Source organism: Juglans microcarpa x Juglans regia, chromosome 5S (genome assembly GCF_004785595.1).
Source record: "Juglans microcarpa x Juglans regia isolate MS1-56 chromosome 5S, Jm3101_v1.0, whole genome shotgun sequence".
Taxonomy (NCBI): Eukaryota; Viridiplantae; Streptophyta; class Magnoliopsida; order Fagales; family Juglandaceae; genus Juglans; species Juglans microcarpa x Juglans regia.
In genome coordinates, this window is record NC_054603.1 from 3,826,580 (window position 1) to 4,103,609 (window position 277,030).

Genomic DNA, 277,030 nt, shown 5'->3' on the forward strand with positions numbered 1-277,030 from the left:
ATAATAATAAAAAAAAACACCTTAAAAACTTAAATGACAACGCATCTTTGCGATCGGGATACAAAAAATCAAGATAACATTTCACATAAATAAATAAAAAAAAAAAAAAATGCACCTGAGTCAACCCAGCAGCCATGGAAAAACCATAAAATGTCCCTCTATTTTTTAAGAAATACTCTAATTACAGAATGATTACATAAAAATAATCTCATAAACTAATATGATTTAATATCATTTGTTAGATTATAAAAATATTTTTATTATAAAAAAGATCCGACAGATCATATGAAATTACGTCAGTTTGTAGAATTACTTTTTGTATAATCATTTTGTGAGTGTGGGACTCCTCTCTACAATATATGAATCCTATAGCATTTTATAAGTAACGTTGATTCCAGCATTAAATATTATAGAATTGACATGTTCTATCAATTTCTGGCAAAATTTAAAAAAAAAAAAAAAAATGGAGACTGGATTGACACGGAAAGTATGAGGGAAAAAAGGGGTAATGTTATACATCAATTGGTTCTTATCTTCCCCATACATTTCTGCGGATTAGAATACACAAAACAGCGGTAATGTAATGCACGTATCATGGCCTGCCACCACCGTGACTTTGACCCGAAAATGCATCCACCGACTGGATTCTTTCATCAAATATTTACACGCATAAAACCAACATACATCCCACTCCGATGTGAAGCACGCCCTTTGCGTAGCTCACACTCGCAGAACTCCTCCAGTTTGCCCAGTTGAAAGATGCGATCCTGTCTGTAGACGACCAGAGAAGTGATTTTAACTAGAATAGAGAATGCTTCTCTGTTATAAATTTAATACAAGAGCTAGGAACAGAGAAAATGGCCATTGAGCAGTAAGAAGAAAACCTGCAGAAGCTGCAAAACAGTGTATTAGTCTGCTGACAGTATATATCTAAAATCCATAAATAGGATATTCAATAACAAGTTTCCAATCGTGCTCATGGTTCTAAGTCGCCAGCCCGATGAAGCCCACACTCCATTTTTCTCAACACCAATTGTACAGCCCACAAAAAAAAAAAATGACCCGCAGAAAACAAGATGCAAAAACAACAGTTGCATGCCACAAATTGTATCAGAAGTGTCGAAACTATTGGCTATGTTTGGAGCAGTAAATTAAGATCATTGTCTATACTCACATGAAGATGGTGATGGCGCAAGTTGTGGCATAGAGTCAGAATGTTCTAAATCTGATTCACTCTTTGATGGGGGCTGAACATGAGCAAAAACCACACTTGGCAAAGGACTAGAAGCAGGACTCGTATGAGAAATGGGTGCTGGTGAGACTACTTGCACTTGTGGTGACACTGCAGGATAATGAGAAATATATGGTGCAACAGTAGGGGCTAAGTGAGGGTGCTTTCTGGCATACCCTTTAGAACTCCTTCCATTTCCAACTTGGCAACCAGGAGGCTTTGCTCCATAACTTTTCTCAGGTGCAGGCACACTTCTCTTCGGGTCAGGAGAAGCAACCCTGGGTGTAGGTGCACCATTTGGAGTTGCACGTACACCCCTCTCAATTGAAGGGGCAGGAGAAATTGCAGGAGCCAGATGTGTATCGCGGTGATGGTGATGGTGATGGTGATGGTGGTTGTGGTGGGGATGAGGCAGTGGTGCAGGCGAAGGTGAGGTGCCACTGCCATCGCCGCCATGGAGTGAGTGTTGCAAGATAGATGATAGACGAACTTGCTTGACCCTACCAAATACAGTGTTATTCAGGCCAAGATTTCTTGAATGAGACCCAGTAATGGTTTGAGCCAGTTGCTTTAATCTTTGAGTTGAGGGAGTATTCCCAACAGCCAGAACAACGGATGACTGCACAACTGTGGGAGCAGCCACCGTTGAACCTTTTGAATTTGATAGGCTAACGTACAAGTTCTGCATACAGAAGACGGGGAAAAAATCAGTATCTGTATGGTGCATACCAAGACTACAAATCATCAGACTCCTAAGAAAATGATTGGGGATATCTTCAAGCATCTAACCATAGAGCTTCCATGATCTATAAGAGGTTTCTTTCTTTGTATCAGGAAAAGAGACCCAAATGGTTAAGATAGGTCCAACTATAAATTTCAGTTCCTAGATTAGAATTGCCTTCTGATTATGTCTTCAAAATATCAACAAATTATATTTGAGTTTTGCTACTTATCATCCCCACACACCACACTTTTTTTTATTTTTAAATTTTTTTTTTTTATTTTATTCTTCCTAAACTTATTGAATTCTTCTACTCATCATCCATATACCACAAATTTGGTAAGATTAAAAAAAATATATATAAAGTGTGGTGTGTGGGGATGATGAATAGAATTTTTCATTATATTTAGTCCTGAGAGTTCTAAAAACACCTCAATTTTGCCTTACCGTCACTTTGCAAATAGCAGTTACCGATATGATAAGTGTCTTTTTATATGAGCAATACTGATGCAGCAGGTTAGAGCATATATGGGTGTTACAAATTCAAAATATATGGAGATACATGAGTTCAGTTTTGGAAAAAAAATAGAACAAATTGTTGCTAGCCCTCCTACACATTATGAGGATAACGTGCAGTCTAGGTTAGCAAGTTAGTACCAGGAAATATGTGCCAAATAAAAACAAGAAGGGGGTTACCATGAGCAATTGTTGCCTTAAGTAATTATAGTGAGACAAGATAATGTCAACGCTGAAGCCATTTTGAAACTTCAAGGACTAAATTGAAACAATATATAGTTTAGGGACAAAACTGAAATATACATACAGTTCAGGTACTAAAATAATATTTTAAACTCAAACTATATATATCCACCTTCCTACACAAACTTAAAGGCCCTACCCACTAGCTTCATAAAAAATAAAAGAAAATATATTCATCGATAAAAATATATGAAAATAACAAGCAGGGTTGGGCCATCAATTTGTTCACTGAAATCAAGAAAATTGTAGAATTTGATACATTGAAATATGCAACCATTACATCACAGTTATGTCCCAAGCAAGATATGCATGATGGAAGTATTAAAAAAATGTCAAACCTCATAGGGTGCCAGATGTAATCCCGACTTCAGCTGGCTCCTCAGTTCATCAAAATTTGATTGTATTTCATAGATGGAGAAGTTTAAGGTAAAATTGAAAAGGATTTGTACTTTCTGCAAAAGAAATGCTCTCTGATAGGGGATTATAGTAATTCCTCCTGGGAATTTTAGCACCTCAAAACGAAATGGTTCCCCAAATAGGGATGTAGTCAGGCGAAGAGAATATAGTCGCAAGACCAGAGAAACAAAACTTTCCCTGATCAAACTTTGGATAGTTTGGGATATTTTGGAATATTTAGCATCGGGATCGACCCCAAATACAACCTTTGTTGTGTTTGATCCATCTTTGTATTCCAGAGATAAAATAACAACCTGGTTCAAAAGAATGGATTAATAAAAAAAACAGAAATATGAAGTATATAATAAAGAAAATAACTGAGAGCTGATACTTTGGTGGTTGGAAAGCCTATCTCATTCCATATGTCTTCCTTGAGCTGCGAGATATTGTCTTCAAGCAAATAAAACGGCTTCCTAAGATAAAAACTTGCTACTATATCATGATCTGGACATATTTAAAAAAAGAAAAGAAGTCACACGATATCAAATATGACCATCCATCAAGATAAAAACACAAATCATTTCCATAGATAGTCACACCAATTCCTGAAATTTAGGTCCACATCCTTATAAATCTGAATGCTAAAAATGGAAACTCGTAAGATAAACTACCTTCAATAAGAATAAGATATAGAATTTCTTATTCTCTATGCTGCCTCGGGGATAAAATACTTTCATGAACAAGCAGATCATGATAATTTGTATTTGCAGTCATATTTTGACGTATCGCAATGGGTTCATAGATTTTCCACTTATTATTAGCATAGGTCAAATTGGATATGTAACTATCGGAACGCTTGTGGGACTCGAATGTACCCTATTGCCCAAAAATGTACGAAAAGTGTCATTTACAAATACTGAATCGTAGTGTTTTCATCACTTGGAAACCAATCAAAGCAAAGACCTAAACCAAGTCAAGTTTCTCAAGCTCTCTCAAATTAAACAACATAAACAAAATACTCCATTTACTTCTTTTTCTGATACCAGTATAGGAACAGCATACCATAACCCATAACAGCCACCCAGAAATACATCCCAAAAACCCCCAAAATTCGTAACCAAATTTAAATTATTACCGACATTAATAAATCTTGATGGTAAGCTTTTCCTTTACCAATAAAGAAATAGTAAGCTCTTCCTCCCCCTACATTTTCTTTGCAAGCAAACAATAAGTTACATCCAACCCCGAAAAGATTAAAATATATACATACTCAACTCCAGAAAAGATCCAGAAAAGATCTAGATCCATGCCGATCAGCCAATGTTGCCAACTATAACCCCAAGAGGAAAAAAAAAATAAGACCCATAAAAATTAAAATTGGGAAATGAAAAAGAAACACGACCTTTGAACTTTGGATCAAGATCTGGATCCCGCTGATCTGCGAACTGAAGAAACGGGGGCAGCCAAAAGATGGCAGAGAGGAAAGCAGCGGTGGCGAACAGCAGGACGAAGAGGCATCTGAGCCCAATGAGCCTCCGAACCCCATCAAAACACCACCCAAAGCCACAGTTCCAATAACCACCACCGCCACACCACTGGGTTTGCTCATTCTGGTCCGGCGACTGAGGACCCGCTCCGGGCGGCACCGCGTGTTCATCCTCGGCCTTTCCCATAGTGAACACACCGCAATGCAGCACTCTCAAGTGGGTCTCGCTCCATGCCCGATTCTCTCAACTGGGTCAGGCTTGCATGCATCCATTCTGGATTCTTTTCGTGAGCAACTGAAGGACACAGAGAGAGAGAGAGAGCCAGAAATTTCAAAGAGGCAGAGCTTGATGCTGGTGTTTATCGTTTACGTTTTTTCTCTTTCTTTTCAAAATTTTTAATATAATAATTTAGGGTTTGAAGAAGCAGTGACGAGAGAGAGAGAGAGAGAGAGAGCAGTAACTTGTGCTGCAAATGAAAGAGATGGTGGTGGTTTATCTGTTTTCTTTCAACTTTCTGTTTGTATATTTTTTATAATTTATTTGTCGTATTTTTTTTTTAATATTAAAGAGGAAGCCACCAACAGCAACAGCAACAGCAAGGTTGAAGGTGGGGGTAATATCTCGTTTGGATACTTTCAATTTATCTTATTATTATAATTTTTTAAAATTTTTATATAAAATATAATAAATAATTTAATTTTTTAAAAATTTAAAATAATATTATTATTAAAAAAATAATATTTTATTTAACTAATTTAAAATCATCTCACCTCACCTCCTCTCATTTTACTATTTAAATCAGCCTTAGAAGATAATGTTAAACAAAAACATGATACTTTAATGGAGAGAAGTAGGAAACATTACTGTATTTATATAAGCTAAACAAATTAAAGAGTGTGAATTGGCTTTGACTTTGATTCAATTATTCAATTGACGAAGAAAATGATGATGCTTTGACCGTTCATTGCCACCGTTGAGTCATTCTATTTTTAAATCAATCATTTAAATAGTATAATTTAATTTATAAAATTAATCTTTTAAATTAAATTATATAATATAAATATTTTACTAAATGTATTCTTCACACCGATTTTGAAAATAAGACTTTTCTTATCTAAATGTATCCATAATTTGTATTGCAAGTAATTATTAAACTCTTTTTAAAATATAAGTAATGTTACATACAGTGATAGAATACGTAAGCGTCGTACAGTTATTATGAAAAAGAATGAAATTTATTATTAAAAATTTAAATTTTTATTTTTTATAGATCTCGTATTTATTCATTTTTTTTCAAAGTAATTGAACAGAATTTACGTACTTACAATTATAACTATCATTTCTCTTAAAATATAAATATAATATATTAGATTATCTCAAGATGTGGTGTTATTTTATTATTTATGTTAATAAATTTAATAATTTCGCATATTGTTGAAATGCTACATTATTTGTATTTCAGAATTACCTAATTATTTTTTCACTTTAATTAAAAGAGAATTAGAGAATAATATAACCTCCGAAGAAAAAAGAAATTGTTGGATTCACAAATCACTATACTTGTGCACCGTTTTCTACCCCAACTTACAAGGCAAAAAAGATCTTTCTAACATTATCCTTATCAGGTACCATTGTTACCACTTATTATGGATGAATTTTTTTTTTTAATTCTTTTAAAAAAAAAAAAAGAAGTTTTTTCTAAATTGGACTGCATAAGACTTTCTCTATTCCATCTATAAATTTATTTATGTGTCATTTTAGCACGTGACCCAAAAAAAAAAAATTCTATTTATTTATTATGAGGATGAAAAGCATTAAGGAAATCAATCGCCAAGTGAGATCGTGACATTGTGAGTCTTTTCCGCAACTCAAACGGACATTCAGGCCTCGTTTAGATAGTCAAAGTGTTTAATCTTATCTCATCATTATAATTTTTTTAGATTTTCATACAAAATATAATAAATAATTTAACTTTTTCAAATCTCAAAATAATAATAATATTTAAAAATAATATTCTAATAATATTTTATTAAAATTTCATATTTCATCTAAAATAATTTCATCTCATCTTACTATCCAAACCGCACCTTACTTCTTCTCCAATGTGTTCTACCATTCTTTCCCTCGCTTCTTTTTTTTAAAAAAAAAAATTTAATTAATTGCCTGTGTTTTTTTCTATCTTTTTTTTAGGCACATAATCACCATAATGTTTTTTTTTATTATTTGTTATTTGAGGCACACCGGCCTCTCATTTTCTACCTTTCGTTTTATTTTTATGCACGTCTAAAAAAAAAAACAAAACAAAAACAAAAACAAAAAACGGAGTAAAGCTTATTTTGCCTTGTCTTTGATGCTTTTGAAATCCTAAATTTTGATGTTATTGCAATTATAGCGATATTAGGAACCGAATTATGCAGCAAAAGGATTTTCTAATCCCATATTGAACCACGGAATCACCATTTTTTTCCTTTCTCTAATCAGTTTCATCATTGCAAAAAACAAGTGCCTTCTTTTGGGATCCAATAATTAAGCATGAAAAATGCTAATTGCTAATCGTATTTTTACACGTGTCAGTCATTGATATGTTGAGAATTAATATGTAAAATTGTAAGTATATATAGCACTATTCTTTTAACTTGTTTGATTATAAGACATATAACCAAATGATTGTTAATGATGGATTTATTATTTGTGCATGCATTTGAGATATGTCTGCCACGTGCCCTAATGACCTGCAACCATAAATGAAAACTCGGGGCATCAAGTGGGGATGCCTCCAATACTTAAGTTAAAAATAGGTTATACTCTTACCATGACCAATGAATCTATGAATTAATTGTACGTATTTGATAGGTTATTTATAAAGGTCGAGGTGACCCAATATGATAAAACGTCTCCATAGGTACAATCCTCAATGTCCAATTTTGTATGTTACTTTTTAGAGCATGATTTGGCCGTTGAAAGCACTATCCAATGTGAATATCACGGTTGGACTTACCTTTATAGATCTGTATCTCGTCGGGATACATTATGTTGGATTTCCAAATTGGTTACGCTCTTATATGATTTGTCTCTATAGACTGATCCCGATATTAGAGGAATACCGATGAATGAATTTATTAACGAACCTATACGGTGCGTTTGATGCACTTTGATCATTTGGCCGATCTTTGCCATGTGAATCTCACGTGACTATAATCTTTAAGCTATGTTTGGTAAGTGAAACAGTCTATTCACAAACAGTTCACTACTATTTATAAATTATTCATTACTATTTACTACTTTTTTACTACTATCCACATATCATCTGAGATCACTTCTACGCCCAAACATAGCGTTAGTCACCTGCAACTCTTTTCTCACCTACTAAACACACTCATGCCCAACATGACCATCCTCTCCCTCAATAGGTTTTTTCTACTCAAATTTCTTCCAAACTCTTCAATTATTCATGATTTAAACGGGAACATATTGTATACAGACTTTATACTACCACATATCTCTTATTTAAACTAGTAAATATCACACAAAAAAAGAGGCTTTTATTTGGTCACGCTGAACATCAAGCAGGTCGTATCTACCATCAAATCCTATCAAGTAGGACCAATACATCTGGACGGCACTTTGATGTTTTGTATTGTCACCATTGGCCATGATATTTTTGTTGTTTATCATGCTGCTGTTTTTTTCTCCCAAGGTTTTTATTATGCTTGTGTGAATTGTACACAATTAATTGACATTTAATGAGGTATAAAATGGCGTTGTAAATTTAATTAAATCCAACACTAAGCACAAAAACAAATCTATTTTGACCCCATAACAAAAAAAATCATCCATACAAATTAAAAAAAAAAAAAGAGAAAAGGACAGAATCTCTCTACTAAGTCCAGACACTAGGTGGAGGGACCTATTATGTTCACAAAACCAAAAAAAAAAAAAATCCATCTAGGTATTTATTAGGTAATTTTGCAGTATAAACATAAATAAATATACGATACTTTCATCCTAACATGAAGTAATGCCTTTAAATTTTCAATGACATGTCATTATATTTTTAATAGCATGGCCGTTTGTAAGTCGTTCATATTTCAAAAGTACCTAATAATTCTCATATAATTATACGTCTCAACGTGTCTTACTAACCAGTGAGTTCACTATTGCATTAAAAAAAATAAAAAACTAAACTATTTTTCAAGATTTTTTTTATAATGAATAATTCTTTATATCAATCATTATTTATTTTCACATCTCATATTTATAATTTTTTTTATAAGATGTGAACGTATTTTTTTTAAGATGTAGAGTGTGAGATAATGAATAGTAATTGATGAGAAAAATTTTTCTTTCATAATTTTTAAAATGCTGTGAAAGATCTAATCTTTTCTCAAAAGGTTTGAAAAAGAGGAGATTAGTGTCTCACTCGTCTAGAAGAGAGTCCCATTCAAGGATATTGAAATATCGAGATCATGCAAAAATGATATTTAACACTCATTTGATAATCATATTTAACAAAAATTATAGATAATATAGTCTTGTCAATTCTATATCCCACGTTTTATTTTTCATTTACTTTTTCATCATTCTTTCAATATTTTTACGGAAAAAGAAACCTCATAATTAAATATTCACGTGAATGGTGTCGGCTAGTCCTAAATTTATTATTTGTGAAAAAAAAATCATTTGTTATATTATAAAATCATTTAATTGGATGAGTAATGGTACTATTTTAACTTTTATTATTTTTTTATTATCTTATAATAGGATATTAAATGATTAAAAATTATTTATTTGTAAACCTATCCGAGATGGTGAATAAATTTTTTTTGAATATTTACGCGAATCGAACCGCCTCTCCCTCGAATAATGAATTCACATTTTTCTTCGTCCCCGCTGCAATAAATCTATATGAAGGCTCTGCACTATATATACACCATCCACGGGCCCGTTCGAGATTTCGATCAATTTTCTCAGCGTGGTTTCGAGCTTTCTGAGGTTCTTCCGCACATTTCACCAACTCTCTCTCGCTCTCTCTCGATTGCTCCGTTCATTGCCTTAAATTTCTTTTCCAACAAGGATAAAAAGCCGTAGTTTCTGACGAAGAAGGTCACCCCTCGACAACCCCAAGTTTCATTTATTTCTTCGACAGAAAGTGGTCTCCGTTTTTGTTGGATTTGAACGCAGACAAGGTCGAAGAGGAGGACGAGAGGGAGCCCGTTGACGTGGATGCAGTCCGCGAGGTCGATGACGATGAAGTAGACGGTACTCACTTTCGGGTTGTTATTTAGGGCTGAACTTTCTGAAACTCGGGATTCTGGGTTTCATTGGCGTTTTGTTTTGGTGAATTCGCTGGGGTGGTTTACTGGATTGATTGGTGGGTTGGGGTTCCAAGTCCCCAAATTGCGGTCCGTTTGTTTGCATGGAGATTGGAGAGTAAGTTTTCATTTGGTTACCAAACTCACCTCAACTCATCATTACAATTTTTTCAAATCTCAATATAAAATATAATAAATAATTCAACTTTTTTAAATTTTAAAATAATAATATTATTAAAAAATAATATTCTAATAATATTTTATCATCACAACTCAACTTAACTCAACTCACTTTAATATCTACACACACCCTAACAATGGTTTCTGGTGAAGATTTTTTTTTTTCTTTCTTTAATGGAGTATGTTCGGTTGATGAGAATGCGGGAAAGTGAAAATTTTTTTGTCTCGGGTTTGAATTTTATTCAAGTATTATCTATCCCAGTCGTCATAACTCCCACCGCTGGAAGCTTCCGCTGGTGCTCCCGCTAGCGTATTTTGGATGTTTTTTTTTTTCAAATGTATTTTTTTAACACTTTAAAATATTTCTTAAAAAAATAAAAAATTTACAACATTATTAAAAAACACTTCTTAAATTACTAAATAAAAAAAATTAAAAAAATCCCAAGAGCTCTGATAAAGTGTTAAAAATTATATAACTAAGTTGCTAAATGAATGATTTGTTTAACAAAAAAAATAAAGTAAGCACTTAATTATATAGTAAATTTTAATATTTGATTCAATGTTAAATTCTAATTAATATCCCAAATTTTATTATGATAATTTATTTATATTGCATGGCATTGTGGGAAAGATATTAAAATTATATGGGTAATATTGGAAGTAACCAACTAGCATGGCTGCAACAAAAGAAATGCGCAGCTAGGGATTGTAAACAAAATAAAGAAAAGAAATGAAAGAGGGCAGGGGAGGCACGATCATGGCTTCACAGTGTGGCCTCACAGCAAATCCACTCACGCGAGGTGCTGGGCTGAAGATGAAACGCACTGCAGGACCTGGCTCAAAACGCACGATCGTGGCCTCACTGCGAGCAACTCGCATACGGTGTAGGGCTGGAGAGAATTTGGTGCTGAGCAAAATGCACAGCAGCAGGGACGCACTCACGCGGACAGAAACGCACGAAATGGATCGAGCAACTCACAGCAGGCTGGAGCAAAACGCATGCACTGCAGACGTGAAACGCTGGGAGCTGGAACACGATCTTGGGCTGACTCACGCACGCTCAAAACGCAGGAAATCGAGACGCGAAACGCAGAACTGGGCTGAAGTGGAATGTAAAATGCGGCTGGGGACGCAAAGCTTAGGGGCGAAACGCACGGGCTGAGAGTCAAAACGCAGAGTATAAAAAGAAAAGAATTTCTTTCATGCGCCGTCTACTCCGTTTTGAGTTTTTCGTTTTCGTTTTCGTCTGTTGTTTTTTCTTCAGCATTTTTTACTCTGAGATTATTTTTCTTTCGATTTTATTTCCTTCTGCTAGTTCTTCTTCTTCAGCTTTTGGGTTTTCAGCACATTTGGAGATTACAATATTTTCATTTTGCGATTTTTGTTTAGTGCAGTAATTAGTGATGTTGGATTTTAATCTTCTTGAGCATTTTGTTAATCTAGAGATGATAGGCTAGATTTATAGCTTGGGATTTAATGAGTAACTCATGACTATTTGGGGTTGGATTCTCTTCAATATTTAGTACTTTTGATGATTAACTTGATGGATTATATTTCAATGTGCATCTAGAAAAGATTAGAGTTCTTTGTTCTTGGTTTAGATCAATTGTAGACGTAAAGGCACAATTGATACTTGAACAAGTAACATGATTTTGATGTTTTTCTTTCACTTTTCTATGATTGTCATATAATTTGTCAAGTAGTTTTGTTAGAATAAAAATGGTGGTTCATTGCTATATCATCCGACCATGATTTTCTAGGAATGAAAAAATGGTTGAGAGAAAATGAAAAGAGAAGTAAATCCATCACCAAATTAGTGGGCGAAAATTGCATCCCAAGTGTTTGTTTAATTGCTTCTTACAAGTTTAAGTCAACTCCCGCACATTTTCTTTAAATCTCTTGATTCTTAGCAATTTTAGAAAAATAGATTCACTTTTATTTTCAGCTTTACTTATACTTGAGCTTCCCAACAATTTCTCTCATAATTCATTCCACGCTCCTTTAGTAAATAGCCCCATTTAGGTGTTAATATTGCTAGCGGTTAATTTATTATTTTTGTTCATAGCTAGCTCATTTAGTTTACTCATTTCTTATCATTTTAAACTCTCGTGTCACTACAAACGGTAAAATGTGGTCTTGCGAAAATGAAATGTTTGCTAAATTCTCATTGTCCCTGTGAATTCGATCTTGGAATTTATCCTTGTATTACTTTGACAGCTTCTACGCTTGAAAGTCGAAATTAAAAGCTGATCAAGCTCCCCGCGGGAAGAGCAGCATTTTCCATATGCTAAAATGGCTCTCTGGTAATTGAACTCGGGAGCTTTCATGCCCAAAGCAAGCTGATCTGCTTGACATTAACCTAGCAAGTTAGCTTAAATATTGTTTTGGAATAGCTTCTGTCTTGAATGAGTACAACTAACAAAAGAATGAAATCATATATCTTATCATCGAGTGAAAGATGGATTGCTTGTTGAAGTGTCCACAGGCTTTAGATTTTATTTGCTTAGATGTTATCATCGAGGAAAAGATGTCATGTTTACCATGAGCACTTGTTCCTCATGGTGTTGCTTTGTGGATTTGACCTTGGCTTCAATGAAATAATAATCATTTTTTCTGTGTTTACTGATTGAAACCCTAGGTGATGGATCCATACGTTAATCCCTTAGTGTCTCACTTAAAGTCGATGCTAAGTTATCGCAAGTTCAGGAGGGCACAAAAGCGGAAGTTGATGAACTCCTCAGGATGATCGAGTAATCTGAGTATACTATGAGAATAGTTTATTGCTTTTGCATCTTTCATGAGCATCCGGGCACATTCATCCCGACTTATATAAGGAGTACAAACTACAAACCCGCACCATGATTATGTTGGCCTATATCCAAAGGGATTGAAGTTCTGGAAAAGGATGTTTGAGGACATTGTTGGGCTTGTGACATACTTTCAGAGACATATTGATGATCCTCAATCGGCACACTCTCTCAGGTCAGTCGCTTCCAGGGTGCCGATGCGAAGTCCTTCAACTGGGGGCAGTTCGGGGCATCAATGGGTAGTGGCTGGGGTGGTCCAACGAAGGAGATAATTGGAGAGGTCAGTCTTATGACAGGGATCGCGCTTCTACTCCTGGTTCAAGAACAGGTCAACTCTGCAGAAACATAAGATGTCTGACATGTTTCCACAGTTCTGTTTTGTGTTACAGTCTCTCTCTCTCTCTCTGTATTTTTTTACCATTTTGAAATGCAAGTGTATGCAAACCATTTATATAATTATTTCAAGGCAATAGTAGTTCTCAGGCGTATTTACCCCCTAGTCATGACACCGTCTCAGAGCAGAAACGGGTGCTAGATGTCATGAGATCACTAGGCCATTGACTTTGTTTATTCTAGAATTTACATTCTGACTTTGCAACTTGTTGCATGTTTTATCCAAAGGATAGTTTTGTTACGGTCTGCTTGATGATTTTTTTCCCTAAGCTGATTTTTATTCTAAATTTTCCTTTGCGAATAGCGTTTACACACAAAAATTTGGATTCTGGCAAATTATTGTTGAATTTTCTGATCCGAGAATTTAATATCCTTCGAGAATTTTTTTTTTTTTTTTAACTTATAAAAAAAAATATATCCTTCGAAAATGAACATTTTAAATTTTGTGCATTTGCATTTTCTAGTAAAGAAAGGGTAAAAAAACCCTTATTTTTCTATGGTTGATCTCGTCATATTATCTCTTTTTGTCATTAAGATGTTCTTTTTGATAAACATCTTGGGCTAGCTCTGTTCTGTATATGTTATTGCTTCCTGATTTGTTGCCAAACTAAGTATTGCTTTGTTGCTTTGTCTAGAATTTGTGACGAATGTGTTCGGTTTGACAGGACAAAATGATCACAGAAATGGCAGTTGCCGAGATGGACATCCCAATGGGTTGCCTAGGCCATATGGTGGGCATGGTCGAGGCTCATTTAACAGTAGCAGAGGAAATAATTCCAGAAATGAGAGACAGAATTCCGGTTATGATGCTGCTAAATGGGATTCAGCTTGCAAGGATGAGGAAGATGGTTGGGCAGGTGCTAAAATTCAAAAGTCACCTGGCAGGGGGCTTTCCCAGGTGGATGGGGGCACCGGGGGAAGCGACAGAGGTGGTAGTAGTTGGGGTGGTGATGGAGCTAGTGGTGGTGGCGGAGGAAATTGGAGTGGTGCCAGTGCAAATGATGCTACTCCTGATGACTGGAGTTTGGGTTGGGGAACGACTCCTAAGAGAAGTTCTTCAGAGTCCCAAACCGGGAATGGATGGTCTGGAAGAAGTCGTGGTGGTTGGTGAACCGTGAAGCCCCATAAACTCTAGTACATCTTCCTTTTCAGGTCTCCCATTTCCATCCAACTAGTATCCCATGTTTTCAAATGGCAACCATAGCGGCCGTTAAAGTCGGACCCATTTGTTGGTACCATGCGAATTGTATTTTTGAGCAGCGCACCGAGGAGACAGGACTCTATGCCTGGTTGATGAATTAATCTTCCTCCTCTGAATACCTCAATGTTTCGTTCTCTGAATCTTACCCATGAAACGCACCAGTATGCAATCTTCTAACTTGAGAACTTGCAAAGCCATTTCGTACTTGGGATACAAGTGAAAACAAAGCCAACCCTTTACTCTCTAGGATCAACATCAAACCGACACAATCATGAAGCATAAAAAGGCAGGAACACTGAAGCAGCCAAGGTTATTCACCCAAAGTGAAGTCATTTACATAAAAAGCACAGCTAAGTACAAAACATAAAAAGACCATCATTCACCAATCAAGCAACATACTCCCACTCCAATAATCTTTATCACAATGGCAATAAACGGAAACTGCGATCTAAACAAAGAACTTTAGTCAAAAGGCCACCCAGAATAACCCAGCTGCTGGTTGTTGTCACGAATAGTTGGAGAGCTGCTTCCAGCAGTTCCATTATGGTTAGAGCTCGAATTAGATGTGCGGAATGGCCACAGATAAGAGAATGGATTCCTTCTTCCTTGATTATCCCTGCCATTCTCCCTTCCCTCAGCATTACTAACATAAGTGCTGCTTCTACTTCGATTATTTGTACTATGGCCACTATTCATTCCTTGCGGTGGCAGTTCTTGGCGGCATACAGGGCATGAATTGTGCTGGATTAGCCATGGGACAATACAGTCTGAGTGATATATATGATTACATGGCATTTGCCTTGCTTCAGACCCTAGCTGGAATTTATCTTTGCATACAGGACAGTGCGAATCAGAACCAAGATGCCTCTGTGCGATCTTAATAGTTGGCATCGCATTGATTGAAGATCTAGATGCCGGGAGAGGACCTCTCCGATCATTAGCCAAAAGCTGTTCAAACAGCTCTTCCAGTCCAGGGCCTACAAAATAATCACCTGCATTACCCCGTGTAAGACCAATCCCGGGAGTCCCATTTAAAAGAGCTTCAAGCCCACCATTTCCAGACAATCTAAAAGGAATTTGACCACCAAAAACCAGCAAAGGACCCACACCAGGAGCATGTTCCGGAACTGAATCTGATCTAGCTCTGAAGCCTCTGATGTCATGGCTATGGCTCCTGTCTACCAATCGATGCCTCATAACAGCCGAGAAAGCTTCCATAAGTCCTGACCTCCTGTCATGATCTTCATCAATATCCAGTCCAAGGAAATCAAATGGGTTGATGTGCGCCATATCATCAAGTTCTTGAATAAATCCTCCATTACAGCTGTCGCACACTGCATCTCGTCCTCGCAGTCGAACTGGTTGCCTGCACCGGTAACACCAATGGGTGTTTCTACCACTCGACATTCTTTTATCTCCCTCTCCCCAAGGGAAGTCTTGAAAACCAAACCTAAGACTCTTCCCTCGAACTCCTTGATCTTTATCTGCTATCTGAACATACTGTTCAAGTTACCAATAGATTATATATCACAAAAAGCCTCTGAAACAAAGTAGGAATAAAAACTAAAAACAAATAAACAGGAATTATGGATTTAATATCAGGGCCTAATATTCACCAACAAGGACCAAAAACAAAGTAAATAAGCTTAAAAGAAGCAATGAAACTAAAATTAATTTGCCTAGATTAATTATAGAAGCACAAACCATTATTTTTTTAATCATTCCAGACCACTTTGAGCCTGTCCACAGCTAACAAAAGCTAAAGAAAAAAAATTAAAAAGCAGGCGGAAGTTCTATGGTTAAAGTATTCCATCACAATTTATAAGCACCACAATAAAAAAGGGAAACAAGGAAAGAAAAAACTAATACCCATAAAAAAATTCACCAGAATTCAGCAGAGAAACACTCCCACAAATAGCATAGACAACCTTAAAAATTGGTTTAAATGACACCGGCAACTATACTACCGAATAAGCAAAGGCTCGAGGGAACTATACTACTGCTACTTCTACCGACAACTACAAAAAGGGAGGCATGATGAAACTAAAAATTTTTTGCATTTGCCATCCCATATGAATGACTTTAAGGAAACCAATCATCATTGCTAACTCAACTTTAGATTGATTAATAGAATTGTAAACACTTCTCACTTAAAAATCTCAGAACGCTCCTACAAGGCATCCCCAAAATGTTTGTCTCACAGGCAGTGCAATGTTATCATCAAAACACCAATTCTCTGTCTTCCACTAAAACGAGCATAATTATCAGCCATCAATAGGTAATAACATAGAATAAAGAATAACACCAAACAATTTCTACATACATCATAGAAGTATTTCGAATCAAAGAAAAAATAGCTGTTTGGATCCATTGTTGAAATGAAAATACTTCCGTCATGTCTTATACATAATATCAAATGGAAAAATATGAACGCGTATGGAACCAATAAAGAAAATGATTGCTATGATTACCACTCGAAGATGATATAGTAAAAGAGTGAAACAACTGTACCCAAATCCAAGTACTATCTATTTTTTTATAAGTAAAAATCCAAGTACTATCAGTTATGCCGATCCCCCAATTTCACATGTACGCCAACTGAGAATGGAATTCCTCCAAGAAAATCCTTGTAGAACACGATAAAATGTTTTTAATTTACCATAAGCATTCCAATACAGCATAGAAGAATATACATGTCACAGAAATAAAACCTCAATTGAAGCACCAGAAGGAAATCCGTAACGAAATTTAAACAACAGGGAAGTACAAATTTCCAAGTTCTAAGATTTGTTTTAAAATTTTTCTAGTTAAGAAAAAGCCAAATCCACCCCGGAAAATAAGATTGATTTCTACATATTAAAAAGACAGTTATTACGTGACAGATCTAATTCGGCACTTAAACAACCAACAAAACCATATATCCAAGATAATGCAACAACCCTTTTTTGGTTGCATAGAAAACAAATGAAAAGAAAATAAAATCATATAACAATCATTAAAACACGGTTTGTATCAATTTTGGTTCCAAATTATGGAGTACTGACCTCAAACCAATCCAAGGGTAGGATCGACCTTAAGCGTATCAAAATCTTGGTTATTTATAGATTTCCCAATTCACAGAAAATCCAAAAGACTCGAAATTCTTAAAACTTTTCAGTATCAGTCCCACATTTTCTCAGCTACCAAACAGAAAAGAACAAAACAGTAAACAAATTTTTGCATTCGAGAATGCTAAGAAAGAAGTTCGGAGACTGTGTGGTATAGGGTCTTACCTCTGAGAGATCGAAAGTCTTCAGTGGAGAGCGTCTGAGCGAGATACAAAGCTACAAAGAGGCAACACCTGGGTCGTGAGCGGAGACTCATAGCGTGGAGACCGGGATCTCTTTCACAAGCCTTTAACCAGGTTATCTAATGTCACACGTGGCGCGTACTGAGACAACTTCTCTCTGCACTTTGCAGCACGTAGGGCTAGGGCTGAGCAAAAATCCGAAAATCCGACTCCGACTCCGGTTCCGCTCCGGCTCCGCTCCGGCTCCGCTCCGACTCCGATAAGTCGGAGTCGGAGTCGGAGGTTTTTTCCTCCTAGAAGTCGGAGTCGGAGTCGGAGTCGGATTTTCGGATGAACCGACTCCGGCTCCGCTCCGATCCGACTCCGACCCTCCGCCTCCGACTCCGACTCCGCCTCCGACTCCGATTGTCCCTCCGACTCCGCCTCCGATTTTATATAAGAATATGTATTTTTCTATATATTAATTATTTAAATTTTATACAACTATATCTTATATAGTTAATTAAACTCAATAATATTCTAGTTAAATAATATATTTATACTATAATATATGGACTAAATTGACTAATAATAGTTTAGTATATAACTAGATGTAAATATCATACTATTACAAATTTACAATATTACTAAATACTACCATGCAACACTAAATTACTAATGTATAAATATAATAGCATATAATACTAATGTATATATAATATACCATAAACACTAAGAATCTAAGATGCATAATAACAAGTGCTAACATCGACATGTAATATTGTAATACTAACGTATAAACACTAATCTATAAATTTATAATAACATATAATATTAATATATAATAACTAAAGTATTATTCATATAAATTACTAATAGTATTAATTACTATATATAAATTAGTAAACCACTTTAAGCCTATATATAAATTACTATATAAATCACTATAGTATTAATTACTAATATTATATTACAGTATTACTATATGATACTATTAACTATAGTGATATACTAGTATTAGATATTAGTGTACTAATACAATCAGTGATATAGTCAGTATAACATTTATTCTAATACTATTATATAGTTATACTAAATTAAAATCACTATAGCAAACACTAATATATAATTATGCTAATCATCATAACTAATACTAATACTAATATAGACTATAGTTATAACTTATAGTATTATAACTATACTAAATTATTATAACTTATACTAATATAGTTATACTAAAATTTAAATCACTATAAGTAATACTAATATAGTTATATTACTATAGGGTACTATTAACTATAGCAATATACTAGTATTAGTATACTAATACTAATTACTATTAGTGATATAGTTAGTATAATATTAATACTAATACTATTATATAGTATTAATATCACTATTAGTATAATATATAGTATTAATAATAACTAATACTAATATAACTATTAGTATAACTAATATCACTACTAGTATAACTAATATTAATACTAATACTAATACTATTAGTGTCTTACTAATATTTATATATATTAATATATATATCAAGTATAAGAATTAAGAGGTTAGAGATTTAATCTATATACATATATATATAATATATCAAGTATATTAGTGTATTACTAAATTACTAATATTTCTTATACGGTACCCTTTTTTTAATATTCATATATAATAATATATATATCATATATTTTTTTATGAATCTTAATATATATATATAATAGATAAAATAGATTTTATACTACTAATATGTATAATACGGCGCCGTTTAGATTTATACTTATACTTCCAGTCCCCCTTTTCAATTTCATCTTCGATTCTTCATGTGATTCGGTGAATTAGGGCTAAATAGGCGCCGCAGCACAGTCCCGCAGCCCTCCCTTCCCTCTCGCGCAGCAGCAGCCCTCCCTTCCCTCTCGCGCAGCAGCAGCCCTCTCGCGCAGCAGCAGCCCTCCCTTCCCTCTCGCGCAGCAGCAGCCCTCCCTTCCCTCTCGCGCAGCAGCAGCCCTCTCGCGCAGCAGCAGCCTTCCCTTCCCTCTCGCGCAGCAGCAGCCCTCTCGCGCAGCAGCAGCCCTCCCTTCCCTCTCGCGCAGCAGCAGCCCTCTCGCGCAGCAGCAGCCCTCCCTTCCCTCTCGCGCAGCGCCGCAGCACAGTCCCGCAGCCCTCCCCTCCCTCACGCAGCCCTCTCGCCGCGTGTGAATCGTGCTGGTGGCTTGGCTGTAAATGCAGCAGCCAGAAGTACAGCTCCACGGATAACTGCTACTGCCTAGGAAGCAAAGATTTTCAGGAGGATAGCAGTTGAAGATTTTTCTGTTGGTTAATCAAGTGATTGGATCTTTTTTGAGCGAGGTATATGAAATTTATTTATGGTTTCGCCCATCTGTCATTTTCATTGATCTCGGGTGGATAATTGTTTAAAAATTCTATTTAGTTGTATGTCCTGTCCATCCTCCAGTAGTATGTTCTAAATTTTAGTTTTCTTCCGATCATAGTTTTTGGAGTTTGGGGCTGGGAGTGAGAGGAGCATGCTTGGGCTAACGGTCATCTTTATATGTTTTTTTTTTTTTTTTTTTCTTAATGGCAAAAACGGCTTATGTAGTAGACCTATTTCGAGTCTCTATTCTGAGCAGTTTTAAATTTTGAATGTGGAAAAATGTGTGCATCCGGATTTACAATTATTTTTCATGTTCTTCACTCCGAAGAAACTATTGCAAAGCCATGCACCATTAGATTTGGAAAGTGGCTAATGTTGGGTCATAGTCTGTTTTGATGCTTTTGTACCTTGGGGATTCCATCAAGTTTGGGTTTATTTTGTTGATTGTTGATTGGGGAATCTGTTACCCAAAAGGGCCAAAAATATGTAATTTGTGATGTTGTTTTAGTGGTGTTTTCGTTTATATTGTTGAATGTTGGGTCTGATTTTTTTTTTTTTTTCTATTTTTCTGTTTAAGATGAGTATATATTTTCTCAAATATATTTATGTTTTAGTGATTGTAAAACATCCACTAGTTGAGTTAATGAGTTTGTATTATGCTTTTAAGGATGTGTTTGGCTGTTTTAGTGATTGTCTTAATCGTATGATTTTTTTTGTTTGTTGTGTTTTAGTTCTTAAATCATGAATATAGAAGGCACAAACACTCCTACATCCACAGCTGCATCTTCCCCTGGCATCCCAGAACAGTCTATTGATGCTCCATGTCCCATAGTTGAAGAGTCTAGCGGACCAATAGAATCTTCGGTAGGCACTCCTAGTGCCTTCTGTTCTAATCCTCGCCCTCCACCTGGTAGTAGAGTTCCTAAGAACAGGTCTTTGGTATGGGTCCACTTCACAAGAGTGCCCGATTGTGATCCCGAAGAGCCTATAGCTACTTGTAACCATTGTGGGAGGCAATGGAAATGTCATCCCAAACGGCAAGGCACTTCGGCCATGAAAACACACATCCAACTTTGCCCCAAAAACCGTAAGAGTAAGTTGGACAAGACTCAAACATTCTTGGTCCCAGAAGCAAGAATTGAAGGCCAAGGGGAGAAGAGCTTAGGAATGACCAAGTACAATGAGAAAAAAATCCGGGCAGCTCTTGCTAGGATGGTGATAGTGGATGAGTTACCCTTTAGGGTTGTTGAGGGCCAAGGGTTTCGGGAATACACTAAATCCCTTGATCCTAGGTTTTCAATTCCTTCTCGATTTACCGTAATGCGTGATTGTATGAGGCTATTCTTGAAAGAGAAGGATAGCTTGAAGAAAATGTTTATGACCACCAAACAAAGAGTGTGCTTGACCACCGACACTTGGACTTCTATCCAAAATATTAATTACATGTGTGTGACCGCTCACTTTATTGATAGTGATTGGAACTTGCAGAAGCGAATCATTTCATTTGTTCGGATTAGCGACCACAAGGGGGCAACGATTGGGAGGGAGTTGGAGGAGTGTATGCTTGATTGGGGCATTGACAAAATCCTTACAATTACCGTGGACAATGCTACCTCTAACGACTCTGCTATTGATTGGTTGAGAACAAGGGAAATAGGAAGTGAGGATTGTGTTGCAGCTCACGAGTTTATTCACATGAGGTGTACAGCACACATCTTAAACCTTGTTGTGAGTGAAGGTTTGAAAGATGTTGATGACTCGATCATAAGAGTCAGAAATTTGATTAAGTATGTGAAGTCTTCTCCCCAAAGACTTGTCACTTTCAAGTCTTGTGTTGATAGGTCAAAAGTGTCATGTTCTAGTTTCTTGTGTCTTGACGTGCCTACTAGATGGAACTCGACTTTTCTTATGTTGGACGTGGCTGAGAAGTATCAAAAAGCCTTCCAACTTTTGCTTGATGAGGATCCTTACTCACGAGTTTATTTGTCTGAGGATGGGCATGGGAAAAAGGGTCTAGGAGCTCCTGGGGCTGATGATTGGGAGACCATAAGAAACTTTTCAAAGTTTCTTCATGTATTTTATAATGTCACCCTGCGTATTTCTGGTACACTATATGTCACATCAAATTTGTATGTCCAAGAGCTCATTAATATTCATAAAAACTTGAATACTTTTTGCAACAATAGTAATCGACGCTTGAGTTCAATGGCTTTGAGAATGAAGACAAAGTATAATAAATATTGGGGTGATCTAGAAAAAATAAATCGATTGTTGTTTGTTGCTGCCATTCTTGATCCACGGTACAAATTGGTTGCTCAAGCATATTGGTTCAACAAAACATTGGGCGATGAGAGGGGTGAGGAATTTGTTGGACTCCTCAAGAGGGATATGGAATATTTGTATGAACAATATGTAGGATTTTGTGGTGGTTGCGTAACTGGGTCTAAGTCAACTCGGAGTCGGAGTGGTGAGGCTAGTGCATCAATGGGGAGTAGTAGTAGTAGTGCCTGTAATGATGATGATCCCATGGACTTTTTGTTGGGATTCCATAAAGATCGAAAATCAGCATCCTTGATGGATTGTAAGTCTGAACTAGAGCGGTATTTGTTGGAGGATGTTGAGGTTCCTATGGGAAATTTTGAAATTTTGGTATGGTGGAAAGTCAACTCAAGCAAATATCCAGTTCTTGCTCTAATGGCAAGAGATATCTTGGCCATTCCGATCACCACCGTTGCATCTGAGTCGGCATTTAGCACAGGAGGCCGTGTCCTGGATCCATTTAGGAGTTCTTTGGCTCCTAGAACTGTCGAAGCTCTTGTGTGCACACAAAACTGGTTGAAGTCAACTCCTATATGCTTGAGTCAAAATTATACGGATGCCATTGATGATGTGGAGAGTTATAAGTTAGACTCAGGTAATGTATTTAGAGATTTTTTTAAGTTGTTATATATGTTGATTTTGCCATTTTCTGATACTAACCTCCTATACTTTAACATCTTAATGTAGAATTAATCACTGGTATGGCCAACTTACTTCGTGAAGATGATTGACAATTTGACATATTGAGCATTTGAGGTTTGAGTTACTATCCAAAATACTAAATGCTTCATGCTGAATTCTGTTTACTTTTCAAAGATAACTCTGCTATTTACTTCTACTTTGTTTATACCATAAGTTCATATTTATTTAAGTTTTCGAGACCTTAGTTCAAAAAAGCTAAATGGATCCATTCCTCCTAATAGGTTTTTTGAGAATATTACAACTATATAAGATTTTGCATCTTCCTAATAAGATGTAATATACATGTTTTTTATATTTGTTTAAATTTTTTTTTCATATGATATTAAAGTTGGGTTGTTTTCCTTACTAATATTCTTTTTTTTTCCTTTTCAGGCACAACTTGAAAGTTGGAAGTTGGAACATATGGAAGTTTCTAACATTTAATATATTTTGGTTCATTTGTTGGGCATTTAGAATATTGTAATTTAGAAGTTTGTAATTTATTCTATTTTGGTGCATTTGAAAGTTTGTAATTAAATATTTAAATGTTCTTTGGAACATTTATTTTGGTTGGCTCTTAGAATATTTTGGATTTTTTTTGTTGTTAGAATGATGTGGATATCATGATATGGATGATATCATGATGGGAGTACATGTCAAAATAGAATTTTCTTTTTAATTTTTATGGATGATGGATGGTAGGTGTGATATGTGAATGTTTATTGTAGTGATTAGTATTTAGTTGGATGTGGATATCAGGATATGGATGATGAGAGTATATGTAAAAATAGGATTTTTTTTTTTTTTTTTACTTTTTGAATGCATGTTAGTATATTACTTATTTTATTTAGTTGTATTTTTTGTTATAATCAAAAGTTTAATTAGTTTAGATTGTAATGTTGAGAAAATTGAAATTCAAAAGTCCACAATTTTTTTTTAAAAGTAGGTCAAATATGAAGTTAAAATGGATTAAAAAAAAATCAAAAAATCCGACTCCGCTCCGACTCCGCTCCGACAAGTCGGAGTCGGAGTCGGAGCGGATTTTGCACATCTCGGAGTCGGAGTCGGAGGTCGGATTCGACCTCCGACAAAGTCGGAGTCGGAGTCGGAGGTTGGGCCCTCCGACTCCGAAACAGGCGGTGCTCAGCCCTACGTAGGGCTGAGCAAAAATCCGACGATCCGACTCCGAATCCGACTCCGCTCTGGCTCCGCTCCGAGTCCGCTCCGACTCCGACAAGTCGGAGTCGGAATCGGAGTTTTTTCCCTATTGGAAGTCGGAGTCGGAGGCCTCCGACAATCCGCCTCCGCCTCCGACTTGGTCCTCCGACTCCGCCTCTGATTTTATACATATTTTATAAAAAATATATGTGTTTTTCTATATATTAATCATTTAACTTTTATACAACTATATCTTATATAGTTAGTTAAACTCAATAATATACTAGTTAAATTATATATTTATACTATAATATATAGACTAAATTGACTAATAAATAATAATAGTTTAGTATATGACTATATGTAAATATCATACTATTACAAATTTATAATATTACTACCATGTTACATGTAAGTTGTAACACTAAATTACTAATGTATAAATATAATAACATGTAATACTAATGTATATATAATATACTATAAACACTAAGATGCATAATAACATCAACATGTAATACTAATGGATAAACACTAATCTATAAATTTAGAATAACATATAATACTAATGAATAATAACTAAAGTATTATTCATATAAATTTTATATAACAATATCTTGTATTAATTATATTTTTTGACTTAATAAATTCTCAACATATTCCTTTTGATAAATATATTAGTAATACTAATATACATTAGTATATTAATTAGATTTATGGTCTAATACTAATACTATTAGTAATCCACTTTAACTAATACTAATATTTATACTAATACTATTATAGACTATAGTTATAACTTATAGTATTATACCTACACTAAATCACTGATTCACTATAACTTATACTAATATAGTTATGTTAAATCACTATAACTAAAACTAATGTAGTTATACTAATCATTATAACTATATATAGTATTAATATCACTATTAGTATAATATATAGTATTAATAATAACTAATACTAATATAACTATTAGTATAACTAATGTCAATACTAGTATAACTAATACTAATATTAATATACTAATACTATTAGTGTATTACTAATATTTAAATATATTAATATATATCAAGTATAAGAGATTAGAGATTTAATATATATAATATTAAATCACTAACATACTAATAGTATGATACTATAGTATTAGTAATTATACTATAAGATATAGTAATAGACTAATAGTATAATATATTAATACTATATTATATATAAAATAGTAATACTATATTTTGAATCTTCATTTCATATACGGTGCCTTTTTTTTTTAATATTCATATATAATAATATATATCATATATATAATATAATTAAAAATAGATTCATAGTAATTATAATAGTATACTATAGTAACTATACGGTACTTTTTTTTTAATCTTCATTTCGTATACGGTGCCTTTGTTTATTGTAGTGATTAGTTGGATGTGGATATGGAATCATGGACGATGGGAGTACATGTAAAAATATGACTTTCTTTTTATTTTTTGAATGTATGTTAGTATGTTACTTGTTTTATTTAGTTGTATTTTTTATTATAATAAAAAGTTTAATAAGTTTGGATTGTAATTTTGAGAAAATTGAAATTTGAAATACCACAATTTTTTTTTAAAGTAGGTCAAATATGAAGTTAAAAAAAAATTTAAAAAAAAAGTCAAAAAATCCGACTCCGATCCGACAAGTCGGAGTCGGATCGGAGTCGGATTCTCTACATGTCGGAGTTGGAGTCGGAGGTCGGATTCGACCTCCGACAAAGTCGGAGTCGGAGTCGGAGGTTGGGCCCTCCGACTCCGAAACTGTCGGTGCTCAGCCCTAGCAACACGCTTTATTGTTCCTGTCTTTAGTGGACGACCACGCTGAAGTTTACAATATTTATAACACTACTCTCACATTCTATTTTTATCATATTAAATAATATGTATTACATTCATTATTATTAAATAATAAAAAATTATACAATATATAATAATTTAATAATAATAAATATATCACATCATAGTTAGTGAGATAGTAATATAGTGTATAGAATTTTCTATACATCACGCTCTCATCCTATTTTGATCATACTAAATGATATGGGTCACATTCATCACTGATAAAGAAACATGTAATAAATAATTATTTAATAATGATAAATATATCACATCATAATTAGTAGGATGAAAGTGAAATAATATTTTAGTGGATAGAATTTTTAATCCATCATTTATACATATCACACTTTATTTATTTATTTTTTATTTTTTAATCTTACCAAATATGTTATATATAGTTGATAAGTAGAAAAATTCAATAAAATTAAAAAGAATAAAACTAAAAATAAAAATAAAAAATACAGTATATAATACATAAAAATGATAAGTGACAAAACTCTATTTACATAAACATGCTATCAATTTATCAAATTTTTTATTTTACAACATTTTACAATATTTAGATTTTGTTTACAGATTCTAAATCCTTTTTTCTTGACCCGACATCCATTGTTTTTTTCAATTTGGGGGCTTGGATGAAATAAAATGACGTTAATGAGATTGCACTAGTTTTTTCCAATTTTTTATGCAAGCGATCGCGCATTTTTTGAAAAAATAAATATGAGTAATGTTAGAGAGAAATTATTGTAGTAGTATACACTTTATACTCACTGCATGACTGTTTTTTCAATTGATTGTTTCCAACAATCATTTGGAGAGATGTGTGGTCTAGATGATGTCACATCATGTGTACAAAATAGATGCTCTCAATAGTAACTTCTATCTATATTTATTCAATAAATATATATATAATATTTGTATGAAAAAATTAATTTTTAAATGATAGATCTAATTTTTAAAAAAAGAATGCATGACATTTATATAATTTATAATTGTATTAAATATTATTTTGAAAAGAATAGAAATTTTTAAAATTGATAAAAAAGAATAAATGTTTTTAAAAAAAAAGTCTTAAATGAAGAGTCGAATCATGCTCGTACCATTGTTTTGCAGTATAATTTTGTCTTAATTATTTATTTGAATATTTCTATTATATTTCAGAGGTTGCTTCAATGGTCTTTTTTTTTTTAATTTTTCTTTCAGAGTTACTTCCTTGGCTTCACCTTATGGCAAATATTTTTTTTTTTATATTTAAAACCCAAACATAACCTCAAATTAAATATTGATTAATTTTGTAAGACTTAAATAATTATTTTATTGTGTTTTTAATTTTTTTAAAATCTTTTTTGTTTAAATACCTCGAAAACGTATCCATCCAGTTCACTGATTTCCCAAAGATATACATGTGTTTCCATTTTTTTTTCTTTTTTTTTTTTTTCTTACTAAAAACATGTTTCCATTCTGATCTTTAGACAAATAATTTCTAGCTTTTTCTTATAAATCTTAATAATGTCTGTGCTCGTAAAAAGATTAATTAACCTAAAAAGATAAGGATCGCCGGTAGATGAGCCCTATTCGTTCCCAAATTGTTAAATAAAATTCGAACTCCTCCCCAGAAAACTGACTTCCTACGACCCTTGTTGATGCAAAAGGCTACTGACTCTACAGTCGGGAGTTCCCCCAGGACCGACCGACTCCGGAAATTTATTGGGATATCCATATAACCTTGGCTTCAGGTTTGTGAATTTACCTTTTCGGTACGTGATCTCGCTACCTGCCCTGAGATTGATTGAAATAATTAACACTGATCAAAGCTTACACTGTTCAAGTAGCTGAGAAGTTTTCGAATCATTGGAGTAATAAGTTTGTTTTTGGTAGTACTATTTATTGATTTTTTTTTTTTTTTTGGGGGGGGGGGGGGGGGGGGGGGGGGTGTTATGATTTTAAGAAATTATGCATTTTCGAAACTACGAAGATTTGTTTGCTAGTTAGTTAGTTACTTGTTTCCATATTTATATACTTGACAATCGAACCATCTGATCTCGTATTTGTGCTAATTTGTTTTGCTCCTTGACATTCTGCTTAATGTTTGAATGTTTCAGATGCTTGATTTTTTTTTTGTAATGTTGTGATTTACATTCGGGGAGCTTTTTCTTCAAATCTATTGACTAGTTAAGTTTCAGTCACTAAATGCTTACATTTTTAGTAAAACTGTGATGCAGGTGAAGAAGAGCTGGGATTTTTAAGTCTAATCTACTTCGTTTACATTTTATCCCTTTTGCCTCTTCTTCTTCGTTTTATTGTAGACATTCTGGCCAAATAAGCATCGACTATGGATAATTCCCAGGACCAACCACTTCCTCCTGGTGTCCATTTCTTGCCAAACTATTCTTCTGCGGTTCCATCAGTCCCATTCCCTCCTCAACATGGTGATCTTACCGTCAGACCTCAGTATCACCCTAACTATTCTGGAAATTACCTCTTCCCCTCTTCTAATTCCACCTTCACTCTTAATCAAGGCTCATATCTCCATAATAGTCCATCAACTCAATACAAATTTTCTCCAAATGCTCCTGATTTTTCAGGTCAAATTCCCCAAAACTCTGAAACTGACAATGCTCTTCAATCGAGTTTAACCCAACAAGGCGCTGACCTCATTGCACAGCAACCACAAGACCAAGACACAGCAGTTGAGAAAATTCCCCAGCATAAAGATGGTACAATACCTCAACAAACGGGTCATTTCGATGGAAATAGTAATGACTCTACTGGCTACTCCAGACTTCATGTTGAAAATGCCAGGGACATTGAAACTGCTGCTCAGGATGCTGTTTTGCGTGAACAGGTAGCCTTCTGATCTATATTGTCTGCTTACATAACTGTATTTCCTTATATATGAATTTTGTCTTTCTTTGGATTAACAGGAAATCGCCACCCAAAACATCATACAACATCACAGGTTTGTGTTAATTCATCCCAACAAAATGCCCTCTATTCTTGAATTCAGAAATGTTGGAGATAGAACAACATATGACGCTTAGATATGCATGATTTATAATTTCAGAGAAGCAAGAGTCTTCAGTGGACCTTCTGAGGATGGTAAAGACATTTTTTCTGAACGTCGTGACCCCAATGCTCTAAAGGTATGAAATCTGCAAATCTATGTGGGGCTACTCTAATTTTCTGTCGTTTTAAATGACAAATTCTATGTAGGCCACTTCTTATTCCCAATTTTTATCAGCTTGCACATTCTATTTATGAATTGTCTTGCAGGAACATCTATTGAAGATGACTTCGCAACATCGTGCTGAAATGGCTTTAAAGCGGGGGAAGTCTACTGTGCATGAAGAAGGTTGGTGGTTAGTTCCTTCTTTCTCATTTATTAATACTGTTATATCTTTGACATCTTTCACCTTTAAGAGGCAACCATGTTAGTGATAATATGTTCTTGGTTAATCTTATAAGATGATACCCTACTATAAGCCTAGTGGATCGTAGAAAGAGGCTCTAACAGTTTCTTTGCGGTAAGAAGCGATACTTGTTTAATTCATTAAAAACAAAAGGCAATACTTGTTGGTCTTTTCCAGATTCCCACTAGTTATTCTCCCTAATAATATGATTGATAAATATGGCAAGACAATAAAAAATTATTTTTTTTGATAAGACAATAGAAAATTATAGGAATGGAAGTGTCTAAGGTCCTACAAGAATGACATTTGGCTGGGAGGGGGGGTCATGAACTTATACAATCTGTTGTCATAGATGTAGTAATTTTCTTGGAAAGAAAGAACAATAAAGAAAAAACAGTGCAATGTTTTGTGAACTATGCCTTTTTTCTGTTCATCTGATTTGAATGGTCTCCCTCCAATATTTCCTTTTGGGATCAATCCAGCTTCTTTGCTATAAATGCCTAATTCTCATTTGTGTTCCTGATCCCTATTTAGGCAACCTAAAGTAGGTTGAAGTATGCAATGAAATGATGCCTAGAAAATATGTTGATATCGTCAAAAGCCTCATGGTACTGCTTGCATCAACAAAAACGATAATTACTCCTCTGTGAGCTCAAATGGACTCCTTTTTATGTAACATCTAAATCATTAGTTGGTTTGAACTTACAAAAAAAATGGAGTTTGATTGTATGCATCATTCTTCAAAATGCAATTCCAGATTTGAAATATTAGTAACTCAATAAACATCTTAGTTATCATTCTTTTTTTTTTTTTTTTTAGATTTAGCTGATACTGAATCCGAGGCTTGTTTTTTAAAATTATGCTAATGGTGCTTTGATGTCAGGTAATTTAGAAATTGGAAATGGGTATGGTGTACCGGGTGGAGGTGCTTATTATGGTGCTCCAAAGCCTAATACTGATAACCCCAGTAAATCTAGCGAATTGCCTGAGTACCTTAAGCAGAAGTTGAGAGCAAGGGGTATTCTTAAAGAAGATACAGAAAAAGGCTCTCCAGTAAGTATCAATTCTGCTAGTTTATCTATCTAGTGGTGGGAGAATTCCTTAACTTTCTCATGAATGGACCTATTCTGCACGCGTTGCAATTTTCCACTTATTCTGCACGGGTTTTTAGGCTTCAACACCTTTAGCTTTCATGGAATTGTCAATTTTCTGCTTGAATGTGTCAAATTTTGAGTGTCAAATTTTCCATATTGTCAAAATAAGCCAATCAAAACATGTCATAACTGCAACATCTGCATGTGATCCCTGACTTTTAATATCATAGGCAAACAAGACCTTATGAGACTTTTCCAACAGTAATAATAGCAATAATAACCATTTTGACGGCAGAGGTACAAGCAGTGGGGAAGGAGATGAGAATGAAGGAACTTGCCATCCTTCAAAACCCAAAAATCTCCTCAGTAACCAAAAAGAGCCTTCTTATAATCTAAGTTAATATTTCTTGCTAGACTTTCTCTTTATTCCGAGAGAGAGAGAAAGAGAGAGAATGCCTGATTCGTGCCAATTTATCTCATCAAAATTAAAAAGATTGAATAATAGGGTAATATTTCTGTTGTTTGTTTTCAGAAGACTTTGTGGTATATTCCATGGTAATCTGTCTCCAATTCATGGCTTCAATGCCATATTTTTTGAATTGATAGAAACATCAGTTGTGGTTTTTGTGGTCTTCTGATTTGTCGTTGGCACTTCAGTGCCATTACTAACATATTGATAGGAAGCAGCAACATCAATTTTGCCTTTGGTGCTTTTGCTCATATCAAGCTGATGTGTGATTAAACATTACAGACCACTAAAACATGATTTCTTCTCAATTTTTCGTTTTCAGCTTGTCAACATTTGCTCCTTAACTCCACACCTTATTTCTATGGGCTTTGGCTATTGTATTCAATGGGACTAGTGTTCATGATTTCCTTGTATCTTTTTTCTAGATCCTAAATTGCAACTAGGTGTTCACTTTGGTCTACTTCATGTATAAAACATTTTCTCCTTAATGGTTTGCATTTTGTTCTAAATTTCAGAAGTCAGAGACTGGTTCAACTCAACTTGTGGATAATGGAAAGTTTCCTTCCAGATGGGTATGTATCAAATGCCATATGTATCGTTTTCAATTTTTCCTTTTTTTCCATCATTTTCTTTCAGGTGTCTATTAGGTTGGGGGGTTATTGTCCAAATATTCCTATAATAAATGTCAAGATTTGCTTGTAGTCATGTGGAATCTTATAATAATGATTTTTTTCTTCTAAAAGAATGTCTAAAGTGAAGACTTAAGATGCTTGATCATGTGTTCATGAGTGCATGCTTTGTTGCTACAGTTTTCTCTCACATGAACTTTACTAATTGGCTCAGTTCCAAGTTTTGTGGGGGAATACTTGTCAAAAAAAAAAAAAAAAAAAAAAAGTTTTGTGGGGGAATAATGTGATGCCAAGGTAGCAAATTTTTTGCTATGAGGGTAAAAATGTTTTTACTCCAGTTGATGCTGTGTTTATATTTTCCAATTGGTAAAAAGTTTTAATCTAATTTCTTATTATGGTTTTTTTTTTTTTGCTGCTATTAACTTATAGGAATACCTGTAGGTGGAGGTAGAAGACCCTGCTAGTGGTGCTCCATATTATTACAATAAGAGTACTGGGAAGAGTCAGTGGGAAAAGCCGGTTGAAACACCTCCTATTAGACAACATCCATTGCCTTTATCTATTCCAGAGGGTTGGGTAGAGGCTTTGGATGAAACAACAGGTATAAAATACTTCATGTGCACCAGCCCACAATGTTTTTCACATATATGTGTATATCCAGTGTACTTGGCTACACCTATTAATATTAATAAAAAATTTACTTTGTTTTTTACATATGTAATGTGAATAGAAAGGAAGAAATGCATAATACAAACATTGTGTAAAAGTTTCAGCTGTTTCTAAATTGTTTAGCAATTTTGTTATCAGGTCCTGATGAGGAATATTAATGTTATTTCTTGCCTTGGGACTCTCTCTCTCGCTCATTTTCTTTTTCTTAAATAAAGGAGCTTGGAATTTTATTGGTCAAACCTTTTGGAAAATTTCCTGATGGTTTTAGTAGTTCTTGCTTGACTGGTCTTAACAGAAAGTAAATTTGATTTATGGTGCCCATGCCCTTGTAGTTTTCCTAGTAGTTTGTGCTTGGCTAGTGTTAATACAAAGTAAACTTGATACATGTGCCCATGCTCTCTAATTGTTCAGTGCAAGTCACAAAAGAGATCCGTTGTTCAAAGTTCCGTTTCCCACTCATGAAACCATTAACCCATGAGTAACAATTTTGAGGCTGTACCTTATTTCTTTAACTGCATGCATTGTTGAAACTCCACAAGTTGTGGAATTGAAACCTGTTACTGGTTGTAGACACCATAAAAGAAAACCATGATAATTCATATTGTGTTCAATCTCTTCTATTTCCCTTCACACTTAAACGATCTCTATGCAGGTCATAAATATTATTACAATACAAAGACCCACATATCACAATGGGAGCGTCCTGATTCATCACTGCAGGTTTCTTTGCAACATTCTGACAGCATAGTCCCCAGAAGTGCCCCTGATGCAAAGCAGGATGATCAGTCATCCCAGGAAAATAGATGCTTTGGATGTGGTGGCTGTGGAGTAGGCCTTGTCCGGATGTCGGGTTACTGCAGTAATTGCACTGGGTATATGATATACCTGTTGTTCATTGGCAATCTAGACTGAATTTACTTTTTAGTTGCAGTTTGTTAGTGTTAGCTAAAGGTTAAATTGTATATTCAGTCCTTGGGGTGCAGTGGTTTGAATTTGGGGTGTTCTTTTTTTTTTTTTTTTTGTTATCGCTTCTTATTGGTTTTCATTCTTGCATACTACATTAATTTTGCCTCACAAAATGTCACCAGAAATGCAGCTAATTCGATTTGGAATGATCAAGCATCTGAGCTAATAAAGTGCATGGGGTGCGGTGGTTGGGGAGTAGGCCTTGTGCAGATGTGGGGTTACTGCAATCATTGCACAAGGTAGGATGATGCCTATTTTTCACAAGAGATCTATTGTTGGATTTTCTTTTTTTGCCCTTAGTTTGTTTGTTCAAGCTATTGAATGTAGAATTAATGCATGGATTGCACTTAATAAAAATGTTAGTTTAGGAAAACCTCTAATTCTTCCTAGGTTTCTATACAATCTTTGATTACCTATAAAATAGGAGTAGTGCTACACCCACCGAGGATGTAGCCTGAGGATGGGTCCCGAGAAGACCAAATCCTCTTCTTTTTTTTCATAGATTTTTTTTTTTTTTTTATATCCTTAAAACATTTAAAAAAAAATACAACATCATTAAAAAACACATCCTTAATCACCAAGTAAAAAAAAAGTGTTGGGACCCAACTCTTGATAGCTCTATCATTTTCCAAAAAAAAATCTTCCTAGTTTTTTCATAACTTAAAATGTCTTTGGGCTCAGGTGTTGGGCCTCAGCCCATGGGGCGGCCTTCGGTCCTTCAACAGACAAGCCCGGTCTAGAGGAAGAGTGTGAGGGGGGCTGGCCCTTCAGCGACTGGGTTCAAGCCACCATCGCCAATGAAGGCTTAGGTGACCCCGCCGAAAGTTGCCGATCTATCGTCGGAGGCTATGCCGGCGGCAGCAACATTAATAGAAGACAACGATGGGAGTTCCTGCAGTCGCAATGTTCTCTGTGATCCTGAAGTGGTTGTCGCACATCCACACCGTTGGGACCTGCATAGATTTATGCGGCGGTGGCCGCCGGCGCATCCACGATGACAACTCAGGTGCCTAGTCCGTCGAGGAGTGAAGTTCTAGCAGAGGAGGGTGCGAATCTCCCTGTTTGCCCATTTTCTCTAGCTAGGCAGATACAAGATGTAGTTTCGGAGGCCTTTAACCCTTCCACCGGTGTATTAGAACCTGAAATCTCACCGAAAAATGGAGGAGGGGGCAACATGAGAAATGAGGTGCTCCCTGTGGTTTTGTTGTTTTGGGGGGGGGGAGGGGGGGGGGGGGGGGGGAGGACAGAAGGTGTGGATTTGTAGTTGGCTATTTGTGAAGGGAACTATTTCAATGGAGGGGATGTTGATCCAATATGCATGCTCCCTCCTAGCCCCAACACAGAAAGGTTCATTTCGGAGTGGGTGTTTAAGAAGGTTGAGGAGACACAAGCTTGCATTGGGGTCTCTTGCATAGGATTTGAAGAACAATTTAGAGCCCTTGTGGCCATTGAAGATGGCAGATCGAAATCCGCCACAAAGAGAGACAAGGAACTTAAAAGACTTAAATGTTCTATTAATTATGAAACAAAAGAGGGGAGTGGCGGAAGGGATAGATTGAACGGGAGGGTGGCCACCTTTGCTCATGAAACCTAAGATCCTCTCTTGTAACGTGCGGTGGCTTAATGATCGCAATAAGCGCCTTCGCATTAAATCTTTATTACGAACATGAAAGGTTCATGTGGTGTGTTTTCAAGAAACAAAATTGCGGGTCATTGATAGAAGAATTATTCGTAGTTTGTGGGGATGTTCGTATGTGGGCTGGTCATATTTGGCTTCGTTAGGAGCGTTAAGTGGCGTTCTCCTAATGTGGGATAAAAGAGTGGTGGAGGCGGAAGAGGAGTGTGTTGGTACTTTCCCGGTCGCTAGCCGTTTTAAAAATATGGTAGATGGGTGGGAGTGGGCTTTTGTAGGCATTTATGGGCCTAACATTGATAGAGATAGGAGAAGGCTTTGGGAGGAATTGGCATATTTATATTGTTTATGAGAGGTGCCGTGGTGTATGGATGGGGATTTCAACATCACTTGCTTTTCTAGTGAGCGGTCGAGGAATTATCAAATCTCTCTAGCTATGGAGAAGTTCTCGGAGTTCATTTTTTATCTAGATCTCATGGATCTCCTCATGGTTGGCAGCGAGTTCACATGGTCTAATAGTCGGAGTTGGTCGAGATTGGATAGATTTCTTGTCTCTCCTTCTTAGGATACCCACTTTTTGGAGTTGTGTCAGAAGAGGCCGCCCCGTGTGTGCTCAGACTACTTTCCTATATTGTTAGATTGCGGGGGTATTCATGGGGGACGCCAACATTTCAAGTTTGAAAATATGTGGTTAGCAGATGATGGTTTTGTAGAGAAGGTGCGCCATTGGTGGGCTTTTTATCAATTTACAGGCACTCCTAGTTTCATTATTGCATGCAAACTTAAGGCTTTAAAGCACGATATTAAGAAGTGGAACTTGGAAGTTTTTGGTAACGTTGACAACTAGAAGACTACTCTTATGGAGGAACTGCAAGAGTTAGAGGGGAGGGAGTTGATGGGAGACACCTCGGAGGAGGTATCATTGAGGAAGAGTTCGGTAGTGACAAATTTGGAGAGGGTACTATTGATGGAGGAGGCTTCATGGTGACAAAAATCCAGGACCCTTTGGCTAAAAGAAAGCGATAAATGTACGAAGTTCTTTCATAAAGTGGCTAATTCACATAGGTGCAACAATTCCATTGAGACACTTCATTCAGGTACTCAAGTGCTTACTTCCCCCTCTGAATTAGAAAACCATATTGTGCATTACTACGAGAACCTCTTCACGGAACCGGCCTGTTGGAGGCCGAAGCTTGATAATCTGTTGTTTGAGTCCATTGATCCGCAGAGTGCGAGTTCGCTGGAAAGACCTTTTGACGAAGATGAGATTTATAAGGTCATTCTTAGCATGGCCAAGGACAAAGCCCGGGTTCGGATGGCTTTTCGATGGGGTTCTTTCAAGCCTGTTGGGATATTATAAAATGTGATGTATTGCAGGTTTTTGGGGAGTTCCACTCCTTTAAAAAGTTTGAAAAGTGCCTCAATGCGACATTCATTGCTCTTATTCAAAAGAAACATGGGGCTACGACAGTTGAGGAGTTCCGTCCCATAAGTCTTGTGAGTGGAGTATACAATATCATTTCGAAGGTTCTTGCTAACCATATAAGCCTGGTATTAGAACAAATTATTTCTAAGCCTCAAAATACGTTTGTTCGGGGAAGACAATTTCTAGACTCGGTTCTTATTGCCAATGAGTGCTTGGATCATAAGCTGCGGGAGGGAGTTATTGGTATTCCATGCAAGCTTGATATGGAAAAGGCTTATGATCATGTGAATTGGGATTTTCTTATATACTTGCTCAGGAGGTGTGGCTTTGGTGATAGATGGATTTCATGGATTCAACATTGTGTTTCCACCGCTCGTTTCTTGGTACTAGTGAATGGCACCTCTGCTGGTTTTTTTAACAGTTCTCGTGGATTGAGGCAAGGGGATCCACTATCTCCTCTTCTCTTTGTTATAGTTATGGAGGCACTTGGCCGGATGGTAAAGACGTATGTTGGAGACTGTTTTCTATCAGGATTTTCGGTGGGTAATGGTAATAATGGCTCTATCATAATTTCAAAATCTCTTGTTTGCAGATGATACTCTACTTTTTTGTGAAGCGGATCATGGCCAAATTCAAACTCTACGAGCACTCTTATTATGTTTTGAAGTCGTGTCGAGACTTAAGGTGAATCTGAGTAAGTCTGAGATGGTTGTGGTGGGTGTAGTGCCCAGTATCAATAGCTTGGCGAGCCTCTTGGATTGTAAAGTGTCCTCGCTGCCTATGAAATATTTGGGCCTCCCGTTGGAGGCGACTTTTAAGGCTAGAGCCATTTGGGATAGGGTCATGGAGAAAATAGAGAAAAGGCTAGCTGGTTGGAAAAGAAATTTCATCTTGATCATTGGAATGAAGTTTGTTTCCCAATTTCGAATGGGGGACTGGGAGTGTGCAACTTGAGGACCTTCAATAAAACTTTGTTGGGGAAATGGTTATGGAGGTATCACTTGGAGGGGGAGTTGTTGTGGAAGGAAATTATTGATTGTGGACATGGAAGTGCTTGGGGGGGTTGGTGCTCCAATGAAGTGAAGGAGGGGGGGGGGGGGGGTATGGTGTGGGCATATGGAAATTTATTAGGAAGGGATGGCCGAGTTTTGTAAGTCATACCGGTTTCGTGGCTAGAGAGGGTAGCAGAATTAGGTTTTGGCATGATGTTTGGTGTGAAGATCGTGCTCTTAACACAATTTTTCTAGCTCTCTATTGTATTGCAGCTAACAAGGATGCCACTGTGGCGGATTTGCGGGTATCTTCTCATGGCCCTCCCTAGTGGAATGTCCTCTTCAATCGGGATATTCATGTTGGGAATTACCCACGGTTTCAGATTTTTTCAGATTGATATACTCCACGGGAAACACCACGGCACAGGGGGGATAAGATGCAGTTGAGGTCTAATAGTAGCGAGAAATGTACAGCCAGGGCGTATTACAAAATATTGATATCCCAAGTTAATGTTCATTTCCCTTGAAAGAATATTTGGAAGTCTCGTGTACCTTTTAAAGTGGCCTTCTTTGTATGGACTGCTGCTCTTTGGAAGATTTTGACCACAGTCAACTTGAGGAAGAGGGGTTGTGTTGTGATGAATTGGTGCTATTTGTGTAAAAAGAATGGAGAATTAGTGGACCACTTACTATTGTATTGTGAGGTGACAAGGGTGTTGTGGGATGAGATCTTTAGAAGAGTCGACGTTGCATGGATTATGCCTTTGAGGGTGGTGGATTTATTGGCCTGTTGGAAGGAGATTCAAGGTTGTCCTCAAGTGACAGCAGTTTGGAAGATGATTCTGTTGTGCATCATGTGGTGTATTTGATCGAAAAGAAATGAGCAGTGTTTTGAAGATAGGGAGCGTACAAGGGCAGAGCTTCAGATTTTTTTTGTACACACTTTAATGCTTTGGTTTTCAGCCATTGTACTTAATGGAAACAATGCACATGACTTTGTCTCTAATCTCTTGATCTTAGAATGTATTTAGGTATTCTTTTGTATACTTCCTGTTTACACAGGCTATTCCTATTTTATTCGTATCAATAAATTTACTCTTACTTGTTAAAAAAAAAAAATGTTTGTGCATGTGAAATAGGTATGAGTGCTAAGAAGACTCACTCATGGGATGGAGGAAGGCATGCTTAGAAGAAGTTTACCAAATCTTTTTATCTGATATTGTCCCTTAAAGTTTAACATTGCAATCGGTATCTATAATAGATTATAGATACCTATTAAATTTAAAGGGAAAAACAAGATTAGACCAGTTTTGCTCCATGGTACCAAATGTTCGTAAAATAGCTCAGTTGAAATTGATTAGTTGGAGGGGACCCATAAAGGTGGCCCTAGTTTAACTGTGATTAGGTTTTAGTTAAGTTGAGTTTTCTTTTTGGATAAATGAAAAATAAATTGCACAATAAAAGAAGAATGCTCAAATATACAGGAAGAGTACTGGAACGTCTTTACCAGGACTTGACATGCTTGAATTCTCTTGAAAGAGGGAAACATGGACACAGGTGGTGCATGGTTGTTGTCAACTCGTGCCGTAAAGTGCTGGGTTAAGTCCCACTGCAATTCTTGCAATCATATCAGAGCATGCAACCATATGTAAATAGTATTGCAGAATCCAGCATAGACATCTGGTTTTTACCTATGATTTTTTTTCCAACGTTAAAACCACGTCTGCTAGGATGGTGATTTCATGATCTTCCCAGTGAATGGCACAATAGTGTGTGGCCATTAGAAGCCTCTTTTCCGTGAAGAAACATTGCAAATTTGCTATGTCGCAAGAATATAGACACATCGGGGTGATAATTGGATGATAAATGATATTTGCAGTCCTAAGGTGTGCAAGCCCATGCACTCCTTTTGAAAAAAGTAGATAAATCTGAGATCCACATGAAAAAAATTATTTTTTTAATGATGGACCCTACTTTTTTCAAAGGGAATGCGCGAGATTTGCACACTCTAGAACTGTATCTAGCATTACTCTATTTAAATACCTATGCAGTATGCTAACCTCCAGGCATCTAAGAATTGGACATTTGTAAAACTCACAGAAAGAAGTGTCCTTGCTACGAAGATGTGCTGGCAATAATTATTGTTGCTGTTTTTTTCTTATATAGATGAGCAGTATATTAACTTCATTTTTTATAACTGCATTTTTTAGCTCTTGATTATTGTACCTTGTGCATGAAATCTCATCAGTTATTATGCAAAGCCCACAGATACTTTTTCTTATTTTATTTACTTTATCGAATGCAGAGTTCTCAATCTTCCACAATGCCAGTACTTGTCTTCCAGTAATTCTGCAAGCACCAAAGAAGATTCTCACAAAAAGGCTTCTAAACAAAGGTACTCTTATCTCATGTGGAGTTTAGTTATTTCAGGGGCTTGCTATTTTATGTGTTAATATATGCTTTTGTCAGTAGGTTACATACATATCCGTTTGATCTTATGAGTGCACTTTGCACCCCATCCCTATATGGGGATGAAGCCCAGTTGAGATACCAGGAAGCTTTGCTACTTTAGATAGCTGTTTGTGGAACCATGTAATTACGATTTTATTTGAGCCCCAATTATGTTATGATAAGAAACTCAATATTATAGATTCACTCAACATGAGAAGTATAGAACAATATACATCATGTTTAATGGTGGGCCCCACTATTTTTCAAAGGAAGTGCACGGAGTTTGCACACCCTAAGACAGTATCTAGCATTACTCAATATTTATACAGTAGAAAGATTGGTCCTATCTTTGTTGACAGAGATCTCTGCTGCCCAGAATATCATACTCTCGGGTTTATAACCCTCTCTCAGGCCATAGAGTCTGGGAAAACCATCCTCTGCTAACTTGGTGGAGTTTTGTCATTCTAGCAAATTTCTGGCCAAAACAGAGTGGATTTTTTCGTTTTAACAATTCTACTAACTATTGACTGCTTTGTTTCTAGCAAAATGTTATAAGCCTTCAGTGAGAAACTGAAAATAGTACTCTTTCCATAATTCACTGAACTTTGTAGCTTTTTTTTTTTTTTACCAAAAAAAAAAAAAGAGGGAGTACATTTAGAAAGAACCAATTGTGACTTAGATTGCTATTTTCACCCAAATTTTGTATAGTCTGAATAATGGTTGAGCTGGATTTTGAAATATTGATTGACTTTTTAACAATAATGGTTAAATAATATTAATTAGCGTTTTCTATCAACGTAAGTTTCATGACAAGATAATTTATTATGATATTATTGTACAGTATCCTAAAGTAGAACCTTGTCTCCACTCTACCCTCTATTTAAAAAGTTAAAATTTCACACGTTGGCTCCAATTATTGAGATCAACGGAGTCTGGGCACATGTGTGAAGAAGAGAAAATATTGTTTAAGCAATTTAATTCACCACAGATAAGTTATTATTCGACAAACTTTAAGTGTTAATTCCATTTTGGAATGAAATTCTAAGCTAGATATTACTTTGTATCTCATTTTACCTCGTTTCACCATTATGTTTTATTGTAAAGGCCAATGGGGACAGACCTTTTCCTTTTGTCTTCTTTCCCTTGTAACAAAATTAATGCTTTGGCCCCTTTTTTTTCATATATATATAAATATAAGAAAGAGGGTATTGTTGATTGATCTCACTTTGGGTTTCCAGGTCCAATGGGAAACCTCCAGTAGGAAAAGTAAATAGAAGAGGAAGCAGGAAACGTGATTATACTGAGGATGATGAGTTGGATCCCATGGACCCAAGCGCTTATTCTGATGCTCCTCGTGGTGGCTGGTATGTTTACGTACTCAATGAAAGTTTTCTGGTATAAACAGCCCCTCGTTCACCCCACCACCACCACCACACCCCCCCAAAACCCCTCACCAGGCACCGAAAAACAATCTGTTATACCTGTACCTGAATGGCAGTATATTTGTCATGACCCATGAGGGCCTTGGTTAATATCATCTTTTGTTGATTTTTCAGGGTCGTAGGCCTAAAAGGAGTGCAGCCACGGGCAGCTGATACCACTGCCACAGTATGTTAATTGTGTTTGGTTTGATTATTTTCTTTTCCTTTCCTTCTCTCTTTTATTTGATTTACTAGAGATGGAGCCGTTTATCAAAATGGAACATGTTGCTTCCTCAAATATGGTAACTAGCATTAAGACTTGAGTTTGGTCTAGTGGTATCTTCAGATATATATTACCCATCTTCATGCATATGACAACATATTGCCGAGAAGGTACAGAAATCCTTGTTTCTCAACATGAAGGAAGAGTGACAAGAACTCCATTCTAAACTGGAACTTCTTGGCACTTTTATTCTCTTGGTTTGGCTATGCAACCCTGACCAGGTTTGGTTGTGGGCTTTACTCTTGTTGCTAACCTGACCCTGACTAGGTTATACCTTGTTGAGAGGGTACGAGGTGGAAAATAAGAACAATACTATGAGCTGTGTTTTCAGTATTTCATGATGTTGGCTTGCAAAACCAATAGGATGGCTGTTATTTTTTAGTTGATCAAGAGTTTGCTGTTCTGCAACTGCACTAGTGTTTTGCTTACAATGCATGTTAGCTCTATTCTACCAAAATGCCATGCAACACTGCCAAAAGCACTTGTACCTATTCAATAACACATATCTTAGATATAGTTGTATTGAGAATCGATCAGGGACTTCAGACCTTGGCGGAGAAACAACCCCCCCCCCCCAAAAAAAAAATTGTCCTCTCTCACCAACCCAAAAGAGCTGAAGAGACAATGTGCCCATACACAAGAAAAACGAAAAAAACAGATGACTGAGAAGTTTCTTTTACAATTTGAAGTTTACCCCGTCAGAGCTTCCTAATGGTGTCCCATGCTTTAGGTTTAACGGTAATCATTTAATGTGTTTCAGGGTCCTCTCTTTCAACAGCGTCCATACCCATCACCCGGTGCAGTATTGCGGAAAAATGCTGAAATTGCTTCACAAACTAAGAAAGTCGGCTCCCATTTCGCACCTATATCCAAGAAAGGGGACGGGAGTGATGGACTCGGTGATGCGGATTGACATCATAATGTCAGTGTAGTAAACTTCGTTTTTTTGGTACTGTTGTAATCAGCGAAGTGGAGGCAGGTGTGTACTGCATTTTTCTTGTCCGTCTGTGAGCATTCCAGATCTTGTCAATATGTAGAAGAATGTTTACGAGTCTGCCCTTCCAGCATTCTGGAAATCTATGAGTTGCAAATCTATGAGTTTCATTGATGCTCCAAGTGTGGCCTGCATCGAACTGCCGCCAATTGGGTGAAATTTTTTGGGGAACCAAGCCTGTCGTTCGCATGTTGCTGAGCTGGGCAGATAGAAAAGGAAGGAAAATGAAATGGCATTTAGTAATTAGTATGTCCTTGCTTTGAACAAAGTTTTCTGTTTTATCTTCATATAGGTGTTGGAAATTAGAATTCAAATGGCAGCTTAGATGATTCTTGAACTGCTAGTCTAAATATTTGATTTATTCATTGAGCATTTCGATCCTAGCTATTAAACAAACTTGCGGATTTTCACGTTCCCTCAAAGTTGAATCGGTTTATTGTTTGCTGCAACACTGTCGTCATGGTTTATGGTGGATCTGCCTGTTGTACGAAGCAAAGCACACGGTATACTCCCGAACGATTCCCAAGCAACCTTAATTGCAAGGAAATCTTGAGCAAATTTAGGTTAGGATATCGTCGGTAATTGGCATCGTTTGTTTTTATTCATCTTTTCATTTCATCTCATCTCATCTAATCTAATCATTACAATTTTTTTTAAATTTTCATTCAAAAGAAAATAAATAATTCAATTTTTTTAAATCTTAAAATAAAAATAATATTATAAAAATATATTTGAATAATATTTTATTTAATTTTTAATTTTAATCTCAATTTATCTTATATCATTTTATCTCATTTGTAAAAACAAACGAGGCTGTGAGAATTCTGTTTCATTTGAGGTTTTGGATATATGTACGTGTGGGATCCGAATCGGGTGCAAAATTTATGGGATTACTGTTCTATCAATTATTAAAATAAAATATAGCCCAAAAAACTGTACGAAAAAAAAAAGAATTGCTAGAAAATCGATTACACATTGAGATATGGAGATTCCTGGAAAAATTGAAAAGTCAAGTACTGTAGTAACCCGACAGTGTATAACTGATATATAAAAAATTTGGCAGGATTTTATCACCGGCTCTGCCTGGACTTCGTGACTTGAATACTTGCTTAAAGTTTCATGTCATGGGTTCGAGAGCTGGTGAGAGAGAGAAACGAGAGAGGGTTTAAAAACCATGAGGTATTCTAAAATACCTCCCTTTTTATTTATTATATGTATGAATAATTATATTCCCTTTTTATTTAAAGTAATTCTATATATAATCGTGAATTGTATAACTTCTGCGTAATCGCTTTGAAAATGAGTGAGATTTATTATTAAAAAATTAATTTTTTTTATGTGAGTCTTATATTTTATTCACTTTTTTCAAAACGATTATGCAGCGGTTACACAATTTACGGTTATAAATATTTTTTCTCTTTTATTTATTATATGTATGAATAATTCTACTCCCTTTTTTATTTATTATATGTATGAATAATTCTACTTATCATCTAGTCGGTTAAGAGGCATTCTTGCATGAACAAAATTGATTTTTCTTATTTGAGGTTATCAAAGTGAGATACTTGGTTTTTGTTATCGTCTCTTTGTTGTTTTCTTATATGTGTGATTTCTTGCAGGTTGGTTTCTTAGGGTTTTTTTTTTTTTATTTGGTTTGTAATTTTTGGCTTTCTTAATTTATGGTTGAGTCTTTTGATTTTTGATATCTGGATTTAGGTCTTTATGCTTATTTATAACTCTCAGGTGTTAGGTTGTAACTACAGTTTTTCTCTTCTAAAAGTGATGGCTATCAATAAAATTGGAATACAGTCTTCTTTTTAAAAAAAAAAAAAAAAAAAGATACATATCATCACTACACAGCACACCTATTTTAAATTTTTTTTTTCATTTTTTCTTTAACAAGTATGTGGATTATGGATAATAAGTAGAATAATCTAATTAGTTTAACAAGAATAAAAATTAAAAATTAAAAAATATATATGTATATATAAAATATATGATGTGGGATGATAAGTAAAACTGTATGTATATATGAAGCATGAAAACCATGAGTTTTGTTAAATAAATTTGTACGCAAAAAAATACTTTTAATTACAACTGAAACAGTTTATGTATCTTTGTTTTTTGTCCCAAGAATTCACTTTCAAACGCATATCCTGGGATTTACTTCTTTTAACACATGCTCTGAAGGGACTATGAGGGGACTTTTGCAGCTAAAAGAGAAGACAGCAGGACCCCATTTTCCAGAAATAATTTAAAAGAAAGGAAATGAAATGAGTGCATGCGATCAGTGACTTCCTCTTTTTCTTTTTCTTTATGATCCCCCGTACGTGTTCATCGATTTTTTTTATATCTTCGTAAGAATCTAAGATATACTTTTCTTGTGTAGAACGCAAGCAAATCCAATGTTCTTTCTCCCTTTGGCATCAACTACTTTTAATCCAGAATATATTGCACTTTTAGTTTCTTTTCAAATCCTGTCTTTCTTTCGGGATATTAAAGCTAAAAACAAGGAACCACATGCATGATCTTGATGTTCACAATATATAGTTAAAGATGCCAAAGGAGATGAGTTAAAATTACACTTCTGAACTAATAAATTAGTTAGAATGAGTCTATCTGCTCCGCTCCTATTACTAACCTAGTTTTATTAATATTGCATGTGAAACCAAAAGCTCCATATGACGCGAAGTAGTAGTGCTTGTATATTTCCCTTTTATTTGGTTCGAAACAAAATTAATAGATTGAGTCCTAAAATGAAAGAGATAAACATACTTACAGTTTTAGAGTATGTAAAACTCGCGTATTTTCTTATAAAATAAAATAAAAAAGTAGGACTCTCTATTAAAAAAATATTTTTCATGTAGATCTCATATTTGTCTATTTTTTTAAAAGAATATGATGAGTTAGGTTGCGATTGGTTCCTTGACCGAACTCGATTTAGATTTAAAGCTGAGTTTGGTTCAGATTTAAACTTCTTCTAACATCTAAACACCCAACTTTCAAATCACTAAACTTATCTCAATTCAAAATCTCTTTACATGTGGGACCATAATCTTTTTTAACTTAACATCTTTTTATACGTAAGACTTACAACTTTTTTCAAATTTTCATAAATACATCGAAACTCATTTTAAGTGGGTCATACAAAACTCATTCTACCTTCTCAACCCACTACTATTTATAAAAAATTTAAATTAACTCAATTCAATTCAATATACACACGCAGCCGACTTCAGTTTAACGTGATTTATTGCAAAACAAATCCATCCAAAGACTTGTAAGTATGTCAATTGCACGTCAGGGCGGTTTTTTGAGTTAACTAGGGGCTGAGCCAATGGGTTTATTTGGTGATCTCATGATTGTGAGCATTGACTTGTAATATTTAGGGTTAATTATTTGTTGCGTTTGCGATGGTTTCCTTTTGAGGAGCACGTTTGAAAGTTCTTCATTTGCATGATTTCACTAATTTCTTTTTATTGATATGAGTCTGAACATTTGAAACTTCTCCATATACTTACCCAAAATCTTGAAAAAAGAAAAAAAAAAACGTTTTCCATATCATTCTTAGGATTCACTACTCGATCCTAAAAAAAAAAAAGAAAAGAGTGATTTTCTGCGATGAACTGCTTAATTTATACCGCAGATCAAAAATCATTTCACACGGAAACCAATTAATTAATAATATATATATATATATATATTATTTATATAGTTTTTGAAGCGTCAACATCATTATTTGATTTTATTTTTCATAGTTTTTTTTTAAACCAATTCAATTATTCACATGCGAAAAATACATTTCGTTATATTTTAATTTTTATTATTGTCTTTATCTGTTTCTTTGGCTTTCTAGCTGAACTTTTCTATTATTACTTTTTTCATAAAAAAAAAAAAATATTATTTATCTTATTGCAACTATTAACTCTTCGTTATTTACCTCTCTGACTTCCTCGCCTCATACCTATTTTACCTTGAATTCTTTGCATTTTTACCAATTAATTTTAATATTTATTAAGATAAAAAATAATATTTCTTAAAACTTATAAGAACATTTTAGACTAGTTAGTCCTAATTATGGGATAAGTCAAAGCATCTAATGAAGGTTGGCTAAAATTTACATAATTGATGTAAAAAATATCCCACATTAGATTGGGCAAATCTAAAATAATTTAGATTTTTGTTGCAGTAGTTAGTCAAATATGAAGAACTATAATTGATTCATCAAATATTAAAATACTAATTTCTCACTCCAAACAAATATTAAAATATTAGTTTCTCACTCCACGCAAAAATACTATTTGGTTTGTAATTAAGAAATTTAAATAAAATTTTAGATGAGTTTAATCAAATATTTTTTATTATTAGTATTAAATGACTTTTGAAAATATGATTTTTTAACATGAATTTAATTAGAATATAATAATTATTAACATTTAATTGGTAGAGCTACAAAATATGATAAAAATAAATTAAATAAAAAATTTATTAAAATAATAATATTTTATTATTATATAAAAAATGAATAGATATGGATTTGACCAAATCAATAAAGATGCTTTAGCACTCAAATATATAGTAGGAACTATTAAATGTTAATATGACTCTCAAATCATGTGTTTATTTATATATTTTAATTTTTTTAAATAGTTAAAAAAGTTATTATTAATGAATTCTTTTTTTTTAATGATTAAAAATATTTTAAAAAATACTTAAAAGATTAAAAAAATTATTTGTGCATATCAAGTATGCAGCCTAGCATTATCCTGTATAGTGACAAGCGAATGAACAGAGAAGGGTGGCGGTTGACCAAACCCAAATGGACAGACAACACAAGTCATTCTCAGAATTTAATGTTGCCGGTAGCCGTGGCATTCTATCAACTGCAAAAATAAAGGAAAGAAAGACAACAACTAAGCAATCAACACAACTTTTTCTAGTCAGTTAGAGTCCTTTTGACAGAATTGATTTTTCAATATTTAAAATTATAAGTACTTGGTTTTTGTTATTTTTTTATATATATAATTTCTGGTAAATTGGTTTTTTAAGCTTATTCTTTTTATTTAGTTTGTAATTTCTTGATTTTCTATACTATTATAATCTTAAGTGTCTGATTGTAATTACGATTTTTTTTTATAAAAAATATGACTATCAAAAAAATTGAAGTACCGTCTTTTTAAAAAAAAAAAAAAAACTAAAGCAATCAGCTGTCTACAAATATGAAAGAAATAATACATGATTTATACGATTTTATTACAGAAAATAATTACAAGCAACCTTTCCAATTATCTTTGTGGGTAAACGTGATTGGACATAAAAGGCTAAGGGAATCTCATCCAAATTGTGGCATGCAATACAGAATTGGACGGTTGGCAGGTTAAGCTTGTTGCTATCGGGAATTGAAGAGAAGGGGCAGACGGTCACGCACTCATGAATTTTGATTGAGGAAGTAAATTAACAAACAAATATCAAACCTCAGTCTGCCAACAACGATTGACATGTTACAAACAAACAAACAAAAACAAATTAAAAATACATGTCCCATACGTACTACGTGGCGTTAATATATGAGGATGAGTGGACCGAAATGACTTTGGATAATCCGTACCAAAGTCGCCGCCGGGGCAGTAATGCCGCCTGCTTGCATTGCAATCATTGCATAGATTTATCTCTTTATTATTATTTTTTTTCATTGTTACGATTGCATTATCATTACTCTTACAAAAAATTTCTGAAATAATTATAAAAATAATTTCAACTGCAAAAACATTCATTGATTGAATATAATTTGGTAATTTTCTCTTCACAAATTAATAATAATAATAATAATAATTTTTTAAACTTATGTTTCAGCTTTCACGAATCACGATGATCGGCAAGTTTCTCTCTCTCAGGGTTGTAGCAGTAAACGCCGTTACAATTTTATAACGGAGCCCTGAGAACCAGCAGAGCCAAAAAGGCTGAGACAGTATAGCTGAGTCGAGTGGAGCCACACAGCTTTCGGTGTAAGCATCAGCAGTCATCTCAGAGCCTATCCGTATTTTTTTAAATAAATTAAAAACAAAGAAGCCCACATCAGTCCGCGTCACCTCTTCGTCATGCCACGTCATTCCCTTGTATCACTGCTGGCGTATTCTTATTTTTTTCTTTTTAATTTATTTCAACTTTTTTTTTTTTTAAACAATAACTATTTGCCTTCTAGAATATTGTGTGAGCCTTATCCTGAATCCCTGATGGACCATCGTTCTTCCTCTTTGATTGGGTAGATTTCCCTACAAATTTTCATTTCTGCCCTCTTCAATTAAAACCTTTTCATATGTCTGCTAAAAAAAAAAAAAAAAAAAAAAAACCTTTTCATATGTGCCATTAATATTATTTTTCATCTCATTTTAAAAATAAAATAATTGTTAACGCTTAAAAATAGTACAACAGACAAAAAAGAGAGAGAAGTTCATTCACGGCCTGCTATGACGATTTGGTCCTCTATCAATATTGTATGGAACCCCGAAGGTGGTCTGATGTGGCTGTATAGTGTCTATACGTTCATCCATGACAATGAACAAAAAATAAATATAAGAAAAGTAAAGAAATAGAGACACATAAATTTACGTAGTTCGCATATTGCCTACATTAGATCGTTTGAGGAGAATAATCTACTATAATATGTTTGTTTTACAATCTCTCATAGTCTATCATCATCACTGCACAATAAATATCAGAGGTCTATTTTCTAGTGGAGATATCGTCGTTGGAGCTCTTGTCGTGAGGTTGGAGAAGCCCCCAAAGAGAAGCCTGGCCGAAAAGTCTCCCAAGTTGTCTGACTCCCTCCCTTTTTATCTTCACATTTTCTCCATTTATGTCTCATCTTCTCTCTTTTATGTTATATCTCTTATTTTCTCTCTTGGCACTCTATCCTCCCTCAATCTTTTATCCCCTCATTCTCTTTATTTCTTCCCTCCTGATGAGACCTCTCTCCTTGAATTAGACTTAGAAAACACAATACACTTTATATATTTTATCAATTCCAATAATATTTATAAATCTTTTAACTATCATTTCACAATAAGACATTAAATAACTAGAGACTATTGATATCCTTTTTTAAAACATATTTCATGATATCTCTAGATTAATTACACTATCCACACCGGGACGTAACAGTTATTTGGAATCGTTTTGGGGAAGAAGAAAAAAAAAAGGCTTGACCAAATTATACTCAATAGAACGATAAGTTTATAAATAGAGTTGACTCGGTCAAGTCATGAGTCAACTCATGCAATCCAACTCACAAAATATTGTTATAATCAACTGTTACAAAACATTAAATATTGTAATGCTCATCAGGGCAGAATGTATATATGCTCTTAATTTATATGAACCATGGATAATATATATATATATATATATATATATATATCATGTATTTTCAACAACAATCTGATTATCATTAATCCACCCGCTTCTAAATTTACTATCCTACCCACTAAATGGCAGACTACGAGGAGGCGACCGAACCAACTTGTTTAGATACGGCAAAACATCCTAAGAAGAATAAAAAGTTCCCACAATCCAGGTGGCCGTTTGCTTTGTCGGAAGCCAAAAAATGTAAGGAAGAGGAGGCATGTCGACCGAAACTATTACCTAACTACATTTGGTTGTTGCCTTTGGTCGGTTTGGACGATGAATGTGGGTGGCGTCACTATTTCACAAAGCATTAATTGAGTTATTCGCACATGCTTAACCTTTTTTTTTTTTTTTTTTTTTGACCTAGTGCATGATGGCTTGATAGTATTTAGGACTGTTCACCTGATCGACCCAAAACTAACTATTCCGACTCGACCCGATTTCGGTGCATTTCCGTTTATCCCAATTATCCGGCCCGAAGTTGATTTCGGAATACCCGTTTATTCCAACCCTTTTTTTTTTTTTTTTCCTGGATAGCTCTACCTTCTTCTATGTTAGCTCTACCTGGATAGCTTTTTTTTTTTCGTTCTTCTTCTTGGTTGTAAGTAGCTCTATCTCGATACTAAAAGAGAGTAGAGAGCATCATGCCAGCCTCTACCTTGGGTTCAATCGGCCTGAAGATTTCCATATATTTTCAATCGGCCTGCCTCGCCTGATACCTTGGGTTCATCACGCTCAAACCAAACAAAATTACTCTGTTTTTTCTCGCAATCACCTTTTCCACATTTCACAGATATGGATATGGAAAAATATTAGAGAAAATCAGGTGCATCTTCAATGCTTCATTTTTTTTTTTTTGCAAATCTTAGCCATTAATGTTCTTTTTAATCTTTCCATTTTTTTTTCTTCGTCCCTCCTATTCATACAAATCAACCCGGTGTCCAAGACTGGGTAACTAGGTAACACCCACAGAAACCAAAAACACGCCAGCTTTATCTAGTAACTGGGTAACACCCACAAAAAAAAATGAAAACCAATCCTAGAATAAACACCCACAATAACCTTACCTTCGATGGTTGTGGAGTGACTGAGTGAGGGCTGCGAGCTGCGAGAGAGAGCAGTAGAGTTTCGGAGTTGTGAGAGAGGGGCAGAGGTTTTGGTGTGAGAGAGGGTTTTGAGTTTTGAAAGGGAAAATATATATTACAGTCTACTGTGTGCTGCAGCTACGTGCTGCGTTTAAAAAAAAAAAAAAAAAATTTACAATGTAGTGTGGGGAGTGTATAGCCGCACTCGTTTTTAAAACGGGTAACGGGTAATACCTAAAAAAAGAAATAAACGGGTCGGCCAATTCTAGTACCCATTTTTTTGTACAAAGGGATCGGGTCGAAACAATCGGGTAGGCCGGGTGCACATGTTTTTTGTTCAGCCCTAATAGTATATGACTCGGTTTTTTAAATAGAAAATTAAGTTCAAAACCCGCCCCCACCTCTTATAAAATATATATATATAGATTATTTAATTATTTAATTGAATTATGTTTTAGGAAAGTTGATGTATTGTGAGTACTATAAAATCTTAGGCAAAAGCTGGATTGGTTTTTTTAAAATTTCAAATATACAAATCTTGTATAAAATTTTTGTAGAAATGTAGATTTCATAACAAAAAAAATTAATTTTTCAACTTTCTTTTATAAAGAAAAAAATGCACAAGAGTGGAGCCCACACGCTTACACTCGATCGGTCGCATTATGCAATCAGCAGTGCATGATGGGATCAGATTATTTATAATAAAAGAATTAAAATAATAAATGGTCCCAAATAATAATATAGCAATGATAATAACCTACATGATATCAACAGTGCTTACTACCCGTGACTGACAAAATCCTTTCCAAAGTCAAGACATAAATGTAAACGACACATTCGGATTATTAATGGATTATCCGCTTCTAAGCACCAAGCATATATATATTGATTTTTCATGGATATATATATATATATATATATATATAGGAAGAGAATATTAAATTTATAAAAAAATAAATTACATAATATTTTTTAATGATAAAAATTTAAAATATGATATGCTACATTAAACTAAATAAATTTATAAAATAATTTTACGTGATCCTCTTTATAAACCCCTCTATTTTCTTTTTAAAAGAGTAAAAACATGACAATTGATATATATATATATATATATTTATATAATATAATATGAAAGATATATTTTTAACGTCCTTAACAGTTAACTTATCAAATTCAAGTTAGTTTATTTTTCATACCGATTTAAGAATGTATATATTTTTAACAATAAATAAAAATTGAAGAATATTTTAATAACTAGGATGGAGTTGAAAGTAGAATGAATATATACTGAATAATATACAAGTTTAAATTAATTATACAAATCTTATGTAGGTCTTTTATAAGAAAATAGATTCCATTAGAAAAAAATGTGAAAATTTCATTTTTTTTTTTCTTAACAAAATTTATATGTATATTTACTTTTGCGTACTTCTTGTGGAGTCAATTTTTTTAATATAAAATAATTATTTTAGCCAATTACATCAGTAAAATGTGTAAAAAATACATTAAAATGACTGTACGTACCATAACAGAAAATAAGACTACTTGTTTACAAAATATTCATGAAAGATTTATCTATTTAAAGTTGTATTTGGGAAGTAAAGTATTCTCAAATATTCTGTGAATAATAGTGAAAAAGTAATGAAAAATTAATGGTAGAATATTAAATAATAATAAAAAAATAAGTAAAAAATAATAATAAAATAATAAAAACTGTATAAAACTTTGTATTTAAGATTTGGAAAAATTTACACAACTTGTTATTAGTCACACAACCTCCACACATCAAACTTTTTTTAAATTTTATTTTATTTTTTTTATCAAATATTTAATATATGAATAATAAATAGTAGAGTTGAATTTCTTTAAAAAGAATAAACTAAAAAAAATAAATTTTTAAATTTATATAGTGTGTGAAGGTTGGAGTCTTGGATAGAGATACTGTAGCATTTCCCTTATGGTTTACCGCTGTTAGCTTAGCTTAGCTAGTTAGTAGTTAGCCCAAGTACATGGTTTACCGCTGTTAGCTTAGCTTAGCTAGTTAGTAGTTAGCCCAAGTACATGGTTTACCGCTCTGTGTCGCAAAAGCTGACGCGTGTCCCTCACGAAACAACGCGGTTTCTCACCCCCCTCACTGCCCTATTTATACCATCCCCACTCTCCTTTCTTTTTCTCTCACTTCCTTCCCTCTCACAGTCCCCAACCCATCCCGGCGAGAACTTCTGGTCACCACCAAAACTACCCCGTTCGCCGGAGAGTCGGAGATTTTGGAAAATCCTTTTGAATGTTCTTAGAGCCTTGTCTTTGAGAGAGTGAAAATAAAAAAGATCAAATACGCCGGTGGCCCAAGAAATACAGTGACTATTAGTTATGGCGTCGTCAGAGAATTTGGCAAATGTCCAACCTTGGACCTTCCGTTCTACCTTTGCGGACTCCTTGATCTCCGAAGCTTTTGCTCTAGACACCGAGAGCCTCACCAGGGCTCTCGAGAAATCGCTCACCGAGGGCAACCTCGACTTTCTGCCCACCGACACCGTCTCTCCCTTTTTCAAACCCGTAAATCCCGACACAGCGCCTACTACACCAACCGTCTCGGGTCTCTCCGGAGGCTCCGAACCAGATACCGCCACCCAGAAACGCCAGCGTAACGCGATCCCCACGGCAGGTGGCAAAATTTCCAAACGGAAGTCGCGTGCTTCGAAGAAGTCCCAGACGACCTTCATCGCGGCAGATGCGGCCAACTTCCGCCACATGGTACAACAGGTAACCGGCGTGAGACTCGGTAACTCGCATGTGCCAGTCGTACCGATCCTGAAGCCGGAGCCCCAGAGACCCGCGGGCCGTATTCCGGGGGCGGGATGCTTGCCGACCCTCGATACGTCGGCGTTTCTGCTGGACCACCAGCAGCAGCAGCAGACAGTACGACCCAAGTCAGCTGCTGGAGCCGTGAGTTCTGGGGTTTCTGGGACTGGCCCAGTCTCCTTTGGATCGAATATGGCTTTAGCTGATGGCAGCGGTGTTGGAGGGTTAGATTTTGACACTTTTCCGAGCTTTCCCACCTTAGAATCGTGGAAAGTCGTGTGATATTTTCCAGGATAGATATATATATAATATATATATCCTTAATTAACACATCATCATGTTTCTTTGTTTCTTCTTTTTTTCTTTTTTCTTTGTTTTTGGGGTGACCCGGCACTTGTAGGGTAGTCATGTCGTGGCTCATGGGGCTGATCTGTTCATAACTTGGGAAGACCATGTAATGGTTGGTTTTTACTGCATAGTTTCTTTGTTGTTACTTTACTTATAATATGGGAATATTATGGATGACTCATTTTGCTTATGATTGATCTTCTTTTAGAGAAATGAGTAAATTTATTCATCTTTCTTTTTTCCCTCATCATCTCATCCCAGATGTTAGATGATAGATGAGAAAAAAAAAAATGAATAACATTACTCATATTCCTCATATCATATAATAAAATAATGAGAATTAAAATGATGAGTAGTATTATTTAGATAAATATTACTTTTATTTTATTCTCACTTCAAATCAACACACCCATTTCGAGTTGAGATCAGTGAGATCCGAGGTGTTGGTAAGCTTTCTGCACTCTGCATTTTTGGATCAAACTGAAAACAATAAATTTACATAAGGAAGAAAAGAGATTCTTTGAGATTTTCCCATTTGTTCATCCCTTTTCTTTTCTTGTTTCATTGGACTACTTCCAACAGCAAATCAAAATTAAGAAAATATTTGAGAGAAGAAATAGTCTTTAATTTGGTAATTATTCTCTAATTGCAAAGTAGTCCGTACGTTACTTTTTTCTGAATTGACTTGGTTGCTAGATAGTAGGTGTAAATGGCTTATATAAAAACTTAAGTTGCACATCCTTGCAGAGATTAACACATCTTTTTAGCTAAAGTGGTTAGTTTAAAGTGCAAGTTATTGCTTATAAAATTAATGTTATGTTTTAATATATAAACTAGGATTCTAATCTGGTGAATTAAGTGGAGTTAAAGGTGCAAAAGTGTTTACCGCAAGTCAAAAAAGTTTTAACTAAAAAATTAGTCCCCTCGTGGGTTAGGTGAGAGATTTGCTAACAATTGGGTCTAATGACTCTAAACCGGCTGAACGCTTCAAAAATATAGCCTATGAAGTGTTTGTTTTTAGTTTTTTTTTTTTTTTAACCTCGCAATGAGATAGATACTCTCGTATCTTGGGATGAGAACCGGGAATCATTTCCCTTATTGCCTAAAAAGGTTACTGAATTCAACCCAGAGAAGAAACATGGCGGCCGGTTAGTTTGAATGTTGAAGTGAGACCGGCATGTCTGGCGTGTGGGTGCCTGGCCTAGATCTAAATGACAGGTATGCTGGCATGAAAAGAATGAAAATATTGCTTCTAGGAAACAAACAAACAAGTGATCAATCGAATTAAGTTGATAAATAAACAAAAGTAAAAGAAATGTTGCCATTATAGCAGTATGAATTTTTCTGGCAACTGACAAATTAAGAACATGCAAGGTTGGATTCACCGAACCATGTTTGGTATCATCACAATATCGAAAACCAGATCCAGACTGCAGAGGCTGCCGTGAAATACGGACGGGAATTTTGGTCCTTGTCAGGTACAGGCAAGTGGACAGCAGTACTAGTGTACTACCTGCCTAACTAGATCACGGATCGTATAATTTCGAATATACTAGAACTGACGGCAGTAATAAAATTTGATGTGTAAAGCCTGAAATGGGAAAAATAAATGATAATAAGGGCACTGTGATTGGCGCTAGTTTTCAACTAAATTTTGATTAATTAGTTTAAAAGTGGTCTTCCATAGTCAAAGTTTCATTTTGAGTTATAGTAAATTTCTCTCTTTTTTTTAAATTGGATTAGTCATTATTTATCTTTAAAATAATACTTTACGTTAAAAAAACTTTCAATAACTATTATTAGATTAAGAAAAAAATAGTTGAAAAATTATAATTTTAAGTAAAGTTTTTTAATTATTAATTAATATATAGAGTATTTATAAAATATATATAAAAAAATTATTATTAAAATATTTAATATTATATTATTATTTTAACTTTTAGATGAATAATCTAACGTAAATTAACCTCTCCAATAATTTTAATTTTAACTAAAATTTTAACTTTTAGTTAAATTTTAAACTTATCAAATACCTAAAGTGCCCTATATATAAAACCTCATTCTTCCCAACACATTATTGATTATATATTATATTTTAAAATTAAGAATATTATTATTTTATAAAAATATGATATCTTAAAACATGTATTAGAAAATGTATCGTAAAATACTTTGTGCGATATCATTGCTAACAAATAATGGTTAGTTCCATTTTCCTCCATCCAGCATGGACGGGCGGTGACGGCGAGTGTATGCACTGATGCACTCGAGAGACAACAGAAACGTGGTGGAAAGTCAAAGATGGTTGGCTGTACTTGATAGTACTCTTTTGTCCTTTTCCTCTTGACTGACTGACTACGACTTAAGCCTCTGCCACCTCACTCCCTTCGTCATCCCCCATTCTGTGTCAATGCTCATTCCACGTGTTCTCAGCCACGTCAAGATCAGCCAGCATTCAATGAGAATCAACGGTCAGCAGTCCAGCTATTCCTCATCGATTTAATAGCGTGCTGTAGCCTGTCGCCTGTCGCCTGTCGCCTCCAGGGTTGGAACCATGACACTCACTCCCTCGTCAGAGCTTCCTATCGTGAGAGGTGGTTGTTTTGTTCACCGATGAAGATTAATAAGCCTAGAGGGTGGGGACCACGAAGGGGTGACGTGTTCTCTGACTTTTTCCTCTATGTTTGTCAACCAGTGTGGTTAAGGTTTACACAGTGAAAGCCTTCCATCGTATTTCATTATATTTTATCATTATAATTTTTTAAATTTTTATATAAAATATAATAAATAATTTAACTTATTTTTTACATATTAAAATAATATTAATATTAAAAAATAATATTTTATTTAATTTTTATCTTACATTTTAATTTATCTCATCTCAATTAATTATCTCCAGAGTTTGTTTCTTTTGATGGGTTCCTCTACGTCCTCTCAAGCTTACGCCTGTAATGCGTCATAGTTTCTTCATATAAATAATTATCAGTTTCATGTATAAAATAAAATTTGAACAATTATTTTACCCTGAAATAGAGGCGAGTTTTATAAAATTAAATTTATTTTTCAATAACTAATCATGCCCACATAATTTATTAAAAAAAAAAAAAAAAAAGATTAAAATGTACAGTTACCAACAAGCAGCGAATGTCTCTGACTAGAGAGATAAATCCAGCTTTTCCATAACTCAAAGCAGCAGATCGTTTTGTATGAAAGCAAAGCTCTTAAACAAGTATTTTAACATTCTGCAGTTTACTGAAGCAGTAATTGGAAAACCTGTGCATTATGTAGAAGAAGGGCACGAGATTGACAGTACTAGGGATTGTCTTTTCTTGGAAGAATCTCCTTGTGTGCAATAAAGGAGAGAACAACATTCCACACTACAGCAATAAAATTAGCAGCAAGGACCTGGAATTGCTGGGGTACAAATCTGAAGTTGAGAAATTGGAAAGGTATCCACAACTTCCAATTTGCAAGAACAGCAGAAAACCACTCCTACAAAATAAAATTACAAAAACAACAAACAAAAGAACATCAAAAGGCAATTCTTCTGCCAAAATGAAGTCGATCTAAAGCTCATATAATTTAGTAAATGGGTGGTAGGAAGTAGTGTAAGCCTATCATTATCTATAATTAAATGCCTTTTTAAACCACCTGCTGAAGCTTCGGTATGGCTAACGATGGCCTTCCTTCCAGTGTCACCAACGTGGCTAAGAAAACTCCAATAAATATAGGAGAAAAGAGGAACTGCGATAATATTGCCTTACATTCAGATACAGTGAAAATATATATGATGATAGGTGGCAATAAAATTATTTTATTTTATTTGAGAAATTAGAAAAATAAAATAAAAAATAAAGGTCACCTGATCTAGTAGAAGGCGCAAGAATGCACCTGAAGCTCCAGGCAATGTTACCAATCTACTCAAATATAAATACCTAAAGACACATTAGAGTATTTGTGTGAGAATGTAGATTCAAAAATGAAACGCCATAGAAAACATGAGTATATATATATTTTTTTCCAGATTTCATGTCTTGGTTTTTCTATAGTGCAGGAGCGCATGCTCATCATTCCAGACCACCCTTGCATTTGATAACCCAAAAGCATATCCAGGAATATTGAAAAAAAAAAAAAAAACAACTTACAAGATTTTTCTCCATAAAAAGTTTCTTATGATTGGTTAGCATGTATCTTGACACCAAAACAAATAAAAAAAGGCTGTAACTAAGAAACCATAAGTTTGTGTCACTGGAAAAATGAACGTAACAACTGCAATAACTATGGAAACTTGAAGGCACTACTTTTTTATAAGTAAAAAGAAATGCAGAATGCAAAACAAATAATAAATTTTTTTTATTAAATTGTTGAAAGATGCATGAAAGTGCCTCGAGAACCTATTCGGTTAAAATAATGATAAGAGTTGATATTGCTATATGTCCCATTTTCAGACACACAGATACATGGACTCTGAAGCGTTACCAGAAATGCAATGTGGGACCCACTAAAACCAGGCCCAACAGAGTAAACAGGAATGTCCTTTTCCAGTCTAGCGATGGCACTTGATCAATCACAAGCTGAGGCAAATAATTATAAACAATCAGTGAGACCAAACCCATAATTGTTAAATCACTGCAACGTTAAGTTGAAAAATAACATTGAATAGCAGCAAGTTTTAATTAAGTACTATAACTGTCCCTATAACAGTCACCTGTTATATAAAAAATTCAACCAGGACACCAAAATGCAACCTCATACATGGGCAGCTTAATTCAATTTAGAACAAAAACAAAATATTTTGATAGCACTACACTAGAATGCAACATGTATATTGCACACCCCGACGTAAATGCTTGAAAGAACCAAATGATTATTTAATTATTACAAATAAAAAGGAGCAGGACTTTCTTTGTTATAATTGCTTACCTTTTTACAGGGATAGCCGGATAGGGGGAAAAGTTAATAGAAAGGTAATTCAATTTAAAATAGTGACGGAGTTGAAGGAGCATGGAGATATTTTTGTATACAAGTGATCCAGCTTTCAATCAGCTGATGCAATTCAAAAGACATGAAACACACAAAGTGATCTTCTTTACCTTTTTTTTTAGGATACATGCACAGTTAAGCGAAAAACTGATAAACCCACTGAAAAATAAGAGGAATGCTATGCATCAGCCGCTATTCACTTTCACACCCCACACCTATAGCTTTTTCATAGGGTGTAAGAGTGTTTTTCATAGGGTGTGGGGGTGTTTTCATATGGTGTGGGGTGGTGAAAAGTGGCTGATGAGAAGAATTTTTCAAAAAATAATAGGTATCTAGATTTTTCTTTGATGTAAGTACCTGGCAGATCAAATCTCCAATTAAAGTTAAAAGCGCAGATGTCAGAGCTTTTGTTGACACAGGATACTTTGCAAGAAGAGCCAAATACCTGTAATATGTGATGTCCATGTTGAAATTGCAGAACGTGGATCATAATGTCAATCACAAGTATAAAGGACAAGCCACAAAATGATCAACAAAAAACTCTGCCTAGATCTATTCCATATGAAAATTAAGAAAATAAAGAGAGAGCATATGAACCTAGCAAGAAAACCAATAGGAACATTCAATACTGATAATAAAGAGAACATATACACTTCATAAGATGCATACTTTCACCATACGAAGAGAACATATTGCGATTGGTATTCTACTAATAACTAGTTCACCAAGTATCATATATTTTCCAACTTCTCATCTCAATTTGTTGGCCACCTCCTAAGGAGATTCTTTATTTAAGCAAAAAAAAATCTTTAGCAGGTGGCAGGTGAAACGAGGATCTTCAACTTTCTTTCTGCACTACAACATGGCCAACAGAGAGCCATGAAGGAAACATGTAACACTTCAGCATAACTGCGAATATAGCTGGATCAGTGAAATTGCCCAGCATAACGTCTGTGGCAACATAAACACCGCTACTAAGCAGCAATTAGAGAATAAAATAACATCCGGGGTAACTGCTTCAATATGAAAAGTCATAACCTGCAGTAACTGCTGCAATTGTGTAAAAAAAAGTGATGGTAAAAGAGCCAAGGTGACTACATACAACGTCGTCAATACTCGTTAGCATAGCTGCCATATGTTTGAATCCAATATTTCAAGATTTGAATGATAGTCATCTGACTTCAACCCATTCTACATTATTTCGTGGCATTAATGGAGTTATCACAAAAAAAGGAGCAATGCATGTCAAAACATGTTTAAATGCAAGTCATTAATGGAGGAAAACACTTCAATTTGGGATAAAAGTCATCTAAATTAAGTAGTGATAGCCTCGGGCTTTAAAGAAAGGATTGCTTATTGAGACTATCAGTTAAAACCTATGGGGAAAAAAAAAGATTAGGTTGGGAATGATTTCAATAGCTTTTAGCGCTGAAATAAATGAGGAAAGGCTGCAGGAATTCCTGGAGGCTAGGGGAACTCTAGGTTTATAAGATTAGCAAGTTTATAAACGTAGAACTTGAGTTTGCCATCAAATCGTTAAGATGGATTTGCAGCAGGGTTTGATCTAAGATATTTAGTACTCCAAAAAAAGGAAGGCAGAGAAAAGCTCAGAAACTACCTAAAGACTTCTCACCTGCGAGAGCATAACGGAGTATAGCCCCTTAACAAACTGCTAAGTAATTCAACCACACATTCTACTGTCAGCACTATTAACAGAACCCTGTTACCGAATAGAACATTAATCCAGGTTTCATTAAATCCTATTGCATATTACAACCCTATCATCCTTGGAGATGTAGCAACACCTTAAAAAAATCCAAGTAAAAGAGTTCCATACTGAAAGTCCCAATCCATTGTGGATTTCTTTCTGCGTGGGAAGAGTTTAATTACATGGCACTAGCAATACAACATTTAGGAGCCAAAAAGCTTGATATTTAACGACGTTCAGGATCCAAAAAGCAAAGATATAAATACAAAATAAAATGCAGTTGTATCTACTTTACCACGACAGCAAGGACCAGTTATTTCCACCGTCACCGTCACTGCCAGCACCGCCTTCACCTCTCCCACGAGAATTCCCATCACTAGAACCCCCAAACCCACCGGTCCCGCCGGGCACTCCATCCGGGACGGCAGAAACCCGGAAATGGGCAAGACCCAGTTGCCCGAGTCCCATTTCAGAACGACGCAAATTCTGAAGCACAGCTCCATGACCAGAATTCAGCGGAGAAGAGAAAGACTGGCACGAAGAACAACTCAGATAGCCCCTCATCTGGACTTGTTTTACGGGAATCCGAGTCAGGTGTCCAGAAAGCGAAGTGGGTCTACGAGAGAACCCCACGAAACGGTGTAAAAGTGAGGATTTGAGGATAAGTGACGCTGGATTTGGAACCATTTTTTGCTCCGAGAAAAAGGGATTTCGGCAAAGTGTGCGGGGGTTTTTGAGGTTTTACAGTTGACTACTTTTGTGTTTTCGTTATTGGGTCAGTACAGTGGCCCTGAACTCTTGCACGATCTTTCCAAAACCCGAACCGTGTATGAATGCCGCAGCCTGCAGAATAACTTGCCAACAGAACCCCGCCCAAGTGATTGGTTAATCCTTTTTAGACTTCCATGAAGCATGAACAAAGTGTACTCCAAACCTTCCAACAAAGTTCTGCTTCTATTCGCAAGAAAAAGTTCTTCAATTTATTTTAATCGGGAGACCTTCACCCTGCACACAAATACAACCTAAAAGACTAAAGTAGTTACTAGTTATTGTGTCGACTTTGCGCTCTATTGTGTCGTGTATTCATGACTATTGTGATGCTATAGTTAAAAGTTGAGATTCTAATTAAATTTTAGACTTGGTAATGTCATTGCCAATGCTCTTAGACCTATCTGGCATTCATGGATATCATGTATAGATTTTATGTAAAAACTTTAAATAAAGCCTAATTTTATTTAAAAGTTGACATAATATTTAAAATAATAAATATATTTAAGATATACACATTTTAGATTTTATCTTATTTTGATTAAAAATCATTTTAAATAAGTGACTTAGTATAATCTTAACAATTAAATCTTAATGAACGAAGCAGAGAGTCAATTTTCAGTACTTTAAGGGTACAATATAGTTTTGATTGTTTAAAGGTAAAATGCAAAACACTTCATAATAGCTTGAGGACAGACACACTCCAAGCCTCCAAATACGCAACCCATCTCCACCAAAATGTAAAACATAGAATAAGCACAACTAAGATATCTTTGTGTTAATGCCTAAATTCGCATAACAGATCGGAAGAGAGGAATTAATTATTCCCGGCCCACGATGGTGATTCGAGCGTTAATACGATGCTAGTCGCGTTTATTCATAAAATAATAATAAATAACTAAATAAAAATAAATAAAGAGAGACATAAAAATTTACATGGTTCGGGATAAAAGCTTACGTCTACGGGTTATTTGGGGGCAAAATCTACTATAATGGGTGATTTTATAATCTTTCATGGCCTCACATATCTCTTCGTACAGTGGAGAAATCTAAGATTTCGGAAGGTTAAAGACGATGCCTCCCTTGAGAGAGATCTGATGGAATCGCTATATGTGGTAAAGTTTGTACGTAGAGAGCTTGTGGAGAGTCTCATTCCTCTGTAGAGAAGCTCTCTATAAAAGGAGGAGATATTTACAAATGAAAGGAACTCTCCATAAGCTTTCTAGAGAAACTCCTTAAGCTCAGACTTACCACAATTTCTCTACGCTTAGACTAAATTCTTCCATTGTATTGTGAGATATATGAGGCAATGAGAGATTATAAAATCACCGATCATAGTGGATTTCATCTCTAAACAATCTGTAGACGTAGTCATTATGTCGAACCATGTAAATCTATATATCTCTCTTTATCTATTTTTATTTGCTTATTTATTATTTATTTCATGGATAAATGCGACGAACACCCGAATTATCAATGTGAGTCGGGGATGATTATTTCTTCTCTTCTGGTCTGTTGTGCAAATTTACACATCAACACTTTACATCATCCAATTACTTCTACACAAAAAAATATAGTTTCACCTGTCCAATTACTTGAAAACGTATTCAACACTCGCTGTGTACAAAAAACTCATTACCCCGTGACGCAACCAAGGGCCAATTATGTTTGGATAATGAGGTGATATCAGATATTTTGTGAATAGTAATAAAAATGTAATGAAAAAATATTAAATAATAATGAATAATAAAAAATAGTAAAAAGTAATAATAAAATAATAAATAATAGTAGAGTGTTCTCATTGAAAACACTCCTCCACCCAAACAGAGATACTATACCATAACGAGAAATTGTAGAGGTAATATGGCGAAAGACATGAAGCAGAAAGAAAAACTCAAAAGCAAGCGTTGTTCTCGCTTATTTCCCTTTTTATTTTGTTGAAGCCCAAAAGATTCACCCAAGGGAAAAGGGACGGTCTTGAGATGCCACTTGATGGGGGTGGGGGTAGTGAATGTCATTCCAATCGTGGAGTAGCCCAATGATAACATTCATTTGACTCACTTTGTGTTTGCAAGTTGATGGTGAAGGCGTACTAACCCGTACGTACAAGCTCTTTCCCATCATGCATCATCCTGTTCATCATAACTCCATTTTTAATTTGCACGAATTAGATTGAGTGATGCCATCTTAGAACATGCCATGCCATCCCACTTTCACTCCAGTATAAAAATATAGTACATTTTTTTATGAGTAAAAATTTTATTTTTCAAATACAATAGACGAAGTCTATGTACACGGAATGTATACAAAGAGACGTCTAAATCCATTCTAATACTAGAAAAATGAGGACAAAAACTCATGGACAGCCCCTCCATTAAGTACAATAGCTGAAAGCCAACTAAACAATGAACACAAAAAAAATTTCCATGAGTTTGATGGGCAATGTCACCTCGTCATAGGGGTGAGAGTGTGGAATGTAGAATTTTTTGATTAGATTTACCATAGTTGCAACTTAAATTTATGCAAATATATTTCAAAGGAATGGATCCTTGGATGCGTGGCCGAAGTACTTCAAAGCAAACATATATTGACAACTTTTGGCTACAGTAATGAATAGATACCGTTGGACAACTGAAATGTTAACATCGCCTTGTCATGATTCAAGACCTTCAAACATCTAGAATTTCATCATCATACCAAGGAGAATAAGACCAATCAACCAAATCTTCCTATGTTTCTGCCACGAACTACTTGTTTTGGAAAGTAGCAAACAGAGCTTTCCAATAGTGTATAACTTGTCCAATGAGACTCCCTATAACACCCCCCCCCCAAAAAAAAAAAAAAAAAAAGAATAAACTTGAGTATAACATGCAATTTACCTGACCTAGTGTGATATTCTGTATTTTAGTGTATTTTAATTGAAGGGTTATTTTTATTAATTTAAATATTAGTTCTCTTGTTTTAAGTTTATCGGATTTTTCGTTGGTTTATTTTTATGATTTTTTGTTGGATCATTTTTGTGACCTAAGATGTGAAGATTGTACCTCATTTTTTTCCTCACTTTTTCTTTTTCCTCTTTTTCTTTTCTTCTTCTCTTCTTTTTCTCTTCATTTCTTTTTCTCCTCTCTCTCTCTCTTCTCCCGCTCGCAACTTCCCTCTCTCTCCCCCGTCCGTGGGTCGTCTTCCATAGCGCCACCGTGCACCACCCATTACCGTCACCGCCCCTCCTAACTATCTCCCCACCAACTAGCGACCTCACCCCCCAGTTTCTAGCTCCTCTCGCGCCGTCGTGAGCCCCCACGCATGGCTTCAAGCCGCGACACCCATTGTGCTCGCGCGCCGCCCAGCTACCTAACCCACCCATCCTCAATCCCGATCACCCACCGGTGAAGCCCATCCATCTCCATTTCCATTTTGAGCTTTTTGGACTTCAACCGCCCTCTACGCCGCCATCCATGATCATTTACCACCACCATTAGCTTCACCAACATCCCTAAGCTTTTCTCTAGTAATCTCAAGTCTTCGTTTGTCTCCGTTCAAAATCTAACATTTTGAGACCCATGGCCTTGTGCATTTTCTCACTGTTACATTGTTGTGTCGCCACTTCTAGCACCTCAGTGATCCTTCGAAAATTATATTATAGCATTGTAAGTATTTTTTCAAATAACTTTCGTGATTTAAATGTATTTTTGCACTAACTCATTTTTACTATGAATTGGTTGGTTGTGCCGGACTGAGTCCGAGGAGTAAGGGGGTCTGTTGGATTGGAGGATGGGGTTGTTTGTGTGACTGGACTATATTGTGACTTGTTGGTTGTTGGATATTGTGTTGTATCATGTACATTACATATTTGTATGCATGTTCATGTTTGTAAATGAAAACTGAATTTTCGCATAATTGCATACATGTTCATGTGTATTTGAAATTTCATATGAGAAATGGTTTTTTGGTGCGTGTGTATCACGACCCCAAGCAGAGATAGGGCATTATCTCGGTAGAGCTCCTCTGATCACTCGAGAGCGGAATATACTAAGTGACATCCCCTGGGTTGTCGCTGGGTGACAACGGGACCGGACGAGATGGTAACACTCTCGTGCCGACTCCGTGGCCCCTCTACTGGTGGAGGCTAGAGGATGCTTGGACACGAATGCGCTGGGCGTGAAACTGGGCATCGCTCGTTACGAAATCGCTTGCACGGTCGTTACCCGTGGTGTGACAAAGGGAGCTAGGGTGTGCGAATGATCCCTAGTGGTGATCATGGTACATATGGTTAAAATGAATATTGAGTCATTTTCTGGGAAAATTGTAGATTATTGATTTGGGCCATTTTCTGAGAAAATGACGGAAAAATATTTTATGAAAATATTTCAGGCCAAAAATAGGATTTTGGGGTGCATTGAAAAATATTCATTTTCAAGGAAAATGTTGTTTTGGGTATGCATGCATAATTGTTGGTTGCATTAATGTATTTTTATTCTCGAAGGTTGTTTGGATTAATAATTACCTATAGTACCATTTTATGGTAACACAAATTTTGATGCAGATAATGCTTAGGGTGAGCCTGAGGATTCGGCTCTGCCAGATGAGTGATATGGGATCACTCGTTTATGTATTTGGACTTGTATTATATTTTTCGGGATAACTGTATAACTCTTTTAAACGTTTTACTTATGTATATTTGTATTAAACAATTTTGATACTTAGTCGACTTACTTAAACTATCCGCTACATTGTTCATTGTACATTGTTACATATACACACACTTGGTATTATCGTTGGGATGCATGATTGTGTTATCATCATCCAGACGTTTCGATTCTCGAGTTTTCGTACATAGGGTGGGGGCGCCCACACCTAGAGAGGATGAACAGGCCAAATAAGCAGCAATAAAAGATTTAGAGAGATCACTAAATCATTTAGCAAATGCTCGGGCTTAGGGTTAGGATTTCGGTTTTAGGATTTAGAGTTTTTTGGAGGGTTTGTTGTTTGGGTTTTATGGTTTTGGTGGTGCTACTGTAATTGTTCCTTGGGCTTGGGGTCTTGCGATGCATGGAGCCAAATAAAGAAGACCTCTCGAATCCGGTGCCCGGATAAAGAATTTGTGCCTAAAGGCCGGAGATTTAGGCCCGCTAAAGCCCAACTAAATATCTTTTCGGATGTTCAGATTGATTCTAGTATTTACAAGTCCACTTATTAGTAGTAAAAAAAAAAAATTCACTTATCAATTATTGCAAGACCTATTATATTTATTAAAAAATAATTTTTTAGGCTAAACTTGCTAATTAATTTGGCAAACTTTGATATCATCAGTAGGGGGTGTAAACTTATAAATAAATTTCGTCTTGTAATGTAATTTGATGTGTAAGAATCGAATTATTTTGAGAATTTAGTTGTAACCTCATGCTCCTTTTATATAGGATATTATTAATAACTCTCTATAAAAGAGCTTGAATACGATCATGGATTTCTTCAATGTCAATAATAACATATGAAATAGTCAAAGTATTCTTCCTTAAAGCATGAGCAACGCTATTGGTCTCTCTTTTAATATGTCTAACAGACCAGCTTTCAAACACTAAAGATGAGAGAGAAACATAAAATGGAGAGGATTGTTGAATTTGTATTTTATTTTGTGATAATATTTTAAGCTAACAATATCTAACATATCCTTTCGTTTTTCATTGTATATACTTTCACTGCCAACTTACTTTGAGGAGGAATTTTTCTCGTCAATTACTATTCACTCTCACATTAAACATCTATAATTTTTTTATAAGGTATAGAGATATTTTTTATAGAATATAAATATATTTTTTATAATATATAAGATATAAAATAACGAATAATAACTGATCAGAAAAATATTTTTTCTCTTTCTTTCTTTATGCCACGATCTTTTTATTTTTCTAAGATTTTTTCGCAACTTTTCTATATTCATTGCCACTTTTCTGTTTTGGCTCTTTCATTTTTTTTTTCTCTCTCTCTTTTGTGTCAGTTGAGAGTTTTTTTTTTTTTTTTAAACGAAAAATAGTGTTTCATGTTGGGGCCTCAATTGAGAATGTGCCTTTCTCAAATCAATCATTTTCTTCTCTGCTTTTCGTATCGTCCCCATTTTTGTCTCTCTGTCCTAAACTATAAAATAAAATAAAAATAATAAACACATAACATATTTTACAACATTTTATATAATAATGTTTTAAAATAAGCAATGCTAGGGTGCCGTCTCCGCCAGCACAAAGTTTTTTTTTATTATTATATTTAAAATAAATTAGAAAAAGCTGGGACCGATGAATTTGACACTCAAATCGACGATATCTTCTTTTCTTTTTCGTATAAAAAAAATTCAATGATTAAGAAAATATATATATATATATTTTTTAAGCGATTAAGAAAATATTTATTAGTGAATTGGCGTTGTTTTTTTTCTGTTAAATATTTAAAAATATTTAAAAAATGCCTGAAAAAAAAATACCGTTATCGGTCCGGCTATCAGGTAGCAGGCCCACATAAATTATATGAATAATATGATCACGTAGCTCGCTCTCGAAATCATTTATTCTTCTTGTTGTAAAAGCATTTCTTTTTAAAATCGACAAACAGAGGCCATTGCCCCTTTTCGTTTCTTTTTCTTCGTTCTCCTACGCTCTCCTCAATCCAAGCTGGTCAGTCTTTCCTCTTCACACCTCCTTTCATTTCCCTTCTCCTTTTCCTCCCCCTCTGGAGATATTCAAATTGTAATTAACGCATCACTTTCTCTGAGTTACTGGTTCTCAGGTAATTCCATCTTCATCTAATTCCTCTAAATCTCGTGTGCTTCCATTTCAGATGTGGGTTTCTGCTAGAATCGTTTCCCAATTCATTTCTTTCTTTCTTTTTCTTTCCCTTTTTTACAATTTTATTGTGTCTACTTGTGGGGTTTCGTTTCCATGGATCTAATGAATTCCGCTGGTTCGTTTTTGGTATTGTGTTTACAGAAAGAGATTGGAATTGGAAAGAACATCACGGCGTGAGAGAGAAATGGGGTCAAAACTGGAAATTGCAGTTCAAATGAGAAAAATCGTGATCATATCAAGCAGAGCATGTTATAGATCAGTTTACAATCATCCATTCCTTTTGGGTATCCTCTGTTTTGTGTTATTTCTGTACAGATCTTTTCCTTTTTTATTTTCCCTTTTGGTCTCTGCATCCCCTGTTTTGTTCTGCACTGCCGTTCTTCTTGGGACTCTTTTGAGTTTTGGGCATCCAAACATTGTACCCGAAATCGAAAAAGATGATGATAGGGCTAGCCATTCCCATGATGTCGCATCTCTTAAGGCCAGGGTTTCGAGGGATACCACTGTTGTTGTCGATGATGAGAGAGACGATAGCTTTCTTGTAGAAAGATATACCGGAAAGGGAAGTGACATAGTAGAGGAGGAGGCTATTGAGGGTCCTAGTTCCGCAGAAGATAAAGTCGGGAAGGTTGATACATATGATGGTCTGGTTGATTGCGAGGCAGTGATTGCTCATAGTTCCCGGGAAATTCAGTTAGAGAAGGATATTGAAGGGGCTAGTTCGGTGGAAGATAAAGTTGGGAAGGTTGGGATAGATGATGGCCTGGTTGATTATAGGCCACTGAATGATCATAGTTCCCGGGAAATTCAGTTAGAGAGGCGAGTAACTGGGGAAGTCGAGGGAAAGTTTAACGGTTTGGAGTTGGAAAAGAAGGGTGACTTTCACGAGGAGAACTTGGGGATTGAATGCATGTTAAATGATGGGGAAGCTCTCGAGAATCAATGTTTTGTGGTTCACAAAGTGGGAGATGAGATTCTTGAAGTGGAAGATAATGTTAAGCGCCCGGGAGAGTTGGCCGATGCTCATAGTGGAGATCACTTCGATTTATTTCCTAATGATGCTGAGGATGGTGATGATGAGTCTTCGGACCAAGGGTCTGATCTGGCAGAGAGTTCTTCGCCAGATGCTTCAATGGCCGACATCTTTCCAATCCTTGAGGAGCTTCACCCACTTCTGGATCCAAAAGTTCCACAGCCTGCTCATATGTCCCATGATGATGAGTCAGATGCTGCTTCAGAACACTCTTGTAAAACTAACGATGCCAGTGTTGAGTCAGATGAAGAATCGGAAATTCATGGAGACGAAGAAGACGGCGTTGATGTAAATGAAGATGACGAGGAAGAAGCACAGGGAGGCAAGGAGGATGAAAGTAAATCGGCAATTAAGTGGACAGAGGATGACCAAAAGAACCTCATGGATTTGGGGACTTCCGAGCTGGAGAGGAACCAGCGCCTGGAGAATCTCATTGCAAGGAGGAGAGCACGGAAAAACGTGAGATTGATGGCTGAGAAGAATTTGATAGACTTAGATGGCACTGATCTTTTCTTTAATGTTCCACCCATTTCAACGGCAAGACAAAATCCTTTTGATCTCCCTTATGATCCCTATGATCCACCTGGTTCGGCACCATCTATATTGTTGCCAATACGAAACCCTTTTGATCTTCCTTATGACCCAAATGAAGAAAAACCTGATCTCAAGGGAGACAATTCTCAGCAAGAGTTTACGACATTTCAGCAGAAAGATGCATTATTCCGTAGGCATGAAAGTTTCAGTATTGGACCATCTGGCCTAGGGGGTCCCAGGCAAGAGAGGCATGCTATTAGGTTCAGACCCTTTTTTGTGCCAGAACGCTTCACTTCAGAGGGGACAAGCTATTCCTCATTCGAGAGACAGTCAAGTGAAGTTAGTGAATCAAAGTTGAGTTCTATTCCTGATACTGAATCAGTGAGTTCTGCTGCTGATCGAGATGACAAGAAGCTCAATGAACTAGATCTTTGTCAAGAAACAAAACTCATCTCCAGCATAGACCATGCTTCTGATCATGTTGAATGTGGAAGTGGATTCCATGAAAATATTGATTCAGTGGAGATGGAACAAGTTGAGAGGAGGGATGGTTGCCATGATGAGGTTGAGATCACACTGGGGCAAGTGGGAAATGATACTGAGATGGATTCTGGGTGGTCCCCAACGGGAGGCATGGCTATTCCTCTGGAACTTAGCACTAGCGAAATTCATCCCGAAACACAACATTTTATTCGTGATAATGAGGTTGAGATAACATTGGGGCAAGTGGGAAATCAAGCTGAAATAGATTCCGGATTGTCTGAAACAGGAGGGGTGGCTATTCCTCTGGAACTTAGTACTAGTGAAATTCATTTAAAAATGGAACCTGTTGAAGATGAGTACAGCAGTAGATCAAGTTTGTCATCGTTATCAGAAATAGATGGGAGAGTACTGTATGCTACAAAAGAGGAAACGGTGAGTTTGGAACCAAGAGCCAATGACCTTGAAGAATCTAGAAGTGCAATCCTACCTTCCCCTAAGGAGCCAGATTCCCACTTTTTGAGTGGGGGGGTGGATGAAAATCAACATGAACCTGTTTATGATTCAAGCCCCCCGGAAGGTGAAAAGATCCTCTCCCTTCCTTCCATTTCTTCTGACTTGCAAGTGGAGATATCCAAAATGGGTTTGCCTTCAGTGTCTGTTGTGACTTCTGTTCCCATTTCAGATAAGGAATCTGAATTTTACAGTGAGAGAGAAGGGAAGGATTCTTCTAATTATGAAGAAACTCATGGATCATCCTCAGTGACACATCCAGATAATGGAACGGAGCCAAGGTTGAGGGAAGTACAGGAGTCTAGTAAGGATCACGTTACACTGGTCAAGTCTTCAGGAGTTTACTTGAGTGATCAAAATGGATCTGAATATGTGGTTGAACATGTTTCAGTTACTCCAAGGTCATCTTATACTGATGTTGGATCAGTTGAGGAAGGTATGGTATATAAGAAAGATAGCTCATCTCATAAACAGGCTTTCCAGTCGTAAAACTTAGCAAGTTTTCTACCTGTTATTTCATGTAGGGTGCGCTGTGTTACTTTTTTTTTTATTCTTAAAAATATTCGTTACACTAGTTTAAATGGTGAGGAATGTAGGATTATTAGTTCGATTTAAATTCATTTTACTCGTTTTCTTGGTAATAGAATGGACAATGCCTTTCATGCTGTGGTGATCCGTAAAATGAGAAAAAAAAAATACTAATCATCATATAGGCATCAAGTGACTGGAACTTTTTTTTTTACTTATCGAAAAAAAAGTGAATGGAACTGCTTTTCCAATGGAAAATATTATGTGTTGTGCGTGATTCGCCGTTCTTTGATTGTTACTAACTTTTTGCAACATTTTAGAGTTAAAGAGGCAAATACTGAGTCTGACAATCATCTATACACATATAAGAAAACTTCCACTATTTCGGTAAATAAATTGTAATTGCAATTTGGAATTAGTTGTCTACCGCTCGAATTTTCTGAAATTTTTCTTTATGATTTCCCTGTCTTACTGTGGGATGTCTCTTTCAGGTTCTTCCGAGGGAAGAGAAAGCTAAGAAAGGCTAAGGCATGTGTTGTGTTTCAGAAGTAAGTTCAGAATTTTTATTGAAAATATGCTGTATTTTTTTTCCTCTTAATTAAGGAATTTGGAATTCCATTATACAATGGAGACTGTTATCCTTTAATTAAACTTGATCTGCATTCTACAATAAACTTCGCAGTATCTCTGTGGTATAGGCTGGAACCTCAGAACAATTTTCACATTCTCACTTGATGACAGTTTTTACTCTTCCATTTTACTGGGTATGGTAGCACCTGTGACATACACACTAACCTTTACATGCACACGTTTTTGTTAATATTAAGCATGTGTTCTGGTGTGCGTCACTGCGTTTTAGTTCACATGGTGTGACATGAAGCACATACAATGACCCTATGTTTCACACCTTATTGCTTAAAAGAATGATTTGTATTATCAATGTAAAGATGCATTTATTATGCACTTGGAAAATGATGAAAACTGCTAGCATTTATAAGTGATGGTTTTACCTGTTTTTGTTTCTGCCATTATTCTTTGCTGATAGTTTGGGTTACTCTGTCACTTCCAAATTGTTACACTTTATTTTTTAAGGTATAGGACATCCCCACGATATGTAAAACTTCTTCAACGGCATAATGAGCAACGGCGAATTAGACGGACAGGTTTTGGCTGAGAAATTGTCGAAACTCAACAATTCGCAGCAAAGCATTGAATGTATCCTGCAACGAAATCTCAATACTTATATCTGAGTCGTAGTCATAACATGTTTCATGGTTGATTGCTTTTTGGTTTCCTGTGTGGCATTCGGTTATAAATTCACCATGCATATTGAATTCTTATGTAATTCCAAAATTTATTAGAGGAAGCATGACATGTTTCTTTTTTTGTGGCAGAGTTAGCAATAGAACATAACTGAAACAAATATTTGCGGTATATCTTATTTTACCTACCAGAATTACTTGTCTCCCTTATATATTTGGTTGTGACGTCAGAACTGCATCTGATTTTCCCCTAATTTCTGTTTTCTTCTTACTCTAAGCATGCTGCACATACTTTTGTTGAAATGATCTTATTCAGTATCGTGGGAATCAATATGCTTTTGGTCCATGTTGTAGGTAGTATTTGATCTCAGGTTTCTTGTATTGGGATAAGAGACTTTACAAAGCTAGCTAATTCCCATACTTTTTAATTGATTTTTTAAAAATTGATTACAACTCGTAGTCTGGGTCTCAACTCTTAAGGTGATATTTGGATGTTGGAGAGTTTTTAAAAACCTCATGAATAGTAATGAGAAGTTTTTCAAAGGAGTTTTACAAGCTTTCGTGAAAGTGATGGGACCCATTGAGAATATTTTTGGATGGAAAATTTTGTTGGGAAAAGTTTGTATGGAGGGTGTAATAAATAAAATTCATCTCAATTTATTTCATCTTATCTTATTTTATTATTATAATTTTCACATAAAATATAATAAATAATTCAACTTTTTTAAATTTTAAAATAATAATAATATTAAAATAAAATATTTTAATAATATTTTATTCAACTTTTACTTAAAATCATTTCATTTTATTTTATTATCCAAATCCCACTGTAGAGTTTTGGAGAGGGTTTTGGGGTTACGTGTTTGGGTTTTATGATTTTAGTGGTGCTACTGTAATTGTTCCTTGGGCTTGGGGTCTTGCGATGCATGGAGCCGAATAAAGCAGACCTCCCGAATTGGGCGCTCGGATAAGGAATCTGCGCCTAAAGGCGGGAGATTTGGGCCCACTAAAGTCCAACTAAATGTCTTTACGGATGTTCAGACAGATCCTAGATTTATAAGTCCACTTATCAATTATTGCAAGACCTATTATATTTATTAAAAAATAATTTTTTAGGCTAAACTTGCTAATTAATTTGGCAAACTTTGATATCATCAGTAGGGGTGTATGAATAATTAAATAAAATTATAAATAAATTTCTCCTTTGATGTAATTTGGTGGGTAAGAATCAAATTGTTTTGAGAATTTAGTTGTAACCTCATGTTCCTTGATCGTTTTATATAGGATATTCTTCGACCATAAGTGATGATTATCAATTAAAGATATTTTTTTATTATAAAAAAAATTAAGGGTACTTTTTTCTTCTTTATAAAAAAAATGTGAGAATCAAATGGAAATGATGCCATTTCTTCTCTTAGTTCGGAAATGGGGAGTTCAGGCTTTAAATTAATGATGGGTTATCAAATTTTGAAAGCCTAGAAGAGAACAGGGGCGCGGCCCTCTCTTGTATAGGCTTAAAAGGCAAAAATTTAATAGGACGCTTTCCATTTTTAATAAATAATAATAAAATAATAGTTAGTTTTTATATAGTATAATGTAGATTTTTTGGATACGGTCGAAATATGTCGTAGCGGCCGGATAGCCGGTACAGAGAAGGGCTGAATTTCATATTGGTCAAAATTCCCGCTGTATCGATCGGTATCGGCCCATATTTTAGATTTGGACTGATATTTCGGATTTTAGCCTTTACTTTTTTTTTTTTCATTTCTTCCTTATTTTTGGACCCTCAATTCAGATCAAACTATTTATAATTTATATATATATATATAATTTATTCATATATAGACTATTATTTTGGAATATAATATATATTTATACATATAGTTTATTTATATATAGACTATTCTAAAATGATACCAATACCTCTAAATATTTCGTTTCAATGCCTCGGCTAAAACGGTATTCAAAACATTGTGTTGGGGCCTCAATTGAGATGGTGCCTCAAGCAATTGGGGAAAGTTACGTTTAGATAATGAAACAATCTCAAATATTTTGTAAATAATAGTGAAAAAGTAATAGAGAAAAGCATATTCGGTATAGATGTGTGTGTGAAAGCTACATATTCCTTTAGCGTGCGTGCGTGCCAGAAACCACAGCAACTTGTCCTTGCCCAGATAACATCCCGACGTTGCTTTCCTTCTAATATTCCGATCCCTTCCATAAATTTGCCCCAACTCAACTCAACTTGCACGCAGCAGTACGCCCTGGCCTTTTCCATCAACAAAACACGCACAAGGAAGTATTGATGTTAAATCATTCTGATCTTGAATATTTAACAAAATCATTTAGATCACTTACTTCATCATCATTCTCCAATCTCACTGAAAGAGGGTGGGTATCTTTCTTATACTGAAATAATATGGTCATGAGGAATTTACCCAAAAAAAAAAAAAAAAAAAGAAAGAATCAAGTTGAGGATAGATTCGAGCTGAAACCAATTTGAACATTTGGGCCATTTAATATGAGTTCTTATAATGAGAAATTCAGCCATAAAATGGTCATGTGCAAAAAAAAAATGATATGAGAACTTCCAAAGAAAGGGAATGGATGTATAGCATATTAGCATGTTATTTGATCCTGTGATGCAAGTTGTACTTGGCACAAGCAAAAACATCGATCTGCCTACACACAAGAAAAGGAGTAGCTTATCAACAAAGGCATATGTCAATTAAGTCAGAAAATGTGGACTTCTATTAGATAGTGGCATTCAGGTTTTCTGCAGTAACAGCATCTGTATCATAATGTTTAGGAGGCGAGCTAGAAGGGCACAATTTTCTGATGCTATCTCTGTAAGTACTACTGCGCGCAAACTCTCTTACATTCTAATGTTGGGACTGCTTCTGTGTTCTACCAGTACTTCTGATATATATTTTCTTTTTCATGGCTCCGTTTGACAGATTGTGGAACTTCTGGTACATATGGATTGTGAAGGATGCGAAAAGAGAATTCGAAGAGCAATCTCGAAAATACAAGGCATGAACTCATCTGTCTGTTGGTTAATTTCTTTCTTTCTGTTTGTTTGAGGAGGGAGGGAGGCATAGATTTCCAAACCCCTTTTCTCTTTCTTACATTGAGATCATATTTCTTATCTAATTACCATCTGCTCTCTCTCTCTCTCTAAATTCCCTTCCATGGAAGCAGGGGTTGACAGCTTGGATATAGACATGGACAAGCAAAAGGTGACAGTGACGGGATACGTTGAGCAGAGGAAGGTGCTAAAGGTGGTGAGAAGAACGGGAAGGAAGGCAGAGTTTTGGCCATTCCCATACGACACCGAATACTATCCTTATGCATCCCAGTACTTAGACGAGTCTACCTACTCTTCTTCCTATAATTACTACCGCCATGGCTTTAACGAAAGTGTGCACGGTTACTTCCCTGACCAAGCCTACGATACTGTCCCCGATCCAACTGTCCATCTTTTCAGTGATGACAATGTTCATGCCTATTGCAGTATTATGTGATTTTACTTGCATTAACCTCAGATCAAATAAAGCATATATCTGCCGAGAGTCTCATGTATGATAGCATATGACCCGGTTCTTTAAATAGAAAATTTGGATTCGAAACCCTCCACCCCTTTATAAAAAATAAAGCATATATCTATAAGACCACTACAAACATATTACTTGCGTATTAATTCCTATTGTTGGAAGATTGCATAAAGTTTTAGATATTACAAATTAATTATTCTACTTGCAAATCGATATGAACACTACATTCTTTACAAGGTGAACATGGCAGAGTTTAATTTGTAAGAAAAGTTTAAAACTGATTTTTCTTAAACAACAAGTCTGGCCATATTAGCTATATGTATAAAGAGTGTATTATTAATCCTGACTTAAAAATATAATTTTTCACATATATTAAAAGGTAAATGCGAGTCCTCTTATTTAAAAAATATGTTATGGCTCCTCCTTTTCTGCTTATATTTAAAATAAAAATATTTCATTTTCTAATTTCTTTAAACCGAATCCAATGAATAAAAAAATCAATGTACTGTAATGTAATACTTACCACAATGATATTGATGATTATGACAGTGATAGTGTGGTGTTATGATACATGAAAATGGTAGATGAACAATTATAATATTTACATAAATTAAGGCTCCTACATATCAGATCGGATTAGGGTTCCCGCAATATTTACAACCTTTTTTTTTTTTTTTTCCTCTTTCTAAAGGGTTAGGGGAAAAATTATTTTTTATTATTATTTAATATTCTATCATTATTTTATTACTATTATTTACATAATATCTCAAATACTTCACTGCCCAAACACAACCGGTGATATAGGCTTGTAGACCAAATATTCTTGTTGGCCCAAACGCCAGTTCTTTTATTTTTCAAGAGATTGCAAGCTTTGAATTTATATATAACATTTAAAAGATATTGGCCTATTAGAAAAGATTTATATTATATACTGCATCAACATTTTATTATATCTCACACTGTTTTAACGTGAAACTTCTTATCTTCTTCGAATCCATTTGAAAAATTATTAGATATTTTTAAAGGATGAATGAGAAATTACTTCCATAAATATTAATTATAATTGCAGAGCATCTTTGACAGGGAAATTCGATAGAGTGGCTTTATTGGACACCAATAACGAGATGACACTTCAGCATTACATAAAATTAAAGTCTAGGACTGGTTTCACTATAGCAAGGGTATTTAGGACAATTACACTAGCATTTACACAGAACCCTTCTGCCTCACACAGCCTTCGACCTTCGACCTAACGCCCCTGCTTAAGCCTTGGCCGCACGCCGAAACCAAGAACGCCGGACGCTGCACGCCGAACAAGGCTTTCGTGTTATATGCGGTACTTCAAACTATGGATAACATCATTAAGCACTTCCTCAGATGAACATAAACCACTACTCCGACCACCCGTGTTTGTATTGCGCAGCTTGCCAAGAGCCTGTTGCAGAGGCTTGATCTCCTTTATTTTCTCATCCAAGATTGTCCTAAACTGCCGGTTGTCATCTTTCAAAGCTCTAATATGAGAAATCAACTCTGCTCGATCAGACCTCTTCGCCTTTAGTGCTTCAGTGATCTGAAATCGGGCTTTATTTTTTCTCTGAATCTCTTTATCAGCCTGATCAACTTTGGCTTTTATTTTTGGGTCATCATATGGTCTGTACCTGACAAAATAGAAAGAATGGATCTGCTTAGGTGCAGGCCACTCGTCAACTGAATCCTTTGGGAAGTTGGAGTCAGAAACGTCATTTCCTTCTCCTTTAACTGGTTCATCTCCATGCGAACCAAATTTTATGGGATGGTTGAGACCAGGCCCTTGATCCAATTTGCCATTATCCTTTCCAGGCAAAACAGTAGTGTCTCCAAATCGAAGGGGACGCAGGAGATTTGGGGGAGGAGATAATTGGGGGGGGCGTCGTACGCCGGGGGTCTAGGCAGCCGACGGGAAATCAGTACAGAAAGGGAGGGTTTTTTGAGGCATTCGGGGGAGAAGATGGGGGTCGTATACGAAAGAGATGTTTTTTCCTCTGAAACGCTCCCCACAACAGATATGGTGTATGGCCTAAGTGGCATTTTGTGATTTATCTCTATTATATAGAGAAAAACGGATTGATAGAAACGGATTGATAAAATAATATTATAATAATTAAGTTCTTTTAGATTGAAAAATGATGTGAATTCATTTTATTATTATAATTTTTTAAAATTTTTAAATAAAATATAATAAATTTTTTTAAATTTTAAAATAAAAATAATATTTTATTTAATTTTTAACTTAATTTTTTTTTCTAATTAATTCCGTACAAAATTCATATAGACCAACTCGAGAAAGAAAGTGGTGGTCGCAATGCCACGAGGTCCAGAACCTGGAACAGCAGCGGACAGCCAGCCCGTACCTCTCAGCCCCCACGCAGCCACGCCGTTGTCTTCTCCTCCCCAAAAAGACGTCATCAGACCAAAGGAGGGCCTTCGTAATTCGGATGGGACTTGATATCAAGCACTAGTACTGGTATATGGTATTGATGACGACGATGGAAGATCATTACAAGATTCTGGGGTTGAACAGGAACGCCAGCAAAGGCGAAATCAAAGAAGCCTTCAGAAAATTGGCAGTCAAGTTTCACCCGGACAAGCACTCTCAGTCCCCCAATTCCGTTCGTGAAAATGCCACTCTGAGATTCAAGCAGGTTTCCGAGGCCTACGAGGTCCTCAGCGATGATCGTAAGCGTGCCCATTACGATTTCCGCTCTCGTTCTGGTTCTGGGGCTGGACCGAGCACAAGAGGTGGTTATGGCTATAACCATCATTATCATAACAGTCATAGTAAATATCGTGGCTGGAATGGGAAAGCTTATGGGTCATCGAGATTTGAGTCTGCGCTTCAGTTTCTTACAACCCGTGCGTTTCTTCGCAATCTTGGCTTTGCAGGGTATTATTGCTATTAATGTTCTTATTACCATCCTCATATTTCTACATGCATTTGTGATGTTTCTTTCTTCATGGAATCAAATTTCGTATAAAAATGGAAGTCTTTTATTATTATATAATTTTATATTTTATTTTTCTCGAGTCATGTTCGTTGAAGTGAAAGCTGTTTCTTATATGCGTCTATGTTATATCCTTTTGAAGGGTTTATTATTCGCGTCTGCTTGATGAATATTTGCATTACATTTTGTCTTTTCATCAACGATATCATTCTGCGTCTACGGTACATTTCGGCCATTTCGATTCAGAGTGCATCTCACTCATCTTTACAATTTTTCCAAATCTTCGTACAAAATATAATAAATAATTCAATTTTTTCAAATTCTAAAATAATAATAATATTAAAAATAATATTTTAATAATATTTTATTCAACTTTCATCTCAACTCATCTCATCTCAACTCACTATCCAAACCTCATGTTAATCTTTTATTCTTCCAATTTTCCTTTGTCCTTTGGATTCGCTGAAAGTTTGAGACAGAATCCCACCTGAAGAGTGCAGTATAACAGTTCTTGATTTAATTGCTCACCATAGTGGGAAACAGACAGATGGTAATGTACCTGCAAACACACACACACAGCTGGATGGCTTAGTGTGTGTGTGTTGTGGATTTGTTCCATCTGGAACCAGCTGAGGGCTACGGAGATTGCTTTGTTTTTTTAAGTTATAGCTCTCCTGATGATTTGGAACCTTGAACCCAAGTTTAGGATTTGCTGGGTTAAATTGTACAGAGTTGTAGCATAAGCAGCGCCATGCATGGGCTATCATAAGCTGTATAAATATAGACTTCAAGGGAAAAGATAAACAAAAGCTCAATAGAGAATATAGTCTCAGATGGGATTGATTACTGGAAACATTACAAATAACTGATCCCAAGAACTTTGAGAAAATGATTCACTTTATCAGCATCTGTTGGAATTATCATTTACTTGTGCAATTCAATCTATTACTTAAAAAAAAAAAAAATGAAAGAAAGAAAAAGAAGTCATTGAATTTACATACAAGATTGTGAAAGTGGTTCCAAATGTGATAGGTGTAATTTTTTCTCCTTGCATTGCTGAGAAGTGTAATTCGATCCTTTAGTTTCTATGCCTCCAATTCCCGTAAATGTTGAAGAAAACTTTCTATCACAGTAGAACGCCCAAAAAGAAAAGAGAAGAAAAAAAAAGGGGGAAAGGGCTTCTTCATCTTTTGCTAAATTTTTTCCCCGTCTTATCCCTGCTAATGGTGTGTAACAACCCCTTCCCGTAAGATAGAGATGTTACTAACATTCATAACATGATGCCCGGTGAAGAGATTCATATCTTGAAATACCTCATTTATAGAAACATCACTAAACTGAACATAACTATTTTTTAAACATGAGATTGAAAACATAAAGTAAAAACATTAACTACACTAATTCTTGTATAAATAACACTTATTCATTTCTAAGTCTTTATACTATATCTATTCCTGGCCCCCAACTCTACGTCCTCATACTCATAATCTGTGACAATTAAACATAGAAGAAAATAGATAAACAAACAAAAATGAGTCGAATACTTAGTAAATAGCACATCATACCGTAAAATACATCTTAGCCTAGCATAGACTTAATTTTTGAAAGACTCTTCATAACATACATACATCATCACAAATTCACAATCATACCATACACATAACTTAATTTAACATAGGCTTAATTTCTGAAAAACTTTACATACATACAAATATCGTCACAGATTCACATAGCATATCTATTCATCATTAACATGAGCAGAATCATACATAACCATGGTAAGCATGTAACGTGAATGCATAAATGGCTGACTTCATGCATTTTCTAACAAACATACATGATTTGTTTATCTTGTCTTTCACTTATCATATGGTGAACCACGCTTAGGTCCGTGGCACCGCTTATCATAACTGGTGGTGAACACACTTAGGTCCGTGTCACCCTTAACATAACTTGTGATGAACACGCTTAAGTCAGTGTCATCCTTATCAATACTTGTGATGAACACACTTAGGTCCGTGTCATCATTAACATAACTTGTGATGAACACGCTTAGGTTCGTGTCATCCTTAACATAACTTGTGATGAACATGCGTAGGTCCGTGTCATCCTTATCATGACTTGTCATGAACATGCTTAGGTCCGTGTCATCCTTAACAGGTCCGTGTCATCCTTATCATAACTTGTGATGAACACGCGTAGGTCCGTGTCACCCTTAACATCTTATCTTAATGCATGAGAAGTTTGTTGGACTTCATGAACTTTTCTAGCATGGCATATACTTGTACATAGCATAACATAACATGACATGGCATAATGTGATCTGAACATAAACATTCCATGGCATACATGATCTGAGAACTACATGAAAATTACATGACTTACATTGCATGGCATACATGTGATTTTCATGACATATCATCCATCAAATCGCAATCCATAATAGCATAACATACATATGCTCACTATATGCATATCATTATATTTCATCGACGATCATGAAAGGGATCTAACCTTGACTTAGCTCATAGCGTAGCGTAGACAAACATCACATTTTCATATAAAAGTAGAACATTTAGAGTACACATGCAATTATATGATCATACTAATTACCTCTTAGTATTGCTTCCTAATTTCCAACTTGTAACGCGTTACTAAGAGAGGGGCTGAGTGCAACGGCGGCTCTGGGTAGTGACCGGCGACGCAGCTGGTGTCTTTGGGTGGAAGGAAGTGGGTTCACCTGGGTTGGGCTGGTCGGTGATTTCTGGCTCCGAGAGTGGTACTCCGAAGTCCTTTGAGGTGGTTGGCGACAACAGCACAAGCACACGGCCAAAGAGTCATTGCTGATAAAGAGGGAGAGAGAAATTGATGGGTTGGGCTCAAACGGTGACGGTGTACATCGAGGTGGGGGAAAAGCTCACCATCGGCAGCGTCTGTGGTAGTTTCCGGCGAGGTGGCTGACTTGGTTGAGGGAGGTGGGTTCTCGGTTTGTAGAAGCTGCTACGGTGGCTATGTGTATAAGGTTTCTTGTGTTTATTTCTGGAAGTCTCGGGGTGGGTTTTATAGGCAAGGAGAAGGGGTATCATGGATCATAAGGAGATTGGATAGAGTTTGGAGTTGGGAGTTTGGTTTCTCATTAGGAAACTTATTCAACTAGGAGATAAACACTGAGGCTTACCGGTGAAGATAATGGAAGAAACTCATCTATTCTAATAAAATCACTATTTTAAAACAGATCTTAAATTTAGTAATAGTAATAATAATTAAAATTACACTTTTGGGGTCTGGATGTTACATGATGTCCTGTTTAACTAAGGTTTTTCCAATGGAAATCCACAGTTATTATACTTTTTGGAAGTATTTTGGGACGAAAGCTTGGTTTGAGTACTGCATCATTAAGGCGCAAATATTTTTTTTTGGACTGAGACATTATTAGGCAACTTGATTTTTCTAGTCTAATTAAATCCCAGTTACTTTGCTTGTAATTTTGTTTGCCTTACGATAAGTCTAGCATTTTGAATTTGGTATCACTTTGAAACAGTGTATAGTTTTTGTCTATCAAATAAGTTGTATGGATATGTAGCAGCCTTTTGGTTTGAAACTTATTGCTGATTCAGGATTTTTATTTAGTGCATTGTTAGGTGGAATGTTCATGACAGATATGAGCATGGAGGCCTTATGGAAGAGGAACAACTCTGGGGTATGTAACTGGTTCCTACCCAGATTTTTCATCTCCTGTTCTCGAGTGATTTTCACAACTTTTTCTGGTTGAGTTGTTTTATATGTGGTTTTCTATTAGGTCTTTTTGTTTATTTATTTTTTTTCCCATGAAGTTCTTTAGCTGCAGTAAGGAGCTCTTGCTTTTTTCCTTGTGTTTGATAATGTACGGAATTTGTGCCTCGGTAAACTACCTTTCAAGATTCTTATGGAGAAAATTGGTTTTGCTTTCAGAAATCATTTGAAGAAGCCATTAAATCAATTAAGAAACTCAAAGAAGCTATAGAGGATGTTGAAGATGCCACAGAATCCACTCAGAAAGTCGGAATTCATGAGGCCACAGTGCCTTTTGAGAAGGCCGACGGTCACTCGAAGAGGTCTTGAAGTCCACTGATGAAGTGAGCCAAATTTTGATAAGATGCACTCATCTGAAATTATGATGTTGGAGGCCCCAAAGCCATGCAGAGATCTTTCGAAGAGGCCTTGAGGTCCTCTGAGGATGCCAAAGCACGTTTTGGTAAGATGGATTAATGTGAAAGTGAGTTGTCAGAGGGCTATGATTGATGCCCCTCTGTGCCTTCCACTAGTTAAACCGGAAGGTTTCCTCTAATCTAGTTGAAGTACTGGATACCTATGTAGACTAAAGCAAAGTTTGACAAGTGCTGAAGAGAATGGACAGTGCTCTCCAAATGCTCCTTTTTTTTGTTTAATGTAAGCTTTATTTTATTTTCATATATTATTTCTCCTGCTTCCTCTATTTAGATTATTGTTTTATGTAAGAGTGTTAATGCCCACATATAAATTTTCAATGTAACACAGACCTGGTATGTATAGATTATTACCCCATAAATATTCACAAGAGGCTCAAAATACATTGCTGTTCTACTATTTCGTTCTTTTGCTTGCTTTTCATTCTATTCGGATCAGAATGTCCAAATCGTATATATGTGGACGTAATAATGGATGAACACCATCGACAAGTAATTTTGCCAACATCAAGTGGTAAAGTCTACCATTTGAAGTGAATTTCCAGTAGTTGGTACACGTTAAAGAGATTAATTTGCATGGCTTTCTGTCTCACCTGTGTTTAGGGGATTTATATTTTTTCCGATTTCTTTGTTTGAATTGCGTGATCCGTTTTGAGTAGCGGAGACTCCATTTATTTTGTCGATTGCCATCTTTTAGTTCAGACTCCAATCAGCTTGTTCAGACTTAAGCTCGGTGTCCTCTGCTTTGTTTTAGTGGTATTCTAGGCTTGCTGAGGTATCCTTTCTGCAATAAAAACCCTCAACAGGGAAGAAGCAGGTTCTCCATGACATGCTAACCAAATACATCACTGACATATTTGGAAACCATATGCCTTGCAATAAAATGCAATCGAGAGGTCTCAAACATTCAGCTCTCTGACTCATATAGTCACACCTATCCATTTTCTTGCAGCAATAAAAATGCTATTGGGGATTTGCTGGCTTCCCTTCCATTCCCGCAGACATTCCATACCGCCCATGAATTTTAAGACAGCGAGTGGCTTCTGCTGCAGTTCCAACTGCCAATGCAACAACGAACAAGCAAAACTAAAGACAAGGTTTGGACTGTGTTGCCTTTTGTTGTTTCGTTAGTGTGGGAACATGCATGCCTCCAAACTCCTACGGTTCTCCTCTTTTCTGTCTTTGATCGATACCTTACTTTTATCCTTTTTGTTTCCCAATTTTGTTGTTTGACAGAATTCATTACTGTTCTATTAATTTAGGCGTTGGGATTAGACCACATCGCTTTTTCCTATAATCTCACCTTTATCTGTGATATTTTGAGCAGTGTTAATTTAACATCGGTCTTTATCTGTGATATTTTGAGCAGTGTTAATTTAACATCGGTCAGTGCCGAGCAGTGGTGTTGGCCGTTGGGTAATGCGTGTCGCGTGAGGTGGGCTTGATATCAACCAGTGGCCTATTTTTTATGGGTTATGTTAAAACCATGTGCTCGTGGTTCAAATCCCACATACAACGCCAACAGTTGAAAACGTGTTTTACCACTTAACACCCTCGATCTCCTACAACCAAAGGATAAAAGACACGGGAGTGGAGAGGGGAGCCTCCAATACCTAAGTAAGTACTAATAGAAATAATCTCTAATCTAATTCATTTCTTGAGTATTTTATGTACCTGATCCCTTTAAATAAATTTTTCGTTTTCTTCTCATCATTTGAGTTTAACCACCTTATTTATCATTTAAAACTTGAATTTCAGTCTTTTAAAGTTATCTGTCTGTTTCGAGCAGATAAATATTCTTAACTGTGCCAGGGTAATGGACGAAAACCTTTCTCATCAATCTAGCTTGAACCCTATCGGGTTAGATAAGTATTTAGGCCTATACGTCTTGTTGGGCTGTGGAGAGCCGAGCCCATATTAGCACCCCGCGATCTGTTGGGAGTATTTAGACCCTTCCAGGTTATTTTAGTGGCTAGATGGTAGGGACACTGACAATTTGACGGTGCCTGAGAGCCAGCTTCATCATATATTCATCTAAATTGCTATCAGTTTTGGTGTTGGGATCTCGATGCCAAACTGTTGGCTTGGTGATGACTCCAGAGGAAAAGAATAAGTGTGATTTAAGATAATATATAATATATATATATATATATATGTAAGGAAAAGCATTTCTAAAACACTAACTATATTATAAAAAAGGAAAAGCATCTCTACAGCTCATTAATTTGAAATTATGTTTTCAATGACCCACCACTCTGTTTCAACTTTCCAAGCGAACTTGTGAAGAAAGCAAAGTAGTAAACAGAGAAGAGTCCAGGCCCCGAGGATGTCATGATCATGATTATCCCCACACTGTCCACCATTAAACTTGAGTTAATTAAAGCCCCATCCATCTAAACTAAATTATGGTGTGGCGATGGCGATTACATGCAGTGTGCTCCACCATTTGCCATTGCAGTCTCGCTTACACTCTGTTAATCATTCTAATTCTAATATACTCTTTAATAATTTGATCACCATTCTCAGATCAATGCTGACTTGGGATTAAAGGGTAAACAAACCAACAAACATCATTGCATGTTTCAAATCAAATCCAGTGCCGTGGGTGGAGGGAGTGAGTTGGAGATTTGTATACCTTTTTTTTTTTTTTTGAAAAGGAGATTTGTATACTTTTCGTCGGTGAGAATGTGCCTTTTTTATTCAAGTTGTGTTTAGATGTTGAAGTGAATTGAATTACATTGAGTTGAGATGATAAAATATTATTTTTTAATATTATTATTATTTTGAAATTTAATAAAATTAAATTATTTATTATATTTATATTATAATTTAAAAAATTATAATATTGAGTTGAGGTGAATTATAGTTACACAAACGAAGCCATATCTCTCTTTTCGTACCGCCCCCATTTTTGCGCCTGTGTCCTAAACGATAAAATAAATTGGAAAATGCTACTTGTCTCCTTAATTTAACCTTTCAGTTTGATAATTTATATATTAATTTTTTTTAATATAATTTATATATTAATTTTTTTAATAATTAAAAAAATAACTATTAGACTGCATTTAAATATTGAATTGAGATAATAAAATATTATTAAAATATTATTATTATTTTAAAATTTAAAAAAATTAAATTATTTATCATATTTTATATTTGAATTTAAAAAAGTAGTAATGATGAATTGATATTTGTTTAGAAACCGAACAAAACCATTGTATTAATATATTTTTTATTTTTTAAAAATACTTAAACATATTTAAAAAATATTTAAAATAAATATATATATATAATTTTCAAGACAGAGAACAAATTGAAATTGTAAATGTGACCGATGAATTGGACTCCAAGTCGACCGATACTTTTGATAAAAAAAAAAAAAACTGAATGATTAAGGATCAAATAAATCATATGATCCCATACCTCGCTCTAAGAAATCATTTCTTCTCCTTGTTGTAAAAGGATTTCTTTTGAAAATCGAAAAAGAGAGTAAAGGGAAAAGGAGAAGCATCAAAAGCAGAGGCCATTGCCCCTTTCGTTTCTTTTTCTTCTATTTTCCTTTGCTCTCCTCAATCCAAGCTGGTCAGTCTTTCCTGTTCACATCTCCTTTCATTTCCCTTCTCATTTTCCTTCTCCTCTGGAGATATTCAAATTGTAATTAGCGCATCACTTTATCTGAGTTACTGGTTCTCAGGTAATTTCATCTTCATCCAATTGCTCTAAATCTCGTGTGCTTCCATTTCAGATGTGGGTTTATGCTAGGATCGTTTCCCAATTCTTTTCTTTCTTTCTTTTTCTTTTTTTTTTTTTTTCAATTTTATTGTGTCTACTTGTGGGGTTTCGTTTCCATGGATCTAATGAGTTCCGTTGGTTCGTTTTTGGTATTGTGTTTACAGAAAGAGATTGGAATTGGAAAGAACATCACGGCGTGAGAGAGAAATGTGGTCAAAACTGGAAATTGCAGTTCAAATGAGAAAAATCGTGATCATATCAAGCAGAACATGTTATAGATCAGTTTACAATCATCCATTCCTTTTGGGCATCCTCTGTTTTGTGTTATTTCTGTACAGATCTTTTCCTTTTTTATTTTCCCTTTTGGTCTCTGCATCCCCTGTTTTGTTCTGCACTGCCGTACTTCTTGGGACACTTTTGAGTTTTGGGCATCCAAACATTGTACCCGAAATCGAAAAAGATGATGATAGGGTTAGCCATTCCCATGATGTCGCTTCTCTTAAGGCCAGGGTTTCGAGGGATACCACTGTTGTTGTCGATGATGAGAGAGACGAGAGCTTTCTTGTAGAAAGATATACAAGAAAGGGAAGTGACATAGTAGAGGAGGCTATTGAGGGTCCTAGTTCCGCAGAAGATAAAGTCGGGAAGGTTGATACATTTGATGGTCTGGATGATTGCGTGGCAGTGATTGCTCATAGTTCCCGGGAAATTCAGTTAGAGAAGGATATTGAAGGGGCTAGTTCGGTGGAAGATAAAGTTGGGAAGGTTGGGATAGATGATGGCCTGGTTGATTATAGGCCACTGAATGATCATAGTTCCCGGGAAATTCAGTTAGAGAGGCGAGTAACTGGGGAAGTCGAGGGAAAGTTTAACGGTTTGGAGTTGGAAAAGAAGGGTGACTTTCACGAGGAGAACTTGGGGATTGAATGCATGTTAAATGATGGGGAAGCTCTCGAGAATCAATGTTTTGTGGTTCACAAAGTGGGAGACGAGATTCTTGAAGTGGAAGATAATGTTGAGCGCCCGGGAGAGTTGGCCGATGCTCATAGTGGAGATCACTTCGATTTATTTCCTAATGATGATGAGGATGGTGGTGATGAGTCTTCGGACCAAGGGTCTGATCTGGCAGAGAGTTCCTCACCGGATGCTTCAATGGCCGACATCTTTCCAATCCTTGAGGAGCTTCACCCACTTCTGGATCCAAAAGCTCCACAGCCTGCTCATATGTCCCATGATGATGAGTCAGATGCTGCTTCAGAACGCTCTTGTAAAAGTAACAATGCCAGCGTTGAGTCAGATGAAGAATCGGAAATTCATGGAGACGAAGAAGACGGCGTTGATGAAAATGAAGATGACGAGGAAGAAGCACAGGGAGGCAAGGAGGATGAAAGTAAATCGGCAATTAAGTGGACAGAGGATGACCAAAAGAATCTCATGGATTTGGGGACTTCCGAGCTGGAGAGGAACCAGCGCCTGGAGAATCTCATTGCAAGGAGGAGAGCACGGAAAAACATGAGATTGATGGCTGAGAAGAATTTGATAGACTTAGATGGCGCTGATCTCTTCTTTAATGTTCCACCCATTTCAACGGCAAGACATAATCCTTTTGATCTCCCTTATGATCCCTATGATCCACCTGGTTCGGCACCATCTATATTGTTGCCAATACGAAACCCTTTTGATCTTCCTTATGACCCAAATGAAGAAAAACCTGATCTCAAGGGAGACAATTTTCAGCAAGAGTTTACGACATTTCAGCAGAAAGATACATTATTCCGTAGGCATGAAAGTTTCAGTATTGGACCATCTGGCCTAGGGGGTCCCAGGCAAGAGAGGAATGCTATTAGGTTCAGACCCTTTTTTGTGCCAGAACGCTTCACTTCAGAGGGGACAAGCTATTCCTCATTCGAGAGACAGTCAAGTGAAGTTAGTGAATCAAAGTTGAGCTCTATTCCTGATACTGAATCAATGAGTTCTGCTGCTGAAAGAGATGACAAGAAGCCCAATGAACTAGATCTTTGTCAAGAAACAAAACTTATCTCCAGCATAGACCATGCTTCTGATATTGTTGAACGTGGAAGTGGATTCCATGAAAATATTGATTCAGTGGAGATGGAACAAGTTGAGAGGAGGGATGTTTGCCATGATGAGGTTGAGATCACACTGGGGCAAGTGGGAAATCATGCTGAGATGGATTCTGGCTTGTCCGCAACAGGAGGCGTGGCTATTCCTCTGGAACTTAGAACTAGCGAAATTCATCTCGAAACACAACATTTTATTCATGATGATGAGGTTGAGATAACATTGGGGCAAGTGGGAAATCAAGCTGAAATGGATTCCGGGTTGTCTGAAACTGGAGGGGTGGCTATTCCTCTGGAACTTAGTACTAGTGAAATTCATTTAAAAATGGAACCTGTTGAAGACGAGTACAGCAGTAGATCAAGTTTGTCATCGTTATCAGAAATAGATGGGAGAGTACCGTATGCTACAAAAGAAGAAACGGTGAGTTTGGAACCAAGAGCCAATGACCTTGATGAATCTAGAAGTGCAATCCTACCTTCCCCTAAGGAGCCAGATTCCCACTTTTTGAGTGGGTGGGTGGATGAAAATCAACATGAACCTGTTTATGATTCAAGCCCCCCGGAATGTGAAAAGATCCTCTCCCATCCCTCCATTTCTTCTGACTTGCAAGTAGAGATATCCAAAATGGGTTCACCTCCAGTGTCTGTTGTGACTTCTATTCCCATTTCAGATAAGGAATCTGAATTGTACAGTGAGAGAGAAGGGAAGGATTCTTCTAATTATGAAGAACCTCATGGATCATCCTCAGTGATACATCCAGATAATGAAATGGAGCCAAGGTTGAGGGAAGTACAGGAGTCTAGTAAGGATCATGTTACACAGGTCAAGTCTCCAGGGGTTAACTTGGGTGATCAAAATGGGTCTGAATATGTGGTTGAACATGTTTCAGTTACTTCAAGGTCATCTTATACTGATGTTGGATCGGTTGAGGAAGGTATAGTATATAAGAAAGATAGCTCATCTCATAGACAGGATCAAGTTAGCTCCTCAAGTAATGATTCGGAGATTATTTTTGGGATCCATCAAGCTGTGCACGAGAAGCCAGATTCTGAGGCTTCAAGCTATCAGATGGCTTCTAAAAATTTAACTTTGTCTAGAAAAGAGGAACAACATCCACGGCCTTCAGCGGTGGTCCAGCATGTGTCAGTGATAGCTTCAGAAACTGAACCTTTTGAGCGGCATACCATCAGTAAGATAGAAACTTTTCAGCGGGAGCAGGATCAAGTTTATTCATCAAATTCATCAGACTTTGGATCTATAGGGAAGGGTTTGATGCACAGCAATGAGGTTCTTCAGCCCGAACATGATCAGGTCCAGTTCTCGATTGTTGATGATGCAGAGATCGACAAAAGCAGCCACCAAGATGGGGGCGAAAAGTTGGATTTGGTGGCTTCGTCTCCTCAACACATTCCTTCCTCAGAGGAACAACAGCCTCCTCTGGTAACTGAGCAAGTTATATTGGTTCTTTCCAATCATTCAACTTCTGAAACTGAACATGGGAAGGACTGGTCCTTGAATAAGGAGGAAATCGTTTGCTACGAACAGGATGAAGTCCACTCATCAGGTTCTGATGCAAAAATTGATGCTGGTCACCACCGAGATTTGGATGTTGATGTAGTTTCCTTGGGTTATGCAGATAAGCCTATGGTTGAGGCATCCTTTGATGACCATGATGAATGCACAGTAAGTCATATCTGGTCCTAGTTATTTTGCGATTCTAATACTTAAAGATTGATCTTGTTTATTAAATTTTAAATATGTATCTTCAATGATGACTTTACACCTTTTCTTTTGTCTCATTAAGTAGCACATTTGTTGAACATCCTGTTGCTCAGAATGGTTAGATTTGGTACTCTTCTGTCTCATGTCATTTAGGCATCCAGCCTAACGGATGAAGTGGCCATCCTTTTTGTTAGGTCCTTGGTATTCTACCATATATACGACATTGAGAGCAACTCCAATTTGAAAATAAATGTGTTCGATCTGGTATCAGACGGTAGACATGTTTAACTGATTTATTGAACACAGGTGTATGGTGCTCATATTTATATCCCAAGCTTTAGTGTAGAATTAATATACCCTTACATGAGAGGTGCTTATAATAGTTTCGCCCTACAATAGTAATTCTTAGTAACCTACAATCTTAGTGTCAGCTCGGATTCTTTTTTCTCTTCTTTAAAAAATTCTTTTTTGCTGGATTTTTTCAATATGTCTGCATTTCTTGCTTGGGAGTATTTGGCATGAATGTCTAGAGAATACGTCTGATTGATGACACTTTGACTCTCTGCATTTTATTTGTCCTCTTTATCCTAGTCAGAGTCAGACAGCCATGTTGGCTTGTTTGATTGATTTTTATGGTATAAGCATCAACTAGAGCAACAATATACATAGGAAACTAATCATGGCTACTTTGATACTTAGCAGGAATCATATGATATCCGGACAGAATCTTCGGAGGTGGTGAAAATGACCGACAATGAAGATGAGCTAATAGTCCATGATCCCGAGTGCAAAATTAGGCCAAATTTGTCTTCCTCGGCTTCTGTTTCCACCCAAATTGATATCACAGATGGTCCTGAATATAAATTACCCTCCAGTGGACTCTATTTGAAAGCTGATGTCCTTGGGGGAATTGTTGATAAGGACCAAACAAAGGTCTCAGAAGACTTCAGCTATCCAGCAGAAGCTTATGGCTCTTCCCATGCCGAGCAAAATGTCAACGAAGTTGATGAAATAAAAGAAATTGATGAAGGATTGCTGTCAGAGTTGGATGCAGTTGGCGACTTTTGTGTTAAAGAAGTTGTTGAGAGTACTGAATTTGAGTTGTTGCCCAAAGATTCAAACCCACCGAAGACTGAGATGGGCCTCCCAGTTCTTGAAGCAAGATCACTTGAAGATATTAACTTGGCTTTTAAGCAACTTCGTGAAGGAGTAGACGCTGAGGAAGTCATCCTCCCCGGTGTGGTTGATGATTGGCTAGTTGTGGGAGAATCCAAGGATCATGTCGAATCCAATTCGAGCTTGAAAACAGTTGATGCAAAATCTCTGGAGGATATTCATGTTGCTCTCAAGCAAGTCTCACAGGATAATGTTCATGAGCTGCCACAAGCGTTGGGTCCAAAGGATTCGGCAGCGGTAGAAACATCTCAAGTGGCTTCTGCCGAGGAGATTGAATCAACTGATATGGGGTCTGGTGTCCAAGAAAGTAGCACAGTGGCTGGTGATAAACCAGAACAAGGATGTTATGAAACATCTGAGATTCTCAGTTTGAGCATATCCGATAGATTGGATATAAAAAGTAAGGAAGAAAAATCCCATGGTGCCAGCTCCAGCTCCAGCTCCAGCAATTCTGATTGAAAATGAGGACTCAAGAAGAGAGACAGTGACAGTTTCTCGATTCTTTCTCGTGGTTTCTTTCTGGGATAATGGGCCTTTGATTGCCTAGTTTGATGCCATCCTGGTTTGATCAATGGTTGTCGCCTTGAAGAATGTGTTTTGGTCTGGATTCTTCGGAGTGTGAGAGTTTCTTTGTGTATTGTACCTTTTTGAGAGCGAGTAATTTGAGGCTTATTGGGAGTTTTGTTTTTTTTTTTTATTAAAAAAAAAAAGTTGCATGCAGTAAATTATATTTTTGGTTTTTTAGATTTATATTCCGCGATTTTTTTAAGCTTTTGCATTTTTATTTTATTTTCAGTTCTATCTCCACCTTATGAATCGATGAGACCTTAATCAATTCTCAGCTGAATATATATAGATATACAGGAGGACTTGTAATTGGGTTTGTTGACGCGGGACACGCGTTCTCGTGTTCTGTTACGGGATAGGTGTCCCTGATCTTTGTGAATTTTACATTGTTCATGATAATATCATAAAACCTCAAGATAATTTACTAATTATTATCTTTTAATTAACTTGTTGGATTTAACAGTCCTATATTGTTTAAATTACACGTACTTGTTTTATTCGATAATGGGAATATGTGATTAAATGCGAAATTACACAAACAGAAAATCTTCTAGTCGGCTGTAGTGTTAACACCTTAAAAACACCCGCCAATCAAAATTTGCCACGTCATCCACCTAGGAGAGAAAGCCCGAGTCGCATGGCTAGCACAAAATCTCTCTCCTTCTAATTCAAAACTCATTTCTCTCCGTCCCAAAAGTGTAACCGGTTCAATTTAATTTTGGATTAAATTTTGGATTGAATCAGAATACTGATTTTTTATTTTTTTAAATCGATCCCTTTTTCGGTTTAAATAATTTACAAATTTGTCATAAAAAATTTTTAAAAAAAAAACTGCTTTAAAAAATCTATTTTATTAAAAATCTGTTACTATTTACAAAAATCTGCTTTATAAAAAAAATATGTTATGTAAAAAAAATTATGCTATAAATATCTGTTTTATAAAAAAAAATATGATATGTAAAAAAAATCTATTATAAAAAATCTGTTATGTAAAAGAAATTTTGCTATAAAACAAAATGTTATACAAAAAATCTGTAATAAAAAGAAAATTATTTATGATGTTAATTATTAGTTTGTTACTAAATTAGAACATCTCAGCAAAGACTTTGGAAAATATATTTTGCAAGCTACTGCTTTTTTCCGTGGTGACTCACCCATCATGACCGCATTTCTTCTGGCCAGATAAAGGTTTTTTTTTTAATAATTAATAATATATAACTTTGGGACCAAGCTGGGTATATATATTGTATCCCTAGAAGCATATATATATATATATATATAGTACATGAGCTAGCTTCATTAATTATTTTCTTAAAATTATTGATTACATGCTACGCATGAGACTGAATCTGATCCCTATGTTAAGGTGTTGCAGAGGGAATAGCAAAGGGATTCACCAACACCTGGGTTAATGTTTTCTTGGAAGTTGGCACTGACAATAAGGCTCTTACCCATCACCTTTACATTCCTCATGTAGGAGTGCTATCCGCCCCTCGCAGGGCAGGACCACCCCTATCCAGCCCCCTGCCCCTACCCCCGCAAAGGCAGGGATTGAGATTTTTCCCTCGGGCTCCACCCCCGTCCATGCAAGGGCAGGGTATCCCGTCCGTTGACTGGGGTGCGGGATAGACCTCCAACCGTCCGCCCCCCCACCCTTCCACAACAAATAACAATTTAGTAATTCAGTGATTCATAGCAAGCATAATCAAGCAATTCACAAAACCACATACACAATTAAGTAGTATACAATTCACAATCTTATCCTCATTTAATCCTATCCTCCAATCTCTATCCACAAATAATAATAAAAAATATATGGTGATTCAGTGATTCATGAAGAGATTTGAGAGTGAGTGAGCCATTGAGCCCTACTTACATTCGCCTGGCACTGAGGTTGAAACGGCGATGGAAATTTGCGACGGCGACTCGAGATGATGTGGTGATTGGTGAGGCAAACGGCCAATTGGAGAGAACCGAGAGGCGAGAATCGCAAAGAGAGAGAGGAGAAGAGGAATTGCGAGGAAGAAGAAAAACAGGGGCTGGAGGCTATTTGACTTGGTATTAACCTATAATCAAAACGCCGTAAAATGGCAGGTGTATTAAAAAGAAATACCCAGGCACAAAACGACGTTGTTTTGAGCCTGGGTATTTCTTTTTATATATTTTATATATAATATATAATTAATAATATATATATTACAAACGGTGCGGGGCGGGGTCCCTCGCACCCCGCAGTGGCAAAGGGGCAATCCGCCCCGCCTCACGGGGGCGGAGCGGTCTGGGGACCGCCCCGTTACCCACCCCTGACCCCATGTAAAGGTGCAGTCTAGTCCTAAAAATCATAGGACTGGAACTGGACCAATTTTAGTCGATTTTTACATTTTACAAACTGGTTATAGACTGGACCGGTCTAGTCCAGTCGGTTAAAATTTACACCCATACTCCTTCCCATTCAAAACCCATCCCTCACATCCCTCTCCCTTGCAAAACCGCTGTGACCTACAGACAATAGAGCCAGTTGTAGTCTATTTGGTTGCACAGTGATTCTATTGATTGTATATCAAAGAAAAAAGCTATCTACCAAGTAAACATCAACCATGAAAGATCATAAACCAAACAAAATTTCATATGATAAAAATTGATAACCCACAAGCATTCCTTGTAAAAGGCGAATACTGACCAATGCAAGCTAGGGCTTTCTGTACCCAAAACATTGTAGTGTCTTGTTGAAAACAGAAGAATGCAGCTTTGCCACCCTATCTTCTTTCTGAAACTTCTCCAAAAGCTTAATAGGTTCAAATCAAATAATCGAGCATCCTCCCCAAATTCAAACACACTCATCTCTTTCAAAATTGTCAAATCCTTGTAACTCGCTACCATTTCGTTTTCAAATGAAATTCTTGACTTTTCAACAATCAAACCAGGTAAAAATATCTGGAAAAGCACCACAAAGAATAAGAACACGACCATTGTACAAATCCATAGTAAGTAATCTGGCTTCTTGAAAAACAAAAACCTTGAGAACCTCGATCTAGGTCTCTGTAAAAATGGGTGTCTCTCGATTGTACCAACTGAGTTAGAACGAAAAAGGTTGTCTCTCTTCAATGAAATTTCGTTTCCAGAGATCCCGTTCAGAATATTGGATGCAAGACAAATCTAGTGTTTTTAAAATATTGAAAGACAACAACGTTTTCAATTTTATCAAGTGTGATGTTGCTCATTAAATTGGTGCGTGGAGTGCTTAGGTGTCCAACTTTCATTGGAGAGCGTTAAACCCCTAAAAACTGTCCATCTGTTCCAAAGCGGAATTGTTACACAAAAGCTCTATTTATAAGTGAAATATGTTGCTCATGTTCTTTGGCTATGTCCGGCTGCCCAAGATTTTTGGAGTATTAGTTCCTTAAAGTTATAGAAGTGTATTACTGATGGTGAGGACTTCTCTTAGTCAAGCTAGCTCAAGAAGAGTTCGGATTATTAGTAGTTGTTGCAAGATCAATCTGGTGGCAAAGAAATAGACGTGTCTTTAAAGGAGATTTTACTAATCCGCATAAAGTTTTCATTCGATCACAACAATCATATGAATTATTTATTGAAGTACAAAGGAATAAATTGCATACCCCCTCACTTTACAGCTCAGTAGATAGATGGAAAGTTCCATGTACTAACTACTATAAGGCTAATTGGGATGTGGCAATTGATTCTAGGAACCATAGGACTGATGTAGGTGTTATTGTACGTGACTTCAAGGGGAATGTTCAAGCAACCTTGAAAAAACCATTACCATTTTGTTTAGAACCAGTGGCTGTTGTCACTCTAGGTTCAGTGGAAGGTATGTTTTTTTACCATGATCTAGGATAGGAGAAAAATGCTATTTGAAGGTGGCTCTTTGCAAGTGGTTAATGGTTTAAGTTATTCAAATGTTGAAGGTGGCTCTTTGCAATTGATCGGGGATATAAAAAGACTAAGGCATCGTTTGTTTTTAGGAAACTTTTAAACTCATTTTATCTAATTATTATAATTTTTTCAAATTCTGATATAAAATAAAATAACTAATTCAAAATTTTCAAATTTCATAGTAAAAATAATATTAAAAAAATATATTCTAACAATATTTTATTCAAATTTCAACTTTTATCTTATATGCAAAAACAAAAGTTTTATGATTATAAAGTTGTTTACACAATAAGGGATACCTATTCAGCAGCTCACTATTTAGCAAAATTTGCTCTTAAGTGCGGTTTAGATAGTGAGATGAGATGAGATGATTTTAGATAAAAGTTTAAAGTTGAATAAAATATTGTTAGAGTATTATTTTTTAATATTATTATTGTTTTGAGATTTGAAAAAATTGAATTATTTATTATATTTTGTGTGAAAATTTTAAAAAGTTTTAATAATGAAATACTTACACTATACAAACTGGGCCTTGATCTATCTTGTCCAAGTGTGAAAATGGAACGATGTCGATTATGTATTCGATCTATTGCTGAGGTAGAGATGATTTGATTGTTTAACCAATGAAATGCAGTTATGTCAAAAACAAAAAGTCTCCAAACGTTTAAAAGATTAATAATTCAATTCCCATATAAAATCTCAACTGCATAATGATAGTTTTGGGCCGAAGATGGTCCAATCAACATAATTAAAGAAAAATACTGAGTTAGCCTATTATTAAAGAAAAATAATAGATAAATAATCATTTTTTATAATTATATTTAAAACGAAGGATATATATATATATTATCCCAGGTATAATAATATTAAGATATTAATGAGAATAATAGGCGGTAAAACCAGCTATATGTATGATAGCAAATAGGGCAGGCGGTATAACAGACCATATGCATGAGAAAATAAATATTATAGAAAAGAGATATGAAATAAACTTCTTCATTAAAAACATAATAATTACAAAGAGACTAATTCTTAAAGAAGTTGGAAGCTGAAGACATGAGGGAATGATGATTAGAAGATTTACAAAGAGAGGAGGACAAGATTAGAATGGAGAGGTTTGGGCGAGAGAGGAAGGGATTTCAGATCAGAATTATGAATGCCCTTCTTACCTCGTGAACCCCTTTATATAGAAACTAAAACAGTAACTCTAATAATACATGAACATTACTGGCTGACATTAAAAATAAGAACAGTATCAGCCGACGCTAAAAACAAACACAGTACAGAACAAGTAATCTTGTATGTACAGAATCATTTGTTGTTTTGCTGGGCAATAATCTGTCATGAATAATCTTCTAGGGAGATAATATTCCTGACAATTTCCGTCTGTCATGCTGGCTAATCGAAAAGTAATAATCATTTGGAATCACATAAATCACATATTCTGAGTATCATAATTTGCTAATTCCAGTTCAAACGGATCTTGAGAATCCATCAGATGTACCGGATGGTAAGGTGAATAATCTTGAGAATGAGAGGCAGCTTGATTACCCTGAAATTGCGAGGCCTGTTGGGAAGGAGAGGCCTGATGGGCTGGTGATAATGCGGGTTGCTGTAGTGGAGATAATTTGAGTTGTGCTTCTTCTTCATCGTCACTGTCTGATATTTGTGACATTGCTTCGGCTAATTTTTTCAAATCTTTCTTGTTTGTAATGGATGCTAATTTTGCTTGAAATCTGCTTCGTTGGACTAGGACTTCCGGAGTTTTTATAACTTTTGAAAACATTTTTAATACATTATCATAATTGTACTTTTTCCACCATTTGAAGGAGACTTGGCGGGCTAGGAACATAATAGTTTTGAGAGAGGGATAAGGTTTTGATGACGTATTCTCATTTCATAATCCAATTTAATTTTGTTTTGAGAAAGAAGAGCAGAAGTGGTGAACAATGGTTTATTGCTGGTGAACTGTCATTTTGTGAAGTAAAATTTCGAAAACTTTCTTGGAGGGGAAGAGGAAGAGGGAGAAACAACTTTGGAGTAGATTGGCAATTTTGGAGAAGCTAATAGTGAAAATGAATTGTAAGAGGGTCTAATGTTTTGCGGTAATGACCCCAATATCATATAAGGTCTTGGAGTTACAGAAGGATAAGGTGAAAGATAAGGAGGTGATGGCGGCCGCGCGTATGAGGATTTGCACTTTACTTTCGACTTTGAAGATGACATGATTTTCCCTGTAAGAATTCTCGGGATAGAAAATCAGGAAGAGAATTAGATTCTCCTTTAATATGCTCGATATCAAAATAAAAAATACTTAATATAGCTTGTCATCTGGCAAATATTTACTTAGCAGCCAGGGTTTTAACATCTTTAATCAAAACTTCCTTGGCTGATATATAATCTATTATAAGTAAAAACTTTTGATTCAACAAATCATATTGAAATTTGAAAATACATAATATAATAGTTAAAATTTCTTTTTTAATAGTACTATAATTCTTTTGAGTAGGATTCCAACATCCTGAATAGAATCGAATGATCTGTTCTAAATCAGATGATAATTTTTGTTTCATAATTCCTCCATATCCAATATCAGAGGCATCTGTTTCAACAATTTTAAAAGTATGAGGAGATGTAAGTCCTAAGCATGGTAATTTCTTAACATGGGCTTTAATTTGTTTTATGATATTAGTATGTTTTTCTGTCCAAGTAGGTGGATTCTTTTTTAATCTTTTAAATAATGGTTTACATAATGGCCTGAGAGATTGGTAAAAATCTGCAACATAGTTGAGACTTCCTAGAAATCTCTATAATTGATTTTTATCTTTTATTTCATCTGAAAATTTATCAGCAAATTCTATTGCTCTACTAATTGGTGTAATAGTTCCTTGATAGATTACATGTCCGAGAAATCTAATTTTTTCTTGAAATAATTTTATTTTTTATGATGAGACGACTAATCCATTTTGTTTGATAACTTGAACAAAAATATTTAGATGTTTCCAATGTTGTTTAATAGATAAAGAAAAATATTAATACATCATCTATATAAACTATCGAAAAATAAGTGAAATGAGTAAATATTTCGTTCATAATATTTTGAAATTCACTAGGAGCTTTTTTTAATCCAAAAGGCATAATATTTCATTCAAAATGTCCAAAGGGGACTGTAAAGGCTGTCTTATATCGGTCCTTTTCAGCAATTTGGATTTGCCAAAAGCCACTTTTCATGTCAAATTTTGAGAATACTGTAGCATCATATAATCGGGATAATAAATCTTTTTTATTAGGAATTAAGTATCTAATCCATTGTAATACCTTATTTAATGGTTTATAATTCTGCTTTTTTTTTACATAAAATACAGCACAACTTCATGGTGATTTACTTTTCCTTATTAATCATTTTTTTTAAATTATTAATTTCTTTTTTGCAGTATTCTAATAATTCATTATTCATTTGGATAGGTCTAGTCTTGGTTGAAATATTTTTTCTGAGAACTCTTTTTATAGGGTAATTCAATTATGTGTTGTTTTCTGTTCCAGAAGACATTGAGCAGGTTAGAGCATACTTTATTTTCAATTGTAGTCTTAAAATTATCAATTTTTTGGGTTAATAACGGGTCTTTTAACTGTTCTCGAATTTTTTTATATTTTAATTCTTATTTTAAGAAGTTTATCTGGTTTTCATTTCTTCTAATTCTATTTTTTGTTAAAAAATTAATTTCTTTGGTCAATGAGACTTTCTTTAAAGAGTTAATTTCTTTTGATACTGGGGGAATATGAATTTAAATTGAATTTCTTGTCCGAGTATTTTAGTAAAAATTCCTTCTTCAATTACAGAGAAATTGTAAAGTAGGGCAAGAAAGTGATTTCTTAATATTACTTTAGTATTAATATTTTTTACTAAAATGAATGTTGTTTTAAAACAAATTCCATTATTACAGATATGTGCATTGAATAATTTATAATTTATATTCAATTTTGTTCCATTGGCTTGGGATAATGTTTCTTTTGTTTTTTCAAAATATTTAGAATGTATTAATCCCTCTTGTATACAATTTAAGTCTGCTCCTGTATCTAATAGGGCAATTGTAGTGAAAGAAAATTATTGATTAATTGAAACTGTTATTTCAGCATACCATTTTTGAAAATTTATCTTATCAAGAATATTAATAAAATTGTCTGTTTCATCTTTTATAACTAATGTTGAACATTCTCCTTACTTTGTTTTATGTTCTTTATCATGAAGATTTTTTTCCCTTTTTCTCTATTTTTAATAATATAATTTCTTGTAATAATTGTTCATTTGAAACTTATAATTTAAGATTGGATGTTTTTAAATTTTAAATTTCTTGTTTTATCTTATTGATTTCTTATTGTATATCTTAAATCGTAATTTTCTGTTTGTCAGTTTTAAATCTTCCTATTATTTCCGAGAAATTCTAAGGTGTTGAGGATGACGTTACTGTAGTATTTTGATTATTAAATGTATCTTTTAGTTTTTCTAAGTAATCTTTTCTTTTTTAAGGGTTGTTGATTTTGTCTATTAATTCTAACATAATGTCTTGTTGTTTTGAAAGTACATTAATGGTTTTGTTACATATACAATTATCCTTATTTAGACAATTACAAATATGTACTTCATCTTCTTCTGATTTACTATTGGAAGATTGTTCTGAAAAACTTGATTCTTTTAATTGATAGATTTATTCTTCTTCTGAAAAATTATCTTCCTCTTCACTTGAATGTATTATAAAAATATATAATAATTTATCTTTTAATGCTTCAGATATGTCTAATTCATTAATTTGTTGTTTGATTTTAAAGTTTGATTTATAATGTCTCACTTTTCCGCATTTATAACAAACAATCTGCTTTTTATTTTTATTAGTCTTTTTAGGACTTTTTAGTAGTTTATTATATGTTTGTTTGTCTTTTATCTTTTTATAGGATTTTTTGTATTTTCGTTTCTTATTAGAATAATTCTTATAAACTCTTTTTTCTTTTTTGTGTCTTCTTGAGTGAGCTAATAAAGGAGTATAACCAAATTGTTCACAAAAGGTACCTAATTCATTTCTAGCAATTTTCTTTTATTTCTCCATTTGCTTTTTTAATCTTAAATCGTTGCACATAGTTAATCCAATTCTGTTAATTTTACTTATTATATCACCATATGTGAGATTATGAAAATCAATAGTACAATCTGATCTTAATAATGATTCTCGTACCTTTTGGGCGAAGTAATATGGAAGTCCGGCTATGAACTTTTCCTTCCAGTATGGCTGTTAGCAATCATTTCTGATCATAACTTTAGTTAGAAATACATCTTTATACTAACGGAAATCAGATAATTGAGGGCATTTTAGATTAATCAATAAATCACTAGTTCTTTCCTTAAATTGAACTGGATCACCAACAAAGTGTTTAATTAATGCATATATTAATGTGTTTACAACATCTTCTAGAGGTAAATCATTTTCTGTTTTAATCACTTGCATATTTTCATCATTTTTATAAGCTATTAATATTTGTGACCTTTCTTCATATGAAAGGTAGTGATCCCACCAACCTTTTAGTTGACCAGTAAACCCTGTGACAATAATGTGTGCTACTTGATGATCAGTTTTTTTATTACTTTTATAGAGGTTAGCTACCATAATCATTTCTTGAAAATGATTTAATATTTCGTACTCAGATAATCCGTCTATATTCCATTCGTATAATGCATCTGGTGTGAATGCAGATCTTACTATATGTTCACTTTTTTCGAATTGCATATCCGGTGGAGTAGGTCTAGGATACCAATTACGAGTAATAGAGACTTGATGTTTTGAATTTATAGCTGAAAAACTATTAGCATGATCTCATCTAATCTTGTTTATTTGTAGATCTAGATTTTTAAATTGATTTTTAATATTACTAATTTTAGAGTTAGATATTATAGGTGAATCTGTTTTGCTTAATACATTAATATGTGGTTGTTTTGAGGTGGTAGCAGTATTACTAATAGTTAGTTTTTCTAATTTGCTAGAGATCTGTTCTAATAAATTATTTTTGTTTTTGGAAAAAATAGGTTTTAAATGAGATGAGATTTCGTGGGGAACAAAAAGGGGTTTCTTCTACTTCTTTAATAGTGGGCTTTATAGGAGATATTTGGGCTTCAATCCTTTCTAATTGCTTACCCATAGTTCTTAGATATAAATTAGTATAATTGTTTTGTTGAATTATATTATCAAGGTTTTTATCAGTGTTTGTAATATTATATTTTTTTATTGGTGAAGCCAAAATTTGAGTATTTCTCTGATTGAACTTGATGACTTCAAAATGGGAATATTCTTCATAAATAATTTGATTATTCTCTCCTTTAATCCATTGGTTAATAGTCTTGTTTATGGTAGATAATTAATTTGATTTATATATCTCAAACCACGTAAAGAAATGTATATTAATCTGTATTCTCTCTAAATCTTCGTAATATTTTTCTTGAATAAAATCTCTTTCTATTTTTGTAAAGGTTGAGAAAAATATTATTCTTTTGCGACTATTTTATTCTTTCATCTAATCTTATTTAAGATATTCTTTGTTAATTTTAAATTCTTCTTTATTCAGGGTATATATTTGGGCATCATCTCCAACTACTTGAGAATACGTTGGAGAATAAGGTTCTTTTTCAGGATTATGAGAGGTAGATGCTTTATCAGGATGGCTAACAGTATATACTGGTGTATCAATAATATTTCCAAGAATAATTCTCCGAATCTGTGTGTCAAGATTCTAGGATCTAGTATCAAAAGATCTGGTGTCAAAATTTTGAGATTTATTTCGAGAGATTGATGTAAGAACAGATCTAAGTGTATGATAACTGGAGGGTGCTGGAGAAGAATAATGTGAAAAAGATCTTCTAAAAGGTTGAAAAGCTATTTGGACTGTCCCGTCCGCTTTTTGGTCTATATATTCAAGATTATCCTTAGAATTATTTTCTATCTTAGATATTTGGATAATATTCTCTAATTGCCATTCATTAGGAAGTGTAACTTGATTCCAATTGATTTGTTTATGGATTTATATACTAGAATTTTGTGTACTAGATTGTAATAATAATATATATCCTTTTGGACTAATAATAAGAGCTTGTGGTTCTAATGTTATTTTCATTAATTTGTAATGAATCCTATAGACTACTGTTAAAGGATGTGACCCTTTCATCATTTGATAACCATTTGTCTTAATATTTAATGTTAAAGCGTGTAAAATATTACCATTGAATAATGATAGAGAATAATTTGGATAACAATTAAAATAGACTGGTCATTCGAATAGACCGGATTCTACTATTCCAAGTAATGAATCATGAAAGTTATAATGTCTTCCATCTCTTAAGCAGAGCAATACTAAGGTGTTTAATCCATTTATAATTAGTGACTTTATAGCTACTTGTACTAGTCCAATATGAATGAAAGAATAATTTTATTTTTTGTGACGATTAATAGCTTCTTTTGTTAATAGTTGTAATGATTCATAGTCATTATTTAAACTAATAGTTTTCTCTACTGTTTTAATCGTATAATTTGTAAGAAATGATAATTTAGAAGAAAAAGTAGAGAGTTTGTATATTTGATTTTTTGGAACATCAGGAATTGTCCAGTCTTGTAGATTTCTTTCTATATCTAATATATTGTAATCTTCTTAATTGATGTTATCAGGCTCTATAGGGATACTAATGGTAGATTCGTTAGGTTTGAATAAAGAATTCATTGAAACAGGTTTTAAGCAAATATTTCTTATTTCCAAAGAAAAATAAGTAGATTAAGAACTTGAGGGAACACCACCGGGACCACCCTTATAGCCTTCTGGCTTGAATGGACTGACCATCGGTTTTTGATGGCTTACCAATACAAGCTTCTCAATATACATCATTCTCTTTAGCTATGAGTTATATTTGTAAAAATCTGTATCAGTGATTTCTTACTCTTTTTTTTTTATTTTTTATTTTTTTTAAAGCAAGTATTTTCAAATGATTTCTTATACTATTAATTTCGTTTCTTAGAAAAGTACAATCAGCTTCATAGTATTCTATTGCCGCTTGTCTACTTTGATATACATGATATTTAGTCATCATTAATGTATAATCTTGTCTCATCAATTGTTGTCGTCTTTTAAGATCTTTTATATTATCCATTAAGATTTGTAATTTCATTCTTAAATTATATTCTGTACATTTTAACTCATACAAATCACGAAAATCAGTACTATGAGCATAATATAAATCCAACATAAAATGTGTAATCCGAATTTAAACAATAACGGAAATAGCAGGAAAAAATTAATAAAATAGCAATAACAATATAATTACTAATAGCTCTGTTACCAAATACGTATATCTCAAGTATAATAATATTAAAATATTAATGAGAATAATAGGCGGTAAAATCGTAAAGGCGTATATCTCAGATATAATAATATTAAGATATTAATGAAAATAATAGACGGTAAAATTAGCCATAAAAAATGTTGTATTTGTATCATTAATCATTATTGAATGGTGAAAATATTTAATTTACACCCACATTCGAAATATGCACTCTAATAAATAGAATATTCACACATTTTCAAAAAGTTCCATTTGAATATAGAATCGGTTTTATCCCATCTCATTTTATTACTATAATTTTTTAAATTATCACATAAAATATAATAAACAATTCAATTTTTTAAAATTATAAAATAATAATAATATTAAAAAATAATATTTTATTTAACTTTTAACTTTAATTTAAAACCATCTCATTTCATTTTACTATCCAAACCCGCTTAAGATATTATGTCCACAAAAATAATGGAAATATAGACACAGTTTAACGTCATAAAATCAATCTGATTTTGGGCAGTTTTTGTGGATGACTAGACAAACGGTATTCATATGATTTGAAAATTGAACATAAATTGATATTGTTCAATAAATGAATAAACGAGAATGATTATTATCAATGAAAGAAATAATTAATTTTCGTTTATTTTTTTAACATGAATCTACGCTTTATTTAGAATGTAAATTCATCTTAATTTATTATTATAATTTTTTTAAATTTTAATATAAAATATAATAAACAGTTTAATTTTTAAAATTTTAAAATAATAATAATATTAAAAAATAATATTATAATAATATTTTATAATCTCAACTCAACACAACTCAACTCAACGTATATAAAGGTAAACGTAGTGTTAATATTTTGTTCACTTCCAGAAATTGTAAATTCGCCGTACACGAACTGGAGAGTCACCGCACGTGTCACCCGTGCACATCTGATTTATCAAATTCCATTCTCTTGCTTTTTTTTTTTTTTTTTTTTGCTTAAACAATCTAATTTCTCTCCACGACTGATTTCCACATCGGCCTCTCTCTCGACTATCCGTGCGAGAACAACGGGCTGTCTCTGTTCTGTTCTAGGGTTCCTGAGTCCAACAAATCTGTGTATTCAATCCCTGAGCCATTCTTCAGCTCTCTAATCGAGTGGAACTTTCTTCTTCATCGCCTACCTTTTCTGTGGTATAGCTCAACTCTTCAATCATAGTTCTTTTTTCCCCCTTCATTTTAACCTGATTCTGAATTATTCATTATTTGATCTTGAAATATGTGCTATGCGCTTTCCTCGTTCCCAGTTGCATATTATGTGACAAAACCCTAGGCCTTTGTTTCGGCTGTGGAGAACTTCTAGTGGAAATTCTCAAGGGAAAAATAACGCTTTTAAAAGAGTTGCAAGATTCTGAATCTTCTGCTTCAATTGTATTATAGGCTTTCCAGTCGTAAAACTAGCTAGTTTTCAACCAGTTAATTTAGGTAGGGTGCGCTGTGTTACTTTTTTTTTTTATTCTTAAAAATATTCGTTACATTAGTTTAAATGGTGAGGAATGTAAGATAATTAGTTCGATTTAAATTCATTTTACTTGTTTTCTTGGTAATAGAATGGACAATGCCTTTCATGCTGTGGTGATCCGTAAAATGAGAAAAAAAATAATACTAATCATCATATAGGCATCAAGTGACTGGAACCTTTTTTATTTTATTTTATTTTTTATATATATACTTATCGAAAAAAGTGAATGGAACTCCCTTTTCAATGGAAAATATTATGTGTTGCGTGTGATTCGCCGTGCTTTGATTGTTATTAACTTTTTGCAACATTTTAGAGTTAAGAGGCAAATACTGAGTCTGACAATCATCTATACACATATAAGAAAACTTCCACTATTTCGGTAAATAAATTGTAATTGCAATTTGGAATTAGTTGTCTACCGCTAGAATTTTCTGAAATTTTTCTTTGTGATTTCCCTGTCTTACTGTGGGATGTCTCTATCAGGTTCTTCCGAGGGAAGAGAAAGCTAAGAAAGGCTAAGGCATGTGTTTCAGAAGTAAGTTTAGAATTTTTATTGAAAATATGCTGTACTTTTTTTCCTCTTAATTAAGGAATTTGGAATTCCATTATACAATGGGGACTGTTATCCTGTAATTTTAAACTTGATCTGCATTCTACAATAAACTTTGCAGTATCTCTGTGGTATAGGCTGGAACCTCAGAACAATTTTCACATTCTCACTTGATGACAGTTTTTACTCTTCAATTTTACTGGGTATGGTAGCACCTATGACATACACACTAACCTTTACATGCACACGTTTTTGTTAATATTGAGCATGTGTTCTGGTGTGCGTTTTAGTTCACATGGTGTGATATGAAGCACGTACAATGACCCTATGTTTCACACCTTATTGCTTAAAAGAATGCTTTGTATTATCAATGTAAAGATGTATTTATTATGCATTTGGAAAATGATGAAAACTGCTAGCATTTATAAGTGATCGTTTTACCTGTTTTTGTTTCTGCCATTATTTTTTGCTGATAGTCTGGATTACTCTGCCACTTCTGAATTGTTACACTTTATTTTTTAAGGTATAGGACATCCCCATGATATGTAAAACTTCTTCAACGGCATAATGAGCAACAGCGAATTTGATGGACAGGTTTTGGCTGAGAAATTGTCGAAACTCAACAATTCGCAGCAAAGCATTGAATGTATCCTGCAACAAAATCTCAATACTTATATCTGAGTCGTAGTCATAACATGTTTCATGGTTGATTGCTTTTTGGTTTCCTGTGTGGCATTTGGCTATAAATTCACCATGCATATTGAATTCTTATGTAATTCCAAAATTTATTAGAGGAAGCATGACATGTTTCTTTTTTGTGGCAGAGTTAGCAATAGAACATAACTGAAACAAATATTTGCGGTATATCTTATTTTACCTACCAGAATTACTTGTCTCCCTTATATGTTTGGTTGTGACATCAGAACTGCATCTGGTTTTCCCCTAATTTCTGTTTTCTTCTTACTCTAAGCATGCTGCACATACTTTTGTTGAAATGATCTTATTTAGTATCATGGGAATCAATATGCTTTTGGTCCATGTTGTAGGTAGTATTTGATCTCAGGTTTCTTGTATGGGATAAGAGACTTTACAAAGCTAGCTAATTCCCATACTTTTTAGGCATCCAGAATATCATCTTAATATGTTTTCAACTGACAGAAATACCTCACCTTAAGCTACCTCTTATATTTCTATGTGAAGCTTGAATGCAGTATCTCACAAATGAATAATGGTTTAATTATCAAAAAGGGAAAACAAATTATGATTTTTTTTAATTGATTATATTATCCCTGCTAACAATGAGCTGAATGGATCTCAACTCGTAGTCTGGGTCTCAACTCTTAAGACATTTGGATGTTGAGAGTTTTTAAAAACCTCATGAATAGTAATGAGAAGTTTTTTAAAGGAGTTTTACAAGCTTTTGTGAAAGTGATGGGACCCATTGAGAATATTTTTGGATCGAAAATTTTTTTGGGAAAAGTTTTTATGGAGGGTGTAATAAATAACTAGAATTACAAAATGAGAAAAATAAAAAACCAGTAATCAAAGAAATAGAAAAAGCCTTCAAAGCTCATGGGGGGATGGGTGAACCCACCCCCTCACCCTGGCAATCACATGGAGCGGCTTGCTGGCCAGATCAGCCACCTCTGGGGCTTGATCCCAGCCAACCCATGGGTGGCCTCCTCCTCCCCCTCTCGGCCCCTCCTCCCTCAAGTGTGGAGGAGGGCTGTTTCTACTTTCTTTTTTAAAAATTTCTTTTTAATATTGCTTTTTGTAGAATTTTTTATATGCTTTTTTTGGATGCTTTTGGAAACCACTCTAACCATTTTTGCATTGTAGATGTTTTTGAGTGTTTGAGAAGAACACCGTCTAAAATGTCTCTGGGTTTGACATCCAAACAAACCAAGCAGCTGAGCCGTGAATCTGACATCCAAACAAGCTCTTCATAATTAATTTTCCTTATATTGCTTATTTCTATATTTAGTACTTTTGGGATTACACTTGATAAATTGAAGGTGTCGAAGTACCTCAATTCTTAACATAGTTTTTCTACCCTTTGACATTGCAAGTTCTGATGCTAGGAAGTAATTTTACAGTAAGATAAACCTGTGCTTTCAAAAACTAGAGCAGACCACAGTTCAATTGGTTGAACAGTGAATCAGGCCTCATTGCCAATTGGGTTCATCACTTGAACTGGATTGAACAGGCCAGGTCAATGGTTGGATTAGATTATACCAGCGAATGACAGCCAATGAACGCGTTAACTAGTCTAAATTTGCAGAATGGTGATTTTTTTTAAATTATTAAAAGTAGTTTGTTTTTTCTTTTTTCAAATACTCTATAAAAAGTACCCTAAAGGAACACATCTATAGAACTTTGTATTTTTCTTTTAATTATAATGAATGTTTATGTGATCAATAGGTTGAGCCAGTAGTTAAACCGGTGAGCTGGTTTATACTGTAATTTGGAGTTGTGGTACGTTTTTCTTTATATTTGCATCAGCTTTGTCTCGTTGGTGTATCTCTCATCGGAAGAAGGCAAAACAGATTGTGGAAACGTGGGCTAAATTGTTCAACTCTTCTCAGAGGGAGCAGCGTGTTTCTTTTCTGTATTTGGCCAATGATATTTTGCAAAATAGTAGGCGGAAAGGCAGCGAGTTTGTGAATGAATTCTGGAAAGCTCTTCCTGCAGCTCTCAGGCATGTTTACGAAAATGGTGATGAATATGGAAAAAAAGCAGTAACCAGACTGGTAAGGCTCTAATTAACTTTGAATCATCGTCCTTTAATTTCTTGTTTAATGAGTACCAGTTTGGGGATTCTAAGTATATCTATAATTTTATTTTTATTTTACTTTGGGCATGGTTTTGTAAATATTACAGTGACTTGCTGCCAATAAATGGCATCAACAGAGGTTTTTTTTTTTCCCTTCTTTTTTAAAAACTTTTAGGAGAAAATTTCCCTTGGCTCAACCCTTTCTTTCTTGAACTGTGCTCTAATTACATTGCCTAATGACTGTCTTCCAAATATATGGCCCCATGCAAAAAAAAGTTTGGCAAGAATTGCCATCGTATAATGGAGTAATTCAATTTAGTGTCCACCCTTCTGTATTTCATGCTGCTTCATGACTCATGAATGTTGCTTTCACTATGCATCTACTCTCATCACCTCAATCACTTCATTCATCGACTTATTTTTTTGCTGTTTGGGGGGGGGGGGGGTGATTTTGGGTTTGTCGTGTTTGCTTGTTTAGGTTGACATATGGGAAGAAAGGAAGGTTTTTGGTTCTCGAGGGCGGAGCCTCAAAGATGAAATGCTGGGTAAGAATCCTCCTCCCCTGTCTGTGAGTAATGGAAAGAGTTCAAATCCAATCAAGATAGTGAAGAGGGATGCAAACTCAGTTAGAATTGTAAGTACTTAGCTTGTGGTATCTAATTCTAATCTGTTGCCCTTTTGTCTGCATTTTGATATATATTGATGTTGGCTATGGCTTTTTGGTTATGCTAACTTCAGAAATTGGCTGTTGGAGGTCTTCCGGAGAAAATATTAACTGCATTTCAATCTGTTCTTGATGAACATCCTACTGAAGAAGCTGCCTTAAGCAAGTGTAATGCCACTGTACACCATTTGGGTAAAATTGAGGAAGATGTTGAATGTACCTTAACACAAGGTAAGATTTCAGCGGTAGGGTTTGATGTTTTGCATGCTACTTTATTCAAAAAGCTCCGCGTTCCCTACCTCACATGATGATGATTAAAGGCAAATGTATGATTTATTTGCAAAGTTGTTTTAATAGAATTATTGTCTTGAAATACAGATGCTGTGCAGTAGCAAATTAGAACTACTAAAATATAATTAAAGCTAGGCCCTATAGAAACTCTTATAATTGTGATGTTTAGTGACCTTGACTTGTGTGAGATATGATGTGTAGGGTATGGCACCTTTATAGGAGGGCCATGAAGTTCTTTATTTACTGAAGTATATATTTGTTATTCCAAGCAAGTAGAGGTACATCAAGAATCAATGCCGATGGATAAAGAAAAGCCATTTCCACATTAAAAAACAACAACAAAATCTTGAGCTAGTGCTTTGAAAAAAACTCATAAAAAAACTACAGCTAGTTTTTTGAAACCAGCAGTTTATCAAACAATAAATTGAGCCCCACAGTTAAGTTGAACCAATAGGACCCAAAGTTAAAGTTACACGGATAGGAACAATGTGAACTATGATTGCACACAGATATGCAAGTGCAGACAGAGAGAGAGAAAGAGAGCTCCACAGTTAAGTTGAACCAATAGGGCTTCAAAGTAAGAAATAGATGGATGAGAACAGCAACGAACAATGATTGCACACAGATATCCATGTGCAGGGGAGAGGGAGAGAATTTGTAGGTTTTGAACAAAAATGTTGTTCTATGTTAAAATATTTGTTCTAGCCTATATCAGTTTGTCAGACACGCTTGCGTGTTCTGCCAAAATGTATTGATTGGTTCCCCCTTTTGTGGATAATGACATCAGGAAATCAGCTGGGATCTACTGTAGTGGATGAGCTGCACGAACAGGAGGATATTCTTAAGCAATGTGTTGGGCAACTTGAGAGTGCAGAGGCAACTAGGGCTACCTTGATTTCCCAGCTTAAAGAAGCACTTCAGGACCAAGTAATGTTCTGTTATTTTTAAATTTTCTGTAACTACTAAGAAAATTGATCATTTATAGCTCTGTTCAAACAATCTAAATTTTTTCAGGAATCAAAGCTGGAATTTATTCGCAGCCAGTTGCAGGTAAGAATAAGCATAATCTCTCTATCGTCTCCTGTGAATTGTATAATTTACACATTGAAACCCTTAAATAATTTTGAAGCCTAAGATCTTCAACCATTTATTATGTGCTAATTTTATTTTATTTACCTGAAAAGACCCTTTAGTGCCGCGTCCAATCCATAAAGACCCTTCAGTTTTATGTTCAATCCTAGGAAAGATCCTTTTTAGCCAAATCATCCACTCCCATTATATATGTCATTAAATGAAAATTAAATATTGTATGCCATGAAATAGTGGCCTTCCAAATTTTTTTTTCTCTCTTTTTTTTTCCCCCCTTCGTACACTTTTCTGTTTTTCGTTTGTTTGGCTGGTAATGCTGTTCATGGGAGGTTGAGTGAGTGATTATTGCAAGTTTGAGTAGGACTACGAGCATGTTGAATGCTGTTGTTATTGATCGTAAGTTTTTTGAGGTAGTTAGATCTGGGCGATGGGTGAACATTACAGAAAGGGGGTGGAAGTTGGTGAGAAGTCTTCACTTGGAGTTAGGCTCGGCATGGTGGTTCATTAAAGCTTTGGAGGACTGCTTGAAGGTGGGAAGAAGGGAGTTTTATTCAGCTCACAGAGAAGGGGACAGGGGCTTCATAGCCCAAAGGTGTGCTAACTCCCTAGGGGCATTCATATCGTTGGTGGAGTTCAAACAAGGGGTCGGAGGAACAATATTCTCATTCCTGAAGGGAGAGATGGGAGGGGGTGAAGAAAACTGGTGGAGGTTTTGAGGGAGGCAGGCAGAGAAGGCCGTGTAGCTGGGTCGACTCCTCCAATGATGGTAGCGACGTCGGTAGCTCAACCCCCAAAGTCGTATTTGGAGGCTTTTCAGAAACCCAGTGCTCAAGGTCTTGCTAGTCTTGGTATGAGAGGTGCTATCGCCATATTAGCAGAGGAGAAGTGTAGGGGGTGGTGGCAGGGGAGATGTTGGCCTTAATAAGGAAAGTTTACTGAGGGCTCTGTCAGAGATGCAAAACCGAGTGATATGCAATATAACTTAGTTGGCTTGATACGGGTGGTTGAGGAAGATAAAGGAGAGGAGGTGATATGGGGCGTGTTAATACAGAAGGAGTCGAAATGGTACGTAGAGGGTGTTAATGGAGGGGATTTGGGCTTGGGCCAAAGGGCTGGGCCTGCGGAAGGATGTCTTGAAGGTCTGGGCTCGAGAAAGGAGTCTGGGTTTGCGAGAGGGCCGAGCTTGGGGAAAGGCCCGTTATGGGTGTGGAAGCCAGTGGGCTGAAACTTGCGTATCGGCATATCGGGGGACATGGGGGGCCTAGCACGACGGCGCTAGAGCCTGTTTCGACGGCGCCACCACTCACACAAAATGTCGCCAGTCCTGGGCTAGTCTTCTGGTGGTGCGCAGGAGCCGGTGATGTCACCGGAGAGGGAAGAGGGAGTGCTCGACATCCGTAAATAGAGAGGGTCTCTGACGGATTTTTAGGAGCCTGATTTTGAGGAGGGGGAAATTTTGGGGGGTTCTGGAGTGATTGTAGACGTTTCCTGGGTTACCAAAGTGAACCAGGTTCTAGAATGTGAACTGGTTGAGGAAAGCTTGCCAATGGAGGTGTGTTTAGGGTTGCTGATGGAGGAAGAGGAGTCACAGAACTTGCCGACGGAGGGAGCGGAGTCACTGGTTGAGGAAGATTTGGCGGTGCTGGAGAGGGGGAATGAGGTGGAGAAGGGGGAGGTGGAAGGGGACGGATCACTGATTCTTTTCAAGCCGTCTACATCAGAGGAGGAGTCCACAGGGGAGGATCCTTCACCGATATGTATCATGCCACCTCTACCTATTGATTGGGTATTAAAAAAGGTGGAGGAATTGCAGTGTGTGGTGGGGATTTTGTGTGAGGGATATGCTGACCAGTTTAGGGCTTTGTTAATAGCCATTGAGGTAGGGCATTTACAACAGGGAACAGGGCCAAAAAGAAGCAGGGAGTTGAAGCAGCTCGATTGGTCCATAAACTATGATGGAAAGGTGTGTCATTGGGTTGAGTGGGGGGCTGGGTGGGGTGCGGTTTCAACCCCACCCCTTGGTGCTGGGGCGGGGTAGGAAACCCTCCCCCCGCATGGTGCGGGGCGGGGGGCGGAGAGGGGGTGCCCCCGCCCCGCACCATGTGGGTAACACCCCTAGAAAGGAGGGGAGTGCAAGTCGTGGTAGGAATAAAGGGAGGGCTTGGATTTGTTGATAAATGCAGCCCAAAATTCTGATTTGGAATGTTAGGGGGTTGAATGAGATTACTAAACGCATTCGAATAAGATCATTGTTAAGACAATGGAAGATGAACATTCATTGTTTGCAGGAAACAAAGTTGAAAATTATTACAAGAGGAACTATTGAGAGTATTTGGAGCTGCCAATATGTTGGATGGACATACTTACCTTCAAAGGGGGCTTCGGGTGGAATTTTGGTCATGTGGAACAAGAGGGTAGTGGAGAATATTGATGAATTTGTGGGATATTACTCCGTAGGATGTTCCTTTAAGAATTCCGTAGATGGATTTGAATGGGCCTTTGCAGGGGTTTATGGCTCCAACTTGGATAGTGAACGACGGTTGCTTTGGGATGAGCTGGCAGGCCTATGTACTTGGTGGGATGATCCTTGGTGTATTGGGGGGGATTTCAATGTGACAAGATTTTCCAGCGAAAGATCGGGAGGGGGGCGACAAACTCAAGCTATGGTGGAATTCTCATATTTAATATTTGAACTAGAACTCATGGACTTACCACTCATGGGAGGTGACTATACCTTGTCTAACAACCAAGCATGTTCAAAGCTGGACCGTTTCCTCATTTATCCTTCATGGGAAACACAATTTCCAGAGTTATGTCAGAAAAGACTTCCTCGGGTATGCTTTGATCACTTTCTCATAGTGTTAGATTGTGTGGAGGACTTTCAGGCGGTAGAAGACTTTTCAAATTTGAGAATATGTGTTTTAAAGTGGAGGGGTTTGTGGAATTGGTTAGGCAATGGTGGGATTCATATCAACTAGAGGGCACCCCGAGCAAGGTCTTGGCTGGAAAATTGAAAGCTTTGAAGGTGAATTTGAAGACATGGAATGAACAGGTATTTGGTAATGTAACATTACAAAAGAAGAATCTCCTTCAAGAATTGCAAAGACTGGAGGGTGTGGAAGAAGAGATGAATGCAAAGGCAAAGTTGTCTCAGAGGTAGAAATGTTGATATTAATGGAGGAAATCTCGTGGAGGCAAAAGTCAAGGGCATTGTGGCTTAAGGAGGGGGATAAATGGACAAAGTTTTTTCATCAAGTTGCAAACTCACATAGGAGGTTTAATGCCATAGAGTCCATGACTATTGATGGAGGTTTATCGTCAGATCAAGCAGTAATTAGGGAGCATGTTGCTGGACACTTTGAACAACTGTTGACGGAACCGTATGCATGGAGACCAAAAGTAGATGGTCTAGCTTTTGAGGCCATTGATCAAAACAGCATGGTTTGGTTAGAGCGACCATTTGAAGAGGAAGAGGTACAACTAGTAATCAGAAAGATGAATAAGGATAAAGAGCCGGGTCCAGATGGCTTCGCTATGGCATTTTTTCAGACTTGTTGGGAGGTGGTGGGAAGGGAGATTATGCAGGTTTTACAGGAATTCGTTTTGTTTGGAAAATTTGAGAAAAGTTTAAATGCTACTTTTATTGCACTTGTCCCTAAAAAGGTAGGTGCAATAGAGGTGCAAGATTTCAGGCCTACTAGCCTTGTGGGCAGTATGTATAAGATAATTGCCAAGGTTCATGCCGACAGAATGAGCACTGTTATGGATAAGATTATTTCTAAGTCCCAAAATGCATTTGTGAGAGGTAGACAAATATTGGATTCGGTTCTTATAGCTAATGAATTCTTGGACAGCAGGCTTAAGTCGGGAGTACCGGGTATTTTATGTAAACTGGATATGGAGAAGGCCTCTGATAACGTCAACTGGAACTTTCTGTTTTATTCATTAAGTAGATGTGGTTTTGGGGAGATGGCAAGGGTGGATGAAGCATTGTGTGACAACGGCTCGGTTCTCAGTTTTGGTAAATGGTGATCCTGTGGGTTTCTTTAATAGTTCGCAAAGGCTACGACAAGGTGATCCACTATCACTACTCTTATTTGTGCTTGTGATGGAGGCTCTTAGTAGAATGGTGTCGGCTGCGGTTGAGGGAGGTTTTTTTTTTCAGGATTTTCAGCGGGGGCTGCTAATCATGGCTCCACCACTATTTCTCATCTCTTGTTTGCAGATGATACGTTGCTCTTTTGTGAGGATGAGGCAGGACATATTCAATCTTTGAAGGCCATCTTACTATGTTTTTGAAGCGACATCCGAATTAAAGATAAACCTTGCTAAAACAGAGATGGTTGTGGTGGGTGAGGTAAGAAATATTAGAGGATTGGCTAACATATTGGGTCGTGTGGTTTCTTCGCTGCCATTGAAGTATCTTGGTCTTCCATTGGGAGCAACTTTCAAAGCAAGACAATTTGTGAGAAGGTGTTAGAGAAATTAGAACGTAGGTTAGCCGGGTGGAAAATGCTATACTTATCGAAAGGGGGGCGAATCACACTTTTGAAGAGCACTCTAATGAGGAGAGGGGGGCTTACGGGGTTGGTGTTCTAATGAGGGGAGGGTATGGGGTGGGGTTGGGTTGTGGAACTATATAAGGCAAGGGTGGGGGGATTATTCGAGTAACACTCAGCTGTGTTTGGGGGATGGCAGCAGAATTAGCTTTTGGGAGGATGTGTGGGTGGGAGATTCGGCTCTTAAGGATCCTTATCCTAATATTTTCAGAATTGCACGAGATAAGGAAGTTATGGTGGCTGATGTGAGGGCAATTAGTCATGGTTCATAGGTATGGAATATCAACCTCACTAGGGAGGCACAAGATTGGGAAGTGACTGTGCTGGAGGAGTTCTTCAACCTTATGTATAACATCATTGTTGAGGTTCCAGCTGAAGACACAATGGAATGGAGACCTTCTAAGAAAAGGAAATTCTCTGTTCGCTCCTTTTATGATATACTTTCAGCTCAAACTAGGCCCAATTTTTTGTGGAAGAACATATGGAGGAGTAAAGCACCTCCCAAGGCTGCATTCTTTGTCTGGACAACAACTCTAGGGAAGATCCTAACCATTCATAATCTAAGGAGGGGAATTATAATTATGGACTGGTGTTGTATATGTAGACATAGTGGGGAATCGGTAGACCATTTACTATTACATTGTGATTTTACAAGGGACATATAGAATTACTTCTTTAGCAGCATGGGATTAGCTTGGGTAATGCCGGAAAGGGTGATGGAACTACTAGCTAGTTGCAGAGGGATCACAGGGACACCACAGATTGCAGCAGTGTGGAAGATGGCTCCTATTTGTATTTTCTGGTGTATTTGGCGAGAACGAAATGATAGACTTTGTGAGGATTGTGAACGTTCCTTGGAGGATTTTAGGAGATTTTTTTGGAAGACTTTATTTATGTGGGCCATTGCTTTAGAGTTAAATGGTCTCAGCTTCCATATATTTCTTGTAACAATTTTTAGTTCTTAATTTGGTGTACTCATATGTATACCTCCGGTGTACTTGGGTTATGCCTATCTTTATTAATACAACTACTTATTACTTATAAAATATATATATATATATATATATTGTATGCAATTAAAGTTAAAGTTATTAGATGAAAATTGAATATATTGAATTACATTAGTCATTTTCATTTAGGAGTCTTTTAGTTTAGGGAAGAGTATCATTCTTAACTTGGTGTTTTCCATTGAAATATTGTCTTCCCATTGACTCCTCATGTCTTGAGTTATTGAAGGGCATGTCTCTCTCATGTTTTCCCGTTGACTCCATTTTTCTGGTGCTTCTCGCCGGAAATAATCTTAATCTTCCTCCTCCTTTACCTTTTAAAATTTTCCTCTTTTCTTTATTCCTTTTTCATTCTCATCTCTTTCCTTTTTTTTTTCCATGTAATTCCTAGCAGAACTTAGTTTCTTTCTGTCAGCTCTTCTTATTCCTTCCTTTTGTCTTTGAGAATCGTTATGATGGAGGGAGATAGGCATTTGAAGGTAGAATCGAAGTCCTTTGTGTTTTCGAAAGTGGGTGGAAATAGCATTCGTATTACTGAATATAGTAGAAGGATGGTCAAGTTTATTTCCCTAAGTGGGTCGTCGCCCTTATGGGTGGCAATGGTATTTTAAAAAAACTGAGTTTGAGTAACGGAGTTCTCACCATTCAACGCCATGTTAACTCGAGGGGTCACTTTTAGCAATTGGCAGAAGTTGGGAATGGAAGGAGGGTTTTTTTGGTGATCCCTTAATGGTAAAGGATGCAAAGGATTTGCGTATTTCATTCATTTGGTTGTTGGTTTCAAAGCCCCTATTCTTGAAGATGTAAACAAGGTGTTGGATTCTTCCAATCCCTCTGTGGTTCGATGTGGAGTGGGGTCTGGCAGTGGGACGTCTATAGGGAGATCCCTCCCATCCAAAGGGGCCTCGTATGCTTCGGTTTTGAGGTCATTGGTGACTCCTCCGGCAGGATGTAGTTATGTTGTGGTTGTAGGCAAGAATTAGAAAGAGGGGAACGCGTTGGGGGAGACGGTGACAACGGTTGATTGCTTGTTCCACATGTTGACAAATGTCACTTAGTGGAGATTGGTGTGGGTGGTGGTTGGAATTTTGATGGGTGCTCGAGGGTGCAGGAAGTCGAAGGGGTTTTGTGTGCTATTAGAGCCGAGTTGTTGGGAGTTATAGAGAATATAAATGTTTTGATGAATAAAGTTGATACCGGTTTAGGCTTGGTTATGGGCTTGGGTTGTGGGTTGCTTGGCCCACACTCTATAACCATTTCCACTAAGAAGTCTAAAGCTAAAGCTGTATGTGCTGTTGGGCTGGATTTGATGAATGAAACCTAAGGGTAGTGGGCCGAGCTTGAAGATTCTTAACACTGGGGGACAGATCCTTAGGCCCGTTTCTTCTGAGTGGAGGTCCAAGTTACCCAGCTCGTTGCCTTTTGGCCTGAGAGCTCTAATCTCGTTGGAGGAGGCTCCGGGCACCTCCACGTCGCCACAGAAAGAGTCGTTAGTCGTCGGCGACCCTCCGGTTTCCAACGCGGTGCAGTTTTTGGCTTTGGTTGGCATGAAAAAATGCGAGGATGGGACGATTTCAATTGAGTTGCTCGGAATGAAGTTTTTGCTTGTCCTCAAAGAAACGACGGACCTTCATTGCCTTCTGTTAGCCCTCAATCTTGTGATGTCGACACAACTTTGGTGATATTTTCAGATGTCGCTGCATTTGTTGATGGTGAGAGGATGATTTCTCTAGTAAATGATGTTATGATTCCTTCAGGGTTTTGTTTACCTTGAAGGAAGACGGTGAGGTTTTTTCGGAGGATGAGTTGCTTTCAGATTTTTGGTCTTTGGAGGGGCCTAATCTGCAGCTGATTTGTAAGGAGTTTGGGGTAGGGGCCTCTACAAATGGAATGGAGGATTTTGGGGATGAGCCGCCCTATCTGTTCTTTGCCTCCAGTGTCTTTACGGGCTGGTTTTCATTTAGACTGGGTTCTTCAGAAGGTAGATGAAATCCATGATTGTGTAGGGATTTCTTGTGAAGGTTTTGAATATCAGTTTAAGGCTCTTCTCATTGCTATTGAGGCGGGACAACCTCTTCTGGCTAAATCTGCTGCTAAAAAGGAAAGGAAGCTTAAGATACTTTTTTATTTTTTTGATAGGTAAGAAGTAACTTTATTGATGTGAATATAAATAGGCATAGCCCAAGGACGCGGGGAGTATACAAAAGAAAACGCCTAAATACATTCTAAAAGCTCTAAATTAAAGATAAGAAATCATGCACATTGCTTCCATTAGGTACAATAGCAGAAAACCATAGTATTAAAGTATGCTGAAAAAATTCTGAAGCTCTGCCATTGTTCGCTCTCTATCTTCAACGCAAGGGAAGGAAGTGCAAGTAGGGGAAGACATAAAGATAGGGTGAATTCTTGTGTTTAATGAAGTCTAAGATCCTTTCATGGAATGTTCAGGGGCTGAATGACCCGAGAAAATGCCTTCAGGTGAAGAATTTGATTTGGAAATGGAAGGTTGACATAATTTGTTTGCAGGAGCCCAAGCTGAAGTTTGTTGACAGAAATATCATTACAAGTTTGTTGGGCTGCTCTTGCTTTCAAAGGAGCTTTAGTGATGTGGGATAAGAGAGTAGTTAATTTGGTGGAGTATGTTGGAGAATATTTGGTGTCTTGTTCTTTCATAAATGTGGATGATGGTTTTGGGTGGGGTTTCACAGGTGTATATAGACCTAATATTACCTAATATTGACAGTGATAGAAGCTTTCTTTGGGATGAGATTGCTGGTTTGTGTAGTCGGTGGGATGACCCGTGGTGTTTTGCAGGGGACTTCAACATCACTCGGTTTCTGAGTGAAAGGTTAGATGACTCTCGTATTAGTTCGGCCATGGCTGACTTTTTGACACTAATTTTTTATTTGGATTTGGTTGATTTACCTTTGGCAGGGGGAGACTTCACTAGGTTAAATGGGAGGGCTTGGTCTAAGTTGGATATATTTATTCTCTCTTCTTCTTGTGAGGAGCACTTTCCTTACCTATGCCAAAAACACCTTCCTAGGCTATGCTCTAATCATTTTCCCATTCTATTGGATTGTGAGGGTCTTCATGAGGGGCGTAGATACTTTAAATTTGAGAATATATGTATGAAAGTAGATGGGTTTACGGACAAGGTTAGATCGTGGTGGTCCTCATATCAATTTTCGGGCATTCCTAGTTTTATGATTTTTTTCTAGCTGGAAAGCTAAGCCTTGAAATATGATTAGAAAAAATGGAATATGGAAGTCTTTGGAAACATTAATGATCAATGGAATATTCTCTTTGAGGAGCTATACTGTTTTGATGAAAAAGAGATTGATGGGACCTTCTCAGTTGAAGACAAGGTAAGGAAAATTGTTGTGGAGTCTGAGCTGGAAAAAAATACTCGTATGGAGGAGATTTCTTGGAGACAAAAATCTCGAGCTCTTTGGTTGAAGAAAGGGGACGAGTGTACAAAGTTTTTTCATAAAGTGGCTAATTCCCATTGAAGAAATAATGCCGTTGAGGTTCTTCATTCGGAAGTTAGGGTACTTTTGGACAGCACTGATATAAAGGACCATATTGTTCACTTTTATAATAAGCTTCTCATGGAGCAATATCTTTGCAGACCCAAGGTTGAGGGGCTGGTTTATTCGATTGATTAGTCTAGTGCTACTTGGTTGGAGAGAACATTTGAAGAGAATGAGGTGCTTACCGTGTTAAGTGTGATGGACAAGGACAAAGCACTGGGCCCTGATGGCTTCACATTGGCATTCTTTCACGATTGCTGGGAGATTGTTAGGGAGGACGTCATGAAGGTTTTTCTAGAATTTTGTTTGTTAATGAAATTTGAGAAAAGTCTTAACGCTACATTAATTGCCCTTATTCCAAAAAGGGTAGGGTCTGCAGAGGAGAAAGATTTCCATCCTATAAGTCCGGTGAGTGGGGTGTACAAGATAATTTCGAAGGTTTTAGCTAATCGTTTGTGTAGTTATGGGGAAGATCATCTTGAAGTCACAAAATGCTTTTGTAAAAGGAAGAAAAATCCTTGATTCGGTCCTCATTGCTAATAAATGCTTGGAAAGTAGATTCAGAGTCGGCACCCCAGGTATTCTTTGCAAACTGGACATGAAGAAGGCCTTTGATCATGTAAATTGGGATTTTTTGGTGTATATTCTTGGTAGTTATGGTTTTGGGGGGAGATTGTGTAATTGGATGAATCATTGCATCACAACTGTTAGATTCTCGGGCCTGGTTAATGGTACTCTTGAAGGTTTTTTAAATAGCTTTCGGGATTGGAGACAAGGGGATCCTTTGTCTCCTTCCCTTAGGTGGGATGGGATTATCGAAAAGATTGAATGCAGATTGGCTGCTTGGAAAAGTATTTAATTGTCCAAAGGTGGTAGAATCACCTTAATCAAGAGCACTTTATCTAACCTTCCAACATACTTTCTTCTTTATTTCCTTTGCCTGCAGGGTGGTTAATAGAATGGAAAATATTTTTCGAGCTTTTGAGTGGAGAGGTTTAGAAGATGAGAAAAAATTCCATTTGATCAAGTGAGATAAGATTTGCACCCTTTTATTTGGAGGATTGGGGGGGGTGGGGGGGGGGGGGGGGGACTGAGAATCTTCAATAAGGCTCTTTGGTTGTGGCGGTACCATTGGGAAGGGGGTGCTTTGTGGAGGAATGTTATTGATGTTAAATATGGGAGTATTTAGGGAGGTTAGTGCTTAAATGAAGTAAGAGGGGTTTATGGTGCGGGTGTTTGGAAATTTATCTGGAATGGTTGGGGAGAGTTTTTCAGAAATTTCAGATTTGAGGTGGGAAGGGGAACACAAATTAGATTTTGGCACGATATATGGTATGGCGATGTTGCTTTGAAGAATGTTTTCCCTTCTCTTTATAGGCTTGCATTGGGTAAGGGTGCCGCTGTGGCTGATTTCATGGACATATCTTTTGGTTTTCTGCAGGGGTCTGTGAGGTTTATTAGAGCTGTTCAGAATTGGGAGGTAGGGGGACATTACTGAATTTTGTAATGTTTTATAGCACTGAATTTAAAGGCTGGAGGGGAGGATAGGTTGCTTTAGATTCACTCGAGAAAGAAGAACTTTTCAGTCAGATTCTTTTATAAGGTAATGTCCTCCCATTCTTCTATTGATTTCCCTTGGAAGAGCATTTGAAGAAGCAAAGTACCTCTTAAGGTTGCTTTCTTTGGTTGGCTGGCCTCCCAGGGGAAAATTCTAACTATTGATAAGCTGAGAAAGCGCGGCATCATTATAACAAATTGGTGTTTTATGTGTAAAAGAAATGGAGAATCGGTAGACCACCTTTTTCTTCATTGTGATGTGGCTAATGCTTTATGGGTTGAAATCTTTAACAGGCTTGGTATCGCTTGGGTAATGCCTAGGAGGGTGTTAGATTTTTTTTCATGTTGGAAAGGAATTCGGGGCAATCGACAAATTGCAGCTGTTTGGAAGATGGTGCCATTATGCCTAATGTGGTGCACTTGGAATGAGAGGATTGATCGTTGTTTTGATAATAGGGAACGTTTGATGGGAGGGCTTGGAGATTTTTTCTTCCATACCCTGTTATCTTGGGCTTCGGCTATTGTATTGAATGAGACTAGCTTTAATGACTTTTATGCTGCTTTTCACAGCAATTAGCTTGTAAATAGGTTTTTCTCTTGTATACTTCTTATGTACTTGGGCTTTGCCTAATTATGTGGATTAATAAATTATTCTTACTTACATAAAAAAAAGTGTCTTTTAGTTTTCCCAACACATTTTTTTGTTTTTTCAACATATGCCTCTTTAGTTTTGCAACCAGTAATTCATAAAATTTATTGAGTTTTCTGTACTTGGGCTATGCCTATTTCAGTTTAAATAAAATATCTTATTGTAAATCACCACTTGTCCCAAATTTTAAGCTGATAGGAAGAGGTAGATTTTATTATTTATTTTATATCTTAACACTTCCCCTCATGTGTGGGGCCAAACTCCCCTCTCAATGAGTGGGCCCAGTGCATGAAATATTTTATTAAATGGAGTAAAGTGGAGAGTCAGGATTTAAACTTAAGACCTCTGCCATGATACCATGTGAAATCACTACTTATCCCAAAGCTTAAGCTAATGGGAAAAGATAGATTTTATTATTTATTTTATATTGTTAACACTTGTAAAAAAATTATTGAATTTTCAAAGAACTTAAATTGTCTCTAAGTTATTACTATCTACCGTCAGAGTTACTTTGACATGCTATATAAGAGCTCTTGGTTATTTTCCTCACTCAAGCAAAGTTGTGAGTTTTCCTATCACTAACTCATAAACAAAGAAGAATAAGGGTAGAGAAGATCAAGATGCACAACCAAAAATTTTGGAAATCATGTGCTAACATTGTACTTTTTTAAAGATTGTTTTTATTGTATAATGATTCAAAGTTTGTTAACTTAGTTATATACAGTATTTATTGTTTAATAAGTTTAATGTTCTTGCGCATCATGCAAGTCTAAAATTGGTTATTAAATAAAACACATTTCCACGTAAGTGCTAATTGGGCACCAGCTTCCACACTTTTGTGAAAAGTGCCAGCAAAAGGGTCAATATCTCTGTATATGTATATTGAGTAACATATATTAAGAATGGTAGGAATAATAAGAACAATATTAAAATACAAAAATCGATGTAATAATTATTTATATGATTAATACTTAATATTTGACAAAATTTAGTAATGCATTTGGGTTTGATTTGTAGAATGAGATAAAGACATAATAATCAGCAATTATGTAGAGATGATATTTTTTTTTTCCATTGTTGTAGTTTAAGAAATTATACAATGAGGTTGGGATTGAAGCTTGTGTTTGGTATGAATTTTGCCTGACACAAAGAAGGCGTGTGATATCTGGGGTAAATGAAGCGGCAAAGTTGGCTTATGATTTTTTTGAATAACACTATCCGTTATAAATTATGAAACTTTTCCCACTTCATCAAAAAAAGAATGAAACTTTCGTCCACAGTCTATATCCAATACTCTGAATATATTTGTCTCCAAGACTTGGCAAAATTGTTTTGGCCAAATTAAGGTGAATACTGATTGTTTGCTTTTGTTTGATAATAGGTTCCATAAAAAGCTTTACATTGCTTGAAGCAGAAAAGGTGAAACAGGATAAAAGAAGCTTAAGGAAAAGTAAATTTTAAAGAAATATTTAATTCAGTTTCAAGAAATAATTAAAGTTTTTTCAATTTTTAGTTTTCTGGCCATCAGCTGTAACTTTGATCCATTACACATCTTATTGCAGGTTTTCTAGTGTTGTTTGGCATTTATTTGAGTTTCAATAGTTCTGTAGTTTGGGTTTACTAATTAATGTCTATGGACATTAATTCCTATTTAGGCCCCGTTTGGATACGCAGTTGGTCTTATCACATCTCAACATCCAAACACTACTCAAACACAAACACTTTTCAATTTTTCTTTCATATTTTTTCATCTAATTATTACAACTTTTTCAAACTTCCATATAAAACAAAAAAAGAAAAAATCAATTTTTTCAAATCCCATAACAAAAATGATATAAAATAATTATATTTTAACAATATTTTAACTTTATAATATTTTTATTCAATTTTTTTTTTCTCCTTTCCCAAAACTCAATAAAAATCCTAACTCAAACTATTTCACTACTATTCACAAACTATCTCACTACTATTTTCAGACATCTCATCTCATCCGACTATCCAAACGAGGCCTTAGTATTAGTCGCCTGTGTAGGTATATGCAGTTCTTTCATTCTAATTTTTTGTTATACTTTTTTGTGTCAATTTCTATCTTCTTTTGCCTCACTTTTAAATCAAATTTCTTTCAATCGAGACCTCATTTTGCTGCAATTCTTTTCCTGAAAATCAAATCTCAAATGCCCTAAGTCACTCTTCCATCAAATAGCTTCCAAAACCAACTCCCTTTTTTATTTTTATTTTTATTTTATATATATATATCAGTAATCAAGGTATTTTATTCACAAGAGTAGGCAAAACCCAAGTACACAGAGAGTATACATGAGAAATACCTAACTAGAATTTACAACTGATAGTAAAAAGTCATGGTGCCTTGTGTAGAGAAATGTCTAAACTTGAGAGTGCAGTTGGATACTGTGTCTGGGGATAATGTTGCTCCCTTGGTCTCTCTTCCTCCAATAGCGGATTGGATTCTGCCTAAAGTTAACGAGATTCAGCAGTTAGTGGGAATCTCACAAGGAGGATGTGAAGACCAATTTAAAGAACTAATCACTGCGATTGAGGCAAGTCACGCGGTTGAAACCAAATCAAGTTTCAAGAAAAGTAGGGAGTTACAGCGTCTTTCTTGGGCAATCAACTATGGCGCTAAGGGTGGTAGCTCAACTAGAGGGAAGTCTAAAGGGAGGGCTTTGTGAAGACGGGAAACAAGGGGTTGGGGTTGGGTTTTCGAGTAGAGTTTTAGTTTTACGGGAAACAAGGGGTTGGGGTCAGGCTTGGTGTATTTTGGGTTGTATTTTCACTGGCTTTTTGGGTCATTAGGGGCATCTAATATATTTTTACTAGGGGCTTCTACGGAAAACAAGGGGTTGGGGTCAAGCTTGGTATATTTTGGGTTGTTTTTTCACGGGCTTTTTGGGTCATTAGGGGCTTCTAATATGGGCAAGGTGTTTTCTTGTATACATTCAGTGTACTTGGTTACTCCTTTTCATATATATAATATTTTTACTTTAAAAAAAAAGTAAAAAGTTATGGACATTTAGTCTGTTACAAACAATGACCCCACCCATGAAAATAATGTTTTAAAGAAAAAGACCTTTAGCTCCTCCATTGTCTTCTTGTGGTTTTCGAAGCTTCTATCATTTTGTTCCTACCAATACACCAACACATGCAAATAAGGATCATTTTCCGGATTGCTGCTACTTGTGAATTACCTTGGAGACCTCTCCAACTAGCTCGAAAATCCACAAATCTAAAAGGCATGACCCATGATAAGTCAAGTGTTGTAAAAAAATAATCCCACAAGGTCCTTGCCACTTCACAATGTAGAAACAGATGGTCTACTGATTCACCATCTTTTTTACACATGCAATACCAGTCCAACACCATTATTCGACTTTCCCTTAAGTTATCTGTGTTGAAAATTTTGCCCAATGTTGTTTGTCCAAACAAAAAGGCAGCTTTTGAGGAGCTTCCGTTTGCCAAAATGCTCTTCCATGGAAATGTGTGCATGCCTGAGCTCGTTAAAACTTTGTGGAGTGATCTGACAGTGAAGGGCTCCAAATCATCCTATCCATGGTACCCTCAGTCATATGTACGGAATACAGTGCCACATAGAACTCTGTGATCACCTCCAACTCCCAGTCTTGAATGAAATCAACATTCCATTGAGGGGAGTCACTAGAAAAAACCAAGTGATCTGTTATCGCTGCATCCTTCACTCGTGCATGCCCAAATATGGTAGGGAAAGTGTCTTGGAGACTTCGTTCACCACATCAGTTGTCATACCAAAATCTGACACGAGTCGTCACCCACTACAATTTGTCTCTCTCCAAAAGATCTCCCAACCCTTTCTAATGTATTTCCATAGACCCACCCCATATGAGCCACGTACTTCATTCAAACACCAACCACTCCATGCCTCCCCAAGCTGTGCATCTATAATAGTCTTCCACAAGGCCCCGCTTTCGTGTTGATACCACCACAACCATTTACCCAATAGAGTTTGGTTGAACTTCATCAAGTTACGAATTCCCAGTCCACCCCCAGAAATAGGAGTACAAACCATTGACCAATTAACCAAATGGAACTTGAACTCGTCCCCCAAACCACTCTACAAAAAGTCGCGTTGTAGCTTCTCAATAAGGTTGGCAACTTTTGTTGTTAGAAAGAGTAATTTTAATCAAGGTGAGCCTGCCACCTTTAAACAAATACAACATCTTCCAAGATGTCAGTTTGCGCTCTACTTTCTCAATCACTACATTCGAAATATGCTCTGATTTAAAGGGAGTGCCCAAAGGTAAGCCAATATACTTCAGGGGTAGAAAAGATACCTTACATCCCAAGAGGGAGGCTAGAGCTGCTACTTTGGGAACAATCCCCAACTATACCAGTTCAGATTTTGAGAGGTTAACTTTCAAACCCAAGATAGCTTCGAAGCAGAGAAGTAGAGCCCTCAAAGATTGGATATGCCCGAGATTAGCTCCATAGAAGACGAGAGAGTATCATCCACAAACAACAGGTGATAAATATTGATAGAGCCATAATTACCATTCCCCACCGAAAAACCGTAGAGAAAACCATCTTCCACAAGGGCCACAATCATCTTATTGAGAGCTTCCATGACAAATAAAAAGATTAAGTGTGAGAGCGGATCCCCTGTCTCAAGCCAGGGAGTGAGTCGAAAAACCCACTGGTGAACCATTTGCCAATATAGAAAAATGAACTGTGGAGATGCAAAATTCTACCCAGTTCAGCGATTTCTCTCCAAAACCACATCTTGTGAGTAGATAAAGTAAGAACTTCCAATTTACATGATCATAGGCTTTTTCCATATCTAGTTTGCAAAGTAATCCTGGTTCTTGAGATTTGAGTCGTCCATCCAACACTTCATTAGCAATTAAGACCGAATCTAGAATTTGTCTGCCTTTGACAAATGCGTTTTGTGGCTTCGAGATTAATGTTTCCATCACCATACTCAATTGGTTCGTTAGCACCTTGGAGAGAATCTTGTAGACCCCATTCATGAGGCTAATAGGACAATAGTCCCGAACATCCACTAACCCCACTTTTTTGGGAATAAGTGCTAAAAAGGTAGTATACAGGCTTTTTTCAAATCTAGCATTATTATGGAATTCTTGAAATACCTGTAGAAGGTCATCCTTTATCACTTCCCAATAGGTTTAGAAAAACCCCATTGTGAAACCATTAGGGCCTGTGGCCTTGTCACTAACCATACCTCGAACGAATTTGCGTACTTCTTCTTCAAAGGCCTCTCGAGCCACTCTGCACTCTATGGATCTAGTGCAGAAAAATTCAAACCATTTACTGTCAGTCTCCATGGTTGTTGTTCGGCTAGAACATGTTCATAATATTGTGCAATGTGGTTCTTGATGATGGACTGATCTGAAGAGACTGCACCATCTATCATCAACATATTAATAGCGTTGTTCTTTTGGTGCGAATTAGCCACCCTATGGAAGAACTTTTTGCACTTGTCTCCCTCATTGAGCCATAGTGCCCTGGATTTATGTCTCCAAGATATCTCTTCCATCAATATGACTTTTTCAAGTTCTGTGACTACATAACTCTTGCAAGTTTTTTCTGATTCAGAAAGAGTTCTAGCCTCCTCCTCGCCCTCCTGACCCTATAGCTCCTCTAGAAGGGAACATCCTTGTAGAATTACATTGCCAAATACTTGTTCATTCCATTGCTTCAAATCTTATTCCAGCGCTTTTAGCTTTCTTGCCATTATGAAGCTTGGAGAGCGTTGGAAATCATAAGAAGACTACCATTGTCGTACCCTATCTACAAAACCGTTAGATTTAAGCTACCTATTTTCGAATTTAAAATACTTTCTGCCTCCTTGGATGCTGCCACAATCTAAGAGGATGAGGAGGTGATTTGAGCATACCCTATATAGTCTACTCTGAGTTACATCCGACCAGGATGAGAGTTCACGAGTATTAGACCAAGTGTACGAACCTCATAGTGGGTGTGATGTGGGACATACTTGATCTCTTACTTAGGAAACGAGAGATATTGAAATCACCCCTATGCCACTTGGTAATTCCCACCAAATAAGATGCCCCGCCAGTTCTTTCCGCATCAATATTAGGGCTGTAGACTTTTGCAAAAGCCCATTGGAAACCATCTGCTAGAAACCCTATTAGAAACCATTGGAAACCAACTCTTTCCCTTTCCCTATAAGAAACCCTTATTTCCTATATTTTACCTGCAGTTTTAACACAAAACCTTAGTCCGAGATATGCTATTATATTGATTTGCATGGCTTCATCATCCTAGATATCTTGTGCCTCCCTAGTCTTCGCCATCACTGGTCCATATGTAGCAGTCAGCCTTGCTAAAAGTCCTAAACTGAAGGAAATTGGTTTGCCCCGTAAGAACGAAATCTCTGATTTTCATGACTAGTTGTGCTTAACATAGAAGTCTCTAAATTCGGAAGTTTACATAATTTTTGTTAAATCTTTATAGGACCTTTAGTATGATATTTATGAGGAAATATCATTGTTAAAGCAGCACCCCATTTCTTCCTTTTACCTTACATCTGTCAAGCGCGCCCACCTATACATTATTTAATTTTTCCAATGATTTCCTAGGTCTTGGAGACCAAACGACCAAATTGTGCTAGTCACATGTTGAGTGTTGTTGGGGATGGATGGTCCCTACTTGTCCATTAGCAGTACACAAGATCGGAGGTGTGCTCATATTGTTTCCTAATGTTTGATAAAATAATCTGTTTCATTTTCTACCAAGACTTTTCAGTTCCTCTCAAGTATGGTAGACATCTACATGGCTCTCCCTTTCCCTCATGACCTTTTGTATTCTGACCTCCGGTGCTTCTCACCGGAGGTAATCTATCCACTCAAATCACTTGTTTTTCCCTGATTTCTTTGACGCTCCATGTCAGAAATCCTCTTCCATTCTTTCTTTTTCTTTTCCTCTTCTCATCTTCTACTTTTGTTATATTCCCTCTGTTCTTCCTTCGTCATCTCTCTTTCACCCTATTTTCATCTTCTTTCTGAGTGTCGAGCAACTGGTACTAGGAGATAAGGGTGGTCTTGAAGTCCTTTGTTTTTGCAAAGGAGGGCGGTGATCATATCCGTATCACCGAAAAGAGTAGAAGCATGTCAACCACCTTCTCTCTTCATCGGCTGTCGGCTTCTTGGGTGGCTAGGATGGTGGAGTGACTGCTTCAAATACTCTTGGAAAATTGGTTTTTTCAGAAATTTATGTTTGGACTCTAGTGTTCTTGCTATCCAACGTAATCCAAACTCGAAGGGACTTTTTTGCAACTGAATGAATTCAGGAATGGGAATAAAAGGGGTGTCTTGACCATTCCCTAAGATCGTAATGGCCAGGGATGGGAAGATTTTGTTCATAACTTATGTCTATGTCTGCTAGTAGGTCTGTTAGCCTCTGTCTCTACAGACGAAAATAGAGCAAAGGAAGAAATTGGGGGAGGAAATCTCAAAAGTCAGGAGGTCGTTCCTCATGCTACCAATTGTTAGTGCCTGGCGTCAGACGTTGGCAAAACTACTCTTTTTGATGCTTGATTGGCAGTGGGGAAAGCTGAAGGGGTGCTCTGGGAAGTGAAGGCCGAGTTGTCGAGGATGCAGGAAAGGTTTTTAAAACTCATGAATAAGGTTGATGCAGGTTTGGGCTTGTAATGGGCTTGAGTTGTGGATTTGTTGATCAAAATAAGCCTAAGTTATGGCGCATCAAGTCTCTTTCCGTTTCTTCCTCGGGCTCGAGCATGGCTCCCTCCCAAGGGCTGCCGTCGCATGATCCAAGGACCTCCGGGCTGGCACAGAAAAGGTCGTCGGTTGCTGGTGACCCTTTGGATGGCTTGCCGGAACACGGATATGTTCTCCCATGCAATTTTAGTTATGATTTGGCGGGCTCGAGCGTGGCTCCCTCCCAGGCTCCACCGTTGCATGATCCAGGGACCTTTGGGCCAGCACATAAAAGGTTGTCGAACGCCAGCGATCCTCTGGATGGCTTGTTGGAGCACGAATCTGTTCTCCCATGCGATTTTAGTCATGATTTGGCTAAGGAGACTGTTGAGATCGACAGGACTTTGCTGTCTCCCAATCCTATTGCTGAAAATGGGTCGACATATATGACTGGAGACTCTCTGCAGCCTATTGATAGTTGCGGGAGTCCTTCCGTGGGTGTAAGGTCGCACATCTAGAATGAGTCCATTGAGGACTATGCTGGGGCTCCATGCTCTCTTGAGTATGACTTGGAGGCTATGAATGAATGATCCGTGAAGGTGTCTGAGTTGCAGTTGATCTGTAGGGAGTATGAAGATAGTGCTGATTGCTCCTTTTTTGGTGAGGTAGGGGTTGGGGACGCCCCAAGCCCTATTTGTTCTGTGCTACCAGGTTTAAGTGGGACTGATTTTCAATCAGATTGAGTTCTACAAAAAGTGGATGAAATACGGGAATGTGTAGGGATTTTATGTGAGGGTTTCGAAGACCAATTTAAAGCCCTCCCCATTGCTATTGAGGTGGGTCAGCCCCTCTTGGCTAGATCTTATGCCAAAAAAGATAGGGAGTTGAAGAGACTTGCTTGTTCTATTAATTATGATGCTCGGGAAGGAAGTGCAAGTAGGGGAAGGGGCAAGGCTCGGGTGAATATTTGTGATTAATGAAACCTAAGATTTTATCTTGGAATGTAAGGAGGCTAAATGATCCTTGTAAGCGCCTTCATGTAAAATACTTGTTAAGAATTTGGAAGGTTGATAAACTTGATATCATTTGTCTTCAAGAGACCAAACTAAAGGTTACTGATAGAAGTATAGTTAGTAGTCTGTGGGGATGTCTTCATATGGGTTGGGTCTATCTTGCCTCTAATGGGGCATCGAGGGGTATACTTTTGTTGTGGGATATGAGAGTTGTCAATATGGTCGAGGAGTATGTTGGGAAGTATTTGGTGGTTTGTTTGTTTCAAAATGTGGATGATGGTTACAAGTGGTCTTTTGCCAGTGTTTATGGTCCTAATCTAAACAACAGTAGAAGGTTCCTTTGGGAGGAGATTGCTGGTTTATATAGTTGGTGGGATGGGCCATGGTGTATTTTCTTTTTTTTTTTTTTTTTGGGGGGGGGGGGGGGGGGTGGTGAACTTTAATATCATCCATTTCCTGAGTGAGAGGTTGGGGGATTCTAGTATTACCCCGGCTATGGAAGATTTTTCTGATCTTATCTTTGACCTGGACTTAGTTGATTTACCTTCGGCAGGGGGAATTCACATGATTGAATGGAAGGGTCTGGTCAATATTGGACAGATTTATCATATCTTTGTCTGGGGAGTCCAATTTTTCTGATTTATGTTAGAAGAGACTTTTGAGACTATGTTCGGACCATTTTCCCATCTTGTTAGACTGTGGGGGTCTTCATGAGGGATGTCGATATTTTAAATTTGAAAACATGTGGTTAAAATCTGATGGTTTTATAGAGAATGTGAGATTGTGGTGGTGGTCTTGTGATTTTTCTCGCACACCAAGTTTTGTGTTGGTTGGAAAACTTAAAAACTTTGAAGAAAGATCTGAAACTTTGGAAAGATGAAGATTTTGGGAAGATTGATGATCAGAGGAAGACTCTTTTTGAGGAACTATCAGGCTTTGATGAGAAGGAGATTATCGGGATTTTCACGGATGAGGAGAAGGTAAGTAAGATTACTGTAATGACTGATCTGGAAAAACTCTCTTTTGGAAGAGATTTATTGGCGACAAAAATCCCAGGCCCTTTGGCTAAAGGAATGATAAGTGCACCAGATTTTTTCATAAGAGTGGCCAGCTCTCATGGAAGATTTAATGCTATTGAGGTGTTGCATTCGGAAGGTAATATTCTTACAGATAGATATGATATTAAGGAATACATTGTGTAGTTTTTTGACAATCTACTTACGGAGCAATTCCCTTGGAGGCCTAAGGTTGATGGGTTGATATTTGACACGATTGATCAATCATGTGCTGATTGGTTAGAGAGGATGTCTGAAGAGGAAAAAGGTGTATAATGTGTTGAAAGGTATGGAAGGTGATAAAGCGCCCGGACATGATGGTTTTTCAGTGGCTTTTTTGCAGGTCTACTAGGACATTATCAAGGAGGATGTTATGAAGGTTTTTGTCAAATTTCACTCGCATATGAAATTTGAGAAAAGCCTTAATGCAACTTTCATAGCCCTTATTTCGAAGAAGGCCGAGTCAGTGGAGGTGAAATATTTTCGCCCCATTAGTCTTGTGAATGGAGTCTACAAAATTATATCCAAGGTTCTTGCCAATCGTATGAGCACGGTCATGGAAAAAATTATTTCAAAGCCACAAAATGCTTTTGTTAAGGGGTGATAGGTTTTGGACTCGATCCTTATCGCAAATGAATATTTGGATGGTAGAATTAGATCCGGCATTCCAGGTATCCTTTGCAAACTTGATATGGAGAAGGCCTTTGATCATGTTAATTGAGATTTTTTACTCTACATCCTTGGTAGATTTGGTTTTGGGGAGAGGTGGTGCAATTGGATGAATCATTGCCTCACTATCGTTAGATTCTCAGTGCTGGTCAATGACACTCCCGAGGGTTTTTTCAATAGCTCCCGCTGTTTGAGATAAAGAGATCCTCAATCTCCTTTTCTGTTTGTTTTAATTATGGATGTTTTGAGTAGAATGTTGAAGGCAACGGTGAATGGATCTATCTTATTTGTCTTTTTAGTGGGTGGTACATCATTTGGGGGCGTCAATGTATCTCATCTTCTCTTCACTGACGATACTTTAATTTTTGGGGTTGTATGGTTTCTTCTTTGCCTTTGAAGTACCTCGATCTTCCATTGGGGGCCCCTCATAAATCCAAGTCAATATGAGATGGTGTTATCGAAAAAATTGATAATAGATTAGCTTGTTGGAAAAGGATGTCTCTCTCCAAAGGGGTAGAATCACTCTTATTAAGAGTTACATTATCCAACTTCCCTACATACCTTCTTTCTTTATTGCCGATTCCTCTTGGTGTGGCTAATAGAATGGAAAAAGATCTTCCATGATTTTTTGTGGGGTGGACTTGGAGATGAGAAAAAGTCTCATTTGTAAATGGGACAAGATTTGTTCCCCGCTATCTTGTGGTGGTTTGGGGATAAGAAAGCTGAGTATTTTGAATAAGGCCTTACTTGGGAAATGACTTTGGCGGTACCATCAAGAAAGTGATGCTTTATGGAAGACCGTGGTTGATGCTAAATTTGGGAGCACTTGGGGTAGCTGGATATCTAATGAAGTGTGTGGTTCGTATGGTGTGGATGTTTGGAAATTTATTAGGAAGGGCCAGTCGGATTTCTTTTGTAATTTCAGATTTATTGTGGGTTGAGGCACTAGGGTCAGATTTTGGTTTGATGTCTGGTGCAGTGAGGTTGCTCTTAAGGAGGCTTTTACTTCTCTTTTCAGAATAGCATTGTATAAGGAAGCTTCAGTTGCTGATCATATGGACACTTCAAATGGTCTGCTGCAGTGGAATGTGCCATTTATAAGAGCAGTTCAAGATTGGGAAGTGGGAGATATTTCAGCTATACGCATTGACTTTGGAGCATGATGTATAGGACAAATTGTTGTGGATTCATCCCGAGAACAAGAACTTCTTAGCAAGATCCTTTTATAATGCTTTGACTTCTCAATCTTCTACTGTTTTCCCTTGGTATTTGGAAATGCAAAGTGCCTCTAAAAGTTGCTTTTTTTGGTTGGTTGGCCTCTCATGGAAAACTTCTGACCATAGACAAGCTGAAGAAGCACGGTATTTTCATAATGGATTAGTGCTTTATGTGCAAAAAGAGTGGAGAATCAACAGACCATCTTCTTCTCCATTGTGACGTGGTGAAGGCTCTTTTGGATGATATTTTTGTAAGGCTGGACATTGCGTAGGTGATGACTAAGAGGGTGGTGGATCTCTTAGCTTATTGGAGTGGAGTACGGGGAAATCATCAAGTAGCGGAGGTTTGGAATATGGTGCCTGTGAACGAGAGGAATGAACACAATGCTTTGAGAAAAGAGAGAGTTCTTTGTTGGGGGGGAGGGGGGGGTATTAGAGCTTTCTTTTATCAATCTTTGTTACTTTGGGCCAATTAGAGGGGTATTCACTTCACTCCAGTAAATATTGTATGCTTCTTTCTTTGTTAGTAGGCTGTAATTAGGTATATTTCTCTTATATACTACCTGTGTACTTGGGCTTTGCCTAATTATAAGGATTAATAAATTTTTTTACTCGTCAAAGAAATTTTTCTCCAATGAGTTGTTTATGGAAGAATATTTTGGGTATTTTCCCCAATATGCACATGTACACACTTGTACAAGCATGCACGTGCACATATATACACATAATCTACTTGGTAAATACTACCACAAATATGCATATAGGTCTCATGGGCATGGACAATATTTACTGGAGTGAAGTGATAGGTCTACAAAGAGAATTACAAAAAAGTACAGTATAAACTAACGTTGCTTGATATGGTAAGTCACATTTATTTTACAATAAAAAAAAGCTTTACAATCGAACTTGTAACATCTAGCCACGCCAATTTGTAAGGAAGTATATCTGTTAATTCTTTTTATGGATCAAACATTTTCCTTTACTGGAGCCTCAGACTTGTGATCAGGATTATGACACGGTTGATCTTTTTCATGGTAATCTAATGTGTTCCAGCATAAAAATTTGTTATGCAGCTTGCTTGCGTGCAGCATTTACATGTATCTGCTATGTTCAGCATTTACTCGGACATCCTAGATTTATTTTCAGTATTTGTTCTATGTTCTTACTAAATATGTTGTGATTTTTATATTCAGTAGCTACAATGCTGGTATGAAGACTGGATTTTTATGGCCGTGTAGGTTGCTCAGGATCAGATTGGGCGAGCAAGCAATATTAGGAACAGGCTGACATCACCCACTGTTCCTGGCCCCGCAGCCACTACCATGAACCCTAAAACAGAGGGAACAAGGGTTGCAGAACAGAATCTGCCTTCAGTTCAATCGACCAGTACCCTGCCTCAGCTTCCTCTTTTGCAACCTGTGGTTTCTTTTGCTCCTCTTAGAACTACTGAAGAAGAGAACAAGAAAGCAGCAGCTGCTGCTGTTGCTGCTAAGCTTGCTGCCTCTACATCCTCTGCACAGATGCTTACCTCTATTCTTTCATCCCTCGTTGCAGAAGAAGCTGCCTCCAAGAATGGTATCATAAATTCAACTGCATTTAGTTCAGCACTAACCGTGTTCCCTCCAGAAAAACGGCCCAAACTTGAGAAACCAATGCCTGCTCCTGACGTTAGCAGTTCTGATGTCAGCAGCACAACCTATTTTACCCCTCTACAACAGCAACCAATGACCAACGTGGCACCTGCACCATCAAGTAGCTTGCAACCCACTTCACAAGCCAACCAGATGCAAGGTCCCTTTGCTGCTCTACCACCACCACCTCCTCCTCCACCCCCACCTTTATCTCCTGCAACTACAGCAGTGAGTCAATATGTCCAATCTGCTGGTTTGGTTGTGATGCCTTATGGGTATGGAGCAAATACCCTACCCCCTCCACCTCCTCTTCCTCCACATGTTGCGATGAATTTGGCAAGGCCTGCCACCCAGCCTCCAGGACAGGGACAGCCTCAGCCTCAGCAATCACAACAACAGCAACAGCCAGCCACTGGAGGATTTTACCGGCCAGCAGGTATCGGATTCTATGGGCAAAGTCATCAACCAACACCACCACCAGTACCTCGGCAGTGAGTTTCCCTTGAATCATTGAGCCACAGATATTCTGTGGGGCATTGAGTGCCTGGGTTATGGGCAAAGACATCAGTGTCAAAACCTTGCTTGTAAGTTCCTCTTGAAATCACGGAGGCTGGATGGCCACTGAAGAGGCATTGTGTTGTTTATGTATATTATTAGAAAGTTAGTGATGTCTTCTAGACTTTATCCTGCATGCAACTCTCCTTTAGATTTCACACCTTCCCAACCCAATAATTGAAAAGGATCCTTTGATGCCCGCAAACCAGGCGAGATGGTGCTTCAATTATAGTCCTCTAGTATCTTGCTGCTGTACGGACTGGCATCGAATCTTAGGAACAACAAAGAACCTGATCGGTCTCACTAACGTGTGCAATGCTTCCGACAATTGCATGTACCTTGCACTCTATGTGAGGGTAAACCCCGCCCAGCTGCCTCCACAGCCGCTACTTAACTGACTAAACAATCCCTGTCAACCATTTCAGTTATCAGCTTTCTTTGGATGCAGCCTCTGGAAAACTATCACGTAAAACTTCATCTGTGTTTATCAGACGCTACCTTTTCAGTTTGACTGTTCAAAAGTAACAAGATTAAATAGGTAAGCTATTGTAATTATAATGCTATAATTTCTAGTGCAACTGTTCTCAGCTAGTGTCTTCTTGTAGGATTGTGGTAGCAAGAAGCCAATTAGGCTGTGTCTGGATTTGGTAGTTAGAAATTGTTTCTTATGGATTTGCCATTTAAAGAGGGAAGCGTTATTCGATCTGGGGATTGGTCTATAGAAGAAGCACGTATATCTCTTCAAGAGGTTCGACTTTTTCAGTCCCGATTCCCAAATATTTGAATAGGAATAATGGAAAGTATTTGCGCTCAACCTTGATAATATGGGCCAAAAACTCCTTTTCTGAACATTGAGAGGTACAGCGTGAATGATGGTATGACATATGTAGAACACATTGACTAAAGGGTACGTCTTTCCTCAATTGGGATTTTGGATTTGGATATTTTGAGGTGGCTTTCGACTACTCACACAACAAACGTACTCAAAGATGCCTCGAGAGTGGTCATTTTCTTGTAAACCTAACATGACGATGAAGGTAAACATTATGAAATGTAATCAGCTATTGTGAGTGATCCCTGTTAAAGATACCTTCTGAAGAATGGGTCATTTTCTTTTCTACCATCTAAATGGCATTCATGAATTGAACTGATCATTTTAGTGCCATGACTTCTTGCAAGTATTTAGGCGTTACGTCTTTGTCATTCTTCACCCCATGCTAGAGCAATATAAGGCCACTAAAAGTTCCTGTCTTTTCTTTTTCATTTCAAGAATACCTTACAAAGCTATGGTTAATGTTTAAAGAAAGTGTCTCATTTTATCTCAATTCAACTTTATCAAATTTTAAAATAATAATAATATTTTAATAATATTTTTTTTAACTTTTATCTTTCCTCTAAAACCATTTCATCTCTGAAGCAAAGTCAGCCCTAATCGTCCAAGGTGCATTTATGTTGCCTACTCCAAATACATACTTGAGAATAAAAGCTTTGATCTGTTGAGGATCCAAAGACCATGAATGCCTCGGTAGGACATTCTTCATTGTCAAGTCCAACAGGCCTTGCGTACTTTTTTTCATTCCTCTAATTAATAACTACTTTTCTTGTGAAGTTGCAGTTAGCTTCTTGAAGTCTGCAATACCCACATCAATAATAATCTCAAAGTTTAGGGAAAACAGCACTAGGGCCCCGTCTAGAGCAGCAATGCCCGTTGTAGGTGGCCAAGCAAATACTTGACAGTGAATTCTAAAGAGTTGTTTAAAACAAATCCAGAACACAAGTAGATCAATCCAAGGATTCGAAACTACTTAAAATAATGTAGTGGTAACTGCAATAATGACTTTCCTTGTTCAGTAATTGTCTTGACATAGATATGCAACAAATTGCTTACTCTCCTAACGAATCTCCATACTCAACAAGAAGTGATATTTCCTCATTTACAATCTGATGGGAAAGGCAATATATCTCTTAAGAATCCAATCATATTTGAATACCTAAACATTAAAAAGATAAAAACGCAATGCAAGTTCCACTTGGATGGTGACTCGCACGCCAAAGCCAGCCTGCCCAGTAAATGCTATATACAATCTGATGGGAAAGGAAATGGGGGCAACCTTGAATTCTGTCTGACATGCCAGCTTCGGTGGCTAGGGAGATAACTCTTGCTTAGCTCAATGGAGATTTGAGTTTAAAATAGTAAGCATGCGTTTTTCATGTCTCGTTTTCTCCCAGTGAGCTTGAGCTTGTGCTCAAGTTGGAGTTTGAGTTGAGATTAGGCAATGAAATATGTTGATGGTTAGGCCATAAACAACGTTCAGGGGGACATGGCATGGGAGCTGGGTGTGCAATGAAGGTAGGAATATCATCTCCAGGCATCAGAACCGATACTCCACTTGTGTATACAGTCATCTGCAGAATTGAGGAGCGGCAAATTGTTAGAAATATATGGGAAAGTGGAGTTTAGAAATGGCATAATAGACCAAAATATGTGAAACCAAAAGCAATGTGCCAGAACAGCTATAATCACAAACCCAACCACCCAGGTCGGATGGGGTGAATTGTAGGTCAGCCAAAATGACACCAAGAGTAAATAAGACAGGAAATAGGCGTCAACCCGAGCATATCTTACCATACCACTAGCATTACACAAATTTGGACGGAAAATCTACAATGGCAGTATTATGTTTTATGATGTGCACTTATATTTTTTGAAACCAAACATAAGAAGACATCAGTATTTTTTTAAATGAGATAAGAAGATATCAGTATTCAAAGAGGATTCATATGAATGATGCAATTGCAGGCAGGCATGCAACCTAGATATATGGTTAGACATGGCCAATGGCAAATTCCGATAATAATCCACAAAATTCTCATGGAATAGAAACTGATGAATCCATTGAAAGGTATAACCAGACCCAAGTAAGCTTCAAAGAAACATTATCAAGAGGATGGAACTACCGCTGGATCAAATCCCACTGCTTTCTAATTTGCTACAATTAATACATTGTTTCTTCCAAATTAAGCTGATAGGTGGAGGCACACTTGGGGGGGCTCAATAGTCCCCATCATTAGCAGCAATCAAAGTTGCGACCCAATGAAAATGAATCATTTAGAGTCATTTAGCAGTCTGATTTACTTGGAACATAAATTTCAAAACATAAACAGAGCGAAAATAAGAACCAAACAACATTAGACATTTAGCAATCTTACTCTTTTATTTATTTGGACTTAAGATAAGGTAGCAGGCAGCAACATTTTTCCCAACTGGCATGCATGAGCTCCTGCAATTGTTTCTAGTTTTATGAGTTGAGTTCTATAGTGCCATCAGGCATCACTAGCTTCTTCAAATGACCTCAACTTAGAGACCTTGGCTGTTCTTGTAGTCACCATCTCTCTAGCGAGGATAAGAAGTGACCAACAGTGATTTATACTTTTGAAATTTGACAAAATTGGTTTTCCCAACTGACAATCCTTAAAATTTGGAATACGCTGTCAGTCCCTTAACTTTGGTCCTTTTTCTAGTTCTATGATGTAAACTTACCATGGTGATCTTCAGCTCTATGTACTCAATAAACAGACCACTAATTCACCACATAACCCATTTCAAGTTAGTCTGGGTAATTTCTAAAACACTGGAATTGTCCTTTATGGTTGATAGGCTAGACCTGTACTTCTGTTCCCAAAGTTGAGAATGCCTCTTTCGTAGGCTATCACATGTATAAAAGGTAATCCACTACTTGAACAAATAACATGGATGAGTCTGTGGGCCTTGTCGGTTCCTTGGAAGGTATATAATATATACACACATATAGTATAAGGTATACCGACAATGGGTTGCACATGAGAGACTCCTAATAGGATTCTGCAAGTTAAATGCAATTATAGCAAACATAATATCTTTATGTATTGTTTTCTTTGCTTAATGGATCTAGCTGGATAACAAGTTGACATCGAAAGATGGGAATAAGAAAGCACTAAACTAAGACTTGCCTACAAAAAAAAAAAAAACAAAAGGTTGACTACCAGCCTCAGACTCAGGGACTGACCATGCGGGTGTCATAAATATTGGTAGTGATGGGGCTCGATGGACGCCATGTTACCTGGTGGGTCATAATTCTAAGTACATTTAGTCTCAAAGACTCTGCCTTGGGACCAACCACCAACCACCAACCACCCAACAGAAAACTACTTGGATGGGCCATTGCCCAACAATCGTAAGTAAAAGACAGCAGAGTTCTTTATAGATGAAAATGGGTAGAGAAAGTAAATGCGGATAAGAGAGAAAATTTAGCATCGGCAAATGGTAAGCAATGGTGTAAATACATAATTTTTCAAATTGGTTTTGGGGACAATTAATTTGGTCTGGGAAAAGAGTTGGCTGAAAAAATAGGAGGAACATCTGCATAGAACCATATGGCAGACAAGAAGCAAAGACATGTTTGGTGACTGATCAGTAAAAGGAAAGGGGAGGGTCCAAATTTATTGGTCAGGGATGATCTTTTCCCACTCACTACAGTGGCCTGAATGATTAGACATTTCCGCAGTAACTGCTAATCTCGTGAATAAGAACAAGACTGAGTGGACCTTATGAAAAAGGAATGGAATGAGGAGCGATAAACCAAATAACGAAAAACAAAAGGGAACACTTGGAGCCGAGAGTATGAGACACAAAACAGACAAAAAGAAAAGCAGAGAAAATTGAACTAATAGAAGCAGATGCTTCATTAATATAGTAATACCCGGGATATGGTTACATTTAGAGGCAAGGTTTTTTAGAGCATGTAACTTCAGTTAAAACTCCAGAACCATCTGACCAGTATAAATTTTAATTTAACGAAGATAACCATAAGGGAACGCAAATAAGGCAGAATGTCTGACGAATAATCATTACTATTTACAGAAAATAAAAATAACCGACCAGGCCATCAATAGTCAAAAGAGGCATTCTCCATTGCCCTGGTTATGCCTAGTGTAGACTGAAGAAGAGAAACTGGCACAAAAAGGGAACTTTCAAGCATCTTTTAGAAAATCAAACGTGACTAAAATAAGTTACCCACTTCCAAACCAAAATGTTAACTTAGAAAGTAACCATTGAATTTGAAGAAAAAAGTGCAGAGGTTGCTTACTTTGGGAGATGGGTGACCGAGCTTGGCATTGAAGCCCGTCTGGGCCTCAAGGTCACGGTGGCTATGGCCACTGGAAGGGGAGAGAGCAGGTGAGGTGGGTCTGAGGAACCTCTCAAAGATGGCCATGACCAGGAACATGGAGATGAGAATGGCAGTAGCAACGAAGCCGAACGACACGGCATTGACCGAGTTGTCAAAGTGCCTCCAGTGCTCCTCTCTCTGCACGTCGTTCAATGGAGCCCCTATTGGTGCCCATGCATACCCGTCTTCTTCCACCATTTTCTTTCTTGTTTTCGTTTTTCTTCTCAGCTTCCAACTCTAACAGAGTTTCGACATGTTTACGTGGTCCTTCTTGATCCTGGGAGTGCAGTTTCAGAGCGAGCGAGAGGTGAAGAGAGAGGTTTGGACTGTTGTGAGAGTTGTGGCAGTACTTAAAGGCTTTAACACACTATTACCAAAGCGTTGGTTGTTGGAGTACTAAAAATTTGTAATTTCGGCCTGCGGAAAGAGGAGCCGATGGCTGAGAGAGAGAGTGGGAGAGGCATGTGGGCCTCGGACTTCGGGGTTTGGAATTTGGATAGCTCTTTATGTGGGGAAAAGGTTTTTTTTTTTTTTTTTTTTTTTTTTTTTTCCCAACAGAGAGGAGTGATAACGGCTGGATATTTGCTCTCAACATTTTTTTTTTCTCTCTTTGTGGGATAAGATTAAGATAAATATTTTAATCGAGATTATATAAAAATAAATATATATTTTTTTTATATATAACACATCAAATTATAAAATTATATTTTTTGTAAAATATTTTTAATAAATTATACGAAATCACGTCATTTTATGAGTTTAATTTTATATAATTATTTTATTTTATACAATTTTTAGTGGTACAAATTTCATATATTTTTTTGAAAAATAATTATTATTCAAAAAATAATTTTTTTATATAAATTTTAAATTTATCTACTTTATTAAAAAAGAATGTACAGAACTGCTTATTGAAAGCTTACATACTTATTGAAAATATAGGAAGCATTGGTGTCTTCTGCTTTGGCAATTGGCAGTATATATATATCCTGGTACAAAAAGGTATAATTTAAAAGGAAAGGTGAAAAGAGAAAAGCTTATGATAACATGAAAACGTTGGTAGAGATAAAGGGTAAAAAAAATACAATAATGTTGCTTAACCTAGTTCACATAGTACTGTAGCTTTACATTGTAGTTTGTACCATGCTGAGCAAGATAAGAAGCTTTAAACTGTACATGTTTACTAAAAATTTAGAAAGATATGTTTAGAAATCAAAAGTATACAAAGTGTTAAGAGTTTTTCTTTTCCTTTTCCGACTACATTTTATATGAGAAGATTTTCCGACTACATTTTATATGAGAAGAGGGCCACAAAGCTTCCATTAGAATTTTTGTTGAATATTATTGGCTTCATGTGTTCAAATCAGAATTCGACTAACTTTAAACAACTTTTCAATTTTTAAAGATAATTTAACCAATGTTCGACCAACATTAATGTACCAGACATGAGTATGCATTGGTAAACATATATATACACACAAATATATGAGCTATTAGCCACACATGCAAGCATCCAAACAGTCAAAGGTGTCCGAGGAACATCTTTTCCGTTTATCTTCTCCTTTTGTTTTCCTCAAAACGGACCATCAAATAATTAACTTTGAAGGTTCTCCCACAGAGAAACACCAGCAATTTGCCTGGGCCATGCCAGCTTCCCATTGCTTGCTTTTCTTTGTTTGTGGTTGCCCTCAAGGGGTCCCAACTTCCAACCCGGCCATTTTTGCTTGCCCCAAGCTTTGGACTTGGGTGCTCGCTTCTCTTCTCTGCAAAATTATCAAACTGTCCGACTCGTTTTGTGTTGAAGTGATCGGCAATGCTCAGTCAATACTCTGTTGCCTTATTGCAGAAGGTCATGTCCTTTCTGAAGTTATAGGTTGGAAGTTGGTCTGAGAGCTTTGTGCTAAGGTCCAAAACTCCAGAAAATGCGCAGTTACTACGGTAGCAGACAAAGGGCTGCAGATTACATGGGAGTTGAAAATGGCAACACAGGTTGTGGCCCCAAGACCAGTGGAGACCTGACTGGGTCTAAGGAGAATACCATAATTACGTGTCGTCCGACAAAGCAATTGGTGATCCCTCGTGGCGCTCACATTATATATGGGTGATGTTGGCTGTCTTTTAAGAGCTCGTTTGATTATGCAGAAGGAAACGAGAGATATAAGTTACGAATTATAAAATATTATTTTTATTTTAAAATTTAAAAAATTTAAATTATTTATTATATTTTATATAAAAATTTAAAAAAATTATAATAATGGTAAAATATTTCGTATACTACATGTTAGACATGTTTAATTAGATACACGCAAGAGGGCTATGCTTGAACATTGTTTTTATGTACCACGTATTTTTTTTTTTTTTTTGAAAGAGGATATACACGTATTGGTCCATAGATTCAGATTTCAGACTCTCATGAAGTTGTTTTTTTTACACTTTCTATAGGAAAACATGATTTATACATCATTTAGGATTAAAAACACACGTAAACACTACATAAATGGGCAGGGAATCTTTGATTCGTTCAACATTGACAATCTGACTAACTGGGAGCAAAGATGGATTGACAACTTACGGCGAAAGTACTGTTGAGAGGGCATCCCGAAGCAGTGAGCTCAGACCCCCTTACCTTCAAAGTTGGAAACCCTATTCCTCTGAGTATAACTCTCTCGCACATGCATCATGTCGAGGTATGTGCCATTGTCCTCGTCGACCCTTTGGATTTCAGGCCTCAAGGACCCCACCTGTTTCCTTTTTGTCCACGTATTAATCCAATCTCATTCTCTCGCCACGTGGCATGGCTGGCACGGATCTGGCACTGGGGAGGAAAAGCATTTAAAAAAAAAAAAAAAAAAAGAGGCCAAGATCAGACCCTCAATTCTGATAACATGATGCAACACCGACATATCAGCCCTCTCATTGTCGGCCTTTCCAGGCCATAACCAACATGTTAGAAGACCCAAATCCTCGAAATTGTCCCCCACTTCGACGGCCAGGATTTTTCTTCACGGGATACGAAATCTCGGCCCTTGGTATGGGTGCCTATAGTCAAAGTCAAACGGATGAAACGTCGCATTCAGATATATGGTTGGTACGGGGGATATAGGGAATCTCGCGCGTGCGTGGGTACAATCGCACGTGTGGTTACGTGTCCAGGTGTAGAAATTGTCAAGCCAAGCTCTCTCTCTCTCTGTCTTTCTCTCTCTTGTGTGAATTAGTTTTGAGGTGACAGCGAATAGAATAGATGTAAAAGAGTGTTATGGGTATGTCAGAAATGGGTCAGGAGTCAAGGGTGCAGGGAGTGTGCATGGGATGCGATGTGTGGCGTAGTCGTGGGAGCCTGAGCTCATGGCTCACGTGAATGATGGATGTTTTAGCAGCTGCATGCACTTTCTCTTCTTTTAATGGTGGTAAAAGCTTGACATACTTGACCACTTGAGAGCTTCTTCGGCCGGCCTTGAATGGTGGCTAACCTAACCTTTTGAGGCTAACCTTATAGAAGCTAGCTAGCTCTTACCACCCACCAATACTAGCTACTTTAGTGACCCAAATCATTTTGCGGGGTGGGTGCACTGCATGGGGTGAATGGGTCCTCCTTCTCTTCAATCAGGGCCCACCTAGACATCAACCCAGGTTGGGTTATTGCATGCCCCCGATCTCAAGCTTCCTGAAGAAGGTCCTGCGCCAGCCCATTTTAGGGTTTTATTTCTTTTGGTAAACATTTTAGGGTTTATTAAGGCAAGTGACAGCTTAAACTTATGATAATCAACTTAAAACTTCCTGTTTCAGTTAGTTATGTATATACTTCTTGCATTTAGCTTTTGTCAAGGGACAGAAGCTTAATTTCGAAAGAGTTATAGGGGAGCATATGGGACATGGAAAGGGCCCAATAGGGGGAATTAGCAGAGTAAGAGGAGCAATGACCTGTTGGAGACCAAGTTATAATCATGATTTGGGACACTAAAGTTGTAGCAATTAAGAAAGGCAAATTGTATGTGTTTGAAAGATAGACGAGTGGGACAGACTAAGAATTAACCAGTAGTTTTCTTTGGTGAAGATTAATGACATGTTAAAAGGAGACCAATTAACGAAAGTATATAATTATATGATTTGAGAGGTTACAAAATATAGTTTTGGCCTATTGTATTTTTATTAATCCTCAGTTTTGTAATCAGGATGTTTTAGTCATTTTGATGCCTGAGTTTGGTTTTTCTTTATTAATATGCATCCCCTAGACGTCTTGCTGTAATCACGGTTTTCTTCTGTTACAAGTGAGAGCTATCAATAAAATTAGGGTACCGTACTCTTCTAAAAAAAAATGGAGAGGGGTCACTAAGTAGTATTTTCTAATTTCAGACAAAATCATCAAAATGCCTCAAAGAGAGATCCTAGCTAGCTAGTGGCTTTTACTTTTTGGGTAATATGATTTGGTTCTGCACTAGAGACCTTATATTATAAAACTGATCTCTTTATTTATAGAGTTAAGGGTAGATCAGCTCTTCCCTAGATCATTTGAATTATCAACTAGACTAGTGGTCAATGATAATATATATATAAATATATATATATATATATATATATATTATAGTGTTAAATGTGCACGTAAATATGCAGTACATGTAGCTGGCTCTTTTTTTTTTCTTTTTTTTTTTTTTTTTTTAAGCAAGTTGCATAATATTGATAAAGGCAGAGTACATAAAGTTTTGGCACTAATAGTATTATTTATTTGGAGCAGAGTAAATTGCATTTTGTACTGGTGGTCACAGGTTGAGCATTTATCCGACCAACCAAGACGCCTACATTACAAACCTGCAACTGATTTAATAAGCTGAAACGTTACAGACATTATAGTGCTTATACAAAATAACTTATTTAGCCAGCCACTACCATGCATGTTGTTCTAGGTGGCTGCTGCTACATATAAATTAGAAAAATAATGTTAAGCTCACAAAAAGATTTCATAAAAATAATATTCATAAACTAATGTGGCTGGATGTAATACGTTAGATTTATAAAAAAAATTGTAATCTAACGCACTACGTCAAGCCAAATTGTTATGTAAATTTTACGTTTATGAAATATTTTTGTTAACCAAGCATTTCTCATAAATTAAGTTTACTGGACTTCAACGACACAACAATGGCTGAAAAGTTCTTTCAAGCCCACCTCTTCCATTGGGTCAAGGCTCCTCCAAGCGTTGCTAGTTGCTGACGTGTCAAACACGTGGACCCTTGACATTGTTCTTGATAATTCCCCAGCCATCCGGTGGCCAGTGAAGAAATATATACGGGTTCCTATCGGTGCCATTGTGAGGTAAAGCCTTTGATTTGGCCGCCAATTTTCATCATTGTTGGATGCAGAACTTAAGGAATTAAGGGCTCCTTGTGACCCATCAACTTCGTTCCATATGTTAACCTCCCCATCATAGACCTCAATGTGACCTTTCCATGCATTTAGGCAATCTCCACAGCTAAATAGCTTCGCATCCACCGTGACAATTTGATTAGGTGGGACATCTAGTTGCCACATTCCCTGTATGAGGTCCCACTTCCTCGCTTGCGTGTCGTACACCTCGGCCGAACTGCGCAACACCATGTTGAGCCTCGAATCCGAGTCCTCTTCCTCAGCAAATCCTCCAACCACGTAGAATTTACTTTGCCATGTCACCCCCACACACATGTACCTCAAAGTATTCATATTAGGCAACGGGGTCCACATGTCGAGTCTAGGATTGTACACCTCAGCCGACGGAAGACCCCTTGCAGTAGCTAAAGTGGATTTCCCACCCGCCACATAGATTTTGTTATCATGAACGGAGCATGCAAAATCATAACGTGGTGTGCCTAATGGTGCACATCGGGACCATTGTTCGGACCTAACATTGTAACACAAAACCAAGGGTAGGACATCAACATCCACTTCTACAAAGTCATGATCCGAATCATCCTGATCTGGGCCATGAGATCTTTCTCTGTGGCACAGCCTCCCGCCAATTATGTAAATGGAGTCACCTAGAGAGACCATTGCAAAACCCTTCAAGAAATGGTTGTCAACTAGGCCAGGGATAGAGCTAGCGCGAGTCCATCTGTTACTAAAGCGATTGTAAAATTCAATCGAATTAGATCTGTATGTATTTGGGCATTGCTCAGTTGGGGAAAACACGGCATAAACTTTAAAGTTGGAGGCAGAGCTTTCTGGTGATGGTGGTAGATCAATAACTGGTCGTGGAGGGGAAGGGAGGGAACCCATTGGAGTGGTGATCAGGGAGCTGACTCAGCTGAGGTATATAGAACTAGCGGCCCTAGTGTTTTTTGCCAAGTGTCAAACAATCCGGAACTGAAACAGAAAGAGATAAGGGTCTTATAGACAGGTTCATTGGAGAAAACAAGGGGGGTGCTGGTTGTGAGCATCGATCACGAATAAGATGGAGATGAAATCTACATATATATATATTTTACCTAGAAATAACTGATGAATGGAGGGATCATGTCCCTTTCATTCATGTCATCCATTTTTATTGCAATATGGTTTTTCGAAATGATCGATGACCAACCGATGGATAGTTAAACGACATTACTTGGAGGGAAATTCTGATGGCTTAATAATATATTACATATAGTTTAATCTCCCAAGCTTGTTCTTTTATGTATCAGTCCAGTCCACATTGTTATCACCATGGAGGTGGCCCGGCATTAAAATAAACAAATCACATAAATGGGTACTTAATTTAGGAGGAAATTTGGATTAAGATGCAAGTTTCTTGCTGTTTTTATTGCTTTCGAGTTCAGTTGACGGTAATATTCTTCTCTTTTTAATCTTTTATGTATGAGAAAATTCTAATTTTTTTTTAAAGAAAACTATTATCATTCATTCATTAATTAAGAAATTTATATCTATAATCGAATACTATAATGTCCCAATATCAAACAACACATCATAAATTAAACATATTAGAATATCCCATCTATTAATTTTGGAAGAAAACTCCAATGCTATGTAGTCTACCCGAGAAACAAATCATAAGATTGAGACAAGTAGTTTTAAAATATAAATTTAGAATAAGTTAGTACAAAAATGTGATATGTTGTCAGGGGGTATACATAGCATATCTTTATTTTTAATGGTTTCACTTTCAAAAGATATGAGAGGGAGAGGGAGAGGGAGGCTGGCTAGGCAAGCTACACTAATAAGCCACTCCCTCTGAAAAAGCAAGGAAAAAGATTTGAGGAGCAAATCCATGTAAGATACTGCTGCAGGAAACATGCGCCAAGGTCTAAAAACCTTTGGATTTCAGCTTTTATTCAGCCAACAAACATTCCGCTCTAGGATTTAGGTCTGCCTATCTAGAAATGTGAAACAATGTTCCTTTTCTAAGGTACCAACTAAATGTATGGGTAAAGGGTGGCTCCTGGGATATCTCTTTATCTGCTTTTCATCACGTAGATTTTGAAACAGTTTAATATATATAATATAAAGCAGTTTTGGGGAACAAACAGCAACAAAGGCATGTGACAAAAAGAAAGTCAAACCACCAGACCTGATCAGGATTTTATGTTTGCATATCAAAGATGATGATAAATGTGCATTTCAAGGCAGAACTAGCAATATTTTGAGAAATGTTATATATTATATTCTCATTTCATTTGAAAGGTGACACATATTTATTATTATTAGATCAATGATAATAAATATGTCACATCTTACACAATAGGATGAAAGTGAAATTATAGAGTAGTGTATAGAATTTTACTTTTTAAGTACTTTAACACTAGGGGTGTACAAACCGAGTAAATTGGCCAGAAACATATCAAACTGGCTGTCGGAGCACTGAACAGGCCGAAATTGGCAAAGAACTGGTCGGCCGACGATGGAAAATAAGCAGAACCGATCTCGGCCGATTCGGTCTCAGTTCTACCCAATGAAACATCACTGAATCGGCCAATCGGTTCTACCCTTTTTTATTTTATTTTATACCTATATAAAAACGACGTCGTTTCACTTAAATGAGTGAAACAACGTCGTTTTGGACCCCCTCAATTGAAAAAAAAAAATAAAGCAAACGGCGTCGTTTGGTTAAGACCAAATGACGTCGTTTCTGGACTAGGTTAGGATCCCCCTTCTCCCTCTCATTCTCTGATGCGCCGCTCTCTCCCTCTCTCTCTCTCTCTCTCTCTCTCTCATGCCACCGATCCATTGCCGGTTTCATTGGGTTCCTATTCTTCTTCTGTTGTCGTCCCTCTCTCCTTCCATCCATTTGCATAGTTTCATCCATTTGCATCATTTCAAGTTCTCATCTCGGATTCATTTAAGGTTTGTTGATGGGGACCAGGATTCTTTTAATTTTTTTAGAGAGGGTATCGATCCATTTTGTTGATTTTGTTGTAAATCAATCTTGTGATATTTGTTGTAAGATTTTCTAGAGAGGGAACCGATCCATGTTCTAGTTTTTTGTTATGGCTCGGTTCTGTGATAGTGTGATATTTCATATTTGTTGTGAATCTTGTAACTTTGTGAATCTGTGATAATGACGTTCGAGTGTTTGTAAGTTTGTTTATGCCACCAACAACGCCGACAAACCTACTGGAAGAAGACCAAGATTAACATATTTTCAGCTTGTAGGTGTGGTTTCAGTTTTGGATCAAAACCGCACAGACACCTTTGATTTTCATCCCTATTTAACACTAGTGATGAGTTGCCCTAATGTTTGATAAACCTATTTCCATCTTCATCTATACTGCATGGTACTCCTCCTGAACGTGGACTGTTTGTGACATCATGAAGGGGCTTTGCAATTGGTGCGTAGCCCACAAGTACGTAGTTTTCGTGACAAAACAATGGAAAGAAGTTAGAAACAAGAGTGAAAATAGACAGAGAAGGCATATGTGAAAGTTCCAAATGGAGAAAGACAGAATTCTACGGATTAATAATGTTTCAGATAAACCGTACAAGGAAATGAGCAAGCACCATCGAGAAGGAAATAAGAAAACTAAACTTAATTAATCTGAATAGAATTCTACGGATTAATGTTTCAGATAAACCGTACAAGGAAATGAGCAAGCACCATCGTGGAGGAAATAAGAAAACTAAATTAATCTGAATAGAAAAAATAATTCTATTCGCCTGACATAAGTGCAGTGAATGTTCAGAGTGGCAACATCTAGCAACAGTTTGGGCTTAGCCAGCCAAGACCTAGTTGTTGTAACCCAGCCGAAAGAGGGAACCAATGCCAAGTGGCAAAAACCTGAACAATGAAAAAACATCTAAGGCTAAGGAAGCCCAAATCCAAACAAAGGTTAAAAAAAAGTTGCATAAATAAAACAGTCCACAGAGAGGAAATCAATGCCTAAGACAAAGACATCCCATGTTGACAAAAATGACAAGTCATCTCCATGGACCCCACATCTCAAAAGAAACTACAGTTGTCGTAGGTAGTGTTCTACAGTATTGAGAGGCAATCTTAAGACCCAGGCAAAGAGAGTGAGAGAGTTTTTTTTTTTTTTTTTAACGAGAGAGAGAGAGAGAGAGTTAATGCGGGGATAAAAAGCACAAAGGATTTCGAGGTGAAGATAAAAGAAGGGAGCTCATAAAAGAACATTTAAAGAGAGAGAGAGAGAGTAGAAATTAAAGATAATCAAAGTGAGCATACGTGCCTCCCACATTACATTCTGTAGGAGGCCAAGCAGTTGGGAGAAAAAGGGAAAATTTGATTTGATTGATCACTGCTGGGTTCCATTGCCGATATAAAGAGTTGACAGAATGGACCACAATCCACATGCATTCTGGCAGTGAGAAAACCCTTCACTGAGACTTGGTCTGCATGTTATTGAGACAAGGGTTTAATTAAAATCAACTTTGAGCAGACAATATGCTCAACCTTTTTTGTTATTTTCTTTTTCACATTTTTGGAAATAAAATTATTAAAAGTGAACCCGGATTTTTTCCACTAAATACCCATCTCTGTATTGTCTGTTCTAACCTATTGAATAGTGTTGTGTCGACGAGTTTTGAGAACAAGTTGAAATTATGTAATTTCAATTGTTAAAATTAATTGTTATTGTTTATTAAGACTGTAATTGAGCCGAGCGGAACTGGTATTTGGTTTATAAATAATTAATATGTAGCTTGTAAGGGACAAAATATCTAGGCTTAAGACCAGGCCCAGCCCACAAAGCCACCACCGGAGATCAGAGGAAAAACAGTAATGTAAGAAAGAAAAGTATGTCAAGAGACAAAGGGAGACAATGTCAAGAGGTAAAGCCAGGAGAAAGAGGCAAAGTAAGAGGTGGTTAGACACGCAAAGTGGACGTTCCTCACCACTACCGAGGGGCATGCGAAGAGAGGTATTAGATAAAAGGGGACGGCCAAACAACTTCAAAGAGGTTCTTTGGGAACTTCGACTTCTTCTTCAACCTCTCGAAAGGGAGCTCTAGCAAGGGGATTTTCTCAAACAAATATATTCAAGATCTCTATTGTATAGTGATAAATGAGAGGCTATGAGAGACTGTAAACAAGCATATTGTAATGGATTTTTCCTTCCCAAACACCCTTAAACGTAAGTATAATGTCGAACCACGTAAATCTTTATGTCTCAATCTCTTACTTTCCTTGCACTTGTTTTCTATACACCAACATAGATGTACACACCAACACTGTACGGCTGCACTGGAGCACTGGAGAGGGCACAAGACCACACCGATCGAGGCTCGGATCGTCATAGCAAGTTGAGAATGACTCTTTCTTCCTTTTTGGTCTGTTGTGTGATTTTTTACGCATCAACATAGCTAGTTGATATTTATTTATAGTAAAAATATATTATGTCTACATAAATTATTAATACATACATATAATAAGATAAACGTATATCTATTTCATATATAGTTCTAACGTACTAGTATATGAAATTATTAAATCTTATCGACTAATTGTTATATAAATTATAAAATATAGTTATGGAGCATATTCAATACATAAGTAATTAGGTTATATACTAGATATTTAATTATAAAAGTGTTATACTTATATTATTAGTTAATACACACACATATATGTATATATACATAGGTGTATGTATATATTTATTAATATATGAATGAGCTTTAATAAAATCAAACTAACGAGTTGATTCAAACATAAACGAGCAATCCTTAACAAATTCAGTCTAGTATATTTCATTTACTAACCGTGCGGATATCTAATCTTAAGGTCGATTTTTTTTTTCACGAATCAAATTAGATGAGTCTAATAGGGTAAGTTCCGAGCGGGTTAGAGTGGTTGATTTATAGCCTACTCATGTTGACCCAAAACTTGATCGATACGGTTAGCTGAAAAATCGCATGGAGGTTGGTCTCCAGACCATGTGTATCCCGGGAAGAATGGCAGAGCCGAAGAAATTAACATTTTAAGTGCCGAGGATTAAGGATTCGTTATGCTATCACAACAAGACCACATTCTGATAGTGAAAGGACCTTAGAGAGGCTCTCTGCCCACAGCATCCCTCCTCTATCTCTCTGGCTGATAGGAATTTTAGCACCCCAACGTCATTCCAAAAAGTAAAATGACTGTAGCACAGTGGTAGTCTGCAGCTGAAGCCGTGCAGCTTCTTTGAAAGACCAAACAGGTCGTGTTCCTGGTTTCCAATATCCCTTTTCCTTCGTCTGTACTACTCCCCCCTTTCCGGGCTCGAATCCTTTTTTCTAGTCTTCTTATTCCCCACTTTCTGCACCAAAACACATTGGAATCCAGTCTGTTTCTATCCCCCCCTCTACCTCACAGGCCCACACTGAATTTTTTACAGCCTGCCTTGTGTTTTGTTGAAACTGCTTCAAACTGGTGAAAAAAAAAAGCAGACTTTGCTAACACACAAAAGACTTTTGCAAAAAAAAAAGAACTCTGTTTTATATCGATACTGCTAAGCCTACATGCCTATGGGTATGGGTTTGGGTGGAAGTTTGGAGTGGGCGAGTGCTTACAGTAAGAAGCAATGCAGAAGCCTATTCTGGAGGATGAGAGCAGCAGTGAAGAAGGCCGTCAAGAATGCAGGTAAGCAGCAGCTGAAGTTCCAGTACGATCCTTCCAGCTACGCTCTTAATTTTGACGATGGCTGTGTCCATTTGGGAAAGGGTGCAAATGAACTTGAACATGCAAAATTTCAGGACTTTCCAGATATCAGAAAAACTTCTTGGGTTTATGTTGTCTGGGTCAGAGTTGAGTGATCTTGTTTAGGGGAGACACAGCAGTTTCATGCTATTTCATTTTGTTTCTTAGACCTAATCAGCATCTGCATCTTTGTGTTTTGTTTTGTTTTGTTTACGTTTATACCTCGGTAAGGAACACAGTTACATTCCTAGCCTCTAGATAGTGAATGATTTTAGCATTTGACTTGAGATCGGTGTATTTTGGTTGCGGCTGACATGGCCAAAAAGGGTTGTTTTCACAGACTCTATAGTATTAAAAAAGAGTCGCGCTTCAGGCCGGACGGGTGTGAAACCCATTTTCACACCTACCAATAGAATAATGACACGTAGGTCTTCTATAGAAATTTTCATTACAGTCGCATGTACCCCAAAACGTCTCCCCCTCCTTTCTGCCCTCTCTCCCCCAACTGAGAAATCAACAGGGGAATTTCATTTACAAAATGGAGTAATCTCCGGACAGGTTCCTTAGGGAGAGTCACTCTCAAGAGGTACATCCCCATCCCCCATCTCAGTTGGATTAACTCCTTGTTTTCCCTGATCTCAGAATCTATCGAGATGTTGCATCTGGTTTTGGGTTGCATAACCAAACTGAGGCACACAGATGCTCAAGTTTCATCACTATCAGCGCAATGCATGGGTATGTATGAAAATGTTAGAAACATGTATAAATTTTATTTATAAAGATACCCTTTTCAAAAAATTTTGAAAAATATCATATCAATCTCTATAAATTGGCTACAGTATCAAGATATTAGAAAATATGTCAAAATGGGTATTTGGGTCGGTTGGGAATGGGGAAAAGCAGCACATGCACATGGGTAGCATTCATTTTGATGAGGCAGGCAAACAATTACTGTGCAAAACACACGAACCATGTGGGTGATTTAAACCCTTCATTTAAAGTTTTCCAAGAGCATCAGTGGCTGTGGTGGGATCCGATCAAGCACTGTTCGAAGAATTACTGCTCAGAACTTGTTTTCTTTTCTTTTCTAGTGGGAGAGAGAGCTTCGGCGTGAGGGAGCTTCAAACAGAAGATGATTTTGCAGAGACTACCTTCCGTCGGCATCAAGCGCAGATGAGGGAGGGAGAGGGAGCTTTGGCTTCGTGCTTTTTTTTGGGGGGGCTTTAGGTTTCGTGTGTCTTGCAGTGGGGGAGGGAGGGGGAGAAAGAAGGAGAGGGAGACGTTTTGCGGTGTATGCGGGTGTAATGAGAATTTCTATGGAATGCCTAACTGTCATTGTTTTATTGGTGCGTGTGAAAATGGGTTTCAAACCATCCGGTCTGAAGTTTTTTCCATTAAAAAATAAGGCTGACAACAAGCAGCAAGTTGCGAAAAAAATTGAATGAGCTCGAAACTCATCCTATTTTTCATATACCGGGACGTTAAAAGAAATCTTCGACCATCTAGTATTGGTAGCGACTTATGCATTTTCATATTTTTATAACATCTCTTTAAATTAGTCTATATTAAATTACGTATCTTTAAAATTTTACATAGCTATAAATATTATTCACTCTCTAAATATTATTTTACTATTTTTTCTCTCTCCTATTTTTTCTCTCTCAAAGAGCAACGCAAACAAAAAAATCAAAGAAGATTTGAATGAGATTGATAATTGCTTATTTGAAGCATATCAAGAAAATTATAATAACTTGATAATATAATTACTTATTTGAAGCATATCAACAAAAAATAATTTTAGAAAAAAAAATTAAAAAATATATATATTTTATTATTATTTGATTCAAAGATGCATAATGTGAAAAATTTTATTGATATACAAAATCAATATCTAAAAAATGTGATTTTATATATGCATGTAGAGAAATCAATGCTAGTAAAAGCATTGAATACAAGAGAGATTATTAAAAATTATGTGGACAACAGCAAAAGGCCACTGAAAAGCTTGTAGGAAGGGATTAACTCCAATGTGGATGACATGCAAAGGACAACTAGATACAGTAGATTTAAGATAAAAGTACAAACATCATGTTTCATTACACCGAACTTGACCCATTCAATCTAGAAACACCTAAATCCTCCACCCATTGAAGTCACACCCGTTTTCAGATGGCAGGGTCTTCAAGCGTGGCAGTGGACAAGTCGTTTATATGCGGATAGGCAGCCTTCTCATCAAGCTGGTTTTGCGCCCAGATCAGCATCTTTAACAAGCTTGGAAGCTTTGGATCTGTTGTTCAGCCAAAATTATACAGGAGTTATTTACTTGGATATTTATACTCGAACAAGATTGCCGACAAAATAATAGATAGGAGTTGGTTCATCTAAATTAGGAATACCCCCCAGAAAATGACATCATTGCTTACCAAGAAAAAAAAAATGATCCAACTCCCAATACCGAAGTTTAAAACTTAATTTCAGCTACTATTCACTTACATTGCTTGTTTTGATATAAACATCGAAGGACTAATGTAAAATGTCACTGAAAAACAGTTGTCATTCCCTGTTCAAAGAGGTCTTCATTTCCATGTAGATTACGGCTTGATTTGGATAGCAAAATCCTCCCAACTCATCCCATCTCATCTCAATATCCAAACACCACAAACACAAATACTTTTCAATTTCAAATCTTCAACTTTTTCATCTAATCATTATCTAATTCTTAAAACTTTTCCAAACTTCCAAACAAAACACAAAAAATAATTCAACTTTTTTCAAATCCCAAAACCCCATAATATTTTAATTCTATTTTTTCTCTCTCATTTCCTAAAATCACATAAAACATATTCAAATCATTTCACAGATCATTTCATCTCACTATCCAAACGAGGTCGTAATCTTGGCCCTAACAGAACTTGGTAATTTTGCTCCAAATGTTCATTCAAGTGAAAGAGGTCCAAGACTTGATAACATCTATATTTTGCTGGTCACAGAGAAAATCTCGACAGGAACTTTGTTTTACTATTTTCTAACTCGACTCAAAGTCTACTATTGAATCTTTTTTTTTTTTATATATAAGTCAGTCTACTATTGAATCTAGAAGAATGAAGAAACTTGCTGCCGAAAAATGTGACTTTTTGCAGCAATATATATATATATATATATACACACACACACATATATAAAAGATCTAGGCTGGATTTCATAACGAGAGAACCATAATATACAAATTCCAGACCCTGGTATTCTTATTACCATGAAAGATAAGATGGAAAGTGCACTAACCTTTTTCGTGGCTCTGGCTAGTAAGGATGGCTGCATTCACCTCACTGGCGGTCTTTAGGCGCTGTGAAATGTCCAGAAGTTCTCCAACAGGACAGTTGGAAACATCTTCAAAAGCGAGAAGAGAAACCGTCCTCTCCAGCTCTTCTAAAAAGCTTTGCTGCAGACAACTAATTTTCTTAGCCAAGTATTAGCTTTAGTTGTATACAATTAAACAAACTCGATCATCAAATCCTGGCCACACATAGTTCCATGAAGACAAACCTATCTTTATATTTGGAATTATATTTCGCCATTTCAATTTCCACAATTATCATGCAAAGACTTGTCCAAAAGAAAAAAACTAATCATTATGCAAAGAAAATGACAATGAAGTTCTTTATGAAGGCAGTAATACATTTTCTTCTCCCCTTGGTGCAAGCTCCTCCTGGGCAAACTCTAGAGCCTCTTCTACTTTCCCATTCCGAATTAATTCTATCAACCTTTGCTGTTGAAGATGGAAAAACAACTGTGGATTGGTATCCAGTATCTGCATATAAATTTCCACATAATAAACAATTAATTTAGAAAAACCAGAAGAGAGAAGAAAACCTGAAATCAGAAATAATTGGGCTCTATGACACAAACTATGAGAAAATTTCTGAATAAAATCTCCAAGATATACCACTTAAATAGGTTCTCAGTTTAGAGAAGAGAAAAAGTTTGCCCAACATAATTCTCTTCTCGGGTTCTAGTTTTAGCGAGGAGAAAAAAATTATTATTATTTTTTTATAAGTACAAATTTTTTTTATTAATCCACATAATTAGGCATAGCCTAAGTACACAGAGAGTATACAAGAGATAAACCTAATTACAAGCTAAGCGCTGTGGAAATCAGTATAAAAGTCATTAAAGCTAGTCCCATTCAATACAATGGCTGAAGCCCAAAGTAACAATGTATGATAGAAAAAGTCCCTAACCCTCCCATTGACCGTTCCCTGTTGTCGAAGCAGTGGCCATTCCTTTCATTCCATATACACCACATTAAGCAAAGTGGCACCATCTTCCAGACAGCGGCAATTTGACGATTACCCTTGAATTCCTCTCCAGCATAACAATGTCAACCACCCTCCTAGGCATGACCTAGACAATGCCAAGCCTAGAGAAGATTTCATCTCATAGAGCCTTAACCACTTTGCAGTGAGGAAGAGGATGATCCACTGTTTCTCCGTTTCTTTTACACATAAAGCACCAGTCTATTATAAAAAATCCACGCTTTCTCAGCTTGTCAATAGTCAATATTTTCCCATGGGAGGCCAGCCAGCTGAAGAAAGCAACCTTAAGCGGAACATTACTCCTCCATATGCTCTTCCAAGGGAAAACAGTAGAAGGGTGAGGCGAGATAATCTTGTAGAAGGATCTGACCGAGAATTGCTTGTTCCGGAATGAGTCCAAAGCAGCCTGTCTTCCCCTTCAGCTTTAAGATTCAGTGCATATAGTGCCGTGTAAAGTGCTGTAATCTCTCCCACCTCCCAATCCTGAACAACCATTGGGGAGAACCAGCTGAAATGACCGTGTTGTCGGCCACTGAAGCATCCCTGTCCAATGCAATCCTATAGAGATAAGGGAAAGCTTTCTTCAAGGCGATATCTCCACACCAAGTATCGGACCAAAATCTGATTCGTGCATCCCTTCCCACCTCATATCTGAAGTTGTTGGAGAAAACTTCCCATCCATTCCGAATAAATTTCCACACTCCCACCCCATATGCGCCTCTTATTTCATTAGAGCACCATCCTCCCCAAATGCTCCCATATTTGACTTCAATGACATTCCTCAAAAATGTGTCCCCTTCCCGATGAAAAAATTATTCTCAGCAGGAAGTTGACAAAAGAAATACAAAACAGCAGATTATTCATTGCAAGTTGTCTACAAGAAGAACATTCCTCATTTAGAAGGTTTTTCGTGTTTTCTGTAATACTACGAGAGTCACATAATATGGGCAGTTGTTTTAGATGGATTTCATGTGTTTTCTAGGTTCTGTAATACTCAAGTATCGGCCTCCTTTGTGTAAGACGAGACGGAGAACTTTGATGTATAATCGCTAATATTTTGGAAGAGCCTGTGGCCTCTCCCTTTCTCAACCCTTTCCAACTCTCGCCTCCCCCTTCATAGTTTTCAGTTCTGTTACCTGCCCCTCTTGCCTTTCTATCTCTTCCAGCTCTTCTCTTCTCTCTTCCATCCTGCAATCCTTTCAAGGTTTGCTGTTTCTCTTTTCTCATTCCCTTTCACTATCTTCAACCGTCAGGGGCATTCTCTCTACTTTTTCTTTTCTTTTTTACCATAAGATACATTGTTACAAGACATTCTCTCTACTTTCTCTACTTCATAAAATTTATCTTTTTCATAAGATAATTTTATTAAAGAAAAAGGTTGTTACCCCAATACTTTTTTGACCAGTATACAAGAGATATACTTGAGAAGAAAATGTAAAAAGATCAAGAAGTTTTGGAAGCTAGAGATAGAAAAAGAAAAACAATTACAGACCACTATCCAAAGATCACTGCCCATGGCCCCATGCAAAGAAATTCACTCTCAACGGAAGGGGCTTATTGCACCAAATAATCTTCGAGGGAAAAGGAGTACAGCACTGGGAGCATAACATGTTGTAAGAAAATTTTACTTCAAACACTCCTTCCGTGGAAGGGCTCGAAACAATTTTATCTTCACCATCCCATCTCGCCCTGTTGGAGTATAATTGATTAAAGAATGTTGTGAAAAGATTCATCTCACAATCATTAACCTTTCTGACAATATCAAAACTCAACTGATGAAATTCACGAGAGAGCTGAAAATACTCTCCCACAAATGCATCCTTGAAACATGCTACGCCAAGAGAGCACCTTTCAACTATTATCTCCTCACCACACATCACACCAACAACATACTACCTTGGACCCAGCATCCATTTCATATCCTATGAACCGGGAGAATTCTCCCAACTGCTTCTAATATTCTTCCAAAGACCAACCCCAAAAGACCCATTAACCTCTTTTTTTTTTTTTTTTGGTATACATGGCCCATTAACCTCTTGAGAACACCATCATCCTCCCAAGCTCTCATACTTTGTTAGCAACTTAGCAGGCACTTATTCTTCTACCTAACCTATGAACTTTTGAGACACTTTTCAATGGCCAGTCAGCAAGGGAGTTCAGGCTAATAAAAAGGAATCTCATATGTTCTCTAATGCTGAATGTCAGTCAGCAAGATTTCCGCTAAAAGTACATGCAAAAGAATAAGGGGTGGTTTGTATTCGGAAGTCATTTCAAGTCATCTCAAGTCATCTCACTATTATTTACTACTATTCATCAACTTTAACTCACAAATTTCACTACTATTCACAATCCATCTCATTACTATTCACAACTCATCTCAACTCATCTTCGAATCCAAACGACACCTAAATCTGCCATTTTCCCCAGCATATAGAGGACTAGGAATGAGTGAATTGATTTTTCTGGTTATTTAAAGGAGTTTCCCGTAAGTACACCTTGGGTAATTCAAGGGGAAGTTCCCCAAATCCGATGACCCCTATAAATTGTTTGCACCCAAGAGGAATTGAACCTTAGACCTGGCGGGAGCATACCACCAAGACCAGGGCCTTAACCACTTGAGCCAACCCCTAGGAGTTTTTATAAATTTTTGTAAAGAGAAATACCTTAGCCACAAAGACATCCCACAAAATTAAAGATATTATAGAGGTGATTACTAGCTATCACTCCCTAATATCCCAATTTCAAATGTTCTTTTACTAATAAACAAAATATAGATGTAGTTTGGGGTGCATCAACCAATAAATACACAATGTGCACATGCAAAACTAATAAACTCCAAATTTTATTTTAACAAAATCGATTAGCTGTTAAGTGTATGCAACGATGTGCAATTTTGTTGAAGTGTGGCTGAAGAATTGATTTCATAACTACTGGCAAAACATATCTATAATGTAATATACCAAAGGATTAGCAGCAAGGAATAGATCAGGATATCGAACCTCAGGATTTAAGTCATTGACTTTCTCAATTGCGTCCTCTACATTACCACATTGAACTGCCTTCTTCACTGCCATGCGATCTGTAATTGTTGCAAGATCGATATCTGCTATTTATGCATAAGGTGTAACAGGATAGCATATGGCAGAAAAAGAAAGAAATAAACAAGTCATCAGCGCTAAACACCACACACACAACACACACAGAGTAGGCAACCATAACAAACTAAGGATACGTTCAGTTCCAGATTCCATCCGGAATTTCTCAGCAGCATCGACATAACCTTCTGTGACGAGGAAATTCATCACCAATTTATTCATGTCTTCTTTCATAATCTTTACATCGTTAAGCTTTTTCTCCCACTCTTCTTTGGTAATCACTTTCTTTGATGTAGCCTGTGGACAGATATATAAAGACAATCTCATCGTCAATGAACAAAATCTCATAGTCCACGTTTACACATCCATGAAGCAGATATTTGCTCCATTTCCCATGTTTGTCTATAATTTTCCACATATAGAGAGAATGTTCTAACCACGTGATATGTAAGAGTGACAAAAAGAAAAGGGGAGCTGATTTCCATCTATCAAAAACATAAAAGAAAATGAACTTCTTCCTAAATCCTCTGTTTGGTTGCCGAGAAAATAAAGGAAAACAGAATGCGAAACTGGGTCATCTGAATCTGTAATTTCCCAGCATTCAGAACCTTAAAAACAAAAACCACCGCTCCACTGAACCGACTTTCCCCTTTTTGGATTAGTAGAGGTTAGATTTTTACTTCGCATATTCGAAACAACACAAAAAACACGTGCCAAACTTCCAACTTCCTTTCTTCGTCTAAATTACTCCGGAACTAAACAGAGACTAAAATGCCGCGCACGAACAACTCTGTTTCCTTTTAAAAAAATCAAGAGAACTACTCAAAATCAGCAAAAGGTAGAATATTTTTAAAAGAATAGTTACCATTCCTTCGATCTCTGCTAACTGCCGAATCACAATCCAGAACAGTGACATCAGTGCACCGCCTTCAAAGCCATCCCACAACAGAGGCCTCCTACAAAATTACCAAATCAGAAACTGCTGCATGCAGACATCGCTGCTCGAAAGAAACCCTAACTCGCCAAAATGCTTGCAGAAAATATAGATATTTCCTACTCTCAACCCTAGTTCTTCTCTTCGACCGAGGTAACGTATGGAACTGGCTCGGAGTAACTTTCCCCGGGAATCCGAGTATGGTGGAGAAAAATTTACCTAGTGATGTTGATTTGGCGAAGACTGCGACAGTATAGATCCGAATTACCGACGATACCTTTCGTCCGTGCGGTTATTGTGGTTATTGTTTCCGGGCTTTTCTTCCGGATGAAGACTGCTGGTTGGGTCCGGTTTGGTATAGACGGTGTGGCCCGGTTGACGTGTCTCCGGTGGATATATGTACGACGCAGTAGATAGAAGTACGTGTTTTGAATTCCTTGTAGCTCGGTTGAACATCACCCTACCACGCCCCGTGACCAAATTTTTTAGAGGAAATATGCATATCAGCCTATAGCTGCAGTACATTATGTATTGAGTTTAAAAAAAAAAAAAATTTCATGTAAGATGTGCGTAGATAGCCGCACTCGATTTTTTATAAACATTTTTTATCAGCACAAAAATCTGATATGATATAGGAAAATTAATGCGGTAATTGTGTAAATCTCTTTCATTATAAGATAAATATAAAATAGATATAAAGTATTATATTAAATCGAATATATTTGATTATCATATATTAGAAATGATATTTATGGTTATAGAGTTGGTAAGCGTCGCATGATCATTTTTTAAAAAAAAAAAAAGTAAATATAAAATTCACATAAAAATAATTAATTATTTAATAGTAAACCTTATTCTTTCTCAAAATAATTATACAGCGCTTGCATACTCAATAACTATATATAACATTACTCATTCTTTACACGTGTAACGTAGGAGTATTTTCAAAACGTAATTTCGATGAAAAAATCATTTACCACATTCACTTCAAATTTTTTATTATAGTCTTTAAAACAGCCAAATGAATTTTAAAAGAGTATTGTTACAGAGCAGTTGCTGTAGCTGTGCACACATTGCACACACTACGTGGCTATTTCTGTTTTTTTTTTTTTTGTGCAAAACACACCGGACCTTCTGGCTTCTACCCCCTCTCTCTTCCTCTCTCTCATCATCTCTCTCTCTAGCTTCTCTCATCAGCGGCTCTCTCTCATCAGTTATCTCTTTTGCCGGCTTTTTCTCTCTCCTCTCTCTCATCTCGGTCTCTCTCTTATCTCCGATCTCTCTCATCAGCTCTCTTAGTCCGATAGTACTTTTGAATTTGAGAAATTTGTGATTTGTATAATACTATGTAGAATGTGTAAAAATAACTGCTCCCAATATTTTTCCATTTTAAAATAGGTGGATCTTGCCATCTCACAGGATGGTTGGATCCATCACATGAGATGGCTAGAGATGCATCCATCATAGTTTTACTTCACAGGTGTCTAGATCCCTCTCTTTAGCCACTTCCATAGATTGCGGGTAATGAAAACCATCCTTAGTGAATGTTTGGGGGTTGAATTTGAAGGTTAAAAAAGTATTTTAATAGTTTAAAAGCTCATTTAAAGAAAGATAGTATTTTTAATAAATTTATAAAAAGTATTTTTAGCATTTTAAAAAATTTAAAAATTCACTTTTTTGAAAAGTATCAAATTGAAGTTTTTATTGAAAAATCTATACAAATAATGCTACATTTTTTAAAAAACCACCATAACTAATTTTAAAAATACTTCAAGTGTATGTTCACCAAATAGTAAACAGTTTTTAAGTAGTATAACTTTTTAATAAAATTCTACAATTAAAAGCACTGTAATAAAAAGTTATATTTCCTAGTTCAATCTCAAACAAGCTCTTAAAGTGAATAATAAACCACCTACGGACAGAATTAGGTTAATGTTTGGCCTCCCAAAATTAAAGAAATTCCTTGAATATTTATAAGGTGTTATTTAACAAGGTAGGCTATAGAAATTAACTTTTGAACCCCCTCCCCCTCCTAAGAAAAAGGATGCATCCATGAATATGTTCCCAAATACAGTCAAGGCAGTGTAGATATAAATTTTGAACTCTCGTAAATAGCAAGTTGCGAGATATTTTTAAATATTATGTGAATAATAGTGAAAAAGTAATGATAAAATATTGAATAATAATAAAAAATATATGAAAAATAATAAATAATAATAAAATATTCTGAAAATACTGAATACACAAACTAGATCAAATGAAAAACTTTTGTCAAACCACACGAAAGCAAGTCCTCTTTCCCAAATACTATTCCTACAATCCCATATTTAACAGTAATTAGTAGTCAAAACTTGTCAAGAATAGAATACTAAGATTATCAAAACAAGTCCACAATTAAATTATCAAAATCTTGCATTTTACTTTCTAAATTATTAAAATTAAAATTGTGTCATATCACATGTCTAGACCCATCCTTGTCCGTTGGATTGTGATTAAAGTATGGTTTAGATAATTATCTATTACACAAGAGTTTATCTATTTAGAGAATTGTTAGTAGATGACAGGCAAGATTGGCACCGACATCATTGACTTTTATATATCGTGCATCGAGTCGCATGAAATCCAAGTGTGTTAAGACTTAAAAAGAGTGTGAAAACTGACCACGCGGCGCAGACGCTCCGCACCTCACCCATGTGTGCTGTGCCGGCTGGCGAGGCCCCGGAACCCAAAGCTGAAACCCATACGTCCGTTATCGTACGCACCGAATCCTATTTAAACCTGCGACACCCTCCCACCAATCATCACCACGTACTTCACGCCCCCCTCCCCCCTCATTATTTTTATTTTTTGTTTGCCTTTTCCTTTTCTTTTCAAGAAAAGGTCGCATTGCGAAACTTCTCCGAAAGCTACTCTTGACTCTCTCTTTGTGAATCAAAGAATCCGCCCCCTGGGTCGGACAATTTCGTCGTCGTTTCGGGGAGAGATGCTGTTTTGGTCTTATTCGGATCGGAACTCGCCGATTATATCCTTCTGTGTTAGGGTTTGAAGAGGGTGCGGGAGAGAGGGAGAGTCGGGTTTTTGAGAGAGACTTTCTGGATCATGTTGATGACGGACGACGGCTCGAACGTTTGGACGCGCGGCGATTTCTCCGCCGTCGATGAATTTGGCAACGAGGACATGTCCATCGACGTCGATACGCTCTATCACATTCTTAGAGAGGAGCCCCAGCCTTTGCAGGTAGTTTTTGGAAAACCCCGTGTAGATTTTGCCATCTCTGAATTTGGGTAACTTCGATTGAAAGGGTATTATAGTGCGTAGTACTAAACTCTTGCTAATCGGACCCGGCTTATGTGCGTGTTTGTGGGTATCAGTGCATTTCGATGCTCTGGCATTCTGTTTCAGTATCCGTTGGTATTGTATGGATACTGGCGTGAGAGAAACGCTAGTATGTTTAAGGGAGCCCGAGTTGTCTGAGGTTTATTTGGATTTTTTGATACTTAACTGAGGTTTCTGAGAATTAGGGAGAACAAGATGAAATATTCTCAATACCATCCGAAGTTGCAATTGGTTGACCACCCATGACCCAACGATCTTACAATCAAAGCCTATTAGGACTTCTACCAATTGCAGCTTTGAATGGTATGCTTTTTTATATCCCAAGCCTATTAGTGCGGTATTGTGATGGACAATGACCATCCTTTGTGGAGCGGTGCTTTTAATTTTCAATTGGATGAGCTTGGATATATCCTCTGTGGGTGTATCTCCTGGTTTATACCTTGGTGTTCTTTTGGTCCCATTTTGCATTTAAATGTAGTGTTAATATTTCTTTTCCTTAGGGAGCTGATATACTTGAACTCCTGCAAAAGAATTTGCGGGCTTGATTTCTCAAAATATCTAAGCCATAATCCCAGCAAACTGAACTTTAAAGTAGCATTTTTTTTTCTTGTGGACTGATTTTTTTCCATATTAAATTGCAGAGCAATCTGGAGGATCCATCGTTGAACAGCATGTCACAAGGTGAATCAACTCGTGATGTTGGCAACGATGCAAATATGCAGTTTCAAACAGGTTAACCATTTATGCTGACATGCTTACTTTCCTCCCATGTCCCGCATTCTCCTTGCTGCTTTTGAGATCACTAAATACTCCTCTTTTTGAACCTTTTTTCTTTCTCTGAGCACTGGTAGTGGGATGTTGACGCCTCCTCAAATTACCATGAGATATGGGGGATATAACATTGATACTTAGAGTTTACGTTTGATCATTTCTTTCCATTCTTATTTCTTTAGGTCTCAGTTGTCAGAAGGATTGCCTTTATAGGCTGAATTTATGAGTCTTCTCACATTTTTCTTTTATACAACTTTAGAAGCTTCAAATTCGGAAGTGAGCTCTATCATGGTCTTTGACACTTTAAAAATAGAACCCTCCACACAGGCTGAATCTTGTGGATGATTGCCCTGGAAGTTGAGTAGGAGTCTCAGAGGCTAGTTTTCAATACTACCGTAGCATGAGTCATCCTTCACGGAGAGTACTAGGTCTCCCTTGATTGAGTGACTACTGTGCAATGCAGCTTCTAGTTTTGCTGATAGAGGGGACACTTTGATTAAAAGTACTCTTTGTTACTTACCTACCTATTACTTGCCTCCATTCTCCATCTCTGTAGGATTAGACTGACATTTTTGAGAAGGTCCAGAGAGGCTTCTTGTGAGAAGGAATTGGTAATGAATTTAAGCTCCACCTAGTTGATTTGCACTCCACTCTTGTCAGACAGTTTGAGGATTAGAAATTTGCTTTTGTTTGTGTTTTGTTGGGGAAACGGCTTTGGAGGTATTCCAGGGAGTGGGAAGCTTTATAGCAACTGGTGGTGGAAGCCAAATATGGTAGCATGTGGGGAGGATGGTGTTCGAATGAGGTTAGCGAGCCTTCTGGGATTGGGGTATGGAGAGCTCTTAGAAGAGGCTGGGGGACTTCTCTCCAGTTTTATTTGATATAAGGTGGGTGACAGGTCGAAAACCAGATTTTGGTATGATGTTGCGGGGACCAACCATTGAAAACTATCTTTTTTTTTATAAGTAAAAATATTATATATATCAAAAAGGAATAACCAAGGACACTGATGTATACAAGAAAACACCTTGCCCATTGACCCCAATGACCCAAAAAACCCGTGAAAAACAACCCAAAATACACTAAGCTCGACCCCAACCCCTTGTTTCCCCGTAGAACTAAGACGCTACCCAAAAACCCAACCCCAACCTCTTATTTCCTCCTTTAGAACTAAAACTTCACAATGCCCTCTCTTTGGACTTCCCTCTAGTTGAACTACCACTCTTAGTGTCGTGATTGATTGCCCAAGGAAGACGTTGTAACTCCCTGTTTTTCTTGAAACTTGATTTGGTTTCAAGCGCGTGGCTTGCCTCAATTGCAGTGATTAGTTCTTTAAATTGGTCTTTACATTCTCCATGTGAAATTCCCACAAAATTGGAGGAAGAGAGACCAAGGGAGCAACATTATCCCCAGACACAGCATCCAACTGCACTCCCGCCTCTAGACATTCCTCTATACAAGGCACCAATGCCAAGCTCATTGGTTCTCCAGCAACTCCATCGGTTCTCTCCAATGGTTTCAGACCCATTGGAGATTCTGGGGTGACTCACTGACAGCAAGTTCCTTCACCTCTAGGGTGGTATCGGATTCTACATCTCTTTCAGACCTTAGCAGTACACCATTTTCATTTAACTCCGACGAGGGAGCCATACTATCTTCCCAGAGTTGTTTCAATTATCCCAATTTAGCGAGCCTTTCGTTGCTGAGCACTTGCATATTTCAGATGGTATGCCCAACTATATGTAAATTTTACTAGAGAAGCTCAGGATTGGGAGATGGAGATGTTGTCATCTATTTTCAGAAAGCTCAAATCCTTTTTGGCATAGAAGAGGGTGACAATGATAATATTTGCAGGATCCCATTAAAATTAAATCCTTCTTTAATGGGCTGCTCCCTCCAGCTGGCTCATCATTGTTATTGAAGTGCATTTGGAGAAACAAGGCACCTACTTTATTTATTTATATTTACTTTTTATATTATTGGCAGTCTTAGGCAAGATCTTAATGAGGGATAATTAATAGATATACTGTAGTAATGGATTGGTTCCCTACGTGAAAGAAGAATGGGAAAAGGATCAGTTACCTTCTGCTACATTGTGATTTGGCTAGGGACTTATGGGCAGTGATATTCAACGCTTTTGGGATTTAGTGAATTATGCCCCCAACGAGGGGAGTTGTTGGCAAAATCCCTATGAATGTCATAACAATTCAGAAGTTTGGAGGATAGCTCTCCTATATATTTGAAGACTGAGAAAGGAGGATGACAAAATTAAAAGCTATTCTATTATTCACCCTATATGTTTCGATGGCTGCTCACCGAGGCTTCCAATTCTCTGGTTTTCTAGACTTCAAAATCTTTTGCTTTTCTTCTTCTTCTTGCTTGTTGGATGTCTCCTTTCGTGTACTTAGGTTGTGCCCTTCTTTGCATCTAATAAAATTGCTCTATTTATATGTAAAAAAAAAACTTTGTTGATAGAGATGCCTGCAATGTTTCAGATTGTGGAGATAATTCTTATCTTGATTTTCCCAAGGATGAAACTGAACTCCAGTGTCAGCATTTATGTGTGGATGTTGATTCCAAATGTATGTGTAAATTTGACTTAAAGTAGTGGCATATTGGCATTTATGTTGTTGGTTGGAGAGTCTTTCCTAGATAATTGCATTGCAGTTTGCATTGTTTCTCAGAACTTAGTTGGAAGACTAATTAATATTTCTGGCGATTGCAGATACCTCACACGACCCTGTTGTTGAGGATGTTGATGTGAACTTTGCAAACAATGGTGCTTTGATTGAAAATGGCGTGGATATATTTGGACCACAAGAAACTAAGCCATGTACATATATGGGAATATCCTTCATGGATGTAGTTATGTCCTCACAAAATGTAACTTCTACTGAGTCTACAATTTGTCAAGGTTATGATGTTATAAGAGACATAACCGACCGTTACTCTGCTATGAATTATGGCATGAATATGGAAAATACACTTGTTGATGATTTCTCACAGCATTATATACCTAGTAGCTATAGTTCTCAATACTCATTGGCTAATGAGGGAATGATTGCAAACATGAAGGATGAAATTGGGGAATTTTCTGATGCTAGTGCCTGCTCAAGTAGTAAGCTGAATTTGAGTAATTTGAAGGAAATAAATGGTGGATCCGTCTCAGAGGTGTTGATGACAGATTATTCAGATGTTAAGGGATGGAATTTTACATATGAAGGTAATATGTCATCAGTCTCAGGAAATTCTTCATCTGATGCTGAAAATTGCACTCCATCATACATTTCAAGCAAAGAGCAAGCAACTTATCTGAAGGATGAAGTAACTGATGAATTGATGGCACCTAGTAGCAATTCTGTTGAAGCTTTTGAAGAAGCTGCCTACAATTTTTTTGTTGACAGAGACCTGAACCAGTCATTTGGTAATCTTCATTCTACATCATCTCAGAAGCACAATCACATAAAACATGAGAAAGAAGACATAATAATTGCTTCCAAGAGAGGTCGGCACTCTCAAGACTCAGCTAATGAAATTTCCAGTGAAGCTGACATTGATGGTGGATGTTTGAATTTAAGTGCATCAGAACTATATTTTCCCGGTGTTCAGCCACCCACTTCGAGCAAGATGCTGTTTGATTGCATTAAGGATGAAAGTGAAGGTAAAATGGTTGGATCCAAGAGCATGGACTCTCATTTTTCAGAAGTCTGGACTGACTTAAATTGTAAAGATTTCTCAGACAAATCTCATGTCGAGGATGACTCTGACATATGTATCATTGAAGATATGAGTCATCCCCCACCCACTAATCGTTCTCTGGCAAATGGGAATTCTATTATTACTTCACAACCCTCTACATTTAGCAATTCCCTTCATCACACAGGTGTAGGAGGCACAAGGCATAAGACAAGAGATGAGAGGTTGGTTTTACAAGTTGCATTGCAGGTTAGTTCTGTTAGCTTGGATTATCAGTTTTGCCTGCTCTTAGTGGCACTGAAATACGGTGTCACTGTGGAAGCATTGAGGCTGCTATCTTTTGATCTTATTTTATGAATAGTACCTTGAAGGTGGTTTTTCACTGTAACCTTGATGAGATTAGAGTATGCTATGCATTTCAGGATCTTTCGCAGCCAAAGTCGGAAGCTAGTCCACCTGATGGAGATCTGGCAGTTCCTTTACTAAGACATCAGGTTTGTGATTGTTTCTTCTCTTTCAATATATCTCACTTTTTTGTTTTTGGAACGCTGTTGTTTAGAGTTGTCTTATGGCATTTGAACATATAGCAAGACACTTATGAGAAGTGCTTGGATTGGGCCCAATTAGAACTCTTATGATTATGTATTCAGGGGTCATGTACTGCAGCCTGTGAACAAAATGGAGTCAGATATGGGTATGGATGCCTGTAATAGGCATTGCTCTTTGATACAGAGATCGTAAAACGAAATTGCATTGGGTGATTATGGAAATCTCATTTGTTTCAAAGGCACTATGTAAATATTCAAACTATTCCTTAAATATGAGGCAGTCTGTCAACAGATGATCCCCAGTGGTGAGGATGGAATAGCACATACCCTAACTTTGTTTTTGATTGTTAAAATAGAAGTTGAGAGCTGGGATGTTTTCTTCCAACAGATGTCCAGAACGAGTTTCTTGTCTTTTCCCCAAATGTGTGTTGTGTCTGCCAAGTGGTTCACGTCAGTGTGGACAAAAACCTTTTTACACTAAGGGGTCAATATTCCTGAAATGGGCTCAGAGATAATGTTTGCCAAGTGGTCCATGACATCACCTAGGTGGTAACCCAGGTGAACTCCTAGGTGGACTCAAACCCAGGTTGTTTGAGTCTATATGTCATTTCAAGTTTGTCTGTTGACCACTAGGCTACACCCTGGCTGGTAACGATGGGATTCAAAACTAGAAGTCAATTCTTCCTTGTTGCCTTTGTGACCTGCACTTTGCTTGTCCCTAGCCTTTGTGTATGTCTATGATTGTTGTCTACTTAATATTAGCTAATGTCCTGGACAGAGAATTGCTTTGTCATGGATGGTTCAAAAGGAGACAGCTAGCTTACACTGCTCGGGAGGCATTCTTGCAGATGATCAGGTTGATGTTCTTGTCTTATTTTTTACACCACTTGGTGGATGACAAGAGCTGTCCTAATATCTATTGTGGGTTTATATAACCATGTTCTTGCAGGGATTGGGAAAAACAGTATCAACAATTGCACTTATTCTGAAGGAAAGGCCTCCATCTTTAAGATCCTGTCATGATGTAAAACAAAGGGAGTTCGAAACTCTAAATTTGGATGAGGATGATGATGCTCTTCCTGCACTTGATGGAATGGAGCAAGACGCTGATTTGCAACAAGTGATGTCAAACGGAAGTCGGGTCCAGAGCCTGAATCCTTTGGTCCAATTTAAGGGAAGGCCATCTGCTGGAACCCTTATCGTTTGTCCTACAAGTGTTCTACGGCAATGGGCTGAGGAGTTGAGTAGTAAGGTAACTAGCAAGGCTAATCTGTCTGTGCTTGTATACCATGGAAGCAACCGGACAAAGGATCCCTGCGAGCTGACTAAGTATGATGTTGTCCTCACAACATATTCAATTGTCAGCATGGAGGTCCCAAAACAGTCTTTTGCAGATGAAGAAGATGATGAGAAAGGAAAGCCAGAAGATGATGCTGGCTTTTCATCTAGCAGGAAAAGGAAATGTCTTCCTAGCTCTATTAAAAAATGCTTAAAAAATAAGAAGGGTTCGGATTGTGCACTACTCGAATCTGCTGCTCGTCCTCTTGGAAAGGTGGGATGGTTTAGGGTTGTCTTGGATGAGGCCCAAAGCATAAAGAATCACAGAACTCAAGTAGCTAGGGCCTGTTGGGGTCTTCGTGCTAAACGAAGGTGGTGCTTGTCTGGGACTCCAATCCAAAATGCAATTGATGATCTTTACAGTTACTTCAAATTTCTCAGATATGATCCTTATGCTTTATATACGTCATTCTGTTCTACAATAAAGATCCCTATCAATAGAAGTCCAGCAAAAGGGTACAAGAAGCTACAAGCTGTCCTGAAGACAATAATGTTACGCCGCACCAAAGGTGAGATCACGTATTATTTATTTCTCCTTCAATAACAATGATGCTTATCTGATGTTTTAGTTTTTCTGGATCTGCTTTTACAATAGAAATTGTTAGGTGTGTCGAATCCCCGTTTACTCTGCCATCTAGATGCTTCTTGCATAGCTGGGGTCTGCCTCTCTGTGCTGTGACCATGTATACTCTGTTTACAAACCATCCACAATAAATTTCTTTTACATTTTGCTATCTTCACTTTTTATTTTTTGAATTTATTTTATTCTTTCTTTCAGTTGAGACTAAATTTCTGATATACCACTAAAAAGCATGGAAGTGAATTGATTATTTCTATTGTGAGCCTTGACAATGCTTACTGTGGCTTTAAGGAATCATCTGTAGGTATGGTGATTGACACAGCTTTGGGTTGGCTCCAAGAAAATCATTATGTATTGGTTCACCCATTTTTGTCTAGGATCCATGAGTATTGAATCCAAATAATTGCATATGACCTCAAATAAAGTCAAAATGTGTCACTAAACTAGAATGCACAGGTGATGCTCTTGTATATATCTTGTATTCTTGGGCTCGTGCCTATTCTTTTGATCAATAAGATTTTGTTTATCAATAAAAAAAAAAAGTTAAAATGTGAGTTTATTTTGAGGTAAATTTTATTTATATGTCTAGGTATTTGTTTATTTTTTTAATGTCTTGATGTATTGCCATTATGTAGTCTCTTACAATTCTCATGTCTTTGATATAAAGTTTACTTCTCTGAGATATAATTATCTGACAGTAAGGCTATTGTTTGCTGTAGACACACTTCTTGATGGGGAACCTATTATTAGCCTGCCACCCAAATTCATAGAACTGAAAAAAGTGGATTTTTCAGTTGAAGAACGTAATTTCTACTCCAGATTAGAGGCTGATTCACGTGCTCAGTTTCAAGTATGGTTTCACCGTGAAGGAAGTTTGTATTTGATTGGGACTTTCTTTTTCTTTTTCTTATGATATTTGTTTTCGTAATGGAAAAGGCTCATAGATTTTGATGTTCATATGATCATAATTTTATTGCGGTGGCCATCTTAATTTGCCTTCTGTAGTTCTCTGAACCACTTGTATGTTTGTCATATCAGGAATATGCAGATGCTGGAACTGTCAAACAAAATTATGTTAACATCTTGTTAATGCTCTTGCGCCTTCGACAAGCTTGTGACCACCCCCTTCTTGTTAGGCCTTATGATTCAAATTCTTTGTGGAGATCCTCAGTGGAGATGGCAAAGAAGCTTCCTCGCGAAAAACAAATATCTCTTCTGAATTGTTTGGAAGCATCTCTAGCAATCTGTGGCATCTGTAATGTATGTACTTACTCTTCTTTCTCCTGACTTTTCCCAGTATGCGTTTCTTTGCATGTGCACTTGTGTGCTTTACTTGATAAGGTTCCTTTTGGATCTCTCCTATCAGGTGCGGTCTTGTTGCAAATTTATGTGCTTGTTTTCTCACCTTTTCAGTAATTGATTGCTAATGTGTAGTTAGTACAGGTTTTGGCGTTCTTTCATTTACTTGTTTAATTTCTATTTTGATGGCATAGGAATTTGAGTAACATTTTAGCATCACTTGTGTTTGCTTCTTTGCTTTGACCTTTATACTAATGCTCGTGCACTTCATTCAATCCTTGGTTTTTCAAAATTCAATTGGGTTGAGTATTGTAAAGAATAGAATTTGGATTGAGTTTATGCTTTGAAACCACGGTGGAGTTGTTCCATAAGGTGGATCCTCAATTCTTTTTTTTTTCCCATTTTTTGAGATGTGACCACATTGCTTGCAATCTTGTCAATTATGAGATGTAAGCACAATGCAAGAAAAGGATTCACACTATGGTGGTTGGGATTTGGGAGGGAGAGGCCAAAAGCTTCCCTCCGATACTTATTTGGAATGCTTGGCAAGTGCAAGTGCTTGCTTAATTTCAGACAAATCTTGAAATGAAAATTTCCAGTTTCAGCCCTACTTTAATAGACCCACCCTGCTCAGTTTTTTGATTATTTTGTTTCCCCTATCCATCGAGTAGGAATAGGGGAGTGTGGTTATCAAATCAATCCAATATATAATTAGGTAATGGTGGAAAAAGGAAAATTCTCAGTGACGTTCTAACTAAAAAAGTCATTTCTTGGAATTCAGACAAAAGCATTTTATTGATGCATACGTTTCTATTAAAAATGGTGCTTTATGGAGTTAGATTACACTCAAGGAGCATAAGCTCTTTAGGATGGCTAATCTGAGCAGAACAAGTTACCTCCACATTTTCAATTGGATTTGTATTCAACTTATGCAAGTTATTTGTTATTTGTAACAAATAACTTGCATAAGTTGAATACAAATCCAAGTGAATGTTCAGGAGAAAGTAGACTGCGACCAGCAATATAGAATTCTCGGAGTTTATTTTCGACTTGAGTTTGGTGGGGCATTCACGTGGTCCAATAATCATACGTGGTCTAGATTGGACATATTTTTAGTTTCATCGGAATGGGAAGCACATTATCTGGATGTATGTCAAATGAGGTTGTCTCGTCTCTGTTCAGATCATTTTTCTATTACGCTTGATTGTGGTGGGTATCCAAGTAGGGTGTCGGTACTTTAAACTTGAAAACATGTGGCTGAAAATTGATGGCTTTGTGGACAGGGTTTGGCAATGGTGGTCCTCAAATTAGATCCATGGCTCCCCTAGTTTCATTCTTGTAGGTAAATTGAAAGCTTTAAAAAAATATTTAAAGCTTTGGAATACACAAACCTTTGGTGACATAGGTGAACGTAAGAAGTCCATGTTTGAGTTATAGGAGTTAGAGAGGATACAGGAGGGCCAGGTACTTTCCTTGGATCTCGCAAGTCAGAAGTGGTCTCTGAATTAGAGGATTATTTTATTGGAAGAGATCTCGTGGCACCAAAAATCTAGAGCATTGTGGTTGAAAGAAGGGGATCGAAGTACAAACTTCTTTCATAGAGTGGCCAATTCTCACAAGAGAACCAATACCATTGAGATGCTGAATATAGATGGTGCGGCATGTACAGAGGCCCTTGTGATTAGAGAACATGTTGTTGATTTCTTTGAACACTTGCTTACCGAGCAAATGGGGTGGTGGCCAAAGCTTGATGGATTAGGTTTTGACTCTATTGAGCCGCAAAATGTCTCTTGGTTGGAGAGGCCCTTTGAGGAGATGGAGGTTCACGGCGTGTTGAGGAAAATGGCCAAAGACAAAGCACCTGATTTAGATGGATTTTCTATGGAATTCTTCCAAACTTGTTGGGAAGTGGTGAAGAAGGATTTAATGAAGGTTTTCTAAGAGTTGTTCTTGGTTAGAAAATTTGAGAAGAGCCTCAATGCCACTTTTATGGCACTAATTCCCTAGACAATTGGGGCATCAGAGGTAAATGATTTTTGGCCCATTAGTCTAGTGAATGGGGTGTATAAGATCATCTCCAAGGTGCTTGCAAACTGCTTAGGGGAGGTTTTGAGGCAGATCATAACAAAACCCCAAAATGCGTTTGTATGAGGTAGGCAAATCCTAAACTTAGTTCTCATCGCCAATGAATGCCTAGATAGTAGACAAAAATCTAGTAACCTGGGGATCCTATGTAAGTTAGATATGGAGAAGGCATACGATCATGTTAATTGAGACTACTTACTCCACTTGCTTGGGAGATCTGGTTTCAGGGAGAGATGGTGTTCATGGATTATATGGTGTGCATATCAACGGCGAAATTGTGTTGGTAAATGGTACTCCAGTTGGCTTTTTAACATCCCTTACTCTTTTGTCATTGTTATGGAGGCGCTTAGTAGAATGACCTCGGCTCTGGTTCGCAATGGTTTTATGGTTGGATTCTCGGTTGGTGATCTCAACAAGAGTACTATTAACATTTCCCACTTGTTTGCAGATGATACACATATTTTCTGTGAGGCAGAACAAAACCAGATGCGGGCACTGTGGGCACTCTTACTCTGTTTTGAAGCGGCATCAGGTTTGAAAGTGAACTTTGATAAATCAGAATTGGTGCTAGTTGGTAATGTTCGCAACATTTGGCAGCTGGCTAACACTTTAGATGTAAGGTCTCCGCCCTTCCTATGAATTACCTGGGTCTACCGTTGGGGGTTGCCTCAAGAGCTATACCAATATGGGATACAGTGATTGAGAAGATTGAACGTAGATTGATGGGTTGGACGAGATGTACTTGTCGAAAGGTGTCAGGATCATTTTAATCAAAAGTACTTTGTTTAATCTACCAACATATTTTTTTCCCAATTCCTGCAAGTGTGGCGACCCGGATTGAGAAACTTCATAGGGACTTTCTTTGGAGTGGTATGGGGGATGACTTCAAAGTTCATCTGGTCAAATGGGATAAGGTATGTTCCCCAATTTCTTCGAGAGGGTTGGGAATTAGAAATCTGAAGATGTTCAATCGGACATTATTCGGGAAATAATTGTGGCGATATAATATGGAATCGGAAGCCTTATGGAAGTTTTTTCTTTTTTTTTTTGGGGGGGGGGAGGGGAGGTTAATGGGGCTTATGGAGTGGGGATCTGGAAGCATATTAGTCGGGAGTGGGGGTGTTCTCTTGTTATACTAGACTCGTGTTGGGAGATTTTATTCTGGAGTGACATGGTGTGGAAATAATGCCCTCAAAGACTCATTCCCCTTAGTATTCCGGATTGCATGTGAGAAAGAAGCTTCAGTGGCTGATTTTATGGTGATAGCTTGGGATCAAATACAGTGGAACATTAACTTTAGTAAGGTGGCCCAAGATTGGGAAGTTGACAGTTTTGAGGACTTTTTTTTGGCTTCTGTACTCCTTGAGACAGAGCAACCAAGGAAATGACATGATGTGGTGGGCACCCGCAGGTAAAGGCCCATTTTCTGTTCATTCGTTCTACAAGTCTCTCACACAGGCTCAAAACATTCAGTTTCCATGGAGGAGGATCTGGTGCCTCCCAAAGCAACATTCTTTGCATGGATAGTTTCTCTAGGTAACATCTTGATGACGGATAATTTGTAGAAACGTGGGGTGATCATAATAGATTGGTGCTGAATGTGCAGTAAGAGTGGTGAGATTGTGGATCATCTCCTACTGTATTGTGAGGTTGCTAGAGCGTTATGGGATGAGGTGTTCAGCAGATTAGAGTTAACTTGGGTGATGCCTGCCATAGTCGCTTTTGGCTAGTTGGACAAATTTAGGAGGTATTCCACAAATCTCAGCCGTGTGGAAGATGGTTCCAATTTGAATTCTGTAGTGCTTATGGCAAGAGTGAAATGACAGGACGTTCGAAGACAAGGAGAGCGCTCATTTGAGGATCTTAGATCTCTTTTTGTTAGAACCTTATTCCTATGGGCTATAGCTGTAGATTTTAATGGCCTAAGCCTTCATGACTTTCTTGTTTTCTTTTCTTCATCTTAGATGGGTGTTTCCTCTTGTCCATCTTGTGTACTTGGGCTATGCCTATTATATTAATACAATCGTTTACTTATAAAAAAAAATTTTTGTTTCCAAATACGTTAGAATGGCATGAACTAGATTCAGTTCATACCCTGTCTGAAAGCCAGTGGTTCCATGGTTGGGAGTTGCCAGACAATTTTTTTTTTTTTTAGATACAAGTATAGATGCTTGTGCCAGCTAATAAGAAGTCTAACCTGTTTAACTAGTTTTTGGGTGCTGAATATGGTAGGTCTAGGTATACTTCATAAGTGCTTTATAGATCACTTGCCTCACTTTTAAAATTTTGTTTCCACTGATTAAATGGTCAAAATATTTGTTTACATTATCGTAGATGCTATTGACACTAATCGGATATTGGATAATCCAGCTAGCTAGTATGATGACAGAAATAATACAATCACGGTAGGTCTATCTTTGGGCTATGGTTCTTGGTCATTTTTCTTTTTCTCTTACGTATGAGAATGGCATATGATGAGTGCGTGATCTTGTCTGAATTCTGATGTAAATTTTTAACTCTCTGTCTGGTGTTATATCCGTCACCTATTGTTTTTCTTCTAATACCCTTAGAGTTCCTCTAACAAGATGAAAGATTGATGTGGTTTTTGTGTTCTGCAATCCTGCTGTTTTATCAATAGGATCCCCCTGAAGATGCTGTTGTTTCGATATGTGGTCATGTTTTCTGCGGCCAATGCATTAGTGAACATCTTACTGGTGATGATAAGCAGTGCCCTGTTACAAATTGCAAAGCTAGACTCACTTCGTCTTCGGTATTTGCTAAAGCCACACTAAACAGTTCTCTCTCTGACGATCCTGGTGAGGGTAGTTCTCCCAATTGCTCTGTTTCTGAAGCTGTTGGCTCAGCTGAACTCTTTTCTGAGGCTAAATCGTATAGTTCTACCAAAATTAAGGCTGCTCTTGAGCTCCTGCTTTCATTGTGTAAACCAGAGGGTTGTACATCAATAAATAGTTCTGCACTGAATACTTCTGACAAAAAGGCCATATGTCTCAGCAACTCTGTTGGGGAACTACTTGAGGACAGTCCTGGCAGACAAAATTTGGCTGTAGAAAAGGGTTCTAATGGTTTAGCCGGGGTGGTTGGAGAGAAAGCCATAGTGTTTTCCCAGTGGACCAGGATGTTGGATTTGCTTGAAGATTGTCTTAAGAACTCTTCCATTCAATACAGAAGACTTGATGGAACCATGTCAGTTCTCGCCAGAGATAAAGCTGTGAAGGATTTTAACACCCTCCCTGAGGTTTGTATCTCTGTTTTCCCTATCATTGTAGGAAGATAAAGATATTCAAAGTACCTGCATTTAGTTGAGTTTTAGTTCCCCTTGGATGTATTAAAACAGGATCCCTTTCGTTGTAGGTGTCTGTTATGATCATGTCTTTGAAAGCTGCTAGCCTTGGTCTCAACATGGTTGCAGCTTGCCATGTTGTTCTTCTGGACCTGTGGTGGAATCCTACCACTGAAGATCAAGCAATTGATAGAGCACACCGAATTGGGCAAACTCGTCCTGTAAGGGTTTTGCGGTTAACGGTGAGAGATACAGTTGAAGATCGTATCTTAGCCCTTCAGGTACTGTCACCAAGTGTTCTTGTAATTCTCTATTTTGTTTATTGTTAATTTTGGTGGTCAGTTTTTTTGACACTGATAACTTTGTAGTTTTTTCTTGGAAATTTGGTTTTCTACTGCTTTAAGTTACTTTGTTGTATTTATAATCAAATTTACGGCAGAGCATAAATTTGTCAAAATTCGATCTGATTTTATTTCAGAGTGACTGGACAAGACAGAAAAGGAAATGTATCACGGTATTAGATTACACTTGTGGTCCTGTTCAGAGCTCAACCTTTTGCATATTTAATGACAATTTTCAGCTTTGTTCTTTTAACAATGACCTAAAACTATCATTAACTGAAATATCGTGCAGTCTTTTTCTGGGCCACACAACTATGTTTCATTTATCTATGCTATGTTCAATGATGATTGACTTCAAACTTGTAATTGTTGTCCCTATCAATAATTTCTCTAATTTTAATCCTTGCTCATGCAAGTTGTTCTTTTTTTTTTTTTCCCTTTCTTTGCAGCAAAAGAAGAGACAGATGGTTGCATCTGCATTTGGGGAGGATGGAACTGGTGGTCGTCAGACACGCCTCACAGTGGAGGACCTGAAATACCTGTTTATGATGTGATTAGGGGATTTTTTTCAGGCTTGACAGATGTTATTTGCTAACACAGGTTATCAATAGATTTGTTTTTGGCGGTAGGAGCAATAGGAGCAGCGCAATTACTTGAACATTGACTGACAACAGATCTTAAAGGAGTGACGAGGGGCTATATTGATAAGAAGTTCATGTGAATAGTCGATATATAGAATCACATCATCCATTCTTTTTCCTTAGATTTTGTCTTTTAGGGAATGAGCTCTGTGTCTTCCTCCGCATTCCCTTGTACATTTTATAGGATGTAGTCTACAGCAAGGAAAGATATCACCTGAAAATACTTGAAATGATAGAAGACTCATTTTTCTTTTTTCACTTTTTTGTTTAGTATGTATGATGTATAATAGTGAGTTTACTAGTACAAGGATCATTAGTATACTTATCCACAAAAAAATATTTTAAGGTTCATTGCTAAATCTTATTTTCTCCGTGTTTTGATGAGCACGTTTGGATTATCTATTGTGCAAGTGTAATGCTTGACGTGATGACATGCCAGCTTTGTGGTTACAGCAAGCAGGTGGTTGAGTAACAATAGTGGCAGTGTGATGGTGGTATAATTTCTCCCTTCGTGTCATCTTATATATATATATATATATTGTAGATTTTGTATGATTGTTGGGTCTTCTTATAAAGAACTTTTATACTGTCCATGTTGTGGGCAACTTTTATGCCTCTTGATGTTGTTTGATGGTTATAGATGTGGAATTAATGTTCTAAGACTGAATGAAACTGAATGCTTTTTGACATCTTATATAAGATTTGATGGCTAGGACCTATTTCAAAGTTAGATTGTCCAAGGGAAATGTTGAAAGAGTGAGGACATCCAGTTAAAATGCATGCAATCGTGGTAGACTCCTAATCTACTTACATGCAGTACTCCTGACTAGTGAGAGAGATGGAATAGTTTTGATTGATGGATGCTGCATTAGTAACCTCTATGTTGGGAAAAGATTATGTATACCAGATCCATCTATGGGCTGCACGTCCTACCCAAGCATGTAGGCTCTATTTTATTGTCATGGTGTTGGTGAGGTCATCCAAAAGTCGATTAATGACAGATGAAAGCACCCTTAAGATAACTTCATTGCATCGCTACCTCATCTCGTGTACATATCCTGATTGACTGAAAAATGGGCAAGTCAATGCAGTGGTTTTATTCTATTTTCTTTTAACATTTTATTATCTTTTGCTTTTCCCGGTTGACCCAGTGATAAGTCTTACCGGTGAATTTTGGAGGTCACGAATCGGAATTCGAGTTCCAGCAATAGCTAAGGTTATAAGATATGTGATAATGTGAGTATTACATGTGTTCATCGACTTCTTATCAATTAGGGTGAGGCTATAATTTGATCTTGTTTGAGGAGCAATTGTGTCATCTTCTGGGATTTGCGTGAAGCTGTCTAAATTTCTTCCTTGTTCGTAACAGGCAGGGAAAAAGGGACCTAAAAAAAAAAAAGGATCAAATTACGGCAAAGTGTGAGAGTGAACAGTGTTCGGAGCCAGAAGAGTAGATGTGTGATATATGGGATACAGTGTGGAGTGATTGCGGCATAGAATGGCAATGGCAGGTAAAGGAAAAGAGAGGCTGCTATTCGCAAGGCACGAAAGCTTTGGAAATGATCGTGCTTCTTGCCTGCTCAAGTGTAAATACTCAAAACGAAACCATTCTTAATTAGATTTTTATACTTTGAAATCCGACAACCGTGGAGAAACATGATATACAGTAGTGGCCACTCTGCCTACCTGAAGTATTGTGATTAAAGAAGTTATGTGCACGAGAGTAGAGATGGAAGCAAAACTAACCACTTGGTCTTGTTGGAACACAAGTCATGAAGAAAATTGAGATGCTGTCTAATTATCTTATCGATGGTTCATGTAGGCATGCAAATTAGGACAGATTTTGACCAACAGTTGTTGAGATGCATGCACAAACTATCTGCCATGTAACAGTAAAGCTTCTAATTTGAAGAATTTCAACAAACATTATCAGGGTCACAATGCGGGCTTACAAGCGTATGAATAGATTATACAATTGACATGAATATTTAATTTATGAAAACGACAATTTAGACCCAATGATGAATGATCGAATGGGAGAAGTTTTGACATTACAATTTTTATTCAGCTCTTCCTTTGCACCTATCGTTCAACCATATCAGAATATCATTGCGAACAACTTCGATATTCTCGTCTGTTTCGCCAAACAACAAAGAATGCATCATCCCTTCATAAATCTTTATGGTCTTGTCTTCACTCTTCGCTTCTTCGTACAAAGCTCTGCTCACATTCGGATCTGTGACATAATCCGCACTCCCATGCACTACAATAAATGGAAGACTCACTTCGTTCAGCCTTCTACTCAAATAATCGGTGACCCTCAATAGCTCCACCACCGTCCCCAATCTCGGTTTCCCCTTGTACCTCATTGGATTCATCACTGCTATGATCTTCTTCTCATCAACCTTTACAGAGTTGGCCAAAAGATCCCCCGTCGGAACAATTGGCAATGTGGGTAAGAATCTGGCAACAAATGAGAGAACCTGGGGAATCGGCCACTTTGGGCTGACGGTCTCAGAGATCTTACACATGGGTGCAACCAAAACAGCACCATCAAACCCCTTCGGATCAGCGAAATGGATCAGCAGGCAAATTGCACCGCCCATCGATTCGCCGAAGAGAAAAGAAGGCAGCCCGCGAAACCGAGTCTCCTGTTTGACAAAATTGAAGAACGAGAGACAGTCTTTAACAACAAGATCAACATTGGGTACAAAAGCCCTGAGACCTTGAGATTGGCCATGGCCTTCGAGGTCAAGAGCGAAGCAGGCGAAACCGTTTTGGGCAAGGAAGATAGGGGTAGCCTGGAAGGTCCAGCTGATGTCGTTGCCGTAGCCATGGACCATGCAGATTAGGCCACGAGGAGGGGAGGAGGAGGTGGAGAGCGGAAGCCATGACCTGGTGAAAAGCTTAAGGCCTCTGGGAGAGGTGTAGAACGATTTGGAAGCTTGGATTCCTTGGAGATTGAGGTATTCTTCTTCAGGGGTCTCGCCCCAGTAATGGGTATGGGGGTTTTCTTGTTCCTTCATTCTTGGAGGGGTTTGGGATTTTCTTGGGTCTGCTTTACAGTACAGATTTTTTCGTGGCCGATTAGAGGACGGAGTGGGTGTCGACAGATGCTGGTTTTACCTTAAATAAAAAAATAAAGTCCTTGAATTACTTTATTCTAAATATTATTATTATTATTATTTTATCGTTTATCCCATTCATTAAATAATTCCATTAATTTGGATGAAAACGAATAAATAGAAAAATTTACCTAAAAATTCAATGTAAAAAAAAGCTTAATAAAATGTTAACAAAAAAATTCAAATGAAAATTCATAAACTAACACCAAAATCTTTTTAATAAAGTCCTTCTAAAATATTTCCTACAACTCTTTTGCTTTTCCTTTATTTTTTTAATTTTTTTAGAACTTTAGTTAATTGTATTATTTTTAAAAGAATTGAATTATAAATTTAATTGTATTAAAACTGACATTACCCAAGTTAATTAAACACATACATGAAAAATATAATGTAGATGTCAGATCACTCCACTATTATTCTATATTTTATCATTATTTTCACGTACTTTTTATTATTATTTAATATTTTATTATTACTATTTACAGATCATTTGAGATTATCTTACTACCCAAACATAAGCTAAATAAGCATAGAATCTTCAAGCAAGCAACCAATTTCCCAATTTTAGCCAAATAAGCTACTACTACTAGCTTGCCTAAATATTGACAAATGAGTTGTTTTCTCTCCTAAAAATTGGATTTATACGTGTATATATCATATATATATATATATGTACCTTTGGATATATATATATGTACCTTTGGATGAACATGGATTTTTTTTAGTATATATATATATATATATATATATCTAATTAAGGGCTATTTAATTGATGAGAGCTTGGATTTCTTGACTATGATGAATCTCGTGTATCTTTATGCTTTAAATTATTTGGTTCGCAAGATCATCGATCTTAAATCGTGTGGTACATATGGCAGCCACATGATCAGGAATATATACTTCATAGTACTTTAATTTGGGGGTTTTTATATAGAGTAATGCTACATGTAATCGTGAAATGCATAAGTACTATGCAGTCACTTTGAAAAGAGTGTAATTTATTATTAAAAAAATATTATTTTTTCATATAAATTTTATATTTATTTAATTTTTTCAAAATAATTATTCGTGTTTATACACTTACAACTACCACTCTCATATCTCTTTGATGTGCTCAAGGGTATAATAGTCAGCAGCTTGGATACGAATATCGATGCATGATATAGGAATATTTTGTGATTGTAGCTATAATTATTAATTAGGTACGTAGCCTAAGCAGTAAGCAGTGCACCCAATGCTACGCCACTTAAATTCGTTTTGAAGAATCATATATAGATAGATAGCTTTGGATCTAACTGATCATGCATCGTAGTTGTATATTAATTGCAATTACTGCTAACCTTTATTGTCTCACAATCTCTACCATATTAGGCATTCATGGCCACCAAAATTGACGTGTCATATTGAAAAAAAGAAGTAATTAGAATTAAAATTTTAATTAGATTTTGTTTCCTTAGGAGTTAATTTTTGTTATATGTATATGTTAGCAGTGTGGAACGTATATATGTCTTCTCGACTTACTATTGAAAGGACTCATTCAGCAAGTAACAATCCATGTCTTTTTACCACGTTATACCTTGCTTGCTGAATGGTCTAGGAGTAAAGAATCAAAATAAAATTACAACAAATTAACCTTTTCCCACGAGTGATTTTGTTGCAATTAATTCATATTTTTGTCTAAAATAACTTTTTCCCGTCATTTCTACTCGTAGTTGACTCCTTAGAAATACACAGCAACTTATAGTACTTAAAGCTACAAGTGAAATATATGTTAGAAATACTCTTATTTTCGACGATTTTTTTTCCTCACAAAAAGTGCAAACTTTCATGGCAAAAAGTGTGCCAACCATGGCTAATGGGGTCGAAAATACTTATTTGCTGCAGTGGAAATTGTGGGAAATACGCATTTGGGAAAAGAAAATTTCTGGCGATTTATGGTGGTCGAAAATAGTATTTTATGAAATAAAAAAAATACTAGTAAAACTGTATAAAAACCTTATACCTAAAATACAAAAAATGTGAATAATATATTACCAATACACTAAGGTCATAGATTAAAAAATACTAGTATTTACAAACAACAATTTCCTGGTAGTTTGAAAAGAAAGGAAAAATAAAACTCATAAGCACAAGTACTAAACCATGGAAAAATGCACTGAATATGTAAAAGAGCAAAAGGAAAAACTTCAAGTAAGAAAACCAAATGCACTTGAATAGAGCTGAAAACAAAGGAATCCCACAGAAGCAGTAAGTATAACACTAAGTAGATCTGAGTTAGCCTGAAACACTAGCCTAACAAACACAGTTCACCTAATAGTTTTCTGCCACAAGACATCCAAACTACATCCAATAAAGTTAAGCTTACAAGTGCATTTTACAAGTACAAAAAATTTCTACTAGAAAAGCTTAGAAGTGCATAAAAGTAAAATTAGAAAAACTTGCAACTGCATTTGACTACATTGACTAAGTATACATACGTGGGAATCTCTAGACCTACAAATTAGAGATGACAAAAAATTGAAAAAAAACTACTCCGAACACAAATCAGATTAATGAAGTACCTTGATTACTCACTTGGCCCACCTTGATCCCTCTCATGTTCCCACTTTGATTGGTAGCTACCGACTGTAGCAGCCCTTACACAAAAAAACTAGACCATTTTAATTAAAAAAAATTAACAACAATAGATGTAAAACATCAAAACTAGCTTTAATTTGATGTCCAATTGACATTGACCGTCCAACATCAAAGGTAGGAGTATAAAAGATGGGCTAATATACAAGGCATAAACATGTACAAATTAGCATCTAAAACCAAACAAGAGGAAAAACCAATAGACTAGCAACCATTAAAACCAAAGATTAAAATTTCCCTACAATCTCCAGTTTATGGGTAGGGTTCAATCTCAAAAATATGAAGGGAAGTTAATCAGTGTGAAGCAATATAAAAAAAAAATGTCTGAATTTATAAGCTAAATATTATGCCATAGTAACAATTAAGTCCTAATTAACCTTTAATCAATCTAATATGCAATAGAACTACGAGATTAATAAAACTAAGCCAAGAGCTAAACTAAATTAGAAGATAGTTGACAAAACAGAAGCTTAAAGGAGCAAGAAAACTAACTACATCAAAGTTAAACATGCTGGAAATAAATTACCCAAAACCAAATGATTGTAAGCTAAAAATCTAAAAATTACACTGTAAAATTTAAACTAAAACTAAATAGATATTAGGGAATTGAAAAGAGTAAGCCAAACTAAAAATCTCACATTCTAACAATATATCCAAAGACTCCAAAATCCAAGACCAGTTAAAACCTCAACAACTAGTATATAAACCCGACCACTCGTTAACTCGACAACCCACATATACCCCAAAAACAGCCAACTCATTAACTCCAAACATCCACACAACTTACCGCATGTCCAACACAAACCACCCAAAATACAAGCAGCCAATAACAACCTAGACAACCACCTAATTCCTTCCTGTACAACCACCAAATCAACTCCATCTGCCACACAACAATCCAAATCTCCCTCAAAACAGTCAACACATTACAAGTTAATGTACAATTTAATCCAATAACAGAATACCAATTACAGAAATTCAATAACCAACAACCATTGCACAAACTTTTAATCCAATTAATAACACTGTCATAAATCTCCAGCAATTACAGCTATATATACATCCCCAAATAAAATTGCATAAAATGCATAGCAAAACAAATTTTCCATACCTAAACCTGATGTGGGGATTGGTTGGTTTCACGAGCGTGCCATGCGGTCTAGTGATGAAAATCTCCTCCAACTCTAGTATACCAATCACACAAAAATCTCCTCATGTGAAAACAAAGAAATGAAGAAGAGAAATTTGAGTGTGTGTGCATTTAAACAGAGTGATGTTAGAGCCTCACAGTGTGCATGAGTAAGAGGGAGAGTGACTGAGAAAACTTACCACCGGCCTACACTTCCAGTGAGGAGAACCCAATGACGACCATAAACTCAATACCCACACGCTGTCGTACATCAAAAAATACCCCCAATCACACCAATTAGTCAGAGAGAGAGAGAGAGAAATTAGAGATCTGAGAGTGGGCAAACAGAGAAGAAGTGAGGGCCTGTGTGTGCATGTGTGAGTGTGAAATCAGATCAGAGAGTGAGAGGGGTTGAGGAAAAATCTTATCGGCGTCGATGAGGGCCACTAATGACGACACTTAACGGTGGATGCACATGATGTGGTGGCAGAGGGATGCCGCGGTTTAGCTCTCCCGGTGAGAAAGCCTCAATGATGACCACAATCTCATGACCCACAAGCTCGGTTGAGACAGCCGTCAACGAGGAGATTTTGGGGACCTATGAAATCGTAACACTAATGAGGATGAAGGGAAAAAAATTATCACTTGTGGAAGAGGGAGATTATGAGAGTGGCTCGGTCTGTTGAGTGGGAAGTTTGAAATGAGAAGAAATATACAAGAGGGAAGTTTGAAGTGAGAAGAAATATATGCGGGTCATGTAAATTTTTTGTCACCAACCAATTCATCACTAATGAATGCATGTCACCGTAAAAAAAAAATTATCAGCAAATTTTTTTTCTGAATATCTTAATTTTGTGGGAAAAAAGTCTTTAATTTTCACAGATGATAACTTGTGACAAATAAAATGGTCCAATATAATTATTTGCGGCGATAATTTTCTGACCACGGGAATTTCGTAGCAAAACATAATTATTTGCTACCAAATAGTATTTGCAGGAACTGTAAATTTTTTGTCACCAACCAATTCCATCACTAACGAATTCATATATTACTGCAAAAAATATTATCTGCAAACTTTTTTCTGATGATCTTAATTTTGTGGGAAAAAGTCTTTAATTTTCATAAATTGTAACTCATGACAAATAAAATGGTCCAATATAATTATTTGCAGCAAGAATTTTCTGACCACTTGAATTTGATGGCAAAACGTAATTATTTGCTAATAAATAGTATTCTCGGGAAAATTTTTTGTCCCAAAAACTACTATTTGTTGTAGTGTAAGATGTGTTGAGGGCAAGGTTTTGAATTTCGTACCGTACCGGTTGGTACGACTGGTATTTATTGTACCGGGGTAGTGACCGGTATAAGAAATATATGTGTTTCGTACCGGGTCAAATACTGGTCGTACCAGTGCGTTTCGGTCAATACTAGCCGGTTTCGGTGTACCGGTCAAAAATTTTTTTTTTGTAATCAATGTAAAAATTTTGAATTTTTCATAATTTTCACTCCAATTCTCACATCTGAAGATTATTTTCTTTACTTTTTTTGATCCCCTTTTCTCGAGGACTGAAAATCAAATCCCTACTTCCATTTTCATGATGAAGATGGGTAATTATTTTTTTAAATAGTTAGATTGAGAACTTAGAAGTATTATTGAGTTTATAAATATGTGTTTTAACTTTTTAAAACTTGCATTGATGTTATTTTAAAATATAATTTATACATATATAATAAATTTATTATATATAGACTATCTCAAAACGGTACCTGAAACATTAGTTGAAGGTGCTACTGCTACGACTATGTAGACCAGAATTCAGAAGTAATGTATTTATATATATATGAGTATTGCTAGAGTCACAAAGGGATCCCACAAAAGGGATCCCACTATATGTATTTTTTTTCCCTCAATTTTTCTCCCTCCCTTGAACCCCAATCCCCCTTCCCCTATCTTCCTCATTGCAAACCCACGTCCCCGTCCCCAGCAAAAAGTCGACGTCGTCGCTGCCAGTTACACACCGTTTTCTTCCAACTGTTTCCCCCTTCCCCTCCCTTTCAATGCTTTTTCTTTACAATTTCTTTCATTTTCTCATCAACCAAACATAGAACAAGTTGCAATTTTATTTTCTTCACAACCAAACAGAGAACCACCATGATTTTCATTTCATCTTCTCAGCAACCAAACAAAAAACAACCACAATTTTCCTTTCATTTTTTCAACAACCAAACAGAGAGAGAGAGAGATTTGGCAACTTCCTTTCATTTCCTTTCAATTTTTCAACAACCAAAGGGATAGAGAGACCTGGTGGTGGTGGTTTCAACAAGGAAAAAAGTTTCGAGGATGCCGTGGCCATGCTCGATTTCTGAGAAAGAGAAACCTTGGGAAGGAAAGGGTGGTCTTTGCAAAGATGGCCTGATTCAAGATGCCATGAAGATCTTCAGTTTATGCACGAGAAGGGGACCATTTTTGAGAAAGAGATATCTAGGAAAGGAAATGAAAGGAAAATGTGGGGGGATGGGGATGGGGAAAGTGAGGGAAAAAACAAAAGAAAATAAAAATTTAACTGACGTTGAACAATGTCACATCAGTTTGTGTGATCTCTTTGTGTCTTCAATAATTATATATATGTAGATGACAAATATGTTTCATTATGTGTTTTTTAGGTATATGTATTTGCCTTATAGACTAGCTCCTGCTTCTAGTTCTTGCTGATCTGAGTCATCATTTGGTATGTTTATATAAAGAAGCATGAGGTTGCTCACCCTTGTGGTTCTCCCTTCCTTTTGCAAGGTTGTGATTAATGGAGCGAGCTGTTGGAAGCATGAGGAAAGGGCCGTCCACCCTTTATAATATTTCCTTCATGTATATCGATCGGCGGTCATGTTTACAGTTTTTGTTTTGATGAATGAATTTTCTGTTTTCCCCTACCAAAACGGAAAAGAGATTTTAGCCTCTAGTCTCTCTTTCACAGAGTAATCTAGCTAGTTTTATTGATAAAAGGAGAACTCATTTGAAGCCTTTCCTTACTTTAGACCACCTTGACCTTAGTAACCGATCAAAGATTATTTTACGTCGATAAGTGAGAGAGAGAATGTGAATACCAAGTATCTAATGGTGAGCTACACGGATAACATTAAATATTGTAGGTTACTGTAATTCTATATCTATCTTTCCTAACTATAGAAAATATTTAAAGAGATATTAATTATAGGCTGGGACCTAATATCCCACGCCCCGATCAATTAAATATTTAATGTTGCTTGTGCATGAATATTATAGACCTCAGTACTGAATCCCACAGTATTTAATGTATAAATATGCGATTTCAAATAAAGAATAGCTAGACTATGAGGTCTACAATCTACATATATACTAGCTATTATCCATCTCTTATAGTTATAGAAAAGAGAAATGATATTTGTAGTCATGGAATTTGCAAGTGTTGCGTAATTATTTTGAAAAAAAAAGTAAGTAAATATGAGATTCACATGAAAAAAATTAATTTTTTAATAATAGACCCTACTTTTGTTTCAAAATGACTGTATGGTACTTGCACACTCTACAACTGTATGTGGCATTACTCTATAAAAAAATATGTAAAATAGAAAAGTCATTAATTACTTTTATAATTACTTATATATATATATATATATAGTACTTTGGTTAGGTAGCATTGAGTTTAATTTTGTACGCGAATTTGAAATTCACACCATGACTTTGAACAGTCCAATAATGCATGGGCAATATATATAGGTGGGATACTAATTCGTTTTTAGAGGCCGGCTGGCAACTTTATCCGCGTGAATGCAGGGCCGGGAAAAAGAGTGGAAAGTTGTGATCAGCTTGGAAGGCTGCAGGAATAATATTACGTACAAGTTGTCAACATATACAATTGGTTAAACATGACCAATGACACTAAAGTTATTAGATCTTTCGATCTTCTTTCCATCTCCAAAACATGATTAAATTCCCACCGCTCAGGAAAGTAGTAAAACTATTTAAAGGCATTTACAGTAGGCATCATTCACATAACATAATTTGATTTATAAGATTTAAATTTTAAAATTTATCTTTTAAATTAAATTATGACACATAGATAATGGCCTTTAAATAGAATTATTAATTTTACGATATTTTTCTATATGGATTAATGACTTCTCAAACCTTAAGGTTTGATTTATGTCTGTAATCCTTTTTTTGTTGATTAATGAAGTTCGTGGTTTTGTTATAAAAAAAAAAAAAAAAATCTCCTCTTTCCTTTTTCTTCTCAACTACCTCAGGCCACCACTCCTACCCACCTCTAATTAGCTGTTTTACTTTACTCAACCTTCATATATATACTTTAGTAATTAATGACTCCTCGATCGGCATATCATCATGTCAAGGCTGATTTTATATATCCAAACTCCTTAGATATTCCAGGCCTTGTATAATTTAGAAGACTTGATTTATCCTATACTATAGGCAATCTTAGAATATTATATATAATTTAAATAACTAAACTTAGAATATTATATATATATATATATATATACATATATAACTGATGAAGTTGAAATCTTAGATGATTATTAGATGATCAGCATTAACAATATTAACGCTTCTTAGGTACGTACTTCTGTCATGTACATGCATGATACTTCGATCTCAGACCAGTTTGTGAACTTGACATATATCAGTGATCTATACGTACGTATAAAGTGCAGATCGATCATGACATTCTCTGTCAAAAGCGACATTTTTCTTAGAAATGAAAACAACTCAAAAGTCGAGAAGCATTAATTCATGGACGAGGCCGACCACTCTTATAATCGCCCATAATAATAATAAAAAAAAGGACCACTCTGGATGATCACCCACTTTTCCTCCATTTAACTTTCTTTTTCTCCTTTTGACTGTTATGCACTGTTTTGATTTTCTTTAGGTCATGATTGTCGCCATTCAGTTCTCCCACCCCCGCAAACTCAGAAAAATAAAAGCTGGCCGGGGGAGGAAAAAAAAATTAGGTCAGTCCATTCTTCCGGCGAGATCAGTTAATTAATTAGTGGCTTGTTGGAGTTAGTTGGTACGTCGGGGAAATTAAGGGCAAAAGATAAAGGTAGTTTTAAGAGAGAAAAAACACTAGTGATTTACATGATCATGATCTTATTGGTGGAAGTTGAACTGTGGACGTTCCACGAAGGCACGCACTGGGTTATCAGGCTAAACATGATCATGATATACCTATGATCTCTTCGATCGCTGCGTACGTAGTTAAAAATATATGCTAAGGGGAAAAAAGATCAAGATCAAGAAATAAGTACTGCTCTTACCCGACAGTAAGCCTGTACGTACTATTATTTTTTTTTAATTAGTTGGGTTGATCTGATAAGACGTTGGGGTGGGTTTCATATCTGTAGCTGCAATAAGAATGTTGTGGATGTGGAAGGACAAGGAAATATTATATTCCACGAAAATGTAGGAAATGTTTCAATATAGGTAACCTGAATGGGAGGTAAAAAAAAGAATAAATATAGATAGAAGTTACTATTGAGAATATCTGTTTTGCACACATGATGTGGTATCATCTAGACTACACATCTCCCCAAATGAGTGTTGGGAACAATTAACTAGAAGCAGCCATGCAGTGAGTGCAAAGTGTGCACAGCTACAATGACTTCTCTTTAACATTACTCTAAAAAAAAGAAAAACTTATCTTTTAAGTAAAGGAGTCAGAATGCGTTATGATAGTGTTAAGATTTAATGGTCGTTGCAGTACTTGTCAAAGGTTAATCTTTTGCAACAAAAGTGTACCTTTATATATATATATATACACGATCCGAATTGCTATAGGCTTGGTTACTAGTCAATTGTGATAACTCTGACCCGGTCAAATTAGGATTACAGTGCATGCCAATAGCTCCATTTTGCTTTTGTCAAGTGCTGGAGGGATGATCTTCTTCAAGCGGGATAATGAAAAATAATGACGTCTTCGAGGTGGTAATTAATTAATATATATTTTAGATAGACCTTAATTAGTGTACTGGTCTCCATAGCAATTTGAATTAGATATTAATAGATCATGGTAATAGAAAACCCATGCATTTTCAAGCCATTATATTCGAGAGTACCAGTGGAAGTTTTGAGAGCATATATATATATATATATATATATATTATCGAAGTTTTGTTAATATGCTTTTATATATAGTAAAAAATTTGAAGAACATTCTCTGGATTCAGGTGAAAAAAAAAAAAACAAAAGAAGGGTCTAATGATCATCAAGTACTACATAAGTGGTTTCAGTAGTAGTACTGTACTTACGACTTTCTTTGATGCATATATATGGGATTCAGGTATATGTTCATGACAGCAATATAATCAATTTCCAATGATAATCTGTCACTCCTGATCGATCTGCAGTCCCAAGGTCATGATCATGAAGTTGATCATATATAACTCTCATGTACATATATATATATATATATATATATATATATAGCAGGGCAGGCCACTCAAAAGCTAGAAAAAGCAGACAAAAAGCTGCTTGTGCTATTTGTGTCAACGTTTAGTTCAGTAATAAGATCATCAAATGTTGCATATATATTCGATCCGGCACTTAAAATGAGATGTATCAAAATCCGATATGCAGCCAATCGATCGAGAACTTCATGCACACAGTCAGTTCCATGCATGTAATATTGTCGACATGTGCTTCATTAAAGTCAGACAACGCACCACTCAAACAGAAACACCCACCCAGGGGCTGATCGTCCCCATCAGAAATGGTCAGAGAAATGTTATTATATTCTTTAGTTGTACTCATCATATGTATAAATATATATATATATATATATATATATATATATATATATGTACCGTATGCTCTTGGCACGTGGAAAGAGAGAGTTGATCTTTTCGGTTGTAACTTTTCTCTCACATAACACATGAAAAATGCTCATCGCACCCGTCATCTTGCACTTTTGCTAGCTACGTACCTTGTCTTGGCCAGATATACAGCTACCTAGGATTTCTATAAATCTAGCAGCTAATTTATTAAAGATTGTCCAAAACTAGTCCTGCAAAGAAATCAATTAATTCATAATCATGATGTTCATATTTTGAGAAATCATAGTCGTTGGAAATTGAGTTTATGATCTTGATATATATACATTATTGAGTTTGTGATCATCAGTAGCATTACATATTAGATAACTAATTCTGTTAATTAGTTACGTTGGTTATGATGTTTTTATCTTTATAGCCTTCAGTATTTTACATGTATAAAAGCAAAGCTGTAACTCCAGATTGCATACAATAAAATAATTCAGAATTTCTTCTTCTCAGTCGATGATTTCACTTCATATCTTTCTAAGTTGTAACATGGTATCACAGATGAAACTCTAGGGTTCCATCTTTTTTCTCTCGCTGCGATGGCTGATGTGCCAAACTCTAATTCTGTTCACACGCGTGATCAACTAGCGGATCCCTACCATCTGCAGAATGGAGATTCGACTGGTTCTGTGTTGGTTTCTCAAGTCCTCACTGGGGATAATTACCACACATGGTGTAGATCAATGCAAATTGCTTTGAAGGCAAAGAACAAGATGGGGTTCATCAGTGGAGTTATACAATAGCCAGCTAATTCTGATCCTTTGTATGAATCATGGGAGCGATGCAACAACATGATACTGTCTTGGATTTTGAACTCTATCTCGAAGGACATTGTAGGAACAATTATATATGCAACAACTGCAAAAGAAATGTGGGAAGAATTAGAGAATCAATTTTCTCATGGGAACTGGCCTAGAATTTTTCAACTACAGAAGGATCTTGCTTCATTGTCACAAGATCAGTTATCTGTAAGTGCTTACTATCGAAGATTTAAGTGCTTATGGGATGAACTACTTAACTACAATCAGATTCCCAATTGTACGTGTGGAGCATTAAAATCTTGCAGTTGTGGTGCTGTCAAATTTTTTTTAGAATATCAACATAGACAACATGTCATTCAGTTCCTTATGGGATTGAATGAAAATTTCTTTCACATTAGAGGACAGATTTTGCTTATAGATCCACTTCCACCAATTACCAAAGTATTTTCTATGATTATCCAAGAGGAGAAACAACAAGAAGTTGGATCTACACGTTCATCTAATGTTGAAACAACAGCATTCTTGAGTAAGAAAGCAGAAAATCCTAGACAGAATTTTGGGAGGCAGCAAGGAAGAAAAGAAAAGTTGTTGTGTACTCACTGTGGGATGACCAACCATACGATTGATAAATGCTACAAGATCCATGGGTATCCTCCCAACTATAGACAACAAAAAGGGAAATTTTTCACAGCCAATCAAGTCATGGCTCAATCTGCGAGTAATTCTTTTGAATCCACAAATTCACTGCCTTTCTCTCAAGAAGAATGTCAGCAATTACTTGCTTTAATCCACAACAAACAACCATCTCAGGATAGTCACCAAGCAGCAATGATCTCTTCCATTCCAAACATGTTATCATCTTCGGCATGTATAAATTCATCCCATAAATCTGTTTCCAGCTTGGTTTTTAATGTAAACATGCCAAACATTTCAATTCCAAACACCTGGATCATCGATACAGGTGCCACAGACCACATAATCCATTCAGTTGATTGTTTTACAAACATTTCTCAGAAACTCAATTCCCTTGTGCAACTTCCAAATGGTGAAAATGTTCCAGTTACACATATTGGAAGTGTACAAATATCTGATCAGTTAATTCTAAAAGATGTGCTATGTGTGCCATCTTTCTCATATAATCTAATTTCTGTTAGCAAACTAACCTCCAATCAGAAATGTTGTTTTATTTTTACATCTAATGATTGCTATATTCAGGGCCTTACCCCTTGGAGGATGATTGGGAAGGGTAGAAGAGTTGCTGGTCTATATCTACTGCAACAACCACAAGCTAATGCTATTGACAGTTTTTCTACCTTCTCAAATACCAATTCTGTAATAAATTTAAAATTCCATCTCTGGCATTGTAGACTTGGCCACCCATCCTTAGCTAGATTGCAAGTTCTTTCTAGATCAATTCCAGATATTTCTTTTCCAAATAAAGAGGTACATACAAATCATTGTTCTGTATGTCCCTTAGCAAAATAGAAAAGATTGTCATTTCATACTCATAATTACAATGCTAGCTCTCCTTTTCAATTACTGCATTGTGATATATGGGGACCTTTTTCAGTTCCTACCCATGATGGATTTAGATACTTTCTAACAATAGTTGATGATCATTCAAGATCAAGATGGGTTTATCCCATGAAGTCTAAATCAGATGTGAGGAATATTTTCAATTCCTTTTATAGTCTGGTTTTTACACAGTTTAAAGCAAAAATTCAGTGTGTAAGAACTGATAATGGTCCGGAGTTTAATATGTTAGATTTCTTCTCTTCAAAAGGTATTGTCCATAAAAAATCTTGTGTGGAAACACCACAACAAAATTCCATAGTAGAACGCAAACACCAACATCTTCTCAATGTAGCTAGAGCTTTGAGGTTTCAATCAAATGCGCCTTTGAATTTCTGGGGTGAATGTATACTCACAGCCACATATATAATAAATAGGATTCATTCTCCTCTTCTAAATAATCAGTCACCTCATGAAGTTTTATATGGAAACATTCCTTCATATACAAACTTGAAAGTTTTTGGTTCATTATGTTATGCTTCAACTCTTACTCAAAACAGATCCAAGTTTGACTCTAGAGCTAAAAAATGTATATTCATAGGATATCCTTTTGGCATAAAAGGATATAAATTGTTTGATCTCGAGTCAAATTCATTCATTATTTCTGGAGATGTTGGTTTCATGAAATAGTTTTTCCATTTTCTTCTGATCTTAAATCCTCTCCTGCTCCATCTCAAGTTGTGATACCCAAATACATTCCAGAAACAATATCTACTACAAATAGACAGCCCACACCTCAGCTTGAAACAGTATCTCATTTTGAACCTACCATCATTGATTCACCAAATACTACTTCTTCAAACACACCAAATCAGTTCAATATTCAAGATGAAACTCAATTTCCTCACTTGAGAAAATCTACTCGACAGCATAAAGCTCCTGGATATTTGCAAAATTATCATTGCCATCTTGCAACCTCTACCTCTAACACATCTCCTGAAGGTATGTTCTATAAGCAAGCAAGTACTCCTTACAACATTTCTGATTTTATATCTTACTCAAAATTGTCATCCTCACATCGTGCATTTAGTGTATCCATTTTATCTCAAATAGAACCCAAATTTTATCATCAAGCTGTCCATCATCCTCATTGGAGAGAGGCTATGTCCCTTGAACTAGCTGCTCTAGAATCAAATCACACCTGGACACTTACTGAACTCCCACCAAATAAAATTTCAATTGGTCGTAAGTGGATTTATAAAATTAAATATAAGGCTAATGGTTCAATTGAGAGATATAAGGCAAGGCTAGTAGCAAAAGGATATACTCAAAGAGAGGGTCTTTATTTTTTTGAAACTTTTTCCCTTGTTGCAAAAATGGTGACAGTAAGATGTTTTTTTATCATTGGCTGCAATACATGGTTGGCATCTTATTCATCTTGATGTCAACAATGCATTTCTATATGGAGACTTAGATGAGGATGTTTACATGAAGTTACCAACTGGATATCTTCGAAAGGGGGACACTAGAGTGTATAAATTGCAAAAGTCACTCTATGGCCTGAAACAGGCTTCTAGACAGTGGAATTCCAAATTCACAGCAGCCCTACTTCAACTTGGTTTTCAGCAATCCAAGTCAGACTACTCCTTATTCACAAGGCAAAAAGGAACTGAATTTGTTGCTTTATTAGTATATGTAGATGATATACTTTTAGCTAGCAATAACATGGCAGCTGTAGAATCAATTAAAATTGCTCTTAATGATCAGTTTAAATTGAAGGATCTTGGCCCTGTCAAGTATTTCTTGGGTATGGAAATTGCTAGAAGCAAATAAGGCATTTCCATATGTCAAAGAAAGTATGTTTTGGAGTTGATAGATAGTGCTGGTTTACTTGGTTCCAAACCAGTAAACTTTCCTATGGATACTCACTGTAAGCTTAGAAAGGAAGATGGGGAATTAATAGAAGATAGCACAAGTTATAGAAAACTTATTGGAAGATTATTGTATCTTACCAATACACGACCAGACATTACCTTTTCTGTGCATCATCTAAGCCAGTTTCTTGATTAACCTCGAGTGCCACATATGCAAGCTGCTATGAGAATTTTGAAATACATTAAAAAAGCTCTAGGACAAGGACTTTTTTTTTTCAGCATCCTCTTCCATTCAATTAAAAGCTTTTGCTGACTCAGATTGGGCTAGCTGCCCTGACACAAGAAGATCAGTTTCTGGTTTCTGTGTGTTCATTGGAGATTCACTTGTGTCTTGGAAATCAAAGAAGCAGAAAACACTTTCCAGGTCATTTGCTGAAGCCGAATACAGATCCATGGCATGTGCAGTATGTGAAATTACTTGGATTATTTCTCTTCTTTCAGACTTGCATCAAACACTTTCCAAGTCTTCACTATTGTTCTGTGATAACCAAGCTGCTTTACATATTGCTGCCAACCCAGTGTTTCATGAAAGAACAAAGCATATTGAGTTAGATTGTCACATCATAAGAGAGAAAATACAAGCTGGCATCATTCGAACTTTACATGTATCTTCAGCTCATCAAGTTGCAGACATCCTAACTAAACCATTAGGTTTTAATTCTTTCTTTTCTCTTTTGTCCAAGATGAATGTGCATAATATATACAATTCATCTTGAGGGGGACTATTAGATAACTAATTCTGTTAATTAGTTACGTTGGTTATGATGTTTTTACCTTTATAGCCTTCGGTATTTTACATGTATAAAAGCAAAGCTGTAACTCCAGATTGCATACAATAATACAATTCAGAATTTCTTCTTCTCAGTCGATGACTTCACTTCATATCTTTCTAAGTTGTAACATTACATGACCCTTTATTTAATTATTGAAATCTAAAGTTTCTAAGAAATGCACTGTAAATATCTAAGAACGCTAGCTCGAGATCAGGATTCCCGGCGGCCTTTTTGTTCTGCATGGCAGTACTTTAGTATCTTGTGCGTTGTAGCAGATTTGACATGACCATCTTTATAATTTTGGGATCAGGGAGATGTTAAATATTTAGCATAAACTGTAGCTTATTCCTTAGTGCGCTTTATCTCAATTACTTTGGTCAGAGTATCGATGGACTTGGTCATGATCTGCTACCCATGATCGAAGTCTTGAAATTTATAAGCAGAAAATTAAAGGAAGACAGAGAAGACGTTGGAGCCTTTTGTCATCCAATAACTAGGTCGCTTGGTGGAAAAAGAGACGCGTAAAACTCGATCAGCAGTATATATATCGCGCGAGCTCAGATGTGTCTCCAAAAAGTACTAGTAGTGTATATTTAAGAGAAGATTATTAATTAAATTTGTTTACATAATTAATATTAAGTTTTAATGATGATATCATGTATATCTTATGATATGATGGGAGTACTAAAACGTGTTCATATTTCAAGGCCGCTATCTAGCGCTATAGCTAGCTAGTAGCTAATAATTATTCTTGTATCTAAAAAAGAAAGCGAATATTGCAACATCAAATTCACTCATCAAACTTGCACGATCCAGTACTATATATTACGTCATGATCATGAACGTTTTTTGACATAATTTGGATGAGTTGAATCCGAGTGAGCATAATTTGCACTGATTTGTAGTGCTTTTCTTTCTACATTAATATATCGAACATGTATACACTGCGCTTGGTGCATGGTGTTGAATTTCACGCACAAAGATCAAATGGATTAATTGATTTACTAATTAAACGTAGGTGGACATGCACATATATACCTCTTGCCAAAACCAAGGTCAAAGCCCGCCCGTGTTGATCATCGACAGGGTCTTGATTTTCTGCTTCAAAAAAGAAAAGAAAAGAGATAATGCATGCGTACGTACGTGCGGTTGTTGCCTTTAGCTAGAATATCAACATGACGGTCTCCTGGTCATACTAAATAGTTTTAATTAAGCACATCATATAATATAAAGTTCATGAGTGGTCAAAGACCTATAATAATTTTTAAATAAATTTGTCTCGAATAATTTCTTTTATCATATAATAACTAATTCAGTGAAATCTGGTGAGTAACTTGAATATCTAAGAATTAAGATCAATATCGTCGTCTCTCTAAATTAATTAAAGACTAATATAAGGGCATCAGAACAAAATTAATGCATAATTATAAGTTGAATTATCATGATGATTATATATATATATATATATAAAGAGGATGATATATATATATATATATATCATTTTATGTAGTTATATATTCAACTAATTAATTAAATAATAAAGTTGGAATCCAGGTCATTGTTCAACAACGCCAACTTAATTGGTTGTTTCTTTCCATCTCTTTCACTATTATATATGCTTTGGTTCTATCGATCACACTGATCACGAGTCACAATGCACAAGGTTCGCCACAAAACTCCAGCTTTCTACTTTGTGATGATGAGATTCTTGATAACAAATATATATCTTTCTTTGTCGTATATATGTTTTAGCTCGATAAGAGGACAGCACGGCCACTAATTTGGAATATATACCTCATCAGGCTCTGTTCACTTTGTGACATAACCATTGACTACCAAGGACATGAATATGATATATATATATATATATATATAAATATTTATATATATATTTATGTGTGTGCATGTGTGTGTGTGCGTATATGTGTATATATATGCACGAAAGTATCGTCGCGCCATGACATGGTTTTTTCCCCTTTATAATCATAATAATCTAAGAACTAAATACTGTTGGGACCAATCTAAAAAAGGAAAAAAAGAAAACAAAAGGCAAAATATCAAAAAACATGAATTTTTAAAATAAATATTTGAGTTAATTGTATAAGTTATGAATAATAATACACCTACGTAGCCTCAATTTCATGTAGAGTTGTAAAATAGTTATAAAACAGTTGTAAGATTATCATTTTCCATAAATTAAATTGGCCAGGTGCTTTGGGTACTAGCTAGACTCAATCGATCCCTAGCTTGTTGGTTTATAATTGCACGTGGAGTACTAGCTAGTGATCATAACGATAACGCGGTACGCATGTGCTCTTTTTTTTTTTTTTTTTTTTTTTTTTTTTTTTTTTTTTACGATTATAAATTTGTGTCACTCGATCGAGTATCTGATATGTTTGATTATCAAACCCATGACCTAGCTAGGTCATGATGATCTGGGATGTTTACATGCAAAGTTTTAAGATATGTTGATCAAAGTCTTCATATGTTTTATATATGAAAAATGCTAGCTAGTTTGCCCCCCTCATTTTGCTCTTAGGATTTGACCGCTCATGCATTTTAATTTTTTTTCTTAATGGCTGAAAAAGTAACTACTAATATATGTGTATATATTTTTAAATGTTTAAAGATATTTAAAAATGTTTGAAAGAAAAAAAAAGTGCAATTATTGCATCAGGGGCACACCCAACGGTAAATATACTAGACGATCGAGTAACAGCATCAGTTATATATTAAAATGAAATTGAAATTAATGGATAATATTTAGATATATGAGTGAGAAATGCAGACATAATTAATGGTCCTAAACCTACGCTTATTACTTCCATAGTGTTTTAAGGAACTGCCCAATGCCGATAATTAGTTGGAAAATGTTTTGTAATTTCTCTAGCTCGACCTTAAAGATTAATTTTACCCGAGTGTGTATATATATATATAAATATGTATGTATGTATGTGGATAATGATCAGCCTTAACCCAATAAATTAATTAATTCTTTCTGATGATCACTTTGTGTATAATTTCTGTCTTCGATCGATAAAAAGCAGTAGTACTACTCGCAATCTTGTTAATTATTTAATTAGCATGCATCGATCATCACTTGCTAGAAGTGGATCAAAGAAGAAAAGAATCTATTGAAGGCCATGACCGATTAGAACCGATACAATATTGTATGGATTACATAGCGAATAAATTTGATGAATTCATTCGGTCTAAATTTGAAGCCTCTCCTTTATATTCTATATATTTAATTAATTCCCTAATTCCCTCGGCCAGGTTCTTTCTTGATTTGTTTCCTTAATATATCATCACTTCTTTCATGTTAAAGATGATCAGAAAGAAGATTTGAATTTTGACTACGTACGTCTTTTGCAAATTAAAGTACGTCTGGTTAATTATATATATATATATATATATATATATATATGTGTATATATATAGCGCTAATTAAAGAGTTGAGACATCCATTTCTATATATATATTCCATATAATTTATTTAAGTGCGTATATATGGTGGCCTGTGGCCTGGGCTAGAATTTTATTTCAGTGCGTGGGTGTAAAATCTAATTATAATAACTAAAAAATAAATTTATATTAAGTATACGTACGATTTCTTATTAAAAAGAGTACGTAGTACTACTCTTACTTCGGCAAAAATAAAAAAAATTAATTTCAAGCTCATGTGTCCTGCATGTAGTAGTACTGAGTTTTAATGAAAAAATATATATGAAAAATATAAAAATTTGAATTAATGTTGGACTGGATGACCAAAAGATAATTAGAGATCAATATAATTAACGTATATATATATATAATATATGTGTGAAGCAATGCATCCCTAATTTATAATTTAATTTTTATTTTACCACGCCGACAACATGACTACTTTGCATTGCATGGTACGTATATATATATATATATATATATATACGTACGTACGTTCCTAGCTAGTTAACTTTGTTATAAAGCTTTCTGCACTTTTGTAAGGTTTAGAATTTAAATCATTTAAAATATTTAGACACATTCATGAGAGTTCTTTCGTGATCTCTTCACTCAAACAAAACTTGGTGAGAGTTCTCTAGCTTGCTACATGCACCAACGTCATTTCGGGTGAGTGAGGAAATATATGATGGGTGAGGAAATATATAAAAGATGAAGTTGTTAGACAAAACATTTTGAATATTGAAATCTCAACATTGATTATATTATAAATGTTCTGATATATAAGATATCATGCTAACCATCATTAAGTTACACAGATAATTTTTTAAATAAAACTTTGGGTTTTCGATCGATGACTAGTTATTAATTAGTCATATATATCTTATCAAGTTTGATTCACTATTAGAGAAAAGGAAAAGCACAAGGAGATTAAAAAAAAGAGTAATAATAATATTGTTGTGCCCCCTAATTTATATATACGTACCACTCACTTTGTCCAACTTGGCCTTGATGTGGCACCACATGAATGTGGCCTATTAAAAAAATTTAAAACATAAACATAAAATGGTAGAGGAAATCTAAGATTTTATTCTTCATTTTTTTTATGTTTTTGGGCATCATTTTGTTTTGAATATATATTTTTTAAAATTTTTAATAAGTTATGTGACATCACAATGGGGAGCCACATCAAGAAACAAAAATATTGAGTAGTATAAATTAGGAGGCATAATAACTTTTTTCTAAAAAAAATGGTGAGGGCACATAGTTTCGATAGCGATGGGTTGGGATCGAGAAAATGGTGAGTGGTGGCACTAGTGGTGGGTGGCAATTTTGGGTGTAAATATTAGTGATTTGATCTAATTAAACACTTAATTGCTTAATTTATACCTACGTTTTTTTAACAATGAGACTTTTTGTTTTTTAATATCAAATAACATTTCATTCAAATAAAGACATTACAAATGGTTATCAGTCCAGATAACACGTGAAATGTAATATGGAAAAGAATTCCATCAAACTATAATTTCATCTATATTCCTAGCATGTTTGGCAAGTCTATGTGCAGCTTCATTACCCATGCGCCTTGTATGTTGTATTGTGCAAACCAGAAATCCCTTCATCAAATCCCTGACCGCATGTATCAAGTTTCCCAACATTGACAAAGATTCTCCAGTAGCTTGTAGTTCTTTCACCATTAATAAAGAATCACTTTCCACAATAAGCTCATGTAGACCCAAAGGAACACGCAGTTGCAACCCTCTAAATATTGCTAAGAGTTCAATCTCTATGGAGTCATTGACTTCATTTTCTTTTTTACTAGCAAACATAATGACATCTCTATTTGCATATCTGAGGATAACTCCCACTCCTAATCTGTGTTGATCATGAAAAGCAACCTCATCTACATTCAATTTAACAACCCTAGAGGAGGAGGCACCCAACAACACTTTAGTTGCTTTATTTGCTTTGTTTTTCCCTGAGCTTCATTGTGTTCCTCTTACAGAAATAAGGCATGTTCCACCACTTGCTCTGGTGTTAGGTCTTTCTCCTCATAGATCCTCTGATTTCTTCTATACCATAGCCCCTATGCAATCAGAAAGAATTTTTCCAAATCCTCTTTACTACCCTTGTTCATAACTTGTCTTGCTACATCCACAAAATCTTCTTTATTTTCAAAAGGTGGCAGACTGTTTAACTGTTTTGTCCAGCATTCCCTTATCGATGGGTAATAATAAAGAGCATGTACAACATCATCAACTTCCTCCCAACAGAAATGATAGCATTCCTCCATAAGTTCCTTCCTGTTTTTTAGATTATGTAGAGCTGGTAATCCATTTTTGCAAGCTCTCCGTGTAAATAATCTCACCTTATTTGGTAACTGAAACTTCTATAGACTCTTCCAAATATAGTTTTGATTTTCTGCGTTAGAGCTCTCTCCTTCGAATTTGGTTTTTCCTAGTACATGAAACAATCTGTAAGCACTCTTCACATTGAATTGACCATTCTTTTCATGTTTCCATATAAGTTTACTACTCGATCTCCTGGAACAATAATGTTTTTCAAGACTTCAGTTGCTACTCTTGGTGGTAGAATGCTTCTAACTTTCTCAACATCCCACCAGTGTGTAATTGCATCAATGAGACTTTCCACTCTTTCCTCATTCTGAAGGTTGTTGTCATTCATATTCTATGAAATGACTTTGTATCCTGGTAGCCAATGATCTACCTAGATTTTGATAGATTTTTCATTGCCCACTCTCCATTTGCAGCCTTGTAGAAATTCTTTCTTGGACTCTCATATTCCTCTCCAGGCATAGGATGGTGAAAAACCAATCTTTGAATCCATAAAACTGAAATTTGGAAAGTACTTAGCTTTGAACGCTTTGTACAACAGTGTGGACTCCTCATTAAGAATTCTTCATTCTTGTTTAGCGAGCAGTCCCATAATGAAAGTCTGAAGGTCTTTGAAGCCCATTCCCTCCTTCTGCTTTGGACTCACACATCTTCTTCTAGCTCACCTATCGAATATTTTTCTCATTTTTTCTTTGTCCCCACCAAAACTTAGTCATCATATTTTTCAATTCAGAACAAAAATTTCCAAGTAGTTTGAACCAACTCATTATATAAGTTGGTATTGACATAACCATTGATTTGATAAGAATTTTCCTCCCCCTTGAGAAAGCAATCTTTCCTTCCAACTTTGAAGTTTCTGCCAAACTTTGTGTTTCAACTCAGAGAAAGCCTTATTCTTTGCTCTACCTATCACTGGAGGCAGTTCCAAATACTTCTCATACTGTTGGAAATTGTGAACACCCCAAAACACCATGATTTCCTCTTGATTCATTGTATTGACATTCCCACTAAAAACCATGGAAGTTTTTTCTCTACTGACCTTCTGACCAGAGGCTCTCTCATATGTCTCTAGTAGATGCTGAATCTTCAGATTTTCTTGTATATTAGCCTCGCAAAACAACACACTGTCATCTGTAAACAGAAGATGATTTATACTTGGGGCCCCTTTGTAAATTTTAATACATTCTATCTGTTTATCAGCCTCTGCCTGGTGTAAAAGAGTTATCAGACCTTTAGTGTACAACAGAAACAGATAAGGGGATGAATGGTCCCCTTGTCTCAAGCCTCAAGATGGTTTAAAAGGTCCTTTAGGATCTCCATTAATCAGAATAGAGAAAGACAGTTTTTACACACAACATTATCAAGCTCACCCATTTATCATTAAAGCCCAACTTTTGCATAACCTTTTTCCAGGAACCTCCGTTCAACTTTGTCTTACACTTTGCTCATGTCAAGTTTCAAAGACATATAACCAGTTTTACCAACTCTCTTTTGCCTTAGAAAATGGATCAATTCATAAGCTACTAGGATATTATCAGTGATGAGTCTAACAGGGACAAAAATACTTTGTGAATAAGAAATCATATAGGGAGATAACTTTTAGTCTGTTTGCTAGGACCTTAGAAATCAACTTATAAATCACATTACTGAGGCTTATGGGCCTATAATCAACAACTAACTCAGGCTTTTTCATTTTGGGAATCAACGTTATGAAGGTATGATTAATGGCATCTGGGAACTTACCACTGTTTAAAGCAGTCAGCACTGCTGAAGCCACATCCTTACCAACAACATCCCAATATTTTTGGAAAAAAATAGGGGCCATACCATCAGGTCTAGGTGCTTTTGTAGGATTCGTTTGCTGCAAAGCCAAATAGAATTCTTCCTCTTTGAACTCCTGAATAAGCACCTCATTCATATCTGCAGTGATTCTCCCAAGAAGACTCTCCAAGAAATCCACATTCCCTCTCTGGTCAGAGGCAGTGAATAGTCTCTGAAAAAATCCAGAATCACCTTATCTTGACCTTCCTTTTCCTACAAATTTTCTACAGCATCTCTTACCCTTTTTATCAGATTTTTCTTCTTCCTCTGAGATGCTTTATTGTAAAACCACTTTGTGTTATGATCCTTTTCTTTGAGCCTTAAGGCGTTTGATCTTTGCCTCCACATTATTTCTTCTCTTTCTTACAATTTCTATACCTTAACTCGAGCTTCTTTGTGTTCTTTGATCCTCAAGTAAAGGGGGTAATTGATTTGCAGTTTTTGAAGGTTTACTCTAGAAGTCGGAATGTTCTTCCTAGCTATGCCAAAACTTCTCTTGTTCCAAATCTCTAGCTTGTCACTACATCTTTGAATTTTACCCATCACTGTGCTCAATTATTTGTTTCCTGAAATTCCCTTCCATGCCTTAGTGATGACTCTTTTACAATCTGTTGACTCCAGCCACATATCCTCGAATCTGAACAATATCTTTCCACTCCCTTGATAGTTATCACCATGCATATTCAAAATGATAGGAAGGTGATTTGAATAAGCTGCTACCCCATGGACCACACTAGCTGTTGGATAAATGGAACACCACTTCATATTAGCTAAGAATATATCAAGTCTTTCAACTGACTATCCCTTCTATTACACGAGGTAAACTGAGCTCCTTTATACCCCAAATCATGCAATTCACAATCATCCAGTACAGATCGAAAATATGTCATTTGTCTTTCTGGTCTATCCCTTCCTCCCCTCTTTTCTTGATTACTCAAAATCTCATTAAAATCACCAAAAATTAACCAAGCTTGATCCTTGGGCACTTGTAAAGATCTAATAAGATTCCACCTTTTAGTAGCCTCAAGTTGACCATAAATGCCTCTTAAAAACCAACCATTATTATCACCCCCTTCTCCCTTTACACATGCATGCATATGGGATTTTGAGAAACTTAAAACAGTGACCATAAGGTTCTTCTTCCATAATAACACAATACCTCCACTCCTTCCTTCACAACTCACAGCCATACAACATTCAAAACCCAACCCATATTTCAAATTTTCCATTCTTCGCACAACCAATCTTGTTTCTTGAAAAAACATGATCTCGGGACCTTCATTTTTGACTAAGTTACGAAGAGCTCGAATTCTCTGTGGTTCCAAAGCCCACTGAAATTTCAACTTAGTATTTTCATTGGTTCCAAGAGGGCTGGTGAGCAACCTCCACCGATATAATTTTATTTGTTTCCACCTCTTATACCTTCACTATCTACTGTTTAGGGTTAGAAGAAGGAACTTCCTTCTCACTTTTCCTACTCTTTTTAGCCCCATTAGGATGAAAGCTCACAACACTTTCTTCTACTAAAACTCTTTTCTTTCCAATTTTTTCAACATGAGAATCAAACTATGTACTTGTAGCTCGAGCTCACTTCTTCCATTTTCCACAGGAATGAGTGCTTGGTAGCTTCTGTTGTTGCCCTAAGCCGCGATCATCTTCAATTTCAATCTCACAGGTATTCTGCAAAGTCCTTTGATCAGGTACAAATCGACTTCCAGTCACCATTGGATAGGTTGTACCACTTTTGATAGGCCCAATATCATTAGGCCCACCTAAATGCTAGTTCACCATATAAGAGATCCTTTCTGTTGGTTCAGCTATAATATTCACCTCTCCCACATAATTGTCAAAAATATCTCTGATTGCCGCATCTGTTTCCTCTTAAGCATTTACCATTTTGTGAGATTCATTTCCTTTCTGAGAACTCCCTTCTCGAGCTTCCTCCATCACCGTATTTGCCTTGTTTATCTCACCCATCCCACCATCACCTCCGAAGCTCTTGCTCTTTCCATAACTGAGCATAGTTTCCATATCTATCTCCATTGTCGGAGATTGAACAGTGGTCTCTCCACCCTTGCCAGTTGCCACACTCTTTTGGTTCTCCCTTGTACCGTTGCGTCCCTCCAAATTGCTTTTCCAAGTATAGTTTTCTAACCGTCATCTTCCACCTGCCTCTGCTCGAAGCCAAGGACCAAATTGATCTGCCTCTGTTTTCTGTTGAGAAAATTGCTAATAGCCCTTTCCTTCATGAAGAATTCGACTACATTTGAAACAAAACCGTGTCAACTTTTCATATTTCAAAGGTATCCAGATCTTTAAGTTATTAATCGTAACCGTACATCCTCTTGCTAGTGGTTTTGTCAAGTCCAATAAGATTTTTACCCGTAGGAAGTTTCCCTAACCCACATCATTGTCATCTACATCCATGCCACTTCCTCCACAACACCAATTGATTTTCCAAAATAGCTTTTCTAGTGATACTCACGAGTACTTCTAGTAGCTTTTCTAATATTTGAGTTAATATTTTGAATTTGACTTAAATAGCTTTTCTATTTCGTAAGCATGAGTACTTATATATGGAGGGTCCACCCCGCCCCGCATCACACGGCTAGCACCCCTAATATATATAATACATCGTTTCAACAATATATGATAGAAGGAGCATCTTAATTATAGCAATGGAAAATGCTTCTCCCATCGAGATCTAGAAGTTACCGACTCTTTTTTTATTTTATTTAATAGTTAAAGAAGTGTTTTTTAATGTATTTGTGAATTTTTTTTTCAAAATGTTTAAAGGAGTTTAAAAAGTGTTTGAAAAAAAAAACAAAACAAATAAATTAAGTGCAATTTACACTGTTGGTACAATGTAGGGATCACCTTTCTCGGTGGCCCTCCTATAGGAATTGTTGTCCACATACCAAATATTCATTAATTGTTGTCATGGCATCATGCTGATTATTACCATATGTCCATATTTTACTACAATATATAATTATTCAACAGATTGCAGGGTGAATCTTATATTTATTCATGCCATAATTAAAAATTGTAAGTTAGACTACAAAAAGAGCGAGTAATAATATTTGTGAAGAATTATTTGGATAAGAATTGACTCATTTTGGTAAAAAATGATGATTATTCTCGTATCAAATAAATAATTACAAATATCAAATGTTTTTCTTATAGTACTGAGCATCTGCATATCTATTCGATTTTGATCATTAATTAAGAAGTACCGCTAATTGGCCAGGGAAGACTAAATACATACATACATATATACATCCCTACATACCTACATACATCCCTACATACATACATACAAAAATACAAATAAATGTTTTACTTTAACTCTCTATCTATCTCTCTCTGTACTTACATATACATACATCCCTACATACCTATTTATGTACACTGCTTAGTACATACGTGTGTGCGTTGAGTTCTTTTTGTTTTTGTTTTTGCTTTTCTTTTAGTTTCACACCTTCCGGCCACCACAGGCGCATATATATATATATATATATATATATTGATGAGTGGCTACTGCTGGTAACAAATAAAGAGAACGTACATGGCATGAAACTCATTCAAAGATTTGTTCATCTGACCATATAATCTTTCAACAACCCACAACAAATGTATTGGATGTTCCACTCACCCATGCTCATAACCGGAATTAATACTCTAAAAGCTGCCCAAAATCCACATCATATGCCATATAAAAAAGAGGTAATTGCCACGTGGAACTCGCGCGCAGTACTCCATTTCTACGTTTTTTTTTCCTTTTCTTTTCCAAATCCCATCATTTAATCCAGTGAATAATGCAGGCCGTAACGGCCTAGCCTCTCCAACGGATATAAATAGGCATGCTGGCTTTCCTTGTGTTTCCATCCTAACTGCTATATATGTGCAGAAAGCTCTCTCTCTCTCTCTCTCTCTCTCTCTCTCCATATATACAATATTAATTTGGCCGTGATTTGTGCTTTCAAAAATGGATTTTGTATCAAAGGTGACAGTTCTGAACACTCTACTGGCTCTTATTGTTCTTCTCTCTGCAGAACCTGTTGTGTCTCTTAAACATCGTAAATGGGGTCGAGGGAAGAAGTTGGCCTCAGGAGGAAATGGGGATCTTGTGACTGACTTGCCTGGCCAGCCTGCTGTGGGCTTCAGGCACTATGCTGGGTATGTCACCGTAAATGAAACAAATGGAAGGGCACTCTTTTACTGGTTTTATGAGTCCACAACTGAGGCTGATGGAAAACCATTGGTGCTTTGGCTTAATGGAGGTAAGCATAATAATCTATAGAATTACAGTCATCTGTCTTAAATCATGATCTTAATCGACCATTAAAATTGTTGTTCATCAAGGAGACCAGTTTTGCGCCTTCAAGATCGAATTCCTCATTAATCTATAGACTGGCCTCTTGTTTGGAGGGCTTGAAAGAAAGATTATGAACCATAGCCACCTAAGTTTAGAGTTTAGGCCATTGATTTTGCAGTACCAATCAATCTTTTGACCAAATCCATCTGTCTAAAGATGCAAACATTATCTATATATCTGCCATATTTTATGCCCATGTAGAAGAAGGTGCAGGCACATTCCTCTCAAAATTTTTATATATTGCGTAGTCTTTAGACAGTCCTGCACCCAATATAAATAAGCGCGCACTCATTCTTAGTAAGAATTGAGTAGCTAGGATATATCGTAGTACTTATCTGTATATATAGTATCATTAATTAGTGTGAGTTGTTCTTTAATTTATTTTACGCTCTCTGCAAAGGTGACAACGCTTTACTTTTGATCATCAGGTCCTGGGTGCTCTTCTGTGGGATATGGAGCAACACAAGAAATTGGTCCTTTTATAGTGGACAGCAATGGACTTAAATATAATAACTACTCTTGGAATGCAAGTATGAGATAAAAAATCATGACTTTTTCTTTTTGTGGAATTAATTATGCTGAGAAAATATTAAATCTAATCCGTGATAGGTAGATTATATAAATATATATATATATATATATATATATATATATATATATATATACACGGTACTACTTCTATTATTAACTATGAATCACTTAGCTAGGTAGTATATATTGGCTTATTTCTCAATCAAGGGAGACAGTATGGTACTAAAAGTTTGTAATATATATTAAGACAGCTTTTGAATGTCTGATGACGCAGAAGCCAACATGTTATTCCTCGAATCTCCAATTGGTGTCGGCTTTTCATACTCAAATACAACCAGCGATTATAGTAATCTGGGTGATGATTTTACTGGTGAGGAAACCATTTGATCTATGGATAATGATAGGATTACTACTCTATTACTATTCATTTATTATTCTTTTTGTATTTATTTTTTTTAATTTTTTATTTTACTTAATGATTAAGGAAGTGAGTATTAGTAAAATTATATATATATTTTTAATTTTTTCTTAATGATTAAGGATGTTAAAAAAATATTTAAAATAAAATGATAAAAAAATAAAAAGCTTTGAAATATACTTGGATAGTAGATGGGTAGTAATAGGGTAGTAAGCCTATCACTACCCTTGATCTACATGTAATTTATTAATTTTTAATAGTTTTTTTAAGAAGAGGACGATACCCAATTTTATTGATAGCCCTCAATTGTCACTATTAATTTTTAATAGTTGAATTAATATAATACTCACATTTCGACAGGATAGGATCATATATATATATATATATATATATATATATATGTATGTATGTATATCCCAGCTCCATTAACCTAGCTTTAGTTATGGGGATTGAAGATGCAATTTAGTTTGAGGCTAGAGGTTGTTTATTTTAAGAATTATTGGACATTAATAATGCTTGATTAATTTGATAATACAGTAACATGGAATTTTTTCTTTTTCTTTATTCCAATTTCTTTATAATTCATGTATGAAATCGTGTTTCTTGTAGTCCTTCTGATCCGGCCATCTAATTAATTAATTAATTGCCTTCAACGAGAAGTTAATTATTGCAGTAAATGATGCTTTATTATATATGTTTTCCTTATCACAGCAAACGATACTTATGTTTTCCTACACAAATGGTTCCTCAAGTTCCCATCGTATAGAAAGCGAACCTTTTACATTGCAGGGGAAAGCTATGCAGGTATTTCAATTTTTGCTACGTATTTGGCTCTGCGGCCTTTTTATTGAATCATTGAATCCCTATATATATATATATATATATATATATATATCATATAATCGCTCTGATCTCTCCGTCAACAGGAAAATATGTTCCAGAGCTGGCTGAGCTGATCATGATCAATGACAAGAAGGTGGATCCTTCCCTTCGAATTAATCTCACGGGTATTTTGGTATGGTCCTTCATAAATGTTTGGTTTAAAAAGTACAGAACTTTTTCACACCCATGTTTAAATCAACTGTTATTGCTCCATGAAAATTATTGTAACTGTTGTACATCTTTCTCAAACTGCAAACAGTTGGGGAATCCTGAAACATCTGATGCTGAGGACTGGAGAGGACTAGTGGATTATGCTTGGAGCCATGCTGTGATATCAGATGAAACCCATAAATTAATCAGAGAAAGCTGTGATTTCCACAGCAATGACACATGGAGCAACATTAGTTGTAGTAATGGCGTTGATGAAGTACTCAAACAGTACAAGGAGATTGATATCTATAGCCTCTACACCTCAGTCTGCACTGGCAATAATATTTCTGCTGGTAATTCAGATGACAAATCAATGCAAGTCATGATGAAGCGCACATCCATGATGGTGAGCAATTATATATTTTTCAAGAGTAGTATTTATTATTGGTGACAGTTTTGGAATTCTGTGAGACCCCAATATTAATTTGAGCCAAACAGTAATTTCTCACGGCCTCTCAAATAATTTTATAATTTTCATCTAATTATCTGCATATATAAAATTTTACCATTTATATATATATAAAAACATAAAAATAAAAAGTAAAACATCTCATAAAAACTTCTCAATTTTCAAACATCACTACTTATTAATGGACCGATGCACCCACCATACATTTCGCAAACTCTAATAAAAACATATTTATTATTTTAAATCAAATCAAATTATTTTCAAGTGATGGATATATATTGTACTACGTACATGTACCAGATGCCAAGAATAATGGGTGGTTATGACCCTTGCCTTGATGACTATGCAAAAAAATTCTACAACAGACCAGATGTTCAGAAGGCTTTACATGTTAGCGATGGTCGTCAGCTCAAGAACTGGAGCATCTGCAAGTAATTTTCCCCCTAACTTTCTAATTAATGATCAGAAGAAGCTGCTTTATGTATGTGTGTGTGTGTGTGGTTTTCAAAATACACATCGAACGTGATGTTCTAAAAATTCTGGATATTGTAGTATGAAGATATTTGAGGAGTGGTCATATTCAAAGCCATCTGTTCTCCCTATATACAAGAATCTTATTACAGCAGGGCTTAGAATCTGGGTCTACAGGTAAATTAATAAAGCTCGATCCTGCATAGCCTATAGAATTATATAATTTCTGCACAGCAGATTGTGAACACACACACATATATTAAGTAAATCTTGTATATATAAGATTGTGAAACGTATGCTGTTCTTAATTTGTGGGTATCTCAGTGGAGACACGGATGGAAGAGTTCCTGTACTGTCGACAAGATACAGCTTAAGTTCCCTGGGACTGCCGATCACTAAGGCATGGAGGCCCTGGTACCACCTAAAGGAGGTAATCATTAGGATCCGGAAGATAGCAACATAGCCAATATTGCAGAATACAAAATCTTCAATACTTTATTTCATCCTGACATTGAGAATAGATTGATCTAATCCTTTCTTTAGAAATTGATTGAAGGTTATCTTAAAACATAACTCTTTATCCTATATGCAGCACTTACTCAAACGCTACAAGAAATTAATTTTCTCAAGATATATAATTGTGTACATTTCTTCTCCGATATTAAGGAACTATCCTTGCAATATGTTAAAACTGCTGTTAAGTTGTCTTACAACTTTCACTAAGCAAGAAAGAGTGGTTTTGGGTTCAGGTCAGTGGTTGGTTTCAAGAATACGAGGGACTTACGTTTGCTACATTTAGAGGGGCAGGCCATGCAGTGCCTTGCTTCAAACCAAGCAACTCACTGGCATTCTTCTCAGCTTTTCTCCTTGGGGATGCTCCACCTTCTGAACGCTAAAGACTGCGAGTTCTTTGTACCTCTCCAAAAGATTTTGCTCTTAATTAGAATATTATTATAAGTAGCAGAAAATATATACCGAGTAATGAAAATGTGCCGATGTTGCACTATATAGCAAGCTGTGAAGTTATAATATCATGATCTTTAGCTTCGTTCTGGGTACGTACACATGATTAGTGAAGTCCTCATTTACCTTGCCAAGAAGGCAAATTTTCTCCTTTACTAATACTGCATGCAGCCAAACAGTACACTTCTCTAAAGAAATCAAATAATAGTAATAAAAAAACATTTCTTGGAATTTTCCACCGTTAATGTTGGCCCCTTCTTTTGGTCAAACAGATCAGATCAATACGAATTCAGTTTACTTCCATCTTCTATTTATAGAGCGAGAACGAAAAGGGGTTGGTGCTTTGGGAAGTACAGTTCTCTCTGCAAACACAAACGTCAATGGCATTCATAACATTCTACCCCAAATATGTTTAGAAATGTACATCTTACCATATCTAGCTGTTATGGACATGATTCTCAGCACCTCCCATGCAAAAGAGAGACAAGTCTTGGGAGTTCGTGGAAATGCCTCTGATACCTAAGTCATGAGAGTTATAGAGATTTCTCAGAGGATAGAAAATGGGTCTTGTTGTCATACCTGAGTGATATAAAAAGAACCCCTGATGTCTTCTATTTGTTGTGATAACCGCCCGATCGCTTATTTGAAATTCAAGTTGCTAGATATGCGAGCTTCACTTGCTAAGGATAGATTGATAACCTTTCTCCGAAGGTTCTTGGGTAGTTATCCTTTCAATGATAACCACTTTTATCCTTCTCGTGGGTCAATATCCTCGATTCAATGTTTATTGGGTTAGGATAGTATTCGGGCCCATGACGTGGCCCAGCAGGCTCCCGAAGAGGGAGAGGGTTAAATTCATTTCAGTTACTTTGCAGTCTCATCATGCGCAATGTGATGGGACTTGTAATCATGGTGACGCTTCGTTACACGGGTTTTCCTTCATTTCATACTGCCCTTGTCAGGACAATTTTTCCCTTTCATGCCCCTTTGCAACCCCCTTTCAGTTATTTATTCTTCTCGAACACTCATTTTCTCTACTCTCCATTTTCGCATTCTCTCTTTCTCTCGAACATTCTGCTTCCCTATGCTTCCTTCCAGTTTCTTTCTAAATCAATGGCTTCCTCCAAACCCAAATTCACTTTTTCTTCATCCTGCGGAGACAAGTCTTCACGACCCCATGACCCCACGACCCTCTTCCTTGCTCTAAGTAGGTGGCCATTAACCTTCCTTCTGGAGGGGTGGTTGCTCCACGTTCAATCTTTGAAGGCCGTTGATGGTCTTCGACTGTCTACTGTCATGAGTTGGATTTTGAGAGGGACAGCTACAACATCCCAGGCTCTATGGCTTTGGCTCTACCTGAGCAACGCTGCGGAGCCGTCGATGTGGGGGTATGACTGTTTCTGTGGCCCTATATTTGGCCATGTTCTCGTTGGGGCTCTGTTTTCCCTTTGTCTGCCAGGTGCGTGATGTGTTGGACTTTCTAGGTCATGCTCCAGCCCAGCTTGAGCCTAATGCATGGGGGATTTTGATGGCTTGCTGCGTTCTTTGGCAATGAGCTTTGGAACCCATAGGTGATGAGTATCCTGACATTACTGCTTGGTAAATTTCTTTCTTTGCACAATTTCAGGCGTTTAGAAGGGAATCTTTGCAGTTTTAAGGCTCACAATAAATTGATCCAACTGGAACGCAAGTATTCCCACGCTAAAGATTGGCAAAAGAAATTCTTTTTTGTATCGGACGACGATTGGGAATTTCCTGAAGACGAATCGACGAACCAAGAATTTTTCATTAGGGCTTCGTGGAGTCCAGTTCCTTATGAGTGTGGCTTTGAGGTCATCCTTTCTAACTGAGAGGAGGCTCGCATTCGGTTGATACAAGCCTAAGCAGATAAGAACAATAACTGATCTACCTGGTCAGATGTTACTTTAACCCTCTCTAATATTGATAGATTTGTGATGGTGCCTAATAGGGCGCACGCTTTCAGTCGCAAATTCAAAGTACAGTTTCCTCGCTCACTTAGGTTGGTATGTAATGGCGAGAGAGTACCTCGACCGCGTAAGTTATAGGCGAGTAAGAGTAAGCTCCTGTTACTCAACATCTTATGTCCCACCAGTGAATCCCAAGTACGTGTCCATGAAACTTAGCATCTTATATCTCGCCGTTGAATCTACAATTAGGTCTATCCACGGTAGTGGAAAGTTATCCTTAGGGCAAACCTTGTTGAGGTTTGTGAAGTTGTCGCACATTTTCCATTTGCTGTTTGGCTTTTTTCTTACTAGTACTACCTTTGAAAGCCACTCTGGGTAATGGACCTCTTTGATAAATCCTACTGCCAGTAGTCGATCTACCTCTTTGGTGATTGTCACGTACTTCTTTGTGCTGAAACAACTCTTTGTCTGTTTAACAGGTTGAGCTTCAAGGATTACACTCAAATGATGCTCTATGATGTCTTCATCAATTCCCAACATGTCCTCATGACTCTAAGTGAAGATGTCCTTGTGTTCTACCAAGAGTTCTTTCAGCTGTTGCTTTTCCTCTTTGCTTAGCCTAGTCCCAATCTTGACTGTTGCTTCAAGGTTGTTTCGAGTCGAGAGTGACCAGTTCTAGGGGTTCATCAGTCTCGCCTAGCCTTAATGTACTTTCATCTCTAGTTTCTACCTTGGGCGCCTTTTCCTTTGGTGGGGGTGGCAGGATGAGGTCTACAATGTATTAGTTATTTGTCGAGGCTTCGATCATCCTTACATCCTTTTTGCCTTGCCAGAGCTCTTGCACATAACATTCTTGAGCTAACACTTGCTCGCTACATACTTCACCAACGTCTGCTTTCGTGGGGAATTTCATTTTTAGATGATAGGTAGATGTTATCACCTTGATTGCATTCACCGTTGGGCAGCCAATTATGGCGTGTAAGTTGATTGAGTTCTTACAACAAAAAAGTTTGTCATCATAGTTGTAGTGCACAGGCCAAACCCGATTGTTACTGGTAAGGCGATGGATCTCACAGGTTGAACTATCTTGCCAAAAAACCTTTTTATGTCGTGGGAGTCAGGAGTAACCGATATTGTCCAATCCCCATCTTCTCGTATACTTCCCAGAATAGGATATCCGCTGAGCTCCCATTGTCTACTAAGATTCTCTGGGTGGTATAGTTGGCTACTAATATGGTGACTAGTAAGGCATCGTCATACGAGTATACAACTCCTCTGCAGTCGTCATTGTTGAAGGATATCATGCTTGCTAACTACAGCCTAGGTTGTTTCTCCAGTCTTCCCACATTAAAAACTTCCTTGTACCTAGTTTGTCGGGAATAGGTTTTTCACCCCAGCGAAATAGGTTCTTCAGTGAAAATCCCCTAGAAATCATGCTAATCTCGCCTAGTTTTGGGGCTAAGGGGGGCTTTCTTTGGTCTGTATTCTGTCTTGAGCCCTGGCCCTCTTGTGGCATCCTTCTCTTTCTCGAACTTTCACTTTGTTGGTGCCTTCAGTCTCGATTTAGGCTTAGTTTGGGTAGCCAAGATACCTCAACACTTTTTAAATATTCTCGTACTATTGGAAATACTCCACATGTCAAACGCAATGAACCATCTTCATACCAAAATCTTTCCAAAAATCACTATAATATTTATCACTATTATATATAAATAAAAATAAAAATCTATAATATTTATCACTATTAAATATAAATAAAAAATAAAATCACTATAATATTTATCACTATTATATATAAATAAAAATAAAATCAGTATAATATTTATCACTATTAAATATAAATAAAAAATAAAATCACTATAATATTTATCACTATTAAATATAAATAAAAAATAAAATCACTAAATATTTATCACTATTAAATATAAATAAAAAATAAAATCACTATAATATTTATCACTATTATATATAAATAAAAAATAAAATCACTATAATATTTATCACCATTAAATATAAATAAAAAATAAAATCACTATAATATTTATCACTATTAAATATAAATAAAAAATAAAATCACTATAATATTTATTACTATTATATATAAATAAAAATAAAATCACTATAATATTATCACTATTAAATATAAATGAAGAATAAAATCACTATAATATTTATTACTATTATATATAAATAAAAAATAAATATAAATAAAAAATGAAATCACTATAATATTTATTACTATTATATATAAAATAAAATAAAATCACTATAATATTTATCACTATTATATATAAATAAAAATAAAATCACTATAATATTTATCACTATTAAATATAAATAATAAATAAAATCACTATAACATTTATTACTATTATATATAAATAGAAAATGAAATCACTATAATATTTATTACTATTATATATAAATAAAAATAAAATCACTATAATATTATCACTATTAAATATAAATAAAGAATAAAATCACTATAATATTTATTACTATTATATATAAATAAAAATAAAAATCTATAATATTTATCACTATTAAATATAAATAAAAAATAAATCACTATAATATTTATCACTATTATATATAAATAAAAAATAAAATCAGTATAATATTTATCACTATTAAATATAAATAAAAAATAAAATCACTATAATATTTATCACTATTAAATATAAATAAAAAATAAAATCACTAAATATTTATCACTATTAAATATAAATAAAAAATAAAATCACAATAATATTTATCACTATTATATATAAATAAAAAATAAAATCACAATAATATTTATCACTATTAAATATAAATAAAAAATAAAATCACTATAATATTTATCACTATTAAATATAAATAAAGAATAAAATCACTATAATATTTATTACTATTATATATAAATAAAAAATAAATATAAATAAAAAATGAAATCACTATAATATTTATTACTATTATATATAAAATAAAATAAAATCACTATAATATTTATCACTATTATATATAAATAAAAATAAAATCACTATAATATTTATCACTATTAAATATAAATAAAAAATAAAATCACTAACTATAATATTTATCACTATTAAATATAAATAAAAAATAAAATCACTATAATATTTATTACTATTAAATATAAATAAAAAATAAAATCACTATAACATTTATTACTATTATATATAAATAGAAAATGAAATCACTATAATATTTATTACTATTATATATAAATAAAAATAAAATCACTATAATATTACCACTATTAAATATAAATAAAGAATAAAATCACTATAATATTTATTACTATTATATATAAATAAAAATAAAATCACTATAATATTATCACTATTAAATATAAATAAAAAATAAAATCACTATAATATTTATCACTATTATATATAAATAAAAAATAAAATCAGTATAATATTTATCACTATTAAATATAAATAAAAAATAAAATCACTATAATATTTATCACTATTAAATATAAATAAAAAATAAAATCACTATAATATTTATCACTATTAAATATAAATAAAAAATAAAATCACTATAATATTTATTACTATTATATATAAATAAAAAATAAATATAAATAAAAAATAAAATCACTATAATATTTATCACTATTATATATAAATAAAATCATCATTAAAAAAAAATCAATCATTGATGGGACTCACACCTTTTTCAATTATCTATTTAAAAGTCAACAACTCAACATACTTCATACATCCAAACAACTCAAAATAGTCTCAATGGGACCCACAAACCCACTTCAATCTCTACTCATAACTATTCACAAACATTCTCAACACTTCTCAGATATTCTCACTACCCAAACGTAGTCTTAACTTTTGCTCTATCACTCGCCATGGTGGGGTGGTGGCCCGAGCTACTAATCTTTCGAGCTCTCTCCTGTCTCACTTTTCTTCAATCCTCTGCTTTAGCGTATGGCAATCCTTCGTCCTGTGCCCGCTGGTGTTGTGATAAGAGCAGAACCTTTGCGACTATCTTCCCAGATCTTCATCTTGACGGGACTCCCAAGTTTTTTCCTAAACATTCATACTAGAGTATTGAGCTCGTGAGTGGACTACCCTTCTGCTCATCTCATGCTTTTTTTTCATATCATCCCTTCTTAATCTTTGAACTTCCTTCCCGATCCCTCTTTAGAGTTCCCTTCTTCACCTGATCCTTTAGCTGTTTCGTCTTGAATCGCCTTGGTGCTGTCAGAGCTTGCAATGTATCTTTCGTATTGACAAGTCGTCTGCTTTGTCCATGAACTCACATAAAGGGACTCCTTGGCCATATTCCTCCTAACAAAGTCGCCAACGTTATTTTCTTATCCTAATTGTCAGCTGTCATTTTTTCCCTATTAAACCGTGCGAGGTATGCTTTCAAGCTCTCATCTTCCTTTTGCTTGACAATTAGTAAATACACGACTGGTCTCCTCCTTCTCTGACTTGCCATAAAATGGGTTAGGAATTGCCGACCCAGATCCTCAAAACTATCCACTGAACCTGGCTGCAAGGCTCCTAACCATCCCCGAGCAACCCATTTCTAAGTCAACAGGAAGGCTCGACATGCAATTTCACTGGGAAACCTGTGAAGTCTCATGTGAGCCTTAAAAGTCTCCAAATGCTCAACGGGATCTTTGGTACTGTCGTACATCTTCATCGTTGGGACCTTGAACTTTTGCGGGAGGGGAACCACCATAATTTCTGAGCTATACGACAGGTTTGTGCTGGTTAGCAACTGGTCCACTAAGGACGATGCTCCTATTCTTCTCACCATCTCCTCATACTTGTCCATGAGATTTTGCTGATCATGGAGCATTTTCTTTGCCTCTTCCTCGCTGTGAGGAGGCCTGCCCGTGCTATGTGACTCCTCTTCCGTTCTGTCCACTGACTTGATGCAACATCCTCTCTTGAAGCCTCATCTCTTCGTTTAAAAACCTCATTTTCACGTTGTAAAGCCTCTAGCTTTGATGTTACTCTTTTCAATTGGTCCTCCAACTCCATTATTCTGCTTTTCATGTTCACTGATGTGGCTTATTGATCCCTCGTTGCTTGAGATCACATGATGGCTGGCATACAAAAACCACGTTGTTCAAAAGAATCCCACAGACGACGCCAACTATTATGAACGTGTTTCACAATACCTCTCACGCAATCACCTACAACCAAAGAGAGATAGGTCTTGGGAGGTTCATGGGAACCCCTCCAATACCTAAGTCAGGAGATTAATAGAGAAATCAAGAGGGGGAGTCCTCGTGTTCACCTGAGCGGATGTTCTCCTCCCTTGATCAATAGGGACCACAGTATCTTCCCAATCTGGTGATGCCTAAGAAGGTTCGCCAAAAAGGTGGTCGACAGGGAAAGTTGGAGAGGGCTCATCACCCCCAGTAGGAGAAATGCTGAAAGGCAAAGAAGGGATTGACACCCTACTTACACGTCAACCCCTATTTACATGTCAACCCCCAAGGATCCCATGAAAGAAAGAGTTGGAAAGACGAAAGACATCTCGAGGCTGATCTTGCCTGAGACAATCGAGGCAAATGGCAAGCCAGACACAACGATAATGGCCCTCACTGATGGGCCCTCAACATCTTCAACTTGCAAAGACTCCTTAAAGGCATCAAAAGAAGGAGGGAAGCCACATGATGTAATAGGTGGAGCACTCAGGAATTCTGGGTTCAAGGTTGCGATAACCTCACCCTCATCCAAGTTAACGTCATCTTATGGAGTAGCCATGTGAGAGGAAGATTGTAGAGCAACCTCAAAAGGAGCATTAGGTGACAGGGCAGACTCAGCCTCTATCACACATTCTAGATCAACCTTATCGTAGGCCATAATCTCGTCGAAAAAGTTGGTTGTGAGCACTTGGAGGCAACTTGAGGCCTCTCCACCACTCGGCAGGGGTGGTAGTGAGGGTCTACCCCTTGTGAGGCTGGATTTATCCGAAGGCTTTGCTTCGAAACGAGCATTTTTCTTCTTCTTGTCTTTTGTCGCTGGAGGTGGGCCTCTTTTCAAACCACTTGCCAGCGATGGAGCGCCTAGGAATCGGTGACCGAAAACATGTGCCCTGCTAGGCACATCACAAATCTATCAATATTAAAGGGGTTAGAATATCATCTGACCAGGTAGAGTTATTGTTTTTATCTACTGAGGCTTGTACCAATAGAATGTGAGCCTCCTCTCGGTCAGAAAGATGACCTCAAAGCTACACTCATCGGGAACTGGACTTCATGAAGCCCTAATGGGAAATTGTTGGTTCACCGATTCGTCTTCAGGAAATTCTTAGTTGTTGCCAGATACTAAGAAGAATTTCTTTTTCCAATCTTTGGCATGAAAATACTTGCGCTCTAGTTGGATCAATTTATTGTGAGCCCTAAAACTGCAAAAATTTCCTTCCAAATGCCTGAAATTGTGCAAAGAAAAAAATTTGCTAGCGGTAATGTCAAATACTCATCACCTGTGGGTTCCAAAACTCGGCGCCAAAGAATACAACAAGTCATCAAAATCCCCCATGCATTAGGCACGAGCTAGGCTGAGCAAGACCCAGAAAGTCTAACACATCACGCACTGAGTGGACATAGGGCAAACAGAGCCCCATCGAGAACATGGCCAAATAGAGGGCCATAAAAATAGCCATACCCCTCAGATTGATGGCTCTGTGGCTCTGCTTAGGTAGACCCAAATCCACGGAGGCTAGGATGTTGTAGTTGTCCCTTGTAGAATCCAACTCACGACGGGAGATAGTCGAAGACCATCATGCATTTAAAGATCAAACGTGGAGCAACCACCCCTGCAGAAGGAGGGTTAACAGCCACCTCCTCAGAGCGAGGAGGGGGGTTGCGAATACTTGTCTCCGCTGGATGAAGTAGGGAAGTTGGGTTTGGAGGAAGCCATTGATTTCAAAAGGAAACTGGGAGGAAGCACAAGGAAGCAAAATATTTTGGAGATGGATAGAATGCAAAAAGGGAGAGTAGAAAAAAGGAGTGCTCGAGAAAAATAAGTAACTGAAAGGGGGGTATGCAAAGGGGCACGAAATGGAAACAATGTCTTTACAAGAGCAATATGAAATGACAGAAAACCTGTGTACCGAAGTGTCACCATGATTACAAGTCCCATCATGTTGCACGTGATAGACTTCACAAGGTAATTGGAAGGGCTTTAACCCTCTCCCTCTTTGGGGGCCTGTTGGACCACGTCATGGCCTCGAACACTAGTCTAACCCAATAAGCCTCAAATCGAGGATACTGATCCATGAGAAGGATATAAGCAGTTATCACCGAAAGGATAGCTACCCAGGAACCTCGGTAGAAAGGTTATTAATTTATCCTTAGCAAGTGAAGCTCACATATCTTGCAACTTGAATCTCAAATAAGCGATCAAGCGGTATCACATCAAACAGAAGACTTCAGGGGCACTATTTATATCAACCGGGTATGATAACGAGACCCATCTTCTATCCTCTAAGGAATCTCTATCACTCTCCTGACTTAGGCATCGGAAGCGTTCCCACGAACCCTCCAAGACCTGTCTCTTTTTGGTTGTAGGTGATTGCGTGGGTGGTGCCGCAAAGCATGTCCATAACACTAGCCATCTAAAAAAATGTGACATGCAAACAAAACGAATATATATGGGATAAAGTTACAGTCCAACAAAATTATTAAACTTATGTAACATAGATGATTGGGTTATATGTGAAATTATCCAAATATCCATGTATTGTAAGCGAAAATATCTACTAATTCACTCAACAAATTGATTCGTCGTTAATCGTGTAATTATTTAATAATTAAACAATAACGTAAAGTAAATAAATTGTATAACACCAAGATTCATATTGAATGGAAACTCTTTGAAAAATTCCTTAAAGGTAAAATCCTACAGGGCAGCCAAACCCAAAAAATCAATTTTATTATTTGAAATTCAATTACAGGTAAGTTTCAATTACAAAATCTTTGTCAATTGACACTCTTACTTGACCAAACAAAGAACCTATTTGTCTTCTATCATAGTAGCAGCCAAAATCTCTGGCGATCTTCAAACTATTGACTTCCTTCCTGGAACTCTAGTAGTTGAAACTCGACCAATCAATTCTCCAATGTGGAGCTCGATCACACTCTTTGAGGGAAACAATATGAAAATTCTCCAATAAATTTTCTCACCAAAATATGCAATGAAAATTGCTCTAGAAAATATCCAAATCCGAATCTCTAGCGATCCTAACAAATAGGATCCTTTAAATAAACAATCTGAAAAACGTTTTAGTTTCAATTGGACTCTGCTAACCGAGCGAATCTGTCATGAAGACTTTTCCTGACGGAATGCTAACACTCGCGATAAATTCTCTCTACAGAAACTGAACCCTGTTCAAATTCTTTTCTGGATAAGAGCAGATTCTTTAGGACTCGATTTTCACACTTACGACTTATTTAAACAACCTCTAATACTACCTATATAAACTGGATATTGTTATAGATAAAGTCAAGATAATTTACATTCATCCAAAATATAAAATTAATGATAGAATAAACTCTATCATCTTAGTTACCTAGTCCTATCCAAACTTATCAACTTAGTCACTTAATTCTAACCAAACTTTTGCATCTACAATCTTCCCCTTTAGCGGATCGGTGACAAACTCTTGCATCTACAATCTCACAAAATCAACTTTGATGAATGTAATATAGACCTGTCAAAACACAACCAGCAGACCAAGAAACCGAGTAGAAATTTCAAGACAATAATAAAAAATAAAAAATAATGATATAAAACAGTGACTAAGATTAGTACTATCAATATTCACAAGATTTAGAATCTAATTCAAAATCTAAGCATGTTTTAGTCCAACATCAAAATTATGTCCAAAAAAATAAACTTGAATGAAATCAACCATCAACTAAAAGTTTCTAAAGTAATTTTTTCAAACTACAATTTAGTTCTCCCCAAATGTTATAATTAGATATCCCCCTCAATATTAAACTATCTTAAACAAAAAAAAAAAAAAAAATTCAACTCCTCCATCAGCAGCACACTTATTCCAACTTCCACTAAATTTTTCAATACAAAAAAAATCAAAGCTCTTCTCTTCACTCCCCTTTTTTGTCTCTAATCTGACAAGAATCACTATATTTCCCATGATAATATCCAACACCAGCTGTATTTTCAATGATAACTGTCATATGTGAATCTTATATGTGAAAGGTCAGTGATTGTAGCAATATATTTCTTCCTCTTCGCTCTCTCTTTGAACCTAATCTATAAGTATGATTGCATGTCAAACAATGAGCAAATGATTAAGACAACTTGGTTGAGACAAAAAACCAAACACTTGGTAGGCACTACTTGAAAACCGAGATGAACAATGCCTTAACCCATACAAAAACCATCCTCAATACATGGAAATCAGGAATCAGGATATACTCATTACTGGAGCAAATATAGACAACCCAACTTTAGCCAAAATCCAATCCGAAACCCCATATACCACGCCGGCACCTCAAAATCACACCACAAGAAAATTCCAAAATCAATGCATAACTAAGCCCTAGGTAAGATAAAAGAAAAGGATTTGGTACTTACCATGTAGGCGACAAACTCGAATCCAATAGGATTGAGAGGAGGTATTCGGCTAGGGCATAAGGAGAGTGTGGGTGATAGAGAGTATTGGGGGGGTCAAGGGGTCTGAGCTGTGTGCGAGGCTATAGGTCTATCTAAGTGACTTAAGTCACTTGTTGCCCATTTGTGCCACGCACGAGTCTAAATTGCAGAGTCCTACTGGGACTTATAAATTTAGGCTATAACTTACACAAAAATAAAGTAGACCACCCCTTCCAGACTTATCCCAAAAGAATATGTCAAGCAAACCATCAACAAACAAAAATTAAAACTAATTGGCCCAAAAAAAAAACCATTCCGAAAATTCTTTTCCTTTGTTTTTTTGTTTTTATTTTTTATTATAATCATTGAGTCAATGAACATGCCTAAGTGCATCACAAGTTCAAGCATAGTGTCACTCACATAGCAAAAAAATAAAATACACTCTCTTATTTGTAACAATTACAATAGTTTTTCACACCTCATGAGTTCATCAATATCAAAGTTCAAGTGAGTGTGTGAGTGAGAATACTTGCTTCAAAGAATCGTCTATATATATTTTTCATTTTTTTTTATTTATTTCTTTTCATAGATACTCTCAAGAGATTGTCTCTCACCTTAAAAGTCAAATTTTATGCTAGGGCCTAAATACTTAAAAGAGTATCTCCTCCAAATACAAGTTTGCACAACTCTTTGATATGTCCATTTTTATTGCTCATCTTTTTTCACAATGATTAGAGCACGATTTTTTATATAAGGATTTAAGGGACAGATTCGTTTAGGGTGTTTGTCTTTCTTCGCAATGAATAAATACAGATTTTTTTTATATGGATCAAACATTTGTGTCCGGCAAGGTGAGATCTCTTTATTATTGTACTAGGTTCAACTAGTATTAGTCAATTCAAGGCATGAACTCCCTCTATAGTGAGCATCTCAATAATAAATACTAACATAATTATAATAAGCATAACTATAAGTTTCTCACAGTACTCGAAAATAATCTTTGTTAAAATGATCCATAGGGTTAATAAGCTCAAAGTTGACTGCACAAAATATAGAGATGTATAAATTCAAGAATTTACTATGTAAGAGCTCAAGTGCTCAAACCTTAACCCACTAAGAATGCACTTTCCTTAAAAAATAAACTTAAAATAAACCAGAAAAAATAATGTATTTTAAACTGGAAAACATACACATAAAACAAAACAAAACAAAAATGCATGCCCTAAACTAATGCAATAATATATGGTGCCTCTCACTTGATATCACACACACCAATGGCTTTCTTTCTTGGCAAGGTCCACTCACTATCTTTTTTGACTACCCATTTTGCTTTATGTTTTGATTTATTCATATCACTTTGCACACTTTTTTCCTTTGTTGAGAAGACAAAATTCTGCTAGTTCACCAAGTTTAAGGCTTATGCAAGTTATTTGATGACTCAACTCTTCAACTTTATTTTCTAAATTCTTTTCATTCCTTGTATATTTTCTTTTTTCCCTATTTTTCTTGCACTTTTCTTAAATTAAAACAGTGTGATCTTATATGACCAAGCATACCACAAAAATGACAAGTAGGAGTAAACTTACTTTCGGACTTATCTTGAATGTGCTTCTTTGTCATTGATATATCGTAGGGCTAAAAAACTGACCTGTCGGTTCGGTTTTGGGCCCAAACCGAAACCGACCGACAGGCTTCTGGAGAGAGGGCAAACCGGTCGAAACTGACAGTGTATGGGGAGGGAAACTGGCCGGTTCGATTACTAGCCGGTTCACGGTCGGTTTATCGGTTTGGGCCACAGTTTTGGGTCTGTTTGGGCCATTCTATTTGGGCCATTTTAAGACCCAATTCAACCTCTTTTTGGGCTCAATTTGTTATTCAAGATCATCTACATTTAGACTTTTTATGCAGAATTTTTAAAATGAACTTTATTTATTCAATCTCTTTTTTATTTTAATCATGCCATGTATATAGTATTAGTAACTAATAACTACTACATATATACTACTTATATTTTATAGTCTTATTATCTTATATACTAAATTACTAATTACTAGATAAATAAAAAAAACTCCACTAGATGTTTAATACACATTATAAACAAAATCAAATTGTCTTAAGCAACTAGCAAGTAAGCAACAAATAACAACTTTTCTTGAATAAAACCCAAAAAATCTTCATTCTTCAACATTCCAAATAGATTCCCAATAGCCAATGCAGTGTTCGACTCTTCAATCATCAATAGTTGTGATGTACGATGCTTCTAACTCTATATAGAAAAACACCAAATAAACAATATTAATAAATTAGGATAATGTAAAAAAAATTAGATTAAATTATAAAAGTAAATGAATATGGAAATTGAACGAGAAAAACACATTACCAGATTCTACCACAAAGCTCTCAACATTATCCATGGAGTCTCGAATATCAATTGGCGTTGACGGATGTCGCAACCAATTCTGAGTACAAATAAGTGTCTCAACAGTTCTCGGAGCCAAGGAATTCCGAAAAAGATCAAGTACATGACCTCCCGTACTAAATGCTGACTCTGATGCAACAGTGGAAACAAGCATGGCTAACAAGTCTCGTGCAATCCTCGCAAGTATAGGATAGTTAGGTTCATTCACTTTCCACCAATTCAACAAGTCAAAAGATTGGCTAAATGCCTCACAACCATCTGATAAATACCAGTCTATATCTATTTTGGTAGTTGTAGATCCAGAGGCAGTTGATGCTAGCAACCACTCATAAAAAAGTTGTGACTTATGATTGTCTTCAGCATCATTTGGAAGTGCAGATGCTGAAGGGGAAACATGTTCTCTGCTACTCGAGGTAGAACCGAACGTAGCATTATATTCCGCATACATGTCTGATAATAATTGTTTCACCCTCGACGACAAATCTTCAGTCCAATTTTCATCATAAATTTTTTTCAAGTGAAAAGTAAGAAGCGCCAACTTACTACGTGGATCAAGGATAACTGCAATCAACAACAACAAATTCATCCTATCCAATGAACCCCAATACTTATCAAATTTCATTCTCATGTTTATGGCCATGCTCATCAAACAAGTATTCTCACTCTCACATAGTCTAACCAACTCTTTTTAGAGCGTACAAATCTTCAAAAAACTTGTGTTTACCGTGACATGTAAAGAGCCAGAAAATCTACAAGTGGCATCATAAAACATTTTTAAAAATTTCACAAAAATCCGCACTAACTCCCACTCATAAGCTCTAGGAGGCCCAATGTTTACATCCTTAAAGTAAGAAAGAAAATTGTAATCCTCACTCTCCATTCACCTAAAAGCCTTCTCAAATTTCTAAGCAGCCTCCAACATCATGTAAGTTGAATTCCATCGGGTTTGCATATCAAGGCACAACATTTTTTTACAATCAATTTTCTCATTTTTTGCACATCTCTTAAACTTGTCTAATCTTGCAGGGGACGAGCGCAGATATCTAATCGCATTTCTAACCATTGTAATGGCATCATCACACTCCTTAAGACCCTCATTCACGACAAGATTCAAAATATGAGCACAACATCTTATGTGCATATACTTTCCCTCTAACATATTCTTCGTAAAAAAATGTCTCAAATATGCAATTGCAGTATCATTTGAGCTAGCATTATCAACAGTAACAGTAAATATCTTATCAATGCCCCAATGAAGGAGGCACGATTTAACATATTTTCTAATGGTATCCCCTCGATGATTAGGGATTAAACAAAAATTAATAATTTTCTTTTGCAATTTCCAATCACTATCAATGAAATGGGCAGTTAGGCACATATAATTAAGATTTTGTATCGATGTCCAAGTATCGGTAGTTAATGAAATTCTCATTCCCCCATCTTTAAATAACTTTTTAAGTTTGGCATTTTCAGATGCAAATAGTTTCATACAATCTCTTGCAACCATCACTCGACATGACACTTTAAATTTAGGTTCAAGCAATCAAACCATCTTCTTAAATCCTTACCCTTCAACAATTCTAAATGGTAATTCATCGAGGATTACCATCTCCACAAGCGCCATCCTCACAGCCTTTTCACTATATTTATGGGTTAAAAAGATTTTTTAAAGAACTATCACTCTCTCCAAACCCCTCCGAGGATACCTCACTTGCCAATGTTGTTTGGAATTTATCTAAAGGCCTACGTTTATGAGGATTTTTGGAACATGAAGGTAGATAGTTTTGCATGGTTGAAGTTCCGTTCCTCTTCGAGTGGCAAGCGTATATCTTGCCACAATAATTATACTTGGACTTAGGATCATCTAGGGAACAACCCTCAACTTTAGTAAAATGGTCCCAAATAATTGACGAATCATTCCCCTTCCGTTTCTTAGGAAGTGGACAATTACTACTATTAGGGGCACTTGAAGCCGGGGGTTTTGGTATTTGGGAGTTTGAATCAAGATCAATTGGACTTGACGAAGAATCCATCTAACATGTAAAACCAAGAAAGAACAAAAAAATCAACACAATTGTCATTTACACAGTAGCTAGTTTGCAACATGGCAAACATCACAAATCTAAGATTCTAATCTACATTTTAGATCGCTCATAAATCTCATAAATTATTTTAAGAATCCAAATAAATTTATAACAAAATTGTCAATCAACAAAACTGTCAATAAATTTATAACACAACTGTTAACAAATTTATAACAAAACTGTCAAAACTGTAAATTTAGATCGCTCATAAATCTCACAAACTGACTGAGTCTTATGAAGTGATGAACATTTATCAAATTACATCTTCAAAGTTCAGACCGTGAATGCACACTGGCACTGCACAGGAGGAGCGCACATGCACTGACTGAGTCTTATGAATATTGATGAGAATTATAGATTCTCATCAACATGGTATTCAATCATTAATGTTCATCACCGATTCACTATTTCACCATCCCAAACCAGAAAACACAATCCCTAACCCTAGACCCAAATACCACAAGGCAGTGAGGCATAAGCCGCACAACGGCGGGCACAACCTCTGGTCCTCTCAACTCTTAAGCTCTTATCAAAAAATAAATTTCAAAAAAATCACTAATCAGACTCATCAGACATCAGTCAAAAGTCATCACTTAATTTAAAACAAAATTTCAGAATTTTCATCCCAAAATCATACCTAAAAAATAGGCTGGAGGAGGCAGCGTTTGCCGGAGGAACGTGGAGTGGTGGAGGCTGCGCCACTGCTGGACCGCTGGGCTTTGGTGAGTGGTTGGAGTATACGACGCTGATGAGTTACTAAGTGAGGGCTGCGGGGGATCAAAATGGAATGAGAAGAGAAGTGGGAGGGGGAATCTGGATTCTGGGGGATAATAACCCTAGTATGCCAAATGGCGCCGTTCCCTTTATTTTTTTTGTCTAAACTTAAGATGCAAACGACATCGTTTCACTTATTTAAGTGAAACGGTATCGTTTAATGAAGGTATATATTTAAAAAAATAAAAAGTATATGACGTCGGCCGGTTTATCGGTTTTTGGTTGGTTCAAACTGGGATCGAACCAGCTGATGACAGTTTTGATAATTTACCATCGACGGCCAACCGATTCCCTTCCGGTTTCGACCGGTTCTGAGCTCTGGTGGCCGGTCTGAGTCGGTCCCGGCCGGTTGGCAGGTTTTTTGTACAGCCGTAATATATCGTATGAGACTATTGGAACATGAATTTTAGATACAACTTTCTTTAGAGTATCCTCACCTTGGCTTCCTTTAATAAAGATAATACATTTTGATGAAATGGCTGTAACACCCCGTATTTTAGTGTATTTTTATTGAATGATTATTTTTAATAATTCAAAAAATTTATTCTCTTGTTTTAAATTTATCAGATATTTTTAGATGGTTTATTTTATGATCTTTAAATTGTGAAAATTAATTTGAGATATTTTTTTAATATTTATTATTGTGATGCATTTAAATTGTTTTTCTTTTAATTTAATTGATTGTAGGATTTAAATATTTTATTTTTATTTTATCATTACGTTTAAATTATTTTAATTGAGATGCAGTTTTGAAATCATTTTCGTTTGACCATTTTTGTGACCCAAGATGTGGGGATTGTACCTCATTTCTTTCCATCCATTTTCTTTTTCCTCTCTTTTTTCTTTCTTCTTTTCCTTTCTTTCTTTCTTCTTTCTTTCCCCTGCTGCTCCCCGTGCGCCCGACACCCTCTCCCTCTCTCTCCCCGTGCGTTGCTTCTTCCTCACCCAACCCACCGCCGTCGCACCGCCGTGCACGACACCGCCCCTCCCATCAGCCTCTCCACCGGCCGCCTACCACCTTCCTCCGTTTCCAGCTCCTCCATCGCCGCCGATAGCCCTCACGCCCAACATCAAGCCGCGACACCTCTTGTGCTCGTGCGCCGCCGTCGCGCCACCTCCGGCCACCATTTCTTCACCACTTCAACCTCGATCTCATAGCAACCCAATGGACCCGACCCCAGCTCCGATCCATCACCAGTGAAGCCTATCTATCTCCATTTTCGATTTGGGTATTTTTGGTCTTCAACTACCATTTGCGCCGCCATCCACGGAAAACCACCACCACCATTGGCTTCACCGACATCCCTAAGCCCTACCCAATCAATTTCGGGTCTTGGATTGTCTTCGTTGAAAAGTGGGTTTTTGAGACCACGGTCACAGTGTATTTTACACTATTTCGTTGCTGAGCCACCACTTTTTGCACCTCCGTGATCCTTTGAAAGTCATTATCTAGCACTGTAAGTATTTTTCCAAAGAACTATCGTGATTTAAATATATTTTTGCGCTAACTCATATTATTGTGATCTGGTTAGACATGCCGAACTGAGTCCGAAAAGTTCGGGGGTCGGATGGATTGTGGACGGAGTTGTGTTTAGTTGGTATTGTGAAATGTTGGTTGTTGGTTTGGTGTTTTCATGTACATGGCATATTGCACGCATGATCATGTTTGTAAAGGAAACTGAGTTTTCGTATACATGCATTTATGTTCATGTGTTTCATGAAAACTGGATTTTCATGTGTTAAAGGATTTTGGGTGCGTGTGTATCACGACCCCAAGTTGAGATGGGACATTATCTCGGTGGAGCTCCTCTGGTCACTCGGAAGCGGAATATACTGAGTGACGTCCCTTGCGTTGTCGCTAGGCGACAACGGGATCGGACAAGATGGTCTTGTGTCGACTCCGTGGCCCCTCTACTGGCTGGGGCTAGAGGATGCTTGGCCACGAACGTGCTAGGCGCGGAATTGGGCATTGCTCGTTAGGTAGTGGGTGCTTGGCCACGAACGCGCTAGGCGCGAAACTGAGCATCGCTACGAAGCCAGGCCGTGCGGATGATCCCTAGGGGAGATCATGGTGCATCGATTAATGGATTAATGGGCTGTTTTCTGGAAAAATAGCGTGTGTTGAATAAAAGGATTTTATGTGATTCATTTTCTGGGAAAATGATGTTTTATTGACTTGGGTCATTTTCTGGAAAAAATTACGGATTATTATTTTTGGGCCAAAATGAGATTTTAGCGTGTGTTGGAAAATATTCATTTTCTAGAAAAATGATATTTTGGATTTGATGCTTATTTCATCATATGCATACATGTTGGTTGCATCAATATGTTTTTATCTCGTGGTTATTTGGTTTATACTTACCTGTGGTACCATTTTATGGTATCGCAGATGTTGATGCAGATGAGGATGACGAGCCTTAGCTTGGCTTCGTTGGTGGAGTGATGTGGGATTACTCCTGTTTATCGAGTTTCATTTTTATCAATTTATGTATTGCCTTTGTAATATATTTGGGATGACTGTATAACTCTTTAAAGGTAGTTTGTTTTGAATATTTGTATTTAAATTTCTGGTACTTAGATGACTTATTTATATTATCTGCTGCGATTTTTATTGTGCACTTTTGCATGTTGCACACACTCGGCACTATCGTTGGGATGCGTGACCCCTATTGTCATCATCCCGACGTAACGATTCTCGTATTTTTTTGTACGTGGGAGTCGATGCGTCACAGGTGGTATCGGAGCAGTTCGGCTCTAGGTAAACCCACATGTCCCTTAGGTGAAGTACCAGAAATTTTCATTTTTTTAAAGTTCTAAGTTAAATTATTTGATTTAAAGTATGTTGTTTTTATTGGTTTTATTTATTTTATTGTATACTACTTGTTTGTTTATTTTATATTATTTGTTTTATTTTATGGCTGGTTATTTTATTTATTTTTTAATTATTTCATTGTGCACTACTTCATTTATTTTCTTCATTTTGTCTTATGATATTTTATTGTTGGTTTTATTCTATTTTATTTCATTTTATATTGTTGTATTTTAATTTATTTTGCTATAGATGTATTTTAATTTGTTGAGTTGAAAGTGGGGTTAACGGTTACGCTATGTCAGGAAGATGATGCGATCGAGAATGCTATTGTTAGGCTTAAACATTTTGTATAGTAGGCCTGAACTCTTGGTGATTGGTTGTTTTTAATATCGAGGCTTGAAGGGAACATCATGGTCTGGGTGATCTCTTTGGGGAATAGGATAATTGAGGTTTTAGATTTTGTGGAGATATGACATGGGGTTTTAGAATAGGAGGTTGTAAGTTCAACAAGCTTCAAGGTTAGATTTATGAGAAGTTTATCTAAGGTTTGTGGCTCTATAGTTTTTAGGAAATAAGTTTATTGGGTTTAAGGTGGTAGGTTCAACAAGTATTTGAAGAATTACTTAGATTAGAAGTTTTCGATCTTGCCGACTTTGTTAAGCAGTTTGATAACATTTGAGATTTTAGAATTTACAAGCTTTATATGGTGAATGTTTCAGATTTAAGGTCATCGATCTTGAGGATTTCGAGAAATGATTCTTATCTGGTTTATGGTTTTAGAATTACAGAGTGAAGGACTGATTTATAATAGGATTTGAGTTCTTAGTTTTGTAGACTTGGTACGCTAGCTTGGTCTATTCTAGCAATTGATTAATTGGTAACCATTAAAATAGGATTGATCAAAGTTGAGTTACTGATATAAGACTTTTTCAGGAGAGAATTTCTTTGGAGATGGAAGGTAATGATCTGCTTCGTGTATTTTCTGAGGATTGAAGATGTTGATCTAGTTCAGAAAATGATGTTCAATTGATTTGAGTCAATCGGAGTATGTAGTCGAAGCGGATTACTCAATAGAATGAAGGTTGACAATAATTATTGTGATTATTTTCATGAATTAATTGTGACTTGAGGTTACCTAGGAATTTAAATTTTGAGGTTATACTTTCTTTGAAGATCGAGCATCCAGTTGGTTAGATTAAGGACATTGCTATTAACTTGAAGAGAGATTGATGGGTCGCCATGTTTAGTGTATGATAAGATTTTGGAAGTTGAAGCTTAGGCATCAGCGGTGGATAATATGATCAAGTAGGTGAGTTAATAAAGCATTAGGATCCTTGGGTGATTTGCATTGGCTTTTGGTGGATTGATGATTTGAACAGTATGGCTTGCCTTGAGGTTTAGTAGTGATGTGCTATTGAAAGAACTAGTCGTACTGATACTAGCTCATAGGAGTAGAAGTAGGTGGGCGAGTTACTGAGAAGGTTTCGATAATGTTTTGGTGAAGTCAATGATGGTTTATAGTGAGTTTAGTCACTGCTAGATTAGATGTTATTAAGAATGTAGGTAGTGAGTTTTTGGGTTTAGGTTGTCGGGTAGGAGTTTATAGGAGCTCTTATTGGTTGATCGGGTTGGAATCGAGCCTTTTAAGGTATGCTCCTTATCTTAGATGAGATGGGCGTATTTTGGAGTGATGTTACTTATTTTCAATTTGGGATGCAGAGGTTGGTTGATATTAGTTTTCTATTAATGATCGTAGATGTATTTTACGGAATATTGGTTTTGATTAAGGCAGCGGAGTTACTTGAGGACTATGGGTGATAACTCGTGGTTTTGGGAAAGAGAGTATTTTCTACCAAATTATGATAAGAGTTTTTATTAGTAGGTATGGAGCCATCTTGTACTCGATGGTGTTAGTTTTATGAGGACATAAATTTTATGCATGTGGCGAATTATCAGTACGCAGCAGAAGCGTGAAATTTGTGGTTATAGTTAGGAGTTCAGATTTTGTGCTGATCTTGAAGAATTCGTGGTGACTTGAATTTTTTTAGATGATGCTTGTAGTTGGAAATTAATCATTTGGTTGTGCAAAATTTGTTATTGATGGTTAACCTTGGAAGTGGCCATTAGGTTACCAAAGGTAGAATTTAATGGATGTTTAGAAGTTGTAGCATAGGAGTTGATTGAGGTTAGCATGGATTATTGTATGAAGCTATTAATCATTGGAATTTATTGGATGTTGTATTAAGGTTCTTATGAAAAAGGGAGATTTTGGATACCACCCTAGGAATACTAGACGTGAGATGCCATTGGAAGTCTAATGTGAGTATGATGGAATTGCCTATGGGAGTAGACTTGAGAGAGCATTACTTGCGCTTTTGAGCGTTGGTGATGGTATGTTGTCTCAAGCGTGTTCTGGTTGTATCATGTATCCTGTTTTAGCGTGATGTATGACCTTACAAATTTAGAGGACAAAATTTTATTTGAAGGGGGAGGATGTAACACCCCGTATTTTAGTGTATTTTTATTGAAGGATTATTTTTAATAATTCAAAAAATTTATTCTCTTGTTTTAAATTTATCGGATATTTTAGATGGTTTATTTTATGATCTTTAAATTGTGAAAATTAATTTGAGATGTTTTCTTAATATTTATTATTGTGATGCATTTAAATTGTTCTTCTTTTAAATTAATTGATTGTAGGATTTAAATATTTTATTTTTATTTTATCATTACGTTTAAATTATTTTAATTGAGATGCTGTTTTGAAATCATTTTCGTTTGACCATTTTTGTGACCCAAGATATGGAGATTGGACCTCATTTCTTTCCCTCCATTTTCTCTTTCCTCTCTTTTTTCTTTCTTCTTTTCCTTTCTTTCTTTCTTCTTTCTTTCCCCTGCTACTCCCCATGCGCGCGACACCCTCTCCCTCTCTCTCGCCGTGCGTTGTTTCTTCCTCACCTAACCCACTGCCGTCGCACTGCAGTGCACGACACCGCCCCTCCCATCAACTTCCCCACTGGCCGGCGACCACCTCCCTCCTTTTCTAGCTCCTCTATCGCCGCCGATAGCCCTCACGCCCAACACCAAGCCGCGACACCTCTTGTGCTCGCGCGCCGCCGTCGCACCACCTCCGGTCACCATTTCTTCACCACTTCATCCTCGACCTCATAACAACCCAGTGGACCCGACCCCAACTCCGATCCGTCACCGGTGAAGCCTATCTATCTCCATTTCTGATTTGGGTATTTTTGGTTTTCAACTACCATTTGCGCCGCCATCCACGGCAAACCACCACCACCATTGGCTTCACCGACATCCCTAAGCCCTACCCTATCAATTTCGGATCTTGGATTGTCTCCGTTGAAAAGTGGGTTTTTGAGACCCACGGCCATAGTGTATTTTACACTGTTTCGTTGCTGAGCCACCACTTCTTGCACCTCCGTGATCCTTAAAAAATCATTATATAGCACTGTAAGTATTTTTCCAAAGAACTATTGTGATTTAAATATATTTTTGCACTAACTCATATTATTGTGATCTGGTTGGACATGCCGAACTGAGTCCGAGGAGTTCGGAGGTCGGATGGATTGTGGACAGAGTTGTGTTTGGTTGGTATTGTGAAATGTTGGTTGTTGGTATGGTGTTGTTCATGTACATGGCATATTGCTCGCATGATCATGTTTGTAAAGGAAACTGGGTTTTCGTGTACATGCATTTATGTTCATGTGTTTTATGAAAACTGAGTTTTCATGTGTTAAAGGATTTTGGGTGCGTGTGTATCACGACCCCAAGCCGAGATGGGGCATTATCTCGGTGGAGCTCCTCTGGTCACTCGGGAGCGGAATATACTGAGTGACGTCTCCTGGGTTGTCACTGGGCGACAACGGGATTGGACGAGATGGTCTGGGCTAGAGGATGCTTGGCCACGAACGCGCTGGGCGCAGAACTGGGCATCGCTCGTTAAGTAGTGGGTGCTTGGCCACGAACGCGCTGGGCATGGAACTGAGCATCACTACGAAGCCAAGACGTGCGGATGATCCCTAGGGGAGATCATGGTGCATTAGTTAATGGATTAATGGGCTGTTTTCTGGAAAAATAGCGTGTGTTGAATAAAAAGATTTTATGTGATTCATTTTCTGGGAAAATGATGTTTTATTGACTTGGGTCATTTTCTGGAAAAAATGACGGATTATTGTTTTTGGGCCAAAATGAGATTTTGGCGTGTGTTGGAAAATATTCATTTTCGAGAAAAATGATATTTTGGATTTGATGCATATTTCATCATATGCATGCATGTTGGTTGCATCAATATATTTTTATCTCGTGGTTGTTTGGTTTTTACTTACATGTGGTACCATTTTATGGTATCGCAAATTTTGATGTAGATGAGGATGACGAGCCTTAGTTTGGCTTCGTTGGTGGAGTGATCTGGGATTGCTCCTGTTTATCGAGTTTCGTTTTTATCAATTTATGTATTGCCTTTGTAATATATTTGGGATGACTGTATAACTCTTTAAAGGTAGTTTGTTTTGAATATTTGTATTTAAACTTCTGGTACTTAGATGACTTATTTATATTATCCGCTGCGATTTTTATTGTGCACTTTTGCATGTTGCACACACTTGGCACTATCGTTGGGATGCATGACCCGTGTTGTCATCATCCCGACGTCACGATTCTCTTATTTTTTTGTACGTGGGAGTCGGAGCGTCATAGTGGCAGCAGATGATGAAGGTTGATGTTCTTTGCGTTGGGAATTCATGTACTCCAAACTCGTGCGATCACGACTAGATTTTTGAAAACTCAACATCTCTCTAAGTTTCTGAGTTGCATTTTTTTTCTTTGCATTCTTCAATCCTTTTCAACTCATTCTCAAGTACTCCTCGTTGAGCATGTAACCTTGATACTTCAATTTCAGATATCTTTAGTGCCTCAAACAAGTTACTCTTTTCATTTTCCACAGTTGTGAGCTTTTTATATAGCTTCTAATTTAATTTCTTCAATTTGACTACTTCCTCACATAGATCATTGTAGACTTCTTGTAAACTTAGCTCATGATCAATCACAACTAGAGCAACCTCTGAATCACTATCATCATCATCACTTTTAGATTTGGTTGAATTAACATCAGAAAATTCACTAACAACAACAGAAAAGCTATAAATGAAGTTTCATACTCAGATGATGAACTAAAATTTTTAGAGTCGGAATAGTCACTAAGTGTGACATTAAGAGCTTTTCCTTTGTTTCCTTTAAAATTTGGACATTCAATTTTTATATGACCATAACCTAAGCATTCATAGCATTTTACTTTATCATTTTTCTCATATTTTTCTTTATTCCATTTTTCTTTATCACTTTTCTTTGCAAGAAATTCCTTATCTTATTTTTGCTTTCTATTAGCTTTCTTGTTAAATAAGAATTTTTAGAATTTCCTTGCAACAAGATCTATATCCTCATCGTTCAGATTTTCTTCATTAGAAAAATCATCTCGATCTTCTTTCACAGTTTTTAAAGCAATGGATTTACATTTTCTCGTCTGAGGAAGCGATGACTCGTATGTTTGCAAAGAGCCGACCAATTCTTCGACCTTAATAGCATTCAAATCCTTGCTTTCCTCAATGACTGTAACTTTTGGGCAAAATCTTTCAGGCAAGGATCTTCAGATCTTTCTCATAGCTCTTGAGTCCTCCACCTTCTCGCCGAGATTAAATCTGAAATTTACAATATCGTTAAATTTAGCATATAAATCAATAAAATCTTCATCTTTCAGCATCTTAATCTCTCCAAATTTTGAGGTTAGCAACTATAATTTTAAATTTTTTACAATCCTTGTTTCCTCATGTGTAACCTCTAAGATATCCCACGTTTCTTTAGCAATCTCACACATTGAGATTCTTTTAAATTTATCGGGAGATACAACCATGAAAATAGCGTTAAGTCCTTTGCTATTCCAATTGCGGTTAGTGATCTCATCTCTTGTCCAAGTATCAATAGTTGTCTCGGGTTTAGTCCATCAATGTTCAACTGCATACGACACACGTTCATCTAAAGACTTGAGGAAAAATCTCATACGAACTTTCCAATAAGCAAAGTTTTTCCCGTTAAAGTGTGGTGGGACATATAATGACAACATGATTTACAGGGAGACACAGATCACACTCGAATGAGTGAACCATGCTCTGATGCCAATTGAAATTATCCAAGTACCCATGTATTGTAACGCAACGAAAATATCTACAAATTCACTCAACAAATTGGTTAGTCGTTAATCATGCGATTATTTAATAATTAAGCAATAATGTAAAGTAAATAAATTGCATAACACCAAAATTGGTATCGAAGAGAAGTCTTTTGAAGAACTCCTCAAAGGTGAAACCCTACGGGACAGCCAAATCTAGAAAAATCAATTTTATTATTTGAAAATCAATTACAAGTTTCAATTACAAAACCTTTGTTAATTGAGACTCTTACTTGACCAGACAAACGACTTGTTTGTCTTTTACCGCAGTAGAAGCAAGAACCTGTGGCGATCTTCAAACTATAGACTTCCCTCCTAGAACTCCAGTGGCTGAAACTCAACCAATCAATTTTTCAACATGAAGCACGATCACACTTTTTGAGGGAAACAATATGAAAATTCTCTAAGGAATTTTCTCACCAAAATATACACTTAAAAGTACTCTAAAAAATATCCAGATCTGAATCTCTACTGGTCCTAACTAATATGATCCTTTAAATAAACAATCTAAAAGAAGTTTTAGTTTTAGTAAAACTCTATCCAAACTTATCAACTTCGTCATCTAGTTCTACCCAAAGTCTTACTACATCTACAATATGCACAAGAGAAGACCCAAACTTCTTTACTCGGTAAATAATTTACACCTGGCCAAATCATATTAATTCACGTGATCGATGACTTGCTTGCCCATATCATGGTCCATATTAAATTTAATATTGAGTTTGGACAGCATCTGTTTGTACCATATATCGTCACTTTGACCAAACGGCCTTTAAGTACCCTTGTCGCTTTTCTTTTCACTCTTACATATATAGTTTCATTGATCTTGGAATATCTTCAAACGTTAGTTTATTCTAGTCTAGAATTCCATTGGTTGTCTTCTTAGGTATTTGAGAAACCCAATTCGGAAGTAATTCCTTAATTTGATTTTTAATGTCCAGTAAAATAACAAGAGTCAAGGCTTCAAGGCCGTTTAATTCAATAACGTATTCCATGAGTGTTGACATAGACATCAATATACTGATATAACGAATTACCTTAAATCGTTACAATAATATTTAATATAGGATCAGGAGAGATAAAATAATGAACAACGCAACAATACTCTGAAGAAAGCTGAGTAGTACATGTCGTTACTACAAATTAAAGGTTCAAAGACAACCTACGAAATTGCAACTTCATGATCTACATACATTTTTCTAGAAAAACTCGTATGAATATGTGAAATCAGTACCACTTACTTAAAAAAAAAATGAAAAAATGTAAGTTTTATTTTATATCGTAACACCCCTTATGTACGTTTGTACCTCATCTTCGTACTTCAAATCGATTTTAATTAATAATTATGTGTCGAGTCTCATGACTTAAAGAAAAGTGAATATTCTATTTGTTTATAAAGGGGGTATGAGAATATTTTTGAATAATCAAATCCATCATTTACCATTAATTTAAACTTGTATGATAATTAATATTAATTTAAATGTGGGAGTTTGAATTTTTGAAGATTGAGAGACCGAGTCCATGCAGAACTGAAAATAGGCCAAGTGACTCGCTGAGTTGGGAAAATGACTTTTTATTATATATAATTTCTTCGAATTAAATAGCTGAAGCTCATGATCCCATCACGTTTTGGTTTAAAAGGGGTATAATTTTTACCAAATACTTAAACGTACTGTTCTAAGTAAAACCCATTTAAATTTCAAGCTTTAAGTTTCATTCCAGGAGTCTTTAAGAAATTAATTTCAAGTATTTTTTTTTTCTTCTCTCTTGTACTTTTGGTGGGTGGTTGATTCTTTTGCTAATTGGGTGCATGGCGGTATATAATATATATTATTTTAAACCTTCATTAATTAGCGCCTCATGTATATACTGTTTGGATTTTGTATCTCCCATATATATATATATATATATATATATATATATATATATATAATATATCTGTGTGTGTGTGTGTGTGTAATTTTAGAAGAATGCATATATAATATTCTTCCATATGAAACAGATACTACGTGCTCTCTTTCTTTTCTTTTGAATTGTGAAAATTCCCAAGTACTGGAAACTGCACTACTTCTTCTTGTGTTCACGCATGCCTGCACGTAATTGTAAAAAAATAAAATAAAATAAGGGGTGCATTGAGCTGGCTCAGGCCACAGACTTAAAAAATAATATCACAATTTGGTCCCTTTTTTAAGATTCTCCTCTAATTTGTACGTAGCATATTCCCCCGAAATGCAAAAACACAAATGGCACAGGCTTGCTAGAATATCTATTAATCCCATATTCTTCCGGATACTCACGACTACTAGATCAGCCGTATATGAAGAAAAACTAGATATATCGATGTTGGTCACCAAGTCGAGGTAACCATTTGCCTTATCTTCCCAAGTATAAATATTAATGATTATCAATTTGTAATTTCATCAGCAATAGTATAATGTTGGTATAGAGGTATATACGTTAATGCTTCTCCTAATTTACATGACTGACCTAATAACTAATTAAGTATATTAAATATCATTATAAATTAACATCACAATATATATGAGCTAATATAATTATCAATGGAAGCCGAAGGCATTTAGTTAATCAAATCAATTTCACTTGTTTTATCAGAAATTAATTAAAGATCAGCGGGATATATATATTGTAGCGCATGATGATCAGCTTAATTGGCAGCGCATGCATGCATTTGCTTTGGGTACGTATAAGTACAATATATCACGGATTCAATTCATGTCATCCCTACCAATTAGATCAAAAGTGGTAAAACATGAATTTAATTAGCATTAATTCTATAGAAGCTTGGATTCTTTATAAAATTAAGGTGATCCCCAAGAATGTGCATATATGCAGTGACGTTGCTGAATCGTTTTGAATCCATTACAGCAGGTACGTGCGAGTAAATGAATTGATCACAACTTGGGAAGTAAGATTTTCATGACTTTATTAATTCTGCTTTAATAATGTTGCAGTAATATTGTACATATCAACATCATTAATCGACAATATATATATAGATATATTGATATGTTACATAAGGATATATATGTTACATGAAATAAATAGAAAATTTACAGAAAAAAGAAATTAATCTAATGATCTATATGCGCAACAGCACAATAGCCAAAAATGTACATCGTGTAATCTACAGCTGATTTTTTACAGTTCGAAGCAATATAATTGATTGTTTAATCCCATATATAATTTAATTGTAACTGTAGAGCTTTTGTGGCGATATAAAAAGGGAATTGAACTGGAACTCTTGGTGTTTAAGATTCTTCTCCATTTCTTCCTCCTCTACCTCCTGTAAATTCTTTATGATTGCATCTGAAGCATTTCCGAGGAACTCTGACCAATCCCTGAAATCCGGAAAGAAAGAGGATCAGCATGAATGAAAATAATGGCAAGCTGGGGTTAGTTGAATATGGCGAAAATGTCGAACCTCTCCTCCAAGTTACAATAATTATAATAAAGAAAAGGAATGGAGAAATTAATATACCCTGTCATAGAATCAAAGGGAAGCCCAACGGTGTTTTTAGCTTCTTCGAGTGCCCTCTTGAATCTTTGAAGGTCCTCCTCTAGATAAGTTCCATCGTCCTTCACAAGAAGTTGGGAGGGCTTCACGTCCCAAAAAATGGGTACAACCCTTTTCTTGGATTCCATCATCAGAGCCAACTCGTGAAGACAAAATCTGGATTGACAGAATCCGGACGAGAACAATAAAACACCTATCTTAGAATTCCGGATACCGAAACTGATATGGTCGTACAGCTTGTCCCCAGGTTTCATACTTCGGCTGTCGAGAAAAGGCCTAATTCCCAACCCGAAAAGCTGGTAGTAAAGCAAACTGGCGGCCGTTTTCTTAGTATCGATCCCTCGGTGGCTTAAGAACACGTCGCATGAAGGGCTGTCTATGGTTGGGATTTGGTTACGAGAATAATGAAGCTGGATTTTACGAGCAAAGCTCTTGGCCGGAAGTGGTGAAGAACGCTGCATGGCTGCTTGAGCTACTGGTTTTTTTTTTTTTTTTTTTGTTTCGATTATAATCTTTTGGATTTATAGGTAAAAAGTTTCGATTAACTTTCAGAGTATTCTCGAGGAAAATGCTATGGTAATTTACGATTGGCCAATTCCCACACACGCATGGCATGCTAAGTAGACGGTGAGGCCAGGAAATATAGATCCTAGGGATATATATGAAATGCGAACATCCTTCATTGGAAAGTTACAAACTATTTCTAAATAGATTTAGAAGAACTTAGGAAAATGGCGTGCCCGCCCTAGCTATATGCATGTAGTTGAATTTTGAAGTGATTTTTCAACTATAAAATATATATATATATATATATATTATAATATTGCTTCTTGATGGGGTTGACTTTAGGGATTCCAATTATGTCCATTAATATATATGATCGATTTTACTCGTAGCTAACAAGGAGTACTATGAGGGTGACTCCTCATGCCGGGCGCCGGCATCATTGTTCCAGATCATGATATATGTTGTCTTCAAGTATAGTAGTCTTGATGTATAATAATTGCTTGCTTGACATGCACATGATTCGGATGATTTTGAAGCTAATTAATTGGGACCATGATCAGCAAATTGACTTCTGTCGGCTAGCTGATTTCATGCCGCGTGACGGTTCAATTCGTTCCTCATCAGTTAAAGTACTACTCGATCGATCGGCAATATATATATATATATATATATATATATATGATCATGATGATCAGTTTATGACTGATCTAATGCCAAAAATGAAATTTTGATCATGTTATGAAATACATTATATACGTGGCTGCGTGTATATATATATATATATATATATATATATATATATAGCCTTCACATAATTAGATGCCACAAATAAATTAATTACATGGGCATCCAATCTATTGATATGGATCTATAAAAATATATATTTTGAATCGTTTAATGTATCAACCACTTAAAAAAAGGCCTTATAGGTAGTCGTCCTTAATTAGTAGGAAATACTAACTAATAAAATATGAGTAGTGCTACTACAGTACCCATAGAGGAAGGGTCAGGCCAAATCTTCTTTTCTTGTTCTTTTTTTCCATAAATTTTTATAATATCCTTAAACATTTAAAAATAAATTACAACATCATTAAAAAACACTTCTTTAATCACTAATCACTAAGTGAAAAAAAAGTGTCGGATCCATTTTGAAACCTAACTCTCGATAGCTCTATCAGTTTCCATAAAACATATAAAACAGATCAGCTAATATATATAATATACTCTTGCGTATATATGAATCCAAAGTATATACGAATTCCAGGGACCATGCAGAGTCATCAATAGAAGCGTGGTCTGAGAACTCTAGCTAGATCGGTCGGTACACGTGTACTTGACTTAATTCCAGAAGTGGTACTACGAAACTCACCTGGCCTCATGTCATTTTGCAACCATCCATATTGTCCTCGACAAATTTGAAGTTTGACTTTCCTTGTCATTTCCTATATACATGGGCTGGCGTGCTCGGAAAGCATGCATTAAAAAAAAATATAATTGATGAACAACCCAAACCCCAACAAAGTGCCCATGGCTTTCGTTTTAATTGCAATGAAATTTAAGTACGTAGCTAGCGTTTATATATAACTAAGCTCAGTTATCATAAGTTATTTCTTATAAAAATAATTTATTTTTTTTTATCAAAATGAGTCTATTTTAATCGTAAATAATAATTTTTATTATGTATATTAATCCGTTACAAATGATCATTTTTCTTATAACGTATGCCAATAAATTTTTTTTTTCTGGACAAAAATTGAAGTTTGAAATCATGTTAACGACGATCATGGATATTCTTTATACCTACGTACGTTCCTTTGTTATTATATATATAACTTTACACGTATTTGTGGCTATCCAACCCATGCAATTAACCCCAAAGTACCCATTATATATTACTTTCGTTTTAATTGCAATGAAATTTAAGTAGATAGCTAGCGTTTATATATGCTAGTAAGTTTTCTTTTTCTTGACAAAAAATATAAGCAGTTGAAAGATTGCATGGAGAGTCAATGGATATTCTAGTTTATACCTTCGTGAAGTATATATATATTCTAATAATTTAACAAAAATATAATAGTTTTGATTCGGGCCTTGTTTGTTTTTACAGATAAGATAAGATAAGTTAAGATTAAAGTTAAAAATTAAATAAAATATTGTTAGACTATATATTTTTAATATTATTTTTATTTTAAGATTTAAAAAAATTGAATTTTTTTTTTTATTTTGTGTAAAGATTTTAAAAAATTATAATAATTAGATAAGATAAGAAGTGTTGTAAAAACAAACGAGACTGAATTTGAAACATACGTACACGCACGGTGTACGTGCGCTATTGTGGGTTTTTTTGTTCAATGAAAAGAAATGATCGCAAAACGGCAAAAGTAGGAGTGCACTTAATTTGTATAGAAATGGGAGATGAGTATCATGATGAGTTAGTTTGCATATATTTGATAGAAATGGGAGGTGTAAGCGTGAGCTCAAAATAAAGGAAATTAATTAATTAATCATGTACATGCAATACAATCACCAGGCAAGAAGTTAGAAGGCTCTAGAGTTGTGCTGATCTATCTTTTGTTCTCCGCAAAAACACACACACACACACGGGTGACGGGGCATTTGCTATACTAAACATCAATCTCTATATATAAAATATAGACGTGCCATACTTCAGGGTTAACAAACACAATTAAAACGTAATTTTAGGCTATATATATTAAACATGATATATATATATATATGTATGTGTGTGTGGCCATGTGCGTACATATATGCCACGTGAGAAAATACATTCACACGTCAAACCTCCCTCACACGACTTCTATTTGATTTTTATTAAGAAGAAAGAACCAATATTTCTTGTGGTTCACACTATCACTACTATTTATGTAGCCTAGCTATGATTAATTAAGGGTACGGATCAGATGACATGCTTGCGTCACATACAGCAATATTTAAAATTAATAAATTTATTTGTAATCTTTTTTATTAACACGTACATCGAATATATTATTGATATATATATGTATATATTATATAGATAAGCTTATTATATCAGTTCATATAAAAAAAATATAGATGTTTCAAGTACTTTTTAATGATTATGATAAACTTACATTAAGTAATATGTTATACACTAGACTAAATATAATCTCTATTCAAATATGCAACATGATTAAGAAATTTGATCAATCTTGAGCATTTATGTATATGGGTGGCTCAACACAGTCACCGCTGGAGTTTCCGCTAACGTATTTTATCTATATTTTTTTTATATTTTTTTACATACATTTTTTTAACACATTTAAATATATATTTTAAAAAAAAATTTACAATATCATTAAAAAATACTTATTTAATTATTTAGCAAAAAACATTTTAAAAGCATAAAGACTAGCATTATCCTTATGTATATATATGGACTGATCAGTTAAAAAATGCCCATGTCAGTAAAAAAACTAATATAAATAAGTAATAATGGCATGTGTACCCGTGTGGTGATGACCACCAAATTAAGAGTCATTGATGGTTTTCTTAAGCTCTGTTTCGATGTTAAGTTAAGTTGTGTTCTTTATAAATAGAAATGAGTTAAGATAATAGAGTGAGTTTTGTGGAGCTAAGTTAAAATAAGTTTAGATGTGTTTAAATATTAAAAACTTAATATGAGTTTAGATTTATTTATAAAAAGTTTAAAAATATTATGAGCCTCATGTGGTAAAAAGATGTTGAGTTAAAAAATATTGTGGGTTCCACGTAAGAGGTTTTGAGTTGAGTGATGTTTAGTGATTTAAGAGTTATATGTTTAAATATTGGGATAGGTCTAAAACAGAAATCAACTGAAATGAGTTCATGAACTCATTCAATGATCCAAACGAAACCTTAATGTTATGTAAATTTTTATTTTTAGAATAATTTTTTTCATCAGCCACTATTCATTACTGAACACTCCACATCTTATGAAAAATATTTTACTCTATAAAAAAAAAAGATGTTAGGCATGGGGTATGCTTGTGTGGGGTGAATAGTGACTGATATATAGTAAAATTTTTATTTTTAATATTATTTTAATTGAAAAAGGGCGAAAAAGTAATTTGGGAAGGAAAAAAATAATAATTTGCTTGAGATGCTTTTTAAGTTTTGTATATAAAGGAGTAACAATATGTAAGACGTTGAAAAATATATATCGAGTATCATCCGATACGCAAACAAACAAATGTCAAAATCTTCTAAAACACATGCAATAAATCCAAACAAACAAATGTCAAAATCTTCTAAAACACATGCAATAAATCCAAACAAACAAATGTCAAAATCTTCTAAAACACATGCAATAAATCAGTTCACACATGAAATAGATATACACTTTCCGATACAAATATCGATTGTCGGGACACTGCAGTTGATAAACACAAGCCGTGTGCGCACCTTTCCATTATTATTTCTTCGAAGAAGCTTCCAGTTATTGCGGCTCATGATCAGCAATGAAGTCTCAGACCTAGCGGTGATTCTTTTATGGATCTGCGGTTACCAGCTAGGACTAAGTAATATTAGTAACATTAGGTGAAGTTTTAAATAGATAAGGTCTCCGTTATTTGGACTTGAGTCTAATTTTAAGTTGAATTTAATATTTAAATATTTAATTTTTAAATTATTAAATTTATTTTCTTAAAAGTTTTTTATATGTGAAATCTATAAATTTTTTTTTAATTCAACACTTATTTAAACGCGAGACTCACAATCTTTTTTAACTTTTCATAAATACATCTAAGTTTATCTTAATATTCAAATACATCTAAACTCATCTTAGGTGGATCTAACAAAACTCACTCCACCATCTCAACTCACTGTTAGTTATAAAGAACTCAACTTATTTCAACTCAGTTCAACATCCAAACAAAGCCTTATATAAGTCTTTTATAAAACACTGAATTTCATTAATAAAGAATATATTTTTTACATTTTTTTTTAGGTTGAATCCACTTTTTTACAAGAGTTTATCTATTTAAAACTTGTACAAATCATTTATCGTCTTCATTTGTAAAGTGGGTTGTTTTGTATATCAATAATATTTTAGAATATTTATAAATAATAGTTAAATAGTTTGTGAATAATAATATAATAATTTCAATTAGAAAGTTTTAGAAAATAATAGAGATAGTTGAATAAAAATATTATAAAGTTAAAAAAATGTTTGAATATGATTTTTTAATATGATTTTTATTTAAAAGTTTAGAAAGTTGTAATAATTTGAGATGAAAAAGTTAAATATTTGAAATTGAAAAATATTTTGTATATAGCTCAGTGATGTTTAAAAATAAAATATTTGAAAATATATGAAAACAATTATATTTCCAAAACCAGTTAACCTCGCTTAAAACAATTTCTATACAAGTTCTGCATGGGTTATATATGTGGTTGTGTTATATATCATGTGGGCGGTCGACGTTCATGGTTGCCTACTTGCATGCCTTCACACTTGGCCATGAAAATAAAATTTGAAGAAGTTTTCTCATGTAACTCAGTAGAGAAACGATCGATGATCGAAACATTTCATTTGTTATTTCTCTGAAAGTTTTCAATTCCTCCCGCGTGTCTAGCTGTGCGTATGTTTTACATCATGTGCACGTAATTAATTAATGTTCTTGGAGTAGCAGTACATTAGTCGGCCAGCAAGCGCTGCATGGGTTCGGACCCGTGGACGTAATTTGGTGGACATGAACAAACAGAACAAGTAGTTGGCGAAAATACAAACCTAAATTGATATAGGGTATTTAGATTTAGATTGAAAAATTCTACACAATTTCCTACTATCACACAACCTCCACACATGACCACACTTTTTTAAATTATTATTATTTTTTTCTTTTATCAAATATTTAATATATGAATAATGAATAGAAAAATTAAATTAGTTTTAAAAAAAGAAACTCGAAAAAATCTTAAGAAATACTTCTATGCTGACTGCATTGAAATACTTCTTTAAGAAAATGAATCTATATAAATATGGAAGAAAAATCTTAATATCTTCTTTGGATTAGGGTAATATTAGTTATTTTCCGTCAAATCATATATTTACGCTCATTTTTACTTTGTTAAGAAATATTTGGTTCCAAGTTTTGGAAGTAATTCTGATTTCGATTTTGGCCAAATTTTTTTATAAGATTCTTGTTTATTTATGTATTTATTTTTCATACAATAATTTAGATTTTTTCATTTTTGAAAAAATCTTCATAATTTCGAATTTTGCAGCTATTTAAGTCCGGCTTGTGGACTTCATAAAATAATTTCGAATTTTACTATTAATGGATATGATTATCAAGTTTTGAAAATTTTCAATTCAAAACAGAGTTGTTTTCTATGTGTTTTGGAAAAATATTCTATTGTCTTTTCTTCCTCGATTATCTGTTGAAACTAGCTATCAGAATTAATCTAAATTTTGTTCGACTTTAGTTGACATTAGAACTTTAGCATCTTTTCCTAAGGTGATATCACATCTGTTTTCATGGTTGGTGGTCGTGGTCGTCGTGGACTAGTTTCGAATGACGAAGTCTTTCACCATGATCGTAACATTTAGGATGTGATGATTGAAAATCTGCAACTACAGGTTGCAAAGTTAACCTGGCGTCTAGCGACGCAAGATATCGATGATCGTGAGATGGAAGATCACAATTCCAATTCAAGTTTTGAGAAACCTTATCACAATCGTGATTTATTTTGGGAGTACCATGGTAGGGATGAGCGTCATGGAGACCTCGGTTTCAAAATTGATCTGACTAAGTTTTCTAGTACGTTATAAGCTGAAGGTTTCATTGATTTATTACATGAGGTTTGGTCGATTTACTAGTATGATGAAGAAGAGTTTGAGGACGAACCTTCTTCCATAGACTAGAACTCTATATCAATCTACGATACATATCTCGATGAAGATAACCTAGTGAATGAGATAACTATTTTTTATTGAAAACATAGAAAATCTGGAAAAGGAAAATGGTGGTAAAATTTTGAAGTTTGGAGATCATGAAACAACTTTTGAGACAATTAAATATATTGATTTTCTTTGAGTTGAGGATTTTTTCACAAATTCTCGTATGCAAAATATTTTTTTTTTTTAATTGAGATGTGGGAAAGAAACTTAATTTTAGAGTATAGGATGCTCAATCTTAGTTTATTTTGAGCCAATCAAATCAATTTTAGTTTTTTCATAATCATCGGGACGATACAACAAAATGAAAGAAAAATTGGTCTAATCGGACATCCAAAAGATCGAGGCAAGAAAATTTAGAATTCGATGACAAATTCTCACCAACCCGGTGAAAATAATACAAGCCCAAATTGATATGGGGTATCTAGGCCTAGATTCTACGTTGATTGCGTTGAACTGTCCCACAGTAGGAGAAATACTGAAAGGCAAGGAAGGGATTGACACCCTACTTCCATGTCAACCCCCAACGATCCAATGGGAGAAAGAGTTGGAAAGACAAAAGGCATCTCGCGGGTGATCCTACCCTAGACAATCGAGGCGACTAGTGAGCCAAACACAACGATAGTGGCCCTTGTTGACGGGCCCTCAAGACTTCTCAAAGGCATTAAAAGAAATAGGGACGTCGCTCGATGTAGTAGGTGGAGCACTCAGGAACTTTGGGTCCAAGGTCACGCGAATGTCACCCTCATCCAAGTTAATGTCATCTTATGGAATAGTCGTGTGAGGGGAAAACTGTGGAGCAACCTCAGGAGGAGCATTAGGTGACAAGGTAGACTCGCCCTCTATCACCCACTCTAGATCAGCCTCAGCCTAGGCCATAATCTCGTCAAAAAAGTTGGTCGCGAGCACTTGGAGATGACTTGAGGCCTCTCCACCACTCGGCATGGGTGGTGGTGAGGGTCTACCCCTTGTGGAGCTGGATTCATCAGAAGGTTTTGCTTCCAAACGTCCATTTTTCTTCTTCTTGCCTCCTACTGCTAACAGTGGGCCTCTATTCAAATCACCAGCCAGTGATAGAGCGCCCAGGAATTGGCGACCAAAAACATGCGTCCTGCTAGACAAATCACAAATCTATCAATATTAGAAGGGGTTAGAATATCATCTGACCAGGTAGAGTTATTGTTCTTATCTACCCAAGCTTGTACCAACAGAATGTGAGCCTTCTCTTGGTCAGATTGGATGACCTCAAAAGCTATGCTCATCGGGAACTGGACTCCAGGAAGCCTTAATGGGTAATTCTTGGTTCACTGATTCGTCTTCAGGAAATTGCTAGTCGTCGCCCGATACAAAGAAGAATTTCTTTTGCCAATCTTTGGCATGAGAATACTTGCGTTCCAGTTGAATCAATTTATTGTGAGCCCTAAAACTACAAAAATTCTCTTCCAAACGTCTGAAGCCATGCAAAGAAAAAATTTGCAAGCGATTATGTCAAATACTCATCACTTGTGGGTTCCAAAACTCACCGTCAAAGAACACAGCAAGTCATCAGAATCCTCCATGCATTTGGCACGAGTTGGGCTGAGCAAGACCCATAAAGTCTAGCACATCATGCATCGGGTGGACAAAGGGAAAACGGAGTCCCATTGGAGAACATGGCCAAATACAGGGCCGCAAAAATAGCCATACCCCTCAAATACACAGTTCCATGGCTCTGCTCAGGCAGACCCAAATCTCCGGAGTCCAGGATGTTGTAGATGTCCCTTGCAGAATCCAACTCACAACGGGAGACAGTTGAAGATCATCAACGGCCTTCAAAGATCGAACGTGGAGCAACCACCCCTGCAGAATGCGGGTTAAGAGCCACCTCCTCAAAGCGAGGAGAGGGTCGCGAGGTCATGAATACCTATCTTCGTGGGATGAAGTAGGGAAGTTGGGAAGTTGGGTTTGGAGGAAGTCATTGATTCAAAAGTAAACTGGGAGGAAGCACAGGGAAGCAAAATATTCAGGAGACGGACATGATGCGAAAAGGGAGAGTAGAAAAAATGAGTGTTCGAGAAGAATAAGTAACTGAAAAGGGGTATGCGTAGGGGCACGAAATGGAAACAATGTCTTGACAAGGGCAATATGAAATGATTGAAAACTCGTGTAACGAAGTGTCGCCATGATTACAAGTCCCATCTCGCTGTGTGTGATGAGACTTCTCTGGATAACTAGAAGGGCTTTAACTCTCTCCCTCTTCGGGGCCTACAGGGCCACGTCATGGGCCCGAACACTAGCCTAACTCAATAGGCTTTAAATCGAGGATACTGACCCACGAGAAGGATATAAGCCGTTATCACCGAAGGGATAACTACCCAAGAACCTCGGGAGAAAATTTATCAGTTTATCCTTAGCAAGTGAAGCTTGCATATCTCGCAACTTGAATTTCAAATAAGCAATCAGGTAGTATCACATTGAACATAAGACATCAGGGGCTCTATTTATATCACCCAGGTATGACAACGAGACCCATCTTCTATCCTCTGAGAAATCTCTATCACTCTCCTGACTTAGGTATCAGAGGCATTCCCCCGAACCCCCTAAGACCTGTCTCTCTTTGGTTGTAGGTGATTGCGTGGGAGGTGCTACAAAACACGTCTATAACACTAGCCATCTCAAAAAATGTGACATGCAAACAAAAAGAATATATATGGGATAAAGTTACGGTCCAACAAAATTATTGGACTTATGTAGCATAGATGATTGGGTTATATATGAAATTACCCAAGTACCCCTGTATCGTAACGCAATGGAAATATCTACCAATTCACTCAACAATTAGTTAGTTGTTAATCATGTAATTATTTAATAATTAAGCAATAACGTAAAGTAAATAAATTGCAGAGTAGTAAAATTGGTATCTGAGGGAAACCCTTCGAAGAACTCCTCAAAAGTAAAATCCTATGAGGCAGCCAAACCCAAAAAAGTCAATTTTATTATTTGAAAATCAATTATAAATGCGTTTCAATTACAAAACATTTGTCAATTGACACTCTTACTTGACCATAAACATTCACTTCTCTAGAAACTGAACTCAGTTCAACTTCTTTTCTGAATAAGAACACATTCCTTGGAACTTGATTTTCATACTTATGACTTATCTAAAGAACCTTTAATACTACCTAGATAAACTCAATATTGTTATAGATAAAGTCAAGATAATTTACATTCATCCAAAATACAAAATTAATGATAGAATAAACTGTATAATCTTGGTTACCTAGTCTTACCCAAACCTATCAACTTAGTCACATAGTCTTATCCAAACTTATTAACTTAGTCACCTAATCCTAGCCAAGCTCTTGCATCTACGATATGCACAAAATCATATATTTTGTGCTAATCATCAAGAGATCAAGACCCAAATTTCTTTACTCGGTAAATAACTTATACCTGGCCAAATTATCATATTAATTCACGTGATCGATCGATGACTTGCTTGCCCATATCAATTACGTACTACGTCAGTTATAAGGTAGTCATGGTCCATATTAAATTAAATACTGAGTATGGACAGCATCTGTTTGTACTATATATCGTCACTTTGACCAAACCTTTAAGTACCCTTGTCGCTTTTCTTTTCACCCGTCCATATATATTTTCATAGATCTTGGAATATTTTCTAGAATCCCATTGTTGGTCTTCTTAGGTATTTGAGAAACCCAATTCGGAAGTAATTCCTTAATTTGGTTTTTAATGTCCAGTAAAATAACGAGAGTCAAGGCTTCAAGGCCGTTTAATTCAATAACGTATTCCATGAGTGTTGACATAGACATCAATATACTGATATAACTAACCTTAAATCGTTACAATAATATTTAATATAGGATCACGAGAGATAAAATAATGAACAACGCAACAATACTCTGAAGAAAGCTGAGTAGTACATGTCGTTACTACAAATTAAAGGTTCAAAGACAACCTACGAAATTGCAACTTCATCATGATCTACATACATTTTTCTAGATAAACTCGTATGAATATGTAAAATCACCACTTATTTAAAAAAAAAATGAAAAAATGTGAGTTTTATTTTATATATGTTCGTACCTCATCTTCGTACTTCAAATCGATTTTAATTAATAATTATGTGTCGAGTCTCATGACTTAAAGAAAAGTGAATCTATTTGTTTATAAAGGGGGTATGAGAATATTCTTGAATAATCAAATCCATCATTTACCATTAATTTAAACTTGTATGATAATTAATATTAACGTAAATGTGGGAGTTTGAATTTTTGAAGATTGAGAGACCGAGTCCACGCAGAACTGAAAATAGGCCAAGTGACTCGCTGAGTTGGGAAAATGACTTTTTATTATATATAATTTCTTCGAATTAAATAGCTGAAGCTCATGATCCCATCACGTTTTGGTTTAAAAGGGTATAATTTTTACCAAATACGTACACGTACTGTTCTAAGTAAAACCCATTTAAATTTCAAGCTTTAATTTTCATTCCAGGCGTCATTAAGAAATTAATTTCAAGCTTTTTTGTTTTTTCTTCTCTCCTTTAATTACTTTTGGTGGGTGGTTGATTCTTTTGCTAATTGGGTGCATGGCGGTATATAATATATATTATTTTAAACCTTCATTAATTAGCGCCTCATGTATATATACATATATACTGTTTGGATTTTGGATCTCCCATATATATATATATATATATATATATATGTATATTATATATCTCTGTGTGTGTGTGTGTATAATTTTAGAAGAATGCATAATATTCTTCCATATGAAACAGATACTACGTACTTTAATTTCTTTCTTTTCTTTTGAATTGTGAAAATTCCAAGTACTGGAAACTGCACTGCTTCTTCTTGTATTCACGCATGCCTGCACGTAATTGAAAAAAAATAATAATAAGGGGTGCATTGAGCTGGCTCAGGCCACAGACTTAAAAAATAATATCACAATTTGGTCCCGTTTTTAAGATTCTCCTCTAATTTGTACGTACGTAGCATATTCCCACGAAATGCAAAAACACAAATGGCACAGGCTTGCTAGAACATCTATTAATCCCATATTCTTCCGGATACTCACGACTACTAGATCAGCCGTATATGAAGAAAAACTAGATATATCGATGTTGGTCACCAAGTCGAGGTAACCATTTGCCTTATCTTCCCAAGTATAAATATTAATGATTATCAATTTGTAATTTCATCAGCAATAGTATAATGTTGGTATAGAGGTATATACGTTAATGCTTCTCCTAATTTACATGACTGACCTAATAACTAATTAAGCTTAATTAAATATCATTATAAATTAACATCACAATATATATGAGCTAATATAATTATCAATGGAAGCCGAAGGCATTTAGTTAATCAAATCAATTTCACTTGTTTTATCAGAAATTAATTAAAGATCAGCGGGATATATATATTGTAGCGCATGATGATCAGCTTAATTGGCAGCGCATGCATGCATTTGCTTTGGGTACGTATAAGTACAATATATCACGGATTCAATTCAAGTCATCCCTACCAATTAGATCAAAAGTGGTAAAACATGAATTTAATTAGCATTAATTCTATAGAAGCTTGGATTCTTTATAAAATTAAGGTGATCCCCAAGAATGTGCATATATGCACTGACGTTGCTGAATCGTTTAATTTGAATTAATCCATTACAGCAGATACGTACGAGTAAATGAATTGATCACAACTTGGAAAGTAAGATTTTCATGACTTTATTAATTCTGCTTTAATAATGTTGCAGTAATATTGTACATATCAACATCATTAATCGACAATATATATATATAAATATATGTTACATGAAATAAATAGAAAATGTACAGAAAAAAAAATTAATCTAGTGATCTATATGTGCGACATTACAGTAGCCTAAAATGTATATCGCGTAATCTACAGCTGATTTTTTACAGTTTGAAGCAATATAATTGATTGTTTAATCCCATATATAATTTAATTGTAACTGTAGAGCTTTTGTGGCGATATAAAAAGGGAATTGCACTGGAACTCTTGGTGTTTATGATTCTTCTCCATTTCTTCCTCCTCTACCTCCTGTAAATTCTTTATGATTGCATCTGAAGCATTTCCGAGGAACTCTGACCAATCCCTGAAATCCGGAAAGAAAGAGGATCAGCATGAATGAAAATAATGGCAAGCTGGGGTTAGTTGAATATGGCGAAAATGTCGAACCTCTCCTCCAAGTTACAATAATTATAATAAAGAAAAGGAATGGAGAAATTAATATACCCTGTCATAGAATCAAAGGGAAGCCCAACGGTGTTTTTAGCTTCTTCGAGTGCCCTCTTGAATCTTTGAAGGTCCTCCTCTAGATAAGTTCCATCGTCCTTCACAAGAAGTTGGGAGGGCTTCACGTCCCAAAAAATGGGTACAACCCTTTTCTTGGATTCCATCATCAGAGCCAACTCGTAAAGACAAAATCTGGATTGACAGAATCCGGACGAGAACAATAAAACACCTATCTTAGAATTCCGGATACCGAAACTGATATGGTCGTACAGCTTGTCCCCAGGTTTCATACTTCGGCTGTCGAGAAAAGGCCTGATCCCCAACCCGAAAAGCTGGTAGTAAAGCAAACCGGCGGCCGTTTTCTTAGTATCGATCCCTCGGTGGCTTAAGAACACGTCGCATGAAGGACTGTCTATGGTTGGGATTTGGTTACGAGAATAATGAAGCTGGATTTTACGAGCAAAGCTCTTGGCCAGAAGTGGTGAAGAACGCTGCATGGCTGCTTGAAGAAGCTACTGGTATTTTTTTTTTTTGTTTCGATTATAATCTTTTGGATTTGTACGTAAAAAGTTTAGTATAAAGTGCCGATATATATATACATGAAGCTAGCTAGGTAGGCTTCATATAATTTTCCGCGTATATTCTTCAGAGTATTCTCGAGGAAGATGCTATGGTAATTTACAATTGGCCAATTCCCACACATGCATGGCAAGCTAAGTAGACGGTGAGGCCAGGAAATATAAATCCTAGGGATATATATGAAATGCGAACATCCTTCATTGGAAAGTTACAAACTATTTCTAAATAGATTTAGAAGAACTTAGGAAAATGGCGTGCCCGCCCTAGCTATATGCATGTAGTTGAATTTTGAAGTGATTTTTCAACTATAAAATATATATATATATATATATATATATATATATTATAATATTGCTTCTTGATGGGGTTGACTTTAGGCATTCCAATTATGTCCATTAATATATATGATCGATTTTACTCGTAGCTAACAAGGTCTATGAGGGTGACTCGTCTTCAAGTAGCTCGTTATCTTCTTGTATGATAATTGCTTGCTTGACATACACTTGATTCGGAAAAACTTGAAGCTAATTAATTGGGACCATGATCAGCAAATTGACTCCTGTCGGCTAGCTGATCATCTGACGTTGCAGCTCCGGATTTTATGCCGCGTGACGATTTAATTCGTTCCTCATCAGTTAAAGTACTCGATCGATCGGCAATATACATATATATGATCATAATGATGATCAGTTTTTGACTGATCTAATGCCAAAAATGAAATTTTCATGCTATGAAATATATTATATATATAGTACGTGGCTGCATATATAGCATTCAGATAATTAGATGCCACAAATAAATTAATTACATGGGCATCCAATCTATTGTTATTGATCTATAAAAATATATTTTTTGAATCGTTTAATGTATCAACCACTTAAAAAAATGATCATAAATAAGGCCATATATATTATATAGGTACTCGTCCTTAGTTAGTTGAAAACCCTAACTATTAAAATATTAGGAGTGCTACTACCCTTCGAGGATGGGTTTTGAGAAGGCTAAATCTTCTTTTTTTTTTTACATAGATTTTTTTTATATTTTTAAACATTTTAAAATAAATTTATAATATCATTAAAAAATACATTTTTAATCACTAAATAAAAAAATAAAAAATGTCTGACCCATGTCGAAACCTAACTCTCGATAGCTCTATTATTTTTCATAAAATATATAAAACAGATCAGCTAGATCTAGAGACCATGCAGAGTAATTAATAGGAACGTGGTCTGAGAACTCTAGCAAGATCTAGCTAGATCGGTCAGTACACGTGTACTTGACTTAATTCCAGAAGTGGTACTACGAAACTCACCTGGCCTCGTGTCATTTTGCAACCATCCATATTGTCCTCGACAAATTTGAAGTTTGACTTTCCTTATCATTTCCACATACATGGGCCGGCGTGCTCGGAAAAATATAATTGATGAACAACCCAAACCCCAACAAAGTGCCCATTGCTTTCGTTTTAATTGCAATGAAATTTAAGTACGTCGCTAGCGTTTATATATCACTAGCTCAGTTATCATCATTTCTTTTTTATAAAAATAATTATTTTTTAATCTATTTTAATCGTAAATAATAATTTTTATTATATATAATCCATATTTTTCTTATATATGCCAATAAATTTTTCTTTTCTGGACAAAAATTAAAGGTTGAAATCATGTTAACGATTATCATGGATATTCTTTATACCTACGTACGTACCTTTGTGTACAATATATATAACTTTACACGTATTTGAGGCTATCCAACCCATGCAATTAACCCCAAAGTACCCATATATTAGTTTCGTTTTAATTGCAATGAAATTTAAGTAGATAGTTAGCGTTTATATATGTTAGTAAGTTTTCTTTTTCTGGACAAAAAATATAAGCACTTGAAAGATTGCATGGAGAGTCAATGGATATTGTAATTTATACCTTTGTGTAGTATATATATATATTCTAATAATTTAACAAAAATATAATAGTTCCTCATGAGCTGATTAACTTGGTACGTATACGTCGTACACGTACGATGTACGTTCGCTATTGTGGGTTTTTTTGTTCATTTTTGAAGGTTTTTGTTTCATTCCCAAATAGTTTTGTCTCCTAATCATTTTACTGTTCAACAATGATGTCCCATCGCCTATGTCTGCCACGTATATATTAACTTTGGATATATAATCACACTCTTGAACATGCTTAAACTGTTGTGTTTTACTATTTTTTTTTATCTATTTAAATTTGAATTAAAAATTTCTTTATTATATAATTTTTAAAAAAATAAATTCAATCAATCAATATAATCATGTCAATTAATTAAAAATAGATTTAATTTTATAAAATTGCATAATTTAAAATATTCATAAAAAAAAAATTTAGTTACAAAATTTCTTGTTAACATGACCTAAAAACGGGTTGCAAAATAAAAATTGTATTTCCATTTTCGATGGCTCTAACATGAGTCGCAATTCTATAATTTATTTGCTGGCGGCACAATATATAATGCCATAATAAAAATTTTATGAAAAGTTACTTTTATGTATTCTTTTATGCATTTTACTGATGTGATTGACTGCGTCACTTTTTTTTAATATAAAATAACTGATTTGGCCAATCACATCAATAAATTGTATAAAGAGTATGTAAAAGTGACTGTATGTAACAGAATACTTTTAAAACCGATGGGAATATCCACGTGAAGTACTGTACATATATAACCCCCACACACAAATTAAAAAGAAATGATCACAAAACGGCAAAAGTAGTAGTCCACTTAATTTGTATAGAAATGGGAGATGAGTATCATGATGAGTTAATTTGCATTTATTTAATAGAAATGAGAGGTACGGGTGTAAGCGTGAGATGATCAAAATAAAGGAAATTAACTAATGTATATGCAATACAATCACTAGGCAAGAAGTTAGTTGGCTCAAGAGTTAATGTGCTGATCTATCTTTTGTTCTCCGCAAAAACACACACATACGACACGGCATTTGCTATACAAAACATCAATCTCTATATGTAAAATATAGACGTGTCATACTTCAGGATTAACAAACACAATTAAAGCGTAATTTTATGCTATATATATATATATATATATATATATATATATATGTAAACATGATATATGTGGCCATGCATGGGACTCCACTAGTGCTTCTAGTCCACATGTCGTACTATATGCCACGTGAGAAAATACATTCACACATCAAAACTCCCTCACACGATTTTTATTTTTATTCAACTTTTATCTTTCATTTCAAATGAGGATTGGACCTCATTTCTTTCCCTCACTTTTTCTTTTTCCTTTTTTCTTTTCCTCTTTTTCTTTTCTTCTTCTTTTCTTTTTTCACTCATTTTCTTTTCTCCTCTCTCTCTCTTCTCTCCCGCGCACAAGCCCCTCCCTTTCTTCCCGTCTGTGCGCCATCCACCCTGCGCCGCCGTGCGCCACCCGTGTGCGTCACCGCCCCTCCCTTTTCTTCCCCTCCGGCAGCCGACCTCACCCTCCGGTTTCCAGGCCCTCTCGCGCCGCCGTGAGCCTCCACGCATGGCATCAAGCCAAGGCCTTCTTTGTGTTCCCACGCTGCCATCGCACCACCATCGGCCACCATATTTTTATCACATTACCCTCGACCTCTCAGAAACCTAAACCACCCTCCCTAGCTTCGATCTGCCATTGGTGAAGCTCCACCATCTACTTTTTCGATTTGAGCATTTTGGCCTCCAAACACCTCCCACGCCTCCACCCACGGTCAACCACCACTACCATTAGCTTTACCGGCATCCCAAAACCCTTCCTAGTAATCTCAAGTCTTAGTTTGTCCATATTCAAAAGTGAGTTTTTGAGACCCACGGCCTGGTGCATTTTGCACTATTCCATTGCTGTATCATCACTTCATGCATCTCCGTGATCTTTCGAAAAGTATATTATAGTATTGTAAGTATTTTCTCAAATAACTTTTGAGATTTAAATGTATTTTTGCTCTAACACATATTTATTGTGATTTGGTTGGTTGTGCCGGACTGAGTCCAAAGAGTAAGGGGTCGGTTGGATTGGAGGATGGAGTTGTGTGATTGGATTATGCTGGGTTTTGTTGGCTATTGAATATTTGTGTTATGTCATATACAATGCATTTGCACGCATATTCATGTTTGTAAATGAAAACTGAGTTTTCGTGTAATTGCATTCATGTTCATGTGTATATTTGAAAATTAGATTTTCATGTGAGAGAAAGGAAAGAGACTATAAGGATGGTGGTAAGCAGGGATGGTAGTAGAGTCCCGCCTGTGATTCCCGTCTACTGTGCACGCGGTAGGGATGGTGGTAAAGTCTCGCCTGTGATTCCCGTCTACAGTGCTCTGATAGATACTCATTGTGTGGAAAGGAACTGTAGGGATGGTGGTAGAGTCCCGCCTGTGATTTCCGCCTACGGTGCAAGTGGTAGGAATGGTGGTAAGCAATAATGGTGGTAGAGTCTTGCCTGTGATTCCTGCCTACGGTGCACGCGGTAGGGATGGTGGTAAGCAGGGATGATGGTATAGTCCCGCCTGTGATTTCCGCCTACAGTGTCTGATAAACGGTTGGATTTTGTGTGAATAATTTTTTGGGAAAATGATGGATTATATTTTTGGGCCAAAATGGAATTTTGGCATGTGTTGGAAAACATTCATTTTCGGGAAAATGATATTTTGGGTCTGATGCACATTTCATCATATGCATACATGTTGGTTGCATTAATGCACTTTTATCTTGTGGGTTGTTTGGATTATTACTTATATGTGGTACCGTAAATTTTGATGCAGATGAGGACGAAGAACTTGAAGAATCGGCTCCGTGAAGGGAATGACATGTGGTTGCTTTTGAATTATAGGATTTGTTTCCCTTTTGTCTATGTATTTGACTTTTTACTTTATTTTACGGATAATTGTATAACTTTTTAAAGGCAATTTGTTTGGAATATTTGTATTAAACAATTATGATACTTAGTTGACTATTTTTAATTTATCCTTGCAACTTTTGTGGTACTCTTGTTGATTGTTGCACACACTTGAGCACTTATCGTTGGGATGTATGACCAGTGTTGTCATCATTCCGACGTCATGATTCTCGCGTTTTCGTGCGTGGGAGTCAATGCGTCACATCTCATGTGGTAAATAGGTGTTGAGTTGAAAAAAGTTGTACGTTTTACGTATAAAAAGGTTTTGAGTTTAATGATATTTAATGATATTTAATGATTTGAGAGTTATATGTTTGGATGTTGAGATAAATCTAAAATATAACTCAACTAAGATGAGCTGATTTCATTTAAGAATCCAAACGAAACATTAATGTTATGTGGATATTTATTTTTAATATTATTTTAATTGAAAAATGGTGAAAAAATAATTGGGGAAGAAACAAAAAAATAATTTGCTTGAGATGCTTCTAAGTTTTGTATATACACTAGTAACAATATGTAAGAGGTTGAAAAATATTGAGTATCATCCGATACGCAAAATGTCAAAATCTTCTAAAAAACATGCAATAAATCAGTTCACACATGAAATAGACAAACACAAGCACGTATGCGCTAACGCAATCTCTTGATCATGTATGTACCTTTCCATTTTTATTTCTTCGAAGAAACTTCCAGTTATTGCGGCTCATGATCTGTAATGAATTCTCAGACCTAGCGGTGGTTGACTTTTATGTATCTGCGGTTGCCTAGGACTACAACTGAAGTTTTAAATAGATAAATTTTAGGTTACGTTTAGAATTTAGACTGAGTTTAATTTTAAACTGAGCATAATATTTAAATATTTTATTATTAAATTATTAAATTTATCTTAATTCAGAACTTTTTTATATTTGAGATTCATAATCTTTTTCAATTTAACATATTTTTACAGGCAGAACTCACAACCCTTTTCAACTTTTCACAAATGCATATAAACTCATCTTAACATCTAAATGTATCTAAACTCATCTTAGGTGGATCTTACAAAACTCACTTTACTTTATCAACTCACTATTATTCATAAAGAACTCAACTCATCTCAATTCAGCTCAACATCCGAACGGGATCTTATATAGGTCTTTCATAAAATAGTGAATTTCATTAATAAAGAATAATTTTTTTTACACTTTTTTACGAGTGCTTGTCTATTTAGAACTTGTATAAATCATTTCTCGTCTTCATTTGTAAAGTAGGTTGTTTTGGATATCAATAATATTTTAGAATATTTATAAATAATAGTTAAATTGTTTATGAATAATAATATAATAATTTAAATTAGAAAGTTTCAAAATAATAGAGAAAAAGTTGAATAAAAATATTATAAAGTTAAAAAATTGTTTAAATATAATTTTTTAACATGAATTTTGTTTAAAAGTTTAGAAAAGCTGTAATAATTAGATAAAAAAGTTGAATATTTAAAATTAAAAAATATTTTATATTTAAGTGATGTTTAAAAATAAAATATATGAGAATATATAAAAACATTAATTATGTTTCCAAACAAACGCTTAACATCGCTTAAAACAATTAATTTCTATACAAGTTCTGCATGGGTTATATATGTGGTTGTGTTATGCATCATGTGGACGTACTCATGGATTCATGGTTGCCTACTCGCATGCCTTCACACTTGGCGGCCATGAAAATAAAATTCGAAGAAGTTTTCTCACGTAACTCAGTAGACAAAGGATCGATGATCGTACTTTTCATTTGACGTTATTTCTCTGAAAGTTTTCAATTGCTCGCGCGTCTATATGATGTGCGTATGTTTTAGATCATGTGCACGTAATAATGTTCTTGGAGTAGCAGTACATTAATCGGCCAGCACGCGCTGCATGGGTTGGGAACGTGGACGTAATTTGGTGAACATGCACAAACAGAACAAGTACTCGGCGAAAATGCAAATCCAAATTGATGTGAGATATTTAGATCTAGATTCTATATTAATTGTGTTGAAGTATTATTTTAAAAAAATGAATTTGTATAAATATAGAAGAAAAATCTTAATATCTTCTTTGGACTAGGCTGATAATATTAGTTATTTTTTTTCAAACGAAAATTATGGATGCAACCGGCTTGGGGAACCCCCGCGGCATTGCGTTCTACGTGGCACTAAAAAAAAGGACGCCGTTTCGATTTTGTTTGAAAGTGCAAAGGCCTCCATCCCACGAGTCTTTGTCTGTGCTCTTTCTGAAATTCTCAAGTCTTCTCTATCGACGAATGCAACGCCCCCACGTTTGCCAAAGACGACGACGTCTGAGGCTTCTCTCCACTTGTTATTGTCTTCTCCACCGACGACGTTTGAGGCTTCTCTCCAGATTGTCCATATACTAAATCCTCCACACGTTGCCTCCACCAAGAACACAAAAAATACTGCAATTCGACACCTGTATTCACATCTCCTCGAAGTTCAATTCGGTGAAAATTTGAGCTCAGATTTGAGCTAACTCCCATTGAAAAATGGAAGATGAACTCTGCAAAAGATTCCACTTCGAAGAAAACTATGAGCAACGACAGTGAAGAAGGCTAAGTTTTTGGAAGCAAATTGATTTTTATTTTTCTTTTCTTGTGTGTATATGGCAGAGAAAAAAAAATAAAACGTGAAAAATCCTCAGCACCAACGAGATCCATGAACCTCCACCTCCACCCTTCTTGAAGCACCGAATCTGACAGTAGAATATCAAGAATTGAGTGGGAATCTCAGGAACCGAGTAGAATCTCAGAAGAAGAATCAAAAGATGACCCAAAGCTTTGATTTTTCTCCAACCCACGAACAAGCACGAAGCTAAGACCCACGAAGACGACCGCTCTGCTAATTTCATTTGGGCATCTGTTGGTCTTCTAAGAAATTAGCAGCTTTTTAATACAAGTCCCACAAAGACTTTTCTTCATGTCCATTTGCTTTTTCCTTTTTACGTTTTTGTAGCTTTTTAACTTTTTATTTTTTTCTTTATTATTTTTTTCCACATAAGTTTTGCCATGTACAACCGATTGCATCCTGTTTGCGCAAGCCGGTTGTCCGTAGCAAAATTCTTTCTCAAATCATATATTTATGCTCATTTTTACTTTGTTAGGAAATATTTGGTTTCAAGTTTTGGAAGTGATTCTAATTTTGATTTTAGCTAATTTTTTATAGGATTCTTGTTTATTTATGTATTTATTTTTCATACAATAATTTAGATTTTTCTATTTTTTAAAAAATCTTCATAATTTTGAATTTTGCAGGTATTTAACTCTGGCTTGTGGATTTCATAAAATAATTTCAAATTTTACTATTAATGGATATGATTATGAAGTTTTGATAATTTTCAATTGAAAACAGAGTTGTTTTCTCTGTATTTTGGATAATTCTTTTGTCTTTTCTACTTTGATTATCTGTTGAAACTAGCCATCAGAATTAATCTAAATTTTGTCCGGCTTCAGTTGGCATCATAGCTTTAGCATCTTTCCAAGGGTGATATCTCATTAGTTTTCATGGCTAGTGGTCGTGGTCGTCGTGGGCTGGTTTCAAGTGAGGAAGTCCTTTACCGTGATCGTAGCATTCAGGATGTGATGATTGAAAATTTACAGCTACAAGTTGCAGAGATGGAAGATCACAATTCCGATTCCAGTTTCGAGAAACCTTATCACAATCTTGCTTTATTTCAGGAGTACTGTGGTAGGGAGGAGCGTCTTGGAGATCTCAGTTTCAGAGTTGATCTGTCTAAGTTTTCTGGTACGTTACAAGTTGAAGGTTTCATTGATTTATTGCATGAGGTTTAGTGGATTTACTACTCTGATGAAGAAGATTTTGGGGATGGACCTTCTTCTATAGGGTGGAGCTCTATACTAATCTATAATACATATCCTGATGAAGATAACCTAGTGGATGAGGTAACTATTTTTACTGAAAACATAGAAAATTTGGAAAAAGAAAATGGTGGTGAAGTTTTGAAGTTTGAAGATCATGAAACAACTTTTGAGACAATTAAATATGTTGATTTTCTTGGAGTTGAGGATTTTTTCTCAAATTCTCCTATGCAAAATATTTTTTTTTGGAAGTGGGATGTGGGAAAGAAACTTAATTTTAGAGTATAGGATGCTCAATATTATTTTATTTTGAGCCGATCAAATCAATTTAAGTTTTTTCATTATTATCGGGACGATACAACAAAAACAAAGAAAAATTTGTCTAATTGGATATCCAAAAGATCGAGACAAAAAAGTTTAGAAATCGAGAACGAATTCTTTCCAACCCTGTGAAAATAATGCAAACCTAAATTGATATGAAGTATCTAGATCCAAATTCTATGTTAATTGTGTTGAAATACTACCTTAAGAAGACGAATCTGTACAAATATAAAAGGAAAAACTTAATATCTTCCTTGGACTAGGGCAATATTTGTTATTTTCTCTTAAATAATATATTTATGCTCATTTTTGCATTGTTAGGAAATATTTGTTTTCAAGTTTTGAAAGTGATTATGATTTCAATTTTGACCAATTTTTTTGTACGATCCTTGTTTATTTTTCATACAATAATTTATATTTTTTATTTTTGAAAAAATCTTCATAATCTCGAATTTTGCAGTTATTTAAATTCGGCTTGTGAGTTTCATAAAATAATTTGAAATTTTACAATTAATGGATACAATTATGAAGTTTTGGTAATTTTCAATTGAGAGCAGAGTTGTTTTCTCTATTTTTTGTTGAATCTCGTCTTTCTTGTTTCGTTTATCTGTTGAAACTAGCCGCTAGAATTAATTTACATTTTTTTTAGCGTCAAAATCTTTGTGTGAGTAATTCTAGATGTAAGTCTCAAATAGATAAATTTTACATAGGTTCTTTGTAAAAAAGTAGGTCACACTAAAAAATTGTTTTTTTACACTTTTGTATGGTGGAGTCCTTTTTTTTTTTTTTACAAATACTTGTAGGAAGCTTATTTATTTAAAGATTGTATAAATCATTTCTCTCGTAGAAAGAGCAATGCTTCCCATTTCTTTAAATAAATAATACGTGCTTTACATGGATCTTGAAGAATATACCACACCCATTTATGCAAGGAACGTTAATCAATTAAGAAACCCAGAAGTCTGATATGGGTATTTAGCGGTCCTTTCAAGGTGAGATGCCAAATCTTGGCTAAATATATAGTTTATGTTGGAATATCTGATCGGTACTATTTGGATCATGTAATTGAGTTCAATATTTTGGGCCGTTGAAGTTGGGCTGTCTCAAAAGCCCTCTCAAATTTCCTGATCAGTTTGCTTGCTTATACATAACCCCGCTAGTACTGAAAAATGAAAATGCTGGCCTCCTCCACTTTAAAGTATGTACAAGCCTTGTTATCATTAGGCATTAGCTATTGTGTTGAGTCTTGACTTCCACCCTCTGTTTTGTTCTTTGTGGTTGTTACCTGTTACTGATCTGCACAGACAATTCGGAAGAGAAACTCTACAAAAGGTCCATTCCGTATCAAATGATGTGAAACTTCGATTAATCATTGAGATAGCTATGGATTATAGCCCCCATCCGGGGCACCTTGATTATGATTGACAATCATAAACTACATCTCATGCTGCAGGTATGTCAATGCCACAATTCCAATCACTCCTCATTCAATCATTATTTAGCCAATCTTGTTTTATAATTCAATTGCCGTTGTCTGGAAAATGTGATTGTGAATGAGAAGGGTTTGCTTTTCAGGGAGAGGCCCAAGTCAAGGATAACGGTGCAAATGGAGTGAAGAAGCTAACTTCGTATTCCATGCTCATGCCTGCGAACTATTAATTTATTGTGGTTGATATTTATGAGAAGCTCATTTGATATTTAATGAGTAATGTTGAATAAGTCACAAGCCAAAATTTATTTTAGTGAAATATAGATTTTATTGAACTTGATAACCCATTTAATATTTATAAACCAAGTGGGCTTATATTTAATTGGTATTAGGCCCAACAATTTATTTAAATCCTAAAAGTATTTTATTGGACAAGTTGAGCTCCTTTTTTTAGAAGTTAAAGATCAAACCGTTAAAGATTTGTTAAGTGATTAAGGTCGTGAAACAAGCCTGCCCAATAATAACTAAAAAAAAAAAAGGCATATAAACTCCACACTCATGCACACCTTCATGCCATGCACGTCTCCGTCTATAAGATTCTCCAACAACCTATATACACACACACACATATCCCTCTCTTGCATGTAGAAACTCCCAAGAATAGGGTTACTACTGCCAGCCACTGCCCAAGGCCTACCTTGCTACACCTCCACAAGCCACCAACCTCACGTCTCTGTTGATCCACACTCCTTCACCGCAGCACTTGGACAGGCCGAGAGAAAGGAAACCTCCCCACATGAAGTCCATCAACCATGTCTCCTAGCCACCACGTTGTTGTCGTTGCTACCGTCTTCAACCACCACCACGTTGATGCCGTCTCCTCCCTTCACGTTTGGTCTAGAGGTGTCTATAATTTCACAAGTCTTTTAATTCCAGCCTTCCCAAAGAGCCCATGCATTTTTATAGTCAATTCCTAAAATACACTTGTCATTAGGCTGGTTCTACGTTGGGCTTGCTTTTTTTAACTTACTTTCTGTGGGCTTGTTTTAAGTATAATTATTATTACAAAAAAAATTAAATTATATTATTTAGTATTAAATTTTTATAAATGAATTTCAGTAGTAAGTACGTTTAATTTTATTTTGAACTCTTTAAATCTGATTAAGTCTATTTTATTAAATGAAATTTTGTTGTTTACTTTAATAGATTTTGTTATAATTATGTTAAATGGATTTTAATTTGGAGATGTATTTTTATGTGGGCTTAGTTTTAATTGAGTAAATATGTTAGCCATACACTTTGTTTTACAGTAAATAATTTATAGTTTAAAATATTAGTCAGAGAAATTAAATGGATATCGATGAATTTGGAAAGTGATAATATTTTAGGGTTACGAGAATTTTATATTGTTAAGAAAAATAGGTTACTTTAGTATTTCATGCTTAAATACCAAAATACTTCATGCTTAAATACCAAAATACGTGTATAATTAGATATTTAAGCAAGTTACGTGTTTATTTTATAGGTTGCACTTGCTATTTGTTTGGCACAATTGTTGGAAAATCAGAAAAGTGAAAAGTTAAGGTAAGCGAGATTCATATACTAGATTTTGCATAAAAAGAAATGAACTAATGTTGATTTTGAAAAAATATGCATATTTTGTTATGAAAAGAAAACCTAAAAACAACCATGGTTATTTTATCTGCATTACTCATAAAATCTGTATAAGAAGAGAAAATATTTTTTTGTCATAATTGGTGTAGACATGAGCTATTTTTAACATTCTATTTCTGAACTGTGCAAAAAGAGTGAATATGAAAATTTGTACATGATTATATGAAGATGATTTGAATCTGTTCTGTTTTAAATCTGTCTGTACTCTATTGTGATATGATGTGATCTCTGAAAACCTTTGGTATGATATTCTGTTTCTATTTTGTTCTGACCTTACCACTGGTGTAAAACTGTAGCCTCTGTTTGGGTTGATACCAGCTTTTCTGCTTCTCATGCACCCACTTTAGAAGCAAAATGGTTTTCTGCATAGTCTTTTTTGTGTGCATACTCGAGACTTTGAGAATAATAAGAGGAAGATCTCACATTTTATTTTTGCTCTGTTGGCCATCTGGGTTTACACAGGCTTACCACGGGAGTTAAACATGGGATTTTGATATGATATGATACTCAGTTATACTATGCTAAAGGACTTTTGAATATGAATATTTTGAATTATTGCTCTGATATTTTGATGACATGTTGTGGTTCTGTATTCTGAAACTAAAAATGTATTGTTCTGCATTATGAACTCTGTAAATACTCATATTTACATACTAGTATATATTTTCTGCTTACTGAATTGTTGATTACTCACATCTTGTATCCACAATATGTTTAAATAATTTTGATGGTTCAACTGGAAATCAAGAGTAAGAAGCATGAACAAGATTAGATGATTGTAGAGGAATAAGTGCTAAAGGATACAAGTAATTATTAGAGAGTCATATTCAGTAGATTTATTATTTTATGTTGATTTGAGTATTTTGAAGCATGAATATTTTTTAGTCTTTATGGAGATTTTAGTTTGTTATATTGACGTCCTTTTTTGGTGTCCTAGTAGAGGAATATATATATATTTGATTTTGAACAAGTAAATTTATATTTTATGGAGTATTTGGAGTATATATAATTGTATTATGGGAGATAATTTTAAGTGACATAAGCTAACTTTCTAGACCTCTCGTGCAGGGCGTTGCACATTTTACATGAAGACAGTGCTTAGAACCGCATTTCAAGCAGATGCTCACCTTGAACTTTTGAACTCCACCGAAGTAACTAATCTTGCCATAGTAGAATAGGAAGTTTCTACTCAAATGAGCTTTCTGCAACCTCTTCAGATGATAGGAAAAGAACAGGAGAAAAAAAGCAACACCGTTGGAGATCATTTCACTTCTGTTTTATAGAAAAACTGTTGTTCATCTTCTTGAAATAGTGGAGTTGTTTGATGTATACATGATGACATTGACAAGGACAAAAGAATATTTATATTCAATCCAGCCATCCTTCCACTGACAGACAATTAGGTGTTAACAGAACTTGTCTCTTCAGCAACTGGAAGTGCATAGAAAATGCATTCAAAAGTACCATATATAGGAGCTCAACCTGCAGTTGCAGATTAAGCCATGAAAAAGATTTCAACTTCTGTTTGCACCATCCATGCAATTTTGGTATTGTTAAGGACAAATTCCCCAGGGAAAGTCCATCAAAAAGGGGCATGGCTGCATTGCAGGTCAAGAAAAATGGTGTATAGTGTATAATGTGTGAAATTATGAATAACAAAGTTCAATCAGAAAATGCTAAGTGGCCCTTTGCCACTCATTTTAATGCGCTCTTGTATTTTGTTTTTATGTTTTATGTTTTATTTTTTTAATAGTTATGAAATTGATTATTAATAAATATATATTTAAAAGAAAAATGGAAAAAAAAATACAATTGCACTAACTTTAAGGGGGTAAAAATATAGCACTGAGTAACAACACCTAAAAATTAATGTTTAAATTTTAATATAATAGGATCTTGGTCGGCCGCCCAACATGCACCGCTGAACGTATCTCCTAATGTATTTATATATATTTTTTATATATTTTTTAAATATATTTAAACATTTAGAAAAATATACTAATACACTAATATTCACTTCCTTAACCATTTAAAAAAAATAAAAATAAAATAAAATACATGAGTGATGAAACAAAAAATTGGGCAAACTAAGCATTTTCCATTTATATCACGTGTGGTTGGGTCATTGTCCTCTTATTCCTAAAAAATGTTCTTGTTTTGGTCTTTCGTTTAGACCCACCACCCCATCCTACAGACATCAATCTACTGGGATGGCGTGTCACGTCAAAAAGGTCAGCACGTGGCCCTCATGCGCAGCTTGTTTCCGCGCGTGTTTCCAAAGTACCGCCGCACAACGACGCTTCCGACAACTACACGTGTCGTACCAACAGTTTCGTCTCGCCGAGATCTTCTAAATCTGAGCCACCCAGTCTCCATCCCACCGGTGCGTGGCTGCCAATTGCCATCACATGAGGGCAAAAATGCAAATGATTAGCCGCTCAGTGTATTTGATGCTTGATTTTTCACTATATTATCGTTTTCACTAAACCGTGATCTCGAAGAAGATTCTAAGTATCTCTCCAAAAATCATCTCAAGTCAACAAGAAATAGTGTATCCGCCAATCTCACCGCTTTCAGCGAAGGATCCACCGCTATCAACGGTGGTTTCATTGTTCGTAATTTTTTTTGCGAACAGCTTATTTCCATCTTTTAAGACGGCATCCTCTTTGTAGGATATGGGTGACGACCAAGAATTTGATCGTAAAAATTAATTTTTTTTTTTTTTATACACCACTTTGCACTATTGTTATTGTTCTGGGGTGTTCGTTGGGGAACCTCACCCTCTCTTCTTGTATCATATTTTCTAATGAAATATACTTACTTGCTTAGGAAAAAAAGAAAAGAAATGACCCATTATCAGAACCTGATCATGATATATAACTCATATGGTTTCGTCCATAAAAATGTATCATGTCTCACTTTAAATAAAAATATAAAATATCCAAGAAATAAAAAATATTTAAAATTGAAATAAAACCTTAAAAAATTAAAAAATAATAGAAATTAAAAATACTTTTTTAAAGTTTTAATTTATTAAGAAAAAGTCATTCCAAGGTGATCCTTTACTAGGCTTTTATTATTATTATTTGAAAGTCTTACTAGGGGGAGTCTCCATCAATTCAATAGCTCAAGTTAGGAGTGATTGATATTTTTTTCACGTCCTAGGATTTCACTACCAATAATTTATGGAGGTCACATGCGTAGCTAATAAATGCCGATCGATGGTACACATTAAACGATATCATACAGGTCCAACTTAATTTGTTTAATACTTCGATTTGCGGTAAAAACAAGATTGGAGTCAAATTAACGAGAAGGTTCATTTTCTTCTGTTTTCTTTGAGAGACAACTTTTATAAAACATTATTAAACAATGATCAGGTTCGAATGCATGGAGGATGAGCATATATATCCAGATCTATGTATCCCATTATATTGATATTAAATTGACAATTGATAATTTAATACTATAAAATCACATCATTCACTCCACGTTTATTTTACTTTTATATAATATATTTCCCTAAGATAAATTTATAAAAATTTAACTGAATTACTAATTTTATTTAAAATTACACTTGTTAAATGAACAATTAAATATTATATATATTCAATTACTTTTTTTTAATGTAAAACTAGCTAGCAATCATTCAGTTATTATTTAAAAGCATAAAGAAAAGAGAGCAAGGGATGGCAGATCGAGCTACTTAATCAAAGTCTCAATGATAAAAATGCCAATATTGACACTCTTTATAATTTTATTTATTAAAAAATGCTTTAAGATATGCGAAGTTTGTTACATATATAGAGTATATTTCATTTAATAAGTTCGATCGACCTTGAACAATTTGAGTAGACATAATTGGCATGTTCTGCGAGTCAATGCAAGGCATATTCGCCGTTTCTTGTTTGAATGATTTGTTATGATATATTTAGGGAAATGATTTATTTCAGTTTGAGTTAGTTCTTAAATGGAGACTACTCATGCAAGCTCATATAGTTATATTTAAAAAAAATTAAAATTACAATAATATTTTTTTTAAAATGATATTTTTTTTTCCTTTTACTCTTATTTATCAGTGTGACTGCGTGTGTAATCCACTACTCATGATTGCAAATAGAATTTATCACAGTTTTAGAGTACGTAAGTACTTTTGGAAAAAGTAGACAAATGTAAAATATACATCTCTTTTTTTTAAAGGATATTTACAGTCATAAAATGCACAAATATTGCACATTTCTTTTGAAAAAAATGACTAATTATAGAATTAGATAACAAAATTAATTTTTTAATAGTAGATTCTATTTTTTGTTTTCAAAATTAATATAAGACGGTCTACATAACCTATAATTGTATCTAATATTATTTATGTCCGCAGTATCTATCCAAATTCAAGCTTTCATATTGCTTGCATAGACTGAAAATTAAGTAAATGTAAACAAATTAATTGCTTGGCAGGGCAGCAACTTCATCTGTATAAAAAAATTTAAAAAAAAAAAAAAAAAAAAGAAAACTGACCTGTTCTTTTGGCGCTTAGCTAATCTAATAAATATCATCAGCATTTATCTGGTCACTAATTGTTACAAGGGAGACCTTAATAATAGATTTCTTTTGTTTTAAAATCATGGATTAAAGTTAAACAATTATTTAATCGTTGACTTTTCTACTCTTTTAGAAAATTTCTGTCTTTGAATTCTCAGTTTTAACAAAAGTAGTACTGTTTCAATTTTAAGAATAATAGGTTCTTCATTTTATTTATAATATAATGTAAAATTTGAGATATTCTAAATATTATATTTTTAATAATAATAATTATACTAGTAAATAAAATGATCAAACCACTTCATATTTTGTTGTCTATTTACTTGAAATAGACTACCCATAACAATCAGTCAATTTTTATGATGTGAGATCGCTGATGGGCAGTCCAGCCATGATAAAACGACATCGCTTGTGGGCATCGCGCTGTCCTTATGGGCCCAGGAAATATGGGACCCACCAATAGGACCCCTTTATCTTTCTGTCCAAATTGCACAAGAATCTCAGGGGATCACCTTGATCACTAGCAGCTTGGACATGCACCAGCAATTTAGGACATGATGTCTAAGCAAAGACAGATCTTTGGTTGGAAACGAAAGGATGTAGTATTGAAAACTCAACCGTCGATTCAAATGTCTTAAGATTGTTAGATGCTAATTTGATTAAACTTTTAATATTTAGAATCATAACATTCTACCATGCTTTTGAATCCGACGTCCACAATAACTCACTCTATCAACACTGACTTGGTAGTAGCTCTTTTTTTTTTTACGGCTTCACTCATAAATTAGTATTCAATGGCTTAAAACTATACCTATACAAAGTACCAAGACATTTTAATTCAGCCTATAAGTTGCCCCCTCTTTGACTTGAACTTGTGACATGGTTCCTACTCTAATACTAATTGTTAAAGATTCAATTATTGATCCAAAAGCCTTAAGACTATTAGATACTAATTTGATTAAACGTTTAATCTCCACGATCATAACATGTAGTAGTTTGGCTCCAATTTCATGTGTCGTCCACTTTGTAATGTCCCATAATTCATAAATCCACTAACCTTTGAGTGCATGGATTCTAAACTCAAAAATGGAGGACCAAGAGCATAACAATGAGATCACATTGGTGGGAAATTCAATTAAAGTCTTGTCAAGAAACCAAAAAAAGGAAGAGTAAAGAAAAACCCACGACTTCTTGTTTCAACACTAGACATTCAAAGATTTATGTGTCCGTTATCATT

General features: G+C 35.9%; 19 protein-coding genes across 36 annotated transcripts; 10 read left to right on the forward strand and 9 right to left on the reverse strand.

Annotated features, from left to right (window-relative positions):
* Positions 1-456: 456 nt before the first annotated feature.
* On the reverse strand, positions 457-5,096 carry LOC121267877. Of its 2 annotated transcripts, XM_041171974.1 has the most exons (6): positions 4,510-5,096; positions 3,499-3,611; positions 3,050-3,421; positions 1,175-1,913; positions 885-893; positions 457-771 (listed from the first exon to the last, which is right to left on the reverse strand). In XM_041171974.1, the coding sequence occupies exons 1-6, from the start codon at positions 4,778-4,780 to the stop codon at positions 662-664; spliced, it is 1,614 nt and encodes a 537-aa protein (XP_041027908.1). In that variant the 5' UTR covers positions 4,781-5,096; the 3' UTR covers positions 457-661. The 2 variants fall into 2 exon arrangements, with proteins under 2 accessions (XP_041027908.1, XP_041027909.1); XM_041171975.1 differs by lacking the exon at positions 885-893.
* A 4,352-nt stretch (positions 5,097-9,448) lies between these two features.
* Positions 9,449-14,516, forward strand: LOC121267768. Of its 4 annotated transcripts, none has more exons than XM_041171819.1 (4): positions 9,449-9,697; positions 9,776-9,867; positions 12,725-13,221; positions 13,952-14,516. In XM_041171819.1, the coding sequence occupies exons 3-4, from the start codon at positions 13,129-13,131 to the stop codon at positions 14,402-14,404; spliced, it is 546 nt and encodes a 181-aa protein (XP_041027753.1). In that variant the 5' UTR covers positions 9,449-9,697; positions 9,776-9,867; positions 12,725-13,128; the 3' UTR covers positions 14,405-14,516. The 4 variants fall into 4 exon arrangements, with proteins under 4 accessions (XP_041027753.1, XP_041027752.1, XP_041027755.1 ...); XM_041171818.1 differs by having other exon boundaries at positions 9,776-9,853; XM_041171821.1 differs by having other exon boundaries at positions 9,776-9,853; positions 12,725-13,173.
* Positions 14,517-14,783: 267 nt separating this feature from the next.
* Positions 14,784-17,949, reverse strand: LOC121267769 (probable E3 ubiquitin-protein ligase RHC1A). 4 transcript variants are annotated; one of them, XM_041171825.1, is made up of 3 exons: positions 17,760-17,926; positions 17,532-17,666; positions 14,784-15,978 (listed from the first exon to the last, which is right to left on the reverse strand). In XM_041171825.1, the coding sequence occupies exon 3, from the start codon at positions 15,892-15,894 to the stop codon at positions 14,950-14,952; it is 945 nt and encodes a 314-aa protein (XP_041027759.1). In that variant the 5' UTR covers positions 15,895-15,978; positions 17,532-17,666; positions 17,760-17,926; the 3' UTR covers positions 14,784-14,949. The 4 variants fall into 4 exon arrangements, with proteins under 4 accessions (XP_041027759.1, XP_041027758.1, XP_041027757.1 ...); XM_041171824.1 differs by having other exon boundaries at positions 14,784-15,987; XM_041171823.1 differs by lacking the exon at positions 17,532-17,666 and having other exon boundaries at positions 17,760-17,949.
* Positions 17,950-27,608: 9,659 nt separating this feature from the next.
* On the forward strand, positions 27,609-42,970 carry LOC121266779. Of its 2 annotated transcripts, XR_005940917.1 has the most exons (15): positions 27,609-27,845; positions 28,384-29,006; positions 29,086-29,120; positions 29,226-29,304; positions 29,435-29,513; positions 30,455-30,624; positions 31,650-31,706; positions 32,205-32,364; positions 33,085-33,304; positions 33,521-33,637; positions 39,755-39,844; positions 41,139-41,264; positions 41,457-41,508; positions 42,365-42,702; positions 42,810-42,970. XR_005940917.1 is itself a non-coding variant. In XM_041170591.1 (14 exons), the coding sequence occupies exons 2-14, from the start codon at positions 28,494-28,496 to the stop codon at positions 42,515-42,517; spliced, it is 1,851 nt and encodes a 616-aa protein (XP_041026525.1). In that variant the 5' UTR covers positions 27,609-27,845; positions 28,384-28,493; the 3' UTR covers positions 42,518-42,970. The 2 variants fall into 2 exon arrangements, 1 of the variants encoding a protein (XP_041026525.1); XM_041170591.1 differs by having other exon boundaries at positions 42,365-42,970.
* A 10,286-nt stretch (positions 42,971-53,256) lies between these two features.
* LOC121266780 (calmodulin-binding protein 25) lies at positions 53,257-54,430 on the forward strand. Its single transcript, XM_041170593.1, has one exon. The coding sequence runs from the start codon at positions 53,461-53,463 to the stop codon at positions 54,172-54,174; it is 714 nt and encodes a 237-aa protein (XP_041026527.1). The 5' UTR covers positions 53,257-53,460; the 3' UTR covers positions 54,175-54,430.
* Positions 54,431-57,341: 2,911 nt separating this feature from the next.
* LOC121266781 (protein sym-1-like) lies at positions 57,342-61,942 on the reverse strand. Its single transcript, XM_041170594.1, has 6 exons — positions 61,227-61,942; positions 59,581-59,668; positions 58,720-58,814; positions 58,103-58,175; positions 57,892-57,984; positions 57,342-57,732 (listed from the first exon to the last, which is right to left on the reverse strand). The coding sequence occupies exons 1-6, from the start codon at positions 61,616-61,618 to the stop codon at positions 57,553-57,555; spliced, it is 921 nt and encodes a 306-aa protein (XP_041026528.1). The 5' UTR covers positions 61,619-61,942; the 3' UTR covers positions 57,342-57,552.
* A 6,264-nt stretch (positions 61,943-68,206) lies between these two features.
* On the forward strand, positions 68,207-73,005 carry LOC121266782. 5 transcript variants are annotated; one of them, XM_041170600.1, is made up of 5 exons: positions 68,217-68,473; positions 68,674-71,159; positions 71,265-71,546; positions 72,112-72,168; positions 72,713-73,005. In XM_041170600.1, exons 2-4 carry the CDS (start codon positions 68,717-68,719, stop codon positions 72,135-72,137), a joined length of 2,751 nt encoding a protein of 916 aa, XP_041026534.1. In that variant the 5' UTR covers positions 68,217-68,473; positions 68,674-68,716; the 3' UTR covers positions 72,138-72,168; positions 72,713-73,005. The 5 variants fall into 5 exon arrangements, with proteins under 5 accessions (XP_041026532.1, XP_041026534.1, XP_041026529.1 ...); XM_041170598.1 differs by having other exon boundaries at positions 68,207-68,473; positions 68,674-71,528; positions 72,719-73,005; XM_041170595.1 differs by having other exon boundaries at positions 68,218-68,473; positions 68,674-71,546.
* A 2,501-nt stretch (positions 73,006-75,506) lies between these two features.
* Positions 75,507-76,461, forward strand: LOC121266786 (heavy metal-associated isoprenylated plant protein 45-like). Its single transcript, XM_041170608.1, has 3 exons — positions 75,507-75,731; positions 75,840-75,915; positions 76,084-76,461. Exons 1-3 carry the CDS (start codon positions 75,684-75,686, stop codon positions 76,404-76,406), a joined length of 447 nt encoding a protein of 148 aa, XP_041026542.1. The 5' UTR covers positions 75,507-75,683; the 3' UTR covers positions 76,407-76,461.
* A 2,290-nt stretch (positions 76,462-78,751) lies between these two features.
* On the forward strand, positions 78,752-84,008 carry LOC121266785 (chaperone protein dnaJ 72). The gene is made up of 3 exons (XM_041170606.1): positions 78,752-79,359; positions 83,048-83,117; positions 83,369-84,008. The coding sequence occupies exons 1-3, from the start codon at positions 78,944-78,946 to the stop codon at positions 83,516-83,518; spliced, it is 636 nt and encodes a 211-aa protein (XP_041026540.1). The 5' UTR covers positions 78,752-78,943; the 3' UTR covers positions 83,519-84,008.
* Positions 84,009-87,054: 3,046 nt separating this feature from the next.
* LOC121266787 lies at positions 87,055-93,078 on the forward strand. The gene is made up of 3 exons (XM_041170609.1): positions 87,055-87,316; positions 87,519-91,119; positions 91,861-93,078. The coding sequence occupies exons 2-3, from the start codon at positions 87,562-87,564 to the stop codon at positions 92,791-92,793; spliced, it is 4,491 nt and encodes a 1,496-aa protein (XP_041026543.1). The 5' UTR covers positions 87,055-87,316; positions 87,519-87,561; the 3' UTR covers positions 92,794-93,078.
* On the forward strand, positions 90,280-137,827 carry LOC121266783 (regulation of nuclear pre-mRNA domain-containing protein 1B-like). Of its 5 annotated transcripts, none has more exons than XM_041170601.1 (10): positions 106,163-106,345; positions 106,592-106,636; positions 107,157-107,208; positions 107,747-107,869; positions 109,726-109,973; positions 110,475-110,630; positions 110,735-110,891; positions 111,739-111,878; positions 111,966-112,001; positions 136,226-137,827. In XM_041170601.1, the coding sequence occupies exons 4-10, from the start codon at positions 107,791-107,793 to the stop codon at positions 137,111-137,113; spliced, it is 1,704 nt and encodes a 567-aa protein (XP_041026535.1). In that variant the 5' UTR covers positions 106,163-106,345; positions 106,592-106,636; positions 107,157-107,208; positions 107,747-107,790; the 3' UTR covers positions 137,114-137,827. The 5 variants fall into 5 exon arrangements, with proteins under 5 accessions (XP_041026537.1, XP_041026535.1, XP_041026538.1 ...); XM_041170604.1 differs by having other exon boundaries at positions 107,753-107,869; XM_041170603.1 differs by lacking the exons at positions 106,163-106,345; positions 106,592-106,636 and adding an exon at positions 90,280-90,370.
* Positions 137,828-138,955: 1,128 nt separating this feature from the next.
* On the reverse strand, positions 138,956-142,844 carry LOC121266788. Its single transcript, XM_041170610.1, has 2 exons — positions 142,300-142,844; positions 138,956-139,579 (listed from the first exon to the last, which is right to left on the reverse strand). The coding sequence occupies exons 1-2, from the start codon at positions 142,576-142,578 to the stop codon at positions 139,382-139,384; spliced, it is 477 nt and encodes a 158-aa protein (XP_041026544.1). The 5' UTR covers positions 142,579-142,844; the 3' UTR covers positions 138,956-139,381.
* Positions 142,845-147,492: 4,648 nt separating this feature from the next.
* LOC121267953 (kelch-like protein 8) lies at positions 147,493-148,626 on the reverse strand. The gene has a single exon (XM_041172049.1). It carries the CDS (start codon positions 148,624-148,626, stop codon positions 147,493-147,495), a length of 1,134 nt encoding a protein of 377 aa, XP_041027983.1.
* A 7,733-nt stretch (positions 148,627-156,359) lies between these two features.
* Positions 156,360-163,284, reverse strand: LOC121266789 (protein GID8 homolog). 2 transcript variants are annotated; one of them, XM_041170612.1, is made up of 7 exons: positions 162,946-163,284; positions 162,747-162,837; positions 162,019-162,178; positions 161,786-161,892; positions 158,150-158,281; positions 157,756-157,912; positions 156,360-156,760 (listed from the first exon to the last, which is right to left on the reverse strand). In XM_041170612.1, exons 2-7 carry the CDS (start codon positions 162,795-162,797, stop codon positions 156,639-156,641), a joined length of 729 nt encoding a protein of 242 aa, XP_041026546.1. In that variant the 5' UTR covers positions 162,798-162,837; positions 162,946-163,284; the 3' UTR covers positions 156,360-156,638. The 2 variants fall into 2 exon arrangements, with proteins under 2 accessions (XP_041026546.1, XP_041026545.1); XM_041170611.1 differs by having other exon boundaries at positions 163,035-163,283.
* Positions 163,285-165,470: 2,186 nt separating this feature from the next.
* Positions 165,471-181,102, forward strand: LOC121266790 (helicase-like transcription factor CHR28). Its single transcript, XM_041170613.1, has 11 exons — positions 165,471-166,052; positions 166,793-166,883; positions 169,648-170,867; positions 171,041-171,112; positions 171,945-172,022; positions 172,116-173,013; positions 173,804-173,934; positions 174,123-174,344; positions 179,107-179,724; positions 179,841-180,050; positions 180,560-181,102. The coding sequence occupies exons 1-11, from the start codon at positions 165,915-165,917 to the stop codon at positions 180,662-180,664; spliced, it is 3,783 nt and encodes a 1,260-aa protein (XP_041026547.1). The 5' UTR covers positions 165,471-165,914; the 3' UTR covers positions 180,665-181,102.
* Positions 181,103-182,726: 1,624 nt separating this feature from the next.
* On the reverse strand, positions 182,727-183,865 carry LOC121266791 (caffeoylshikimate esterase). Its single transcript, XM_041170614.1, is given in 1 exon segment — positions 182,727-183,865. A coding segment is annotated over 1 exon segment (975 nt). The 5' UTR covers positions 183,778-183,865; the 3' UTR covers positions 182,727-182,802.
* A 27,148-nt stretch (positions 183,866-211,013) lies between these two features.
* On the forward strand, positions 211,014-215,454 carry LOC121266792 (serine carboxypeptidase-like 31). Its single transcript, XM_041170615.1, has 10 exons — positions 211,014-211,391; positions 211,915-212,016; positions 212,292-212,387; positions 213,147-213,239; positions 213,362-213,450; positions 213,577-213,873; positions 214,237-214,367; positions 214,489-214,584; positions 214,732-214,837; positions 215,157-215,454. The coding sequence occupies exons 1-10, from the start codon at positions 211,097-211,099 to the stop codon at positions 215,301-215,303; spliced, it is 1,452 nt and encodes a 483-aa protein (XP_041026549.1). The 5' UTR covers positions 211,014-211,096; the 3' UTR covers positions 215,304-215,454.
* A 28,990-nt stretch (positions 215,455-244,444) lies between these two features.
* Positions 244,445-245,235, reverse strand: LOC121267957 (TIR-only protein-like). The gene is made up of 2 exons (XM_041172055.1): positions 244,739-245,235; positions 244,445-244,598 (listed from the first exon to the last, which is right to left on the reverse strand). Exons 1-2 carry the CDS (start codon positions 245,233-245,235, stop codon positions 244,445-244,447), a joined length of 651 nt encoding a protein of 216 aa, XP_041027989.1.
* A 12,943-nt stretch (positions 245,236-258,178) lies between these two features.
* On the reverse strand, positions 258,179-258,969 carry LOC121267958 (TIR-only protein-like). The gene is made up of 2 exons (XM_041172056.1): positions 258,473-258,969; positions 258,179-258,332 (listed from the first exon to the last, which is right to left on the reverse strand). Exons 1-2 carry the CDS (start codon positions 258,967-258,969, stop codon positions 258,179-258,181), a joined length of 651 nt encoding a protein of 216 aa, XP_041027990.1.
* Positions 258,970-277,030: the final 18,061 nt, after the last annotated feature.

What these genes read in the sequence shown, in the direction of transcription:
- LOC121266781 (XM_041170594.1), bottom strand. Translation starts at nt 61,618, where the DNA reads ATGGTTCCAAATCCAGCGTCACTTATCCTCAAATCCTCACTTTTACAC. An exon ending in GGTCCCACATTGCATTTCTG is followed by an intron (nt 58,176 to 58,719) that starts GTAACGCTTCAG and finishes ATGTGTCTTTAG; the next exon opens with GTATTTATATTTGAGTAGAT. An exon ending in CCATACCGAAGCTTCAGCAG is followed by an intron (nt 57,733 to 57,891) that starts GTGGTTTAAAAA and finishes TTTATTTTGTAG; the next exon opens with GAGTGGTTTTCTGCTGTTCT.
- LOC121266779 (XM_041170591.1), top strand. Translation starts at nt 28,494, where the DNA reads ATGGATAATTCCCAGGACCAACCACTTCCTCCTGGTGTCCATTTCTTG. An exon ending in ATACAGAAAAAGGCTCTCCA is followed by an intron (nt 30,625 to 31,649) that starts GTAAGTATCAAT and finishes TCTAAATTTCAG; the next exon opens with AAGTCAGAGACTGGTTCAAC. An exon ending in CAGCTGATACCACTGCCACA is followed by an intron (nt 41,509 to 42,364) that starts GTATGTTAATTG and finishes AATGTGTTTCAG; the next exon opens with GGTCCTCTCTTTCAACAGCG.
- LOC121266780 (XM_041170593.1), top strand. Translation starts at nt 53,461, where the DNA reads ATGGCGTCGTCAGAGAATTTGGCAAATGTCCAACCTTGGACCTTCCGT.
- LOC121266789 (XM_041170612.1), bottom strand. Translation starts at nt 162,797, where the DNA reads ATGTCACTGTTCTGGATTGTGATTCGGCAGTTAGCAGAGATCGAAGGA. An exon ending in TCAATGACTTAAATCCTGAG is followed by an intron (nt 158,282 to 161,785) that starts GTTCGATATCCT and finishes ATTTATATGCAG; the next exon opens with ATACTGGATACCAATCCACA. An exon ending in CACCAAGGGGAGAAGAAAAT is followed by an intron (nt 157,913 to 158,149) that starts GTATTACTGCCT and finishes AGTTGTCTGCAG; the next exon opens with CAAAGCTTTTTAGAAGAGCT.
- LOC121267877 (XM_041171974.1), bottom strand. Translation starts at nt 4,780, where the DNA reads ATGGGAAAGGCCGAGGATGAACACGCGGTGCCGCCCGGAGCGGGTCCT. An exon ending in TCTTGATCCAAAGTTCAAAG is followed by an intron (nt 3,612 to 4,509) that starts GTCGTGTTTCTT and finishes AAATATGTCCAG; the next exon opens with ATCATGATATAGTAGCAAGT. An exon ending in TAGGCTTTCCAACCACCAAA is followed by an intron (nt 3,422 to 3,498) that starts GTATCAGCTCTC and finishes CTTTTGAACCAG; the next exon opens with GTTGTTATTTTATCTCTGGA.
- LOC121267957 (XM_041172055.1), bottom strand. Translation starts at nt 245,235, where the DNA reads ATGCAGCGTTCTTCACCACTTCCGGCCAAGAGCTTTGCTCGTAAAATC. An exon ending in CCCTTTGATTCTATGACAGG is followed by an intron (nt 244,599 to 244,738) that starts GTATATTAATTT and finishes TCCGGATTTCAG; the next exon opens with GGATTGGTCAGAGTTCCTCG.
- LOC121267958 (XM_041172056.1), bottom strand. Translation starts at nt 258,969, where the DNA reads ATGCAGCGTTCTTCACCACTTCTGGCCAAGAGCTTTGCTCGTAAAATC. An exon ending in CCCTTTGATTCTATGACAGG is followed by an intron (nt 258,333 to 258,472) that starts GTATATTAATTT and finishes TCCGGATTTCAG; the next exon opens with GGATTGGTCAGAGTTCCTCG.
- LOC121267768 (XM_041171819.1), top strand. Translation starts at nt 13,129, where the DNA reads ATGGGTAGTGGCTGGGGTGGTCCAACGAAGGAGATAATTGGAGAGGTC. An exon ending in TACTCCTGGTTCAAGAACAG is followed by an intron (nt 13,222 to 13,951) that starts GTCAACTCTGCA and finishes TCGGTTTGACAG; the next exon opens with GACAAAATGATCACAGAAAT.
- LOC121266790 (XM_041170613.1), top strand. Translation starts at nt 165,915, where the DNA reads ATGTTGATGACGGACGACGGCTCGAACGTTTGGACGCGCGGCGATTTC. An exon ending in AATGTTACGCCGCACCAAAG is followed by an intron (nt 173,014 to 173,803) that starts GTGAGATCACGT and finishes TGTTTGCTGTAG; the next exon opens with ACACACTTCTTGATGGGGAA. An exon ending in ATCGTATCTTAGCCCTTCAG is followed by an intron (nt 180,051 to 180,559) that starts GTACTGTCACCA and finishes CTTTCTTTGCAG; the next exon opens with CAAAAGAAGAGACAGATGGT.
- LOC121266788 (XM_041170610.1), bottom strand. Translation starts at nt 142,578, where the DNA reads ATGGTGGAAGAAGACGGGTATGCATGGGCACCAATAGGGGCTCCATTG. An exon ending in TCGGTCACCCATCTCCCAAA is followed by an intron (nt 139,580 to 142,299) that starts GTAAGCAACCTC and finishes TCAATTCTGCAG; the next exon opens with ATGACTGTATACACAAGTGG.
- LOC121266783 (XM_041170603.1), top strand. Translation starts at nt 107,791, where the DNA reads ATGAGCAACAGCGAATTTGATGGACAGGTTTTGGCTGAGAAATTGTCG. An exon ending in AAAAAGCAGTAACCAGACTG is followed by an intron (nt 109,974 to 110,474) that starts GTAAGGCTCTAA and finishes TTGCTTGTTTAG; the next exon opens with GTTGACATATGGGAAGAAAG. An exon ending in TTATTCGCAGCCAGTTGCAG is followed by an intron (nt 112,002 to 136,225) that starts GTAAGAATAAGC and finishes ATGGCCGTGTAG; the next exon opens with GTTGCTCAGGATCAGATTGG.
- LOC121266786 (XM_041170608.1), top strand. Translation starts at nt 75,684, where the DNA reads ATGTTTAGGAGGCGAGCTAGAAGGGCACAATTTTCTGATGCTATCTCT. An exon ending in AATTTTCTGATGCTATCTCT is followed by an intron (nt 75,732 to 75,839) that starts GTAAGTACTACT and finishes TCCGTTTGACAG; the next exon opens with ATTGTGGAACTTCTGGTACA. An exon ending in AGCAATCTCGAAAATACAAG is followed by an intron (nt 75,916 to 76,083) that starts GCATGAACTCAT and finishes CCATGGAAGCAG; the next exon opens with GGGTTGACAGCTTGGATATA.
- LOC121266792 (XM_041170615.1), top strand. Translation starts at nt 211,097, where the DNA reads ATGGATTTTGTATCAAAGGTGACAGTTCTGAACACTCTACTGGCTCTT. An exon ending in CTTAGAATCTGGGTCTACAG is followed by an intron (nt 214,585 to 214,731) that starts GTAAATTAATAA and finishes TGGGTATCTCAG; the next exon opens with TGGAGACACGGATGGAAGAG. An exon ending in CCTGGTACCACCTAAAGGAG is followed by an intron (nt 214,838 to 215,156) that starts GTAATCATTAGG and finishes TTTTGGGTTCAG; the next exon opens with GTCAGTGGTTGGTTTCAAGA.
- LOC121267953 (XM_041172049.1), bottom strand. Translation starts at nt 148,626, where the DNA reads ATGGGTTCCCTCCCTTCCCCTCCACGACCAGTTATTGATCTACCACCA.
- LOC121266782 (XM_041170595.1), top strand. Translation starts at nt 68,717, where the DNA reads ATGGGGTCAAAACTGGAAATTGCAGTTCAAATGAGAAAAATCGTGATC. An exon ending in AGGTATGGTATATAAGAAAG is followed by an intron (nt 71,547 to 72,111) that starts ATAGCTCATCTC and finishes TGTCTCTTTCAG; the next exon opens with GTTCTTCCGAGGGAAGAGAA.
- LOC121266785 (XM_041170606.1), top strand. Translation starts at nt 78,944, where the DNA reads ATGGTATTGATGACGACGATGGAAGATCATTACAAGATTCTGGGGTTG. An exon ending in CGCAATCTTGGCTTTGCAGG is followed by an intron (nt 79,360 to 83,047) that starts GTATTATTGCTA and finishes ATTTTTATTTAG; the next exon opens with TGCATTGTTAGGTGGAATGT. An exon ending in GGAAGAGGAACAACTCTGGG is followed by an intron (nt 83,118 to 83,368) that starts GTATGTAACTGG and finishes TTTTGCTTTCAG; the next exon opens with AAATCATTTGAAGAAGCCAT.
- LOC121266787 (XM_041170609.1), top strand. Translation starts at nt 87,562, where the DNA reads ATGTGGTCAAAACTGGAAATTGCAGTTCAAATGAGAAAAATCGTGATC. An exon ending in ATGACCATGATGAATGCACA is followed by an intron (nt 91,120 to 91,860) that starts GTAAGTCATATC and finishes GATACTTAGCAG; the next exon opens with GAATCATATGATATCCGGAC.
- LOC121267769 (XM_041171823.1), bottom strand. Translation starts at nt 15,894, where the DNA reads ATGTCGAGTGGTAGAAACACCCATTGGTGTTACCGGTGCAGGCAACCA.